Genomic DNA, 270,918 nt, shown 5'->3' on the forward strand with positions numbered 1-270,918 from the left:
TCCTAGTTTAAGAAGGAAAACTGGCTTTTCAGAGTACTTCAGAAGAGGAAATACTTTTTTTTTTTTTTTTTTTGCGGTACGCGGGCCTCTCACTGTCGTGGCCTCTCCTGTTGCGGAGCACAGGCTCCGGACACGCAGGCTCAGTGGCCATGGCTCACGGTTCTAGCCGCTCCGCGGCCTGTGGGATCTTCCCGGACTGGGGCACGAACCCGTGTCCCCTGCATCGGCAGGTGGACTCTCAACCACTGCGCCACCAGGGAAGCCCTGAGGAAATACTTTTTATTTGTAGACAGTAGATAATAATGACTCAAAGTGTGCCTTTCTTTTTTTTTTTTTTTTTTGCTCGGGAGAGTTTCCAGTCCTGGTTGAGTGTGTATGTGTTTGTGTAAAAAAAATTTTTTAGAGTTAAAAATTGCAAAAAGTAAAAATTTTCTATTTATAGTCAAAAATACTTATTCTCCAGGACTTCCCTTGTGGTCCAGTGGTTAAGACTCCATGCTTCCAATGCAGGGGGCTTGGGTTCAATCCCTGGTTGGGGAATTAAGATCCCAACATGCCATGCCGTGCAGCCAAAAAAAAACAAAGTTGCATTTAATTTTAGGGAGAAACTCTCCTGTATTAAACAACTAAAACTGATTTTGATTCCTCATCATCTTGCATAACTTGATACCTGTGTCTGCTATTCTAAGGCAGTCAGGAAAAGTGTGGTATGTGAGGATACCTCATATACTTAGGTTTGGGGTTTTTTTTTCCCCTTGCCTTAAAAAAAAATGGAAATAGGCTTGTATTTGTGAATTTGTGTATTGGAGTTGCTCATGGCAGCGTCTAAACTTTTCTGCTATTTTTCTTGAATTGATAAAAGACTGATTGATACATACCTATATTACAGGTGTCCCATTTCCTAAAAACTTTATGTCTGTGGCAAAGACCATTCTAAAGCGTCTGTTCAGGGTTTATGCCCATATTTATCACCAGCACTTTGATTCTGTGATGCAGCTGCAGGAGGAGGCCCACCTCAACACCTCCTTTAAGCACTTTATTTTCTTTGTTCAGGTAAGTTGAACCGCGTTGACTTTTGTGTCCTTTGACCTGGACATATCTGGATTGGTAGTTAATATGGAGTAATTTTAGAGTCTTATTTATAGATGTAGAGCTAAGCATGCAGGGTTCTCGTGTTTTGTTTCCTTTTATTTATTTGATGTGCATAGCAGCATAGAAACCATTACCCCCATTTTGGACCTTTTACCTCTGGAGAGACCTGCCCCAGGTCTCTGGTTAAGATATGACAAGAAGCACCAAACACTCAAGAAAGCTTGTTCGTACCCTCCTGTTCCATTGCCACTGCTGGGTAAAGGGATGCCATGGAAAAACATCTATGGTTGGGTTGTTTCATGAGATGTCTATGCCTAAAAGAGAACTTTTGGAAGAACTCACTAGCTACTATCTTGGGTTAAGTTTCCAGAAGTCCACTTCAGGCCAAATCTTACAAAGCCAGCAGCTAGAAACTTCAAAAAGAACCACCCCCTTCAGAGGTGTGGCCTATTTCCCTATGGGCCCTTAGTTGGAATTAGAACTTTTTAAAGTCAAAATAATTCACATTGTTTGAAAAAGATATCAAAGAATAGGGACTCGTTAGCCTAACTTTCGAGATATATAATTCTATATGTAAAATATAAATATGTCTCTCTAGATATTTTGGAGGGAAAGCAGGTAGTTTTATAGTAGATATTATATGTCACAATTCTATGTACCACACAAAGGAGAATGTACTGTGCTCTCTTCTTTGTTTTCCTTCTGAGATTATTGCATGGCATATATAGAGTATAGATATAGATATACGAAAGTAAAAGGTCTGCTGACCCAGAAGAGGCCACTATCAATGGTTCAGTGTATAGTTTTCACATAATTTCTGTGTAAATGCAAACATTATACGATTTTACACAGGATCATGTTAATATGTACGGTTGCTTATTTATTAAGTCCCCTGTATTTTAAAACAGGGAGTAAAAATGACCCCATTTAAAAATGTTCATAGAGATTATTTCATCATTCTTTTGGATTTCAGAAAGCTAGGATTGGGAAGCCCTTCTCAATGACATTTATAGAGTTTTAATTTTAGATCTGTTTTTAAATTTTATTTTTCTTCTTTATTTTAGGAGTTTAATCTGATTGATAGGCGTGAGTTGGCACCTCTTCAGGAATTAATTGAGAAGCTTGGATCGAAAGACAGATAAATTTTTCTTCTAGAACAGTTACCCTCTTGCTTCATCTACTGCTAGAGCTATCTTGTTGCTTTCTATTATAGACTAGTGATACAAACTTTAAGAAAACAAGATAAAAAGATACCTATTGTCTGTGTCTACTGATAAAATTGTCCCAAAGGTAGGTTGGCCTAATACCTTCAGAGTGAGAAATTCAGGACACAGCTGAATCTGAGGCACTGTGTGACCACTGCCGTTACTGCCATAGAGCCATACTTGGTTGTAGAATGTGAGGACTAACCTGTAGTTTATTAGTCTACTTACTCTTTTACTGAAGAAGATGATTGACTCTGTTTCAGGTGACAGCATGATGGATATTAAGAATTTCCAATAATTTATTAACAGGTTTCCAGAACAAATTTCCTAATAAGGCAATCACAGATCAGTTTTATTCTGCTTTTATTTTACAAATAGAAGAGGTGTTCTAAAATTTCCTTAAGATTTAGAACATTTGTGTCACTTTGGATAACCTTGTAGTTTGAAGTTTGTATGCTAGTGTTTTTACAGGTAAGATTATATATATGTATATTTTTTCAAAATCCATGATTGCAGTTTAAATCATCATATGACATGTGGTATGGGAGTAACCAAAGTTATTTCTAAAAGGACTTTATTTTTTAATCTTTTTCATCTTTATTTGGAATTTTATTCACATAAACCTGTCTAAATTTTTAGTGTGTGTGTATCGAATAATTTTTTTAAGTCATCTAAGGATCGTCTTGCAGATTTTTATTTTGAAATGCTTCATTCAGATTAGTTTTAATATGTAGGTTTTGGCTGAGAAAAGGAAAACTTCCAAAAAATTATAACAAATTTGGGTCTCAAAAACCATTATTTTCATTCATGTTTGTTTCAGAGGCCTTAAAATTTGGATAGGAGGATGGAAGAAAGTACTCAGAGTACTTGACTATTTAATTTTGAGTTTTCCCTTACAAAGAAAGTACTTTTATACGTTTTTATTGTGACTTGAGACTTAGTTACGTGTAGCGTAGAAATGCACGACCCTTACGCCAATAAGGATAAAACGTACGGAGAACCCCAATGAAACGCCTTGAGGGCGCGCGCGCGCATTTTATAACCCAGCGGAGAGTTTGCTGTGCTGCCTGTTCTTTAACGTGTGTATGTGCTGGGCGGGGGGGTAACATGTTTAAAGGGGGCAAAATGGGATACGTTAAAAAAAAAAAAAAGAAAACTTCATCTGTTAATAGTCAAAGGATGGATTGGGATTTTATTCTGTTTTGTTTCTGTATTAAAACTTGAAATTATTCTGTTTCTATTGGGATAAAAAGAATCTTCTCCTTTAGCGAAGAAAAGATCTAATTTTCCTTAGGTTTCTGAGATTTAGACTGTTGAAAATGTAATGAGGCACACATATTACTAAAGACTTGCCAGACTGGCGACACTTTAATTTCATCAGCGTTCTTCGTTTCAGAGCTACGATATTTTTTGCAAAGTACTCACCATCTTCCATCTTGATACCTTTGGGTAAGGTTAAATTTGATGGGGTTTTATTTTTATTTTTGTTATTCCACTAGAATGTAAAGAAAAGAATTGCTTAGAAACTCCATTTTTGTAATAACCCAATTTCAATAAATTCTTAAATATATGTAGAATTTTAAAGGAAACAAAACATTTTATCTGATTTAGGCTGAAACCGTACATCGTTGTTTTGGGAAATAAAACGTAGAAAAATCCCTTATGAAAAAAAAGAGAAAAGCCCTCTATGAAACATTCCATAATCCACATTTTAAGAATATCCAAAGTCGCTGTCAGGCATTCTGTATGTTTATGTTGATCATTTCCAAACAAGAAAGAAGGTTTTTACATGCCACCTAGAATGTTACTGACTCTTGACTTTGAACATTGTTGGCTTTAAGTATGCAAGGAATGAAATATTTCTCACCTAGGATTGTACTTTCATTATTTCTAATATTTCACATATCATCAAACAAAAGGGTTCTCACTTTTCTCCATTTATTTTCAGTGGTAGAAATCCTTCCTCTCTTCATGACTCAGCCCTAAAACTAACTAAAGATGGCCACAGTTAGGACAGTAGTAGAGGCAGCTTAATAATGGGACATACATTTTTAAATTTGTTGGTAATTTGGGAATTCAGGTAATTCAGAATGTCCTTTTTTTAAAAAAAAATAAAAGCATTACTAGGTTCCCAAGCTAATCTGGCTTAACCAACAATGCATCTAAACATTGGTGTCAGCATTATTTGTTTACATCCAAGGCCCGGGAGTTGAGAACAGGAGAGTTGGAGGACGGGGAGAGAATAGGGAGAGGATGACACCTTTCTGACTTGGCTGGAGGGCCAGCCTTTGATTAAAGCTGGAAGAAATCAGTCTCTCTCTGACTCCTCTCAATCTTGATTTATCTCCCCGAGTGACACTCACTCCCCTGGCTCCTCCTACTCAGAAGTCACCTCTCAGTGTCCGGTCACTGCCCTTTACACCTGACTAAAATCATGGGTTGGACAGGACTCGCTAAATTATGCAGTTAATCCTATGGTGCTTCAATTTCCAGGCCTTTAAAAAAAACTTCTGGCCTGGAAAGTTTTTTTTAAAGGCCTGGAAATTAAAGCACCGTAGGATTAACTGCATAATTTAGCAAGTACTGCCCAACCCATGATTTTAGTGCAGGTTTTTGTTTAAATAGTGCAGCTTCCTTGCACTACAGTTTCTGTATTGACAGCCAAATGTACCCTTTATTCTCCAAACTGTGAAGAAAGTGATTTTTACTGCGCTGCCAGCTAACAAAGTATTTCCTTTCATCTTAGACTTGTAGATCCCTAGCTCATGTAGCTGCTTACTTGAGAAATGCACATCTGTATTCATCATGACATTGATAACAGCAAGAGGAAGGTTTTTCTAGTAATGCAAAAGCAAGAGGAACAATTCTGGTGGTGATTTTAATCTTTCAAATATTGTTGAGGTTTCTTGATTATACTCTTGGCCTTCTCTCTCTGAGCAGTGAGGTCACATTAGAAGTGGAGAAGCTTCTAAACATAACATCATCACCTTATAAGCATAAATAAATCAGTACTGAAGAGTATGAGTCCTAGAAATTTGTTTCTAAGCAGCTCCAGTCATGGTGCTGTTCTTCCCCTTGCCTGGTTGTAGGAGGCTGTCTCTCTGTCTAGAATTCTGGCCTGAAAGTACCAGCTGGTACACCAAACTAAGCAGCTTCAACAGGGACATTATTTCCTCCTAATATCAGTTCAGTAACTGGATTTGGTTTTGTAGAATTCTGGCAAAGAGGGAAAATAAGTAGTTCCTCAGTGTTCCTTTGTTTTTGCATTAGATTTTGATATTTCAGACTGTAAGGGGCTTTGGGGGATGCTATTGATATTACCTGTGATAGCAGTAATTTTATTGAAACAACTGAATTGAAATTCACTTTGGTTTTCTCTCATTATCAGATTCTTTTCCAAACAAGTATTCTGTAAATCCAAATGGATTACCAGTGTGCTATAGATTTATTATAGAACAACATTCTATGTTTGGTCTACATTTAAAACAGTTTAAGTTAGTCTTGGTTATCATCTAAAATATTTTTAAATGTTCTTTACATGAAAATTTATTTTGTATTTTTAAACCTTTAGGGGCTTTATCTATTTTTCTAAGTCAGTTAACTGTACTTTTTAAAAAAATATTTTGTATCTACTTTTGTAACTTCATCAGAATAAAATATATTGAAAGAAAGGAAGGACTGATGAAAGTATGTCTCAACACACTTGTTTCTGTTTAAATGTGAAACTTGAGATTTTTGCAGGTTCTGTGAAAGGTTACCTTATCATTTAGTAGCGAAAATGGTTTCTTAACTCTTAGAAGAAAGGGAAGTTCCTAAATGAACTAAACATCTTGTAATAGCAGGCCCACCCCCAAGGAACAGACTGTGCCTCTGGATGCAGTGGCTAAAACCTATCCCATACAAAAAATAAGTTGTCTCCTTCTTACCATGCTAACCAAGCTCTTGACCTCTTTTGTACATTCCTGGTTGTGAGATTGAGAAAAGGGAAGAGGAAAGACTAGACTCATTAATTTTCTGACCTTGAAATTGAGTACTCGGCTTATCCATAAGACACCCCTCCCCACATCAAACAGACATTTTTCATTATAATAGGAGAAATATTAGTTATTTTTAGAGGTTCAAATTACAGATAACCTAATTTTAGGTCCATTCAGAATAGCATTGCTAGAATTGTTTCGACCTTTTTTGAGTAGAGTTAATGAAAACTTAACAATTGTGGCTAAATAATATGGGTTAACACTCATTTTGTGTAAAGGTATGGGTAAGCTAGTAATCAAAATTTGGACTTTCTTTTTTGATGGTTATATTTCAGTAAACTTAAAATCTGTTGCAAAAGTGTTAAGTTTGTGAAGGTATCTAATGACTAAGTTTGAAAGCTATTTTAAACTTTATAAATGAGTAGAAGAACTTGAATAATTGGGGGAGCCAGAGTCTGGCTTTGAAGCTGCACAGCCAGAAACAGTGTCCAGACCATGCTTTGGGCCTTCTTTAGCAAATACCCCAGTGCTGTTGAGGTAGGTTTGGACACTGTAGCCTGCATTGTTGTTGCTGGCCACTAGATGTCAGTGAGCCTTACCTCCTCCCCAAAGCTAGATGCATATGCCTTGACCAGAATAAAGGATTTTACCTAGCACCTCCTTCCTTTCGTGTCTCTTCCTAATCAGAAGCTTAAATGGGTGACTCTCATTGGCAGAGCCTAGGTCACATAGCTCTCTTCTGGCTGCAAGAGAGGCTAGGAAAAGGTTTCTGGATTTTACTTGGGGTTCAGAGTTCATAGCAAATTGTTGCACACTCCTGGATGGTCCAAAAGCTTGGACAGGCTGCTGTTCTGTGAACTTTTTGCTCCTGTTCTGTGAAAAGCTGAGGAGTTTTCACTATAATGTAAGTATCTGAGTGTACTGTTTAGCTCAGCTGACATTTTTTTGTAGCAGATTTGCTAACTGAAGGAAGTAGATGACTGATGCAGATTCTGGCCAAACTCTTTGTCTTGTGGCTGACCAGCATTTTGAATATCACTTCCTTAGAGGAACCTACCTGTTTAGGGGAGACTTTTAGCAGGTTCATCTCATTTAATCCTTACAGCAATCTGTTGAAGGGGTGACAGTTGAGAGGTATGTTAGGAATTTTTCAGTGTTTTTTAGACTATGTCACAAAAGCTCAGACTTTGAATACATAGTGAGGTGGGTCTCTTTCTCTCTGGCTTGCATTTGTAAAAGTTCTGTGTACTCAAGAGTGCTAGGAGACTCTGTAAAACAAAATGACTGCAATTAAAAAATCATCCCAATGAGGTAAAAAAAAAAAAAAGATGTATCCAAATAGATCCTACTTAAGGAATTTTCTGCAGTTAGCTCAGATACAAGTATGAAAGCTGGGAGTGATCATGGACTGATACAAGTGAAGAGGAGAGAATCTCAAGTTCAGGGCAAAAAGAGTAAATGCAGAAGGGATAGACCCATTTCTGGAGACTAAAGGCATTATGCTTCTAATCATAAAGTAACACTGGCCTTTTTTAAAAAAATAAATTTATTTATTTATTCTTGGCTGTGTTGGGTCTTCATTGCTGCATGCGGGCTTTAGTTGCGGTGAGCAGGGGCTACTCTTCGTTGCAGTGTGTGGGCTTCTAATTGCAGTGGCTTCTCTTGTGGCGGAGCATGGGCTCTAGGCTTGCGGGTTTCAGTAGTTATGGCTCATGGGCTCAGTAGTTGTGGCGCACGGGCTTAGTTGCTCCGCGGCATGTGGGATCTTCCCGTACCAGGGCTCAAACCCGTGTCCCCTGCATTGGCCACTGCACCACCAGGAAAGTCCCTCACTCTATTTTTTATGCCACCAATCCTCTTCTTTTGCATTTTTCATCCAAGTCCTAAAACTGGCCTTTGATTTGCTTCTATTATAAAAAATTATGTGAACTGTTATCTTGGAACTAATTTGGAAGCCCAAGATGGTGAGATTGTTCTGAAAATCCTTTTCTAAAAAGGTTCGGATTCATACTGTGGAGCTAGAATTGTTAAACCACTGTCAGTCAGTGCAAAGCCTTTTTGTCCCGTGCCGTGCTGGGCCTTTGACATAGGTTACTAAAGCAAGATCCTGTCATGGAGTTTATGGACCAGTGCGAAAAACAGACATATACATAAATTGATAGTTCTAAAGGGCTATTTTGTGTAGTAAAAGTTATGCAGAAGTTATGGGCCCTTAGTTTACTGCGGGGCAGTCAGAGGTGGCTCCCTGGAGAAGACAAGGCTTGGACTGACTCAAAAGATGGGTGGGGCTTCCCTGGTGGCGCAGTGGTTTAGAGTCCGCCTGCTGATGCAGGGGACACGGGTTCGTGCCCCAGTCCGGGAGGATCCCACATGCCGCGGAGCGGCTGGGCCCGTGAGCCATGGCCGCTGAGCCTGCGCATCCGGAGCCTGTGCTCCGCAACGATAGAGGCCACAACGATGAGAGGCCCGCATACCGCAAAAAATAAAATAAAATAAAATAATAGGAGTCATTCAACTAATACTAGAATGAATGAGCATACTTTTAGCTGATCACTTTAAACAGCAGCTGTAGGTCCATCTGATATCAGGTGGCCTTGGCCTGCAGTGGCTGGAAGCAAGATTTCGGTTCCCTGGGCAGAGATTGAAGTCAGGCCATGGCAGTGAGAGTGCTGAATCCTAGCCACTAGACCACCAGAGACAGTGGTCAGTGACAAGGGTCTGGCCTGTCGGTTTTTAGAAATGAATTTCCACAAGGAGATGGAAAGTAGTGAAACAAAGTGTTTATTAGGAGGAAAAAGAGTGTGTGTGAATAGACACAGGCGGACTCAGAGTCGTGCCCTCGTGGTAGTTTGGATCACTTAATATGGGGCATTTCTTTCTGGTTTCCTCTGGCCAGTCACCTAGCATTGACTGGCTCTGAGTCCGTATTTGGTTTATCTCAGGGTCCTTCCTGTGTGCGTGCATCCCTTAGCCAAGATGGCTTCTATTGAAGAGGCCTATGGGTAGGTTGACATCATCTACTATGTGTAGTCGGGAAGGTCTCCTAGACCTCGAGAATGAGAAATATGTGGTCTCTTTGTCTCTTATGTGGTCAGGGTTCAACTCCTCTCTACCCCTGCCATTACTGTTTTCTTAAAGTGTCCACTGGAGGCAAAGTCCAGCTATTTACCCTGTTCCTTTTGTTACTTCTATCTGGAAGTGTGAACAGAAGGCTGTCTGTAAATGTATCTTGTCTCACGTCCAACTGTTACCCCACAACTGGGTTTGCCTCTTGGTGGGTGTCAAGCCAAATGACACAACCAAGTCAAAGAGGAGGAGAAGGAAGGAAGGATTTATTGCAGCAAGTAATAACACTGGGGATCTTTCCCAAAGCAGTATGTCCCCAAGAGCAAAACTGGAGAAGTTTTAAGCTAAGGGTACATGCATATTCATGAAGGGACTTGAGCAGAGGAGAATTCAGTCTAGAAGTGGGGCACAGGTTGACAGTCAAAGTTTTAGTTGAAGTCACGAGGGTCAGGATAGATCAACATCATTTCTTAGCTTCCAGTTGATCTGGTGGCTGAGCCCTCAAGGCGGGTGGGGATGGTGTTTGAAGTCTGCAAAAGAACTCAAGAGTGGGTGCCAGGCTAATCTTTACCGTTGAAACAGAACTGGGAGTCTTTATAAGTGATTTATTATCTTTGCGATTGTTACTTCTCTTGCTGGGTTACAGTTGTTTGTTCCTGCATTCTTTTATTTCCTTAAGATCATTAATTACTGAGACCTATTCAAGGGCAAGCGCTGTGGCCAGGCTTAGATCACAAAATGACTTAGGCCAGAAATGGCTCATGTCAAGAAAGCCATGCCTGATTCTCTTTCTCCGGGGACCTACCCTGTCTGCTTGCACAACCCACCCAAGTGCAACACCGAACATGTTGATTGTATAAGCCAGAATGCAATACGAAAAAGAGCTGGTACATCCTTCAGTGTGTACCAGACCACCTGCTGCAAATATCCTACTGGAGAAAGGGCTTGGCTGAATTTTGGCTTTGATATCTATCTGAAGTATTCCAGCAGTGGGGCAGATTTGCTGATAATCATACTGAAACTGCAGAAATGTGTCTCGGGGCTCCAAGGAGCTCTGGTTCTTTATGGCTCAGCGCAGAAAGAATGCAGCAAGAGGCAAAGTGATAGATAAGTGATTTATTAGAATAGGATGCTTGTGAGGTTACAAGCAGCTGGCAAGAGGGTGCCGCCCTGAGAGCTTAGTGGGCTACAGTTCTGTGATCAAAGGAGAAGTGGGGAGGGGGAGAAGACCAACTTCTTCCTCATTCTTCAGTCGACGTCAAGCTTCCGTCATCAGTTCCTCCTCCATGTCAGGCGGGGGAGTTTTCTTGTCCCTACGTGGTCAAACTGGGACTGCCGTGGCACAATGGAAATGAGCAAAAAGGCAGTAACAGGGCTTCCCTGGTGGCACAGTGGTTGAGAGTCCGCCTGCCAATGCAGGGGACACGGGTTCGTGCCCCGGTCCGGGAAGATCCCACATACCAGGGAGCGGCTGGGCCCGTGAGCCATGGCCGCTGAGCCTGCGTGTCCGGAGCCTGTGCTCCTCAACGGGAGAGGCCACAACAGTGAGAGGCCTGCATACAGCAAAAAAAAAAAGAAAGAAAGAAAGGCAGTAACATATACTAAAATGTGATAAATCATCTCAGGTTTCAGTATAATGTCACCTTTTCCTTATATCACTGTTCTCAGTGCGTGCAGAGAAGTATGTCTTAGGCATCATCAACTTCCTGAACTTACTGGGTAGGATGTGGGTCTCATTACACCACTGTTTTATTGTTTTGGGGCATGTCTCATGCTTCTGTTGCATGGTTTTGTTGCTAGGCAAGCCTGCTTGGTTTTGTGATTAAGCAAACCTACTTTCTTGGGTGATCGTTAACTTACCGGGGTCTTCTATACTTTTTTCTTTACTTATGATTCCTCAGTGGGATTAACTATTTAATCACCTACTTTGTCCCTTTACTCAGTCCCTATCAATACCGGTCCCTGATGGTGTCAGTTTTCCACTGCACTGTGAAGAGTCCAAGGTCTGTGTTTCCAGCAGCATCTCTGCTGGGCCGTGTCCTGCAGGCCTTAGACTCAGACAAATCCAAAACTGAGTTAGTCGACCCCCTTCACCCCAACCCTAGCTCTCTACTCATTTTACCGTCCAAGCCAGAACCCTGCGAGTCCTCCCTGCTGCCTTCATCCCCTCATCCGCCAATCGGGTCGCTCCAGTCCATTCCCCTCTCAGGTGTCTCAGTGCACCCCTCCCACCCCTGCTGCTGCTGCTGCTGCTGCTCCTCTATTCGGGCCTCACGTCTCCCTCGGACCATTGCAGTAGCCTTGGGACTCCTGTCCTCGTCCCCAATCTCAGCCTCCTGTCCCCGCTCCTTGCAGGAGCGAGTGATCTTTCTAAAACGCGAATCTGAAAACGACTCCCCTGCTTAAAATCCTCTCCTGGTTCCCTCCTGGAGGGAGAAACCCAAGCTCCTCAGTTTAGCAGCAAGTTTTCGGGTGGGGAGTTGGAATGGAGGCGTTCCACCTAGGGCCCCAGGGTCCTTGGGACGAGGGAAAGTCCTGCAGGACCGAGCACCTAGCACCGGCTTGTAGGCAGAGGAGGAAGGACCCGCTGGGGGCGAGGCTTGGGAGGCAGGGGAGGCCGGGCCAGAGCCAGGGCAGAGGGCGGGGCCCTGGGCGTGGGCGGGGCGTGCGGGGGCGGCTCGCGGCCTCCGGACGGCAGGGGGCGGCCTAGCCCGCGGCGGCGGCGGCCCTGGTCCCAGGCTCCACGTCTTTTGGGCGACAAGGCGACCTCAGACGGCGGGCCGCGTCGGCCGGGCATGGCGGCGTGGAGCCCGGCCGCGGCAGCGCCTTTGCTCCGCGGAACCCGCCGGGTGAGCGCGGGTGGGGATCGGGCTGCTTTCCCCTGGGCGGGAGCTGCGCTGGGACCGCGGGGCCGGCCGCGGCCGCGGAACTGGTCCACAGCGGGCGGCGCGCCGGGCCCAGGGCCTGCTGTTCATTTCTCTCATTCACTCACTCGTTGGTTCGTTCATTTCGTGGGCCCGCCTCCGGGCACTGGGAGAAGTGTCAGGCCCGGCGCGTGCTGGGGGAGCTCCCGATCGGAGTGGGGGGTGAGGCCGAGGGGAAGAGATGGTCATAATACAGCGGGCACGGAAAAAGCAATGTTGATTTACTGAGCCGAAGACATGGGACTCATAGCCCGGAGTCGCGGCGTGCGTGCCGGGGACTGTTGCCTGGGTAGGGCTCCGGAAAGTCCGCCTGGCTTCTGTGACCTTGACCCTCCCCAGATCCCATACTTCCGGGGTAGGAAGCCAGCCGAGGGCACTCACCACGTGCCCTGCTGATTTTCTCTTCCCCGTTTCTGGTTCATTCTTTCCTCACTTCATCCACTTCTTTCGCTTTCCTCTCACATTCCTCCTTCTCTTGGACCTGCCTCCCCCACGCATGCAGGGCACTTCTGCTGGTGACATTCAGAGCGGACAGTCGGCTTTCCGGGGATTTTGTCAGTAGATTACTGGTTTAAAGGCCGCTGCCTGCAGATCAGCTGAGATGAGGAAAAGGCTTCTCCCAAGGAGTCAGCAGTGCTAACCACCCTCACTCCTTAGTGATTGCTGCCTCTGCGTGCCACCTGGCTACCCTCTGCCTTTGCCCCCCAGGGCAGTGTCTTCAGAGGAGGTCCCATTCCCCCCCGCCCCCCCAGTCTTGCCCAGGCCCACAGCTTAAGATTGTGTCCCTGTGTACATCGCTCAGCCAGCCTCCCTCCAGATCTTTCTCCTGCCCTGCATTTCAGTTGCCTGCTGGAATCAGGACTTCTTTGCAGGTGCCCAGCACATATGCCCTGAATCGTGTGGTTCTTCCCCTGCTCGTTCATTCATTCACTCATACATCCATAACCCAAGTCCTCCTGAGGGTCTGCCCTGGCTCAGCTCTGGAAGACAGACCCAGTCTTGGCCTCTAAGACCAGCTGGTGAAAGAGTCAGTGCACAGGGCATTTTAAAGAGGGCGCTCTGAGGTTCTATAACCCAGGCCCCTGCTCTGGGCCGTCAGAAAAGGCCTGAGGATGGGCAGGACTGAGGAGGTGAAGGGATGTTACCTTCAGCACCAGCACTTGATGAACAGCGCCCCACCCGCCTTCCTCCCCCAGTTAGGGATGCCGGGTACTACTCCCTTTGTATTGAAACCGTTATCTGGGAATCTTTCCTGACTTGCTTCAAAAGGCACTGTTACTTTGGCACCAAGAAGCCTGTCTAACAAACTCCAAAATCTTTAGCCTGACCTTGAAGGCCTGCCATGCTCTATTTTCAGTCTCCCCTTTCAGCATGTGCTCAGCCCAGCCAAGGGGCTGCCGACACGGTTTTGTGCTTTTTCTTCCGTAAGGGTTGAGACACGTTCCCATCAGAAGCACTGGGTCCTCAGGGTAGCCATTGGGGGAGGGGGCAGTGTTACTGCCAGTGGTAAATAATCTAAAAATGTTCTGACTTCAGGTCCTTTAATAGAATTCTGTTTCTTCTCCCAGTCAGAATTGCAAAGGGTAGCTGGCTTATTGAGCAGTAGGTCACAGGGTTACATCCCACTGGAGAGAATGTAGAATGTTAATCAGGCCTAAAGCGTCGGTGGCATTTGGCCCCATCAGTACATGGTCAATGGCATGCTGGCCTAAGCAGGGCACGCCTGAGCCAGGCTGCTGCCCGGCCTCTCCTGACTCTGCATCTTACTAAGGGATCCAACCTTGGCCTATTACTTAGTGCTTCAGGTGCCTCACTTATTAAACCGTCATCATGATAGTGTCTCACTATCATGAGGATAAACATCTGTTGAATTAAGTTGAGGCCCTTGTTATCTCTAGAGTCAAAGTGAGTTATTTTACAACTCCACTCCCCCCTCAAAAAAAGTTTATTCTGCATCCTGGGGAGCTTAAATGGACATCGGACGCCATGCAGTCCCCCTGACTTAGCCCGGGGCCCTGCCTTGCAGGGGAGGGCAGGGGGGGCCTGCACAGTGACTCTCCTCTGTTCTGTGGCAGCTTCGTCTTCTCCACTGCGCCCAGCGCATGTTTGCCTCGCAGACGGAGGGGGAGCTCAAAGTGACCCAGATTCTCAAAGAAAAATTTCCTCGAGCCACAGCTATCAAAGTCACTGACATTTCAGGTAAAGTTTTCTCTCATCTTTCCCACAGAGTTTGGGAAGATTTTACCCACTGGAAGGGTAGAGGGCAGGGGGCTTGGAAGGAACTCGCCATCGGTGGCTTCTCAGTACGTGTGGCTTTTGGACACAGGCCTTGGCCTCTCCCGCTGGAAGGGTGGAGGTGGGGATGCAGAAACATGGGCGGGGAACTGCGAGGACTTGTGGTTGCCAGCTTGGCGCAGCTCAGACTAGGTCTCTCTCAGTCACCCTGGGGCTCAGGTCCACAGCCTTTAATTTGACTTTGAGATGAGCCAGACTTTAATGTCCCCACACTCTTCTGACACCCTAGAATGGCAGAGCTAGAACAGACTCCAGGAAGACGAGCCCAGAGAGGTCTAAGAACCTGCCTGGCCCTTCACAGGGAATAGGCGGCGGAGCCAGAACCCATTGCAGACTGTGTCCTGAGCCCAGTGACCAGCCCCAGCCAGGCCCTGCCTTTCTCAGATGGCCGCTGGCACCTCAAAGTTCGGGCTGACTGTGAGTTAGGAGCGGGCTGGGATATCGGCTTCTGCCCACAGCAGACGGGGAAGATAAGGCCTTTATCTAGACACACATGTGGAAGAGCTGGCCAGGGGTTGCATCTCCCACACCGAGACCCAGTCTTTGTCACTCTGCTTTGCTCGAGGGCTTACTGGCTTCTCTGGGAACATAACATTTACAAGGATAGGGAGAAAGTTTAGAAAGTAGTTTTATTCTGGACACTCTAGGAAATTAACCAATCTAAAGATCTGTTGGAATGGTAGGTTGGGTGAGCCCTCTGCAGGGGTCCCAGGGCAATGCTGAGGTCTTTTTTTTTTTTTTTTTAATCTATTTATTTTATTTATTTATTTTTGGCCGCATTGGGTCTTCATTGCTGTGCGCGGGCTTTCTCTAGTTGCGGCGAGCGCAGGCTACTCATTGTTGCGGTGGGCGGGCTTCTCATTGCAGTGGCTTCTCCTGTTGCGGAGCACGGGCTCTAGGCACGTGGGCTTCAGTAGTTGTGGCTTGTGGGCTCTAGAGCGCAGGCTCAGTAGTTGTGGAGCACAGGCTTAGTTGCTCTGCGGCATGTGGGACCTTCCCGGACCAGGGCTCGAACCCGTGTCCCCTGCATTGGCAGGCGGATTCTTAACCACTGTGCCACCAGGGAAGCCCCAGTGCTGAGGGCTTGACGTCACCAGTCCTGTACCTGCCTCAGGCCCAGTTAGGGGAGAGCTGGAACTTGACCTCCAGTCTCACTCTGCCTAGCCCTGGGTAGAGTGCAGAAAGGGGATCAAGGCTATAGGAACCTTGGTTTAGCCAAAGCTTAGGCTCCTAGAACCCATGGAAAAAGCTTAACAAAGGCTATTGAGTTCTTTCTTGCTGCGTTGTGTCATGCTGGAGCAGCACGTTTTATTATCATCAGTCATCAGCACTAGCTCTCCAGCCATGTGGAGACAAAGCTCGGGCTGGGGGTGGATGGGTCCACGCAAGCTCTGCCTTGAGAGCATCCCCGGATAGCCACCCGCTCCCTGCCGCAGCCCAGGGGGAAACCCTTAATGCTGCTTGTAGAGCAGGGGTGCTGGAGAGCCCAGCTCCGTGACCAGCATGTTTTCACTGTTTATTGTCATGCTGTGTCCCTGTCTCTCACGCTTCTTGTTTCTTTTATTTTGGATAGTATTGCACATGGTTTTTGAATCAGATTTTAGTGTGTTTTTGCATTTTTAAAAATACCAATTGCTAGTCCTTTGGGAGCACTGAAATTCAGTCCCTCCCACCTTCTTCCATGGCATTTGCTGGCTTAATAAAAGGGAACAGTAGGAAAACCTACATTTCCTAGGCTTTACATGTTTTGCGCCTTATCTTTCCTACCCCAAAAGCAAAATTCTGGGCAGTGCAGGTGCCTTACAAAAGGAAGAGCATGTTTTGGATTGAGGCAGTCTGCCAGGAGGAGGCCGTGGTCAGATTGTGGGCCATGATCTTCTAACAATCTTAGCAACTTTCTGCTGAATGATAGCATTCAGACCTTCTTTGGATTGTGTGGTACTTACTTCAAGGACATAAGGAACTGTGGCTGCTGTAACTTAATAATTGAAACACTTTCAAATCACATTTATTTCAGGAGGCTGTGGGGCAATGTATGAAATTCAAATCGAATCAGAAGAATTTAAGGAGAAGAGAACTGTCCAGCAGCACCAGATGGTAAATCAGGTCAGTAGACGCTTTGCCACTGGTCTCCGCATCTGAAAGGGCATGCAAGTGGGGATGGTATTGTACCACCAGTCCTAGGAAAGACTAATGCAATACCACAATCATGTGAACAGGACTCAGGATCCGAGAAAAACATAAACGAACTATCTGGGATCGGACTGTAGGCAAATATGAATTTTATTCAAAATTGAAAACAAGCCACCCAATAGTTATTTTGCATTTCCCTGTGTAGTGCTACCGATGTTTACTATATACTGTTATTGTTGCATATTGAATAGTAAACACAGGAGTACTAAAATATATATGTTTTTGTAGATTTGGACATTTTTTTAAGCCTCTTTTAGGACTACTAAAGTAGTCCTAAACTGGGTAAATTGAAGGATGGCCTGATTGAGAATTGCTCCAGCGGCCCCAGACCCAGTGACAACAGCAGGGGTCTGGAACGTCAGATTAAACCAGACTAAGGCCCAATGTATTCATTTTCTATGCTTCTTTTACTTGGAATTTATTCCAGCCTTGACCCTTGGGCCTATGTCTATAAACTCACCCCATTCAGCCAGTGTGTTTGACATCATTCTGGAAAGTTGCACTTTGTGAACTAGCTTAACTTTTGCAAAGCACAGCTCTGGTCGTGAAAGCCGAGTCCAGCTGTTCCAGACTGCTCTTCCAGGCCTTTCCCCACCCTTCCTGGCCCAGACCCTCCCTCTGGGCCCTGCCCATCGGTCTCTCCACGCACCTGGGGACCTTTGTCCAGATGCGACCTCCTGCCTGGGCTGCGCCTCCCTCAGTCCTCTGCCAGGCTCAAGTGCTGCCTTCCCGTCTGCCCGGCAGGGAATGAATGCCCTCCACTGTCTGACTCCAGGCTTTTCTGCCTTGTGTCCTGGATACTTAGGTCCCTGCCGCCATCCCTTGGCCCTGCGAGCCCTTTGTGGTCCGGTTCCTTGTTGGATCCATCTTTGGAATCCTCGTGGAGTCCACCTTCACTTGGATGTGGGCACGTACAGCCCTAAGGCATGCTGGTCGTCTGACCGGGCAGTCTGGGGTGGAACAGCAACCGCTTCTGTCCTCCAGAAGCAGTTCTAGCCCCATGTGATCCCAGGGATTGGAGCCAAGGTAGAAGACAAGGCAGGGAAGACCCAACTGGCCCAGATCATCCCCACCTGGTAGGACTTTGGGTTTTGTTATCAAAACTACTCAGGCTGCCTAGTGCAACTGGGCTCCGGGGGGTGCTGTTAAGTACAGCACATCCCCTGGCCTGAAGCCATGGTTACAAGGATGCAGGTTCTGGAGTTGGACTGCCCACATTTCAAATCTGGGCTCTGCTACTTTCTGCTGTGTGACCTTGAGCAAGTTACTTAACCTCCCTGTGCCTCCGTTTCCTAATCTGTAACAGGGAGAGTAATAGGATTTGCCTCAAAGGGCTCTTCTGAGGACTAGTGGTAAAGTCGTGTAAAGCACTGAGAACAGCGTCTGACACATGGTAAGTCCTTCATAAATGTCAGCCGCTGTCACCATCATCATCACTGTTACCTATAAATGCTGCGAGGAACCTGCGCCAAGTTCAGGGGGCAGCAATTTCCTCCGCTTGGGAGAATGTCACCTACGTCATCTTGGGCTCAAGGTTTCCTCTGGGCCCCTACTGAGCATGTACCTTCCCTGGCCCCGGCCTAGCTGGAGAGCCTTGCTCACTTGTCGTTGCCCTGGAAGCAGACTATGCAGGCCAGGCCCAGGTCTGTTTTCTTTTTCTTTTCTTCTTTTTTTTGTAATTTTTATTTTACATGGGAGCATAGTTGATTACCAATGTTGTATTCGTTTTAGGTGTACAGCAGAGTGATTCACTTATACAACCCAGGTCTGTTTTCTTCACTGCTGTGTCCCCAACACCTAACAAAGGACCCGGTACATAAAACAGCTCAATCAGTATTTGTTGAGAGTTTATAGAGAGTAAGGAGCGCTGGCCTGGGTTTTGTTATTGATTTACAGAGAAATTAAATGTTTAATGCCTGAAAGGCTTTCCATTTCAGAGAATTCACCTCCTGGCATTGGTGTACTTTTAACCTGGAGCAGCTACTGCCTGGGTTACCACAGCACCTCTTTGCTGGGCCAAGCACTGCTTGTCGTGGGGTGGGTGACGCAGGAGGCAGTGGCAGAGGGCGTCACTGCCATATCCTTTGGGCCAGGCCCCAGCGATGGCAGGATGATGAGGATTCCTTCCCCATCCATCCTGCCCCTACCCTGGGGAGCAGCCACACAGAGGAGAGCAAGCACCATGTTCCCTTCTGTGTCGGGTGAGCCGGTCCATCCCAGCTCCGCACATTACAGTGCGACGAGAGCTTCAGATTCCTCATTGGCGAAGACCAAGTGAGGTACTGGCCGCACGTGCCCGCCTTGTGCTGGCATGGGGAAGGCGCTTGGTAAACGGCAGTTGCCCTCCCCCTTTCTCTGCCCTCCTTGCTGTCTGTTGTCCATCATCCTCCCCAAAGGGTGCCTCTGCCCGTGTTCCCCTACTCAGAACCCTGCGGTGGGCACCCTGGTTGCCCGTGGAGCCCAGTCCCTCCCTCCTCTGGGATTTCCGATCCTCTGTGTGGTCGGCCACAGTCTCCCTTCCGTGGGCCTGACTCAAAGCCAGGCTTTTCCTGGTGAATTGCAGCAGGTTCCCAGCCTTTCCTCACCTGCTCTCCTGGGCCCAGTGCCCTGTGCCTCTGTGCCTGTTGCACCTCCAGCCGTCCCTCTCCTGGGCTACCTCCTCCACAAACGGCCAGTGCGCTAGCAAATGCTTCTTCCTAACCGTACCCGCAGCAGTGCTGAGCTGGCTTGTGGTCTGACAGGTCTGTGCTGGATCCATTTCTTGTGGGCTTGAGTTACTTTCCTTACCTTTTTTATCATTTTCCCATGCCTTTTTCATTTGTGTCCCCAGCACCCAGCATAATGCCATGGGCATAGCGGGTGCTGAAAAATGTTTACCTACTCTAGATCTTATAAACTGTGGGACTTTGACCAAGTCATTTCCCCACTAGGGCCTCAGTTTCCTGACCTATTTAAAGTGACCCAAGTTATCTCTAAGGCCCTCTGTAGCTATAAGATCCTGTGACCTGTGTTGGGGGGCCCTCTGAGGGCCGCAAGAGAGTGAGGAGAAGGACCTGGAAGGGGAAGTGCACAGGGCTTAGGGATCAAAGCCTGGATGGTTTCTCTGTCCAGGGTCTTTCATGTGAAGCTGTGACTGGGCCCTCATCTAGCCACAGAGGCTTTAAGAATTGTGGCCGAGACACAGGGACAGCCTCTAGGGAACATTCCATGCCTGCAGAAAGCAGAGAGCATGTGGCTCAGGGCACTGTGTTTCCCTCTCGCAGCAGTGACATGAGGCTTTTTCCAGGGGCATTTCTGCTTATCTGCAGAGCTGAGGGGCTTATTTGTGAATATGGAGATGGTGGGGCAGCTCATTGGCTCCCAACACAACCACAACTCCTGGCATCAGGGGGGGCCAGGATGTCAGGATTCCCTGGGTTCAGGTTCTATCTCACTTGCTGTTACTCACTTGCTGACTTTGGACAAGGGATAAACTCTATTTCTTTTTTTGTCAAAGATGGAGATAAGACTAGATTATCTCTAAGGAACCTTCTGACTCAATAAATTTGACCGCATGTGTTAGTATTCTCTTTGTTGTAAGTGGCAGAGACAAAGTTAAAACGAGCATTAGCAAACAAAGGTAATTAATTGGCCCATGTAATGAAATTATCTAGATTCAGGGTCTTAAGTTCGTCTGCTTGTTCTTTCATATTCTCTTCTTCTGAGCTTCCAGTTTCTGTATGTTGGCCTCATTTTCTCCTCCTGGAGGTGGGCTTTCTCTTCTTGATAGGGAAGAGGACTCCAAGTTGCCTCCAAGTGACAACATTCCAGTATGCAGGCATAGCTCAGAGATATTGCAGGCTTGGTTCCAGACCATGACGATAAATCAAGCACATGGATTTTTTTGGTTTCCCAGTGTATATAAAAGTTATGCTTACACTATATTGTATCTACCAAGTGTGCAGTAGCATTATGTCTAAAAAAAAATAATCTACATATCTTAATTTTAAAATACTTTGCTAAAAAGTGTTAATCATCATCTGTTAATAGAGGGATGCCACAAACCTTCAGTTTGTGAAAAAACACAATATCTGCAAAATACAGTAAAGCAAAGTGCAATAAGACAAGGTATATCTGTGGTGACCAAGAGAGAAGGCTCTACACTGAAAAATCCCAGGGAAGACTCTGATTGACCCAGTTTGAGTCATGTGCCTTCCCTGGACCAGTCAGGCTGGTCCAGGGGCACATAGCTACCTCAGTACAGGTCAGCTGGTAGTCCCACCAGCAGTACACAATTAAAGTGAAAAAGGAGAAGGGAGATTGCTGGATAGACTGGAAAAAATTGTCTACCCCACTGTGATGTCTTGGGCCTAGTATAAAAGGACTTAGACTCCCGTGTCTCATTCAGGTCCTGTAGTTTGTCTCCTGGTACTGCAGGAGCTACATATCTATTTGATTGTGGTTGCCCATTTACACTTGGGCCCTGACATCATTTGTAGCCCTAAACAAATCTCATAATTTACAACTTTATTTTCTGATTTAGAGTAAAATTGGGGAATTGGTGCTGATTAGTGTGGTTTTATCTTTTTATTTAAAAAAAATTTTTTTTACATGAAGCTGTATATTTTCTTTTATTCAAGTAATTTTTTAAAATGTTGGCTGTGCTTGTGGAATCTCAGTTCCCCAACCAGGGATTGAACCCAGGCCTCCGCAGTGAAAGCGTGGAATCCTAACCACTAGACCACCAGGGAACTCCCAGTGTGGTTTTAAAGAACAGCTATTCTTTGCTCAAAATAGCAAAACACAAAAAACAGCCTGAAAGTTCTTCATTAGGGGACAGGCTAAAAAGTTAGGATACCTATAATGGAATGTATACATATGTGGAATACATATGTGGAATGGATACATATGTATACATATAATGGAATGGATACATATAATGGATGCTGTGCTGATACAAAAAAGAATGAGGGTGTGCCTTATGCCTGATATGGAAAGACCCCCAGTGTTAGAGGAAGAGAGAGTGCAGAACAGTGTGTTTGAAATACTATCATTTGTGTTTTAAAAAGGTATTGGGATGGAATATATACTAATATTAGTTTGAATATGCATTTTTAAATCCTTGCAAAGATGCACATGAAAATACCAACAGTTCTCTATTTGGTTTGGAGGTGGAAACTGGGGGACAGGTGTGGGAGGGAGACTTTACTGCATGCCTTTTATGCCTTTTGATTTTTGAGCCGGCTTCAATACTGATTCCAAAAATAAAAAGGAAACATTGCTTAAAGAAAGTGTGTGCAAAGTTTCCTACAGAGATAGAGCTATGTAAATGTAATATATGTATGTATGTATGTAATCAGTGTCAAATACAAACAAACAATGATGATGCTGTTCTGCTTCCTTAGGCACTAAAAGAAGAAATCAAAAGTATGCACGGATTGCGGATATTCACCTCTGTCCCCAAACACTGACCACGCCCTGGCTGCGTAGATGCTGCTGCTGAAACCTTGGGTGTATCCTATTGCCACCATTCCTTCCTAGGCCTATGACAAACAATTTATCTATTTTGTTCATGGACATTTCCATGTTGTAATTAGAGAAGAGTATGATATCTATTTAGATGTTAATTAAAGGCAACAGACAGCTAAAATTTTTTTCATTACAAAAATATTTATTTAATCCTGCTCTGCGCTAGGCAACATTCTTCTTCTTTTTTTAAATATTTATTTATTTATTTGTGCTGGGTCTTAGTTGCAGCTTGAGGGCTCCTTAGTTGTGGCATGCAAACTCTTAGTTGTGGTATGCATGTGGGATCTAGTTCCCCAGCCAGGGATTGAACCCGGGCCCCCCCTGCATTAGGAGCGAGGAGTCTTATCCACTGCGCCACCAGGGAAGTCCTGGCAACATTCTTAATATGGGGATAATGTAATTAATAAGAAGCAGACCAAGAGAGACTATATGAAATTTCTGAGGAGTCATGAGTAATGCTTTTAGTTCCTTTATTTGAGAAGCATGTCGTTGTGTTCAAAGTGGTCTTGTCTTTGAACAGCTCTGTCCTGGTGCTAGCGGCCAAATGGGGTGCCAGCTTCCTTGTCTTGTCAAGAAACTTTGTTTCTTCTCCTCTGTGAAACTGCTCAGGTCCCTTAATTTTACCAAAGAGAAAAGGAAAGACCCTTTGGTTTTGCTCTTCCCTTAGTTCACCACTCTGTTTCCCTTTCCCTCCAAACTTCTTACAAGAATGATCTTGGACCCTCAAGTTTCTTACTTCCTGGAGTGAACTCTGAGGAGTGTGGGCTGCCTGGATCAGGGTCTTGTTCACGTTTGAAGATCCCCCACCCTTTGCATCTTGGTGGGAGGTTGAGCCCACCTCCAGTGTCAGAAGCTAAAAAGGCTTGCTTTCCTAGCTCCTTGGCAAACAAGGCACAGGCAGATGATCTAGACTCAGCCAGATGGATCTGCCTTGAACTTTGCATTGGGAGCAAGTGACGCTGAGAAGCGGGGCAGTGGCATGTCCATTTTGGCAGCTGTGGCAGCAATGCCCAGTGTTCTGGGAGGTGTCAGTGTTACAGGCCGCTGTCTCTGGAGTCCGTGGTGGTGGTCACTGTGTCTGCAACGTGATCTGGGCTCTGGCCAGTCTTCCTCTTCCAGCCCATTTTCAGAAGCTGCTTCGTCAGTGTTCCCAGAAATTCTATGATTATCCCCATATCCTTTCACTACATTCTTTTCTGCTCACATCGGCCTGGTCAGTATCTGTTGCTTACAACCGAGAGCCCTGATGGGTTCACCCGCCCCTCGCAGTGTGGCTCGTGCCCTCGTGCTCCCGTCTCTCCACTGGACAGCTTTCTGAGAAATCACGTCCACTGCCTCTCTCAGTCCTCCACGTGACCTGTCACCGTAGCGATGGCAGGTTGACCACCACTCCTTCCTCAGACTCCTCCTTTGTGTTTCATGGAACTGACCACCAGAGAAATCACTGGTCACTCTCAGTTCTTAAGATCCCTCTTACCTCCCTAAGAAATAAAAGTATGTAGGTAAAACAACCTTGAGCCCCAGAGCTTTGGAGCAGCACAAATTTTAAATATTCTGTTCACATACGGTGCCCTCATTTTTTGGTTTAAAATTATTCTCTAACCCCACAGTGTGGGGGAGGGATTGGTGTCCTGCCAAGGCAGAACTGCCTTTTGCATGGAATAGATTCACTCAGTTGTATCAGAGTTTAAAAGACAGGCTAAAACAACTCCTCCTGAGGGCCCAGGGCACCTCCGAAAGACCCAGACACCCCACAGGACAGCTTTTAGGTGGTATAGTGAGGAAACACCTAAGTCCCAGAGGCCAGAAGCAGGCAGTGGTCCGCGAAAACAGAAAGACCCCGGAATTAGGCCCATGTTGATTACTCGTGTGGAGCCTAAGTGTCCTCTTGAGGGTGGGCTGGACGTGGGGATCTGCTTCTAAAGAACAGATTAACATGGAGGCGGCAGTGTGCAGCTTCGGAGACTATGGGCCATACAGGGCACCGTGGCTTCCTCCGTGCTCTCTTGGATCGCCTGCTCTGGGGGAAGGTAGCTGCCATGTGGTGAGGACACTCAAGCAGCCGGTGGAGAGCTCCGTGTGGTGAGGGGCCAAGGCCTCTTAGCAACAGCCAATGAAGTAGGCCTGCCGGCAGCCCATAGAGAACTGAGCCTTCTGCCGAGACAAGAGCCATTCGTCTTGGAAGTGGATCCTTCCAAGTCTGTCACAGCCAAGCCTTCAGAAAACTGTGGCCCCAGCTGACACCTTGACTGCAAACAGCTGGAACCACTCAGCTAGGCTACTTCTCATTTCCTGACCCATAGAAACTATTGAGACCATAAACGCTGAGAGATAACAAGTGAGATAATAAATGTTTGTTGTTTCCAGCCGTGGAATTCCGGGGTGAATGCTTATGCAGCAATCGATAACTGACACACTTGTGCGTTACTAGGAGGACGCTGGGGATTACACATATTGAAGGAAGGGTTGAAGAGCCAACCTGCAGAGAGGACAGGGTTACAGCTACATGTCAGGAACAGGAACCCCACCGCCACTGGGGCTCCCTGCCTCCTGTCTGCTGCTCTGCAGATCAGCTTTATCGTCTCCTACTGTAAATCAGCATCCACCACGTGCTGCCAGTACCCAACCGACGATACTGCCAGTGGCTCTTAATGTTTATATCTTAATGTGCAGATCATGAGAAAGACAGACTGTCCTTCCAACTTCCACTTCAAAGGATGCCAGGGAGGGCCTTTGATCGGCCTGTCCTGAATCAGGAGCCACCTGGAGTCCAGGAGCCACAGTACACTGCAGCCTCTCTCTGGACTCGGGTTTGGAGGGGAGGGAGGAACAACTGCCGAAAGAAGTAGGGGTTCTGTTCTCCAAAGCAGAGACTTGGGGCGAAACAACCGGAATTCTCAACTGGAGGAAAAGGTGGGTGGGAGAACAGGAAGAAAAGGCCTCAGGAGTGTGGGGACACTAGAGAAACTGGGACGCTTGCCCCTGCTTCACCACACCCCCACCGCAGAGGACGCTTCAGACCCAGTGAACTGTGTCAGTCCTACCGCTTCACATGTCTGCTCCCAAATATGGCAGGAAGAGCTATTTAAGGTACCTCCCCCCGACCCTCGCCCCCCACCCCCCGCCCCCCATCACACACACACACACACATACACACTGTTCTTACCCACAAATTAAAAGGCAAGTTGGGAGAGGAATAACAGGGTTTCTCTTTTAGTTGACTGAATAAGAAGGAATTGCTTCACGTTAGCAGCCACAGTATATACATTGCATCTGATACAGCCAACTCCTAGAGTTTAAGTGCTACTAATGGAAACTGCTGAATGAACCTGAGACGTTTTCTGAGTCAAGGGTCCTTTTGAAGACAATGTGCAGTTTTCCAGTGGAAAATCCAAAGCGTCCTGGGGTAGGTGATTGCTAACTAGGCAAGTCAACCTAAGTAAGAGACACTGCAGGGTCCCAGGCCTGTTTTGTTCCATGGGTTCCTGTGGTGGCCCTCTCACCCCTGATTAGAGCACCCAACTAGCAGTTGTGGGACAAGCTGGCCTGCAACCTGGGAGGGGATTGGGGCCACAAAGCCCCACCCAGGCAATGGCAGTGGCAGGGGATCAATAGACTCAATTTCCTTTCATGGGAATCCAAACTGGAAAGGGCAAATGACCAAAGGACAGATAATGGTTGGTGGAAAGCTCTGGGAAAACAAATCTGGTTCAAATCGGGAAATACGGAGAGAATCAGTCAAGGAGAAGCGGAAGTTGAAAAAGAACGGCCTGGGAGCTGTCATGAGGGGCGCTGGCAAGTCTCAGTTAAGAGAAAGTCACACTAGGAAATAAAGAGCGATTCTCAACCTACTGCAAGTCAGAGCTACCTCGGGTATCTTAAAAATCCCCATACCTGGTCCCTCCCAGGTCTAAGAGACCAGCTAGTGAGGGGTGCGGAGAGTGGATTCCAGAGCCCAAGTTAAAGACAGACTCCCTTAGTGGCCCAGGAGTCGGGACCCACCCCCCCCAGACCCCTCCCCTCTGGCCGCAGACGGGTGAGGCCTGCCCTGCCCACCCCCTTTCCCTCTAGGGAGCTGCTGCACAGGGGGCAGTTGGCCAGCTCACCTCCGCCCCCACCGTCTAGGGGGACCCACCCCCTAACTGCGCAGAGTAAAGCGTGACAGTGCGCGACGCCCCCCAGCCAGGTGCAGCCCCGACCTAACTGGGGCGGAGGGCACGCTGCCCTGGGCGGGATCCGCCCCGGGATCCGAGCCAAAGAGCAGGGCCTCCACCAGCCCCGACGGTCTCCGGGGAGCAGGGCCGGCCGCCCTCCCGCCCTGCGCTTCCTCGCGACGACTCAGACACGCCGGCCGGCGCGCGGCGGAGACTCGGGCTGGGGTCCGCGGCCACGGCTCCGCGCCGCCGAAGACCCAGCTCCCCCCACCCCAACCTCTGCGGGGCTCCCGGCGCCCCTCGCCCGGTCGGCGGGGACTCTGCTGCTTGCCCGCCGAGCCACGCTTTGGACGCCTTTTAATTTGCATTTGTTGGGGCGGGGTGAAGTCTGCCGTTAGGCACCTCATTTCACGGAACTGAGCTCTTAGGCTCTGGTAAAACACCCTGACACTGTGAATTTATTTATTTTTTTAATTAATTATTTATTTTCGGCTGCATTGGGTCTTCGTTGCTGCGCGCGGGCTTGGGCTTTCACTAGTTGCGGCAAGTCAGGGCTACTCTTCATTGCGCTGCGCGGGCTTCTCATTGCGGTGGCTTCTCTTGTTGCGGAGCACGGACTCTAGGCGCGCGGGCTTCAGTAGTTGTGGCTCCCGGGCTCTAGGGCGCAGGCTCAGTAGCTGTGGCGCACGGGCTCAGTAGTTGTGGCTCCCGGGCTCTCGAGCGCAGGCTCAGTAGCTGTGGCGCACGGGCTTAGTTGCTCCGCGGCATGTGGGATCTTCCCGGTCCAGGGCTCGAACCCGTGTCCCCTACATTGGCAGGCGGATTCTCAACCACTGCACGCTGTGAATTTAAAAGAACATTTATGCACTTTACTTTTTTGAGGAAAATATAATATTTATTAGAGAGGCAGATAAGAGGGTACAAGTAAAAGGTACCAGATGGTTTCATTTCTTTTAGAATAAGAATAAAAACAATCATGTTGACCTTTATTCAAACACAGTTTATTCAGAACCCAAGTGTCTATAGTAGTCTCATCCAGCAGGCAGCCTCTCCAGCAGTTATGAAAATAAAAAGGTCGTTAGGGAGCAGAATAATCAGCTAAACAAATGGATAAAAGAGTAGAAAGTTAAAACAACTGAAGTTCAGGTAATCACTTTAGGTTTTTGTTTTTTATAAGCAGTTTTTAGAACAGTTTATATTGAATATAAGTGTTTTTAGAACAGCTTTAGATTTACAGAAAAAATGAGGTAGTATGGAGAGTTCCTGTGTACCCCCGTTTCCCCTATTATTAACGGCTTACATTATTATAGCACATTTGTTAGTAAACCCCGTATTACAAATTAAAGCCCAAAGTTTAGTCAGATTTCCATCGTTTTCCATAATGTCTTACCCAGGTATCCCCTCCACAGCACCACATTACTTTTAGTACTCCCCTCTCCCTCAAGACAGTTTCTCATAATTTCCTTGTTTTTGGTGACTCTTTAAATAGCAGTATATTCTGTGTGGCGAATTATAGATGTGTTTGATTGAAAGCACTTTTAAAAACAAAAACAAAACCACAAAAGGAGTCATAATCCAGTTGGCCAATTGAAAGTTATTCTAAACATTTTGGCAAACATTAAATAATCACATGATAGACACCACACCGAAAAAGTGCCCTAGCATTATTAAAAAGAAAACAAGTGCCATGAGTTTTGGACCTCAGGAAGTAACAGCTTCACCCAAACAGGAGGAGTTTAAAGAAATGCATTGTCTGGGGTGAGGTTTGGTAGATTTATAAACAAGGTTAGGGAGGAAAGACTTCAACACACACATCATTAACCTGTAAGTGAAATTGCAGAACACGCTTCGGGGCTTAGTAGAGCATCGGTTCTTCTGTCTCCGCGCAGAAAGAATTCAGTGAGAGGCCGAATGACAGGTACGGAAAGAGTTGATTAGACTAGGACCCGTGTGAGGGGTACAAGCAGGCAGGCAAGGGAGTGCCGCGCCGAAAGCTAGGCGGGCTACATGTTTATAATCAAAGGAAAAGCGGGGAGAGAAAGAAGACCACCTTCTTCCTCATTCTTCAGTAGATGTCAAGCTTCCGTCATCAGTTCCTCCTCCATGTCAGGCGGGGGAGTTTTCTTGTCCCTACGTGGTCAAACTGGGACGGTCATGGCACGATAGAAATGGGCAAAAAGGCAATAACATATACTAAAGTATGGTAAATCATCTCAGGTTTCAGTAGAATGTCATCTTTTCCCTACATTTTTCTTCTTAATATGCTCAGAGGAGCGTGTCCTAGGAATCATTAACTTACTGACCTCACTGGGCAGGATGTGGGTCTCATTACACCACTGTTTTATTGTTTGGGGGCATGTCTCATGCTTCTGTTGCATGGTTTTGTTGCTAAGCAAGCCTGCCTTCTTCAGTGATCATTAACTTACAGGGGTCTCCCTGTAAGTTTTTTCTTTCTGCTTACAACCCCCCAGTGGGATTAACTATTTAATCACCTACTTTGTCCCTTCACTCGGTCCCTATCAAAAGTGTGTTATTATTAACCTGTAAAATAAAGGAAGAAAACTTTATAATCAGGCTGAGATTTTTCTTCTTTTATTTAACAGAGAACTGTCGGAAGAAAAGAATATCTTGGGTAGAAAAGGAAATTTCTGATGCTTTGGAAATTGTTCAATACTTTTCTAATACTTCAGGCACTGACTAAAGGAACTGCAGCTACAAAATATCTTGAACTGTTTAGTCAATGTCCCATGTCTCCATCTGTTTTTGGTGTGGAGGCTACGGCTTAAAATAATGATCATAAGTTTATGCACACAACACTTGCTCTATACAAACAAATCGAGCTATTTTCTGAATCAAATCTGCACAATCCTAAAAAAAAAAAACTTCAAAAAACAGGATTTTTTCAAGGCAGGCTTTTTAAAAGCTAATGTTGACTTGGCCTGTTCTAGGCTTTTTCTGGTAGTTAACAATTTGGAAGTGAGCTCATAATCTGACATAAGAAGATCAGATTATAATACCTTTGGTCTCCCATTCATTTGGTTAAATGCCAGAAGCAGTTAGTCTACTAGTTTAATGAGCATTACGGCTCATTAAAACAAATCTCCATAATTTAAGGGTCAGCTGATTTTCTTGATGCAATACTTGAAAAGGAGAACTGAAGGAAACAATCCCCTGAAGAGGTCTGGATCAAGATAGGTGGCTTTATCAATATCATGTCAATAAAAGCATAATAATGCAAAGAAATTTTAATTATAAAATTAAAAAAAATTTATATATGTAGCTGTAAGTTGGGCTGTCATTAAGTACAGTCCGCTATATCTCACTTTGGTAGCCAGTGTAAAATGTAAGCTGACTGCAGCTAACTTACCTTGAAACACAGGCCATCCAGAGCAACAAGTATGAGTCCCTCCTGCCATTTTCTGATCCTCTGATATGAGCTTATGAAATGAGCCCATGAAGTAGAAGCAAGAAGCTAATTTTCCTATCTAAAAGTAGGAAAGACATGAATAAATATTTTTCAAAGCCAAAAAAAAAAGGGTATGTCTCGACCTGACACCTTCCTTCCGACCCATTTATAGCTGCGTCTTTATTGAGCATAATCAAACACTGGATTTGGTGGCTGACTATGCATGTGACCAGTTTCACTATCCATCCTCCTGCTTCAGTGCCAATTTAGGAATGTAAATCCTATGTGGCCAGATTTCTTTAAAGATGGTGAGAAATATTTATTTTATTCTGGCTAAAGTTAATCACATTTTCTGAAGTGGGCCCTTACATTTACTACTTTTTTAAAATTTCAGTAACTAGAAATTTAGATCTTAAAGATGGGAATGATTTAAAAATCTACCCTTTGGAAACAATATGCTGCGCTCTTAGTCTGTGTATGACTGTAGTTATCACCACACTGCATTCAAATTATAGCCCAGCCTGGGGAAGTGTGAGCTGAACACAGCTTCTCCTGCCACCAAACCTCCAGCTGAAACAGAACCTAGGTGACTGAGAAGTGGACATGTGCTGTTTTCATGTGTGTCTGTACAGCACTAGAATATCTGATCTGCAATTGGTGGAGAGCTCAACTGGTGCCATATGTAAAAATCAACAGGTTAATTGACCAAACTTTTACAGATTTCAATTAGGTGTTTGGGATCAAATAGACAGGCTGGGATAATCATGATGAACTAGCCATGATCTTAACCACATTTAAGCATTTAGTACCAATATAAGTATTTTCTTATTTACTTCTTTACTCAAGTAGGGTGAGATTTTATTTTGTTCATGATTTCCTCTAAGTGAATAGTGGTAAACTTTAACGAACTAGCATAGTTCAATTTATTAAGTTACAAAATGTAATATTAGAATATGCTTCAATTTGTGGCAGACACTGTATATAAAGAAGAGATCAGGGCTTCCCTGGTGGCACGGTGGTTGGGAGTCCGCCTGCCGATGCGGGGGATGCGGGCTCGTGTCCCGGTCCGGGGGGGATCCTGCGTGCCGCGGAGCGGCTGGGCCCGTGGGCCATGGCCACTGAGCCTGCGAGTCCGGAGCCTGTGCTCCGCAACGGGAGAGGTCACAACAGTGAGAGGCCCGCGTACCGCAAAAAAAAAAAAAAAAAAAAAAAAGTGCAAGGGGAAGCAGCAAGTTCTGATGTAGAAGCTACAGCAAGTTATCCAGATCTAGCTAAGATAATTCATGAAGGTGGCTACACCAAACAACAGTTTTTCAATGTAAATGAAACAGTCTTATATTGGAAGAAGATGCCATTTAGGACTTCCATAGCTAGAGAGGAGAAATCAGTGCCTAGTTTCAGAGCTCTCTTGCTAGGGGCTAATGCATCTGGTGGCTTTATGGTGAAACCAATGCTCATTTACCATTCTGAAAATCCTAGTGTCCTTAAGAATTATGCTAGATCTACTCTGCCTGTGCTCTGCAAATGGAACAATAAAGCCTGGATGCCAGCACAGCTACTTACTACATGGTTTCCTGAATATTTTAGGCCCATTGTTGAAATCAACTGCTCTTAAAAATAAATATTCTTTTCAAAATATTATTATTCATTGACAACTCACGTGGTCACCCAAGAACTCTGATGGAGATATACAATGAGATTAATGCTTTTTTCATGCCTGCTAACACAACATCCATTCTGCAGTCCATGGATCAGGGGGTATTTTGACTCTCAAGTGTTAGTACTTAAGAAATACATTTTGGATTTTGTTAGGCATAGTTGATTTTAACTAAACAAGAGAAACTTGGCAATATCTATTAAAATTAAAACCCAGATAGAAAAAGAGGATTACATTTTGTAAGGCTATAGCTGCCATAGATAGTGATTCCTCTGATGGATCTGGGTGAAGTCAGCTGAAAACCCTCTGAATTGGAAAGGATTCACCATTCTAGAGGCCATTAAGAACATTCATGATTCATGGGAAGAGGTCAAAATATCAATATTAATGGGAGTTTGGAAGAAGTTGATTCCAACCCTCACAGGTGACTTTGAGGGGTTCAAGGCTTTCAGGGAGGAAACAACAGCAGATGTGGTGGAAAGAGCAAGGGAACTAGAATTAGACGTGGAGCCTGACGATGGGACTGAATTGCTGTAATGTCGTGATAAAACTTTTCACAGATAAGGAGTTGCTTCTTACTGATGAGCAAAGAAAGTGGTTTCTTGAGATGGAACCTACTCCTGGTGAAGATGCTGTAAAGATTCTTGAGATAACAGCAAAGGGTCTAGAATATTACACAGACAGTTGATTGATAAAGCAATAGCAGGTTTGAGCGAACTGACTCCAATTTTGAAAGAAGTTCTACTGTGGGTAAAATGCTATCAAACAGCATGGGATGCTACAGAGAAATTGTCCACGAAATGAAGAGTCAACTGATGTGGCACACTTCATTGTTGTCTTATTTTAAGAAATTTCCAGAGCCACCCCAACCTTCAGCAACCACCACGCTGATCAGTCAGTAGCCATCAACACATCTGGGCAAGACCCTCCACCAGCAAAAAGACTGACTTGCTGAAGGCTCAGACAATAGTTAGTATTTTTTAGCAGTAAAGTATTTTAAAAAATTAAGGTGTGGGGGCTTCCCTGGTGGCGCAGTGGTTGAGAGTCTGCCTGCCGATGCAGGGGACATGGGTTCGTACCCCGGTCCGGGAGGATCCTACATGCCGCGGAGCGGCTGGGCCCGTGAGCCGTGGCCGCTGAGCCTGCGCGTCTGGAGCCTGTGCTCCGCAACGGGAGAGGCCACAGCGGTGAGAGGCCCGCGTACCGCAGGAAAAAAAAAAAAGGTGTGGGACTTCCCTGGCTGTCCAGTGGTTAAGACTCTGCACTTCCAACGCAGGGGGCGAGGGTTCGATCCCTGGTTGGGGAACTAAGATCCCACATCCCGTGCAGTGCAGCCAAAAAAAAAAAAAAATTAAGTAATATATGTTGTTCTTTCAGATATAATGCTATTGCACACTTACTACAGTATAACGTAAACATAACTTTTATATGCACTGGGAAACCAAAGAAATTCGTGTGACTTTATTATCATATTCGCTTTATTGCAGTGGTCTGGATCCAAACATGCAATGTCTCCAAGGTATGCCTGTATACATCTTAGCACCTTTGGCATTTTTGCCCAAATAGACTTTGACAAATAAAGTAGGAATATAACCCTTTTCATCTTCATTTCTCCAAATGCAGAATCACCTTCATTTTCCTCTATAACATACAATGTTTCTGCTTCAACTGCTGAAAGAATTCCTTCATTCTGATCTTCAAATATGTAGAGAGTTTTACAAGTCCCTGTAGGGGGGGAAGATGTTCCTTTTCATCGAATTTATTATTAAAAGTCATGACCAGACCTGCACCTCACTCTTCTGACTTTGCTCCTCTGTGTAACCGGTGTCTGTATTCTTCCAGTCTTGTGCACAGTTATTTGGGACTGAGATTTTTGTGCATTACACTCTGTTGTCAGGCCTCTTCACTTGGTGCTGGGAGCCTGCCTTCAACCTCAGCTAGCCAGACTTCAAGGTTCTGGGCCTCTCGTCACAGTTTTCCTACGTATATGTATATATGTATATATGTATATGAAACTCTCTCTCTCCATATATATATATATATATATATATATATAGTTAATTTGTGACCCAAACTGGCTGGGTGTCCCATTTGAGGATTCATTAGACAGTCACTCTTCATTTTTGTTATACCATCTCTGATCCATCTCCATCTGGATTTCTTTATTTAATTCATTGACTTTCTTTATATAGCTTTTTCCTTCTTTGTTGAGATGAAAGATTGCTGAAACCCTCTGGTGTTGCCCTCCCCCCCCCCCACCATGCTTTAGGTTTTTAAAGTGAATTTGGGGTTTGAAGATCATGAACTCATTGAAGCAATGAGTTCCCTTTACTGTGTGGGAGACATTTATTTTTATGAACAGCCATAACTTTCCTTTGGATTTGCTATCAGATTTGAACTCTGTTTTGTCTACTCTGGAATTTTAAACACTCTGATCAGACACAGTACACTTCATTGGCTGAGTGTCTTCCTCAGATGTCTCCAGGAGGCTCAAACTCTGACTTGAAAGTTTCTGTTACCAACTATGACATTTATCTGATCACTGGTTCAGCTGCCTTAACTATGGTATCCACGCATCTCCCACTGATTACTATTGCCTGTTGATCAACATCTGCATGTCTTCATTGATCCTCCAATTCTCACTGTCCTTCTTCCTTCCATCTCTTGTATTTTCTGAAGGATGTTGGATATACGAGGACAGTAATATTCATGCAGGTCCTGGTCCAATTTCTTGAAGACTTGGTGAGTAATCTGCTTTGCTGTCCTCTGCTACTGGTGACACTTTTGAGTTTGTTGGTGTGCCTTTTCAACACCTACCTTTTAAACACTCATGTCAGCATGTTTTTTTTTTTTTTTCCAAAATACTGCTGTGTCCTGTCAGTGTTTTGGAATCTCACACATACCGTCGTTTACTTGATTTACGTTGCTTCCAGCAAGTGTCTATCGGTGGCTCTCTTTTGTGCATCACGAAAAGTGCGATTTCCACTCCTGCTCTGGTCTTGAACACAGCCCGCTAACTCCACGGTGACCTGTGAGGTCAAGTTCTCCAAGGTAAATTCATGGTGCCCAGCGTGAGAGCTCATTTCGCTCACAGGGTGGGAAGGAACGCTTTACATGACGGATATACTTGTATTCTTCCTCCTTCCAGTTCTTTTTAGGTTGGTGTCTCTTCAAAAGATTCCTGAGTTGCTTTGTAAAGCTGAGTTCAGTCTCTGTCGTTTCCCTGACAAATGTGATGTATTTCTCAAGAATACCAATTCCTCACTGCTTGTGTTTTCCTAAGTCGAACGGCTCCCCGAGCTCGGTGCCCCAGTCCGGGCGCAGGGGCGGTTAGAGGCTCCCCGCGGCGGGCGCGCCGCCCGCGTTCTGCTGGGTCTCTCCCATGGCCCCTCCCTCCGGGTAGATCCGCACCAAGATCGCTCCACCCACCGCCCGCCGTGGCCTCTTGTGTGCTTTAGTTTGTAAATGACCCGGATGTTCTCCCGAGTCCGGAAGCGCGCGCTCAAGCTTGGTCCGGGCGAGGGGTGCACAGGCCCGGAGGGAAAGACCGAAGGGTATGGCCGTCGCCTGTCAACGCTACCCGGGCCCTGGACCTAGCAGGATGGAGCGCTCCAGAGGGAGGTCCGACGGGTCTCTGGGATGCAGCATCCTGGGAGGAGCCCGGAGGTCCAAGAGGCCCTCTCATGTAAGAAAGGAGTTGGCCAATGGGTGGTCCCAGAGCGCCTCTGGTAACAGGGCCCCTGGAACACTATTGGGTCTTCCCGCTGGCACCTCAAGCCAGACTTATGTCTGCCTCCTCATTCCATTCTCTCTCGGCCACCCATAAACCAGACTGTAACGCCCAACCTTCTCGCCCTCTTCTGGTAGAGGTGGACCAGACACATTCAATCCCTACGGGCAAAATAAATGTTAAGCCAAAGCCAAGCATAAAATGGAATGGCATCATCTGAGAATTGACTTCAGAGATAATTAACGTCAGTAATCTGATATTTTATGGTTAAAAATTCAACTAAAAAACTTAAAATTATACACTAGGTTGTACAGACAATATCTCAGATGTGTCAGGCTTAGATCATTCCTGTGGTCCTTATGTTACACATTTGTGGAATGAAAAAAATGTTTATGTTCACGTCATGCTATTGTATCATTGTAATTAACTTTAATTCACGAAGGAGATTTTTCAGTAAAATTTTCTAGAAGGAACTTTGTTCCTAGGATTCGTAGCTTGAGTAGACATTTTAAAAACCCTTTGTTTTTTGCTAAAAAATAGTTGGCAGACTATAAGCTATCTTTTGTTTGTTTAAAATTTTAGCTTCCTCAAAAAACCAGAAAAAGAACTACAAAATTAACCAAATAAAGAACACGGAAGGAAATGATAACCATAAAAGCATAAATTAATGAGGTAGGAAACAAAAGATAGTGAAAATAATACATCAAAATGCTGGTTCTTTTGGAAAAAATTAACAAGATCAACAAACCAGTAGCTAAACTAATTGAGAAAAAAGGGAAGAAAGCACAAAAATACAAAATATAAAAGGGCATAGGGGAAATAACCATTGAAACAGAGGAAACTAAAAAAATATATGAGACTACTTTGTACAACTTTATGCAAATAAATTTCAAACTACAGATAAAATCAATAATTTCAGAGGAGAATACAGTTTCCCAAAATTGACCCTCATGGAGAGAGAAAACATTAACAGACCAATCTCCATAAAATAATAGAGAAATTTATCAAATAAATACACCATATATAGGGGAATTCTATCAAATCCTTAAACACCAGGTAAACCTAATACTACACAAATTATTCCAGGAACTAAAAGATGAAAGGAAATAGCCAAATCCTTTTGCAAAGCAAGTATATCAATTAATATAAATTAATTAATAAAATTAAACCTGTTTTAAAAATCCTAAGGGATCCACAAAGAACTATTAGAACTAGTAAATGAGTTCAGCAAGGTTGCAGGATACAGGATCAATATACAAAAATCAATTGTACTTCTATACACTGACAGTGAATAATCTGAAAATAAAATTGAACAATTCCACATACAATAGCATAAAAAGAATAAAATACTTAAGAATAAACCTCCCAAAATGAGTTTAGGATTTGTATACTGAAAACCACAAAACATTATTGAAAGAAATTGAAGAAGATCTAAACAAATGGAAAGACACCACCTGTTCATGGATTAGAATATTGTTAAGATGGCAATACTCTCCAAATTGATCTGTAGATGCAACACAATCTCTATCAGAATTCCAGCTGCCTTTTTTTGCAGAAATTGACAAGCTGATTCTAAAATTCATATGGAAATGTAAAGGGCCTAGATTAGCCAAAACAGTATTGAAAAATAAGAATGAAGTTGGAGAATTTGTACTTCCCAATTTCAAAACTTACTACAAGGCTACAGTAATCAAGACAATGAGGTACTAGTATAAGGATAGAAATAGAGATTAATGGAATAGAATTGAAAGTTCAGAAACAAACCTTTACATTTATGGTCATTTGATTTTCAACAAAGATGCCAAGACAATTCAAGGTGGAAAGAATAGTCTTTTCAACAAATATCACTGGGACAACTGGATATCCAGATGTACAATAATAAAGTTGGACCCCTTCCTCACCCTGTACAGAAAAATTAATTCAAAATCTATCATAGACCTAAGTGTAAGAGCTAAAATTATAAAAGTCTTAGAAGAAAACATGGAAGTAAATTTCTGTGACCTTAGGTTAGACAAAGCCTTCTGCTATATGACACTAAAAGCAAGTGAGAAAAGAAAAATAAATTGGAATCCATCAAAATGAAAAACTTTTGTGCTTCAAAGACACCATCAAGAAAGTGAAAATACAATTCAAAAGTGGGAAAGTGGGAAAATAATTTGTAAATAAAGGACCTGGACCTATGTCTCACACCATACACAAGAAAAATATGCAAACGATCAGAGGTCTAAATATTAAAGATGTAATCTCACAAGTAGTAGAAGAAAGCTTATATAAAGAATTCATACAACTCAGCAATAAATACAGATAACCCAATTTAAAAATAGGCAAAAGATTTGAATATCTCCAAAGAAGATATACAAATTGCCAAAAGCACATGAAAATATTCTCAACAGGATTAGCCATTAAGAAAATGAATATCAAAACTACCATGAAATTGCACTTCTCACCCACTAGCATTGCTAGAATAAAAAACATGAACAATAACAAGTTTGGAGAGAATGTGGAGACATTGGAACTCTTATACATGCTGGTGGAGCAGCTGCTTTGGAAAACTGGCTGACAGTTTCTCAAACAGTTAAACATAGAGTTACCATATGACCCAGCAGTTCCACTCCTAGGTATCTACCCAAGAGAAGTAAAAACATATGCGGACACAAAATCTTGTACACGAATGTTCATAGCTTTGTTCATAATAGCCAAAAAGTAGAAATAATACAAATGTCCATCAACTGATGAATGGGTAAACAAAATGTGGTATATTTATACAATGGAATACTATTAAGCCATGAAAAGGAATGAAGTACTAATACACGCGACAATGTGAATGAACCTTGAAATCCTTATGTCAAGTGAAAGAAGCCAGACACACATATTATATGATTCCATTTACATGAAAATTCCTGAGTAGGCAAAGTCTTAGAAAAAGAGAGTAGATAGGGTTACGGATAAGATGTGACTGCTAGTGGGTATGGAGTTTCTTTTTGAGGTGATGAAAATATTCTGGAATTATATACTGTTGATCCACACACACTTTATTAATATACTAAAAAACACTGATTTGTACACTTTAAAAGGGTGAGCCTTACTCTTTGTGAATTATATCTCAATAAAGCTGTTAACTTTTACAACCCATATAAAAGTAGAGGTAAGGGAATAAGAAAGAAATCTATAAATTGATAAGGAATTATTTCCAGTTTATGTTGTTAAGATATAAAAGTGCAATCAACTGGAAGCAACCCAAATGTCCTTGAACCAGTAGAGGGATAAACACATTTTTCTAGCCACACAACGAAATAGTACACAACAATAATAAGGAAAAGAACAATTAGTACTTTTAACAACAATTAAGAATCTCACTTTCATTATGCTAAGTGAAAGAGGCCAGATGATACAAAGGACTAAATACTGTCTGATTCCATTTCTATGATATTCTAGAAAAGGTAAAATAATAGAGAGAGGAATTAAATCTGTGTTTGCCAGAGGCTGGGAGTGGGAGAAGAAGATTGACTGCAAAGGGACAGGGAACTTACTGGGGTGCTGGACATGTTCTGTATCTTGGTTTTGGTGGTAGTTACCTAGTTTGATAGTCAGCATCAATCAAACTGTACACTTAAAAGGAGTGAATATATCATACTTCAATAAACCTTCCTTTTAAAAAAAAACCCAAAAGTTTGAAAGTATACTTCATACGCTGGCTTTTGTGTAAGTAAGGAAAATAAAAGTCTATATTGTGTCTGCTTATTTTTATAAAAGGAAAGATTGGAAAGATAAACCAGAAATTTAATGATATTGGCTTATCTAGAGGGGCTAGGTGGGAATGGAGAGAGAGGAAGAGAGAAAAGAATGAGACTTGTCTGAATACATCTTTTTCATATAGTGTTGACTTTTTAACTGTGTTAATATTTTACATATTCAAAAAATAAATCGATGAGGATGGGGAAAATACTTAACATTTAAAAATGAACCTAGCTGAAAGTCAAATTGATAACAAACTCATTTATACAGAAGAAAAAAATATGATTAGTTCAAGTAACTTTGAACACCGTCCTTTTAATTGGACATATTCTGAGAATTAAAAAAATCTACAAAGAAATCTTGACTTTTACTTGATATTTTTGTTGTTGGTAGTGGTATAAGTGTAACAACTCTGAAACTATTTTGTGCATATTGTAGGATTGAGCAAATGACTAAATACATCAATACTGTTGGGAGTGAATGTTTTCACTGTGGAAAAAGGGAGATATTGAGAGAGAGAATTAGCCCCTGACAGCTGGGAGCTGACCTGGCACTGGAGGTAGGCTGTGGTGTTTATTAAAAGTAAAAATTTCACAGAACACCAACATCAGGGAAGGCCACTCTGTGATGGTGATGGATCCAAATAAAAAGAGAACCACCTCATAATCGTGTCCAAACACAGACAAAAACTTGAACATTGTTTAAACTACAAAAATGGCCTAACTCTGTGATTGGTAGCCTTGTTCCCATGCTTCTCTCTTTCTAGAAAAGAATTAAGATACCGGCCCATAGAGTTAGGCCTGCCTCCTTACAGCCATATCCAGAGCAATGCGCACTCCCTCAAACCTTCCTCCATAATCACCCAACACAAGCCCAAATCCTGCCAAGTCCTTTCTGACACCCTCCCCCTGGGACGTCCCATGGCTCCTCAAGTTGAGCAGTTTCCCTTGTTGCAACAGGTCATAAATCTAACTTCATTTAACTGTAGGTGTGCTCCTGGTGGCCTTTGGCTGATGAAGGAAATTTACAATACAGATGTGGAACACAGAATGGAGAGGAAAAGCCCTGTGGTGTTAGAGGGGAATTAGGGTTATCTATTTGAACTCATGATTTTTTTAAAAGAATGTGTTCATGTATCTCCTAAATCTGTCAACTGAAAGGGCTGGGAAGCTATACTCCAAGTAGCACTGGACATGAATATCTCCCAGATTTTGATTTCTAAATATTTCCCATTTTAAAAGAACCAGGGCTTCTTGGAGAAATGGCTGATTCCAGGACTGGGGCAGGGAAAGTGTGAGATAAGCCTGGGATATATCGTGTGACAGGAAACAAGAAAACACTCTAATGGTGAGGACGTATCAAAGGGCACAGGCATGAGCTTGAGGGGCTGCCACGGGTTAAAGTAGAGACAACTTGTGTATCAAAAACGAATAGTTTAGGGGCTTCCCTGGTGGCGCAGTGGTTGAGAGTCTGCCTGCCGATTCAGGGGACGCGGGTTCGTGCCCCGGTCTGGGAGGATCCCACGTGCCGCGGAGCGGCTGGGCCCGTGAGCCGTGGCCGCTGAGCCTGTGCGTCCGGAGCCTGTGCTCCGCAACGGGAGAGGCCACAGCAGTGAGAGGCCCGCGTACCGCAAAAAAAAAAAAAAAAAAAGAGTAAAATTTTGACACATTCTATTCCATGGATGGATCTTGAAGACATTAATGCAAAGTGAATTAAGCCAGACGCAGAAGGACAACTATTGTATGATTCCACTTCTATGAGGTACCTAGGTAGTCAAATTCATAGAGAGAGAAAGTAAAAAGATGGTTGTCAGGGGCCGGGAGGGGAGGATGAGGAGTTATTGCTTAGTGGGCACAGAGTTTTTGTTTGGGAGGATGAAAAAGTTCTGGGGATGGATGGTGGAGACTGCACAACAATGTGAATGTAATTAATGCCACTGAACTGTACAGGTGTAAATAGTTAAAATAGTAAACTTTATTTGATGTACATTTTACAATAAAAAATAAATTGGAAAAATTGCTAAGTAAACAGAAACCAAGGGGAAAACTCATTTTAACCCAAATAATAGTAATAATTAAAAAAAAAAAGCATGCTGCTGAGTCTGCATGTCAGGGGCTGACTTGGTACTAATTTGCCTGCAGAATGTAATGTTTATTAAAGCGTAATTTTTAAATGTGCTAACCTGCAGGGAGATCAGCTCCGTGCTGTGTGACCACCTAGAGGGGTGGGATAGGGAGGGTGGGAGGGAGGGAGACACAAGAGGGAGGAGATATGGGAACATATGTATATGTATAACTGATTCACTTTGTTATAAAGCAGAAACTGACACACCATTGTAAAGCAATTATACTCCAATAAAGATGTTAAAAAAAATGAAATGTTAACATCAAAAAAAAAATTTTTTTAAGTGCTAATCTGAAGGTTCTTTATTGTTAAAACAGTAACCACAACAACTGTTAGACCCACAACGTGGGCTCCTTGGGGAGGCCATCTGCAAGCGCCCGCTGAAAGCAAAGACCCCGCCTGGGGACTCCAGGCCGCCTATGACGTGAAGTTTCTCCGCCGCGCTTCTCAGCGCTCACCCAGCAGCCAGAGGGACGCTGTCAGCACACAGACCGGATCAGGTTCCCCCGACACCGCCTCTTCTCCAGGTGCTGCTTCCCGCTTGCACCGCCCCCGCCCTCGCCCCCGGCTGGTCACCTGGGTGCCCGGAGCTTCCTCAGGCCTGGCGCTCTGTCTACACCAGACACTCCCCTCCACATCCGCAGAAACCCCTCTCTTCCCGCCCTTTAACAAAACACACGTTAATGCAATTAAAGTGTCAATTCCAGCAATAAAAGAAACGATCTATCAAGCCACGAAAGCACATGAGGAAACTCAAATGAACATTGTAAGTGAAAGAAGCCAATCTGAAAAGGCTGCACACTGGGGGATTCCAACTATATGACATTCTGGAAAAGGCGGAACTATGGAGACAGTGAAAAAAGATCAGTGTTGGCAGGGGTTGGAGGGGAGGAAGGGATGAACAAGGCGGCACACAGAGGATTTTTAAGGCAGTGAAACTATTCTGTAGGATCCTGCAATGGTGGATGCATGTCATCACACATTTGTTAAAACCCTCAGAGTGTACAATACAAAGAGTGATCCCTAATGTAATCTATAGACTTTGGTTCATAATTTTGTATCAATATTGAGTCACCTATCATAACAAATGTACAACACTAATGCAAGATGTTAGTAATAGGGGAAATTGGGGAGGATGGGGTGGGTATATGGGAACTCTCTACTTACCAATAAATTTTTCTATAAACCTAAAACTGCTCTACAAATAAAGTTTATTAATTTAAAAACAAAGCATTAGTTCACTTTTCCTTTTTTGTACCATAATATTTACCTCATTTATTGCCTTAGCAATGACATTGTTTAGAATTGCCAGTGCATAGGGATAGTAAAAAACCAGCCGGACATTTTAGTCTCCAGTGAGGTCCTCTGTTCTGAACTGCTTGGATGTCTGGGCCTGGCGGTGTGTGGCCAGCACCCAGCACAGTAGCTGCTGAGAGCGAGGCGTTCGGTGCTGGCTATGGACTGAGTGGATCTGAGACTTATGGGCTGCGGGCCTACAGCTTTTGCTCAGGGTTCCGAATGTAAACATGGCTGAAGAGTTGAAATGTGTTTGCGGAAATGATTCCTCAGCCAAAGAGGAGGAGGTTAATCTCCAGGACTTGGACTTCTTGATCAAATGAGCCACAGCCTGCAATGCCTTGGAGGTAACAATTCCACTTGACCTCATTCAGAACATTTTTCTTCCCACAGACCTTTGATTACTGATTCAGAACAATTTATTCTGTGCCCTTTATTGGGAACTCTGTATTTTCAAGAGGCATTTCATTGCTCTATTCGCATAGTCTTTTATGGCCTTGTGCATCTCCCTATGTAATCTTTTGTGTTAAATAGCTGTTTCCTGATCTAACTTAGTTATTCCGTTCTCAGCATATCAGTCGTGCTTTCAGCATCGATACTATTTAGTCTATTATCGAGGAATCTTGCTTTTGTTGAGTGGGTGACATACTCTTTTTATTTATTTATTCATTTATTTATTTATTATTGAAGTGTAGTTGATGTACAATATTATATAAGTTACAGGTTACAGCATAGTGATCCACAATTTTTAAAGGTTATACTGCATTTATAGTTATTATAAAATATTGGCTATATTCCCTGTGTTGTACAATATACACTTGTAGCTTTTTTTTTTTTTGAGAATAGATTGCAATCACTGTCTAACCTTCTGTATTTCTTGCAAAGGATTCATTGCTAGTCTCTGAATTAGTGTTTGAGGTTCTTTGTGCAGTAAAAGTTTTTCTTTGGTTTCAGAAAACTCGACTTCCTGTTTATTCATACTTCCTTGAGTAAAATCTTGTTGATCTTTTTGTTCTTATTGATAATTTATTTGGAGTAGTTTTATAGTTTATGTAAATATTTTAACGGATTTTAAAAGGCGTGAGTCCTTGGGGGTATTATTTGCACTATCATTAGCCTGAGAGCACTTTCATTTGTGAGAAGCCACCTGGCTGGGGTGGGGGCAGGCAGGAGATCATCGGACAAAGACACCGAGTGGGCTGTGAGCTGGGGCCATGTCCTGCAGGGCCCTCGGACGGAGTTAGGGTGTTGCACCTTACCCTGAGAGCTGTGCCATATGGAGAGCAGTGAGGAGTATTACAGGGAAATAGTATCATCCTCTTTGGTTTAAGGAAGATTATCTAGGTAAGGAGATCGGCTTTGGTGAGGTGAGCAGGGAGATAAAATGGGGGCTAGAATGCAGACTTTCAAATATTGATACTTTTGAAAAGCTCTAAAAAGCACAAGCCTTCCTGCAGAGCCACCTTGTCCTACGCCTCTTGTACTCATAGACCTGCAGGCTGTCAGCCATACCTTAAGCTCAGCTTGCGGGTAGATTCCTGCCAGCGAGAACAATGTGTATCCCTTGGATACATGGCTCTTAAGGTGCAGAAGAAGCAGGGGTATATTTGGATGGGGCTCAGGCTTTGGTGTCAGACACACCTGATTTGAGTCTGGATTCTGCCACTTCCTAGATGATGGTCTTGGGCAAGTCACTTAATCTTTCAGAAAGTTCTCATTTTTAGACCAAAGTATGAGATGCCTCTTCCCCGGGCCCCTGGATTTAGAAGACCCTGCTGTGGTCCTCTCCTGCCCACAGGGAATCTATGCCAATGATCAAGGCCCACATGTTAGTCTATGTGAATGGTGCCCCCCAGACTTGTGCAGTGCACATCCTGTGCAACTGCACAGTGTGGACTGCTAATAATAGTGAAAAGAGGAGGCAGGATTGAGGACACGAAGGGGGTAAAATCCAGCCTTGGCAGGTGTCAGGATGTGACCAGAAGAATGATGGGGCCATCAACAGCCAGAGGAAAATATGGCAGAGACTTGAGAGGTCAATTTTAGGTGTGTTAAGACTTTGGCCCTGCCAAACAGCCATCCAGAGCTATCCAGCAGCCCAAACTCATGAGGGTCTCAGGGCTCGACACAGCTTTGGAAATCACTGGCATCAGGGTCATGGTTGAGGCCTGGTGGCTGAGCAAGCCCTCTGAGGGAAAGCTTATAGGTCATAGTGAGGATTGAGCCTTTTCTCCTGGGGGGCATATGTGTTTAATGGACATGAGGGCACAAAGGGGCCACGAGAAGAGCGGAGGGCTTTAGGGTTCTGGGATAAAGGGACGTCACTGGCGGTACCTCCCAGGAGCAGAGGGTTTTGAGAGATCAGTGAAGACAGAATCATTGGCCTAGAAGACAGCTCTTTCTGGAGGAACAAAGACACGGTGAGTGAGTAGTGTGGATGTTGAAGCCAGGAGGTTGTCTACACCTGCAGAAATGTGGTGGTGATAGGAAGCAGGGAGAAAGGTGGTGAGCTTGAGGGCAGAGAAGGATCAGGCCGACAGTCCTGAGAGCACGGTGAGGGGAGGAGCTGCAGAAAGAGGATAGTCTCGATGAGGCATGTCAGAGGGGAAGCAAAGGGTGCAAAACAAGAGAAAATGTCCGCGGGGAGGGGCGTAGTCCCAAGGAGTAGGAGTCAATGTGTGAGAAGAAAAAAGACAAAATAGGAAAGATGTTTGAAGGGTAGGGAAGGGGTATTGGTCCTGGGTCTGGGTTTGCTGGCAGAGGAAGAGAGCAGGTATCTGCCAAGGCTTCTGCAGGTGGGAGTCAGGGTAGCATTGGAAGGATCTAGATTTTTTTTTTTTTAAGAAGATGTTGGGGGTAGGAGTTTATTAATTGATTAATTTTTGGCTGTGTTGGGTCTTCGTTTCTGTGCGAGGGCTTTCTCTAGTTGCGGCGAGCGGGGGCCACTCTTCATCGTGGTGCGCGGGCCTCTCACTATCGCGGCCTCTCTTGTTGCGGAGCACAGGCTCCAGACGCACAGGCTCAGCAGTTGTGCCTCACGGGCCTAGTTGCTCCGTGGCATGTGGGATCCTCCCAGACCAGGGCTCGAACCCGTGTCCCCTGCATCGGCAGGCAGACTCCCAACCACTGCGTCCCCAGGGAAGCCCTGGATCTAGATTTTGAGGAAGCTTTGATTATGTCTCCTATGGCGTCTTCTGCGTGTCGTCCTCTTGTGTCTTCTGTGGCGTCTTCTGCGTGTGGTCCTCTTGTGTCTTCTGTGGCGTCTTCTGCGTGTGGTCCTCTTGTGTCTTCTGTGGCGTCTTCTGCGTGTGGTCCTCTTGTGTCTTCTGTGGCGTCTTCTGTGTGTGGTCCTCTTGTGTCTTCTGTGGCGTCTTCTGTGTGGGGTCCTCTTGTGTCTTCTGAGGCGTGCTTGTGTCTCTGACGGGAACGTGCACTGTTACATGTGTTGAATGTATGTCAGCTGATCCCCCGCTCCCTAAGGGTATCAGTTCATTTCTTCTTACAGGACAAGGAGTGCCTATTATTTTCAGAATACAGTGGGAGACATAAAATGACTAACAGCTCTCCTAGGTAAAGCAGCCTACAAGAGCACCAGCAGAACTTGTGATAAGGTTATTGAACACGTTGGCATGGCTATGTAGGGTTAAACACTGTCGACAAAATTAAGATTCAACACTGGCAGGGAGGATGGGTTGAACAGCCCATTCAGGATGGTTAAGGTTCAAGTGCCGTGTGTAGAAGTGAAAACACAAGATGATGCGTAATGGCTGGAGCTCGGGAGCCTGACTTGGCAGCTGTTCACAGCAGACGTCACTCTGTGGCCCGCAACCGAGTCCCGGACTCTTTAGTGACTTAAAGCCTCTCATGTGCCCAGGGTGATAACGATAGCTTCTAGACCTGCCACATCTCAAATGCCTGGTACTCTGACTTCTCTAGTACTTCTTTTTGATCCTCATATCCATCTTACGTGGTGTTATTAGCCTGCGTTACAGACAAAGAAAAGGACACAGGGAGATGAAACAGCTCATCTCACGTCACACAACTGGGAAGTGAGGGAGCCATGTTCTTTCCACTGAGCCACACAGCCCTCAGCGTGACTCAGCTGATTAAAAAGCTAATAAACTTTGGTGTGTGTCAATAAAAATGGCGTGTCCTGATTGTGGGACTCCGTGGTGTCTGTGTGCTTGCCTTAGGACAGCCATACCCCATCTGGGACAGTGGTCATTTCTAGAGATCCCACTATAACGAAGGATGCTCTAGGTGTGAACAGGGATATGGCGGGGGGTAGTATAGGGTCACAAGAAGGTTCAGGGAATTAAGGATGCAGTCATGTGGCTCAGAGGGATTAATTTAGATGCTTCCTGGAGTACAAGGAAATTTAGTGGAAAGACGATGGAGGCAGATGTAGATTAGTTCAGTTTATAACTGCAACAAGTTGGAATCTTAGAGTTCCATAGTAACGTGTGGATGAGTAAATCCACACAATGAAATACTAGGCAACTCTTTAAAAAGATATACAGTTGACCCTTGAACAACATGGGTTTGAATTGCACAGGTTCACTTTTTAATTTTTAAAAATTTATTCTCGACTGCACTGGGTCTTCATTGCTGCACGCGGGCTTTCTCTAGTTGGGGCGAGTGGGGGCTACTACTCTTCATTGCAGTGCTCCGGCTTCTCATTTCGGTGGCTTCTCTTGTTGCAGAGCACGGGCTCTCGGCACATGGGCTTCAGTAGTTGTGGCACGTGGCCTCAGTAGTTGTGGCACCCAGGCTTAGTTGCTCTGTGGTATGCGGGATCCTCCCGGACCAGGCATTGAACGCATGTCCCCTGCATTGGCAGGTGGATTCGTAATCACTGCACCACCAGGGAAGTCCCAACGCAGATTTTTTTCAGTAGTAGATACTACAGTCCTACGGGATCCAGGTTGGTTGAGTGGGTAGACGTGGAGCCTCAGATACCAAGGAACTGCTGATACACAGGGTGGACAGGTAAATGATCTGAGGCTCTTTGTGCAGAGGGTTGGTGCGCCTAACCACCACGTTGTTCAAGGGTCAACTATAGTTCTGAATTACTGATACTTGAAGATATGTTAAGTGAAAAAAGATCACAACATGGTATTATTGTTTTAGTCCATTAAAAAATATATATATATATATACACACATAGGGTTATATTTAAATACTCAGAAAATGTTTGTGACCCATAATATGTGGTTCTCTTGTAGTGGGATGTCAAATAATTTTTTAAAACTCCTGTCCTCTAAGTTTCCTATATCTCACACGGAATTTGTATAAGGAGAGAAGAAAGTATATTTACATTACCCAGGAGGGAGTCAGTCCCTGGCGAAGCAGTAATCTCCTACCCCTCACCTCAGGGCCTGGAAATGGGGCCAACACAACAGGGGCTGGGAAAGGGGACACTAGGTCTCTGTCAACTCAAAGATGTCAAGTGGAAAGCAGGTTACCACACACAGTGTGACCCCACTTTCATAAAACACACGAACGTCTGTGAGAAGCCCTGGTAACCCTGGTTGCCCAGGCATTTCCAGAGGGCTCCTTCGCAACTGAAACAGAGAAGAAAACCCCCGAGGCTGTCATCTGGCACCCCTATTGGAGTGATGGGGTTTTCACGCAAATGTCCTCAGAGAGGAGCCTTCCTGTCTCGTGACCTAACGGGATACGGGCATCAACTGGACAGGGTGCTGGTCTTTATGGACTGCGGGGCTGGCTGTCCCTCAGAGACGCTGAATGCACTTTAGTCCGATGCTTCAAGCAGAAGGGATGGTTTCTCCTCCTCCCATTGGCCCTTCTCTCTTTTCCTTTCTTCAACTTATAGTTCCCTCTTCAGCCATCAACAGAATTGGCAATCTGAAAGAGAAGAGGGAGCCCCAGGCATGGGACCTTATGGGAAAGCTCCTCTCTCCAGAGATAGGCCCCTCCTACTGGATGTGCTGCTGAGGCCACCAGAATGGAGCAGGATGCAGCAATCCTTAGCAAACAGTACATCAGAAGTGAACAGTCTTAATGGGGGCGGGGGGTGGGAGTCTCCAACCTGAATGGAAAGAGGGGACCAAAAGATCAAAGGGGAAAAGCAAACCGAAGGAGAAACGGATGAGTGAACGGCCACGTCTACTTTCCCCCTTTATAGCAGCTTTAACAGCTGCCAGTCTTTGAACATCACTTTATGCAGGAGGTGGAAGGGGAACAGGCCATTAGTCAGGGCTTCCTTTGTGTACCTACAACCTGCAGGGGGAGGGTGGGATTACAGGGAATCTTAAATACCGCAATCTGGGCCCAATTCAAGGTGGGGTGGGGGGAAGAAGCCACACAGAATTTGAGTGCAAAAAATAAATATAAAATTTATTAAAACACCCACAATATTTTAAAGATACCAGGAGTAATACAGTTCACAAACCCAGTTGTTTGTGTAAATTATAATAAAATACAAATCAAAAAAGGATACATACTTGCAATTTCTAGGCACCCTAAATCAAATCTGCTGAAACACTGGGGGAGAAGGGAGGGCACGGAGGGTAGCTCAGGAGGCAAAACCAAGAAAGTGGGAGGAAAAATATTAACAAAAAGGTAAAAATTATACAAAATAAAATTATCGGCATAAATTTACTGTACTAAGAATATCTACAGTTTAATAATACACATCCTATTGCCTTGAGACATTGCAAAAATCTACCATTCATCCATCAACCCCAGATAAACTTCATTTCAAGTAGCCACAGTTACAAAGTCAAGACGGAATATTCAAGTATGGTTGTTAAGTTCACCTCCATTGGAAGCCAAGTAACCAAACAGGAATTCAAAGAGAGAAGAAATAAAACACACCAAAAAGCTACAGGGGTTCTAGATGAAGTCTAATGCAGTAATATGCCACAATATGACCTGTCCTTGTTTCTTGTTTTTTAAACGAGAATATGTGAAAAAGAAATTACATCGCTCCTGTTTTTCTCCTCCTTTTTCCCCTCCAAAGAAAAAAAAGTACTGGAACCAAGAAAAATTTGGAGGTTCAAATGAGCCAAATAGTATTTTTTAAATCCTCATGTGAATAACGATGAGTTATCCCTGAATGACAGGTAGTCAAAATGAGAAAAGAGAGCAAACAATACCACTACAAAAAGCATCCCTGATATCAGAATAGAAGCAAACAAGGAAGTAGGCCAATTCTCACGGATTCTTAGGCCAAAAGCAACTTTAGACTTTGCATTTCTGTGCTGCAGTCTCTGCTCAGGGAAGAAGCCTATTGCTTTGCTCTTGTCGGCAGCTCTGCAGAAGGAAGGGCTGGGAGCGCCAAGACAGGGGCCTCACACACGGAAAAACTCTTTGCACACGTGGGTGTGGGACTGTATAACCTATGCTGGGGGTATGCACCCCCACAAATGTTCCTTTTGGTCCAGGGTATGTTGAAGTTGGCCGTGTACTACAGCAGATGCAGCTGGCTGATAAAACTAGGTTTTGAGGGAGTCATTTCAAATGACAGCAACAATGACTGAGAAAGCTCGATGAGATGGGCATGGGAAATTCACATTTTATTCAAAAGCAAAAAAAGGAAACGAAATAAAGTCAACCACAGTCCTTCCTTTAGGCGTTCTGCCATTTTAACTGAAGAATGAAAACCAAAGTGACCCCAGATTCTTCAAGGTCAGGTATGTCATCAAATGGACAACCTGTATGTATCAGACCCTCAAGGAATCTCCTTTACCGAAGTTGTCATGATGTCCCGTTTTGAGGTATTTAAAAAAATTACTTTGACAGTGGATGACACAAAATGGGAGCTTCCTGTTGAGTTTTTAAAATATCAGCTTTTGTGGACCCAAGAAGGAATTTAGAATAGCACCAACTAAAAAGAGCCTCAGTGGCACAGAGTGAGCAAAGAAAGCTCCTTCCTCTAAGTTTGAACATGAGGGGCTCCCAGTGAGAAGCAGAAGCATTGCTGGGGCGAAGGCTGTGGGGAGCTAAGGAGGGAGACACCTGCCCACCACGGCCCTGGCCAGCGCTCGGTGAGGAAGGAGGCCCATCTGGCCCACCTTGGCATGCAGAGCACCGTTGGGACCCCCAGAGACGTCTACTTGGCACCCCGGGCTGCAGGAGGAAAATGTGTGTCGGCGATGAGAGTGCCTGCCACGTCAGAAGAGGCAGGAGTACCCAACGCCCCTTCCTCCAAAAAAAAAAAGAAAAGAGCCCTTCACACCTCCTTTCTTATCAGGCCTAAGAGGACAGATGTGAGACGAGAGCGCCCGCCACCTCCAAGCCAGGAAGGCCCGTCCCCCGTCGTAGAAAGGGGGCTGGCTGCCTTCGAGACTTGCCTTTCTATTTGGCCAGCAAGGGAAGAATAAAACAAAACAGAAAAACTGCTCAGAGCAGGTTCTAGCACGTAAACAGAGGTCTACGGCGACAGCACCGGGGGGGAGAAGCCAAGAGAGACTGGAGCCCACCTTGTTTTTGGTTGGTTGTGGTTTCAGAACCTTGATAGCACCTCAGCAGGACAGGATCAGGGACAGTCACATTAAAACACCATAGCACCATTTTATTTATACTATTTCAATTCATAAAAATGCTTCCTAGTCCATAAAACACATTTCAGTAACAAAAGGAAAGAGAGATTGGTTGAGGCACGTCAGGGCTATCATTTTAATTTTCCACAGCGCTGCCTTGGTGTGAGATCTGGCGGTGGTTAACTTCATGAAGCCTGGCCGGGTTCTCTCAATGGAATCAGGTTATCATCAACTTACTCACTGTCACCCGTCCTCACACACCCACTGCTGTCGGGTACAAAGCAGTTAAGATCTGCTCTTTCTTTCCTTACTTTAGCACTTTAAAAGTCCCTTGTTCTGCAAACTACTGTTTCCAAAAGAGGCTGGTGAAAGGACCAAGAGGGGTGGGTATGATCTCTTCCCATGCATACCTGTCATCTCAGCGAGACAGCAAAGCAGTACCCACGAAGCCAGTGTGGGAAGCCTAGGCCCTGCCAACAAACACACCAAACAACAACAAAAACAAGAAACCTCAAAATCCATGAAACACCTCACTCAAGATTTCTGATGGTTAGATAACGGTTTCTTAAGCTAGCACCAGTTATTTTGCGAGAACCTGCCGCAAAGCGATTTTTATTTTAAAGACCTCTTAGCACAAAACTTTGCAAGTACTTTCCTTGCAAGCACAAGGCAGGGAAAACAAAACAAAAGAAGAACCAAATGTCTGCACTGCATGTGGATGGCATCTGTGGACAGGGCACACTGGGGATGACTCTTAAGACTCCATCATTTCCGCTGCTATACTATTATTAAAACTTGATCATGCTGTTAGGTTCTTTAGTTGCAATGGCTTTATTTTTCTTCTCATGATAAAAACGTCTGTTAATCATCTTTAGGACTTAAAAAATGATAGTGCCAGTAAAAAATAAAAATTTGATTTTTCTCTTTAAGAAACCTTCAGCAGCAAGGGGGGGGATAAAGAGCTGTGCATAGTTACTTTTTAAACATACGTCTAAAGCATGCTAATTTAATGACTGAGATTTGAGGTAGGTTATACATGTAGTGTGTAAAAATCAGCATGGGCTTAAGCATGGCAACAGCACCACCTAATTTCTGAAACACCGTTCTGAAGGGCATGGGGACGTCCAATGGAGACTGCCTCTTGACTCACTTCTCAGCAGCCTATTTGCTGATCTAGAATTTATGAACCGAAGGCTGTTCGGGCTGGGGGGACAGACATCACATGCTTGGAGCTTGTATTGGTTTCTTCTTTCATCTAATGGCTTTGCTACCAAAGGGGGATGAGGGGAAGAGTCTATTTAACACACATCAAGGAGATTCATACATGCCAAGCATCAGAATCACCTGGGTTACACTCAGGACCTTCCAAACCAACAGCCAACCTGGGGCTTTCCCGGGTCATACAGACGGTCACATTCTCCAAATGTTTTGTAAAATATTGTATTTCTTGCTTAAGATAATTTAAAATGAAGTTTTCAAGGCACCCCCGCATCTACCTAAGCACGGAGTCAAATGAGACCTGCATAAAAGTACTGATGCGATAAGCAAAATAGCATTTAAAGGACCCAACTTTTCCTCAAAACTAGAAAATCAGCATGCTCATTAAAGACTCTGCTTCCTTTAGCTTGTCAAACTGAAGGTCAGAGGTTTTCCTATAAATCTGAGTTCTGAATAATTCGAAATCCTGATAAGCTCTTGGGTATTTATTTCAAAAGCAATAATATTTCATTTTTGTCCTGTAAAATAAATGCAACTTTACAGAATATGGTAAAAGTGAAGGATAGACAAAGCACGTTAAATATTCAGCTACTATTTACAATTTCTCCCACAATTACATGTTAAAACATACTTTTTTTTCAAGTTGCTGTTTAAATCTAGGCAAAAGTGCTTAAAAAAATTTTGTTTTTCACTATTTACAGTTAAAACCAGACCACATAAATGCTCAGGACATCTCACAGCGACTCTCCGCCAGTGCTTCTGGAACAGTTACAGTAAACACCCAGCGGGTCAGTTCTCAGCTCTTACACAAGGCACCTGGAAGCTCAGGAACTTGCCTTTAGCATAATCATCTGATTGTTAAATTCATTTTATGAAGACCCACATCTGAATAAAACTGCTCAATAAATATCCGATGTCTATCTCAGGGCTTGGCTGTCACTCACTGTGGGGCCACAGTCCCCTCTGGGTCCTTAGGAAGCCTCCCACTCACCACACACATCCACATGGGTAGCTGGATATAATTTCTGCTAATACCACAGGAAAAACAGACACTCCAAGAAGTCTGACTTGCTGTCAACGCATGTTGCTTCCGCCTGTCAGGCCCAACCTCTCTCAACAATGTTGAAAAAATTAAGCACCACATTCTCATTTCAAAGAACTGAAGGAATGCACCAGAATTTTAGAACGGGCATGTTCAAGTGGGTGGAGAGGGGAGGAAGGAAAGGAGAAAATGACCAAATAGAGAAATGGCACCAATTAGGGAGGAAAATCATAGCTACCTGCTGAAAATGTTTGACTCTTGCATTTTAAAATCATTAAGTGTAGGCCCACCCCCCAGGTGAGAGCATGGAGGGGGTGGGCTCAGGTATGAGGCATGCACCACTGTCCAATGTGAAATCCAGGGATAAGGAGATGCGCTACCGCTGTCATACTGCTGTGTGGAGCTCCTGCAGACGCAGCCTGCCCGAGTCAAGAAGTCCCAGCACAACACTACAGCACCACTGGCTTTTCACAGCTTGGGTTCAACTTCCCGTTTTTAAAGATACAGTAGCCCTTTTCGGTATCAGCACAGACTTTGGGGCATTTTTTTTTTTTTTTTTAAACTGCCACTAAGACAAATTCCTTCAGCCAGTTATTCGTTGGCTAGTCAGCTCGGTGGAAAAGGCTCCTGAGAACCTCTCGATTCCAGCTCCATCCCGAGGTGCTGCCGAGGGGACCACGGTATCACGTGACTTGATAGCTAAGGGACAGAGAGGATTCAGTGTGGAGACTAGCAAGCTTGAAGCTGTCTACTTCCAACCTGGTTTCTGGGAAAATCTATGCCGGCATCTCAGGTGCCTGGCCTGAGGTGCACCTGCCCCCATCCCCGACTCCAAGCCGGTGACTGGACAAGGGACCCCAGCTGTTTTTCTACAGATTCCCCCATCCTACCGGAGAGGACAGAAGCTGTCCTGAGGGCTCCCCCCCCGCCGTGAAGGGAAGGCATGTCTGTCAGGAGGGATGCAGTGGGTGGCTACAACCTGCACTTGGCTCATGAGGGGCCGATGGCTGAGAGAACCTTGTCAGCTCCCAAGAGGGCCAGGCTCACCAGGCCCAGCACGACTGGGCAGGAATGAGCGCTTCTGGCCTTTCCTGCCGATCCTTTACCATTACAATTGTCACTTTTTAAAAAATCCAATAAATACACATTTTAAATGGAATTTAAAACTACTCCTTTGTGAAAGGACACTATAAACTTTCTTTCCATTATTGTGATATACAAGGATAGAGTTTTAAAAACAAGAGAAAATAAAAGGCCCCCCCAAACAAGGGAGGAAAAAAACCAACGTGGAGATATAAATATTAAGATCACGAAAAAATCACCCGACAGCCGTAGTTTCTTCTTCAAAGTGCTGGGGAATTGGGGGGAAGGGAGGGGCGGGTCAGTTCTGAGGTTTGGACCATAAATACATATATATGCGTATCTATATATGTATATATAGATAAAAAGACTTCTGCACCCCCAACCCGCCCCCAGGTGTGAGGGCGAAAGCACCACAGAGGCAGCTCGGGCCTGGCCCGACGCTGAGGTACGCTGGCTCCCTGGCACCCTGGCACCTAGATCCAGCGGCTGTAGGGGCCCGTGACCTTCGTGTAGGCGTACGAGGACACGGTGACTGCTGAGTCCGTGGGCACGGCCAGCGCCTGCCGGGTGGGGACAAGCCCCTTCTTTTCCTTATGCTGGGGCTCGGGGACCACGGCACCCCCCCACTTGCGCTTCCTCCCATACAGTTTGGCCTCCTGCTGGCCCAGGCCCAGCCGGGCGGCCTCCTCCTGTCTCGCCCGCGCCCTCTCGGCCAGCTGCTTCATCTTGGCCTCCCAGAGGGCCAGCCCGTGATTGGGCTGGTTGAGGTTCTTGTGCTGGTAGAAGACCAGCGAAATGCGGGTGGGGTGGCAGCGGTTGGGCTTCTTGAGGGGCGTGGTGGCGTGCAGCTCCCGCCGGGCACACTCGATGAGTATGGAGCCGTGAGCGGGGGCCACGGCCACGCCGCCGATGTTCTCGTCCAGGAAGTTGTGTTCACTGTCGGACCACAGCTCCTCCTCTGCCTCCTCGGCCCCAGCAGCGCCGCCGCCCCCGCCGCCCCCCTCCTCCTTGGCCGTGCCCTTGCCGGGGGGGTCCTCCGCCGTCCCCTCCTCCAAGCTGAAGGGATCCCACAGCTTCTCCTCGGTCTTCAGGGCCCCAAACAGCTTCTCAGTGGGGCCCAGGGGCATGCCAAAGGACTGCCAGGCTTTGTCCAGCTGGCTCACCCCTGGGGTTGGAATCCTTCCCTCCTCCCCTTTCAGGGGGCTCCACAGCTTGTCTTGGATTCTGGGACCACCTTTCAGGGCAGAGTTGAAATCCCCGGCTCCTACCGCCCATGGCTTCTCAGTTAGGCTGGGCCCAGCCAAGGCCGAGGTGCCGTTCCCAAACTTGCAGTGGCTCCACGGCTTGCCCCGCAGCCGTCCTCCAGGCTGCGGGGCTGGCTGCTGTCCCTCGCCAGGGAATAACCCCCACTGATGCTGGCCATCTGGGAAGTGGGAAGGGGTCAGGCAGCCAGCCCCGAAAGAACCGAGCTTATCGGGGACGACGGCAGGGCTCTCCGCAGGAGGGAACACACCCCAGCTGCCACCCACGCTGTTAGTCCTCTTGGGGGACACGCTTGGGCCTCCTGAGTACTGTCCCCATAGGTGATTGGGTCCCCCGTTCTGAGACGCCTCGGGCAAAGGCATTTTGCCCAACTTGCCAGGCTCTCTGGGTCCAGATTCGGCGTGGACCAGCGGATCTACCGGCTCTTGCTTGATGGATCTGTTGTAGCAACTGGAGCTCTGTACAAAGGGAGAGGGGTCCCTGGACACTGGGTGGATCTGGGGGACCCTGGGAAGCAGATACTCCTTGGGGCCTGGGTAAGCAGGCTGCTGGTGGTGTGGAGCAGGGTGGTGGGTGTCTGTGGGAACAGCCTGGCCAGGCAGCTCGGCAAACTCAGCACCACCGTAGGCTGGGCTCAGGCTGTTGTGCAGAGCGTGGAGGTCTGGCTTCTTCTCAAAACTGCTGTTGCTGCCACTGTGCCCCCAGGTGCCAGGACCCAGGAACTGCGAGGGGAAGACGGGGTTAGTGGATGGAAAGCCATAGTAGCCCAGTGACGGAAGCGCGTACTTGGAGTGGAAGCCGTTGACGGAGGCCAGGCCGGGCTGTGCATAGTAGGAGTGGTAGGAGTACACGCTGTTCACGCTGTACGGGTCGGAGGGCCGGCAGCTGCCCAGCACCGAGTAGCTCTCCACCACCGCGTTGCCGCTGTACTTGAAGGAGCTGAAGTGGTTCTGGGGCTCCACCTTGAGAGAGGGCTTCAGGCTTTGCCGGGACAATCCGCCCTTCAGAGACAGGCCTGAGGAAGACAGGAGGCAAGACAGAGAAGAAGCACAGAGACGCACAGAGACGGACGCTCCCTGTTGCCAAGAGGTTTCCTCTGCTGCGCGGGCGAGACGAGCGAGGCTGGACTTGCTCCCGGTGCGGCGCAGCGCGGCCCGGCCCCTCGAAGCCCCAGAAGAGCAGCCGGCAGAGCCCAGGGCTCCGGCGTTGTCATTCTTCCCGACTCTAGCGAACTCCACCCGGCCTCACTGCAGGGCCGAGGGCCGCCCCACTCCCGAAAACCCTGCTGCAGACCACACGCCCGCCGCCTCGGTACCTTCCGCAGCGAGGAGAGCGGGTGAGCCGGGGGGACGCCCGGCTGCCCGCTGGGAGGACAGGGAGACCTCCTTCGTTCGGCTCCCGGGGGCCTCCCATCTGGCCTGGTTTCCCGGGGCTGCTGCAGCTATGGCGCTGACTGACAACATTAAGATAATCGATGGTCCAGTGGCTGAGAGACCCCAGGACTTTTCTGTACGGAATCCTACCTCAAAGCAGGTAGGGCGGCGGTAAGGGAGCCGTCCAGGGCCCCCCACCCGACAGTGCCCGCGCCACCCCCGCCGGGCACCCTGTCCCCACACACCTGGGTCGGCGGGGATGCCAGCCAGCTCCAGGGCCTCCTGCTTGATCTTCTCAGGGGTGCTCAGTTTCTCCTTCTGAACCTTCTTCTTCTCGGCTGCCGCCTTCCGGGCCTCCAGCTGCCGCTGGCGGCAGGACTTGGCGGGCTCGGGCAGGCGCCGGACCTCGCGGGGAAAGGCGGTGAGCACCTGGATGGCCCCGCTGCCCACCTTGGCGCTCTGGTTCTCCTCACTGCCGAACTCGTCCGTGCTGGCCATCTTGTACAAGGGCAGTACGTGCAGCTGCTCGTCCTCGGGGATCTTGCCCACGCAGCGATTGTCTTCCTTGGTCAGGGTGCAGACCTGCCCCAAACACAGAGACGGGGAGGGTGCCTGGGGCTGGGGTAGCCAGACGCCGAGCGGGAGGGGCTGAGCATCCCGCGCACAAGGCCGCCCCCTCCCCACACCGGCCCAGCCCCAGCTACCCGCTGTTACTTTCCGGAGCATCTAAAAAGCGCATCTGTCTTGCTTTATAGAGTAACGGTATCACCAGCGTTTAGAGTCTGCTCGCCAGTTTTCAAAGCACATCCGTTCACTTTGTCTAACAAGGCTCTGGGGCGGGGGGGGGGGGTAAGATGACCGGCTCAGGGTCACACGGCCAGAAAGGGGCCAGGTCACGACCGGGGGCTGTGCTCTGCCGTCCACTGCCGTCCACTGCCGTCACTGCCGTTACGTGTCGTCACACGGACCTCGGACCTCCCACCACGATCCTCCCTGCCTTCAACACTCAGCCGCCTTTGGCCCTTAAAGTTGAAAATTATATGTGCTGGTTGTAGAAGATTTAGGCCAACACAAAGGACATAAAAATGATCTCCATAATCCCACCAAGTAGAAATAACCCTTGTATATACTTGGTCATATACACACTCACTTTTTTTTCTTTTAGACTTTAATGTTATTAAGAACACACTCACTTTTTAATAATTAAATAGGATCATTTATATTATGCATACGGTTTTAGAATAACTTCTTTTTCTTAACACAGTATATCTTCTTACATGTTAAATATGCTTCCCCCATATGATTTAAGAGCCACACAATATTATTCCACTGTATCAATGTGTTAATTTAACTCATCCCTCATGACCATTTAAACCTGTTTCCCTATCATAAATAATACTTTTATCCTTTTCACTGAATTTTCTAAGATACTTAATTCCTTAGAATAAACGCCGTGAGGCAGAACTGCCACATATTGCCGAACTGCGCTCCAAAATGATTATCGTCAGTGTTTCACTTACACTAGCAGAGTGAGTTTCAATTTTCCTACACTTTTGCCGATACTTTTGCTATTAATTTCTTTAAAACTTTTGCCTGTTATCAGAATGTATCTCGTCGTTGGTATGTGTTTCTCTGATTACTAATAAGGTTTGATTTTTTTCTCATTTACGTTTTGCTCTTATATTGACTATATTTTATTTTCTGTATTCCTGATGTTGTGGCATTTGGGGCCTTGATCCTGGAGGGACTGTCCCTCCCCTAGGACGAGCTGATTCCTATAGATAGCAAATGATCCCCTGCCAGTGCAACTCTGATACACACACCAACCAACCCAGAGTCCCCGCCCCCAACCATCTCCTTTATAAAACTCTCACACACCAAGCAGATATTCTCTCTGCCTTAAATCACTCCAGGGCTAGGTATTGACAACTAGGGACCACCTCTATAGCCCAGAGCCTGCAGAAATTATTCAAACTATCCATCCTCAACTTATTCAGCTTACTTATCCTACCTTGCCCATTCCGTTCTACGAAATCCCCAGTAAAGCTCTGGGCTATTCTCTCCCCTCTCTGCCTCCTGACAAACCCTACTGCTGCCCAGTGAGCTGCCAAATGAGCACTCCAAGGCTGTAAGTGTCCTTATCCTGGGGCCACTGCACAAAGCTGTGCTGAGGACGTCCTCCCTGTGGTTTACAGAGGAGTACGAAAGCACTGACTGCCATCCATAGCAGACTGGTCGATAAGTGGTGGCACAGCCACACACACAGCCTTAGTACGTGCTGCCTATATCCACTGACCAGCAAGTTGTCCACCACATATTCTTGAGTTAAGAAAAGCAAGATCATGGAACAGCACATACACATAATGTGTAAAATGTATACAACTGTGCACACACACATAATGTGTAAAATGTATACAACTGTGCACACACACATACATTCAGGTGTCTGAAATGGATGGTCATCACGATGCTAACACAGGTTAGCTATGAGATTTCAGGCGTTTTTACTTTATACTTTCTCGTATTATTAAAATTATTTTTTACAACAAATAATTGTTTAATTAGAACAAAAAATATTATTCAGTTTTGGAAAACACTTATTCTTCACTGCAAACTCCGGAAGCTCTGGGACCCAAGTAGCCTCCCTGTGCTCCTGTCTCTCGGTGCCCCGTCCCCCTCCCTGCCCCTCTCCTAATCCTGGAGGGCCCCCCTTCTCTCTCTGTATTTCAGCTGGAGACCCTCACAGCACAGTGTAGACAGAAGCCCGCCCCATCTTGCTTCTCAGTCTTGGACCTGGGGAAGGAGGACAAGGTGGAGAAATGAAATCCTCGGGTTGGGCCGTTCATCCCCTTGGGGACACAAGCTACACCGACTCTGGGAGCCCCCTTTCAGGTGAATATGCCCGTGCCCTTGCCTCTTCCACAGCCCCCCTGGGAGCCCTGTCTCCTAGGACCTAGTTAAAAAGCAGAGAAGACAGCCCCATCACCCCTTCCAGGGTGCCCCCCGCCAAGCCCACACCTCCTCTCTTTTCCGTCTGCACTCACTCTTCGGGCGCCTGCACCCAGGCTCGTGGCCCTAACTATGAACTCAGTGCTCTCCAGTCTCAAATTCACTTCTCCAGACCCTCCCTCTCCCCTGCCTACTCCACATCTCCACCTGGACATCTAGCAGGCATCTCAAAAGAGAATTATTGAGTTTCACCCCAAAACTGGTCTCTCCTGATATGCTACATCTCAGTCAACACCAACACTTGCCTCGTTGCTCAAGCAACTCGCACATCCTAGGTCCACCCCATCAGCAACTACTCTCACCTACGTCTTCAAGATCAACCCACAGCCTGTCCAATTACTCCCCACACCCCACCCTCACTCCTGCCCAAGCCCTGTCACCTCTGGCCTGGACACGTGTCCCAGCCTCCTACCTGGCCTGCTTGCTCTGATTCTCCCCCACCCACCCCTACCCCAACATACTTTGTTCTCCATCTGCAGGAGCAAGAGAGTGCCTCTGACTTTATCAATGAGACCTTAGGGCCTCCCGCGCTCCCTGTGCCCTCGCCCCGGCCCCTGGCCCTCTCATCTCGCTCCTCTGAGCCTCCGCCTGCGCCACCCCTTCTGCCTGGAGCACCCCCGCCTCACGCGGTCAGCCCGTTCCTTCCGCGTCTGTGCTCAGGTGCCCCTCCTCACACAGGCCTCTCTCCGTGCCGTGTGACACGGCCCCTGCCGTCGGTTCAGCCCTTCGCCTACTTCACCTGCTGCTCACAGCCCTCCTCGCTACCGGACGTTCTATCACATTTGGGGGCAGCACCCTGTCCAGTTTATCCCCCGGCATCTAGAGCAGTACCTGAGGCACAATAAACATTCGCTCAATGAACGAATCAAAAGGCTGTTTGGACTTAAATCCTAGTGCTGAGAGAGACCTGGAGCCACACTTTAGAGAACTGGGAGACACTGGGTGCCCAAGAGGCTGCATTCTGCAGCGCCCAAGCCAGCCTCGCCCCTGCATTTCCCAGGAGCCTCGCCCCTGCATTTCCCTGTCGTCTGGCAGGGTCCCTCCCTGCCTTGAGCCCACCTATCTGCGGAGAACAGGTGTGCGCCCTCCCAGGACCGTCTCTCAGGTGGGGCTGTGACAGGCCGCAGGCTTCCTTACCACCGTGCACCCGTTGTAGAGGTTATGCTGGTCCTTGTGGGCGTGGGCACAGAAGTCCATGCAGGCCGTGACCCCGGAGAAGGGCCGTCCTTCCTTCAGCCCCAGGCGGCAGTCAATCGCTATTTCCTCGTTGGTCACCTGTGTGGATGGCCAAGGACAGCTGCTCGAGTGACCTGAGGTGAGTGGCCCTGATTCGGCATGGGGGAGGCCAGGTCTTAGAGGGAAGGAGGGAGGAAGGAGGTTAAGGACCACAGCCATCCTGTACTTGGGCTGTAGGAGGGAGGTTTTCTGGCTGAAGCCCCTCTAAGGGGTTAAGGACCACAGCCATCCTGTACGTGGGCTGTAGGAGGGACGTTTTCTGGCTGAAGCCCCTCTAAGGGGTTAAGGACCACAGCCATCCTGTACTTGGGCTGTAGGAGGGAGGTTTTCTGGCTGAAGCCCCTCTAAGGGGTTAAGGACCACAGCCATCCTGTACTTGGGCTGTAGGAGGGAGGTTTTCTGGCTGAAGCCCCTCTAAGGGGTTAAGGACCACAGCCATCCTGTACTTGGGCTGTAGGAGGGAGGTTTTCTGGCTGAAGCCCCTCTCACCTCGTCTATGGGGTGCAGAAGTGACAGGTGAGAGAAACTCAAGCCTCCCCGGTAGAAACCAGAGCAGAGGAGGGGGAGGATTATTAAGGGGAGAGAGACAAAGACCAAGGATACAGGAGAGACAGCCTGGGATGTGGTTAGCTTGGCGTAAACAAGGGGTCTTAACAAAGACCTTAACAAAGATCACTGCCCTAGCTCTGGCTGGGCTTTTCCCTTAAGGAGCCCACTCCGCCGTCCCCCCACTTCAGGGAGCCTGGGCAGAGACGTGGGTGACATGTGGGCACGGAACAGCCCAAGACCCAGTACCTGGTTCTGGTAGGCCTGGGGGGCCAGACGCTTATACAGGGGAGCAACTTCGGTGGCCAGGTCCTGGAAACTGTTCCGGAGCACTTCTTCCTGTGGACAGGAGAACAGTCACACACCTCCCGAGCAGCCCTGCCTGGCAAACTCTGCACACTGGAAACTGACCTCCATTCTAGAACCACTGCCGGGTTGCCAGTGGGAAGGTAGGGAGTAAGGTGCCATCAGGTACCTTTATGGTGTTCCCTCTGGGAGGGGTGCCAGGTCTGTTTTAATGCTGGAGACGCTGAAGCGCACCAGGGAAGACACTGCCTGAGGGTCTGGTCGCCCTGACTACTAAGCACCTGCTCTGCCAGGCTCCCGCCCCGGTGCTGCTCAGAACACCTAGAACAGGTTCCTGCTCCTGCTAAGCACTCGCTCAACACCCTAGGGCAGAGGTGCGGGGTGGCAGGCATGTACAAGCACGAGCGGCAGGCGTGGGTGCTTCTCGCAGTGGTCCAGACAGGTAAATAAAGGCAGGGAGAGGGGGGTGAGGCCCGTGCTAGAAACCCCACAGCCAGCCAGGCCCAGCGCCCATCACCAGCCAGGTCCACGGCCAGACCGCAACGTGCTGTCCTTTAGACCCGCACCATCTCGTGTGTTTAGTCACAAGCCACGTGTGGCTACTGAAATATAAATTCATTTTAATGAAAATTAAATAAAATTTTTTTTAGAATTAAAAAGTTTAATTTTTTTTAATTTAAAAATTAAAAAAAATTCAGCCCCTCCACTGCACTAGCCACATTTCAAATGTTCAGTGGCTACATGTGGCTCCCATGGCTGTGTTTTCTACAGAGAACATTTCCATCATCACAGGAAGTTCCACTGGATAGTGCTGCCCTCGGCAAAGCAGCCGTCCCCAGACTGGCAGAGAGTTTAAGGTGTCTGTAGCCTCTCTCTGGCTCTCTGAGGGTAACAAGTTGGGCTATGGGGGCTCCTAGCCAGCCTTGAGCACAGGCATGAAGAGTTTATGGAGAAGAAAGAAGAGGAGGAGGGAAGAAAGAAGGTACCAAACTCACAGGATTAGAAATGGAAGGGTGGGACCAGTGGCTCAGCTGTCTGTCCAGCAGGGCGGCCGGAGCTGCCAGCCAGACTCACTGCACCCCCTGGCTGCCTTCCAGATGCTGCCACCAGCACAGTGGGCCTGAAGCCAGCACAACACGGGGGTGAGGCTTGTGAGCTCTGGGGAAACACAGGCCAGGGTTTAAATGCTGACTTCGTCATCACTGTCACATGGCCCTGGGCAAGCCATGTGCCTCGCGTGCAAAGGGAGCAGTAACAGGGCCTAGATCCTCAGGCTGTCATGAGATTAACTGAGACAGCTGGGAGGTGCTGGGCAGAGTACCCCGCACTTAGTAAGTGCACAGGAAATGGTAGCTGACGGAACAGGGAAAGTATTTGTGAGAAATTAAAGCAATTATTTCCATTCATGGTAATTCCTAGTTCCTGGTGGCACTGGGACTCCTCCATTCATTGAAGCAACTGCATTTGCTGCTTCTGGGGGAGGCCAGGCACTGCCATAAGTAAAAGTCTAGTGTCAAATCAGACTCTTAGACTAGGTCGTGTAATAGAAAGCTGGGCTTTGAGGGGGAAAAAGGGGTTCTAAATTTGGACACGCTTCCTTTTATTTCTGAAAAGCAAAGCTTGGAAGTCTGAGCATAGAAATTTACATGTGGTATAAAAATAATGTGCCCCAGGAGAGTCCCTGTCCCCTGGAAAATGGGGAAGCCCTTCTGGTGAAAGGAGCTTGGAGAGGTTTGGAAGGTAGAGGCTGGGATCAAGGTATTGCCTGGATCCAGCACCCGGCTCACACTAGCAGAGGCAGAAGGCAGGGAGGCTGGAGGAGACGTGACAGAGAGACCACTCGGGCCTATGCCTGCTTTGCATTTGGACTCCAAGTGGAGACCCCCTCGGGATGGCCCTCACAACCAGGGCAACAGAGAAGTGGCCGAGTGGGAGGCGACCTGACCTGACGCTTCTGGTTCCCAGCCTAAGCTCGGCCTGCAGAGGAGACCCTGAGGCCCCTTGTCCTGCTGTCATGGGGTTGGGGAGGAGGCCTCAGGCCTAGTGGCCATAGCAGGTGGATGCCAGTCCAGTGCCCGAGGACCGTGCCAGGCCCCCAGCAAGGAGACACCAAGGGCCTGGACAACTGGACAAGTGCACAGAGATGTGGGCCCAGCAGCCAGGCAGGAGGAGGGACACCTCGGGACATCCAGCAGCGGCCAGAAGGTGCCACACCTCACACCCAGAAAGATGTCTTGAGAAGAATGGAGGGGAGAAACAACCCTCTACGAGGGTCAAGTTCTAGTGAGGAATCTGAACATTTACCTTCAAGAGACTTGTCTAAACTGCAAGTCTGAGGTACCCGTAATTGGTGAGTCTAATTTTTCACTCATCGTATCCCTCCACACTCCACCCCACATACCTTATTTCACTGCAAGATAAGGTCAGTTTAAAAAAAAAGAAAGGAAGTTCCATTTTCTACAGATCTGAGTCACAGTGTGCTAATCCTAAGTCCCACCGGGACTATTAAAGGCAGGAGGTGGCACAGGGTGAGTGGGAGGGTCCCATGCTCCCTGCGGGGCTGTGCTCACCTCTTTGGGGTTGTCCCCCGCGAGGCGGAACTTGCGAGGAGTCTTGCTCCGAGCATATTTGCAGCCGTTGAAGTACATGCTCCAGGAGCAACCGAAGGAGAAGGAGGCACCACAGGTATTTGGGTCTTTGCCTTGGCAAGCGCAGGTACGGCTGCAACATATATCACACGTTAGGCATACGAAGCACATTTTTAGTTCTGGAATTTTCCCCCTCCCTCGGGGGGAGGCCCTGTTGAGGCCTGGCATCCACTGGCCTCCCAGTGACGGCCATGACATCCTTCCCTGCCCCCAACTCCTTTCCCAAATCTCCACCCTTGTGGGCAGAGAATCAGCTCCGAGCAGCCTGTTTGGCTCCCACCCCTGAGCCTGAAGTCTGAGAGTCTGCTGCGGGGAGAAGCACACGGGTTGCTTGAGATGGCTGGGAAGGATCTAATCAAAAACCCAATAACGCTTACACTTTGCCTTAACTCTACCACCTTGACCAGCTCCAACACAGACCACACAAACGGGAATGTGAACCACAGAGTTTGAACATGCCTGCTTCTTGCAGGCCCAGGGGCTGACAGGCCTTTAAACAAATGAACACTGACTTTACCATTCAACACTTAATAAAATCCAGAAACAACCCAAATGCCCTCCAGCTGGGGCATGAATAAACAAATTGTGACACACCCACACAGTGGAATACTGCTCAGTGGTGAAAAGTAATGAGCTACTGATACACACACCCATAGATGAAACTCAGAAACACTGTGCTCAGGGAAAGAAGCAAGACTCAGGAGGCTACATGCTGTATGGTTCCATTCATATGACATTCTTGTAAAGGCAACCCTCCAGGGACAGGAAACAGGACTTGTGTTTGCCAGGGGTGGGGAGAAGCGCCTGGCTATAAAGGGGCACGGCGGGGTCTGGGGGGTGATGGAACTCTTCTGTATCTTGATTGTGGCAGTGGCTACATGACTGGAAACGTCTGTCAAATTCTTCAAACTGTACACCTCAAAGGATGAATTTTATTGTAAGTAAAAATATCTTGGGGCTTCCCTGGTGGCGCAGTGGTTGAGAGTCCGCCTGCCGATGCAGGGGACACGGGTTCGTGCCCCGGTCCGGGAAGATCCCACATGCCGTGGAGCAGCTAGGCCCGTGAGCCATGGCCGCTGAGCCTGCGTGTCTAGAGCCTGTGCTCCGCAACGGGAGAGGCCACAACAGTGAGAGGCCCGCGTACCGCAAAAAAAAAAAAAAAAAAAAAAAAAAATCTTAATTTAAAAAATGGGGGAGGGGACCCTATCAGGGTAGGTCTTGTGAGTACCACTGATGCCTTATATCAGCGGGGCAGTCACACTTTTCCACACTTGCTACCACTATTAGAGCCTCAGAGTCAATCTGGGGCGGAAAGCAAAGCTAAGCTAAGTCACGAGACCCTCCCCAGCCAGGGCCAGACCCCAGGCCAGATCCGTAGGTAAGCATTCTTTCCACCACAGTCCTAACTCTGCAGGACACACGGGGCCCTGACCCCACTGCCCCAGCCCTGCCCACTGGGACCGCCCACATACTCATCGTTGAGGCCACATCTCCGGCTGGTGGGGTTCCCGTACTTCCGGAGGGTATCGGTGAGCTCCTGGTACAGGGTGTCTCCGAGGCTTCGGGGGATGCCCTCCCAGGCCAGGATGAGGATGACGATCACGGCATTCTGGCAGTGGTGGCCCGCCCGGTGCCGCACCAGGCAGAGCAGCTTCTCTTCCAGCGTGTGCCTGCGGATCACCTGCAGGGAGGCGGGGCGGGGGTGCTGTGAATCACAGGAGCCGGGCACCCATGCTCCTCTGCATGGATGCCACACACCCTCACCGCTGCCCAACAGACCTGGGGGTGCAGATCTTTAGGGCAGTGTACCAGGGGCGTCACACCTTGGCGACAGCAACCACACAGGCTAAAGGACCATTATAATTAGGGAAAGGAAAACATTAAATAGCAAAATAAATAAAAAAACAATTACTGCAAAACCTGAGTCATTGGTGATGTATATAGACTTAGGGATAAGAATATCGAGTTGGCCAAAAAGATCCTTCGGGTTTTAAGTAAAAATTAAATACATTTTTTATTTTCACCAAGAACTTTACTGAACCACGTATTCACCCTTTTGTTCCACTACCTTCTGCCATTTTTCAGGCAACTTCATAATTCCATCTCGCTGAAACTTTTTCTTTTTGAGCAAAGAACTGTTCCAGGTGCCTCTTACAGTCTTCCAGGGAATTGAAATTGTTTCCATTAAGAGAATTTTGTAAAGACCTAAATAAATGGAAATCCAAAGGTGCAATGTCTGGTGAATATGGCAGATGAGTCAGAACTTCCCAGCCAAGCTGTAACAGTTTTTGCCTGGTCATCAAAGAAACATGCGGTCTTTCATTACGCTGATGGAAGATTATGCATTTTTTGTTAACTAATTCTGGACGCTTTTCATCAAGTGCTGCTTTCAGTCGGTCTAATTGGGAGCACTACTTGTTGGAATTAATCCTTTGGTTTTCTGGAAGGAGCTCATAATAGAGGACCCCCTTCCAATCCCACCACATACACAACATCACCTTCCTTGGATGAAGACCGGCCTTTGGTGTGGTTGGTGGTGGTTCATTTTGCTTGCCCCACGACCTCTTCCATTCCACATTATTGTACAGTATCCACTTTTCATCGCCGGTCACAATTTGTTTTAAAAACAGAATGTTTTCATTAAGTTTGAGTAGAGAATCGCACGTGGATACGGTCAAGAAGGTGTTTTTCACTTAACTTATGTGGGATCCAAACATCAAAGCGATGCACATAACAAAGCTGGTGCAAATGATTTTCAACGCTTGATTTGGATATTCTGAGTAAGTTGGCGATCTCCCGCGTGGTGTAATGTTGATTGTTCTCAATTAATATCTCAATTTGATTCGCTATCAACTTCAACAGGTCTACCCGACCGTGGAGCGTTGTCTATCAAGAAATCTCCTGCACGAAACTTCACAAGCCACTTTTGACACATTTGATCAGTCACACCACCTTCTCCATACACTGCACAAATCTTTTTTTGCGTTTTTACCTTTCTTGAAATAGTAAAGCATAATAGGCCAAACATGTTGCTTTTTTTCCTTCCATCTTCAATATTGAAATGTCTACACAAAAATTCACCAATTTTGATAAGTTCTTTTTCTGACATGACAGCTGTTACAACACAATCCAGTTGTTTCGAATGAAGTTAAAGACAACTAAACGCTACTAGAGCCAACTGACCGAAAAAGCCGAACGAACCTTTTGGCCAGCCCAAAACACAGATAAAATGATAAGCCAAAATATGTTCAGGGATTTTTATGTTGTCCTAAAACATCTGCAGAGAAAACGGTGCATATCTGTACGTTTTTAGTTAAAAAGCAAGGGCCTTGATGCTGGGGAAAACGGTTTTTGGTAGTTCCTCAAAAGTTTAAACAAATATAACCAGGCACAACTAAGAATACACCCAAGGGAATTGAGAGTAGGGATTTGGACAGGTACTTGTACCCCCATGGCCAGAGCAGCATTACCTAGCAATAGCCAAAAGGCGGAAACAGCCCAAATGTCCGTCAACTGACGAATGGATGAACAAAATGTGGCACATCCATTCAATGGAGTATTACTCAACCTTAAACAGGAACAAAGGTCTGACTCATGCTACAACATGAGTGAACCCTGAGAACACTATGCTAAGTGAAGCAAGCCAGACACAAAAGGACAAATACTGTATGATTCCACTTACATGAGGTGCCTGTACGTGTTAAATTCATAGAGACAGAAAGTAGAATGGTGGTTACCAGGGGCTGGGATGGCGGAGAGAGAGGGTTTGGGGAGTTCTTGTTTAATGGGTATAGAGTTTCAGTATGGGATGATGAAAAAGTTTTGGAAATAGACTGTGGTGATGGTTGCATAACAATGTGAATGTAATTGATGCCACTGAATTGTACACTTAAAAATGGTTAAAATGCCAAATTTTCTTATGTATATTTTAACACAATTTTAAAAAATTAATAATACCAAAACCCGCTGAACTATATACTTTAAATGAGTGAATTGTATGGTATGTGAATTATATCTCAATAAGGCTGTTTAAAAAAAAGAGCACGGGCCTTGGGCACCGCTCTCCTCCTCACTCATTCCCTACACACCGTCCTGGCTCACACAAAGATGTGTCAAGGCAAAGGGTCCAGGAGTGGGGGATGAGGTGGCTGAATCTCCCCCCACAATCCCAGGGAATTCTGTGACTAGGTAAGATGTGGGGACCTGTGAAGAGGGGAGACTGGGAAGGGCTCTGAGTGGCAGGAGGAGGGACAAGGACTCGAGGCGGGGCTTCTACAAAGGACTATAGCAGGGGGCCCACTTATAGACATAGCTACATGCTTCAGAAAGGGGCGTAGACAGTCGGGAGAAGGGTGAAATGGGGAGACCACTGATGTAACACAAGCAAAACAGATGAAGTCGGAACTAGAACAATGGGGAATGAAACAGGAAAAGGCATGGATTCTAGAGACCTTTAGGAGAAAGGGGACTTTGGGACCACCTGACTATAGGAGCTGAGGGACAGGGAAAAGTCTTAAATCACTTCCACGTTTTGTGGTGCAGAAAAGTGGGTGAGTGTGGGCGGTGTTTCCTGGCAGGTTAGCAGGGAGCATGCTGAGGCCAGAGGCACTCTGGAACACTGGAGTGGCTATTCTAAGCAGCCCCAAGAGAATGGGTGTGGAGGTCAGGAGATGTCTGGGCTGGAGACAGACTTGGTCAGGAGTACGTCAGTGCAGGGAGATGCTGAGAGAGGCACCGGGCAGGAAATGCCAATAAGGAAAGCAGGCGGGATGTACAGCTAAAGAGCTGCGGGGGAGCGGGGGAAGCCAGACCTCTCTGCATCGACCACTGCCTGGTGGGAACTCCAGCCGAGTATACCTACCTCTTCCAGTTTTGCAAGAAGAAAACAGAAATCCAGATTTTCACATGAAATCTCTCCTTTCAAACACAGGAACACCAAATTCAATGTGTGTGTGTGTGTGTGTGTGTGTGTGTGTGTGTGTGTGTGTGTGTGGTACGCGGGCCTCTCACTGTTGTGGCCTCTGCCACTGCGGAGCACAGGCTGTGGACGCACAGGCTCAGTGGCCATGGCTCACGGGCTCAGGCGCTCAGCGGCATGTGGGATCTTCCCGGACCGGGGCGCAAACCCATGTCCCCTGCATCGGCAGGCGGACTCTCAACCACTGCGCCACCAGGGAAGCCCCCAAATTCAATTTTTAAAATTGTAGTAAAATATACGTAACTTAAAATTTAGCATTTTAAGTGTACAGTTCAGTAGCATTAAGTATATTCAGGTTGTTGTGCAAACTATCACCAGAACTTTTTCCATCTCCAGAACTTTTTATTTTCCCAGACAGAAACTCTACACCCATTTAACACTAACTCTCCATTCTGCCCTGCCCACAGCCCATGGTAACAACCATCTGGCTTTCTGACTCTATTAACCTGACTACTCTGGGTGCCTCATAGAAGTGGAATCATACAGCATTTGTCCTTTAATAACTGGCTTTATTTCACTTGGCATAATGTCCTTAAGTTTCATCCATGACGCAGCATGTATCAGAATTTGCTTCAAAAATTTAAAGGACACCTTGTATGCTAAACAAAATATATAACTGGGCCAAGAGTTCCTGTTTTGAGCCACAGCAATAATGGTGCCCACCACCCTTACCCTTTGTGGAAACATCGATTACATCATTATTTATAAAATTGTTTTTGTGGCTTAGTAAATATACGAACGTGCCATTAATCATATCCCTGTGTGATTGGCCTACTGCAGACTGAGCCGGGCATTTCATGGCCATCTGCACACATCGTAGGTACTAGGGTTTCTGAGACACTACTGTCAACCTCCGCTCATTGCCCGGGCAGTGCACTGACTAATTACACTCATGTGCAACACACGTTCAGAGCACACAGAGACACCCGACCTGTCAAAGTTGAGATTGAGGTCACGCCCTTTGGGTTTCCCAAGTGACAAACACATAAAGGTGACTAGGCATGAGCAGACAGCCCTGTGGCACCCTCACAGGCCTTTGGGTACACTCAGAAAAGCTATAACAAAGCGGAGCTCCCTATCCACACTCTATGAAGGAACCCAGCAGGGTGAAATACACAAAGTGCAAAAGTCAAAGGCCAACGTAAGGTGTGAACAAACCAACACTCGAGCACGGCAACACAGACTGTTCACATGCCATCACAGGATTGTAAACAAACCACCTAGATTCTGGGCAGGAATTCCCTGAGCACTGAACCTAGAACAGCACCAGGCAGAAACTCAAATCTATTCCCCCATAACTCTCACCCTTGGTACTTAGTTCCAACCACTGGGGTTCCCCAGTAAGTCTACTCTACCATGTGCCTAAAGGGTCTTCGAATATCTGCCTTCTGACCTGTTACCTTTACAGGCTGGCGAAGCAGCATCTCCATGGTTCTTCTACCAAAAGCCCATTTCTCCCGTCTGCAGTGTTTGCTTCTGGCATGCCTCTGTTTATTCTGAGCCTTTGGAATGCTCCATGGGTCACTCCCTTACTCCCATGCTTGGTGACTTCCATACTTTGTACAGGCCACCTTAAAATCAGAGACTACCAGCAGGCTCTCTGGGTAGTCCCCATTGCTTTCTTAGATCATTCTCTCAACACACATTTGCTGGGCATCCATGATGCACCTCAGCTTTGTCCCCCAAGATCCTAGCTGGTTAAGTCTAGAACTTGTCAGGTACACTGCTTGTAATGAAGGTATTGGTTGGGGGTTCAGGCTGCAAACACAGACATGGACCCCAGTTGGAAAGAAAACCCAGGCTCTAGACATGGGACAGGGGAAGTGGGGAGAGCCACAGAAGGCACTGTCCACCACAGGCAGCTGGGTGTTGCCACTCCCCCGGGGCCATGGACCACTTCCTGAGCTCTTGATGCCATGCTGCCACCAAGGGTAATCTGTCCTTCTTAGCATTTGTGGGTCACTTGCTCGGGGGTGGGGGGCAGAGAAAGGGAACACCTGCCTCTTCTCTAACTTCCAAGGGGGTGGAACTCTAGATGAGCTCTACAACCAAAATACATAGGGTATTTGGTGGCTGTGTAGGCAAAAAATAAGAGAAGTCCACCACATTGTGAGAGATGGTTATAAAAGAAGGAAAAAAAAAAAACCACAACTCAGCACGGCCTTTCTCTTGCTGCTGTAACAGTTCTATGACCTACCACTCTTCTCATAAAAAAATTTTTTCCTCTCTCCTTTTATCTGCACTCATCAGATACAGAATTTCCTCACCTCTCTGTCACTGTGTATTCCCTTCTATCTGAGCTTTTCTTTCAAAGCTGGCATCCCCCACCAGACTTGGTGATACCCACAGTTATTCCAACCTTTGGACAAAGCACTTGTGCTACATGTATCCTGCTCTGGGCATCTGTCCACAGACCCTGGAGGACCAAGCCCCTCCCCCGGCCCCATCATTCTGCTCTCCTCTCACAGCCCCAGAAACTGATCTCACACTTTACCTGGGCAACTCCCTCCCCAGCTCTCAGCAGAGACATACAAGCGCTGGTCAAGAGCTAAAGCTTGACCATGGGTGTCCGGGGACTGGAAATGCATGTTCTCATCCTCAAGACCATCCACACAGCCAGGTGTTTCCTTTCTTTAAGGTGCTGTTTCTGAAGCTGAGAAGTCCCTATCTCTACCTACGCCTCAAGGATCTTCAGTTTCTTGCCCAAGACTTTGGAATTCCTCAACAACTGCCTGAATTAGCAGGAGAGAGGGACAATGCCATTTCTCTAATAGGTTCTCTTGGGGGATAACACCCACCCTGATCAGCCGCAGACATAGTCAACCTCCCACTGTAATGACCACCGTTCATAAGGGTGGGGACAACATGCTTCTACATACCTGTGAATACTCTTAAGTATTTCAGATTTTTCCAGATAATTCTTCACTACTGTCTGATAATTGCTACAAATAGATATGTGGTAGTTCAGGTTCAGACACCTTTTATTTTCGTTAAACATAAAGGTGCAAAGGCATGGGGTACAGAGCAGATAAAAACAGGCATGTGCGCAGACGGACAGAGGATGACAAAGGTCATCTTACCACCACCCCTCAAAGTGAGCCGTGTGTGTGTTCACCCAGCCTCTTTGCCTTCGCCAACAGGACTTTCCTCACCAGGAATGCTGCTACCTTCCCCTGGCCCAGCTAATATGGCCCCACGCATATCCACCTTCTCTGGGAAACCCAGCTTCTCCTGGCCCAGCTAATATGGCCCCACGCATATCCACCTTCTCTGGGAAACCCAGCTTCTCCTGGCCCAGCTAATATGGCCCCACGCATATCCACCTTCTCTGGAAAACCCAGCCTGAACACTCCTCCTGCCAGTCATGTCCCTTTTGCCCCTGAACTCTACAGCACCAAGTCTGCCTCTCAGTGTTAAAGCTCGAATATTCAAGTCTCCATGATCTTACTTCCTGTGTCTCTACATCATAAGCAGTTTGAACACAGGGATGGAGCTTTCCATTTTCCATGTATACTCTCCCTACCAAGCACTGAGCAAATGGCTACCTGATAACCTTGCTGCTGCTCTGGGCACTGGTTCCACAGTGGTTCTAAAGTGCTCTATGGATAAAGATGTGGCACATATATACAATGGAATATTACTCAGCCATAAAAAGAAATGAAATTGAGCTATTTGTAATGAGGTGGATGGACCTAGAGTCTGTCATACAGAGTGAAGTAAGTCAGAAAGAGAAAGACAGATACCGTATGCTGACACATATACATGGAATTTAAGAAAAAAAAAAAGTCATGAAGAACCTAGGGGTAAAACAGGAATAAAGACACAGACCCACTTGAGAATGGACTTGAGGATATGGGGAGGGGGAAGGGTAAGCTGGGACAAAGCGAGAGAGTGGCATGGACATATATACACTACCAAACGTAAAATAGATAGCTAGTGCGAAGCAGCCTCATAGCACAGGGGGAGATCAGCTCGGTGCTTTGTGACCACCTAGAGGGGTGGGATAGGGAGGGTGGGAGGGAGGGAGACGCAAGAGGGAAGAGATATGGGGACATACGTATATGTATAACTGATTCACTTTGTTATACAGCAGAAACTGACACACCACTGTAAAGCAATTACACTCCAATAAAGATGTAAAAAAATATAAAAATAAAAATAAAATAAAGTGCTCTATGAGGCCTGGAAGGGCAAGGTCAGAAAACTTTGGGTGAAACTGGGGTCTGAGTCATTGACGTCCCCTCTGCCAAGACACACAGGCTGCCTTATAGGAAACAGTGGCTCAGAAGTAAAACAGATGCAGTGCTGTCCCTGACCCTGAGAGGGTCAGCTCTTGTCAGAGGCTAAGTCAGAGGCTTAGTTCTTGTGGACAGGAGACAGGAACACCTGCAGCTCCAGGGCACACAAAGCGGGCAGAGGAGTCACAGGGACTGTGGTGGGGCTCAGCCTTGAGCAAGATGACGTCTCCAGCTTCCGCTTCTCCTCCCTCCCTCTGCAGCCCTGAACCACAGGGGCAGTATGAGCTGAGAGTATGACCAGAGCCGTTCCAAGGCCAGCCGTGGACCTCAGAGGCTGGCATTTAAACAGAGTGAGGACGCACACCCGAGGCGGGGGGGAGATGCCCCTAACCAGCACCACATGCTGGCTCACAGCTCCCTGGACGGCGCACGCGTCTTCCCTCCACTCCCCGGCCCAGCTTGGGCTGTGGGGCTTCGACACGTACCCACTTTGCGATGGGACAGCCACGTGAGCTCTTCCCTTCCTTGCCCGTGTAGATGACCTTCTCGATCCGGATGGCTTTCCCCTTCTCTCCGTACCTGGAGAGGGAGACAGAAGGCACCATCAGCACAGCTGAAGCCCCAAGGAGAGCACGTCTCGGTAGGAAGGCAAGCCTCGGTGTGTTTCAGCTAGGGTTTCTAGTTACTGTGGGGCAATAGAGAAGGAGGAGAAAGATTTAAATGTTTATTCCATGTGAAAGCCTCTGGGGACACAGCTCCACTTACAGACTCCCAGGGCCTCTGGTCCACCTGGCTCCGCTCTGTTCCAGGGCAGAAGGTCTCTGATTATTACCTCTGAGCACTCAAACCCAAGGCTCAACACAGGCATTTGTATCCAGCCCTGTTAGCAGAGTTAGTTATTTATAAATTCAGTAAAGTGCAATAGACAAAAGAAAACAAATGGGGAAACCCTTATTATTCTCTTTCAACAAAATCCCCAACTGACATTTGAACAGATGAGGACGGCTAGCTGAGGCGGGGGGAAGCGACCCTACCCAGTACAAACCCAGTACAAACTGGCTCTGAGATTCCCTTGGACAGTAAACACGTCTGGTTCCTGCACACACCCCTGCCCTGGCCCATAAATGTGTGCACACACTCAGGGATTCACCACATTCAGAGGTGATGAAACTGTGGCCCCCAGAGCTGAACTGACCTGCCCAAGGCCACACAGCTACCTGGGGGCAATGGCGGTTAAAGTGCAGCCTTGGAGGTCAGAGAGCTGGGGCTTGAGTGCCAGCACAGCCCTTTCTTGTTACAGGACCATGCCCAAATCACTGAACCTCTCTAAGCCTCAGTTTCCTCATCTGTAAAATGGATATAAAAATGGTTCCCGTCTCCTAGGCTTGGGAAAAGATCAAATGAGATAATCCACAGGGAGTGCATTAAAGTACTCTGAAGTTCCTGGCATGAGGGAAGAGCCCAATAAATATTAATTATTCTTAATACTGTAAACATCCATCTTGCTGAATTGTCTTATTTTTAATAGCTTTGTAGTTTCAAGTACAATATTGTATCATCTGCAAGTACTGGTTATTGGCCACCTCCTCCTTTCCACTTTCCATGCCTCTACTTCCATCTCGTGTCTGTCTGTACTCGCCAGCCCCTTCCAAAGCACTAGCAGGCATCTTTGCTTATTTCTTGACTTTACTGGAAATGTTTCTAACTACTCATCCCTGGGCATGAAGCTCGCTGACTTTGGGATAGAGATAGAGACTCCCTTACTTTGAAGGGCTCTGCTAAGGGTTTCCTGTTCTAAGGAATTTTTTTTTTTTTTTTTTTTTTGCTGCATTGGGTCTTTGTTGCTGCGCGCGGGCTTTCTCTAGTTGCGGTGAGCGGGAACTACTCTTTGTTGCGGTGCACGGGCTTCTCGTTGCGGTGGCTTCTCTTGTTGCGGAGCACGGGCTCTAGGCATGCGGGCTTCAGTAGTTGTGGCACGTGGCTCGGTAGTCGTGCACGGGCTTAGTTACTCCGCGGCATGTGGGATCTTCCCGGACCAGGGCTAGAACCCATGTCCCCTGCAATGGCAGGCGGATTCTTAACCACTGCACCACCAGGGAAGTCCTTGTCCTAAGGATTTTTAATCAAGAATCGATCAATTTTATCAAATACATTTTTAGCAACTAAGGACATGGATGATTGAATGGTTTTTCTCCTTTGGTCAATTAACAAGGTATGCTATTTTAACAGACTGTCTAAAGCAGACAATCCTTATATTTCTGTAATAAATCCAATTTGGTCATAGCATATTATTTTAATATACTATTTAATAGAGGATAATGTTATCATAGCTACTACATATTTTGTTTTACATATTCTTTATATAAATACATATATAGTTACACAGAATTCTTTATCTCATCCACTCTGCTTCTAGGAATCTCTACCTCAGACATAACTGTACAAATACACCAAGATTTAGGAACAAGATATTCATTGTTGCATCAACAAGAGAAAATTTAGAAAGAACTTCAATATCCAGTATAGGACTGGCTAAATAAAACATAATAAAATAAATGTCCATGCAATGGAAAACCACATAGTTGTCAAAAAGGATTCTACAGAATTGTATGTACTGACACGAAAGAAATTAAGTGGGGTGAGGGGTAATAGCTACAAACAGGGGGATAGCATGCTTGATCCCATTTTGTTCAAAATTTCTCTATATACATATGTGTATCTTCGTAAATGCTTAGAAAAAATAGTAACGTAAGCGTCAAACTTTAAAAAAAATTTTTCTTCTAAGAAGGATAATTATGAGAGCTTTATTCACTCTAGACTTTTTAAAAACAGCCTTTTATAGACATGTTTTATTTTTGTAATTGGAAAAGAAAACAAATATTAAAAAAAATGCTTCTGGGCTTCCCTGGTGGCACAGTGGTTGAGAGTCTGCCTGCCGATGCAGGGGACACGGGTTTGTGCCCCGGTCCAGGAGGATCCCGCATGCCGTGGAGCGGCTGGGCCCGTGAGCCATGGCTGCTGAGCCTGTGTGTCCGGAGCCTGTGCTCCGCAACGGGAGAGGCCACAACAGTGAGAGGCCTGCGTACCACAAAAAAAAAAAAAAACCCAAAAAACAAAACAAAAACAAAAAAAATGCTGATCTAAGGTTTCTCTGAGTTCAATGTTCTCTATTTCACTCAAGACCTCAGGAATGAGGTGAAAAGCTGATAACTGCCACATTAAAATTCTAAGGCTATGTTAGTCCCTTATAGAATGTGTTTGGAGACAGGACTCGGGGAGTTTATATAGCGTGGTCTGGCTCAAGAGGAAAAGACCAGATAGTGCTGCTTTTGTTTGGTTCCTGGAAAACTTTCAGCTCCACAAGCATCTATCAGGAGCGCAGAGCCTGGACACTCAGTGTGTCCTGGGGTCGCTGTGGGAAGAACAACCTGAGGTGACCATACTGTTCTCACTGGAACGGACAGGATATCGTGTTCCCCACAGGAGGGTGAGCTGAGGACACAGACTAGGCTTTCTGACCAAGAGCTTCCCCACCGTCCCATCCTTGTGAGAAATGCTTCCTGTAGTGAACTTCACATTTGAGAGCAAATAAAAGGGCCAAGCACTGTCTGATTAGTTAGAATTTTTTTTTTTTTTAACCAGAACTGTCTCTGTGTTTAAAGACAACCAATCAACTCTGGATTTAGTTCTTTTTTCTTAAATGTCTTACTTTCTGGCCTATCATTAAGAGGCGTTCATATAGGCGAACTCCTAGACCCTAAACTAAGCCTGGAAGGGTAGGCTGAAACCTTATTCTAAAGGGTAACTTGATCGTCTTAGCCAGTGATTCTCAAAGGTGGTGCTGGGACCAGCATCCCCTGGAAACTTGGGAGGAATGCAGACTCTCAGGTCCCATCCCAGACCTGCTGGGTCAGAAACCCTGGGGTGGGGCCCAGCGATCTGTGCTTTCACAAGTCCTCCAGAGACCTGAAGCATGCTCAGGCTTGATAACCGCTGATCTAAAGTTGTGATTCTTCAGGGTTACCTCTATCACACATTAATGAGACCAGTTCCCCCAAACTCAGAGGATTTGCTGGCATGGTGCTGGTGCTTTCATTCCTAGAATGAACACTTAATGAACTCCTAGGCTGCGGAGAATCCCCTTTCCAGTTCGAGGACATGTGGCCCTGTGCAGCAGGCCATTCTCAGATATGGGTTTGAACCCCTGACTCCAATCATCTATGACAACAAGGACCTGGGTACCCAGGAGGTATGGAACCCATTAACAAATCTGATACTATTTTAGGACTTGCTTTCAGCCTCCTCCTTTCACAGTCTTTCCCAGATAAACTAAAAGCACCAACATCCCCTGGATTTCAGTTTTCTTCCCTCCTTGCCTTGGCCAACTCCTGGCAGCGGAGTGGTCCTGCAGAGTAAGGGTTGGGCGGGAAGTCTAGAGAAAGAGATGGCCTGGATCATTCACAAACTAGACCCCCTTCCAGGTGATATTCAGCAATCATTCATTCCCCTCCTGTTCCAGAAGGAGCTTAAAAAGATGTCTATGTGATAAAAATAACAGGTGATGAAATCAGAGTAAAGGGGGAAACAGACAGACATGATGTTGTTATGCAAAATGCAAACGGTGGGATCTTGTGCATATTTTTAAGAGATGAGCCTAGAACATTTCATCACATGAGAAATCAAGGAAGCTAATGAAGACTCCTTAGGGTCATGTCAGAAGGACTCAGGAGTGAACCTGAATAGGCTCCCACAGGCCAAAGATGAGAAATTACGTTCCTCCTAATGAGGATACACAAATCTGGCTCTAAGCTTACTAGCAGCCAACATAAAGATGGAAACACAATCTGTTCCATGATTTACAAGGCCCTTAAGATAAAAATAAACCAGTTGCTGAGGAAAAACACAAGTATTCCTGGTCTTGAGAGGAATTCCTCCCTTGGATCAGTTTCTGAAGAATCTACACTTGGCTGTTATTTTTAAAGCAATGACAAAAAAAAAAAAAAGGACAAATCTCAACTTTATCATTATCTCTTAATCCTTGTTTCAAAACATACTCTGCTATAACTAAAAGTTATTGAGAGAGCTGTCTAGCAATCTTGCAAAATCGTTACCAAAAAACAAACACACATAAAAACTGTCCCAGATCAAACTTGTACATTTGACTCCCCTGCAGCCCTCAACCTGTAAACAATAGTGTCAAGACTCCTCACAAAAATCGCTGGCCAAAAAGAATGCTCAACATCATTAATCATTAGAGAAATACAAACCAAAACTACAATGAGGTATCACCTCACACTAGTCAGAATGGCCATCATCAAAAAATCTACAAACCATAAATGCTGGAGAGGGTGTGGAGAAAAGGGAACCCACCCTCTTGCACTGTTGGTGGGAATGTAAATTGATACAGCCACTATGGAGAACAGTATGGAGATTCCTTAAAAAACTACAAATAGAACGACCATATGAGCCAGCAATCCCACTACTGGGCATATACCCTGAGAAAACCATAATTCAAAAAGAGTCATGTACCAAAATGTCCATTGCAGCTCTATTTACAATAGCCAGGAGATGGAAGCAACCTAAGCGTCCATCCACAGATGAATGGATAAAGAAGATGTGGCACATATATACAATGGAATATTACTCAGCCATAAAAAGAAACAAAATTGAGTTATTTGTAGTGAGGTGGATGGACCTAGAGTCTGTCATACAGAGTGAAGTAAGTCAGAAAGAGAAAAACAAATACCATATGCTAACACATATATATGGAATCTAAAAAAAAAAAAAAAAAAGGTCATGAAGAACCTAGGGGCAGGATGGGAATAAAGATGCAGACCTACTAGAGAATGGACTTGAGGACACGGGGAGGGGGAAGGGTAAGCTGGGACAAAGTGAGAGAGTGGCATGGACATATATACACTACCAAATGTAAAACAGATAGCTAGTGGGAAGCAGCCGCATAGCAGAGGGAGATCAGCTCGGTGCTTTGTGACCACCTAGAGGGGTGGGATAGGGAGGGTGGGAGGGAGGGAGACGCAAGAGGAAGGAGATATGGGGACATATGTATATGTATAACTGATTCACTTTGTTATACAGCAGAAACTAACACACCACTGTAAAGCAATTATACTCCAATAAAGATGTTAAAAAAAAAAATCGCTGGCCAAAATAATGCCCACTCCAATCTCAAAGCTGTAACACATACACATGGGGCACATGCAGGCGTGCATGAATAACCCACACACTGTTTTAAATGTTTCATTCTCACCAACAATGTACTAGGGCTCCCTTTCCTCTACATCCTTGCCAACATTTGTTATTTGCAGACTTTTTGATGATTCTTATGGACTCAGAGGTGCTCTTTCAATCAGTCTTGAAGTTACAGATTGGGTCTTGGATCAAATGCTTTTCTGATGGGCTACTATGAACATAAATGTTTCCAGATGGTACACGATAATTAAGAGTGTTTACAGCAGATCACTGTGTCCCATCCATCTTACCTTTTATTCATCGGGGATATCACTACAGTTATTTAGTTCAAAATCATGTTCCCTGCTATACTAATGACAGTATTAGTTACCCTGGTCAGACAAAACCTGGTCCCCAAATTTGTAGAAATTCTAAGCTACAATTCTCAGCCCCCAGCCTTCCACACATCTGTATGTCTATATATACGTATGAGCAAACATGTTTATGTCTTACATAATTTACACCTTTACTATTAAAATACTAACGTTTGTTGTAAAAATGCAGTCAGTAAATGCAGATATGATGTAGACACCCCGTATGTAATATTTACTAGTAAGCAGTAAGTGCTTCCCAGACATCAATTCAGTTTATCCTCATAACTCTCCTCCAATGTAGGTACTTTTATTTTCTCCATTTTGCAGATAAGAAAACCGAGTCACAGAGAAGTAAAGCAACTTACCAAAGAACTCATCAGTAAGTGGAAGGGCCAGGACTGGACCTTAGTCCAGCTCCAGTGTCCATATGCTCTCAATCACCAAGCAATTTTTACCTCTCTACACACTGGAACTCACAGTATTTAATATCTACTGTGGACAAGTACATAGATTTTAAAGTTTCTATCTGTACAAAACTGCTTAAAAAAGCAAAACAGAGCTGTTCTGTAAAAGCCCTATAGTCTTGAGTTCGAATTGGAAGTGTATATAAACTCAGTGTATGTATTTAATCACTAAACAATAGCAAAAATAAAAAACCTACACATACATCTTGGCTCTTTCTACTGAAATGGCCTAGAAAAATGAGCACCCCCAGCACCCAGAGTCTGTTTTCTAAATATTTCTTCCCCCAATAAAAATACGAGAAATCAAGAACTCCTTGGATCATGTCAAAAGGACTCAGGAGACAATGTGAATAGGTGCCCACTGGCCAAAGACAAGGCATACATTTCTCCTACTGGTGGTACAAAACACCACCTAGGAAGTAGTTTTGAAAGAAAGAAACAATCTGATTCTGATCAACCCTTTAGATCTAACTGATTTACCCGACACAGGGCAGAAGAACCTGTTAAACAATACCACAGGAAAGGTAGCAGCAAACTTCAGACCATGGGAAACTCTACAGGACATACAACCATTTAACCCCATTTCTTTAATAAAAAATATTTCAAGAAAGAGTGAGATAAAAGGGGGTTATGGGGATCTGTAAAGGGCAGACCTATAGACAGAAAGAAACCCGGGGCACTGGGGGTGAAAATCCCACATTCAGCTTTTCAGTCTGTGTATCAGGGATTCCTTTCTGTAGGCTGTCTAATATAAGGCAATGAAAACGAGAGGCGCTTGAAATCCATATTCTATTAACAACTTGCTCATTTCTCCTTGGACATCTGTGCATCACTCACCGCTCCTCCATGAGTTCCCGGATGGAGGCTACCGTGGGGCCAGATCCCAGATGAGTATAATACGGACCTTCATCTTTCTCCACTATTTGTTCTGCAGAAATACAAGGTAAACATTATTTGGAGATATCAATTCATCAATATTAATTTAGGAAGGCAAATCATCAATAGGAAAATTAATGGCATAGTACAAAACAGGAAATTCAATGGCTTATAAACATGTGGAAACATGTTCACCCCCATTAGAAATCAGGAAATACAAATTAAAATCACAATGAAACACCATTACACACAGATGAAATTGGCAAAAATCTAAAAATCTGATAAAACTATGCACTATCAAGACTGAGGCTTAACCACTCTGGAATTTAGTTTATCATTATACATAATCTAGACCAGAGGTCGGCAAATCACTCCACTCCTAGGTACAGACCCAAACAAGCTGAATACAAGGACTCAACATTGCAGCATTATTACAAGAGCCAAACGGCGAAAACAACACAAGTGTCCATCAACAGATGAACAAAATGTGGTATATCCATACAGCAGAATATTATTCAACCATAAAAAGGATTTATTCTGATATGTGCTATAACATGGATGAACCTGGAAAATGTTAGGCTAAGTGAAATAAGCCAGACACAAGAGGACAAATATTGTATGATTCCACTTACAGGATATATCTAGAATAGGTAAATTCATAGAGGTAAAAATTAGATTAGAGGTTACCAACAGCTGGGAGGAGTGGGGAATGGGGACTTATTACTTAGTAGGTAGAATTTCTGTTTAGTGTTGAAACAGTTTTAGAAATAGATAGTGGTGATGGTTGCACAATATTGTGAATGTAATTAATGCCACTAAACTATACACTAAATAATGGTTAAAATGGCAAATTTTATATTAAGTATGTTTCACCACAATTAAAAAAAGAGAAAGGAATGAAGTACTGATACCTGCTACAAAGTGGGCGAACCTTCAAAGCATTACAAGAAGTGAAAAAGTCAGACACAAAATATCACGTATATTGCGTGATTCCATTCATACGAAATAATCCAGGATAGGTAAAGCCATAGAAACAGAAAGCAGAATGATGGTTGCCAGAGGCTGGGAGGAGGGAGGAATGGAGAGTTACTACTTTATGGGTACAGGATTTTATTTTAGAAGGATGAAAGCGTTTTGGAACTAGATAGAGGTGATTATTTCACAATACTGTGAATGTACTAAATGTCAGTGAATTGTACACTTTAAAATGATTAATTTGTGGGGGGGGACCTTCAAGATGGCAGAGGAGTAAGACGTGGAGATCACTTTCCTCCCGACAAAAACATCAGAAATACATCTACACGTGGAACAACCCCTACAGAACACCTACTGGACGCTGGCAGAAGACCTCAGACCCCCCAAAAGGCAAGAAACTCCCCACGTACCTGGGTAGGGCAAAAGAAAAAAAGAATAAACAGAGACAAAAGGATAGGGCCGGGACCTGCACCAGTGGGAGGGAGCCGTGAAGGAGGAAAGGTGTCCACACACTAGGAGCCCCTTCGCGGGCGGAGACTGCGGGTGGCGGAGGGGGAAGCTTCGGAGCCGCGGAGGAGACCGCAGCCACAGGGGTACGGAGGGCCAAGCAGAGAGATTCCCGCACAGAGGACCGCTGCCGACCGCCACTCACCAGCCCGAGAGGCTTGTCTCCTCACCCGCCGGGGCGGGCGGGGCTGGGAGCTGAGGCTCGGGCTTCAGTCAGGGCGCGCTGGCGGCGTGAACACAGCCTGAAGGGAGTTAGTGCGCCACGGCCGGCCGGGAGGGAGTCCGGGGAAAAGTCTGGAGCTGCCGAAGAGGCAAGAGACTTTTCCTTCCCTCTTTGTTTCCTGGTGCGTGAGGAGAGGGGATTCAGAGCGCTGCTGAAAGGAGCTCCAGAGACGGGCGCGAGGCGCGCCTGAAAGCGCGGACCCCAGAGACGGGCGTGGGACGCTGGGGCTGCTGCTGCCGCCACCAAGAAGCCCGTGTGCGAGCGCAGGTCACTCTCCACACCTCCCCTCCCGGGAGCCTGTGCAGCCCGCCACTGCCAGGGTCCCGAGATACAGGGACAGCTTCCTTGGGAGAACAGACGGTGCACCTCAGGCCGTTGCAATGTCACGCCGGTCTCTGACGCTGGAGGCTCGCCCTGCATTCCAGTTATGACTACTGTACCCCTCCCTCCCCCTGACCTGAGTGAGCAAGAGTGCGCTAATCAGCCGCTACTTTAACCCCGTCCTGTCTGGCCGGGAACAGATGCCTGAGTGTGACCTACACACAGAGGTGGGCCAAAACCAAAGCTGAACCCCAGAAGCTATGTGAACAAAGAAGAGAAAGGGAAATCTCTCCCAGCAGCCCAAGGAGCGGCGGGTTAAATCTCCACAATCAACTTGATGAACTCTGCATCTGTGGAATACCTGAACAGACAATGAATGTCCCTAAAATTGAGGCAGCGGACTTTGGGAGCAACAGTAGACTTGGGGATTGCTGTTTGCAACTGATTTGTTTCTGATTTTTATATTTATTTTAGTTTAGTTTTTAGTGCTTGTTATCATTGGTGGATTTATTAGTTTGGTTGCTCTGTTCTTTTATTTTCATTAGTTATTTTTTCGTTTTATCATTTTATTAATTTATTTTTCTTCCTTTTTTCTTCTTCCTTTTCTTCTGAGCCATGTGGCTGACAGGGTCTTGGTGCTCCAGCTGGGTGCCAGGCCTGAGCCGCCGAGGTGGGAGAGCCGAGTCTAGGACATTGGTCCACCAGAGCCCTCCCGGCCCCATGTAATATCAATTGGTGAGAGCTCTCCCAAAGATCTCCATCTCAACACTAAGACCCTGCTCCACCCAACGGCCAGCAAGCTCCAGTGCTGGGCGCCCCATACCTAACAACTAGCAAGACAGGAACACAACCCCAACCATTAGCAGAGAGGCTGCCTAAAATCATACTAACGTCACAGACACCCCAAAACGCACCACCGGACATAGCCCCACCCACCAGAACACAGGCACCAGTCCCCACTACCAGGAAGCCTACACAAACCACTGACCAAACCTCACTCACTAGGGGCAGACACCAAAAACAACGGGAACTACAAACTTTCAGCCTGCGAAGAGGAGACCCCAAACACAGTAAGTTAAAAAAAATGAGAAGACAGAGAAATATGCAGGTCAAGGAGCAAGGTAAAAACCCACCAGACCAAACAAATGAAGAGGAAATAGGCAGTCTACCTGAAAGAATTCAGAGTAATGATAGTAAAGATGATCCAAAATCTTGGAAATAGAATGGAGAAAATACAAGAAACATTTAACAAGGAGCTAGGAGAACTAAAAAGCAAACAAACAATAATGAACAACACAATAAATGAAACTTAAAATTCTCTAGAAGGAATCAATAGCAGAATAACTGAGGCAGAAAAACAGGTAAGTGACCTGGAAGATAAAATAGTGGAAATAACTACCACAGAGCAAAATAAGGAAAAAAGAATTGAGGACCGTCTCTGAGACCTCTGGGACAACATTAAATGCACCAACATTCGAATTATAGGGGTCCCAGAAGAAGAAGAGAAAAAGAAAGGGACTGAGAAAATATTTGAAGAGATTATAGTTGAAAACTTCCCTAATAGGGGAAAGGAAATAGTCAATCAAGTCCAAGAAGCACAGAGAGTCCCATACAAGATAAATCCAAGGAGAAACACGCCAAGACACATATTAATCAAAAACTAAAAACAAAGTTATTTAATTTAACAAAAATTAAATACAAAGAAAAATATTAAAACCAGCAAAAATATTAAAAGCAACAAATAACATGCAAGGGAATCCCCGTAAGGTTAACAGCTGATCTTTCAGCAGAAACTCTGCAAGCCAGAAGGGAGTGGCAGGACATATTTAAAGTGATGAAAGGGAAAAACCTACAACCAAGATTACTCTAGCCAGTAAGGATCTCATTCAGATTTGACAGAGAAAGTAAAACCCTTACAGACAAGCAAAAGTTAAGAGAATTCAGCACCACCAAACCAGCTTTCCAACAAACGCTAAAGGAACTTCTCTAGGCAGGAAACACAAGAGAAGGAAAAGACCTACAAAAACAAAACAAACCAATTAAGAAAATGGTAATAGGAACATATATATCAAGAATTACCTTAAATGTAAATGGATTAAATGCTCCAACAAAAGACACAGACTAGCTGAATGGATACAAAAACAAGACCCATATATATGCTGTCTACAAGAGACCCACTTCAGACCTAGGGACACATACAGACTGAAAGTGAGGGGATGGAAAAAGATACTCCATGCAAATGAAAACCAAAAGAAAGCTGGAGTAGCAATTCTCATATCAGACAAAATAGACTTTAAAATAAAGACTATTACAAGAGACAAAGAAGGACACTACATAATGATCAAGGGACCAATCCAAGAAGAAGATATAACAATTGTAAGTATTTATGCACCCAGCATAGGAGCACCTCAATACATAAGGCAAATGCTAACAGCCATAAAAGGGGAAATCGACAGTAACACAATAATAGTATGGGACTTTAACACCCCACTTTCACCAATGGACAGATCATCCAAAATGAAAATGAATAAGGAAACACAAGCTTTAAATGACACATTAGACGAAATGGATTTATCTGATATTTATAGGACATTCCATCCAAAAACAACAAGAATACACTTTCTTCTCAAGTGCTCATGGAACATTCTCCAGGATAGATCATATCTTGGGTCACAATCAAGCCTCAGTAAATTTAAGAAAATTGAAATTGTATCAAGTATCTTCCGACCACAACACTATGACACTAGATATCACTTACAGGAAAAAAACTGTAAAAAATAAAAACACGTGGAGGCTAAACAATACACTACTAAATAACCAAGAAATCACTGAAGAAATCAAAGAGGAAATTTAAAAATACCTAGAAAAAAATGGCAATAAAAACACGACGACTCAGAAAAACAAGTACCATATGCTAACACATATATACGGAATCTAAAAAAAAAAGGTTCTGAAGAACCCAGGGGTAGGACAGGAATAAAGATGCAGACCTACTACAGAATGGACTTGAGGACACAGGGAGGGGGAAGGGTAAGCTGGGACGAAGTGAGAGAATGGCATGGACATATATACACTACCAAATGTAAAATAGCTAGCTAGTGGGAAGCAGCCACATAGCACAGGGAGATCAGCTCAGTACTTTGTGACCACCTAGAGGGAAGGGATAGGGAGGGTGGGAGGGAGACGCAAGAGGGAGGAGATAATGGGGATATATAGCTGTATACAGCTATATATATAGCTGTATATATATACATACAGCTATATATATAGCTGATTCACTTTGTTACAGAGCAGAAACTAAAACAACATTGTAAAGCAATTATACTCCAATAAAGATGTTAAAAATAAATTTTATGCTATGTGAAGTTCACCACAATTTAAAAAAACTATTGATTCACACAACAACATGGATGATTTTTAAATGAATTTTTCTAAGTGAAAGAAATGAGACTCAAAAGACTATGTAATAGTAACTCTGGAAAATACTATATTGACTGGATAGTATAAGGCTACAAACAAAAAGAACTTTACACAAATACTGTACTACAGTGGGTAAATTTGTTTCATGTCTAGGGAGACATACAACTAAACGCGATGTGTTATCCTGCAATGGGTCCTATAACAGAAAAAGGACCTTAGTGGAAAAACTGACGAAATCCAAAGAGTCCATAGTTAATAGTATTGTGCCAACATTAATGTCTTTGTTTTAAATGCACGATAATTATGTAAGACGTTTATATTATGGGATGCTGGATAAAGGGCATACAGGGACTCTCTGTGCCACCTCTGCAACTCCTCTATAAATGTAAAATTACTTCATAGTAAAAAATAAAAAGTTAATAAAACAAACAAGCAAAAACAAGAAACTATGCAGGGGGCCCTAATTTGCTGCTCCTGTCCTAGAGGAAATCTTGGCCACATGCATCAAAAAATGTACAAGGATTTTCAGAGCAACATATTTGCAGTAGTCAAAATGGGAAACAACCCATAATCCAGCAACAGTGGAATGGACAAATAAAACACAGTAGAATCATATAATGGCATTTATCCAGCAATGAGAATTGACAAACTGCAACAACGTGGTTCAATACTACACCACCATAGTTAGTGAAAGAAGCACAGCACAGAATACAGTAGAGATTATATCTAAATAATATTCAAAACCAGGTTCGACCAAACTATACTGTTTAGAGATCCATACATAGGTGGTAAAAATATTAAATTGAAATATAAAATATAAAAAAAAGATTTTTTGCCTACAAAAAATGGCAATTTCATACAGCTCAATCTTAAAGAAATACAAGGAAATCATTGTCACAAGTCAAGAGAGTGGTCGCCTCTGGGGGACGGGAGAGGAATGCGATTGGGAAAGGTATACAGGGGACTTCTGGGGAACTGGAAAGGGCCTACTTTTTGATTTAGGTGATGGTTACACAGGTGTTCATTTTATAAATTTTCATTAAACTGTACATGAATGCTTTGTGTACTTGCCTATATACAGAGTTCACAATTTTTAAAAGGTAAAAAATTAATGTCATACCTGTTCTATGCAGAACATCATGCTCAGTTTTATGGGGAAAGCGAGAAAGGACAAAACTAACTGGGGCTTTAAAAAGTGTATGGTCTAGTTGGGTAGGTAAGACCCATATATAAGAAGACACCTTATAGCATTTCCAGTCAATGGGGAAAGATTAATTTTTCAATGCATGGTGTTGGAACAACTGAGGAAAAAATTTGCTCCACACTTAATAACTTACCCCAAAATACATTCCAAGTGGTTGAAAGATTTAAATACAAAAAATTAAACTGTACAAGTTCTAGAAGAAAAACAATGGATGAGTTTTTAAAAATAATCATAAAAGTGGGAAGGTCTTCTCTAAGTATAACATGAAATTCTGAAGCCAACACACACACACCAAAAACTCTCATAAATATACCTAAAGAAAAATTTATAGTAATAACTACCAAAAGTCAAGCCAAAAGGCAAATACTGGGGAGAAATATCTGGAACTCACACCAGACAAACACTGCTTTCTTTAACAGATCAAGAACTCCTACAGCTAAATAAGGTCAATAATACAAGAGATAAATGAAAAGAAGATAAAATTGGTTCTTTGAAAGGGAATGAAAATGGGTCAAACATATGTAAAGGTACAATAAAGTACCAGTTTTACCTTTCAGATGAGTCACTATCAAAGTCTGATAACTCCTCCTGTTGGTGAGGGTACAGGAAAACAGGCAGTATGGAAAGTAATTTAGCAATATACTAAAATTACAAATGCCCAATCTGTTTGACTCAGTAATTTCAAAGAATGTCAAATTCTTCTAAGAATTTATTTTTAGGAATTTGGATATACTTGCATATGTACAAAGTGATATTGTATATACAAGAATACTCACTGCATCTTTTTTTAAATAAATTTATTTATTTATTTTTGGCTGTGTTAGGTCTTCCTTGCTGTGCACGGGCTTTCTCTAGTTGCATCGAGCGGGGGCTACTCTTTGTTACGGTGTGCAGGCTTCTCATTGCGGTGGCTTCTCTTTGTTGCGGAGCACGGGCACTAGGCGCGCGGGCTTCAGTAGTTGTGGCACGCGGGCTCAGTAGTTGTGGCGCGTGGGCTTAGTTGCTCCTCGGCACGTGGGATCTTCCTGGACCAGGGCTCAAACCCGTGTCCCCTGCATCGGCAGGCGGATTCTTAACCACTGCGCCACCAGGGAAGTCCCTCACTGCATCATTTTTAATGGCAAAATATCAGAAACTTAAATGTCCATAATACATTATGTATTATAAATACATTATAGCACATCCATATAATGGAATACTAAGCAGCTATCAAAAGGAGTTAGGCAGCTTCAGATTTACTGACCAAAAAATAACCTCCAAGGTATTTTAAGTGGGGAAACAAGCAAATTTCAGTATAGCATGTGTAATATGCTATAGTTAGTATACACACACAATCACATATACATTAGTATATACACATACATATATGCAAGCATAAAGGTGTATATGTCATTACCCACACTAAGAATAAGGCTAAGAGTAAGACCAATGTTGTGAGAATGAGTTCAGTTGTATTCCTGGTTTAAAACAAACAAACAAAAGGTTGGCAGTGGTATGTGCAGCCCAGTAGATGCACTGATGCAAGTTGTCTATCACTTATGGTTTCTGCTCATGGAGATTCTTCATCCCCCTTGTATTACTGTCATGGTCTCCTAACTGGTCTCAGCCCTCTGAGGTCATCCTACCTAATACCACCAGTTATACTTCCAAAACAGAAATCTGATCAGACCAGTTCCCACTGATGACTCCATGCTAGACAGAAGACAGAACCCAAACTCCAGAACACAGTCCATAAGGCCCCCGAGGAGCCATCTCTGCACACTGCCCAGCCTTGCATCCTGCGACAGCTACCACAGCTCCTTTTACACAGTCATGCAATACTCCTGTGTCTTGAAACACGTTTTCTCATTGACCACAGTGCCTTCATTTCTTTCCTTCTTTGGAAAAACTCATGTCATGAGGCCTAGTTTAAATGCCACCTTTTCTGTGAAACCCTACTGGACTTCTCCTTTTCCCTGTGGACTCCCAGAGCACCTTTCATACAACAAAAATATCAGCGCATGTATCACATTTTTATTGTTACCATGTCACAGCAGAATGAACACAGATTTTACAGAGACCTGGGCAACTGTGATGAGTTATCTTCCCAGCCTCTCTAATCCTCACACCTTCTTGTGTACAATACATAAAGGGCCAAGTGCAGTATTTGGCGTATAATATGAACTCAGTATGTAGCTGCTGTCTAGGCTCTGCCAAACAAACTGTATGATTGTGACCAAGTTACACAGCCCTTATGAGCTTTAGTGCAGTGAAAGTAATGTTTCTCTATTTTAGATCTGTTGAGGATGAGATGATACGTAAGGTACCTAGCACAGTCCTCAACCTATCCATGCTTAAATGTTTTCATCCTTTTCCAAATCCTTGCTCCAAATATGCACTATTTTGAACCATAAGACAGAGAGGATTATAGAAGGATGTATGTGAAGTGGGGGAGGGAAAGAGACCAAGGTTTGGGTAGGGAGAGAGAATGTAAGAATATGGGTGTTGGAAGTAGTGGTCTGAAAGCTCTTTACAGGTGCTAGAATACTACAGCCTATATGGAAAATAGAACACAGGAATATGCCAGAACTTCTGGGCTCTTTTCTAGTTTCTACCGTCTGGAGAAAAGTCACAGGAATGGATTGACTGTAGGGTGTCACACTGGAACTAGAATCTAATGTAGTTTGGGGGGATTACCTTCTGTCCCAAATCAGAAAAACTCAAAATTTACAGTTAAAGGCAGAGAAAGGAGCTTTTCAGAAGAAAATCTGGGCAACTCTATCCTAGCAGCTAGGGGAAAAGATATGAAGCTCCAAAACCAAGCTAACCTGAAAATTGTAATAGATGGTCAAGTTCCTCTGGGAAGGCCACTAACACACAAAGGGCAGACACAGCTCCAAGTGCCGAGCAATACCAAAGTCATTCTCTCCCTTTTGCAGTTTACAAGGCATCCCAAGTAGCTGTTTAGAAGTCTTGTTTTTCTTAATTACATTCCTTTCCCTGATTATATAACACATATATATACACATATACACGCGTTTCCCTTTCCTTGATTAGATGTCTGTATGGGGGAGAAGATATTCTATGGGAAGAAACTGGACTGACAGCCTAATATGCTTAGTTATAAAGCTAGTAGACATTCCCAAATTTAATTCTCCTAATTTGTATATATATTTACATATATATGAGGATATATATCATTATATATATATATATATATCCCCTTTTTATATATATATATCTTTAGTGTGGCAATGGGCTTGTAGTTAGTTACAGTGCCAGACAGGTGACAATACTTTGCAAGGTTGGGGCAAGGTTCTATAGAATATAGTATATGCTCTGAATCAGTGACAAATATATGCTTCTGTTTTCCCAAAGTAAAATGAGGTTTATTAACATTCTTAGTGCTATTAATCAAATCCAGTAGATGAGTTTACCCTATTTATACTTATTACTGTAACATATACATGGTCTTCTGTCATTTTACATTTTCCATGTTTATGTTTCCTTGTTTTCTTTCCTATCTTTTAAAATAGATTTTGTGTTTTCTTTTACTTCCCCCTGCCCCACCAATCCATAGTATGCTTTTAGTAATGCTAATGGTACTGTGGGAAAGAAAGAAGTCAGCACCCTTATCCAATTTCTCACACCTCTTCCTTCACTTTACCTCCTGCTTTTTGTTGGTATCCTTGTGAACATATTTCACCCCCCCCATTATAAAAGAGATATTTAATATAAAACAAAGTTCTAGTATAAATACATTACCTTTTGTTTCAGAAAAATAATACATTTAGCGTTCACTGCCAGCCCCTTCACAGTACAGCTTCCCCGATCTGTTACTTATTTGATTCATCTCCACAAAATTTGAGTTCTAATATATTTAGAAATGTTTTTATGAAGACTTTACACATAAATGGCAACTTTACTGGGCACAGAATTCTTAAGCCAAACATTTAATCTCAATATCCCGAGAACTGCAATTCATACATCCAACAAAGAACTCACATTACTGATCAATAAGGAAAAGACAGAAACATAACAGAGAAATGGGCAAATGGCTTGAACTCTACAAAAGAGGACATATATTAGTCATCAGGGAAAGGTAAATTAAAGCCACAATGAGAGGTGATGATATACCTACCACAATGGCAGAAAGCCTTTTGATACCATTTGCTGGTTTAGATGTGGAGTACTGCTGGTGGGAGTTTAAACGGCTACAACCACTTTGGAAAACGGGCAGTACCTACTAAAAGCTGAACACATACAATTTCAGTCCTAGGTATACACCCAATAGAAGTATATAAGTGTGTACATACATGTACCAAGGGATGTATATAAGACTGTCTTATAGCAGCATGATTCATAATAACCCCAAATTGGAAACAATCCAAAAGACCATCGACAATCTAATGGATAAATGGTGGTATATTCGTATTATAAAATGGAATACTATATAGCAGTGAGAATGCATGAGTTACAAATATTGCTACACAACACAGATGAACCTCACAAATACAATACTAAACAGAAGAAGCCAGAATATAAAATACATACATGTGAAGTTCAAGAACAGCCAAAACTGATCAATGTGGTTAGAAAGTAGAACAGTACTTACCTTAGGACAGGAGTCAGTAGACTTTTTATGTTAAGGGCCAGACGACAAACATTTAAGGCTTTGCAGGGAATGCAGTGTCTGTGGCAACTATTCATCTTTGCTAATGTAGAGCAAAAGCAGCCATGGACAGTACATAAACAAACGAGGGTGATTGTGTTTCACTAAAACTTCATGGACGTTGAAATCTGAACATCATATAATTTTCATGAGTCATGAAATACTATTCTTCTTTTGATTTTTAAAAACAATTTAAGAACATAAAAAACTTGTTTTTAGCTCACAGATGTTAGCCAGACTTGGTCTGCAGGCCATACTTTGCTTTAGGGAGTCAGGTGTAAGTGACTGGGTGGGGGCACAGGGAGGTTTCGGATGCAATGGTAAAGTTCTGTTTCTTGATCTAGATGTGGCTACACAAGTACATGCTTTTTGTGAAACTGCACAGGCACACCTCATTTTATTGTGCTTGGCAGGTACTGTGTTTTTTACAAATTGAAGGTTTCTGACAAAGCTGCGCTAAGCAAGTCTATCAGTGCAACATTTCCAACAACATTTGCTTCCCTTTGTGTCTCTGTGTCAGGTTTTGGTAATTCTCACAATATCTCAAACTTTTTCACTATTATTATATTTGTTATGGTAATCTGCGATCTTTGATGTTACTATTGCAAAAAAGACTACAACGCACTGAAGGCTCAGATGATAGCATTTTTAGCAATAAAGTATTTAAATTAAGGTATGTGGGTTTTTTTAGATATAGTGCTATTATACCCCTAACAGACTACAGTATAGTGCAAACATAAATTTTACAAGCACTGGGAAACCAGAAATTCCATGGGACTCGCTTTAATGTGATATTCACTTTATTGCAGTGGTCTGGAACCGAACCCACAATATCCGAGGTATGCTTACAATTTACATACCTTCCTATATGTGTTTCAATTAAGAGAATGTTTTTTAAAAATTAAACATTAAAAATGTTTTTTAGGGCTTCCCTGGTGGCGCAGTGGTTGGGAGTCCGCCTGCCGATGCAGGGGATACGGGTTCGTGCCCCGGTCCGGGAAGGTCCCACATGCCGCGGAGCGGCTGGGCTCGTGAGCCATGGCAGCTGAGCCTGCGGGTCCGGAGCCTGTGCTCCGCAATGGGGGAGGCCGCGGCAGTGAGAGGCCCGCGTACCGCAAAAAAAAAAAAAAAGTTTAAAAAATTTTTTAAAAAGTTTTATTTATTTATTTAGGCTGCACCAGGTCTTAGCTGCAGCAACATGTGGGATCTTCGTTGCGGCATGCATGCGAGATCCAGCTTCCCAACCAGGGACTGAACCCGGGCCCCTGCAGTGGGAGCTCGGAGTCTTACCCACTGGACCACCAGGGAAGTCCCTAAGAGAATGTTTTTGAAAAGTATACCTTAAATGGTAAAAAAAAAAAAAAAAAAAAAAAAAAAAAAGTTTAAAAAACCAAGTATGTACGGCCAACTTAATTTTTGGTTAATTTATTTGTAGGGAATTCTTCAACCTTGGAATTCATCTTGAAGTTCATCCAGATCATTATTTGTCCATTTTTATTCATTTTCTCTCATTTAAAAAACATTTTCTATTTTATCTTTGACTCTTGCCTGTGTTCAATTTGTTTCATGATCTTTGCTGGAAACACCAGCAAATGTTCCCAACTTTCCCGACAGGATGAATCTGTGGAGGATCCTCCTGCCTCTCTTCTGTGTCCCTTGTCTCCACGCTGACTATGTTGATTTCTACTTTCTTCTTCTACTTTGGAGCGGACTTTCAAGCCGGTCTTTCTTCCTCACTGATTGGCTTTTTCTGTAACTCCGATTCTGCTTTTTGCAGCTTCTAGTACACTGTAAGTGCTTTGTGAAACGGCACACTTCCGCAGTTTAATCCATACCTCTTGTGACTTCTTTGTCACTTTAATCTAGGACCTCATCTTTCATTTCTGGTTTCACAATGAACATTTTAGTCAACTTTCTTGAAGGTATAAATTAGTTGTTCAAACTCTTCTTGTATTTCCTAATGTAAGTCTTCACTTGAATATTATATTTAATCCCTCTACTTTTCCCCACAGAAACTGAATGGGTTGCACGTTGAATTTTTTGTTTGTTTGCTTGTTAACTGGTCTTTCAATGGAGTTTATCTCCCGGCTTTCTCTTCCTTGGCACTATTGACACTTTGGACTAGATAATTCTTTATTGGGGCGGGGGTGGGGGGGGCGTCCTGTGCATTGTAGAATGTTTAACAGCATCCCTGGCCTCTGTCCACTAGATGCCAGTAGAACCACACTGGTGTGATAACCAAAAATGTCCTGAGACATTGCCAAATGTCTCCTGGGGTGAAGAGGGGTAAAACGGCACTCAGTTGAAAGCCACTGGTCTAGACTCATTTGTCCAAAAGCAGAATGCGTAGAATCTCCCTATTCTTCTGTATTTACCTGGATACTACTCAAATTCTTCCCTTAGAAATTAAGCTTCGAGAATTAGATGTTGTAGAGGTTTCAATGATTAGTTCAAAAGTTCAGCGGCCTACGAGGATCTGGGGCTGGCTGTGGACAGCTGCAGCTGGGAAATGTCATCTCTATGCCCTCTGTTTTTTGGGGCCAATGCCTCTCGATCTGTATGTATGTTTCTGTGTGGAGGCTTGGGCTGTGCTCTGTCCTGATGCTAAGATTTTGGTTTATTTCCTCATATGGGAGTGGGCTGGTCACTCTGACAAGACATCAAGTTAATATAAAGCCCCATGGTTTGCAGAATTTTTGTTGGGTGGTTCAGCAAATATTTTTCTCTACACAATGGCCTTTGTTTGGTGCTGTTGGCCCTTGGCTACAAAGTTGGCTCCTAAGATGGCTTCTCGTCTTCTCCAGCCAACCATCCTCACCCCAGACCTTAACCCCATCAGAAGTTGGAGAAGAGCAGGAAAAGGAGACTTTCCAAAGTGCATGCTTTCTAGATGGGTGGTCTCCAGCCCATCTCTCCAAGTCGGGGAGTCCTTTTGAGCCTCCACTATTGTTTTTCCTAACCCTGGGAGTTGTATATACCTCATGTCATCATTTTTTTCAATTCAAATTGATCTTTAGCTGGCAGACAGCACTTGGAATTCATACTTTAAGACTGGGGCCATTTTCAAATTTCAGTTGATGAAATTTCCTCTTACATTTTCGTTTGTCTTGGTCCCTTTCACCAGGTTTCAGAACAGGAGTGTTTTGCTATCTTACTGTTAAGTCATCATTTTTCCTTTTAGTCCCCAGTGTGCTATTTCTTCCTTTTCCACAGAGGTTAAGTGACAGGGCAAGGAAATGGCTCAACTCTTCCTAAAGTAAAATCCCTTTTATGTCCCTCTTCGAGCAGTGAGGGAAGTGACGTTTTTTTCCTAAAATACATAGTAGAAAGCTCTGGGGTAGAGCTCGGGAGAACAAGATCCAATTTTTGAGGAAATGCTGGTTATGTGGCTCTAGGTGCTTTTTCTTTTTCCCCTGTGCACTTAATTTTATACTCAAAATAGAAAAATATGATCTGTTCCACTTTTGCACTAGGCTGGTGAGAGAATGAAGTGTATCCTTTGTGCTCTATCAGCAAGAGATATTAAACACAAGAAGCTACTCATTACTACCTAGCAGAGAGAGGGGCCCTTAATTTCTAAATGAACCTTCCACCTTCTCTACCACCTCTCTACACAGAGACCAGGGCACCCACACTTTCCCAGTGGGGAAGCTCACAGCCAGGTATAGATACAGGCTGAGGCATTTCTTTTCTTTATGACATTGATAAAAAGAGACGGTTGATAACTGGTGTACAATTAATGTGTAGATGTCAAAATCACACAAAGGTTGTACTGTACCCATCTTCTTTTTCCTATATAATGCTCCAGTTTCCTGATGTAATTTTAGTGGACGTAAAGCCAAACACCTTAAGTTTATATAACTAATTCCACTTGCATGAAAGTCAATAACTGACTGCTAGAACTTTGCCTCCTGGCAATCACAAATCCACACCGTGGGCAGGTAGATGGTTGGGCCCCACCCTGGATCAGGTGTGCCAGGTGAACTTTTTTAAAACTAAAATCTCAGGTCATCTGCCTGTGAGTTCATGGGCAGCATGCTGGGTCTGCTGGTAGAAGAAAGACATTCATAACAATGGGCACACTCGGGCTTCCCCGGTGGCATAGTGGTTAAGAATCCGCCTGCCAATGCAGGGGACACAGGTTCAAGCCCTGGTCCAGGAAGATCCCACATGCCACTGAGCAACTAAGCCCGTGTGCCACAACTACTGAGCCTGTGCTCTAGAGCCCGTGAGCCACAACTACTGAGCCCGCGCACCACAACTACCGAGCCCGCACACCACATCTACTGAAGCCCGCGTGCCTAGAGCCTGTGCTCTGCAACAAGAGAAACCACCACAATGAGAAGCCTGCCCACTGCAATGAAGAGTGGCCCCCACTCGCCGCAACTAGAGAAAGCCTGCAAGCAGCAACGAAGTCCCAACGCAGCCAAAAATAAATAAATAAAATTAAAAAAAATGGGCACACTCACTGATGACAAAGATGAAAGGTAAGGAGATCATGCCCAAACCTATCTGACGTCTTTGTAGAATTTAATGTGGAGGTAGAATAAGGCTGACCAGTTGACCGAAACATATGCAGAGTACCACCAGATGATCAGCACCAGTTTAGATGCTTTAGAAACACAACACTGAGTCCCTGTTCTTAAGGAACCTGGGATTTAACTGAAAAGGCGCGTATGCACGTAATAACCAATCACGTACGGCATTGAATACTGACCCGTCTTCAGCAGTGGTGTTGTTGGCTCTCCCAAGCTCTCTCTTTGTTCTAACCTATCCTCTCCTCAGTTCCTTCCCACACCTCTCCCATACTTCCCTCATGGCCTCCTGTGTGAGATTCTCTACCCTAAAAGATAGTATCCTCCATTCTTGATCTACATAGTCAGCCTGGTGAAATGTCTATAACTGAGACTTCAACTACCATCAGTTTGCTGAAGAACCTCCGATTCACAGACCCAACGGGATGCACACCTGCTGGTCCCCCAGACGTCTCTAAGTCACATACCCAAACTTGCTTCCCTGCCAGTATTTCAACTCTTGGTGAATGGCACCACCATCCACCCAATCATCCCACCTGGAACCTCGGGAGTCATCTGTGACTGCTTCTTTTTTTTTTTTTTTTTTTTTGCTGTACGCGGGCCTCTCACTGTTGTGGCCTCTCCCGTTGCGGAGCACAGGCTCCGGACTCGCAGGCTCAGCGGCCATGGCTCACGGGCCTAGCCGCTCAGCGGTATGTGGGATCTTCCCGGACTGGGGCACGAACCCGTGTCCCCTGCATCGGCAGGCGGACTGTCAACCACTACGCCACCAGGGAGGCCCTGTGACTGCTTCTTTACTCCTACGTTCAACAGGTCACTGAACCAGTTAATTTTTTCTGTCATTCTTTCTTTTATCCACTCCTCCTCTCCTTCCTCCCACTTAATGCCATTCTTACTTCAGGCACACATACTTTCTTGCCTGTGCTTGCAAACTCTCTGCCTTTGGTATCATCCTCTCATCCCCTGAAACTCTCCAGCCACTCCCAATCTTTCATCTAACACACCAGTCATACGAGAACTACTTGTATTTCTCCATGTTTTCTCATCTACACATCTTCATGTGGTTTTTCATGTATTTTTCATCTCTATAATCTTCATGTCCCTTTGCCTAGAACACTCTACTTTCTCCCTATTAATCTATTAAACTTCTGCTTATCCTTTAAAACTCACATAAGACATCGCTTCATTCAGGAGGTTCTTTCTGATACCCTCCTACCCAGAGTCTTATTCCCCACTTTATACTGGTATACAAATACTCTATTGCCAAAAAAATATTTAAAAGACATGAAGTTCCTATTCATCTCAAACTGCATACAAAGGGGGGAAATACATTCTCATAAAAACTATAGGAAACAGACTTTACTGTAAACAGAGGTCAGTCTCTGTGTCTCCCTATTCAGAACTGTGGCTCATACTGAAGTCACCCAGTGGGTGCTACTATCAGCCACGTCTGCTGGGCAACATCCCTCCCTCACCCAAACTTTTACCATGCTTCAGGCAAAGGAGATGTTTTTCTTGTATTCACCTTTGGCTACTTCTTTAGGGCAGGATGATCAACTGGATAAAAATACAGCATTCCTATGAAAACGACCTCTAAAATCTGTCTCAGTTTCTTGCTTTTGCTGTGGTTTAATGTCTCTAGCTACCTGTGGACTGCTCCTCAGAGACATCAGGACAAGACTTGAAAGTTAACACAGACCTGTCTCCTTATCTATAAAATGATGAGCAGATGATCGCAAAGGATGCTCTTCCCACTAAAACATCATCTGGACTCTTTCCCTGTCCTAAGCTGGTTCTCCCTGTGAATGTCCCCATTTCTGAGAACAGATAAAGTACATAAAGGGCTTAGCCAACAGGCATTGCAGTTCATCATCCTGCGTCTGACAGGAGTGTTACAGGAAGGTTAAGTGGTGGTTAGGGGAATCTCCAATGTGTGCCCCTACAGATTAGGAATGCATCAATATTCTCTTCTCCCAATAAATTCAATGCACAACTTCAACTTGTGCTATGTTTTCTCAAGCCTGTACGTATCATACTACCTTTTGGAGTATAGCATTTCCTTTCATGTCTTTTAAATTTATTTCTTTGAAGCTTCAAGGCGTACCTTTAATTCTAGTATTTCAAGATTCAGAGAACAAGTAGATATGAATTCCATCCATACCTTCAGAAAACCTGTAATCTTCATACAAGTGTAAGACAATGCTCTTGGTGTTTGGCAGTTTTTGGTTACCTGGTGATGCCCACATTGGCCAAAATTGCTCATTTGCCAACAATCACCATGGAGCTTGAATATTAGGTTTCTTTTGCTATAAGACCTTTCCATGTTTTTATAAAGTTGTTTCCATACTTAAATCGCCTGTTATGAGCGCTTAATGGCATCTCCAAATTTCATTGTCGCCTCTATGGAAAATTCTTCATTATAGTGACCTACAATCTGTACCTTTCTATCTACCACTGTTGAGGGGCTGAGTTTCTGGAATATGAGATGGTTCCCAGCTAACATTAATCCCAGAGTGAACAAGCTTCTTTCCTAACCCTTGTCCTGCCTGAGCCTGAGTTCACAAAGACAAGTTCACTAAACCAGCTGATGAAAGCACCTGTCCAGACGTGGAGGCTTTCCCTAACACAACCTCAACGCCTCCAGAAACTGCTTCCAAGTGAAAGCTTTCTTCTTTGGCCCTCTTCACTCCTGATACCGCTGTTTTAGTTGGACTCATTTCTCAGCTAAACAATTTTAATCACAGTATGACATGGTGGTCCAGCTGCCTAGGTTCAAATCTCACTTCTACCATCCGCTAGCTCTATGACTTGGGTAAATCACTGAATCTAATTTTGCTTTCTTCATCATTCACATGGAACTACTGACAGTACCTGCCTCATATAGATGTTACAGAGGATTAAATGAGGTAGTGAGTACAAAGCACTTGGTACAGTGCCTGGAATAGGGCAAGTGTTTCATATTCTACTACTATTACTATTGTTGTGGTTGTTATTGTTATTCTCAACAGCTTCCTAAGTGATCTCCTGCCACAAGATTATCACTCTTCACTCTTCTGTGCTACTTCTAGGAGGAGGTACTTTCAAAAACATTTCTTGATTATAAAATACGTATTACATTAGACAAAATTCAGAAAACGTCATGAGGAAAAAGTCACCCACAGTCTGAACAGTGATACAACCACTGGTGATATATTTCCTTCTAGTCTTTTCTCTATTTTTTTTGTTTGTTTGTTTTTTGCGGTACGCGGGCCTCTCACTGCTGTGGCCTCTCCTGTTGTGGAGCACAGGCTCCGGACGCGCAGGCCCAGTGGCCATGGCTCACGGGCCCAGCCGCTCCGCGGCATGTGGGATCTTCCCGGACCGGGGCACGAACCCACGTCCCCTGCATCGGCAGGCGGACTCTCAACCACTGCGCCACCGGGGAAGCGCTCTCTATTTTTTTTAACCTACGTGAGCTGATCACTTAAATTCTCTGTGTCTGCTGTTTTCACTGCAGCGTTTTCCCATAATTTAACATTTAACAACGCAAGGTGGGTTTGCTTCCAATTCTTTGTTCAGCATTAGATAGCATACAAATACTTTACCTGTATTACATACAGATAAAATACAAATGGGAGCAACACGTGGTTGGTGGTGGTGGCTGCCCTCACCTCTTGCCCACTGCTCCTGCCAGCCACCTGCCTGCCAAGGCAACAGGTTGCCAGCATTGCCACACTGGGTTTCTCTGATGCTGACAGTCTACTGCCTGTTCTTTTGCTCACTAGCTGAGACTTGTCCCCTCTGCTAGGGGGCTCCTCTGGCCTAAGGAATGCAGGAGAACACTGAGGGTTTGGGTCCACTGTGTGCTAGTGGCCTTACCTCCTGCGAGCTTGCTCATGTCTGCTCCTACACGGTGCTCATAAATTCCTCAGTCTGGAGTGGCTACCTACTCACCTCTCCCCATCTGTGTTCATTACAGTTTTCAAAACCCAGCTCTGAATGGCTTCCTAAGTAAAGCATTACCCTCCATGATGGCAACCAAGCCTGGAATTTCAGAGCCCTCTGACCGTTCAACCACTTCCGTATGGCAGCGCAGACACCTGGCAGATACCTGCTGATTGGGCGACTGGGTATTCCATTGCTTGTGTTGTCTCTTCAAGCAAACCACAAAGACCTTCAAAGATGAACCGTTTCTCTTAATTTTTATCTTATTGGTCACTAGGACTGGGCTAGGAAAACAATAAATGACTGATGAATAAAGTAACAGCCGACACTTTTCTTCCTTCATAATACATATGTTTTTACACCTTTTTCTTGCTTTTTCGCACGTGACAGGCTTGGTAACAGCTAAGCACTCTTATAGTTCTTCCTATAAGTACAGTAACAGTCCTAAGGGCTTTATACATATTAACTAATTTAATCCTCAGATGAACCCTGGTGAAAGGGTACTATTAGCACTTTCATTTTAGGCATGAGGAAGCGATGGGATTAAAATTCAAATTAAAAAAAAAACTAGCCTGACCAAACATAATATCTATATAATTGAATTCCACAATTAAAATATTTAGTATGGATCAACTATGTCCTCAGCCCTATAAAAGAATATTTCCTACCCAGGAGGGGGAGAAAGAGCAAATGAGGCCCTAAACACAGGAAGATAGGCCAGACACATAAAAACCCAAAGAGAGAAAGTGGGGCCCCAATTCCTATGATCAGAACAAGTCTCTCCCAAATGGTGGGAAGTAAGGGGCACTCAAAGTCACGTCATTATTAAACCCGGTAATGAACAGGGTCGGCCCTCGGTGGAAACCACAATCTCAGAGCACGTCTGTGAGCCTTTGGCAGGATGCTGCACACCTACTCACCCCAGACAGAAGCACTGGGGCCAACTTCTCCTTGCTCCCCAAGTGATCCGCTGTCATTGGCCCCACTGTCTTGTACCCCAGGATTCTGGGGTAGCTGGAGTGGAGACGAGAGCCCAGCTTCTCCTTACTAACTGGGATACAACATCCCAACAAATCACACGACTGACCAGATATTAGGGTATTTAAACAAGCAGAGAAGACAGGCTTTTCATAAGACCTATCTGTGTATAAATCACAAGCATTCAACATGCTCATCATCAGCATCAACGTGTTTTTCGCCCACATCTGAAACACACACATCTTTTATGGAATGCTTGGTAAGTAGCGGAGGACCCCAGCTGAGAGTGGACCTGGAGTTTCCTGAGGCTCCCATGACCTCCCTGGAGACGGCCGACATCCCCTGGAGCAGTCCTCGGAGGCCCGGGGCTCTACTTCTGTTCCAGAAGTCAAGGCTCAGAAACAAACCCAATTCCTCAGTGCTCTTACCCACACCATGGCTTCAACCGTCACCTGAATGCTAACTACATCCAAACCCGTAACTCAGAGCCCGATCTCCAATCTCTCAGCCCCTTCAAACTCAGTCGGTCCGAACAGAACTCACCACTTCTCCACCTGCGTGCTCTCAGTGCCCCCCTCCCACCGAGGCGGAGACCGGAGCGGTCTGCATCCCCACAGCCCCCCTCCTCAGAGGCCACTCACTCTGCAGCCTCTGCCCACCTCCCCTTTCAGTACAGGCCCCTGTTATTTCTTGCCTGGCTCACAACAGTACCTTTCTTACAGGCTCCCCCGCCAACCTTTCCTCCCCACCACAAGCCGGAATAGTCTTTCAGAAGCACAAGGTGACGACTGGTTGTCACTTGCTTTAAAACCCTCAGGAGCTCACGATGTATTACCAGAGATCAAGTCAAACTCCCGACTGTGGCTCGCTGGGCCCCGCGAGATCTGGCCCCTGCCTGCCTCTCTAGCCACCTTTTGCTCAACCCCACGCAGACTCCCCCCCTTTCGCTCCCCCAGAGCAAAACCCCTCTAAGTAAGGACTACCCCGTCACAGCCACCAAGCTGTTGCCCAGGCTCTTCTCTCTTCCCAGCATGTCTTCGTTCTACCCGACAGCCCTACCGGCCTCAGCACAAGCACCACCTCCCACAGGAAGGCTTCCACGATGCCTTCACCTCAACCTGTCGACTAAGCACCTCCACTGACACACAGTACACCACACGGCATCACCATCAGCTTCCTTCAGTGTCTTCTCCACTAGCCTGGAGCTCACTTCTGTGTCCATAGGCCCCGGTGTGGCGTCCAGATAGAAGACAGTGCCTAGAAGTCCAAGCCCGCCAGGCCACATCCCCTTGCCCTTCCCTGACACCCAGGAGGACTTACCTACGCAGTCACAGGTGGGGAACTCGGCCTGGGCTCTCTTGGCAGGTGTGTCCAGCAGACTCTTGGTGGGTGTGTCCAGGTACTTAAGAGGTGACTCCAGGAAGCCACTGAGGGTGGGTATGAGTGGGTTCTCGGCCTTGGTGGGTGTGGCCTCCTGGCCTCCCTCCTCTGAATGGAAGCAGGTGGTTGAGAGCACAGTCACAGCCCCTGAAGATTCGATCTTGATTTGCTTGGGAGAGCGGGTAGCAAAAGGGCTCTCGGGGGCTGGGAGACAGGTTGGCTGGTTCTCGGGGTCCTGAATGGGCACAGACTGGGGGCCAGGAAGCCCAAAGTTATCCCCAAATTCAGCCTCAAACTGCCGGATGAGCTCTTCCAGCTTGTCATCGGCAGGGGGAAGAGGGCCAGCGGAGCCTGGCTGCAGGGCTGCCATGGGGCTGGGAGACCTCATTTCCTGAGTAGGGGCCAGCAGGCTGTCCCCGGAGGGACTAGGTGCAAATAGCGCAAGAGAAGGTTCTGGGGGCAGGGGGACAGCGGAGCCCTGTGAGGCAGGAACGGGGGCGGGTGGATGTGCCTGCAGGTCCTCAGAGGCTGGGGACCTCAGCCCTTCCAGGATGATCTGCCGCACAGGTGGGAAGAGGGGCTGTGCTTCCCGTGGCCTGGACTTCTTGATGTGCATGGACTTCCGGACACTGGGCTTGATCCCAGGGCCAGCTTTGTCTGTTCCCACGAGACCTCCAGCTGGTGCCAGGGGCTTCCTTTTCTTCTCCTTGGGTGGTCTGTCGGATGGCCGTGAGGCAGGTGAGCTGGGTGGTGCCCACCAGCCGGGAGGAGGCTCCGAGGGAGGCGGGAGGGAGGCATCGTGGGCCTGTTCCAGGAAGAGACTGCGCTTATGGTGGAGGTGCTGCTGCAGGGCCGTCTGGGCCTTCTGGTGGGAATCGGGCTCTGAGGACGGTGTGGGGGCCTCCCTTTGGAGAATGGGGGATGGGGAGGAAAAGGGTACCTCAACCTTGACCTTGGGCTTGCTGGGCAGGGCCTCGGGCCGCTTGAATACCGACTGGATGTAATCACTGGCGCTGCCCAACAGCTGCTCCAGTTCAGCCATGGGATCAGGGCTTGGGCGGGGCATGGGCCAAGAGCTCCGGGGAGTTGCTGGTGGGGTGTCCGTGCCCCAGGCTTCGGGAAACTCTGTCCTAGGAGTTGCTGCAGGGAAGGCAGGGCTATCAGGAGCAAAGGGTGGGTGCTCTTCAGGAGGGGCCACAGGCCACGAGGGAGCCCGGAGGTAGGCCTGGGGAGATCTGAAAGGGGCAGGAGGAGGGGACAAGGCCTCAGGAAGGGGGCAGGAAGCCTGGGAGGTGGCGTGAGGCGGCTGGGGGAGGGCAGAGGAGAGCTGTGTGAGCGCCTCGATGGCGATGGCGGTCTGCAGGCTGATGTTCTTCTCCTTGGCGATGCTCAGGGCGCTCTGGGACAAGGGCAGGCCCTCCGGGGGAGGGGCTATATGAGGGGCCTCGGAGCTGAGGAGTGGCCTGGTGACTGGCGCCAGAAGACCAGCCTCACCGGAAGGCAGAGCCCCTGGGAGCCTGGGCCGCTCCTCCCGTCCCTCCACGACCACAGACTTGATCTTCCCCTCCAGCCACTCGAGGTAGTCAGGGCACTCCGGGCCATCGCAGTTGCAGTTGGGTGGTTTCATGCCATGCCGGGCAAGGGCCAGGGCCGCCTGCAGCGTGTCAAGGTCTTCGCTGCCAGCAGAGCAGCTCTCGGGCCCTGACCGGGGTCCCCTGCTGTTGTTCCCAGCTTCGCGACTCATCTCACGGTTGAAGGTTTCATAGAGCCGGGTGCTGAGGGCTCCATAAGAGGACACAGCTTCGGCCACAGCCGAAAAGGCCACCAGATCGTGGGCATCTTCCAGGCGAGCAGTGTGAGCTGGTCCTGGGGTCACGTCCCAGTCGGGCTTCTGCTCTGCTCGCCAAGGACCCCCAGTGCCCAGCAAACTGGGTCCAGCAGGTTCTCTAGCACCATTGACTGGCGCCCCTGAGGCGCTTAGCTGCCGTGAGTCCCCATCGTACACTGGCCCTGAGTCCATCTGACCTGGAACAGGTCCATCAACTGGGCTGAGCTCTGAGCCTGTCTGAAGAGAGAGAAAGGAGGAGGAACAAAAGGGGAAAAGATGAGCCACAGTATTTGAAAAGCACTGGCCTGCGCCACACCACGGAGAGGCACAACTAGCCCTGCTTTCCTTGCAAACCCTCCCTGTCTCTGACAGAGCCTGAGCCTCAGCTCCTCTTCTGACACCTCATTTCTCAGCTGGCGGCTCCGCAGAAACAGAAAGCAGGTCTTTAAGAGATCCTGACGCAGAATTCTGAATGCTGCTCAGACCCTTTTTGAGCCTCACATTGATCACACCGTGAAACTCCCCTGAAACCAAGCATTTGTTGAGGACACACAAAGAGGTCTTTAACTCACAATGACCAAAGTGACACCAGAACCTTTGTTTTTTGTCAGGAGGAGGAGAAAGCTAACTAAGCATCCATGTAACAATGCACCAGAAGTGCGAAGTCCGTGTGTGAACCGGCGGGGAACGAGCAGCTCTGACTAACGAATTCAGCCTGGACAAGGAATCAGTCATGGCTGCTCAGGGGAAGGAACCCACACTTCTTTTCTCTGCCCATTACTGTCCTTGCTTAAGCTCAGGCTGGACTCAGAGAGCTGACAAGACAACATTCCCACCCCAGCCCCAGGCCTGAGGAAACGCTGATCATCCAATACAGCATGTGTTTAGCCCCACGCCGAGCCAGTCACGCCAATGACAAGTGAGGTGCTGCTTGGAAGAAGATCCAAGCTTCCCAGGAACCACCATTATTCATCTGATGTCCACCCAAAGCACACAGACGGGGGAGAGCACAAGAGGAAGTGGGCCCAGAGTCCAGTCCAGCAAGTTAAAAGGTAATACGAGGCAGACCTGAGTTTGCAAGAATTCATCCCACCGGAAAGGAAAGCTCTTCCTTACAGCAGAATGCCAATGAAAAATAGAGAAGGATACAGAAGGATTTAGAAACTCATCAGTGGATGCTATGAATAGCAGGTGAAAGCTTGATGAAGCACAGGATATATACATGGCCTCAAAACATCTCTTCAGGGCTTCCCTGGTGGCGCAGTGGTTGAGAGTCCGCCTGCCGATGCAGGGGACACGGGTTCGTGCCCCAGTCCGGAAAGATCCCACATGCCGCGGAGCAGCTGGGCCCGTGAGCCATGGCCGCTGAGCCTGCACGTCCGGAGCCTGTGCTCCGCAACGGGAAAGGCCACAGCAGTGAGAGGCCCGCGTACCGCAAAAAAACAAAACAACAAAACAAAAAAAAACTCTTCAAAACTTACTTAAATACAATAGCAACTTTATAGTGGAGAAATAAATCTGGCTGACACCACCTTTACCAAATGATCAAAGTTATCATCATCACCAATATTGGGATAAAACCAACATCATGTGTCTCTTGATATGATAACATTGAGAAGGAGGCTATAACATCACTCACACAGACGTGCAGCCAGAACATATAACCTTAAATCTAATCATAGGAAACGTCAGATAAACTGAAACTAAAGGGTATGCTAGAAAACATCTGGATTGTTCTCTCCAAAAATTTCAAAGACAAGAAAAACAAATGTCTCTCCCAGCTGACACAAGACTAAAGAGACAGCAAAATGCATGCTCATGGGTTAGATCTTGGAGTGGGGGGAAATAGCTATAAAGTACATCATTGAGACAACTGATGAAACTTGAATATGGATTTTTATAAGATCATATCATATCGATCTCTGTGTTCTGGATGTGGATGACTATACTCCGGTTATGTACAAGAATGTCCTTGTCCTTAGAACACATACACACTGAAGTATTTAAGGATAAAGGGTATCTCCAACTTAATCTCAAATGGTTCAGAAAAAAAGTATATGCATATATAAAAATATATACACATAGAGAAAATGATAAAGCAAATATGGCAAAATGTAAACAATTTGGGTATACGGGAGTCCCAGGTACTCTTCTTTAATCTTTTCTGTAAGTTTTTAAATTCTATCAAAATAAAAAGTTAAAAGAGAAATTAGGGGACTTCCCTGGTGGCGCAGTGGTTAAGGATACACCTGCCAATGCAGCAGACGTGGGTTTGATCCCTGGTCTGGAAAGATCCCACATGCCGCGGAGCAACTAAGCCCGTGCGCCACAACTACTGAGCCTGCACTCTAGAGCCCGCGAGCCACAACTACTGAAACCCGCGCGCCTAGAGCCCATGCCCCGCAACAAGAAAAGCCACCACGATGAGAAGCCCGTGCACCACAACAAAGAGTAGCCCCCCTGGCCACAACCAGAGAAAGCCCGCGTGCAGCAACAAAGACCCAATGCAGCCAAAAATAAATAAACAAAACAAATAAATTTTTTAAAAAGACCTGTAAAAAATAAATTAGTCCCTCAGGTAGAACATACAGTATGTTAAACAGATGGTTAAATGATACTAGTCCCCAGATTGTCAAACATGGCCATCATGGGCTCCAAAGCGGTGGCGGGGAGCTGGGATTTGGGACAGGCCTCTGGGAGATGAGCAGAGGCCCCAGCCTGTGGTTCCCATCTCATTCTCATCACTGACCCAATTCTGGCCACTAAGGACCCTCATGCTTTTCCAACATGCTTTTCTGAGCTTTGCACATGCAGTTCTCATCACCTGGAATGCCCTTCCCAGCCTCTGTGAGGTCTCTTTGGCTTATCCCTCAAGCATCAGCTCAATGTCACCTCCTCTCAGACCTGGTTCGCAGACTGACCGATGCTCCTTCCCCTAGGCTCCCACGGCACCTTAAACATGCCTCTGTTAGCACTTATCACCTGCCAAGCAGCTGCCTCCCCCCACCAGATGGTAGTTCCTTCAAGACAAGAGTCCAGTCGTAACGACTTCTGTGCCTCCTGCCCAGTCCACCGTCTGTCTGCCCCACAGGCCATGGAATACGCCAGCCTCTCCCTGACGCTGGTGGAAGACTACTGTCTTTCAGAACTAGAAACTAGGAACAAATACCTTTCCTCCAGGAATGTGGCTGATCACCCAGTTCTCCCTTCCTTCCTTCTTCAAAACCTAGACTAACGTGGCTGCAAAGGCTACAAAATCTGAAGTGATCAAATTTTACATGTTTACATGTTTATGTATAAAAGACAGAAGACGCATGCATAAACAAGAAGAAACACGAGAGAGTAGCATGGATTTACAAAAACAGTGTCAGGAAGACTAATGCTGCATGAGCTGAGGCTTCCCCAAATGGTCAAGACAACTAAAAGGACTTTTTTTTTTTTTTTTTTCCTGCGGTAAGCGGGCCCCTCACTGCTGTGGCCTCTCCCGTTGCGGAGCACAGGCTCCGGATGCACAGGCTCAGCGGCCATGGCTCACGGGCCCAGCTGCTCTGCGGCATGTGGGATCTTCCCGGACCGGGGCACGAACCCGTGTCCCCTGCATCGGCAGGCGGACTCTCAACCACTGCACCACCAGGGAAGCCCTAAAAGGATTTTTTAAAGTTATTTTTGGTGTGTGAATAAGAAGAACAAGGAAGGGCTACACCCGCTCTTGTGCCTGTGAATTCCCTGGGAAGGAAAATGCTCTTCAGACCAAAGAGAAAAGAAAAGGAAGAGTAGATACAGATAAGAGGAAAGTGAAACCAAGCCGGGTGGGAGACTTTAAGAAACTCTAAATTCCAGTTTTCCCAGCCAAGGGATCCCACTGACACATTCCTCACACCTGCCCGTGTTCCTGGAAGAAACTTGCCATCAGGAGAAGGTGCCAACAACAGGTGAGAAAAGAGCAAGTGTCATCCCCAACTTTCAGAACACTGGGTGAGTTCAGTCCATGTAAGAGTCCTGAGTGGGTGACTAAAGGGACCTCAAGGAGTCAGGTTCAATGAAGGCCATCAACCCATCAACACGCAACTAATCGTAGTGCTTTGTGTTGTGTGGTCACTGGACCAGCAGGTAAGGCGGTCACAAAATCAAGGGCTGCAGGTCAAATCTGCCACAAAACAAATCTGTTTCTTTTGCTTTTTATGTTTGTTTTGCCAATGCCAAAAAAAAAAATCAAATTTCACATGAAACCCAGATTTTCCTGAAGGTCCACACTCCTGCCTGGCAACTTCATCTATAACTGAGCACTGACTACCGCTCCAGCTCACCCCCAGCCACATCATTTGCACTGCCTTCTTGAAACCAAGGCCAGGAGTCAGGGATTATTTATTAATTGCCTGAATTAATTATCACTTTATTCATTTGTATTACTTGCCAAGGCCCTGTGTTTGCGAATCAGGTTGCAGACACTGAAGTTCTACAAGGCTGGCTGTGACCCCTTTGAGGGACAGCTATGGAAAATGACAGGCTGAATGGGCTGGCTCATCAATGGCTGAATGGCCATGCCACGCTCAAAGTAAGAGTGGTATGTCAACTGCGGGGCGGGGGTGGTCTGTAGTGGCCTGCCACAGGGCTCTGTCCTCGGAACTGTCCTGTTCAACATTTTTATTAATAATGATAGTGAAGGCACACTTATTAAATAGAGAGATGTTGAAAACAGGAGGGATAAAACTATGTTAAGTGATAGGACCAGGTGCCAAAAGGTCAATAGGCAGGAGAGAAAAAGATCTAACAGGGTAAAGAGGGTCCTAAGCCACATCTGTGCAAATTAAAGATGGAGGAAGCACATAACAATGGCAGCAGGTGCACATGACAATGTCTTAGAAATCAGGAGGCATAAGAGACTTACTGATGGGGGACTTCCCTGGTGGCACGGTGGTTAAGAATCCGCCTGCCAATGCAGGGGACACGGGTTCGAGCCCTGGTCTGGGGAGATCCCACATGCCGCGGAGCACCTAAGCCCGTGCGCCACAACTGCTGAGCCTGTGCTCTGGAGTCCGCGTGCCACAGCTACTGAAGCCCGCGCGCCTAGAGCCCGTGCTCCACAACGAGAAGCCACCACAATGAGAAGTTCGCGCACTGCAACAAAGAGTAGCTCCTGCTCACCACAACTAGAAAAAGTCCATGTGTAGCAACGAAGACCCAACACAGCCAGAAATTAGGGGAAAAAAACGACTTACTGATGGTATGCTCAATATGATGTGATCTGTCAGCTTCAAAAGGTCGTATTACTCAAGGTTTCTTCAAACTTTTTTTTACTACAAACCACAGTAAGAAATACATTTTACACTGTGATCCATTATATTCTTATATATGTGACAAGTTTGTAAAATAGTATTTCCCCTTACTAGATAACACAAATCCCTCCCTCCCTCTTTCTTGCAGGTTGCAACAATCTAAGTTGATTTCACAGTCTACTAACAGGTCCCAACCCATTTGCAGTTGGACGCACACAGATAGGAACTGACCGGAACAGGACCTGCAGCACAGACAGCAACAGCCCTGCTCTGCCTGGCCAGTCCCTACCTGAACGCAGGCTTCCCTCTGGCGAAAAAGGAAGCAGGATAGTTCAAAACCATAAGAGGAACGGGTCCCTTTTGGTTCTGAAGAAGACAAAACTCAAGATCTTTAAACATCTGAGGGCCTATCATTTGGGAAAAAAATTAAACTGGTTTCAAGTGGCCCCAAGAAGTAGAAGAAGAGAAGACATAGGCTCAATTTAGAAAAGTTTTAATACTGAGAGATACTAAAAAATCCACTGAAATCCTGTCCCCCTAACAAGCAGGGGGTGTTGAAAAGGAAACCGAGCAGTTATTTGACGATTACTGGCAAGGCGCAGGACAAAGCCGGTGGAGGACGGAGGCTAGTCCAGGTGCTTTTTGCAAAGTCCCAGCCAGACGTGCCCCAACCCCAAAGCCCTCCACACTTTATATCCCTTACTTCTCACTCCCCTCTGGGCTGCAGCAAGCACCGCTCTGAGGGTGCTCCTTGAAGTTTGCTCTCCAGCTGCCTCCAGCCCCTGGAACACGCTACAGGCCCACTGAGAGCAGCCTGTCTAAAACGGACCGAATTCCCCGTCCCACCTCCAACAGCTCCGTCCCTGACTCCTATTCCCACGAGTGTCCCCAACCCCGACATCCTCCACGTCCTTCCAATGTGCCCAGTCACCAGGTCCAAACAATCCTAAACGTGAGCGCCTCTCTGTTCCATCTCCTCCCTTTCCCTTCCTGCCCTCCTAATTGGGACCTCGGTGTGCGTACACACTTTTTAAGTGTCCAACTTGACAGGAGCTCCCCAGCCCCCCACAGGCTTTTCTCCACCCTACGATCTGCTGTGGATCACATCCCTCCCTCGAGACTCCCAGCGCCAACTTCACAACACTTGCTCATACGCCACCCTTGCTCAGCCTTCAGAATTTAATAAGAGTGCCATCTGCACGCACCCAGTACTTGGCAGGTGTGGCAGAGTTTACTTTCCAAAGATGGACACCACAACCCCTCCACCCACATGCACTTCTCCCATGGAGAGGTGGGGTCTACGTTCCCTCCCTTTAAATCAGGGTGAGCTTGTCACAAGGGCCAAAGTGCCATTGTCATGATTTTCAAAGCTAGATATAAAAGATAATACAGCTTCTGCCTGATTCTTGGGGACACCCACTCTTGGCGCCCAGCTACCACACTGTGAGGAAACACAGGCCATGTGGAAAGGCCACGTGAAGGTGTCCGCGGACCTTTTCAGCTGAGGTGCCAGGCAACGGTGGGCATCAACCTGCCAAACAAGTGAGTGAAGGAGCTCTGCAAGGATTCCAGCCCAGCTGTCAAGTTACCTCTAGCTTTTGAGACTTCCCAGCTGAGGCCCTACACATCAAGAAGCTGACACCAGCTACCCACACTATTTCCTTCCTGACTTCTAGGGCTAAAGGCTCAATGAATGTAATAAAATGATAGCTATTTCATGCCACTAAATTTTGTGGTGGTTTCTTACCCTACAACAGACCAGACTGTATATTTCATGAGCATCAAGAAGTTTATAAAGCAAAAGGCAAGAGACAGACCCATAAACAAACAAATGCCCTGGAGCATACTGGTGCCATGAGAGCAGTCCATCCAGGGCCTGGGGCACAGGGGCCACTTCTCTCTGGGAAGGTGGACGTGTCTGTCAAGAAAGGTTTCACCTTGAAGAGACCTTCAGGACGAGCCTTGGAAGATGGGTAGGTATTTTGGAGGAGGGGAAGGAGGAGGAATTCTAGATGGAGGGTCTCACAGAGGCAAAGGCACAGAATCATGAGAAGGCCTGGCAGGCCAGGGGAAGGCTGAGCTGCTGGGCACATCCTGAGCGTGAAGCGTGGGGAGGGCAGACGTGTGGCTCGTAGCGTGAACACACAGGAACAAATTCACGTTTCAGGAGGGGCGCTCAAATGACTTCTCAGAGCACGGACTGCAGACTTCAAGGCTGGTGGCGTGAAGACCAGTTAGGAGACTAAGGCCGCTGTCCAGACCAGTGATAATAAGGTCCTGAACTAAGGCAACAGCAGAGAGATGGGAATGAAGTGTGATTATGGAAGCAAACAATTAGATGTAGGGGGTGAGACAAGGAACAAAATCAACCCCCTCCTGATAAAGTCCTCCTGGACCAGTCCTCCTCACCACAGGTCTAAACCAGATCCTACACAGCCACCACATACAGCCACCTTCTGCTGGGGATCCTTTTCTAAGAGAGGATGACCAGTTACACTATAAAAACTCCTAAAGCACAAGGCTTCCACCACATCTTCAGAGTCTGACAGAGGGCTCAGCATGTGTTCAGAATGGTCGGCTGCTTCTTCCTCCTGGGACCGAGCTGGCACAAGCCTCTCCACCCCTGGACTGTGGGAGGCGGCCAGCTGGAGCTCCGGGCAGAGTTCGTAGTCCTCCTCCGCTAAGGCGCCTGTCACAGTGCACACATGCAGAGGTCTGCAAAGCTGCCAGTGCCATCAGCAACTGATCGTGGACGGCCTGCAGCCCCTCTGCCGCCACAGAGAGGCCCACCACAGGGGTCGGTGCTGCCCGTTCTCAGAGCCCCCTTCCAGGCACAGAACCCCGCCCTGCCCTCACTGGGACCCGCACACCCAGTCTTACCAGGTCTCTTCTCTGCTTTCACTAGGAAAGCTCCAGCCCGTCCCAGGCTTGGTGTGGACAGGCTGGGGGTATGCTCCCCTCATCAAGCGGTGGGCAGCAGGGGTTTGTCACTGGAAGACAGGCCGAGGAGATGCCCTCCTACAGCCAAGAGACCTAACCCCTCACCTACTTCAGGAGGGGTTGGCATGTATGTACAGCAGCGCCACCTGCAGAAGACTCCAGGTCTTCCTCCAGGGGCCCAGGAGCCCTTCTGGGATTCGTCCCTGTAGCCTGCTTGGTCAGGACTCCCAAGGTCCCACATCCCTCCTCCTCTATAGGCTGCTCCTTTCTATGCTCCCCACCCCCACGGCTGGTCCCTCAGATATCCAACAACAGCAACAGCCTGCCTCCCCACCCCAGGGGCTCCAGAGCCCCCTGGATGTCAGGCAAGGCTGCAGAAGTGTGGAACTCCACCTCCAAACACCTCATTTTATCCATAACACAATGAGAGGCGTGGAACTGACACCAGGTTTTCCGAGTCCTTCCTGACTCGCAGAATGCCAACACATGAAACCAGATCAGCAGTCCTCTACGAAAGGGAAATGGAAGGAAGGCGGAAGATAAAGGCCGCTCCAGTGAGAGATCAAAGTCCTCATTCACCACCCTGCGTAGGGCCTCTGGGAAAGGGGCTATTATAAGAGGCAGGGTCCCAGGGTCTGTCCTGCTGTTCAGCACTTATACACCGTGTCGGAAGAAACATGTCCAAGAAGGTGTTCCTAGCCAGGATGAGTAAGCCTGCAGGCAGGCTCCACAAAGGCCAGTGGCCAGGGGGCAGGGCCGGTCTGCGGCACATCCTCTACAGAGGAATCGCCAAGAATGAATTCTCATGGGACTCCAGGATAAGAGTGGCTGCTCCCCAGCCAGCTGGCCAGCAAACCCCAACCCCGCACTTTCCCCGCTGCCCGCACCACCACCTCAGCCCCTCTGCTACTCCAGCAGCTGTTCAACGGCTGCCTTCCAGCTCCATCCTTTTCCCCAGCCCTGGAGCTCAGCAGCCACCTCCGCATAAAACCAATTCCTTCCTTCCCTCCCCCAAATGGATGGCCCCACCCCACCCCCCAGTAGCACAGGGGTTGTACTTAGGGCATTTTCTGTCTAGAGTTGATCAATTATTCATCTCTTTAGAGAATTCTCCCCTCCTGGGATTTATTGATGATGCAAATCTATAAGTAGGGAAAGAGGCCTTTTTAGGGGAACCCTTTCAGAGGATGTACACATCTGCTTATTTTTGCAGGAGTGAATGTGAGAGAGAGTGTGTGTGTGTGTGTGTGTGTGTGTACACACGTTGGCTAACCCAGTCCCTTGTCTACACTCTCCACATCTGAGCTCCCTCTGTAGACGGCAAATCTCAGAAAGTTATACCTAACTTCTAGAGACTGTCATGTGTAGCAGTGGGTGTCCTTGTGTGGGGTGGCGGGAGGTACTGTTTCATGTGGTTACTAGGTACACACCAATAACGTATTTTAAAATCTAACTTTTTTCCTACTACAAAATGAACAGATACAGCAGATCTCTCAATGGTTGGGGTGAGGCTCAGGTAGAAGCTGAAGCAAGGCCTAATTCCCTGAGGCCATCACGTCCAGCAGAAGCACAGGACTGTGACTGTTCACGCCCCAGATCTAAGAGTAAGTAATGTGGTTTCGGGGAAGAAAGGAAAAGAAGAGAAGCGACTAGGAAAAGGCTCTGCGCAACTATGATGCAGTATTCTTATGAGCGGCCGAGTACCATGCTCATCACTGCATACTCGTTAACCTCCTCCAGTCATCATAGACTCCTAGAAGGTAGAGGCTTGCCTCCACAGATGAGGACAGAGTGTCAGATAGCAATCCAAGAGAGCAGACATTTTTGTTTGTTTGTTTGTTTGTTTTCAGTACGCGGGCCTCTCACTGTTGTGGCCTCTCCCGTTGCGGAGCACAGGCTCCGGACGCGCAGGCTCAGCGGCCATGGCTCACGGGCCCAGCCGCTCCGCGGCACGTGGGATCTTCCCGGACCGGGGCACGAACCCGTGTCCCCTGCATCGGCAGGCGGACTCCGAACCACTGCGCCACCAGGGAAGCCCCAAAAGAGCAGACATTTTTAACCGCTCTTAATCTCACTTAAGGAAATGCAAACAAAATAAATAAGACAACAGAGGAAATATTAAAATTATATGTGCCAAGCATTTTCCCTGAAGCATTCGTAGTAAAGAATTACAAATAACCTAAGTGCCCCAACAATAGGTGAATGGTTTTAAAATGTTTCTCTTCATGAAAAGAGAATGCGGAATACACATAAGTAAAAAAAATACTCAACTTCATTAGTAAACAGAAATATAAAATAAGACAGCTGTGAGAGTCCATTGTATATCCATTACAGAGAATTTAAGAGCAGGTATGTTTAGTGCAAACCTTGCCGCCACCACTTACTTACTAGCTGTGTGACCTTGAACAAGTTAATTAACCTCTCTGTTCTTCGTTTTTTAATCTGTATATCTGGGGTTAAAAGTTGACCTCTCTATGCCTCTGTTTCCTCATCTGTAAATCGAGGATTAATAATGGTACCTAGGGCTTCCTTGGTGGCGCAGTGGTTGAGACTCTGCCTGCCAATGCAGGGGACACGGGTTTGAGCCCTGGTCCAGGAAGATCCCACATGCCACGGATCAACTAAGCCCGTGTGCCACAACTACTGAGCCTGTGCTCTGGAGCCCTCAAGCCACAACTACTGAGCCCACGTGCTGTAACTACTGAAGCCCTCATGCCTACAGCCCATGCTCCACAGCGAGAGAAGCCACCACAGTGAGAAGCCCGCACGCTGCAACGAAGAGTAGACCCTGCTCACCACAACTAGAGAAAGCCCACGCACAGCATCAAAGACCCAGCACAGCCAAAAATAAATAAATAAAATAAATAAATTTATTTAAAAAAAAAATAATGGTACCTAACTTCACAGGTGGTCATGAGGCTTAAACAAATTAACATATGAAGAACACTTACAACAGTACCAGGTACAAGCACCAAGAAAGGGTATTTTAGTTTGATACCAAGTGCTAGTGGGATTTAGCAGGAACTTTTTCTTATGAACCACTGGCAGAGGGCAAAACAACCATTTTGGAAAGGTCTGTGCTGCTATCTTTTAATGGTAAACATGCACATACCCTATGATTCTAGTCCTAGAGACAGGTTGCATATGTGCATCAGGAAATGTGTACACAAATGTTCACAGCAGCATTACTCATAAAAACCAAATTGTGGAAATATTCTAAGTGCTTACCAACCACAGAATGGACAATGGAATATCATACAACAGTGCAAATGAATGAACCATAGGAACATGAATCTCAGAAACTACACTGAGTAAAAAAAAAAAAAAGCAAGCCTCAAAAGACTGTATATAGTTGACCAATTCTAAAAAGCTCAAAAAAAAAGCATATATAAAAGTATTGTGTAAGAATACAAACATATGCAATTAAACCTTTTTTAAAAAGCAAGGGAATGATAAACACAGAAGTTAAGGTAGTGGTTGCCTCTGGAGGTGCAGAAGGGGGACCGGGTTGGGGAAACACCAGGGAGTTTCACTGACGTTAGCAACATCCTAGCTGTGAATGTAGGTAGGGAGTTTACATCTGTTTATTATTATGCTTTATATTGCAGTATGTTTAACATATATGAAACACTACATCAAGTATATGTTTCAAATAATACATAAGAAAAATTATAATATATAATATTCCATCAGTAGATACATGGCTACTTAAAATGATAAAGAATAAAAACACAGGGAAATGTCTTCAATAAAAAAGAGAAACTTAAGAATGTACTTATAAATAGATGCTTTCTGAGGGTTTTTAGGACAGGGGAAGTGTTCACGCCACTTGAAGTGGAAAAAAACAGGATTTGAATTATTGCCCAATTTAAGAATCCAATTCTGTTAACAATGCATGTCTGTGCACACAAACAAAACAACAAGAGGAATTATGCAGAAATGTTAACAGTGCTCATCTCCGGGTAGCAGAGAATGGGTATATTCTCGTGTTCACAGTCTCCAGAATTTATTGTAGGTATTACATTTTTACTTAGCGGGGAAAGCTTAAGAATAGAGTACCTACAACACACCTGAAAACCCTGCACAAACTATGCGGGCCTCTGAACAAAGACCGGAGGGGAGCCTCACGGAGAGGAATCCGTGGGTGCATTTTCTTCTTGCTATTTCTGTTACACACACACACACACACACACACACACACACACACACACACACAGCGGAGCAGCCCTCTGGGAGGGAGACTGGGTCTGGCTGAGGCGGGGTGCCAAGCCTGAGATTCCCCACCCATCAGAAGTCCTCGGTAAGTCACTGTGCCCAGCACAGCCCTACCAGGCCGACCCCGGCAGGGGCGGGGTGAAGCCGAGCCCAGCCGGCTCGGCTCTCCAGACGGAAGCCCCTGCCTCAAGCAGCAGCCCAGCCCGAGGCCAGCAGGAGGAAATGGAGCTGACCACATCTGAGGCCTGGCGAGAGGAGCGGCAGCTGCCTCGGAGGCCGCCAGCGCACGAGAACCAGAGAACCAGGTCAGGATGCAGAGGCGGCCCCTCAGCCAGACAGCGAGACGGCCCGTCTTCCCTAGCACACACACACACACCACACACCCTGCACACTCCCCCCCCCCACACACAGCACCACAGCCACCGAGACCATCGCCCAAGCCACGCAGTGCGTGTCCCACAGCCAGAAAAGCCCCCACCGGTCCCCACCCAGGCCGCACAAGCCCCCGGCTCCACCCACCCAGCTGCTCGTACTCAGTTCTTACCACCCACCTCCTACCCCCAAAGTCTGAAAAGCTAAGGAAGTGAGAAACTTTGCCAACATCACAGTCCACTGACAGAGAGCCAATCCTTGACTAACAGCTCCATGCACTCTCCCTAAAGGTGCCCCAAACCCCATAAAACCTACTGGTAGTTCCGGTGTGTCAAAAGGACCAGCGCTAGAGGACAATGATGAGAGAACAGCTAACAGTTCTGGCTGCTGGGTACCATCCTCTGCCTTAAGAAAGCACTTTCATGTTTAAACAGAACCTTTTCAAGTCTTCCAACAACCCAACCCCCATTTTAGTGGAGGAGCAACTGAGGCATGGAGAGGTTAACTCACATACTCCAAAGGCTGGAAATGGGTGAGCGGCAAAGGCTAAATCTAACATGGGGCCGACAGTGGATGCCCATGGCCTCCTAGCTGCCAGGGTTCTGGTCTTTCAGAGAATGAGCTCCCGCGTTTGCAGGAGAGTCTCAGCAACTACGGACTTCAGCCTCCTGTGTGAACCCCTGCCGAGTGAGTGTGCCCCCATCCAGTCCTTTCTCAAAGACTCGAGAGGACTTACGTTGTTCTCATTCAAAGCAATGAACCTTTAAGCCAACACCCAAAAATCTGTAGGAAAAGTAACTTTTGACAGAGGAGGCTGGTGGAGGCCAGTCCTAAGACGGTCTTCACATAGTGGGCTAGGAAATGGAAAAAGGGGGAAGCTGACATTTAGGGAAGCCAGAAGGCAGGAAATTGGGGAGTTGCAAACAAGTTCTATTTATCCTAAACCCCTGGAAAAAAATCACACAATACATCTCAGTGTAAAGTCTTGTTATCTGCAGTCACTGCTGGTCTGTCAGCCCAGATAACGGAAGGATGCCAGTAACCTGGGTTCTTGTACATGTCCATCTGCGAGTCCCGTCTTCAGTGTTGGGGAAAAAGGGAAACAGGAACCCCAGCCTTTCCTCATCCATTTTCTCCTTCCTGAGGTCAGGGGTGATGAGGAAGTCGGTAGGAATCCCCCTCCCTCTCTGCGGCAGACCCCATTCGCCCACCCACCCCCACACCTCCCTCCCTAGGTTTCTGTGACGCTGCTGGATCCTGGTCCTCCTCTGTCCCCTCCACAGAGCCGCTCTCCACCCTTCCGCCCTCACCCTCTCAGCCCTTCTGGAAACCTCACCTACACCCGAGGTTCCACTGCTCAGCCTGCACCAATAACCCAAAAGCTTCCTTTCTCCTGGGCTGCTCCTCAAGCTCCTGACCTCCTCTCCAACCAGCACATGTTTCCACTCGGGTGCAACTTAAGTCCAACACACTTAAAACCTAATTCAGCACCTGTTCCCCTTTTCCAGCAACTCTTCCTCTGGACTTTCCTTTCTTAAAATTCATGTAAAGAGTCATCCTCTTGGGTATCCTGGCTCAAACCTTTGGTCACCTTTGAGGTCCTCCTCTTTGTTTCCCTATGCAAGCAGACCCTGGTCCTGTCAACTGCTCCTCTGGACAGTATTCCAGATCTGCCTTCTTTCAGTTCTCTCCTTACTTATCTCTCACAGGGACAATCAATCGTAGGAGGCTCCTTGACTGGCCAACCCACCTCTGCTTTTGCCTCAGCACACCACCCTCAGAATCATATTCAATCCATTGAGCCTTGAGTCCACATCCCCCAACTCCCAGGCCAGGGTGCCCACTAATTCACTAATTCAATCTTGTCTTTTGACATAAATGACAGAAATAAACGAGTACGTAAGCAAACATATAGACAGATAAATGTATCAAGGGCAATAAAGATCTTTGCATCTCATAGTGCTGCCCTGGGAACCTAAGTTTATAAATTTGCACTTCAAAAAATATTTTCTACACTTTAGTGAAAATTGAAAACTCAGGATGAGGGGAACAGTTTAGTAAATACATGAGTTATGATACAACTCAGTGGAATATTATACACTCATGAAACCCCAAAATTATGAACACCAAGGAAAATATTGGGTAAAGTGGGAAGTAAACACCATACTGTATGACTATGTAAAACCATGCATGCAAATGATAAAAGAGGGAAAGTAGGGTTTTTAAAGTGAAAATAGCTATAGTAGCCCCAAAGAATTATGAAATTTCACCTGCAGATGCTATCAGCACTTTTTAACAATCATACATTTCATATATGAATATATAACGTTATGCATTCATTTATTTATTCCTCCAGATATGTACTGAGCACTTACTCTCTGAGTGTCAGTTTTAGGCACTGGGGATACAGCAGTGACCGAGCAGTCCCTGCCTCATGGACAGAGTTTTTAGATGTTTGGATTTGTCTTGGGTTCCATTCAAAGGTAAGTTCCTTCAGGGCAGAACATGCACCACTATCTCTAAAATGTGTGTAGCGGTATAAATCTGTCATGTACTCTGTGACTTTGAGTATGTGATGAAAGCAATGAAAACTGATATTAACTGTAAGCTTATCTCTAAGTGAAGCTGCCCTTTGTGTAATTACTGATAGAATATCAAAGGCACACTACAACTCATTATAGAGCCAGGGAAAACCCTGGTAGATGACCCAAGAGAATACAGAAAGATCATAATAGAATGATAAGGACAGTAAAGAACAGCTGTAGAAGATACTGAGAGAGATGGAAGAAAAGAAACTTCTGTCACTGCAAAGTGAAAAAGGAAGAGGGAGGGACCTCCCTGGTGGCGCAGTGGTTAAGAATCTGCCTGCCAAGGCAGGGAACATGGGTTCCATCCCTGGTCCGGGAAGATCCCACATGCTGTGGAGCAACTAAGCCCATGCACCACAACTATTGAGCCTGTGCTCTAGAGCCCGTGAGCCACAACTACTGAGCCCACGAGCCACAACTACGGGGCCCGTGTGCCACAACTGCTGAAGGCCACATGCCTAGAGCCTGTGCTCCACAACGAGAAGCCACCACAATGAGAAGCCCGCACACCACAACGAAGAGTAGCCCCTGCTTGCCACAACTAGAGAAAGCCCGCGCACAGCAATGAAGACCCAGTGCAGCCAAAAATAAATAAATAAATTTATTTTTTTTAAACGAAGAGATAAAAACAAGAAATTCAAAACAAAACAAAACAAAACAAGAAACTCCTACTTCCCAGAGATGACCATAGTTTACATCTGGCACCTTTTTTCTCCTATGCAACGTGCACAAAATTGGGGTCACTGAGTATATTTGGGTCTTTTTAAATGACAACTTCTTCCCTACTGTATCCTAAGTATTTTCCCATAGCGTTAACTCTTCTTCCAGAATTTCATTCCTAATAATTTTACTGCTTTCCCTGGTACATATATAGCACATGTACAGCCCCTGATGTTGAATATCTAGTTCTCTCACATTTTGCTACGTTCCCATGACACATAGTGTCAGGGTAGTTTCTTTCCTCCTCCTCCCACCTCTATTTGGGCTTGTGATTCCTCTGAGGACAGGGATGGAATACTGGGCACTAAGTCAGGGCTCTGGTCTGCTAGATGGATGGATTCTAACAGCCCCAAAGGCTGTATATGTAACAACCTTGATAAGAACGGTAGGATTTCACTCACATTAGCACAAGGGTTTCATTTCGTTTGGGTGACAACTTAGAAGGTATGTCTCTAGTCTGCCCGTGGGGAGGAATATTATGCAGCCATTAGAAGGAATGAAGTACTGATACATGGTACAACATGGACGAACCCTGAAAACATTATGTTAAAGGAAAGAAGCCAGACACAAAAGGCCACATATTATATGATTCCACTTACATGAAATGTCTAGGGACTTCCCTGGTGGTCCAGTGGTTAAGAATCCGCCTTCCAATGCAGGGGACACAGGTTCAATCCCTGGTCGGGGAACTAAGATCGCACATGCCGCGGGGCAACTAAACCCGTGTGCCGCAACTACAAAGAAGCCTGCGCACCACAACTGCTGAGCCCACGTGCTCTAGAGCCTGTGCGCCACAACTAGAGAAGCCTGCGCGCCACAACTAGAGAGTAGCCCTCAACGAAGAGCCTGCACACTGCAACGAAGACCCAGAACTGCCAAAATTAAAAAAAAAAAAAAAAAACAATGTCCAAATTCGTCAAATTCATAGAGACAAAAACATTAGTGGTTGCCTAAGACTGTGGTGATTGGGGGAAACCAAAAGGGCGTGAATGCTAGTGCGTAAAGTTTCTTTTGGGGATGACAGAAATGTTCTTAAATAGGTAGTGCTGACAGTTGAACAACTCTGTGAATATATGAATATACTAAAACCACTGAATTGTACACTTTAAATGGAGAAATTGTATGTTATGTGAATTAAATCTCAATAAAACTGAAATTTAAAAAAACCTTTAGAGAAAACCTTCATTTCTATCTCTGTAAGCAGCTTTAAGACAAAAGCAGAAAATGAATACTTGCTCCAGGAGGGGAGAGCTGAGCTGGTGAGCCCACCCCCAAGGTGGAGGGAAAAGGATGGAGGAATGACAGGAATCTTGTAAAAATCTCTTCTTAGTACCTCCCTCACATGAGCGTTCATCACTCCTCTTACTTCCCCACTGGGTTACAAATGAAAGTGAAAACAAGAGGCCTTATCTCAGGGAAAATGGTGGTGGTCAAGATGGGGAGACCACCTCCCACTCCACTGCCAAGTTTTGAAGGCAAAGACCCCTTAGGACAGCAGGGTTATAACTTCTGAGAGGAACGGCAAGCAAGCTGGTGTGGCCATGAGCTCTGGGTTGAGGAAGAGATGAGCTCTGAAAATGCATAGGCCAAGGTCCCCCAAACCAAGAACCATTGACATAAAACCTGCTGAGCAGCTGAACAGAGTCAAAGATAAGTCAGACAAGAAATGTAGGATGGTTCAAAAGGTCCTTATTATTTTTAAAAAGGGCGGGGGAGAAGTTTGCAAGAGATTCAGTAAAATTATAATAAGAGAGAATATGTATTAAGCAATTAGCATGCCCTTAAAAAGCTAAGTTTTTGTTTTGTTTTGTTTTGCGGTACGCGGGCCTCTCACTGTTGTGGCCTCTCCCGTTGAGGAGCACAGGCTCCGGACCCGCAGGCTCAGCGGCCATGGCTCACGGGCCCAGCCGCTCCACGGCATGTGGGATCTTCCCGGACCGGGGCACGAACCCGTGTCCCCTGCATTGGCAGGCGGACTCCCAACCACTGCGCCGCCAGGGAAGCCCGTGAATCATGTTTTTAATACCCAGAATACAAGAGAGTGCTGCCACTGCAAGATAACTATCTGTTCCATGTCCCCCTTGTAATGCAGATGACCACTCCAGAACCTCCACAGAAGGACCTGGGGCCTGGTGACCTGCTATAGCTCTGGCCAAGCCTTGGGACATATCCAAGGCTCCCACTTTTGGCTGTCTGGCCACTAACCCCAAAATTGCCAAGGGGGTTAATCCCACACCTCCAGCGCAGGTGTCACTCCTCAGAAAGCAGCCATGCCCCACCCAAGGCGGGGAGATCCTTGCTCTTCAGCCCTTTTCACAAAAGGGAGTGGCAGTGGCAGTGGCTGGACCAGTTTTTCTGTTTGTATAAAATGAGACGCATATTTTTATTTGGCTTCAGTTATCAGAGCATTTTAGTGTGAATTATTCAGATATTTGGGGATTTTTTTCTACTTGACTCAGAGGCTGGACAAATGCTAACATATATATAACACTTTCTACTGTCCAGGTATGTTCTAAGAGCTTTACCTTTTTCATCCTCATAACCCCTTGTTTTACACAAGAGAAAACTGACGCATAGGAGGTTAAGTAACTTGTCCTCAGGTAATGCTAGCTGGACCAGTTTTAAAGTGCCTCTCTCTCACCACCTCTGGCCATGATCCCTGGCCAACACCAAACCAGCTGGGGAAGGGGTGGAGAGGGGTGCTGTGGTCTGGCATTGCAGATAGAGGGGCAAAGGGAAGTGCAGAAGGCAGTTCCCTGGAGAACTGGGCCCCGTGCCACCTCTCTGCCTGGGGAGCTGGCAAATGAGAAAGTCCTAGGAGTTAAGTGATAACCTGAGCTGGAGGGGCATGTGACCAGGAGCACTTGAGCAGAGAGACCAGATTCCTAGCCCCAGCTCTTCTAAGACTGTCTGACAGTAAGTCCTGGACAAGTCATTTTATCTATTTGGGCATCAAAGATTTCTCACTTGCTTTAAAAAAAAAAAAAGTCAGGAAAAACTGAGATTCTGCTCCAGATAAAAGGAGACTAAAAAAACCTGACCAGTGAATATGTGTGAGCTGGGGTATTTCCCCCTACAAAAGAGGTAGTGACGATTGGCAAAATTTGAATGAGGTCTGCAGATTAGTGTTATTAGTGTTCACAAGATTAAGTCTACATTGGTGTTGCACCTATGTTAATTTCCTGATTTTGATCATTGCACTTTGGTTAGTTATGTGATTTTAGAAAATCCACACTCAGGTACTTAGAAGTAAAGCGTGTCGCATTTGCTACTTACTTTCAAATCGTTCAAATAAAAATTATAGAGAAAGAGATAGAGAAGAATACGGCAAATGTAGCAAAATGTTAACATTTGGGAATCTGAGTGAAGAGAATTCTTTGTACTATTCTTGCAACTTTTCTAAAACTCTGAAACTGTGCCAAAATCGAATTTTTTTTTAAACTTATTTTTGGCTGCGTTGGGTCTTCATTGCTGAGCGCGGGCTTTCTCTAGTTGCGGTGAGAGAGGGTTACTCTTTGTCGCGGTGCGTGGGCTTCTCATTGTGGCGGCTTCTCTTGTGGAGCATGCGCTCTAGGTGCACGGGCTTCAGCAGTTGTGGCACACGGGCTCACTAGTTGTGGCTTGCGGGCTCTAGAGCACAGGCTCAGTAGTTGTGGCACACAGGCTTAGTTGCTCCGGGGCATGTGGGATCTTCCTGGACCAGGGCTCAAACCCGTGTCCCTTGCATTGGCAGGCGGATTCTTAACCACTGCGTCACCAGGGAAGCCCCAAAATATTTTTTAGAAGAGTTATGTTACTAGATGATCTCTAAGGCTCTTCCAGTTTCTGTGAAAAGGTAACATTATCTGCATCTTACAGATGAGGAAGAGGAAACAGGGTGAGCATGGCTTCTCGGCAGCAGGAGGAAGGCTCCAGAACTCAGGGTCTCTGATCAAGTCCTGCCCCGCCACCAGACCCCAAGTTCTCCCCACCGCTGAAGGACAGTGAGCCCCACACGCTACCCCAGGCACTGGATGAGAACTGCAGAGCAGAAGGCAAGTAAGGAAGAGGACACCTGGGCAGTGTCAGACTGGCTGTCGGGAGGATCGGAGAGCCTCAGGATGTGGGCTACTCCACACCCCACATGGAAAGAGCACACCCCAGAGGGCTAACCTGAAGCTTTAGCAACACACACAACACACACAAGCTCCAAGAGAACACACAGGCTCATGTGGAGCACAGAATCACAGCCTGAGCTGACAAGCAGTACAGCCCCGGGAGGGCGACCTTTGGCCCTCTCTGACCAAAAAGAACACAACATCTGGAAATCTTAAGTCTCCTAAATAACTCTAGGGTCAAGAGGAAAAAGAAAAATCAAAATCACAGTTACATTTATTTCCAATCTGTTTATGCTAGTTGTACTTGTTATGGTAAGCATGTACTTTAAACATCATTAATATATAATCTGATATGAATATAAAAATAGAGTTGTTTCTCTGGGAAAAAGGGCACAATTACAGATTTGAAGATTAATTAATACCAATAAAAACAGCAGTTATTAACAGAGAAAAATTCATGCTTCTATAATACTTTTGTTAAGTAAGAAGGAAAACAAAGGTTTCGATCCAAGAAGCTAGAAAATAAGAACTAAATAAAAGGCAGGAAAGAGAAATCAGTAAAGACAGAAACAGCTGATTAGAAAACAAAATGTAGTGGTATTTATAAATGAATCTAATAGATGGTTCACCAAAAGGCCAATAAAATAAGCAAACTTCTGTTGATCATTTTTAAAAGAAAACATAAAAATTTACATTAGAAATGTAAAAAGAATATAACCATCATCAGTGATTAAGACATGAAGTACTTTACTAAAAAGTTTGAAAACATGGATGAAAGAATGATTTTCTAGGAAAGAGGTGGGAATATTAAAAATACTAATCAGGAAACAAGTAGAAATTTGTCAGAGAGCTACCCTCGAAAAAAGGTACCAGGCCCGGTAGTTGTTTATTACATTATTTTTCTAGCTCATAAAAACTGCTGATCTTTCTTATTCTTTTTTCTTTTTTTAACATCTTTATTGGAGTATAATTGCTTTCCAATGGTGTGTTAGTTTCTGCTTTATAACAAAGTGAATCAGCTGTACATATACATATACCCCATATCTCCTCCCTCTTTGATCTTTCTTATTCTTTAATTATCCCACATCCCTGTGAGGTAAGGACTATCTATTTTATAGACAAGAACTCCGAGGGCTCAGAAGGGTCAAGGCACTGTCTCTAAATCACCCAGCCAGATGTGGCCACAGCCCGACATCTCCAGGAGAAGGCCCAGAAGGCTCAGTGTTTTAAAATGCTCCTTAAGTACCTCTGTGATCAGCCAGGTTTGGAAGCTTCTGGCCCTTACTACTTAAAGTGTGGTCCAGGGAATTCCCTGGCGGTCCAGGGGTTAGGACTCTGCGCTTGCACTGCCGAGGCCTGGGTTCAGTCCCTGGTCAGGGAACTAAGATCCTACAAGCCTCGCAGCAGGGCCAAATAAATAATTAATAAAGTGTGGTTCAATGAACATCAGCAGCAACATCACTGAGAGCCTGTTAGAAATGCAGAATCTCAGGCCCCACACCAGACCTGCTGAAGCAGAAAATGTATTGTACAGAAATTTCCAGGTGATTTGGATGAACATTAAAATGTGAGAACCACAGGTCTGGCCTATATCTGTCTGATCTTGTCCAATTCCTCTTAAAATATGCAAAAGCAGTGCCTGTTCTTTTTGGAAAAACCAAAAAAACCTGATAAACTACTAGAACTAGATTTAATCACACAAACATGTAAAAAAAAAGTTTGGCAAAGTAAAACAAAAACATTAAAAAATTAAAAGACATTTGTAATATTTGCCAAGGTACAACAAAGCATTAATACCACTAACACACATATAAAGCTCTCTTGTGAATACATAAGAAAATTTACACAAAGGAAAAACAGGCAAAGCAAAACAGAATATATTCACAAAGAAGTGCAGATCACAACTAAATATAGCAATAAAAATTTTGCAAATCAAAACATTTTACACCAATTTTTATACCAATTAAAAATAGCTTAGGGCTTCTCTGGTGGTGCAGTGTTTAAGAATCTGCCTGCCAAGGCAGGGGACCCGAGTTCGACCCGTGGTCTAGGAAGATACCACATGCCGAGGAGCAACTAAGCCCGAGCGCCACAACTACTGAGCCTGCACTCTAGAGCCCACGAGCCACAACTACTGAGCCCACATGCCACAACTACTGAAACCCAAGCACCTAGAGCCCCTGCTCCGCAACAAGAGAAGCCACCGCAATGAGAAGCCCACGCACTGCAACGAAGAGTAGCCCCCGCTCGACGCAACTAGAGAAAGCCCGTGCACAGCAACAAAGACCCAACGCAGCCAAAAATAAATCAATTTATTTTTAAAAACAGCTTATAATAAACATGCATTATTTTTATAATCGGGGGTAAAAATCAATAAAGACTTTTAAATTTTAAAAAATATGACTGTTATAAAAAGATTATAAAATTTTAAAAGCTATAAAAATATTAACAGGAGTTCTGAGTGGTAAAGTCACAGATGTTTTATTTTCTCTATTTGCATACCTGAACTTCCTGATATTTCTACAATGAACTTGCATTCTTTGTAATAAGCAACAAAAAAGTTAACTATTTCCTAGAGTTTGATCTTATCTGAAATTTAATAGCTTTTACACTTCGTCTCTCTTGGTTTTTCACAAGTGTTTGCATAATGCCTTTCCACAAGCCATCAGAGCACTTAAAGGCATGTCTTTTCTGTCCTCACCAAGCACTGGCAGCCCCAAATAAGCAGAGCCCCTTTTACATTCCTCCACAGACTGGCAGGTTTTCAAACTCCTGTGGACAGAGGAATCACCTGTAGGAAGCTGGCCGCAGATGCAGATTCCCAGGTCCCACCCCCAGATAGCAACCCTGTGTGTCTATGGAGGGGATTCAGACACAGTGGTCCTCAAACTACCCTTTGAGAATCCCCCTCCAATAACCCTATGGGAGTGAGGCTGAGTGCAGAAAAGCAGGAAGTCCCAGCTAGTTCAGAAACTGGGTGAACTGAGGGTCTTACTGGTTGGCAGGGAACATCTCTTTCCACCCACCATGTGCACACGCAGGCTCCACCTGTCAGGGGTCAGTGCCTCTGCTCGTGGAAGAGGGCGACAAGCAGGTATGGGTTGGGGCTAGGAAAAGGCTTTCTCCAACAGGTGAGCCAAAGCCCTGAGCAGCCCCACGTTGCAGTGTAACTGCCAGAATGCACTCTGCTCTGGGAGAAGCGCTTGGACCAACTCCATGGGTTCACGGAGGCCCATCTGTCAAGAGTTTCTGCTCAGCACCCTGAGAAGGCAGCTCCTCCGGAGCTGGCAGAGATGCAGCTGGGGCTGCCACAAGGAGCTGGAGGACTCGTCATGGCCCCAGCAGGGCCCATGGCCACCTCCTCCACCCCAGCTGGGCACTGGAATAAGGAGTAAGACTCAGAGGGGGCGGCGGCCCAGAGCAGTGCCCCCGCCTCCTCCTTGGCCTCATGGGTGTGCCCTGGGTTCCACCGTTTCCAGGGGTTTAAATGAACTAGCAGAAGAGCCAGAGAAAGAATTTCTCTCTCTCCTCTGCCGCCCTGAGCATTGAAGGAGAGAGCGAGCACAGACCACAGGCTAAATGGGAACCATTCACTGCTGCAGTCAAATGCAAGGCGGTGACACACTGAACCAGATGCACAAGGGTACAGAGTGGCTGGGAAGTGGCTCACAGCCCACCTGTAATCGCTATTTCTTTTACATGCACGAGCCGAGGTGATTCCCTCCCCCACACCTTTTTTTTTTTTTTTTTTTTTTGCTGGCTGCTTGGAGTTTCTTTTCTACCTGGTGCAAGGCACAGGTTAGAGGGTGGTGCCGGGAAGGCTCTCATGTGGCTTGGCCTCACCTTCTTTTTACACAGGCCAAGAGGCAGAAATCCCAACCTCTGCTTAACGGCAGCGGGGATTCTCGTGTCTCCAGGTCTGTAGACCCCATGCCCCAGGGATGAGGGGTCCCTCATTCATGGGTCCTGGTGGGTCCAGCCTTCCTAGGCAGCAGCAATCAGGGACCTGTGGCTATGGTAAGACCGGCAGGGCAGCGATGCAGAGTGGCTTGCACTGGACAGCTCCACCAAGAAACTATGCCTTCCGTTCCCCAAGTACAAGTGAAAACTTAAAATGAAAACACAATGAGAAGGATTAGCACATTGATAGGAATAAACTTCACCTAGAAATCCTGGGGGTGGGGGGGGTGAGGTCATAGACTCTGGAGGAGAACAGTAGAGAGAAGACACTACATTTGAGAAAGGAGACCAGCCACACAGACGCGGAGCCAAGTTCACCAGTGGTCTTACAAGCTCTGCTTCCAGCCTTGATGAATCCTCATCCCCCAAAGAGCAGTTGCAGATACGTTTGTTTTATGCTGTCTTCAGGTGTCTGGAAACCACGAGGGCAGCTCTCCCTACTACTTAGTGCTAATGAGGGTTAATGACCAGTGGGCGTCAGCCCCCGGGTAGTTATGAGGTATGGGTTCAGAGGGCTACTCCCTGGTATCAGCCTGTGGGAAAATGGCCCAGGACCTTCTTTTCACTGTGGGGACAGGGCAGGTGCCCCATCTCTGTTACCCGCCTCACAGCTCCCAGGCTTGGCTGCCAGGGCTGCTTTAGATTCTGCTCCTCACGTTGGCCTAGGCTGTCACACTTTGAGGAGGTGAAGCTCATTGTCTCTGTCATCAATTTGATTCCACAGCATTTATTAAAAGGATTTACTGCATGCCAGGCTTTGTGCCAGGTACTGGGGGACGAAATTGAGCAAGATGAGCACCTCACCACGAGGAATTCATACCAGGCACTGAAGTATCACTGCATTGGTACAGACAGTGCATTCGGGGAGTGAGGGAACAAGGGGCTGCTCGGCCATCCCAGAGGAGGCGACAAAAACCAGAGCATTTCTAATACACCTGCAATAGCTGGCTAGAAAGTATACAAGCAAAGACAACAACAGAATCTACAGTATCCAAGGAATAAGCTTAGTGAGAAATGTATAAGACCATATGAAGGAAACTTTGAAAAACTGTGATGCACAAAAAGACTAGAATAAACAGATACACTTCCTATTCCCTGGAGAGGAAGACTCCTTACAAAGCCGTCCATTCTCCCCCAAGTAATCCATAAACTCCATGTGATCCCAACTGAAACATCCCAACATTTTTCACAGAACTTCACAAATTGTTTGTAAGCCTATTTGGAAAAGGAAATTATTTGGCAAAAGAAAAGCCAAAGAAATGTTGTGGAAAAAAATGAGTTTGTTTTTGTTTAAACCGAATTGTTACATAAAAATTGCAGTAATTAAAACAATGAAATACGGACACAGAATCAGACAAATAATTCAATGGAACTGAAGAGAGGCCATAAACATTTGCTCATGAATATATGGGTATTTATAAAATAAATAAATAAGGTAGAATTATAAACCATTTGGGAAACTATAAATATTTAATAAACAGACTGGAGATAACAGTCTTTCTATTTGAAAAATCAATCCTTATCTTATACCATATACAAAAATAAATCTCAGCTTAAAGAGATCTAAATATGTAAAATAAGACTATACTATAAAGTAAAAACTTGGGACTTCCCTGGTGGTGCAGTGGTTAAGAATCCACCTGCCAATGCAGGGACATGGGTTCGATCCCTGGTCCAGGAAGATCCCACATGCCGTGGAAGAACTAAGCCTGTGCACCACAACTACTGAGTCTGCGCTCTAGAGCCCGTGCGCCACAACTACTGAGCCCACGCACCACAACGACTTAAGCCCGCGTGCCCAGAGCCCGTGCTCCACAGCAAGAGAAGCCACCGCAATGAGAAGCCCGCACACCGCAACAAAGAGTAGCCCCCGCTGGCCGCAACTAGAGAAAGCCCACGGACAGCAATGAGGACCCACCGCGGACAAAAATTAATTAATTAATTAATTAACTTAAAAAACAAAGAGTTGCATGGTTCTCTTCTAGAAAAAAGTAAAAACTTGGATGCCAAAATACTGATGAATTCCAATTGTACAAAAATCAAATTCCATTTGACAGACACAGTGAAAGACAAATGAGAAGCCAAATTTTTTTTCAAAATATAATAGAGGTTAATGCTGATAATATATTAAGAACTTTAATGGATCAATAAAAAGACAATCTAATTTAAAGTAGGTAATGGATATAACAGGTAATACACAGAATAAGTGCAAAATGGTTAACATTTAAAACACTCTCAGGAATTCCCTGGCGGTCCAGTGGTTAAGACTCGGCACTTTCACTGTGGTGGCCTGGGTTCAATCCCTGGTCAGGGAAGTAAGATCCCGCAAGCCGCATAGTGCAGCCAAAATAAATAAATACATAAAACATTCTCAAGTTCACTAATTAAATAAACTAATATGATATATCTTTTTTCACCTACCAAATTGGCAAAAATTAAAAACTGGTAATTCCTCGTTCAGTGTTAGTAGGAGAGCAAATTTGATAGATATTATCAAATTACATTTTGGAGGGTAATTTGGTGGTGTCAATTAAAACTCCATTCATATGATTTTGTCCTATACAAACACCTGAACAAATAACCCCCAAATATATGTACAAATATGTAAACTACTACATCATTTATAATCGCAAGAAATTGTAACTATAAGTGTCCATCAATAGGAAACAATTAATTACAATTAACCCATAAAATGAAAGACTCCACAGCCATTTAGAAGGCTAAGATAAGTGTACCAACACTGAAAGACAGCCTCAACATATTATGAGCAAATAAAAGATTGCCCGATATGTATAACTGATTCACTTTGCTGTACAGCAGAAACTAACATTTTAAATCAACTATCCTCCAATAAAAATTTTAAAAACAAATAAAATATACTGTATTTAAAAAAAAAAAAAAAGATTACCCCCAAAAAGGTATGGTACGGACACATTACTGCAGGAAAGGCATTACGTTCATGTGCTCATTTTGGGGTCATGTACTCATTTTGGATTGTTAATAGAGATTATACTGGGATGGAGGAGATGCAGGGATTTTCAGTTTTCAGTTTACACACTTTGATATTATTTTATTTCTTTAAATGGGCTTGTACTACTTTTAGTTAAAGTCCAAAAATTTCTTTTCCATTTTGGAGAAAAAAAGAAAAAGAAAGAATAATAATAATTTTGTCATCGGTCTCTAGGTTGAACTCGAAGTTCATCCCTTCTCTGTCCCCTGCCCATACCCTCCCCCTGGCCTTTAGTGTCCTCTAGGGAGTCAAGATAAAGGGTGAGAAACTCTACCCACCAAGGTGCTGCACTGTCTCCCCTTAGTGTGACCCCTGGGCCAAGTCCTTCTCTGCTGGCTTGAACAAGTTCAGGCTGGCTACAGAGGCCTCCCCCCACCACACCAGGCCCTGCTGCACCCAGAGAGGGGAGACTCTGTCTTCCTAATTGGAACCACTGTTGCCAGCACCCCGAGTTCTAGGAGGGAACACAGAAATGGATTTTCAGCGGAGCACAGGAGGAGAGAGATGCCCACCCTGTTTCTCCTAGCACTATGGATCCCTCACTTGTCTTCTACTGTCCTCTCCATCTTAGGACATTATTCACAGCCTCAAGGACACCAACTGGGCCACAGCTTCTAGAGGTGCATAAAAGAACAGGGAGCAAGACTTGAACCTGCAGCCTAGGCCAGCTCAGCTAGGCCACGAGCTCTAGGTCAAACGTTTCTTTCTCTCTATCCTTAGCTTCTAGCTTCATTTTCTCTCGTGCTAATGTGTGAGGCTTTTCTAAATACTATTAAAACTTCAATTTGGGCTTAGGATATGCTCTGGTCCTAGCAATTCAAATCGATTTTGCTTATTAGGTTTTAAAAAAAGGTTTTCCACAGGTCCCGTCTACTAAGCTGGTAAGCTATTACTAGGTCCCTTCCTAGGGGTTTGGAGACAAAGCCCCCAAAAGTAAGCAGGCACTGCATTGTCTGGCCTTGGCATTTTTCCACATACAGGGATTCTCTACTAGGCCTGTGTTAGGAGGAAGGGAGTCAGGCTACATCAGGACGTGGTATTTTCAGGTTGGATAAGTCATCGGCATCTCCCCAAGAACTCCAACAGACATAAAATATCAAAACCTGGAGAAGGAGGCCACAGTATAACTTAGAGAAAAAGTCATATTTTTAAATGTGTTTGTGATCAAAGAAGAAAAAAGCAGACAAAGATAGAAAAAATAGAGTGTCCTAAGGATCCAACTGAGAATCTAGAAAAAGCACATACCGGGGACTCCCCTGGTGGCACAGTGGATAAGACTCTGTGCTCCCAATGCAGGGGGCCCGGGTTTGATCCCTTGTCAGGGAACTAGATACCACATGCATGCTGCAACTAAGAGATCGCATGCCACAACTAAGGAGCCCAAATGCCGCAACTAAGGAGCTGGCGAGCTGCAACTAAGACCCGGTGCAACCAAATAAATAAATAAATAAATAAATAAATAAATATTTTAAAGAAAGAAAAAGAAAAAGTACATACCAAATAAACCTAAGAAAAAGACAATTAACAAAGACTAAAGCAGAAATTAATGCTTTAGAAAACAGAAAGCACAACTGACAAATCTGCTTTTATATCACATAAAACTGGCAAAGCTAAGGAAGGAAAAGAGACAAAATTAATATACATTAGAAATTAAGAAAGTGAAAAAGTCACAGATACTGAGGAAATTGAAAACCAATAACCATATATGCATTATGCTATCAATAATAAATCTGAAAACAGAGCTCATGGAAAAGGCAAAGTAAATGTTTTGTACCAACAGCCACAGGGGGAAAAACATCTGAAAGCTGCAAAGACCCATCTATCAAAAAAGGTACCAGGCTCAGAAAGTTTCATCAGCAGATTTTTTTCCCCAAATCCTTAAGGAATAAAATGACTATTTAAACTGTTCCAGAGCATAAAGAAAGAATAAAAGTTTCACAATGCATTATATGGAGTTACCATTACTCTAATACCAACATCTGACAATAAAAACACAAAATGAAAATTATAGATCAACCTCACTCACAAATATAGATGCTGAACTCCCACATTAATAAATCAAATCAAAACAGCATGTTTAAAAAAATTCCCCATTACCCACCATGGTACATTCAAGGAACTCAAAGATAGTTCAGTATTAAGAATCGTATTAACACAGTTCACCTTATCAGTAGGTGAAGGAGAAATATCTTTTATCTTCAAACCCTGTTAAGAAGACATCCCTGGCCTCGATTCCAGCTCCACCCCCTTATGAAACATGGGCCCTTGGTCATACTACTGTCCTGAATCCCAGTTTTCTTATCTGAAAGGTGGGGCTACCACCATCTGACTTGGAGCTGTCATGAGAACTACGAGAGAGAGAACTATGAAAACTTTGCCCCATGAGACACACACATGGTAAGTGCTCAACAGATAGCGCTGCAGTAAGTTATTATGTAGGGAAAAGTGGGCTATAATGCAGCATGACTCCATTTTTATAAAGAACACGGGACAGCATCCAGTGTGCACAGAACCGAGTGCAGAGGGATATTCCAGTTAAAAATGGTTAAACCGGTTGTGAGTTGTGGACCAATTTCTTCCCTTCTATTTATTTCTATTTTCTAATTTTTCCAAGGAACAGTATCTGTATAATCAAAAAAGAGATTAAAAAGCCAAAAAATGTTACAGACTTCTGGATTTAGCCAAGATTGAGGACTGGCAGGCCTAAAGGCCAAGGTGGAAAAGGAAGCAAAGGGCGTACAGAACGGAGGGCGGCACCGGGGAGGGGCCTGCAGGACTCCTCTGCCTCGCGCTCTCACCTCGAAATCCACTCCGTGTCAGGAACACCCACACGGGCATGTAAAGGTGCTCCTGAGAGAGGCCCAGCTGAAGCCCTCCAGGCCCAAAGCAAGCAAACACTGCTATACTAAGCAAAGCTTCACCTACTTTGCCCAAATGCCTCAGAAATTCTGAACAAGGGCACGGGGTGAGGGTACTCATTTCTGGATCCAGGTGCTGGTGACACAGGTGTAGTTGCTTTGTGAAAACTCACCAAGCTGTACACGGTATGTGCTTTTATTGTGGGTGTGCTATCCTTCAATAAAAGTTTTTTAAAATTAAAAGCTGAGAGGGGAACACTGAGTTTCCATCATCAGCTACAGAATTTCCCTCTTAAATTCTGGTTTTAATATGAACTTATGGATCAGTTTCATGGAACAGAACATTCAATCCAGTGTTCTGCCTGACGTGTCTCGTCGTCTTAATAAATACAGCATCTGGAAAGATCTTCACTATAATTATCAATAGATGAGAAAAAAAATTCCAGGACAAGCCAGGGATATAGGAGACACGGGGAAAGCCAAAATGAATGAGAGCAGTGGCTCTCCACCCTGAGTGCACATTTAAATCACCTGCGGAGCTTTGAAAAATGCTGGGGCCTGGGCTCCACCCCAGACCAATTACATCAGATTCTCTGGGTCTGAGGCCTAGACATTGATATTTTCTTTTTCAAAAGCTCCACAGACGATTCTAATACGCACTGAACTAGTTGAACCAGAGGGCCCGGCCGCTGGAAGCTCTGGAGGCAAGCTGAAGCGTGGCCCCCGCGCGTCCTGGTGGAGGCTGTGGAGGAGAGCAGGCATTTAGGGCTGAAGTGCGCTGCCACCCGCCCGGGTCTTCCTCCACACGCCGCTTCCCCAGACCTCAGCAGAGACCCAGTGAGGAGCAATGCCCCCCACATGGAGGAGGCAGCCTCTGGAAAGTAAGGGGGAGGGGCTTCCCGGGGCTTGGACACCGAACCCTGGGCTCTGGCTCCCAGCGGGGTGTTCAGACTGCTCCAGATCACTTGTCAATACAGCCCCAAGGCATATACCACTCCAACCACACAACCCCAGAACTAAGCCCTAACTACTACCCAGGGTCCAAATGACACCACTGGGAACCCACAGCTGGAAAACAGGAACCGAGGAGAAGTAACAGTGGAAAAAAGGGCAGAGGTCAGTGTATATAGCTCAGTCATCAGGTAGGACCTGGCTCAGGGACACGCGGTAGGGGCAGTGAAAAGGGGACGCCACGCAACCCACCTGCTGAGAGGTTCCAACACTCACCTCTGGGGCTCCCACACCCAGTCATCCTGCATCCATTCTACCTAGTTATGTGACAGGAACCCACAGGTGTGACCCCAACAGATGGCTATCTCGGCCTGGCAGCCCTGCAGCATTTTTACAAGCTCCTAGATAACTCTGACCCATGCCCTGCAAAGCAGTGCGCTTGGAGGCCCTCTCTCTGCTCAGTCTACTTAGGGCTGAGCTCAAAGCACGAGGGGTGAGAATGGGGACGGGCTGAGGCCGTGAAGAGCATGTTAGGATGGAGAGCACAGGTGGAGAAGAGAAAGGAATCTGCAGTGCCAGGAAAAAGAGGGTAGGCATCTCTTGAGCACAGCCTCCAGCACTCCACTGAAAACCCATTTCTGTATTCCCCTACCAGAGTTCTGGTGCAGGGCAACAACGATCCCAACTGGGAAGGCACGGTCTCCTGGCTCTGGGTCCAGCAGAGCCTGGTACCGTCAGGCAGCACCCTCTTCACCCAGCCTGAACCTGTTCAAGACACCAAATGGAGAAAGCTCAGAAGTCAAGGTACCCTGCCCAAGGCAATGGAGCTTTAGTGTCTGGCAGGGCCCAAGTTCACTCTGGCAACTACAGGGGCCTGGCCTCAGCCTTAACTGTTCTCTTCCTCTAAGTCATGCAGCGCGCGCGCGCGCACACACACACACACACACACACACACAGTCCTGCCCCACGGGTTCTGACGATCCACCATGAGAACCTGAGACTTGCGGATATAAACGGGCAGACAGGAGGCATCCTGATCTACAGAGGCTGAGATGCAAGTGAAATCTTTGGGGTATTCCAAGAGGATTCGGGGGCAGCAAGATCTCTACTCTTCAACGTGGCGGCTCGGTCCCCAAGACTGAGACTATGGAAGACGGGGGTCAAAGCAGAGACCTTCTGCTCCTCCAGAAGCAAAGTTCTAAAGTAATGCTGTTCAGGGAACGGCCCATGAACTGTTTATCACCAGTTCACCACAATATAAACACAGGAACCAAGAATAAGCCTTCAGAAACCAGCACTGCAAATTGAACCTGCTGCTCCGTCCAAGTGTACATTCGCTGGACCACCTCGTCCGATGGCTAACAGATTGGTCTAGATGGTGCTGAACTCCTGAGGGGAGCCACACATGGCTAGAGCTGCCAACTCGTTGTACAAAGTAGGACCTGTTTTGGTCTGCAATATTTTGGGAATTGGGAAAAAGGTCCTTCCCCCCTTTTAGTTTGAGAAAAACTAACCGTGGAGGCAACCGCTTCATTTTACAGAGGAGACTAAAGTCCAGGGACTGCCGCATGGCTAATGAACGAACCCACGAGTAGGAGAGTTGGGATCAGACAGGAAGAGAAACTGGACAACTGCACTTCTCATCCTCCTCTTCCCAGCCAGTGGCCTCGTGGGCGCTCCTAAAGCAGTAAGGGCTCCAGGACCCACACACTTCAAATGAGTAGAAGACAATTTCAGGTTCAAGGTAAACTGCCCAGGCACAGTATTTTCTTCCAGCCTTTCCTGAATCTCAAACCCAACACATCTAAAGCCAACACCTTCGTTTCAAAATTAAGCTATCAGGACTTCCCTGGTGGCGCAGTGGTTAAGAATCCGCCTGCCAATGCAGGGAACACGGGTTCGATCCCTGGTCCTGGAGGATCCCACATGCCGCAGAGCAACTAAACCCGTGCGCCACAACTACCGAGCCTGCGCTCTGGAGCCCATGAGCCACTACTACTGAAGCCCACCCGCCTAGAGCCTGCGCTCTGCAACAAAGAGAAGCCCCCGCAATGAGAAGCCCGCGCACCGCAACGAAGAGTGGCCCCCGCTCGCCTCAACTAGAGGAAGCCCGCGTGCAGCAATGAAGACCCAATGCAGCCAAAAAAATAAAAATAAATTTAAAAAATAAAAAACAAACAGGGGCTTCCCCGGTGGCACAGTGGTTGAGAGTCCGCCTGCCGATGCAGGGGACGCAGGTTCGTGTCCCGGTCCGGGAAGATCCCACATGCCGCGGAGCCCGTGAGCCATGGCCGCTGAGCCTGCGCGTCCGGAGCCTGTGCTCCGCAACGGGAGAGGCCATAACAGTGAGAGGCCCGCGTACCGCAAAAAAAGAAAAAAAAAATTAAGCTATCGTCTCCGCTGGTCCATTTCTGACCCCACTACCCTAATCTGTAATCGCCAGATCCTGGAAACACTAACTTATTGAATACACGGTTGGCATGTTGATCTTCCTTCAAAGTCCTTTAAGGTCCACTAAGTCAATGATGAAAGCAGATGTAAAGAGCAGGGCTGGCCGGGGGTGAGAGGCTTGGTCTGCCACGTGCTAGTTCACAACCCCAACACAAAGATCAGAAGCATTTACTGTACTTAAAAACAACGACAACAACAGTTGCCAGTGATGGCTTTCGCACCCAGTGTTACAGTTTTAGGCAATTTGGTCAACGTCTCTTACTTCTAGTGATATTGTGAATATCAAATCATAATGATTTCTCTTATTTTTCAGGACCTAGTACTATACCTGGAACATGGTAAACACTCAGTAAATGCAGAAAGACAAAGGGAGGAAGAAAGGGAGATAAAGTGAATGGGAATAGGATCACAGTTCTGGATAGCATGATAATCTGTGGATTTTAATTGTCTCAGCCACCCCATCTCTATTTGCCCAGCGGCTTCCTAAACTAATCCATAAGGAAGCTGTCTCCTCCTCAGAAGCTCCAGACAGGCTGGTAACAAGGGGGAGTCCTCAGCTGACTGCCAGATGCCAGAGTAGGAGGGAAAACGAGGCCAAAAGCCCAGGAGGTCAGGGTGGGAAAGACAAGATACCCAAAAGCTGAGCCTCACCAAGGCCTCCCTATACTCCCTGCCCCCACCCCAGCCAGCCAAACTATGTGCTACAGCCTCGGGGGCATGGGAGGGGACTTGGCAAGACCACAATGATGGTTGCTAGCAGAAATGTCCATCTACAGCTGGAGGGAGCCCAGCACCTAGGTCCCTCCTCAGCCAGCCCAGCAAGGGGGCTAAGGAGCCATCACAGTGACCCCTGCAGGTAGCTCCGGGGCCTGCACCGTGGTGGGCAGGAAGGCTGTCCCTTGGGCTCACTCACCTATCTGTACTACAAAGTCTTCCCGTTGTCCCACAACAGTAAAAAACGGCTGGGGTCACCAAGGAGGTGGAGCTGAGCTCTGGGACTCTAACTCTACCGCTTACTGTGCATGGTGAAGCCCTCTCTTTCCATTCTCAAACTCAACTCCGAAGTCCTCTTGGTTGGTTCCTTTCCTACCGGCGTTTGATATGCTCACCTGCTTCCATATCTCCCCAAGTTCACTACTGCTTGTAAACGTACCTCAGAGAGAAAAGACTTCCCGCTGGGCCCACACAGAGGGCTGGAGAGTGGGAAGAGCAGGCGAGAAAGAACTCGTAGGAGCGACCCACGGTGTGCGGAACGTCGAGGAGCACAGATCCGTGACAAAAGGCGCAGGGGTCCACAGGAGAGACAGAAGGCAGAGGTCCTGGGCCCAGTTCCCAAATCGCTTCCACACATCCTCGGCCAGCGGATGGTTCCCATGGGGCAGAGCACGGCAGCAGTGTGGGAGCCCGAGAGCGGGGCAGCCTGGTGCTCCCGGCACTGGGCACTCACCCCTGTCCAGGCTGCGAAGAGGGAGTCAGTGGCAACGGCGTACGCTATGGCGTGTTCCTGGGGGTATCGTGGGTCGACACGTAACACACTAGACAGTAAACGACCACGCGCGTTCATCAAGCTCAACGCTATGCCTGTGCTAGGCACGACGCACACCCGACATCATGAATATTCTTGAAACCCTGGCAGGACGCAGCACACAGTAGATGCGCACGTTGCCACTGGTTGCTGGATAACCTTCACCCAGCGGCCTTACCCATCCTGTGACCCTGTGCCCATCCTGTAGGAACACAGACTGGGAGACCCCTTTGTCCTGTGTCCCAGAGTCTTTGCCTGATCTGAATGAGCTCACACGCCACACACATCTTCCTACACCACCACCTCCTGACGGAAGAGGGTCTAGCAAAACTGCTCCACCAGGGTATGTGGGACACCACACTCAACTGGCCGCCTAAGAAAACTATCTGGGGGGATGGTGGCACCAGGGACAGGGGCTCAGATCCAAGTGCCTGCTGGCAGTGGCAAGCCGGACCGAGAGGAAGCGAGGCTTTTCCAACAGACAACTTAACAGTGACAACGAGCACAAACACCTCAGAGCTTTAAAAACGCCGCCAGGGACTTCCCTGGTGGTCCAGCGGTCAACAATCCACCTTCCAATGCAGGGGACGCAGGAACTGTGATCCCACATGCTGCAGGGCAACTAAGCCCGCGCTCTAGGGCCCGTGAGCTCTAGGGCCTGCATGTCACAACTAGAGAGCCCGCGCACGGCAACGAAAGATCCCACACGCCACAACGAAGATCCCGCGTGCCGCAACTAAGACCTGACGCAGCCAAAATAAATACATTTTTTAAAAATAAATAAATAAATAATTTAAAAAAGCTGCCAGCTCAGGCCCCACTCTGAGAAGGGGGAAGGAGGAAGATATGTGTGAAGGGTGTCCTCTGTTTTTCCAGGCAGCCCTGCTCCGTGCCCACAACACTGAGGGTGGTGGTGGTGTTAAGCTGGGAGCTTCCAGCAGGACGGCAGGGACAGCGGAACGCAGGCAGGGAGGAATGGAGAACACACGTGGAAAGACCTGAGGAGAAGCCACCGTTAGGCAGGAGGGGGTGCTTTCCGGAGCAAACAAACCTGCCAGCAGTGCTTCCTCCCAGCAAAGAGAGAAGCTCTGGCTGACAGACACAGACACAGGCCAAAGACACAGGGGGAGGGACGGAGCTGCCGCTTCCCTGAGCCTACCCGTCCTCGTCCCCTCGTCCTGCTTTCCCCAGGGTGGGGGGCAGAACAGGTGTACTCCATGATCTCCGTGTCCACAGCCCTCAACAGCACACAAGTGATTACAGCAGTGGGCCGCCAGAGGCGGAAGTGGAGGTGACACCTGGGGGTTTCACCGGAGACGGCGTGTGGAGTGAGCTCACAGCTCTCTCCTTCCCACGCACAGCATCGCCAGGATCAACCCCCTCTACTTGCCTCAGGGGCCTACCGCGGACTTGTCCCAGGTGGTCACCCACCACTAGCATCCTCAGCACGGCTTGCCCAGCTCCCCAGGGGAGCCACTGCCACCTGGCTCTTGTCCTTCTCCCAGAAGCAAAATTCTTGCCCTCCCCCAAGTACTTCCTTGCTGTAAGTTCCTTTGGGAGGAAGCCAGGGAACCACCCCAGCTCCTGATGCACCCCGCAGCCTCCCCCAGTAGCCCCCATCCCCTCTGGGAAAGCAGAGCCCCTCCCTGACAGCGTCCCCACCCAGGCAGTGAGGGTGGCACTTCCAGCGCCTCCAGGGAGCTTCCCGCAGTTTTTCCAGGAAGCTAGAGGAGGACTTCCAGGGAGAAAGATCTCAGAGCATCTGGGGACATGAGCAGCTCACCCACCTGCTACCCAAGCAACCAGATTCCCCAGCTCCTCACAGGCTCCAGGGGCTGACGGAGAAGACGACCTGAGGCAAGGGCAGGAATGGGCTCCCTCCTCCGAGAAGTCTCATGCAGTCCTGCCCCGCCTACCTGTCCCTACACTCCTTCCCCAGCCTCTCTTCTCTTGACGTTGAGAGGCAGCCACACTGAGCTGCCTCTTGCTCTGTTTTCTCCACCCGGGGCCAGCAGAGGATACTGCTGAGTAATCCCAAACTCACGGCGGATCCCCAGCCCTGAAAACAGGGCAAAGCCCAAGGAAACCTACTGATCCTGGTCCCTGCCAACCAGGGAGGAACATCTGTGTTTCCTCGTAATGGCTTATATTCCACAGACTCTGCCCTGCCCCAAATACCCCAGCCCTGGCCCTGAGACAACCACACGGAGAAGCTCAGTGCCCCCTTCTCCACTTCCCACGCACCTGGTGACATTCCCTTCCAGCCCCCCAGACACCAAGCTGCACAGAGTAACAGCAGCGGACCGCCTGCAGGATTCCCAGTCATGATGTTGCATCAGCCCCCACCCTACCCAAAATATCCTCACCCCCACCACCTCCTCTCCTCCAGCCATCTCCATGGTGATATAGCAGCATGACTAATGACACCCTATCAGCTTCAGACTCAGGAGCACAATTCCCCCTCCCCCTCAACCTCTCCCCCCCCACCCCCCGCCCGGGATTTCTGCAGGTTGGATGCAAACCAACAGTGGCAGGGACATTCTCGAGAGATTTCCAGAGGCAAGGGTGGGAGTGGGTTGCATGTCTTAAAAAAAAAAAAAAAAAAAAAAAACCAGTTCAACAAACCCAATCCCAACTGCACCCAAACCATCCAGCTGAGAAAGCAAAAAGAATCCAAACAAAACCCACACAGGCCTGAGAATTCATTGGCCGCCCACACCCCCGCCGCCCCTCCCCCTCAGCTGCTGCTACACACACAGTGGGAGATTAAGGGATCACCAGAGGAGACCCTTTATTTGTATCCAATCCCATCAAACACTTCACCTCTACCACACACACACACACACACACACACACACACACACACACACACACACACACACACACGGTACCTTGACAGCAGCCCCTTGCCCCCACGGCCCGGCTCCTTCACCAGCCTTTATTTCCACCTGCAAAAGAAGCCGGAGAGACTGATGAGCCAGGCTGACACCAGGAAAGCGGCAAAGTCCTTCCGCTGCACCCCCAGCACCGCTGCAGGGAAAGGGGGAGACGGGGAGGCAGGGGGCCTCGGAGAGAAAGGACAGCAGGGACCATCTTCCTGCCTCCAGCTGCCACCCAGACGCGCGGTGGAAGGGCTCATTCGCCTTCCAGAGTGTTTTTGTTTTCATTTCTCCTTTTTCCACCCTCCCAAGATCCAGGAGGGCTCTGCCCCTCCTCCTGCGTCCGGTCTAGCCTCGTCCCTCCCCGCCCTGCCCGCTCTACCTCGGCCGGCCTCCTCTGGTGCATCGGCCGGCGGGCCTCCCATTATCCCCGCCGGAGCGCACGGAGGGAGGCACTGCAGAGGCGGCGGCGGCCAGCTGCCGGCTTGGCTCCCCTCCCCGCCGCCGGCGAGGCTGGTGTGGAGGGGGCGGCGCGCTCGCCAGCCAATCCCCGCCGCCGGCCGAGCGGGGGCAGGGCCGCCGGGGGTTGGACCTGCCCAGCCGGGAGGCGGGGGCACAGCCAAGGGTGCCGGAGCCTAGCTGGCTGTGGCCCAGGCCCGCCGCCGCTCCCCGACAGGCTGGGGATCCCGGGACACCCTCAACAACTCCCGAGTCGGGGACCAGAAGGTAATACCTAAGGCATCCTCTGCAACTCCAGGGTCAAAGACAGACTGCGTCGGGGTCGAGCAGATGCTGGCAGGCTTCCCCCTCAGGCCACTCTCTAGCCCTAGGACACCAGCAAACTGCCTCATCCTAGCAGCAGCTAGGACAGTGCTAGGCGCTATAAAAGCAATAGCCCCTGCAATCTTAGAAGACAAAAATAAAGCCGTGGCAGTATGAACCATTACCCCATTTTGCAGATGAGGAAACAAGGCAAGACAAGGGAAGTAACTTACCCAAGGTGACACAGCTAGAAAACAGCAGCACGGGGACTCCAAGGCAGGTCTATCCGGCTCTACAGACCAGACTCCCAACCATCACGCAGTCCTGCTCCTCCCTGCCTCCAGCAGGTTTCCTCTTGAAGCCAACACTGCCTGTGGCTCAAAGCCTCACCGAGTCAGACTCGCCCTCCCTTGCACACGAACGCCAACACCTCACCTAGGATCACTCATCCCTAGTGTCTGAACATAGGCCACCCCCTCCAGACAGCCTCACCACCACCCCCACCCTCAGCGTTTCCTCCTCTTTTAGAAAGGCCACAGGAGGTGGCGCCTCCAGACTTCAGGGCTTCCCATCCCCTGGAAAGGCTGAGGAGGGGAGGCAGCCCAGACTCTGAACCTTTGAAGGCTGCAACACCCAGGAGACTGAAGGAGAAAGAACAGAACGGGGAGAGGAAAGCCCTGCAGTTCCTAGGCAACCCAGGAGACATCCTGCTTCACCCCATCCCCTCCCCGTAGCTGAACACCCCAGAGCTTCTGTCTTCCAGGAGGGGGACCCTTATATGGTCTCTGGTACTCATGTATCTGGTTCAGTTCCTGGCTCCACTATCTAGCTGCAGGACCTTGGTGGTGGTACCTTACCTCCCTTAGCCTACTTTGCAGTTCTATTTTACAGAAGCAGCTACCTCAGACAAAGGTGTGAGGATTCTGTGAAAAAATGCAACACGGTGCCTGCCACACTGCGGGTGCTGCTAGCTACCACTCAGTTTCTGAGGGAGCTCACTGTGTGCTACTTCTCAACTCACAGATGTGACCTGCAGGACTAGTTAGGATGTGGGAGAGCTCATTTCAGTGACGTGCTCTGCGACCAACTCCACCACACCTGCCCAACGACCGCCCCCTCCCGGAAGCTCCAAGGGGGTACTCAGAATGGGACGAGCTGCCTCGTGAGAAACAGCAAAGCTGGGCTCTGGTGAGGAGACTCCCGAAGGCACCAGGACCCACACCTGCCTCACCTCTGGGGGGCAAAGAGCAGCCCTACTGGGCTCCTCCCTAGGGCAGGGAGAAAGGCAGGCGACAAGGCAGGGCAAGGAGCATTGTCCTGAGCCACGGGCTTCTGCACCCCTTGGCTCTTACCTTGGCCAGGCCAAGTGAAGTCCCTCCTTTATCCTAGTCCCCAAAACCCCTGCCCCACCCTCCCTCATACAGTCTGCTGCTGGATAAGAGCAACTAACAGTGCTTGGATAGTAACAATCAACACTGCTGCTGCTGTGGCTGCCACCGTTTATCAAGCCCCTGCTAGGTACCAGGCCCTGTGCCAACCATGCTGTGGGAGCATCTCATTTGACTTAGTCCACACGCAACCTTATGGGAAAATGGGCTTAGAGATGTTACGTTACTTGCCCATCAACACACAGCTGGTGAGTGGTGAGCTAGAATTCCAGCCCAGGTGTTTCTCATTCCCGTTCTTTAAGCCCTCTCTCCCAGCCAACCTCAGGGAAACTTAAAGACGGATAGGGTCTCTTGAACCAGACCACTTCCCTTTACGCTACGGGTCTGAGAACAGTAATATTTTCATGCCTCAGAGACTTGGCGATGCTGCTCCTTGCCTAGGTTCCCTTCCCTCTCCCCCACCTGGCAAGCTAATATGGTACACGGCTTAATCCAAATGTCACCTGCCACTGCTGCCTTCCCAGCTCATCTAGAGCTCAGGAGCTTCACCCACTCCTCCTGGGGCCTCTTCTAGAGCCGTCACTACCAAGTGCGGTTATTTATTTACACGGCCGTCTTCCCCACGTGGGCAGGGGCCCCGTCTTCCCCACTCACTAGGCTCTGCACAGAGCTGGAATGTGCTGAGCTGAGTTTCTACACAAGGAGGGTGGAGAGGCAGGGGGCTGGGCACTGAGATGTAGAGGACACTCTCCTGGTCGGCCTGTTCTCTGAGGTCCCCAGGGATCAGAGGGATACTTGCTCTCCTGGGAGGACACGACCTGCCATCCGCACTACAGCCGAGGCCGAGCCTTGTTCAGCCAGCACACGTCTTCCTCACAAGGCTGCAAGAGCCACCCTGACTCTGCTTGAACCACAGGTCCCGGCTCACCCCCCGCAGCCTGCAGACACCCTAGCAGAGCCCGTGGTCCCCAAGGCAGGGCACCTGCAACCATCTCTATCCCACCCTGGCCTCCTGCCCTTTTCTGAAGCACCTGGAATGCTACAGCTCCAAGGAGACACAGAGGCACATGCCGGGGCCACTCTGCCTCCAGCGGGGACATTCTCCACACCTCACGCCTGACCCCTCCCCTATCTGCTCCTCTTTCTACACTTGGGGCTTCACAGTGACCAACCCAGAGGTGCCTGGGACCCCTCTGCATAGGAGCTGGAGGTCCCTCCCCACCTTCCATCATGACCCCTAGACCCCACTGCACTCCCAGCAGGAGGAATGGGGCCACGGCCCTCCACACTAGGGAGAGGTGAATGGATTAACTCACTCTCAGAACCCACAAAATACCCCAACACAGAGAACCTCAGAAACACAGTTACCGGGCTTCCCTGGTGGCGCAGTGGTTGGGAGTCCGCCTGCCGATGCAGGGGATGCGGGTTCGTGCCCCAGTCCGGGAGGATCCCACATGCCGCGGAGCGGCTGGGCCCGTGAGCCATGGCCGCTGAGCCTACGCGTCTGGAGCCTGTGCTCCGCAGCGGGAGAGGCCACGGCAGTGAGAGGCCCGCGTACCGCAAAAAAAAAAGAAAAGAAACACAGTTACCTACAGGCCAGAACCCACACAGGTATATAAAGACTAGGAAATGGGGATGCATCCAGAGATAGATTCGGGGGGCTTTATAGGAGGATCAACCAAGCAGCAACCCCATGCCAGGCCCCATAATTGGACCATGATGTATTGTATCTTACTTAACCCTCAAAACAAACCAATGAGACAGGAATTACTGATGCCCATTCTACAGATGGAAAAATTGGGAGACTGAGCAGGGCTCTCGCCTCCCCCCCCACTCGTAGCAATACAGCTGGTGCTGCTCTGTGTAGCTCTATGATTTTCTTATCGACCTACCTCTTCTAGAGTTGGCAGGGGGTAGACGACAACTTCTCCTCTCTTGCCATGGCTGTGTCCTAAAGGAGGTCACTCCCCACAGGGCTTGACTCCAAAGCTCAGTTCAAGCCCCACTTCCTCCAGGAAGCCTTCTCAGGTTACCCTAGACCTCTGCCAGCTGATGGCACTTCCAATGTTTCTCATTTGACACTTGGTACTGCTACCCGCCTCTCTGTGTGTCCTGCCTCTCCGACCAGAATGGCTAGAATCGTGCCTCTTCAAAGCCCCGGGGGTTTTTTTGTTTTGTTTTGTTTGCCCAGCATTCCATACACTGAAGGCACTTGGAATCGACTGTGGGGGAAATCTGTGACCTGCCCTTCCCTCTCCATCACACAAAGGATCTGCCAAAGAAACCCAACATCCCCTCCACCTTCAGAGCCTATGTTTGAAGTCACCGGTGTCCACACATCAATTTCCACCCAAGTAATTGCAGCCCATCACACACACATCATCCCCTATATTTCAAACTCTTTGCAGTTGTCATGGGAACTGCCTTTGCCTTCATTCACAGATCAGGCCTCACAATTAGCTTTGGCAGCGGAAGTCTGTATCGACACGGCAACCTCGGGGAGGAGAAAGACAAGGAGGTGAAAGAAGAGCAGCAAAGGAAGAAAAGGTCCTCCTCCTCCTCCTCCTCCTCCCCCCTCCCCCTCCTCCTCCTCAGAGATGCAACAGAGCCAGACTGAACTCAGGCACCTAGGGATGTCAGAGGGAAAACGGAGCCGGCCAGCAACTCCACCTGCTTACTTCCACACCAACCAACAGAACGCACCCGGACCCCCCCCCCACAGGCTGACAAGCAGCAGCGGTGGCTCTGCCCACAGCCCACAAGCCATCCTAAATGCTTGTAAGAAGGTCTTAGATTCCATGAACCTCATCACGGTCTCCCCACCCCAAATTCAATAGCCTTGGACCACCAAGTGTTCCAGGATCCAAGCAAATAACACAGAACCTTCATTGAGAAGGGGAGACAGGAATACTGAGTGGTTTAGAAGCCTGGGGGCAGCCCCAGGGGAAGACTTCCAAGAATAATTAACACAAAGCATCTTACCTTCCACCTTGAGGATCCATGAACACCCTCAGCTGGTGCCCTGTGGTCTGTCTGCGTCCTTCCACACCACTGCCACCAGCCGTGAGCACTCGAGTAGCATCTCTGCACAGCTCAGTTTCAGGGGAGATGCCTCCCTCCTCCTAGAAGCACCCCCCATCCTTCACGTATCACTACGCTGAAACTCTCAGAACAGGTCCCCTCCCTTCCACGATGGTCCCTCTTCACCTAACAGTGACTAAGGCTGGCCTCTGCCCTCAAGGCGTCCCTCCCTTGTAGCCCTACCAGACTGTAACAGTTTGTTGCCATGCGTGCCTCCCTCCCCAGCCCGTGAGCTCATTAAGGACAGAGCAAATGCTGCCCCCCCTTTACCAACGGCTCAGGCTCAGCGCAGCGCCCCGCACACAGCCAGTCCCAGGCGAGATGTGCTGAAGGAGGCTGGGAAGGCAACTTGCAGGTTTACCAGTCAAAGCAGATGACGTCCTGTCTCTGGAAACTGAAGCAACGCCAGAGAGAGAAGCTGCCCTCCCCCGGCACGGGGGACACTGGAGGTCCCAGGGCCGAGGAGGCATTCCAGGAAGGTGCCTCTCCTCCGTACCCTCCTAGCACCAGCTCTTCTCCTCTCACTGGCTCCCAACGCCCCCACCCCATCCTGCAGCATCAACCATCCAGTCAGGACCCAGGCTCGTGGTGAGAGGATGCCATTCCCTCTCTCTTCTAGGGCTCCAGGATCATTCCCAGCATCAACCAGGGAACTGGGGTACCCAGAGCTTACTCTTAAAGGGCAGAGAAATCAATAAAAAGACAGAACAAAATGAGACCAGAGAAAGCCACCCAGTGTCCTTCCCACAAGCAAGGCTCAGAAGGGAACAGACTCTATGGTCCGGTACCTTGCTACTTGTTTTTGACCCAGCATCTCCACACCCCTTCCTGAGGCTTCCTCTGGCAGTAATTAAATGGGGTGGGGGACTGTGGGGCACAGGCATTCCGGCAAATGCTCCCAAATGACTCTACCTAATGCAGCTCCCTTTCCATTTGCAGCATCTAGAATGGCTGCTCTACTAGCAGTGGGAGGTGCAGCATTCTGTCCACAAACTCCCTGGCTGGGTGTGGGGAGACAGGGCACAAGGGAGTTAGAACATGTACAGGTCACAGCCAGCAGTGCAGGAACAGAGCTTGTGCGACCTGAAGCAAGCGAGCAACCCCCTGTGGTCACCGGAAGGCTGGCCAGTTACCCCACACTGGGCGACGGCTTTTTTTTTTCCCTCCCTCAGTGACTAATAAAAACTTAGGTTATCAGATTTCTTAAGCAAAGGACAGGAGACAAGACCACAGAGGGGTGTGTCCACTCCAGGTGTGCCAGCAGCCTGGGCCCTGCACAGACACACTCAGGCAGAGGCCCAAAGCAACCCTAAAGGACTCTCCCAGCCAAAGTGCAGCAGGGCTCAAGGTAGATAAAGGGGTCGTATTCCTTTCCAACACCTTCTCTCTTCCTGAGCATCCTGCCCTCAATCCACAAGGGAACTATAAAGTGATGGGAAAGGGAGGGGGAATTAGTGACAACTCCTGAGACCCCTGATGTGGTCTTTCAACTCACCCTGTCACCACACTGCCTTCTCCAGGATGAGAGGCCCAAGGCAGAGAGGCGACTGCTGACATGGGATGGGGCATGTGCCCGAGTAAGAACCCTCAGGCAAGGATCACCAGGGCTGCTGGGCACCAGTGAGGGTGGGAGAAGCCACTTTCCCCCAGGCAGCTTCAGAGCGTGCCTTCAGATGGGGAGCCACACCGCATTCCTATTGTTTTTCCCCACAGCAGATAATTAAAACATGGCCCATGCCTTCAAGGGAAGCAATAAATAAAGAGAGCATGCTCAGTAAAAAAAGAAAGAAAGAAAGAAAGAAAAAGACGACGCGATAAGCTTTGCCCTGGGTTAGAACCCAGGATAGCACTGCCCCTTCCATACCCCTCACCACTGACCTTGCGGGGGGAACAGGAATCCTAACCCAAAGAATCCTTCCAGGAATAACCAACTGGGACAGCTATTTCCCCAACCCAGAAACAGTCTTCAGTGAGGGTTCAGAGACCACGCAGGGAAATTCCATGTCCAGTAGAACTACTATCGATAAAAGATCTAACACACAAGCCACTTGAAAAGCAGCTAGTGTGCCTGAGTTTCTGAATTTAATTTTAATTAATTTTAATTTTTGTAGCCACACATGGCTAATGGCTATCATACTGGACAGCTCAGATAGAGCATGCTTCTTAAATTTGGGAGGTCATGAATACTCTTGAGAATTTGCTGAAAACCACAGCCCCTCTCCCCTGAGAAAATATACCCCTGCACATTCACACACCTGGCTGAAATTTTCAGAGAGTTTACAGACCATATTCCAACCCAGGTCTGAGATCAGGTCTAGAAATTGACCAAAAACGTTACGGCCTAAGAGCGATGTTTCTTCTGCCATGTAGTTGTCTAAGGAATATGTTATACTTTACACAGTTTGAGCAAGAGACCACCACGTGTGGAAGACCCCACCTGACAGAGGACGTCCTTGTAACATCCCAGCCAGAACATCCAGCCTCTACTCAGACCCATGCAGGCACAGGGCTGGCTCTTCAGTCTTGGAACAGCTATAAACGTTAGAAAATTCTTTTTTCAAACATGGATTCAGGGAGATCAGCTCAGTGCTTCCTGACGACCTAGAGGGGTGGGATAGGGAGGGTGGAAGGGAGATGCAAGAGGGAGGGGATATGGGGATATATGTATACATATAGCTGATTCACTTTGTTATACAGCAGAAACTAACATTGTAAAGCAATTATACTCCAATAAAGGTGTTAAACAAACAAACAGACAAACATGGATTCAGTCTACCTGCTAACTTCTAGCCTCTAATAAAAGTTCCACACATTCCCCTACACGAAGGAACTGACTCCCTCTTCCACACAGGCCTCGTCTTAGCCTGCGTTCCTCTACTCATTTCCAAGCTGAACAACTCATCTTTTTCAGTTGTCCTGCATGTGACTACTCTGACAGAGCTCCTAGAGACAGGCTGTCAACACACCTTTTAGAGTGTTTCAGCTATTCCTACCTGCTATTTCTTTCTTTGTTTAAAAACAAGTGCAGAATTTTGGATTTACCCTGATTAAATTCCACTGAGTTTGGCTGAGGCCCATTGCTCCAGACTGCCCCCAATCTTCTTACCCCCTTGTTCTATCATTCAACTTAAATGTCTGCATCACCACTACTACCGCCGCCACGACCCACCTACCCACTGATCACACCTGCTCCTACCTACATCTTATGAAGAGAGGGCACACATCCCTTGATCTCCTAAGCCTCCAGACCCTTCCATGAGATCCCGGGGTCTATGGGTGGCTCCTCCTGTTCACAACGACCACCAGCTACTACTCTCTCGTGGGGCTCCCATGTCCCAAGTCAGACTGCTGAGCAGCAAATATCTTCTGAGAACCCTTTCCCAACTGTTCTCAGAACACACACACAAGTTCTTAAAGGGCTTATTTTATTGATAACTCACTAGACTAGAAAGAAATGGACTCCAGAAAAACAAGAATAAACATGAAGTAAATCTCAAGATGTTCTTGCCTCCCTGGCGTACAGGTAAATGGGTTGGATCACCCTCCTTACCCTTGCTGGAAGCTGGAGTTCTTTTTTCTTTTTAAGTGTAATATATCAAATTATTATTCCCATTACGTCTTTTTTTTAAAGATTTTTTTGATATGGGCCATTTTTAAAGTCTTTATTGAATTTGTTACAATATTGCTTCTGTTTTATGTTTTGAGTCTTTGGTCACGAGGCATGTGGGATCTTAGCTCCCCGACCAGGGATCGAACCCGCACCCCCTGCACTGGAAGGCGAAGTCTTAAGCACTGGACCGCCAGGAAAGTCCCTGCAACTGGAGCTCTTCACCTCTGTTCATCAAGACTCACTTCTGTTCCCTTCTCCATGCCCCATCCCCTTCTCCACTCACAGAAGTGCCACAGCCCGGCTCCGCAAACTCTCATGGACATACAAATCACCTGGGAATGCGGTTAAAGTGCAGATTCTCATTCAGTAATCCTGATGTAAGGCCTGAGATTCTGCATTTCTAACAACCTCCCAGGTGATGCCGATGCTGCTGGTCCACTGATTAGCAAGGTGGAAGTATGGCTGTAAACCATTCAGGTGCCCTAAGACTCAGCTGAGCCGTTTGCAGTAAAGAGTCCAGGTGGGTGCCCATCATTCAGCTCTCACCTGTGTCAGAGGAGGTCCACTTTAACTACACATTAGATACACCGGGGGAGCCCCAGCCCAGTAGAGATCCACCCAAGACCCATCAAACTAGAATCCCTGGGGGTGGGATCCAGGTGATCCCAACATGGAATCCCTGATCCACACTGGTTGATAAAAAGTTTGAACAAGGCAGTTATGCCTGTGCCCTCTTCAGGAGGACTTTAAATTAAAACTGGTCCTCTGGTCTGTCCACGAAGCTGGCAGGAAATACCATCATTTATCTGCAGAAATCCAGGCCCATTGGTTTGACTGAGTTTCTTTGTAAAGAACCACAGGGACCCTCAAAGCTCACCACTGTCTTTCTAAATCTCACGAACCACCTTTTAAAAAATCTGCTCTAGAACTGTCAAAAACTGACACTGGTTTACATTTTCCAAAATCTCTTTGAAAAATGGAACTTTCTGCCTGTCTCTGGTCTTTGGGCCCTCTTCCAATCATCAGAATTCCATAACGATATCGTTCCATGAGTATATCTGAAGGTGTGCAGTAGGGAGTGAATAACTCAGACTCAGGTAGGGTAGCTGGCTCCCTTTCCTATCCACACGTGCTGTGGTCTCTCCCCAGTTTATACTCCCTGACATGACAGGGACCTAGTGGCTTCTCTCTCTCTGTCACTAGTTCTGCTCCAAAGTTGTAAGACTGTCTCTTCCTTCTATGTTCTTGCTGGGAATATATAAAAGACTTTTATTGTCTTGAGCATTTTCCACCCCCTCGGCACACTCTGGCCACTGGACTCTCTTATGTTCCTCTTAAAGCGTCAGACTACACTTGAACCGCACCCCTTTCCATGTAAAAGGCATGGGCTTTTACTATCTGCACTCATAGACAGCAGCCCAAGCAGCCACAGAGATGGTTCAGATCTTCCCCAGTCCCACCACCTTCCTCCTTAGGGCACCATTTAGGACTGTTAAGTCAGCATTTCCTTTTTCAAAAGCAATCTTACCCCTCCAGCTAACTTCCCTTTCAGAGTCTGTAGCCATGGGGTTAAACCTGTTTACAACTGAAAACAATTTTCTAAAGTCTGTGGTAAACACCCCTCCTCGCCCAGGCTTCTCACTGCATTCACAAATGCTGAGATGGGGTCCCGTTCTCTAAAGAGTCTCATCACTTCTACTTTACCGGTCAATTCTTCCTTTGCTGGTGGGAACGGGTGCCAGCCTGACAGTACCCCGCCTCAGAGCCTCCATCTCAGGAAGACAGAGCTACCAGCAGGTGAGGCAAGAAGTGGTCAGGTTCTGATTTTGAGAGATCCCCAATTCCAAGGTATCCTGTCTCAAAACGGGCACAGAGCTTTGTTTCAGCCACTAAATCCAACTGGCTGAGGGCTAGACACACCATATATATTTCTATTTCTCTTCATTTCTCACAGGCAACATTCTCGGTCATGCTTCCAGCCTTATGTATACATACTTCTAGGGAAGTTTTTCTCACTAAGGGGTTTTCTCCTACCCCGTTTATCAGACGTATACGTCCCTCACCATGAGCAACTTTTCAGTCAGGCCCTGGGCCCCAGCGGCTCCTTGCTCCCGGGTGTCCAGCCTCCTCCCCCAGCAAAGAGGCCGGCAAATGTCTCCCTCCCTTTGCCTGGCCCCACAGTTCTATGAGCAAGCAGGGATGTCTTGAAACAAACATTTAACAAACAATTAAAGCTCAGAGACTAAAAAACACAATTTTTATGCATAAAGATTAATTCTTTTCCAGATGTTCTAGGAATGTGTTGTCACCGTGCGCTGATTACCTACCACGTGCTAGACATTCTGCATATTTTATCTCAATTAATCCTCACAAAGAAGGGTTAACCCATCTGACATACGAAAAAAACCAATGCTCAAGAGAGTCAGCGGCACAGCCCTTACTTCGGGTTCTGTATCTTCACACTCACCAAATCCTGCTTTTCTAATCAGCCGTATTCGTTGTGCTACAAGCCACCACTCGGGTAAAAGGAATGTGGAAGTCAAACAGCCTCCGACATCAGCCTAGGATCTAAATCCTCCCTGGAACTAGGAAGGAAGACCTCAGTTACAGGAATGAACCCCTTTAGGTGTGTTACCTCTCTTTAGGGCCTAGAGGAGTAAGTAGTCTCCTACCTCTGCGGTAGACAGGACCAGCCCTGGGAGCTGTCTCTAGTACTAAAATGCTGAACTTTTCTGAGTAGATGGGCTCTGCAGCACCACCGACCCGCACTGGGTAAAAAAGTGAGGACCAGGGAAGGAAGACAAGAGAGTCAAGATAATGTTCCCCCTCTTACAGGGTGACACAAAGCAGCTGTCAGCAGATAGCTCAGAGGAAGCCCCAAAGGAAGCTGGAGGAGGTAGAGACAGGATGGAAGTAAAGAAAGGTGCCCAGAAGAGGAGACGCTGAGAAGCACGGCTGCAAAGAGAGGGTCTGATTCCCAGGAGGCTCCTGGGATGCTGTGTCTTGTCCCACCTGAAGAGCAGGGGCCAAGTTCTAAAGTTCTATGGGTCTCACAGATGTAGAGAACAAACGTATGGACACATAGACACCAAGGAGGGAAAGTGGCTGCTGGGGCGGGGGTGGGGGTGGGGGGGAGGATGAATTGGGAGATTGGGATTGACATGTATACACTAACATGTATAAAATGGATAACTAATAAGAACCAGCTGTATAAAAAAATAAATAAAATTCAAAAATTAAAAAAAGTAAAAAAATAAACAGCAGGTACAGCTTGAAAAAAAATAAAGTTCTACGGGTCTCCTGCTTTCCTGACCTCCCAAATCCTGGGACAGGTCCCCTCTGCTACATGGCTGCTCGGACCTAGTGAAGGTCTCAGCAGTCCCCTTGGGGCTGTAAACGCTGGGCTGGTTCCCTGGTCTCCCTCACTCAGGCACAGCCTCTTGGGCCTGTCAACTCTGCCAGAGATATATTCGTCAAATGCAGTGTAGCCTGGACAGTGGTTCCGACACCTTCAGCCTTCAAGGACCAATTTTTAAAAATTGTGGAGACAGACACTAGTTACCATTTTGTATTTTGCCAAGTAAAGACTTTAAAAAAAATAGATCTAATTTTTATCAACACCTCCATTTCATTAAAAAAGAAGCACACTTTTAAACATCCAGAAGTAGAATGTACCCATCCTTAAAACAAAGTACTGCTCTTCAAGTCAAAGAAAGGTAACTTTAAGACAAAGCTCACGCCATTGTCCCCTTTCCATTGTTTCTCCAGAAACTGGGAGAACTCTGTCATGGGACAGCACAGGTGCACAGATCAGCACGTGCACCCTCTGTCCAGGGGGGATCACAGGACACCAGCCACATTTTCCTGACCCTGGGGGCCTAGAGGGGCAGCCAGCCATGGCAAGGTCCACAGGGATGCAGACATCTCTCTGCGGGGTTGTCTCTAAGCCTCAGCCAAGCCAGATCCCCGGTCTCTTAACCACGACCACCGGAAGCCCAGGCCAGCAGCTTACACACAAGGATGACAGGCCCCTGGCTTCACTCCCAGCCCCTTTCACTCAGGTATGCCTCATTGTTGCCGAAAGAAGAGCTTAAACACAGTTCATGAGAGCCACGCGTTCCGGCCCAGAAAGCTCAGCCCCCTTCGTCCCCCAGGGTTTGAGAGGAATGGAGGGAGAGAAAGGTGGAAGAGAAGGAGGTAAACCCTACCGGGAAGCAAGCAAAGGAATCAAGCTTTACAAGGGAGACGAGACAGGTCGTACTTATACCAAAACACGGGATCTCATGCCCAGGAGTGAAGCCCACCCCTGATCCCACCCCTCTTTCAGAAATGACTCACAGAGCACTGGGCCAGCAGGATGCCAACTCCCCCAAACACCAGCAACATAAAGGAGCTGGACACAGTCTCCCAGGCTGGGGTGGGGAGCTGCAGATGTGATCCAGATGTCTGCTTTAACCTGAGACCGGGGAAATACAGCATCCGTCCGCCGTCCCTGGACCGTGATATGCAGCTTCCACAGGGAGTGGGCAAGACAAGGTGAGACGGGGCAGAAACACCCCAGCGACCCCCACTTTCCTGACCGAAACACTTGGCTCTTTCTTCCCAGCCGCGGGACCACAGCCCCACCAAGCTGGCGGCGCAGCTCTGAACTCAGCAGTCAGGGAAATCCCGAGTGCAAGCCGCCAGCCCGTGGAAGCCACAGGTACCCCGGCTCTCAGAAGTACAGCGGTTCCCAGCCCAGCTAGAGAGGGCTTCAAAGGCCATCAAGCACAACCCCTGCCTCTCCCCAGGCAGAAGACAGACCCCGAGAGGGGACCTGAGTGGTCCGAGCCCTCGGACACACCAGGGGCAGAGCGGGCGAGTCCCGCAGACGGTGCAGGCCTCCGTCTCTGTCCAGCGCCAGTTCCGCTGCCTGGAGCGACCTCGGCCGCTGTGCTGCTCCTCCCAGAGCTGCTCAGCGTCACCCGTCCCTACCTCTGCCAACGCTCCGCCGTTACAGCTGCCACCAACCTCATGCTGGCAGCCCACCACCAGAACTGAAAGGAAAGGTGGCCAGGGCAGGGTCCCTGCCTCTCCACCTCCTCCTCTGCTGTCCTCCCAGCTCCGTCCCTCTCTCTGCCTCCCGACTCCTAATTAAGGAAGTACTCCTTCCTGGGGTTGACGGTGTCTCAAAACCACATCATTCATTCATTCAATTAGTATCTGAGTGCTTACTACACGCCAAGGAACTGAGCCAGGCCCTGAGAACACAGAGATAAATGGTCCTTGACCTCAAGAAGTACTGCCTAGTAGGGGAACCCAAATCACGGGCGTCTCATTAAATTCCCAAACACTTTCAGGTATCATCCCCAAAATGACGGTACCCAAAAAGATTTAGGGACAGAAACACCCCACTCCATCAGGGCAGCATAAAAAACACCCTGTCGCTCCAAATTTTTACTTCCAAACCCATCAGCCTCCAACCCTTACCTGACACCATCGCTCCCCACATCACCCAAGCATTGGTGTGACCTTGAAGCACATCTGCGGCTTCAAGCAGGACGAGAAACTTCTAGAGATAAAGCTGGATATCACTGTCCTGCATCAAATGCAAACATCAGAGACGAGACCGCTAACTCAGAGCCCTCTACGGCCCGGTTCCTCTCCTATCAGTTGTCGGCCCGGCAAAGGAGCCTAAAACAGCTTCCAAAGACAGCAACACTCCTATTTATGGACCCACTCAAAGTTGGACCAGGAGAATCAAAACGGGAGAATGGGCTTAACTGGCTTCAGCAAGACCCCTGTGAACACAGCACCCTCAAGGAAAGGACGGAGCAGCCACGCGAGGTCCAGCTTACCTCCTTGAGAAGCCCCACTTTTTTCTTCAGCACCTCACACTTGCGCAGTTTGCAGATCTGATGCGTGCGGCGGTTGGTACAGCTGGTGCAAGCCCCGCAGTTTTCTAGCCGCCGGCAGGGCTCGCAAGTACCACACCGTTTCCGTTTCTTCCGCCCATCTCCACCCCCTCGGAGTTGGGGTTCACTCCCAGCCATTGGGAGCCCAGGCCCCTGGAAGCCCCCTACCATCACCTGGCCCTGAGGGAAGTCATAAAGGCCTGGCAGGTCTGGCTGGACTGCCAGGGGCACCTGAAACTGACTCATGACGCTGCCAGAGGTGGGGGCATAGGTGCTGGAACAGAGCCACAGTCCAGCTTCCTGCCTCCAGAGGCCACCAGCAGGTCCTCCTCTCCTAAAGCAGTCAAACTCTACAGGGTGAAGGCAAGTAGCTCCAGGCTCCGGGATGGGCGCCTCTTCGCAACCCCTCTTCACCTCCTCTGCAGCAGTCTGATAGGACTCAGCTGGGGGCCACTCTCCCACCTGCTGGGGCCCGGGATCTGGGGGAGGACACCAGCGGCAGTCCCCAGAGAAGGGATCATCTTGGATGGGTGGGTTCTTCACCCTCACCCACTCTGGACCCAGGCATGAGGTGTGCCAGTAGGTGTGTGACGGGGGCAGGGCAGGGTGAGGAGTTTCTCCTCCGTTATTTCTTCTCCCGGGTCAGGATGATGGAGAAGGCAGCGCTGCCTGAAAAAGAGACAGAAAGGGGAAGCGCATCACTCGGGGCTCGGGGACAACTTTCACATGTTACCTCTTCCTGCTTCTGGGAAAAGGGAAGATGGGGGAAGAGAATGGGCTTGATCTCATGAAGTTCCACCCAGAACCTCTGGCAGGGCACACTAGCACCCGCTCCCTGAGGGAGGAGGCCTAGGGCCTGACGGGGTGGTAAGGAAACCTGGACGGCGAATTTAACGGGGTGGGCAAGGTGAGATTTCTTAGAAAGTTGTCCTTCGCCCCACCCCCATGGGCTTGGGAGAGTTTTGCCAAAATTCCCACACACCCCTAACTGGAGGTCGCTAGGCCCTCCCCAAGGGAGCACAGCTTTCAAAATAAAGTTTGCAGAGAGCTTCACTCGGCGGGGCTGCCCGGGCGCCCCCTGCACGGAAGCGGCCTGGAGAGGGGCGCGCCCGGGGTAGCCCGCGCCGGCCGCCCAGCCGCGCTCCCCGCCCGACGGCCGGACCCGTGAGGGCGGCCCGCTCCGACAAGGGGGCGCTAGGAGGGGGGCGCGCTCCGGCTCAGGCCCGGCGCGCGCGCGCAGCCTCTCGGGCTCCTTTGTTCTGGGGCCTCGGCCGCTCGGCTCCGGCGGCTCCGCAGCCCCCGCCCCGCCCCGCCGCCCCCGCCCGGCTCCGCTACACTGTGATCCGCAGCACCCCCGCCTCGTCTCCCGCAACAAAGTAGCGGCCCCCCGGCCGGCCCCCGGGCCGTCCCCTCCCCCGCGGGCCGGGCCCCCCCCACGCCTCCCCTCCCCCACCCCGGAGCCGGAAAGGCACCGACTGCACCGACCTGCCCGCCGCCTCCGGGGCGGAGCGCACAAAGGGGCAAAGTTTCCCGGCCCGCGCCGCCGCCACCACCGTCGCGGCCGCCGCCGCCGCCTGGGGCGCCCGCCTCCTGGAGCGCCTGGCCCGGCCGAGATCGGCGCACGGAGCCCCCCGCCCGGGCCGAGGAGGGGACGGCGCAGGAGGAAGGAAGAGGCAGCGGCGGCCGCGGCGGCAGCAGCAGCAGCAATGAAGGCGTCCGCGGGACTCCCCGCCCCCCGCGCGCCGCGGCACGTGCTCGCCCGGGGACTCCCCCGCCCGGGAGGGCGCGCACGTGCGGCCCCGCCGAGCCCCGCCGAGCCCCGCCGGCCCCGCCGCCGCCTTCTCCGCCGGGCTCGGGGCTACGCGAGGGGGGAGTTCCGCGGAGGGGGAGGGGACGGCGCGGGCCGTCCTCGAGCGGGTGGGGGCAGGGCCCGGCCCGGACGCCGCGCCTTTGCACCTGCAGTACTTCCCCTCCCCAGCGGTCGGTCCTCCCGGGACCCGGCCGCCCTCCTCCGGTTGGCCGCCACCGCCCTCCGGCGCTTCTGCAGCCCGGGCGGGCGCGGCGGGCGGCGCGGGGTGGGGCACGCGGACCTCCCAGTCTAGGCCCTCGGCGGAGCTGGCCTCGGTGTCCCCACTTCCTGCCACTCCCTGCGGGCCGAGCGGCCTGGGACGGCCCCGGCGCCCCCGGGAGTCCTGAGCTCCGGGCCCGACTGACCCCCCTCTCCTGGCAGCCGCTCGCTCGCTCATTCCGAGGCAGGACAATGGGGTACATCGCGCGTTTGCGTACCGAGTCAGCCTGGCCGGCTAGGAGGGGATACCCGCGAGCAGAGGCCGCGGGCCAGCCGGGAGGCACCCTCGCGGGGGTGACGGCCGAGCGCCCTACCCAGGCGGACCCCGGGCCCCTACCATCGCGAACCTCCCCCGCGCCGCTCTCGGCTCTTTCGCTTCGAAAACAAAGACTAATCCGATACCCCCGCCCTGCCTCCCAGAGGAGGGGAAACGGGCGCGTCGCGGAGGGTCACCGAGGAGGACAGCGTTCAGGAGGGGCTCGGACAGCCGCCGAGGGGGCCGTGGCGCGACCGAGCCCTGTAACCCAGTGCAGACACTTTGAAAAGTCACCCCGGGCTATTTTCCAGCCAAGGGGCAAGGCGTAAGAATATTTCCCAGTTGCCAAACTGCCGGTTCTCTCTGCTGCTTTTTTTCCCCTCACCTGTTGTTCAGGCCAAGTTGAAATTCCAGGTTAGATTAATTCAGCTCCACCCATCGGGCCTGACTGCCAGGCTGGTCCCCGAAGCTTCCTTCCACCTACCTGGGTTGCTGGGGAGAAGGGTGGGTCTCTAACACACACACACACACACACAAACACGGGCAAGTCCTGGCAGAAACAACCACGGGCGGACTGGCCTGACCAGTTTGGGCGGTGTTCAAGGAACCAGGTATCTGGCAGGCGTCGCCACCGGGATGAAGCTAACAACTCAGCCAAAACTGGAAAAAGAGCATTCGGCCGGTTATTTAAAAGAAGAAGAAGAAAAAGTAATTGAGGGCCTCCCTGGTGGCGCAGTGGTTGAGAGTCCGCCTGCCGATGCAGGGGATACGGGTTCGTGCCCCGGTCCGGGAGGATCCCATATGCCGCGGAGCGGCTGGGCCCGTGAGCCATGGCCGCTGAGCCTGCGCGTCCGGAGCCTGTGCTCCGCAACGGGAGAGGCCACAACAGTGAGAGGCCCGTATACCGCAAAAGAGAAAAAAAAAAAAAAAAAAAAAAAAAAAAAAAAAAAAAAGTAATTGATCTCAAGTAGCGCTGTCCAGAAAGCCCTAGGCGGTAGGAGAAGCCCGGGTTCCGTCTGGAACTTCCCTCCCCACAGGCCTGATTTTGACAGCCTGCTCCAGTGGCCAGGTTGTCAGCTGTGGGAGGGCGGTGAACATGGCTGCAATACCTACTTCCTACTCTGGCCTTTGAGAGTAGGAAAGAATTTCTGTTCAGGGAAGTAAGACTAGAACCGAGAAGAGATACCAAATAGAGCGCAGTTTTCAGTCGAACATGAGAACAGTTTGTGGACTTTGTTTTTTATGTAATGAATGTTTAACCTTTTAAGTATTTTATTTTTAGTAAAAATTATGTATATTAAAGAAAACAAAGGCAATAGAAAATTAGAAGACAAAAATAACCCCAATACAACATTTAACCTTTAGCTATATTTCCTTCTAGCCTTTTCTATTGTAGATTATTTCCTTTTTTAAAATAATAACATGGCTGTACTCACACTGGTTATGCAGCTTGCTGTCCACTTTTTACTTAACATTATATTGTAAGTATTTCCCTATTTGATAGACAATCTCCAGATAGTGTGACAAGGAAGAGGGTGGCTTAGGAGTCAGGGAACTGTGGGTTCCAGGCCTGGCTCTGCCACTTGGTAGCAGAGTGACCTTGGACAAGGTACTCATCATCTCGGAAGGAATCCAAGTAAAGTCCTTAACATAGTGCTTAATAAGTAACAATTATTGTTTAATCCACATAAAAACCCTTTGAGATACATACTATCTTTAAACCCACTTTACAGATAAGGAAGTAGATTAAGTAATTTGCCCAAGGTCACTCAGCTAGTGAACTGTAGACTCAGAATATGAGCACGGCATCTTTCCTCCTGTTTTCTATCTTGGTGAATGGCACCAGCAATTTACTGTGCCAGTTTACTCTTCACCAGCTATCTATGAAAGGGTCATTTCACAAAATCCTCTGGCTTAGGTAACAAGATGCATGCTGGTGCCATTCACCAATACAGAGTACAGGAGGAAAGATGCCTGGGGACATCTGCGTGGAACTGAGTGTGGAGCTGAGGAGGTGAGGCTTGGGCTGTGGGCCCCATCAGGGAGCAGCTCGTGAGGCCTCAGGTGTGGAGGACCTCACTAGGAGCGGACGTGGAGAGTGAGAAGAAAAGGAAGCCAGGCCAGAGTCCTGGCCAACACCAGCTCATGAGGGACGGCAGCTGACAAGGGGCCAGCAAAGGAGACAGAAGGAGCTGCCAGAGAGGTCGGAGGGAAAAGCAGCCCCAGGCCCGAGATGTGCTGTCCGTCTCCCTCCAGAGCCTTGTATCTCAGCAGTCTTGTCACTCGTTCCTTCTGCCCAAGGAAACCCCTTCCCAGTTCCTCCTTCCACCGCCAAATTCCCGTTCATCCCGCAAGGCTTGGCATAAATGCCAGTTCTTCATGAAACCTCTTCCAGCTCTTCAGACAGATTCCAGAGTCCCACACACTCTCCCTCCCCAGAAGCTTGACGCTGCCGCCCTAGGAAAATCTTATCAGTACCGTAATCATTTGCACATTTCCCTCCCAGTTACTATGAGCGCTTGGAAGGCCGGGACCCTGTCTTTTCACCTTTCTAACTCTAAAGCTAAGCACCCGATCAATATGTGATCAATGCAGAAACGAGGTCAGTAGAGCCTGATAAATGAAATATCCCAGTAACACCAAGCGCCCACAGGCTTCCAAGGTTTATTCCTGCTTGCTTTCCTACCTGCCCGAACCCTTCAGGGGCCCTCAAAATAAACTCCAAACTCCTCAGGCCCTGCCTTCCTAGGTCTGCAGCCTCCTGTGCTGCCGGGTTATTCCTACTGGACCAGCGCTCAGGGCAGGAGAACAGCTGGGACCGGCGTGGAGGTGGCGAGCGAGCCTCTCTATCTGAAAGCAGCCGGAAACCAGAGGCTGCTTAGTGAGTGGTTCACTAAGTGTGGTGGTCCCAGGTCCGCAGCGTCACCAACACCTGGGAACTTGTTAGAAATGCAAGCTCTCGGGCCCCACCCTAAACCTACTCAAGCAGAAACTCTGGGGGTGGGGCCCAGCGTTCTGTTTTAGCAAGCCCTTCAGGCGTTGCACCCTCAAGTTTGAGAAGCCGGCGAGAAGCAAGTTCAGCACCTAGGCGCCGGCCAAGATCACGCCGGAGGCGCTTAGAGAAGGCGGACCCAGGGAGGCTCCTTTTATAAATCGGCTTGGCGGGCCCCACCCCCAGCGGCCGAGGGCAGAGCCTTCTAGTCAATTGCTCCGGTGAGGTTAGGACCCGGCTGCGCTGCTGCCCCGAGGACTAGAAAGGGAAATCCCGTCTCGAGAAGGAAGAGCCCGAGGGACTGCAGGCGCTACAGAGTTGGCAGGGGGCGTTTCGCTGGATGGGGACGGAGGTGGGGCTGGGGAATAAGCAGGGCTTCCACTGATGAACTGAAGTTCATTCCGCACTGGGCAAAGGGCACAAGAAGTGTAACTGGATGTGCGCGCGTGTGGTTCTTCAGGAAGCCACTGCGTGGAGCCGCCACTGCCGGGTGTTTGCCCAACCTGCAAATGACTGAACGTGACTGACCTCCTCTGAGGCCCTTGGCACCACTCCTTCCCGTTAGCTAATAAGCAACTTGTCCTATTTGAAGAATGAGCTTTGTGTTACGGGACCTTTTGCAGAAATGTAAATATACTCCAATGTCCACACCTGAGCTTCGTTTTCAAGACTGGAGGCATTGGGAAGCTCATTTGATTTTTGTTGTGTTCTTCTTAGGTCACGTGTTGGTTAAAAATATTATCACCTTACATTTGCATAGAGCTTTCCCTCTGCAAAGCACTGCCACACCCTGTCCACTTCTGTCTGCAGAGTGGCTTGTACACCAAATGTGCAAATGTTACTTTCCTTTTCTTTCTATGACATAGTTATTATTGTTATTATAACCGTTTTACAGATAAGGGAACTGGGACTCAGAGGGGTAATTTTTCCAAGGTCATTCACTACTAAGTGTCAGAATCAGGCCTGCAATCCAGGACCTCTGAAATTAGCCTACCAGTTCCAGGGCTGTTCTGGGGGAAGAAATGGTCATTTTGCTCTTGGTGAAAGGGAGATTCGTTAGCGCATTGCTTTTGGACATGCCCTGGTTAGTGCGACACGTGTAGGGTATCTAGATTATGCTTTTGGATAACTCAGCAAATGCTTTCATGTTTTATCGCTATTTCTGTGACTTCATTTTGAATTTAGGTTCAATCAAATAGGTACATAACTTACAAGGAGCATGCAAGTGTCCCCTTCATAATGGGAAAGAGATTAAATAACCTGGAAATCTTCCAACCTAAGGGGGCCGGACAGGAGGATGGGAACTTTGATTGACTCGGAGACTCAAGATGCTGAATACCCAACAGGAATAAAGGCCTTGGTGCCCCCAAACCTTGATTTGACTGGGTGTATCAGTCAGGATCAGTTAAGTTGTGCTAGAGTAAGAAGCAATCCCCAGGTCTCAGTGGTTTGACAAAACTTTACTTCTCCATCATGAAATATGTCTACTGGGGACCAACAGGAGCTCTGTTTTCCATAGCCACTTAGGGACTCAGGCTGCTGCAACTAGACATGTTGCCTCCTCAACCCTGAAGGCAGGAAATGAGGGTGGGGCCAATAGAGCACTAACTCTTAAAAACATTTACCTGGAAGTAACACACATCACTTTTGTTCTGACTTCATTGGCCAAAGCAAGTCATAAGGGAGCAGGGGAATGCCATAGGTGCAATGCTCCCATGTGCCTGGAAGGAGAAGCAAAAATATTTGGTTAACAGCACTAATAATTAATACACAGGGAATAGTAAGTGTGCATATGTGTGAGGTGGATGTGTGTGTGTGTGTGTATTTGAGGCATGTGTTAATGCAATCAGTTCTGCCCATTTCAAGAGCATTTCTCCCTCCTGGGGACATATATTTGAGATTTCCACTCTAATGGGTGTCATTCCTCCCACTATGCATGTTCAGAGATTTAGATTAGTAGAAAGAAACCTGAGCTGAGGGAAGCATGGTGGGAGAGGAGAGTGACAGTGGAGCAAACTCAGTAGAAAGTAATGTGCAAATAAAAAAAGAATCCAGAAAAGGAAGGGACTCAGCGTATATGTCACCAGGGGCCTGCCTAGTACAGAAACTACTGGAAGAGCACAGCTGTGGCAGAAGCATTTCCTGCCTTCTTGCCATTCACTCCCACTCATCCTTCCTGGCTAAACTCAGGTGGCACTCTGGGAAGCCTTTGATGATCTCTCGAGACTGGGCCCGCCAATCATATCATAAGAATGAGTCACTACACAGTGGATGGGGACCATATCTTGTCCAGTGCCAGCTTCAGTCTGGGGTCTTGGAACAGAGGCAGAGAAACCAGTTGGAAGGCTGTTGCAGGAACCCAGGTGACAAAAAAATGATGGCCTCCATTAGGGCAGTGGTGGTGGGGATAAAGAGAAGTATGTATTGGAGAGATTTAGGGAATCAAATAACAGGAAGGGGCTGATTGGATGAGGGGTGGGGAGGAGATTTCTGGAAGAGCAGCAGGGTGGATGGTAGCCCCAAGGGGCCTAGAGGAGGAGCAGTTTGCTAAATGAGGTCAGCAAGGACATGTTCCAGTTGAGGCTCCTGTGGGACCGGCCCACAGAGAGACCCAGGAAGCAGCGCATAGAAGGGCCTGGGGTTCAGGAGGGGAAAGTGGCTGCACTCAGACCCTAGATCTACCTCTCGGTTAAACTTCAACATCAAATCCTCAAACGAGGTCATCATTTGTAAAAGGAACTTTAAAAAAAAAAGTGGGGAGTTAGGGGGAGGAAGCCACAGAAAATACGTGAAGATAAAAATTGTGAAATTCCTGAACTACAAATCCTGAGAATCCACTTAGAGGAGTGCAAAGGCTTCATGGAAAGAGCTGAGCCTCCCTAAAAGATCGGTTCAACTTCAACCAGTTTGTCTCAATAACTTATTTCCGTATGTGGTTTCCATCCCATCTCCTGCTGAGCAGGGGCCTACTTGTCCCCCCTGAGACCTGAACTTGGTATCAACCCCTTTCATCCTTGAGGGTCCCCTTCCCCATATCCTTTTATGGGTGAGGGTCAAGTCCCATTTGCAGGAACAGTGCAGGGCAGGGGGACAAATCTTCAGAAGCCCTACCAGAGACCCCTTTCTTCCCACTCAGCCACTGTGATACATAGGTGCCCTGAAGATTGAGAAGCTCTGCTTTAGAAGTCTGCAGGGGCTAGGGATAAGAAGGCTAGAGATGAAAAGGACACAGGTGTCCCCCATGGACCTGGGAGAGAGGTTCTTGGAAGTACCTGCACTGATGGATCCAGTCATTCAAGGTCACTCTAGCCTCGTTCCTGGGGAGGTATTCTGTGTTCCCAACATTGTACTATTTATCTGCTAAACCAGAGAGGGGATTATCAGCTTATGTCTCAGTCTACTCGCCAATCTCTAGGATGGTCCTAATGGTGGCATGACTAGGCCATCACCCACATCCACCTAATATTCAGCCATCTCAAACCACAGTAAAACTTGAATTTGAACATCGAGCCCTCGGGAAACAATCTAATTATTTATAGTGAATCAAAAGCCTGTAAGATAGAAAATGGGTGTTCAGGCAGATAGAGGCCACAGTGAACAAAAAGACTGGCTATTCAAACAGGGATATAGGGATTTCCCCGGTGGCACAGTGGTTAAGAATCTGCCTGCCAATGCAGGGGACACGGGTTCGAGCCCTGGTCCAGGAAGATCCCACATGCCGCGGAGCAACTAATCCTGTGTGCCACAACTACTGAGCCTGCACTCTAGGGCCTGTGAGCCACAGCTACTGAAGCCCGTGCTCCTAGAGCCCATGCTCTGCAACAAGAGAAGCCACTGCAATGAGAAGCCCACGCACCACAACGAAGAGTAGCCCCCGCTCGCCGCAGCTAGAGAAAGCCCGCGCACAGCAACGAAGACCCAATGCAGCCAAAAATAAATAAATAAATTTATAAAAAAACAAAACAAAACAAAAAACAGGGATGTGCGTGGGCTAAGGGCACCTGAGTGAAGCAGTGGTGAGCACTCAGCAGGGCCTGCCCAGGTCCACAGGCCCAAGAGGAGCCTCACAGCTGCTGGAAAAAGAAGGAAGAAGAACAATGAAGTACAGGAAGTCTGGAAGCACCCCCCTCACACACCGAGAGACCTGGAGAAGAGCTCAGGTTTGCAAGCACATGCTGATCTCTGTAGGAAAGTCAGTGAGTAGGGTTTTTTGAAAATATCTCTGGGGCCTCTTGGCTGCGGGAGCCTTCTTTGGAGGCAGGCAGGTAAATGCCTTCATGTGGTATGCTAGAGGTGCCAGGTCTACCTACTGTTGTCTATGGGCACTCCTGGGACGTGGGCTCCAACATCAACACTGAAAGAAAACCTCAGGATTAAGGTTGCCAGATTTAGCAAATAAAAATACAGAGCGTCCAGTTAAATTCAAAAGTCAGAGAAACAACAAATAATTTTTTAGTGTCCATATGTCCCATATATTACATGCCAGAGCAACCCTACTCAGGATTAGAGTCTGTACCCAAGGCATGGGACCAGGGCGGTGGGTGGAGGGGGTGCGGGGGTTGACCTGAGAGGAAGTTTCTACCTGAGGCCCAGTAGTACCATCCTAAGACCCACCCTGGTTTTTACAGGCTCCGGACGCGCAGGCTCAGCAGCCATGGCTCACGGGCCCAGCCGCTCCGCGGCATGTGGGATCTTCCCGGACCGGGGCACGAACCCGTGTCCCCTGCATCGGCAGGCGGACTCTCAACCACTGCGCCACCAGGGAAGCCCAGACCCACCCTGTTTTTGAATACAGAGTGGAAATGGGCTTTTGTTAGTTTGAGGGTGGGCAGTCTTTTGTGAGAGACTATGTCATCTAGTTTGCTTTTTAAACGTTTTTCCCTACAAAGGTGGGGACTACCAACATGTTTTTTTATATGTATCGGGTGGGGTAGTTCAAGGAATGTATACAATAAAAGTATCGTAGTTTTGATAATTCCAAGTCTGGTTCCTATAGGAGATGGACTGTTTCTTAGTTCAGACCATTAAAATCCTGCTCAACCAGAAAATTTTTTCTCACTTAAGCAGGCATTTATTCATTGAGACCTGTAGAAGAAAAATGGTAACTATTTACCTAATCAAGCAATCAAAAAGTATTTCTAAGCATAAAATCACTACATCCTTCTGCATGTCAACAACCCAAATTAAATTATAAATTCAGGGAAAATATTTGCAAAACAAATGAAAAGGAAAAGTGTTATGTAGTTGATATGTAAGAAAAAATCACCCACAAGGGGACAAAAAGGCAAAGAATGTGAACACTCACAAAGAAGAAATACAAATGACCAAAACAGATATAAAAAGTCCAACCTCATTCATAATCATAGCTGATAGATCACAAAATGAAAATACAGTTGCCTCTTGAAGAATACAGGTCCACTGAACCTGGATTGTTTTCAATAGTAAACACTACAGTATTACACCACCTGCAGTTGGTCGAATCTGAGGATGCCGAACGAGGGATACAGAGGGCTGACTACATTATCCTGGGAGTTTGGACTTCCCAGAGTGTCAGTGCCCTAACCCCCGTGTTGTTCAAAGATCAACTGTACTCAGTGTTGCAAATACTGTTAACGGTTTTCTTTGCCAAGATATGCCACTGATGCGACCATAAACTCACATACCCTCTTGGCAAGCAATTTCACATGCTTGTCAATACCTTCAAAGTGTTTATACCCTCTCAATAATCTCACTTCTAGGAAAGCGGTGCACAAAAATCAAGGTACAAGGGTCTTCGTGGAAGGCTTATGTATAACAGCAAAATTAGAAACAACCTAAATGTCCAACATTAAAGAATGATTAATTCATAAGATGTAAGCACAGCAGAACATGATGCAGCCATTCTAATAATTTCATTAATTTAAAAATTAAACAAACACAAGTTAATTATAGAAAAATGAGTATACAAATGAGCAAAAAGAAAAATCTGAAAAGAATCTGCAGTCCAGTGTTAATCACTAGTAATGTTGTGGACCAAACCTTTAAAAATCTTTTATGTCTTAATATTAAAATAGTGCTTTTGAAAAATATTTGGTAATATTGGAAAATATTTACCATATGAAGACAAAAGAAAATAATCAGTATATATTGTATTATCAAGAATTTGTAAGTCAATATGCACAAAGATTGGAAGGGAATACACACAAATATTAGTAACGGGTCTCTGGATGATTTTTGTTCTTTATACCTTTCTTCTAAAATTTCTACAATAAATGGATATAATTCCTATAATTGAGAAATAGAAAATTATTATTGAAAACGCAAGTGGAACATTTATGCCTTAAAGCAGGTTCTCGAGAGAGCAGGAAGCAAGTAATAATGATTAACAGAATGTTTTGACTTTGCACACTGGAGCCACCCTAGAGAACTTAAAGAAGCCATTGCCTGGGCCCCACCCTCGGAGATTCGTGCTGAACAGGGGCCAGGGCGTTATGCCCTTGGCAATATCTAGTCACTCTTGGGTGGGGGTATAATGTGCAGCTAGGCTGGGATGTGTTTGTACGAGCCATCACAAGTTTCCCCAGGAGTCTAGGCCACTGTGGTCTGGCAGAGGAGGAACTGCAGGACCTGATTTCAAGCCCCAAGTGGCCTCTCTAGCTGTGTGCTTTAGGTGAGTCATTTAACTGCACCTTAGTCTATCTGCAAAATGGGAATATGTAATGCAAGATTTGGGGTGTGGCTTCAAGGAGAGGATGAATGAGAAAGTGCTGTGTGAAATAGAAAGCATATAGAATGTGCTGTTTTTGAGAACCTGGAAACTTAGATGATAACAACTGTCTTTGATCAATGAAATATCCTTGGCAACTTGGGAACCCATGCAAATAAACAGGTTTGTTTCTAAGCTGTGTCAGTCTTGTAGTTTGATTTGATTCGGAGATCCTGTAGGCAGGTGCTGTCCAATGTGGATGCCTGGGGCAGTCCTAGCCTGAGGGCTCATGGGCAGTGGACAGCAGCCAATAGATCTGAGTTGGTTCAGACCACTAGGTCATCTTGCTTTGAAAGGTGTCTGGCCTCTGGAAGCCAAAACTCTGTTCTCATGAAAATGTGCCTTTGCATGCTACACAAACACCCCAGAATGTCTACTTTTTCTTTTTTTTTTAAATGAAAACAACAACAACAAAATATTTATTTATTTATTTGGCTGCGCTGGGTCTTAGTTGTGGCACGTAGGATCTAGTTCCCTGACCAGGGATCAAACCCAGGCCCCCTGCATTGCGAGTGTGGAGTCTTAACCACTGGACCACCAGGGAAGTCCCCAGAGTGTCTACTTCTAAATAAATGTTCTTATCTAAATCATCTCCTTGGGAGATTATGTGGTCATTGCTTAAAATGTCTTAGAAATTCCTCTTTTGAGATTGCCTTTGTCTAAGCTACATTATTTTCTGAGTATTTTCAATCAGTGAATTCATTCTCCATCCTTTGAAGAGACGCTTAATTTTAGAAAGCAGCCAGAAATATCTTTCAGAACCAAACCTGACAAGTTAGATGGTATTCAAGCCTAGGTTAGATGTTTTATTTTTTAAGCGAAGAGGTCCCTTGTAAGGTACACATGTGTGTCTGTCTTGCTACCCAGTGTATTCCCAGCAACCTGTACAGCACCTGGGGCTTTGAGTGGTGAACAGAACCTGGCTCTCTACTGGGACCCAGAAACTGGCTCAAAAGGTAAGTCTGGAAAAGTTTTTGAACAAAGCAGCCTGTTTGGGAGTAATAATTTCTAGCTTGTATGTTGACCAGAAATCTGTCTCTTTCTTTTGATAAGTATGCTGTGGGTACACCTTGTGCATTTGACTACGGAGAAAATGATGCAGATCCTTCCTCTTATTGGGGCTAATACTGGATTTAGTCTCCTAAGACAACACTAATCAGCAACACTGGACAAATCCAGGCATTTCTGGAATTATTTTTCATGCCAACCCAATCCACAAAACATGCAAACATGGTATTGTCAACAAGGACAATACCCAAAATATAATTCACTTTTTCACACAAGAATTTCAAGACACTGACATTAATCCAAGTTAGACTTGCAAATGAGCCAAGGTCCACAGCTCCAGGCGCTAATGAATTTGAGGAGTACACAGTTAAGCAGCTCCTAGCCAGGACTCAGAGCATCTGCCTGCGAGTCAGAGCTCCTGGGTTGATTCTGCTCAGCTGTTAACTAGCTGTGTGTCTGGGGCGCCGGGGCCCGGGGCGGGGGTCGGATTTCACACCTCTCCCCTTGTTCTGTATCCATACAGTGATCTCACGCTCTTAAAGCCACCGGTCCTAAGAACAATGAAGGCGGACCGGAAGCACGGAGAGCAGGTTGCTAACAGCAGGCACCCCGCTGGCGGCCGTGGCGGGAAAGCAAGGTGCTGCTGCAGGAGCGGAGCCTCGGGGGGCGGCAGGAGCCAGTCTCAGCTGAGACGAGATCCCTGCACTGAAGGAAAAAGAAAGCCAAAGACAGAGCTCAACTGCTCCTGGCAATGGAACCGTTTCCAAGAAGGGAACACAGAGGTCATCTGAGGTCAAGTTCAGGGCACGCAGCCAGCAGCCAGGCGGGAAGGAAGTTGCAGCGAATGCCCGCCTGCTCTCCCAGCCCTTCGCCTTCTGAGCACAAGTCCCGCGCCAGCCCCTTTGCCAGGGTGCCCCGGGGACTTCAGAGGCTCCTTCCAGACCCCGGCCTTCTGGCTCTGGCCTCGCGGACGCACCCCGCGTGGAGGCGCCGCGGAGAAGCAGGTAGAGTCAGCGAGTCGTTGGGAGCGCTGGGTCGGCGCCGGCCCGGCGTGTCTCGGCCGCCCCGAGCGCTCTACGGAGAACCTTCGAGGCTTCTTCGTCCACTGCCGCCCTCCTCCAGCCTCACGGCCTCCCCGGCCTCGGGCACACAGGACTCTTGCTTAGCTCCCTGCCTTTGCTCTTGGCGTTTACCCCAAAGCTCTGGAAATCCTGCTCTCATTTAATGCCCAGCTCGAATGCCGTGTGACCCATGAAGCTCCCGTAGGGGGAAGTAGCACCTGTTGCCATGTGTCCTGCGTCACACTTAGGGTCACGTTGTCTCCCTCCATTTGGGACCACGTTGTATCCATCCGTGACCATCGCATCATGTCTCTCCCTTCCTTGGCCCGTGCTGCCCGCCTGCCTGCAGGTCCTTGCCTTCTGCCGCCACCACACCCCTCACGTCGTCCTCCAAGGCTCAGCTCAGAGACAGACTGTGAAGGACTTTCCCACTGTCACCACCGCTCCACCCTCACGGACATGCTGGCTCCATTTTTTGATCGGCTACTTCTGTGCCCAGAAGTTTATCTCCAGTATTTCTTATCCTTGGAACACCCTTGCAAAGTAGGTGCAGAGGTTATTTCACTTTCAGAGGTAAGAATAGAAGCTCAGAGAGGTTAAGGGTGCCCGAGTTGCTCTGCTGGCTAGTGTGGCGCAGCCAGGATTGGAACCTAGGCTTGTCTGACACCAAACCCAAGCCTTCCATCCATTCCATGTGACTTCTACATTCATAGGGCAAATATCTTGAACATAAGACTGTAAGGATCTTGAAGATTATCTTTGTTTTCAATGCAAGAAACCTAAGGTATCAAGACTTGCCCAAGGTGACACAGTTTCTGCCTACATGCTTTTCTCATTCCTCATCTGTCAACTTCAGGTGGTCCCTAGTACCAGGTAACATTCCCTGGGGTCCCCATTTGCAAGCCATCTGACACAACTGCCCTGCAGCAGGGCCCCAAATTGGGCAAGAGAGAATGTTGCAACACCCTCAGAGCCACAGCTGTACATATTGAAACAATCCCCACAGACAGTCACTTAGAGTTTCTTTCTTGTGTAAAAGGAGTCTGAGGAGGGCAATCCACAGCTGCTGCTGCTGCAGTTTTACCAAGTCAAGCCCCGGGGCTGCTGCTTTCTTCTGCAATTCCCTCCTCAAGGGGCACTCATGGTCCCCAGTGGCTCCAGGATCACCTGGGGCAGGGGCGCTGCCAGCAGAATCCAAGGGCTCACTGCCCATCTTCTATTTCTGCCATTTACTCTACGGATCACACAATCACATAATCTAGTCCAGAGGTGGATAAGCTGCTCAGAGCCTAGCTGGGAGCTGGCCTGGGACTTGGCAAGCATGTAGCATGTCGCTGTGAGCATAAGGGGTGAGGGCGTAGGGGACATGTCATTGCTTAGTCCAAGGGGCCCTTATTTATATTTATTTATTCATTCATTCATTCATTCATTCATTTATTTTTGCTGTGTTGGGTCTTCGTTTCTGTGCGAGGGCTTTCTCCAGTTGCAGCGAGCGGGGGCCACTCTTCATCGCGGTGCGCGGGCCTCTCACTATCGTGGCCTCTCTTGTTGCGGAGCACAGGCTCCAGATGCGCAGGCTCAGTAGTTGTGGCACATGCGCTGAGTTGCTCCACAGCATGTTGGATCTTCCCAGACCAGGGCACGAACCCGTGTCCCCTGCATCGGCAGGCAGATTCTCAACCACTGCGCCACCAGGGAAGCCCCAAGGGGCCCTTCTTAAGCTCAGCCTACTTCTTTCTATTTGTTTAATATTTATCGAGCTCCTCACTCGTATGTGCCAGACACTAGAGAGACAAAGAGGAATAAGACTCACTCTGAGTCTAATAAAGAGACGAAGAAACAGATGCTTTTAATGCTACGTGGCAAGTGCCACAATAAGATATATGCCAAAGGCACGCAACAGGAACACAGTGACGGGCACCTGACCCAGCTGGGGCGGGAGGGCGAGGCAGTCAGCAAAGGCTTCTTGAAGAGGGTGCTTGCTGATGAAGCAGATATGAGACATATTTGGAGGGCTGTTACTAGCCTCAGATGATTGCCTGGATATTGGGGATGAGTGAGAGGAGGAGTCAGACGCTCCCGGTGGCTGCAGGAATGATAGGAGAACACTGCACGCTGGATCTTCTCACAGATGCCCTGTGCTTTCTTGCCTCAGATCAGGTGGTCGCTTCCCCAGTGTTGCCTTTCCCATCGCTGCTCGCAAAGATGTGAATTTGGGCCCTTCTCACTTTCAGGGTTTTAACCCAGGTACTCTCAGGAGGTGAAGTCCCCCTGACCCTGACCTAGTGAATCAAATACAGGAGCACGGTCTGCACCATGCAACCTCCAGGCCAGACCCAGCTGGAGTTTCCCAAGTGTCACCTGAGCCCGATGGTCCCTAGTGGAAACTTTGGCTCTAGAAAATCCATCTGTAGTGAACATCTCCCACTGTGTGAAGGACCACTGTGTTGGAGGTAGAGCCCACCTCCCACAGTGAAGATGAACTCAGATACTGTTTTTCCCAGACTCCCTTGCAGCTACTTGGCATGTCAAGGGCACGTGGCCTAGATTCTAGGAGTCAGCTATCCCTACCAGAATCAGGTCCCTGAGAACTTTCTGTGACAGCCACAGTTGCAGGGGGGGTCACGTTCTCACCACAACTGTGGTGGACCCTCTGGGGCCTTGCAGATGACGGGCCCTGGGGCTTCATCAGGTTCATAGGAACTTGCTTCTCATTGCAGTTTCGGGCCATGGTGGAGTCTTTGGTTGTCATCAGTCCAGCAGGGGGTGAGGCTAGGGTAAATGTGGGGACCAGGAGAGCACTGCTTGGTTCAGAGGACAGCGAGTTCAGAGGACCGTTGAGCTGGAACAGAGGGTTCTTTCACAGGGTCAGGGGAAGGTGAGGCTGGAGGACCCCAAAAGCCCAGTTAAGGAACCTAGTCATCATCTTGCAAGAGGCATTGACATTTTAAAAAATTATTTGGGAATAATTTTGGATTTACAGAAAAGTTTCAAAAATGGCACGGAGAGTTTCCATATATCCCTCACCCAGTTTTCCCTAGTGCTAACATCTTACATTATATGGTACATTTGTTAAAACTAAGAAGCTGACACTGGTACATTACTGTTACCCAAACTCCAGACTTGATTTGGATTTCACTAGTTTTTCCACTAATATCTTTTTTCTATTCCAGGATCCAATCCAGGATACCACTCTGCACGTAGACAGCAACCTTTTTAAAGGAGAATATTAACATTATTAAAGGTGTTTTAGGAGACCCACCTGATACCAATGGACAGGTTGGTCCAGGAAGTGGGATAGGAAGGCACTTGTAAAGGCAATCCAGAACCTTCGAACTTCCAAATACACCCCACTGCCCAGCATCTGAAGAGGCTCACCACCTTGAAGATGCAGGGCCTGCTCAGGGCCCCAGGGGGCCAAAGGTATATTTAGGATACACCTGGGAGCCAAAAAAGAAAAAAGAAAAACTCCTTCCTCGGGAATTCTCTGGGGGTCCAGTGGTTAGGACTCTGCGCTTTCACTGCCAAGGGCCCAGTTTCAATCCCTGGTTGGGGAACTAAGATCCTGCAAGCTGCGTGGTGTGGCAAAAAAAAAAAAAAAAAAAAAAAAAAAAGATACACCTGGGAGCCTCCACCCAGCAGTGCTGGTAAGCTAGGAGGTCTTCCTACCCAGGCAACAAGAGCAGGCTGGTAAAGCCAGACAGGCAGCCAAAGAAATACATGCTTGCCCTGCTTGCCCTCTTTTCTGAAAGTCTAGACTTGTCTCCCTTACAAGCCAGTTGTTTTTTTTTTTTTTTTTTGCGGTACGCGGGCCTCTCACTGTTGTGGCCTCTCCTGTTGCGGGGCACAGGCTCCGAACACACAGGCTCAGCGGCCATGGCTCACAGGCCCAGCTGCTCCACGGCATGTGGGATCTTCCCGGACCGGGGCATGAACCCGCGTCCCCTGCATCGGCAGGCGGACTCCCAAGCACTGCGCCACCAGGGAAGCCCCCTTACAAGTCAGTTTGATGTGGAAAGAGAACAGGCTCTACAGGGGGTCAGCATGGACCAGGGTTTAAGTCTGGCTCCATCACTTACTGAGAGACCATGTGTGAGTTACTCAACTTCTCTGAGCTGCAGTTTCCTCACTGATAAAAACTGGAATATTAAACTTCCTTCATAAGATTATTGAGAGGATTGATTAACATCTACACAGTGTTCGGGAGGGGCTGGCACACAGTAGGCATTCAATAATTGGCTCCCTTTGACAACACGAGGGTGGGGTCTGGACCTATAATTTTCTTGTATATCCTCAAAGTGCTTAACATTTGGAAAGTAATTCATACATTGATGATTGTGATATGGAGCTCACACACCCAGTGACCTCAGAAAGGGCGGATCATGACTCCAGTTACAACATTCATTTATTTAGCAAGTCTCTGTTAGTCACTCACTAAATATCAATAAATAGATACATGTCAGGCACTGTGCTAAGTGACTAAGATGGTCTGTGTTGAGAATGGCAAAGCCCAGGAGGGAGAGGTGCCTCCAGACAACTTTATTCAGGTCTGATACGTAGTTTGACATAGTTTAATAGGCAGAGGGTCCCAGGCACAAAGCCTGGATACTTGTGTGAGGAGCGAGGGACGAGAGGAGGAGCACGCTCAGGACTGGCAGAATAAGTGGGTCTTCCAGTTAAAGAAGAGTGGGGAGAAGGCGAGAGGGAGGGAGAGAAAAGCGATGCGTTAGGCGAGAAACACAGGTTGTATTCTGGAACCTAGGTTAGTCTTGTGGGTTTATGGAATGAGTGGTGGGAGGTGAAGTTACAAAAACATGGCAGCTGGGATACTTCCACACGGGAAGGGCTGGGGGGCAGCTATCTGGCGGCAGGGGTGGGGCCTGAGACCCGACCTGAAGCCGGTCTTCTGCATAGCAACCACAGGTTTTTAATTCATGGTTTAGTTGAGGTATCTCAGGAAAGAGACGATTAGTGGTGGTAGTGATGGGCGGGCTTTGGCCGGGGCTTGGCCGGTGAGTGGGCGTTCCAGCCACTCCAGGCTCTGGCCACCCACACCGAGAAGGGAGCCCTGTGAGCGCCATGACACAGCAGGTAGAGTGAATGAATGCTGGCGAGTCCACTACACCTGCAACTAGAGAAACACAGTGAGGCGCAGAGAAGATTTGAGAGACTTCAGAGGTGAAGAGGTTGACGTTGGTGAAAAGGGAGGGGACGGTGAGAGCTGGAGGGCAAAGAGGACCCCGAAGCTTCTAGTGAGTCAACTGGGTAAATGGAGAAGCAGGAGAAACAGAGTTTGCTGGCTGAGGTGGGGGTGGGGTTGAGAACTCTGTCTTGTACACACTGAGCATAAGGGGTGTCCAGGTAATGACATCCAGAGGTCAATATAGCTGTAGCTTTAAAAGTCATCTTCCTGTCTGTGATTTGCTTCAAAATCATCTGAGAATGGTGGGTAGGCTATAGATGAAACAGAACTGGCTATGAGTAGATAACTGAAGTGGGTGAAGAAGTAAAAATTAGCTCATGCTCAGGGGAAGAAAAAGCTGCCCTGCCATTCATCAGGCTGGGAGGACAAAGGTAAGGCTAGCTACAAAGTTACTATGAAACAATATTCCTCCCAAGGGCACACTGTGGCTAAAGTATCATAACCACCCCCTTTTTGTGTGACTACTGCTTTCCAACTCACTGGGAAACCTTGTTCTCTAAAATGATAGACCGTCAGAAACTTTGCTGTTTGAAATTTTATCAGTAAAAATGAATCACCCTTCTGTTGCCAGGAGGATCTAAGTCACTTTGGCACAGGGAAGCAGTCTTTTTTTTTTTTTCTTTCTTTTTTGGCCTTACCACATGGATGCGGGATTTTAGTTCCCCAACCAGGAATTGTACCCATGCCCCCATCAGTGAAAGCACGGAGTCCTAACCACTGGACTGCCAGGGAATTCCCAGGGAAGCAGTCTTGATTTGCAACCCAGGTTCAGAGCTTCAGATAAGGGTCTTCTGAGCACAACATTCCATGTTTATCTTAACTTTGCACTTTCTAAGGAAATGAACCTTTCCTTAGTGCAGTTCAGACCAGATGTTGACTCCTGCTTAGCACTGAGCCTATCAAAACATTGCTTCATTTAAATTTTACCAAAATTCTATCCTTACCCTAAGTCCTAGAACTCTCTCTTTGCCTGTTTGGTGAGACATGCATAGTTTCTCTGGTATGTGGTCTCCTTCATTTCAATGAGTTAGTTAATCTGATTTCTGTCAAAATACAGGTCTGTTCCCAGTGATCTTAGGCTGATTGATTATGACATGAGCAGTAGGCATATGGGAGTTCTCTGTACTCTTCTCTCTGCTACTGCAAATGATCCACATTTTCCATAACATCTCCAAGTTTTTAAAAAGTCCTCACCCCATATTAATAGTGCACACCTTGACAGTGTTTGAGATTTGTGCAAGGCAGAATGATTGCCCCACGCCAGAAAAAGTCCACATCCTAATCCCTGGCACCTGTGAATGTTACTTTACTGGCAAAAGGGACTTTGCAGACGTAGTTAAGGCTAAAGACCTTGAAATGGGAGAGTATTCTGGATTCTCCAGATGAGCCCAATGTAATCAAGTGGAACCTTAAAAGCAAAGAAACTTTCCTGGCTGTGGTCAGAGAGAAATGTGATGATGAAAGAGTCAGAGATGCAACATTGAAGAGGAAGGGACCACAAGCCAAGGAATGTGGGTGGCATCTAGAAGACAAAAAAGGTAAGGGAACAAATTCTCCTCTAGAACCTCCAGAAAGGAACACAGCCATGTTGATAATTTGATTTTAACCCAATGAGACCCATGGTAGAGTTCTGACCTACAAAACTGTGAGATAATAAGTCTGTACTGCTTTAAATCACCTTTATGGTGATTTGATATGGCAACAATAGAAAACAAATACAAGACCACAAACAAGAGGAGTGGGTAAATACAGAAGTGAGCCAAGGGTGCCTGGGGCAACACCAACACCTCAGAGGAGAGGAATCAAAGGTGAGTCAGCCAAGGAGACAGAAAGGGAGACACCAAGTAGTGGAAAAGCCAGAAGAGACCAACAAAGGAAAGAGTTCCAAGAAGGAGAAAGTAGGGACTTCCCTGGTGGTCCAGTGGCTAAGACTCCACGCTCCCAACGCGGGGGGCCAGGTTCAGTCCCTGGTCTGGGAACTAGATCTCACATGCTGCAACTAAGAGTTTGCATTCCGCAACTAAAGATCCCGCATGCCACAACGAAGATCCCGTGTGCCGCAACTAACGCCTGGCACAGCTAAATAAATAAATACTAAAAAAAAAAAAAAAGGAGAAAGTGGTCCAGAGATTTAAACTGCCTACTCTTTAAAGTGAGGGCTGAAGGTTAGTCTTTCAATTTTAAAATACATGTTATTTTCTTGCCTCATTTTCCCAGTGATTCTCGCATTTGTATATAAAACAGCCTCTTTCACCTGAAACTTCACCTTCTCCCTTCATGTTAAAAGCCTGAGAGTTTAAGAACTTTCACAACCTCAGTCCACGTTATAAACCCATTAAGGTAATTATTCTGGTTCTAGAACAGCAGGTTTTACCACATCATAAGCAGGAAAGAAATGTAGCTGTTTTAATGTGTTAATCCCAGTTATTTGACTCTGGGGGACCGTCTAATCCAAGAGTGAGAACAGCCCACCCAGACCGGCCTGCCAGTGCTGACCTAATCTCCATACTTAAACACTTCACCCGGACCTACCCCCACCCCCATCCTTAGAGTCCGAAACTACTTCTCAATAAATATGTACTCTCTCTTGCCAGACCAGCTCAGCTACCAATTTGGAAAATGGCAAGTTATTTCACCCAGGTGAGGCTGTTGATGGCTTTGACTATCTCAGAGAACATGTACATTCTAAAGGCAATGTTTACAAACGGGAAGAAACGCTGAATTTGTAGATTTTCAGACTTTAGAAGACTGAGTGAAGAGTGTGGAGAGGAGGATATTCTTAAACGATAAGCTCATTAACCTCAGCAAGCTTTGACAGTCTGGGCCTAATGCCTCATTCTCACATGAAGGCCTTGGCTCACAACATTTTTCTCTGCCTAAATACCCAACTCATTCTTCAGAATTCAGAATAGATGTCGCTTTTGTAGGGGGACTATCCCAGATTATGTTGGCTCCTCCTGTTATAGGACCCCACGGTACACCTGTACATCTTTTGAAACAGTCACTACACCTGCAATACTTGTTCAGTGTCTATCACCCTCTCCATCAGATGACAAGTTCTGTGAGGTGAGGACAAGGTTTGTGTTCTGTTGTGTTCACTGTTATCTCCTTGGTCCCTAGCATATGGCAGAGAGTCAAATATTTGTTGATGACTAAATAAATGAATGAAGGGTGGGGGCCTAGTGCTGTTACTCTGGGTTTACAGGTGATTTCTACATTAGTGGCTCCTGGAAACTTAAATGGGAATGAAACATTCAGGCCCCTCAAAGCTAAAGGAACCAAACCATTGAGTTTCCAAAACACACCTAATACCCCGTGTTCATCGCTGGTCTTGTCCAAAGCCTGAAGCAGCAAATAAACACAAGAACAAGTGGGACAGATTTTCAACATGGTGCCAAGACAATTCAATGGGAGAAAAGATTCATCTTTTCTACAAATGGTGTTGGAATAACTGGATATACACATGCAAAAGAATGACGCTGACTCCCTTCCTTACACTCTACACAAAAATTAACTCAAGATGGATCACAGACCTAATGTAAGAGCTAAAACTATACAACTCTTAGAAGAAAACATAGGAGATGTTTGTGTCCCTGGGTTATTCAAAACTTTCTTAGACATGGTGCCAAAATAAGTGACAAGAATAAATTTGACTTTATCAAGATAAAAAAACTTTTGTGCTTCAAAGGACATCATCAAAATGAAAATACAGGCTTCCCTGGTGGCACAGTGGTTGAGAGTCCGCCTGCTGATGTAGGGGACACGGGTTCGTGCCCCAGTCTGGGAAGATCCCACATGCCGCGGAGCGGCTGGGCCCGTGAGCCACGGCTGCTGAGCCTGCGCGTCCGGAGCCTGTGCTCCGCAACGGGAGAGGCCACAACAGTGGGAGGCCCGCGTACCGCAAAAAAAAAAAAAAAAAAAAAAAAAGCCAAATAACAGAATTGAAAAAATAGACAAAGGATTTGAATAGACATTTTTTTTCCAAAGAAGATATACAAATGATCAATAAGCACATGAAAAGTTTTGCTTAACATCATTAGCCATTAAGGGAATGTAAATCAAAGCCACAGTGAGATACGACTTCACTCCTATTAGGATGGTTATAATCAAAATGATAGATGGCAAGGCTGTGGAGGAAGTGGACACGCATACATTGCTGGAGGGAATGTAACATGGGATTCTGGAAGTTTAGCAGTTCCTCAAACAGTTAAACGTGGAGTTATCATTTGACCCAAAAATTCTGTTCCTCGGTATATACCCAAGAGCAATGAAAACATACGTCCACACAAAAACCTGTATATGAATTTTCATAGCAGTGTTAATTCTTAATAGTCAAAAAATGGAATCCACATGTGCATCAATGGATGAATAGATAAACAAAATGTGGTATATTCACAAAATGAAATATTTAGTCATACAAAGGAATGAAGTACTGATACGTGTTACAACTTGGATGAAGCTTGAAAACCTTAAAATGAAAGAAGCCAGTCACAAGAGGCCACATATTATGTGGTTCCATTTATATGAAATGTCCAGAATAGGCCAATCAGTAGAGATAGAAAGTAGACTGGTGATTGCCCAGGGTGGGGCGCATGTGGGTGGGGATCGTGGGGGAGTGACAGCGGCTGGTGTGGCATTTTTTCTGAGGGTGATGAAAACATTCTAGAATTCATTGTGGTGATGGTTGCACGACCCTATGATTATACTAAAAACTACTGAATTGTACACTTTAAATGGGTGAATTGTATGGTATGTGAATTACATCTCAGTAAAGCTGTTAAAATTGTTTTAAGCAGGATAGGGGCTCCCCTGGTGGCGCAGTGGTTAAGAATCCGCCTGCCAATGCAGGGGACATGGGTTCGAGCCCTGGTCCGGGAAGATCCCACATGCTGCGGAGCAACTAAGCCCGTGCGCCACAACTACTGAGTCCACGTGCCACAACTACTGAAGCCCATGCACCTACAGTCTGTGCTCCGCAACAAGAGAAGCCACCACAATGAGAAGTCCGCACACCACAACAAAGAGTAGCCCCCGCGCACAGCAATGAGGACCCAAGGCAGCCAAAAATCAATTAAAAAAAAATTTTTTTTTAAGTAGGATAAAGAAATGCCGTGCTATTTCAAAACATCCCACATTTGTTAGAAACCAATCTCACACTCGTTTTCCCAAGCATCAAGGGAAACACAGGTTTGTCTCCTGGGACACTCTGGGTCCCAGGCTCATTCATTTTCCTGTGGGCCTGTGCAACTGTCAAGGGCTCAGTGCAGGAATTCCGATGCCGGTGAATCGTGGACCTGCAGTCTTCTTTCAATGAAGCACTTCCATTCTATAGAGCCATGTATTTTTCTCTCTTAACAATAAACTGTCCTTGAAGCTTGAAGTGCAGCACAAAAAATTATTTTCTTTCTTTCCAGCATAGACAGATTCACTCCATTAAGGTCACCTGAAACTCACTGGGTCAGGTGTTTGGGGCAGGCCAGAGCGCCAGGATGACCGAACCCTAAATATCAGATGCGGAACTTTTAGGCTCATGATTTGCTCTCTCCCTCCTTCCCTCCCTTTCTTTCGTCCAGGTTCTCCAGCTCTAAGACGAAGGTCTAAATCCCACCCCATCCCCCAAACCAAGAGTGCTGGCTGGGAAGAGACAGCGGAGCTTCCTGGAGTTCGGGCTCTGTTTCCTGGCTCTGGGGACTCACACGTGAGCAACCACCCACTCCTGAGTCACTGTACTTCCCTGCTTCATGCCTAAGGCAGAGCTTGGTTAGGGGTCCTAGAAGCAGTTCCCGCCCTGGCATGTCAGAAGGAGCCAGTGAACACACAGGGAAGTCTGGCTGGTGAAGCATTCAAGAAGAAGAAAAGCAAAGACTTTTCTCACGTGAAAATGGCCAGTCTAGAGGGGAGCTCAGAGCAGGCACCCGTAGATACACGCTGAAAGAAATGAACAATTGGATAGCAAAATCCACAAAAATGTAGACTTTATTTAAGAAGTCCTTGAGATATAAAAGAAGACAAAGGCAGGGTCCAAGGATAACAGAAACCTAACCCCTGCGTGTCACAGCACTCTAGGTGTAAAAGGAGATGGGAGTGGGGATGGGAAGGTGGGTGACTTGGTATTCTTCTGGCTTCAAAAAGTCAGAGAGCCCAGATCACAGCTAGAACATCCTGGTACTGGTTACAGATTCTTTACAAAGGTGTTTACCTGTGGGAAAGGGAACAGCCAGAAGTTAATTTCACATTTTCAGGAGACGACACAATAGTCCATCCATAATGCATATGTAGCCAAGCCCATGAGTTTTTGTGAGGAAGGGAAAATAGGTATGGAAAGGAAATGTGACCTGCCCAGGGTCCTCCAGTATCAAGTGGCAGAGCTGGAGAGAATCCAGAAGTCTCCTTTCCCTAGTTCTAGAACACCTTAGAGGAGGGAGTCAGCTGGAAAGCACACGTTACAAGTCAGGTATTTAAGTTACTGGCCCCAAATATTAGAGAATAGGGATTACATCAGTAACTTCTACAAGGCCCCAAAGGCTTTGGAGTGTGAAATGCAATTTGAGGCACAATGCACGGGGCCCGTACTGAAGTCTGAAGCAATAAAAGTGCAAACAAGGAAAACTACTAGAAAGCAGGAGTTAAGGTCTTCCCCACCCTCTTCATGAGCGCTTCTTGTCTGGTTACTTCTTCAGAAAAATCGTCATTGACATCCAACACCAGCACTGGAATGTCCAGCAGGGCCTCAGAGTGGAGCCTGTAAGAAGCATGAACATTTAGGGAACAGAAGAAAGATGGCAGGTTTCACACACTCACCAGCCTTAATTCAGAACAGATCTAAGGCCACATACCTTCTTAAGGAAATTTCATGTAAACAGTAGCTTAAAAAAAGGATTCAATAAAGCTGGCTGGGAAGATGAGGCTGAAATTCCTCTTTAGTCTTGAGACTGACACTGAAGGTCAGGGCCTCGAACATTTTAAATGGACACCACACCAAGCCTGATGGGAGGAAAGGCTGAAACTAGGAATGTCAACTTAGTACACTGACAATTTCTCTAAACTTTTTCAGCCCTTTACCCTGAGCCAACTATGTCATCATCATCAATCACCATGGTCAGTCAGGGGATGTCAAAAAACAAAAAAGCTGGAGAAATAGAATCTAATAACAAGTTTCTTGGAATATATAGATTATATCCAATGTTAAATTTCTGATTTGGATAATGCTTGACAATTCCAACCGCTTTCAGAACATTCTGAACCTGCTTAGGGGCTGCATGTTGAACTTCCTGTATTTTAATGACCGGCTGCAGGAAGGCAGGCCTCTGTCCACTGCTGCAGTCTTTTCCACTTACGGGGTTGTTCTGCGGACAAGCCAGGCTTCGTGCTGAGCGTGAAGCTGCTCAAGATACGCCAACTCAATTCCTTTCTCCTCTTCCCTGGCCCTCAGGCATAGTCTCTTCAAACAAACCTGGAAGACAATCCCCAGGATCTGCTGAGCTCTTTGGTTATTTCGGCTGTTACAAAAGCTGGGGTGCTCTCAGACCCACTTGCCATGTCTATCCTGGGTACTAGCACGACGACTTTGCTTCTGCTGCCTTGTTTTCTTATTCAATCACAGGTTAATAACAAACATCACCTACCCTGGGAACCTGGAATTAACCTCTTTTCCTCCTCCCGGCCACATCCAGGAAGTCCCCGAGTTCTCTTCAATCTCTCTTCAGCGGGCTCTCACCTCGCCTCTCTCCCCTCTGCCCTGGGCAGGCCCTCAGCCTCTCTCACCTGGACTACGAGCACGCGCCTTCTGGCTCCCTGCCTCCCGGAAGCGGTGAAGCATGTGGAAGGAGCACAGGCCCTAGAGTCTGAAAGTCCAGGGTTAGATTCCCGTCTTCAGCGGGCAGTAGCGGGGCCCGCTGGGTGGGCTTCCACCTCCTCCCCCTTCATCAGTCCCAGGGTCGCTGTGAGGATTTACAGGGGGAGCCCGTCAAGGTCCCGGCACATGCTGTCCCTCCTCCCAGCTTTCCTGCTCAGCCCGCCCTTCCAGAGTATTCCAATATACAGCTGTCCCTCAGTAACTGTGGTGAGCGGGGGTTGGTTCCAGGACCCCCTGAGGATACAAATATCCAAGGCTGCTCAAGTCCCTTATGTGTGTGAAATGGCAGCGGGCTCCCCGCATCAGCGGGGTCTGTGTCTGCACATATGGAGGGTGACTGTAACGGTATTCCTCTCCTTGCTTAAAATCCCTCACAGGGTCCTTATCGCCTTCAGCCCGGATCCAAGGAAGTATGAGTAACATCATATTTACCAAAGGGTAAGTAATGTGAAACATCTCTTTCATATCATGTCACTCACTCACTCCGGGGTACAATGCAAATTCTGCACAGGTCAAAGGTAAGGAAGTAAAAAGAGTGAGGCTGAGACCAACTCTCCATCCTCCACTCCTTCCAGAGCGTGCACAGTTTCACGCTGATCAGAAAGTTTGAAGCACAGTGGCTCAGGGAATGTCAGCTTCTCCTCTACTGGTCATACAAGGCCATTCCCGGAGTCTGGCCACCCCTCCTAACTCTCCACTTTCACCTTCCTTAGCTCCTTCCTCCCCTGGACCCACGGCTTTAGCCAGACTTGACCTCCTGCCCGCGGTATATAGATCAAGCTCTTTCACGTCTCAGAACTTTTGCTCTGCATGTTTGCTTTGCCTGAATTGCCTGCCCTCCTCTCTCTGCCTGGCAAATGCTTTATTATTCAATGTCACCTGTCCTGGGAAGCACAAGTACATTAACTCACTGATTTAGGACTTCTCTCTTTCAAACATTTAAACTTTATTGCCAAATGTAAACTTGATCCCCAAACGTAGGGTACAATATCCCTAAAGATGCACAGTCTTTGCTGTTTCCCTCTTGTCCCATCTTTCCTCTAAGGAAAGAAAATCATAAAAACACATTTCATTTATGATCTTATGTCCAACTTTTCAAACTGATTAACACAGATCTAACATGTTAATACTTTTAGCACTTATCCCTTTTCATCTCTTTCCCCTGAATTAAGAACTGCTCTAAACTTAGATGAAGTCCTTGTCCTAGGGATTCTATAATCTAGTTAGATAACAAGTAAAACGACATACGCAAAATAGCAAATCAAGTGCTGAACTGGGAGGTTTGGATCTTAAGTGCGGCGGTCGGATAAGGGAGGCAGCATTTGGGATCAGGCGGTCAGAGGCGCTTCCCGGAAGAGGCAGGGCTCTGCCGTTACCTCTGGTACCAGCTTACTCAGCACCACTCTGCGAGCCAGGCGCTACGCTAGGCCCTGGACACACACAGACCCCCGGTGGTATTTCAGCTGTATCAGGTGACTGAGGGAGGTCTGCACAGGGTGCTCTAAGGGCACAGTGACTGCGGGAGACCCAGGAGGCAGGCCAGAGTCCGTCTGGTTCAGGGCTGAGCGCAGGGCCTGGTAGAGCAGGTGGTCGATAAATATTTGCTGCACATGCTCACGGAACGTTTCCATCTCTGACCTAGTCTGTCTGTAGCGACCTTTCGCTCCTACCTGACTCTTTTCCATTCCTGCTTTCCTTCACTCTGGACCTCCTCTTCCTCCTCTGGTCATCCTGCCCCTACTGGCATCCTCATCCTCATCGCTGACCGCTTCCAGACGTCTCCCCGTGTTCCCCTGCCTGCCCATCACACAGCTTTACACCACCGACTTCCTGCTACCCAGTTCTCCGCCCCACTGAGGACAGATGTTAGTGACTTGTTGTATACTTTCAGAAAGGTTCACGCATCTCACATTCTTAACCCCACCTTTAAAAAAAACCCCATACATGTAAAAGGTCTCCTACGATGCACTTAGTTCTTATTTTTCTTTACTTAACGTCTTGAAGATTGTTACATGTCAGTATAGTACTTTCTAGCTCTTTTTCATGACTTCAGAATTTATCAGTGCATGGATGGCGCATAATCTATTTCACCGGTCCCTACTGATGACTACTGGGCTGTTTACAATAACTTGCTATTGTAAACAATGTTGCCTTGCACATGCACCATTTTGCCTATGTGGGAGCATATTTACGGAGTAAATTCCAAAGAGCATGATTAATAGGTCAAAAGCATGTGCACTGGTAGTATACGCTGCCAAACTGCCTCCTTAGAGGCTGACCAATTCACATTCCTGCCAGCAAGGTAGCTGCAGGATTTCTAAATATAGCAAAGCTACCTAATTTTCCTGAGAGAAAAATATTATCAGAATCAATGAAAATGCGTATTTTTTAGAATGTGGCTTTATGGTTTCAATTATACACAGGGCAGAGCAATTCTTTTTATAAAAGCTATAATTATTCATTCATTGCTGGCAGGCAAACATTGATGCTAAAGTCTCTCCTGCTAAACTGGGCTAACATTTCCCTTTGCACTGTTAATTTGCTTAATAGAGCAAACTTTTCTTCCCTCCAGAAGCCTAGGTAAACTTCTATTTTGAGCATTTGGCATAATTGTTGCTTTACTGATATGGTTACAACAAGTTCTTAAAAAAAAAAAAAACCAGTGCAGATAGTGCTTTAGTCTGGTCCCTCTGTACCTCAGTCCTCGTGGGGAGGACACACTGAACGTGAACAGGAAAGACAGTGCAGCTGGACATGGCAGCTGCCGCTCCACTCCCCTGCCCGCCGCATCCCCACCCCCGGAAGAGCTGCTGTCCGGACTGCTTGAAGCCAGAGACAGCAACTGGACACTGCCTGCTAGTGCGTCTGGCCACTGTGCTTCTCAAGCCCAGCATCCAGATGCCACTTGTTCCCAGGCCTTTGCAGCACGCTGTGTCCAGGCTGCAAACACGGCCTGGCTCTTGGAGGCACACTGGCCAGCTGCACTCTTTCTTCCTGATTCCATGGGGCACTGAGGCCCAGCCACTTCTCTTCTGATTTTTTACTGTTGGCCCGCTTGCTTTTTACAATTTAGGGGAGAGTAGGTGGGAAAGAGCAAAAGGCCCCACTTGAGCCCATCCCTCGAGCGCTGAGCGTAGCACCTGCCAGGGGATTGAACACTTGCACAGCTTTCTACACAGAGATGTTTTCACTTCTGTTCTGCTCTCTCTTAGGTGTAGTTCCCTTTGGGTCTCACAGAAGAGGTCAGTGGTGACTTCAGGGGAAGGATATCGACGTTCCTGGTTCCTGGCTCTAATGCCATCAAAACAGCACCCAAATCCCCATTCAATATCAAAATGAATCAGCTATTTTTTTCTACCATCAAGTTGCAGTAATCCTTCAACCCTTATTGTACCCCAGCTGAAATACCTCAGTTCGTCTCTCCAAAAAGATGTATCAGCCACACCATAAAAATAACAGTCACCACCACCACTGTCATCATCACTGTCTCTTCTCACAAAGTCATTCCAAGTACACAAAGAAGTGAGGAAGACGTTCTTCCTTTCCTTGCTGGGTCCCAGTGTCCCAGCAGGTTAGGTTAGGTTAGGTTAGGTTAGGTTAGGTTAGGTTAAGAACCAGGAAAAGGCTAGGTCAGTACTTACAATTCTTCTCTTAATGCTTAGCCCCTCAACCTACTTCTGCTTTCAACTATTCATCCCATGAACTCCTACTGGAAACCTGTCACCTCTTCAAAATCCAACCACAGTCTTCACTCAGTTCAGGTCCACAAGGCTCTGACTCATCCACGAGCCCTCCTGGGGGCCGGCAGTTTCCTCTCATCCTGAACCCCACACTCAGCTACTTCAAACCATCCTTCTGGCAGGGGCCTCCTTCTCCCCTAATCTGACACCAATCCCCGCCCCTACAGTACAGTCACCCTCATAATTGGCCTCCTCTATTCCTGCTCCCAGGCAATGAAGACTACTGTGCAGGAAGTCATAAATAAGCAAGGCAGCTACTTTCAGCTTCATTATTTTCACAGAAGGCTCTCAGCCCTCTGGCTTCACTGCATCTCTAGCTGAGTTTCACTTTAAACCTGAGACCCTATTTACTTCCGTGGAATCTCTTTATTTCCTCCTATGATCTAGCTTCTGCCTCACAATCTTCAGAAGCTCCTGACACAAAGAGCCCTGATACCTGGTCCCTGTCACACCCAAGGCATTCAAACTGGTCAGGCCCTTCCATCCGGTCCTCTCGTCTCTGGCTCCTGTGAGCCTGTGCAACTGGGGCTCTCCCACCCATTTTCTGATCAGTCAATCTGCTCTCAGCCTTCCCCCTTCCACAAGACTCAGTCCTGTCTCTAGAAGCACGGCCTCTAGCCTGAAGGGAGCTTTCCCTACTAAGATAATGTGGTATATCTGGCATTTGACTGTATATCAGATATTTGTCTAAAAAGGTGAGAACAACACATCCCTCAAAAAATACCCCCTGCCTTGACCCCCACTCCAGAAGAGCCCTTAGAGATCACTAGTCTGAGACACTGGATTTGACAGACAAGGACCCCTCTGGGGAAAGGTTTCCAGGGCCTGAGCACGGTCACTGCCTGTTGGCAGAGCCAAGGACCACTGCTGTCTCCAGAGACTCCAGTGCTCCTGCCATAACATCACCCTACTGTGTGCTGGGCTGGCTCCACGGTCCAAGTCAGAGGGTCATGGGATGCAACTTCCACAGTCCATCTTGCCTTACCAGTGGCACCCTTAAGGTTCAAAAGGAGACTATAAATTAGGATGGTATCAGGATGAGGTGAGGAAACCCTTTTCCTCCGCCTGACGTGCTATTCAGGAAACCATCAAGACCATCACAGACTCTGATGACCCAGTTAGAGGGAAGGAAAAGCTAAGGCAACTGGCTACAGGTTAGCTGATCAGAGGGTCGAACCTGCAGACCCTGGTGATAAACATAAAGCCCAATTTTCTCTATGTGGTTGCTACATCAAGAAGGACACTTTCTACGCACAGTCATTGGCCTTAGCCCTCTATTTCAGAAAGCCTGTGGGTGCTCACGCTAGGATGGGAGGGTACGCATCCATTGCTCTCCGTGCTCCAGGTAATACCCACAATCGACTTTCTCCAACTGGAAAATCAGGGGCTCAGAGAACATCACCTCTTAAGTTTCATATGGCCCTAAAGTCCAAGGCTTTAAATTCGGTGTTACCTGGGGAGCAGCCTGGAGGTAGATGAAGCCATGTAATCTGAGCCGGCTGGCAAACTCCTGCAGGAGAAAATAATGCCAGTCCTGATAGATATGCCATTCGATGTCACTGAGGGAACCATTTTCAAAAAGAGTCTTTGCAAAGATATACCTGATTGGAAATGTAAGTAGGATGGGGAGAGGGGAGGAGAATGGGAAATGGAATGAAAGGCCGAAGAGAGAGAGAAGCAAAAAAAAACATCAATAACCAACTTGTTCCGTGTCTGTCCAAACCACTTAACCTTTCTAGCACCTCATCAATCTTTTTTTTTCTTTTTTTCGGTACACGGGCCTCTCACTATTGTGGCCTCTCCTGTTGCGGAGCACAGGCTCCGGACGCGCAGGCTCAGCGGCCATGGCTCGCGGGCCCAGCCGCTCTGCGGCATGTGGGATCTTCCCGGACCGGGGCACGAACCCGTGTCCCCTGCATCGGCAGGCGGACTCTCAACCACTGCTCCACCAGGGAAGCCCTCTTTTTCTTTTCTAACTGAAGTATAGTTAACACTTAACCTTTCTGGTCCCTCACCCATCTTTAAGAAATCTGAATTCTTCACCTATGTCTCTCCCTCCTTGCTCAACACTAAGATGAGAAGAGAATTTAGACTTTAGAGGCCAAAATCACAGCTCTCTGGATGGATTAATCCACTGGAAGAAAAGGGACACTGAAAGAGAATATCATTGGTTGCTAACAATTTTCCCTGCTGGAAACCAGTCAAAACATAGAGCAAACGGTGCATGTCAACTCAAACTTGCATGTCAACTCAAACTTTTAAGATTTCCTTATTATTACTGCAAGTAAACCCCCAAACAAAAAGCCAATCTAGTATAAAGCACCCACCACTTTTAATTTAAGGACTCAAGGCTTCTGAGTCTCCAGGCTACTGAGCCATCCTTTTGTCTACCTGAGCAGTAGAGCAGGAACTGTATTTAAGTGGTGTCACCTATGGAGCAGTAAATGCACTTCCTACTAACTGCAGTATTACCAAGAAAGCAGACCCTCCTCCAAAGCAAGCACATAGAAGCTCTTGCTTCCGCTGCTTCTAAGCTTCTAATCCAGATACAAGAAAGCTAAGCCTAAAAATCAAACTAGTTTTGCCCCTTGCTTACTTCCATAACTAAAGGAGCATCTGGTGGATAGGAAATACGAGTTAACTAGAAACCATCATGTCAGGAGGGTCAGTTCTTCTTTCAAACCTCAGGCATCTTGATACAAAACACAATTTACATCCTGAACAATGAACTCCAGTTTCTAAGGCAACGCTCAGCCACTGGCTACTTCTGGGAAAATGAAATTCAGAATCCTTATCTATGAATGGCTCAGGGAAGTATACACCGCAAGGCTGCGAGTGTTGCAATAAGAGAATGGCTTGCAGAGTCACACTCCTGAGTCCGGCCTGGCTTCAAAATTCACTAGCTGTGTCACCAGGGGCAAGACATCAAACTCTCAGCCTGCTTCTTCCTCTGTACAAAGATAACAGTTGAGGACTTCCCTGGTGGCACAGTGGTTAAGAATCCGCCTGCCAAGGCGAGGGGCATGGGTTCGAGCCCTGGTCAGGGAAGATCCCACATGCCACGGAGCAACTAAGCCCGTGTGCCAAACTACTGAGCCTGTGCTCTAGAGCCCACGAGTCACAACTACTGAGCCCACGTGCCACAACTACTGAAGCCCACGCGCCTAGAGCCTGTGCTCCGCAACAAGAGAAGCCGCCACAATGAGAAGCCTGCACACTGCAATGAAGAGTAGCCCCTGCTTGCTGCAGCTAGTGAAAGCCCGCACGCAGCAATGAAGATCCATCGCAGCCAAAAATAAATAAATAAAATAAAAATAAATAAATTAAAAAAAAAAGATAACAGTTGAACCTAACTCACAGAGTTGTGAGGACTGTACAGTGAGGACTGTAGGCACACTCACAAGGTGCTTACAAGAGTGACTGGCACACAGTACTCAAGACACCTTAGCTGTCACTGTAACTACTTCATCGTTAGGCTACGAAGGCACTGATTTGGGAGCTCCAGAAGTCAACTCTTCCAGTCTGGAATGGCTTAGCTACAGCCTAGCTGAAGGCAACAAAGAAAAGAGGCGAATTTCTAATTCAGTATCTGAAAAATGTTTTCAGCTTCTTCACGGGTAACATGGAAATTAAGATCTTATAAAGAGAAAGTAAATATCTGTTAGTAAGTCCTATAAAAGGGCCCTCGCCTTTTCTGAAGATGAGCACTTCTTTATTTCTCCAGAGCTGGTGGTGAAGGGGCAAGAGGGCATAGAAGGCCGTGGTGCTGCCTGCTGAGGGGAGGGAACCCTGCAGCCCGGATGCAGGGGCTGCAGGGAAGAACCAGTGTAAGGACCTAGGCGTAACGGTCCCTGCTCTAAAACCACATGCTATTATTTTCTTTCAACTCAAACAGAAAAGATTTAGATGTCTCCCTCCCTGTCATCCAGTCTCCCAAACAAGCCATATTCCTGCTTTGGAACACATATAACACACGTGAGCACACGTGCAGTCTCAAAGTTCCCTGTTAGACTAAGGTCACCGTGAAGGCAGGGACTGGGTCTGCTCTGCTGACTGTTGCTGTCCAGTGCCTAAACACAGGCGGCATTCAACAAATCTGTGCTGAGCAAATGAATAGATGGATAAATGTTTAAAGGAGTGGAAGTCCCAAGATCTTGTACCTTCTAAACAAAGTATTTCTATTTCTAAGGGGTCTCTCACATGTCTATCTCATTAAAGGGCTGGAAATCAAAAGACTGGTGGTAGGGACTTCCCCGGTTGTCCAGTGGTTAAGACTTGGGGCTTCCACTGCAGGGGACACGGGTTCGATCCCTGGTCAGGGAAGATCCCACATGCTGCACAGTGAGGCCAAAAAAAAAAAAAAAAAAGATGGTGAATATGTTTCCAAGCAGGTAGTAATATGTAATTCATCTTCCTAATTCAAGAGGCATGGCTTGGGAGAGGGGAAAGGAAAATAGGTAGTAGTATATCCAACAGTTGAAAAAGCACTAAAATCTATAGCCCAACCATTTATAATTCACATATTTCCCTTTTATAAAGAGTAGGCTCTCTCTTGGGGTCCACAGAGAAGGAATGCCTAGTCTATAGGGTTTGTTTTACATATCTTGAATGATTTTTAAGTAATGTCTAAAAAAAAAGTCACAGTACATTTACAAATGTATCCTTATTTTTTCCCTCCAGGAGGCTTTATGGGAACACTAAGAAGCACAGCTAGTTTTTCTAATTTGGAATTAAATGAGTAACCAATCTAGTGTTTTCAGAAGTGAATGGACAATAAAAAGGCACCATTTTCCATTCTGATAACTCAGGGGGCTTAAGATAGACCATCAGGCTTTAAGCCACCATTTCACACTGACAGAGGTCGTCACTCATCACCTTCAGATAAAAAACCCTCAGTGATGTCCAGATTAAGGCACCCTCACTTCATCTTCAAACGGATTATACACAAGTCACAGACTGGTTTTGTGGCAGAACCAGGAATTCCAGAGCGTAGATGGACTAGCGCCTCTAGAAAAGATGGGCTGAATTCCCAAGCTATCTGCTAGCTTTCATTAAAAGTGACTCCCCGTCTCACTCCCTCAGGTGGTCAGGATGATGCTCTTCGTCTGACCTGTAAGAGACTGGATGTCCCTTACAGACTCTGGCCAACAATAAGCCCTGCCACACAACAAAGGGTCAAAAAAGGTTAAAACCAAGACAGAAGCCAATTTTACAAATCTGCTATTTCTACTCAGAAATCCTTTCTTGAAGAATTTTAAAAAAGGGATAAATTTCTTTCTCCTGTCATTTTAGGAATACATTTTAATTCCGACTGCTTTTTTCTTCCAGGTGATAACCAACCACTAATTCATTTGGTTTGCTAGAACATATGCTGCTACTTAAGTGTCTATTCTGTGCCTTTTAGCATGTAATGGTTATACTAGGTAGCTACCCGCCTGCTTCTATGCTAGAAAAGAATAAGGAAACATAATCAGTGCCAATGTGAGAAATTAAATGCATTCAGATTATGAAAAACACAGTCTCCTTTCTTGACATATATGGTAACTGTGAAATTATAAGTCTGAACAAATCTGTAGAGTGTTGTCTTTAAAAAGACACTTTTTTCAAGTATAATTTTCAATGACAAGAGCAGTGCAGAGTCTGAGCAAGAGGAGAAAACATGCAGCGCTAAGCACAGAGCCTGTGACGGGCGGAGGGCTCAGGATCTTACCTGTCGCTGTATACAGACCTCTCAAAGATCTGTACTGCCTTCTTGGCCTCTAAGAGTTTCTCAGGGAAGGGCTCCAACTGTGCTTTCAGGCGGCTCATAAAAGAAAATGTCTGGAATGTGTAGCACCATCGTGCTGGCTCCTGGTACATCATATCCAGCAAGTTTCCGAGACTGGGGGCAGTGCCGGCCTAGAGGTAAATGATGGAAGAGGAGAACTTCCTAGAAGGCATGTTTACTTCACGGTGTTTACCACCCGCTACCCACCCGCCCACAAGGGTAACAATCAATGAGAGACGCAATCACAGAAGTTTCCTTCCACTAAACAGATATCATCACATCCCTCAGCTTAGTCAAAGCTACATAATCAAGGAAGAGATTTTCCTACCTTACGAGACAAGAGTCTGACCGAGGGAGATGACATGCCACCTTCAGCCTACCAAGGGACAGCAGAGGAAGAACCACCCATAGAATCAGCACATTCGCTGACTGATGGGTTTGTGGAACGTGTTGGAGGAGGGCTTAACAATCAACAACCATCTGAAACGCTACCTGGAATCAGACATTTCCACTGCAACACTATGTTGCTTCTCTTCTGAGCTTCCAATTTGTGGCTATTTCTTTCTAAAACTTCAACCCAGACAGGAAAGTAACTGATTATTTGAAAATCCAACCAACCAAACCGAGTTCTCTCTCTCTTAGAGCAAGGCTACAGTTGGTTAAACAAACAAATGAACAAACAAAAACAAACAAATCCCTCCTCCTCGATTCTAGACACTTTATGAAAGGCATGTGAAGACCCACTTACTCAGCATGTGCAGGTGGGAACGTGTCTAAGACACTCAGGAACCCTGGATTCTTTCCTGGGCTCTGCCACTGACTCAACGCAAAAGTGAGTTTTGCGAAAAGCACTCTGATCTGCGTTCATTCAGTCACCATGAACTGAAGGCCTGTGTGGATAAGATGCTACGTGAGCTAGGTGCTCTAAGGGGTACAGAAAACAAAACTAAGATTTATCTCAATGTTCACTGCGCTATGTTATCTCATTTAATCTTCAAAACAGCATCATGACTGTTATGCCCATTTTCTTGAGGAGAACATCCACTCAGAAAGGTTAAGGAACTTACTTGTCCAAAGTTTCATGGTAAGTGTTGAATGGGGACTCAAACCTGGCTTCCTCTAACTTCTTCATTCTACTACTTCTCCATATAAAGGCGAGCAAGACATGGTTCCCAAACTCAAGTAGCTCATAATGCATACGGGAAGGGGGTGACAAAGATATGGAGAGCTAGACTATAAAGCAGAACATACAACAAAGGGGTGATCATGGTATGGTGGAGGGAATCTGAGAAAGCTTCTGGGAAAAAGTGGAATTAGGCTGGGAAGTAAATGATACATGGAATCTCCACAGATGCAAATAGGGATTAAGAAGAAAGTATTTCAGGTAGAGAGAAAAATACACGGGGTGGGGGGAAAGGTTAGACAACCACAAGTGGTCCAGTTTGGCTGAATATCACCCCTGGATTCCAAAGAGGGGTCCTGTGCTTTGGAAGGCTTCAGCAGAGCATGTGTGCAGAGCAGAGTGGATCACAGAACAACCTCCCTGCCTTCAATCCTGCAGCCCACAAACACACTCCAGCCTCCCAAATGGCCCCTGGCTGAGAGCTGGAGGTTGAGGCAGGAGGACAAATGTGGATCTACTCGAGTCTCTGGTGGTGTCACCAGAGACTGGAGGGAGCCCATGGTTACAGCGTAGCTCTGGGACTGCAGGGAAGCCTGCTGAGTGCAGTAGGGCACTGCGATTGCAGATGTACTAGGTTGACTGGGAGGCGGGGGGATTCTACCGGCAGGCTTTGGGTTACCAAAGGGAGCCTGTTCCAGAATAAAAAACTGTACAGAGGCCTACCCAATTTCTAAAGAACCTATCTCAGCTACAGAACGTATGCAAATATCCCTTCAAACATATAAACGATAGAGGGACAATCATTGCATATAAAAATATCCAGCAATTCAAAGGGAGTGGACCCATCCGTGTGTTCAGGACAAGTAACCTCTCAGGAGACAGCTATTGCCACAAACAGGAGAAAACAAAAAAATCTCAATGGGACTCGAGACTGCCACATTGATAAGAAGAGGCTATCATAAAAGAGGAACAACTGACTTCCCTGGCAGTCCACTGGTTAAGACTCTGCACTGCCACTGCAGGGGGCATGGGTTTGATCCCTGGTCGGGGAACTAAGAGCCCACATGCAGCGTGGCGTGGCCAGAAAACAAACAAACAAAACGGAGCAATATGAAAAGAACATTCTTAGAGGAGAAAAACGCAATTGCCAAAACAAAACTCCCAATGAAGATAGTAACCAGCAGACTGTAAACTGCAGTAAACCTAATTAGTGAATATCATACAGAATATCAACTCAAGAAATTTCCCCTAAACTAAGAGAAGAAAAGCAGAAAATTATGAAAGAAATAAAAAGAAATACAGTTTAGGAGATCCAATATACATTGTTATATAGTGGTAGGGTATTTTTTTGTTTTTTCTTTCTTTTCTCTGAAAAGATACATCAAGATGCAATGTCACTTGTGTCCTGACAGCAGTGAATACAAATTTGTATCAAACAACTTTTCAAACAAAGGCTAAAATGATGTGCAACTTCACAGTACCCATATCTCAGACAAAGCTACCTAACAAAAGCAAACGGTTTTCCTTCTCATGAGATAAAAGTCCAATACAGAATGGTGAAATGCCACCCCCAATAAAAAAAGAGATCAGCAGAGGAAGACCACTACTCATAAGGTCTCCTTCTCATCAAATTTCACCATCACTGAGAATCACTGTCTAATAGAAACATGACATATCTCTAGGTATTTTAGAACAGAAAGGAAGTTTAAAACCATGCTACAACTAGCAGTTATAGTCAGGGGGAACTGATCAGATGAAAAAGAAGCCAAAATCAAAGAAAAAATTGAAGAAAATCTCTGAAGATGTGAGACTTTCCACCAGAGAAATTCACTAAGTACCAGAAAGGATTTAATACAGATTTACATATACAGCTTTCACACACACACACACCCAGACCTAACCTAGCAAGATGTCAACAATTCATGAAAGCAAAACAAAACAAAAACTTAAGGAGGGGAGAAAACATTAATTACTTATTAAAAAAAAAAGATCAGAACCATATAACACTTCCCTACAACAGAACTAAAGACATGTTAAGACAAGCAATCACTCAGAAATTATACTAACCACGTTCTGAAAAAAAAAATCCTCTAAAATATATTTCAACCAATTGAAAAATGAATCAAAATAAAGAATTAAGAAATGGGAAGAAGTAATAAGAAGACAGTGGTCAGTGAATGACCAGTAGAACAGTTAACTATAAAGTAATTATTATGAATGTGGTGAAGAAGTTTACTGCCAATTTCTATAGTTAAAAGAGAAATTTCAGGGAATTTCCTGGTGGTCCAGTGGTTAGGACTTGGTACTTTCACTGCTGGGATCCAGGTTCAATCCCTGGTCGGGAAGCTAAGATCCCACAAGCCTTGTGGTGTGGCCAGGAAAAAAAAAAAAAAGAGAGAGAGAGAAATTTCACTACATAAAAACATTCTGGATCTGTAAAACTAAAGACTTCTATACATGGGGGATGGAGTCTGGAGAAGAAAGTAATAAAAAAAAGTAGTAAAATTTATTTTTTTCTTTCATAGAGACCCCATTAACATTGATAAATAGGTTTAAACATTTATATATACTTATTTTATTGAAGTATAGTTGCTTTACAATATTATATTAGTTTCAGGTGTACAGCATAGTGATTCTGTATTTTTGCAATTTATACTCCATTATAGTTTATTACAAGATAATGGCTATAATTCTCTGTGCTGGACAGTATACCCTTGTTGCCTCATCTATTTTATACATGGTAGTTTTTACCTGTTAATCCTACATCCCTAATTTGTTCCTCCTCCTTCCCTCTCTCCTTTGGTAACGACAAGTTTGCCTTCTATATCTGTGGGTTTTAAACATGTATATTTTTAATTTAAATGTTTCCACTAGTAGAGTAAAAATACTAAAATTTCCATATGAATGAAGGGGAGAAAAATGAAAGAAATATTCAAATACAGCAAAAAGGAAAAAAAGGAGATGAAAGCACGAAGTAAGGAATAAATTAAACATAATCATGATAAAAGAGAAAAATTCCCAGGAAAGGCAAACCCTCAGATTGGGTAAAAGCTAAAAATCCCGTTCATAAGTGAAACGCCTAAAACAAGATGACATACATTAGCTGAAAGTAGAGCGGCAGCAAAATCCGCCAGGTAGATGCAAATAGAACGACTGTAGATGTGGCAAAGCTGTATTAAGGAAAAAAAAGCACTGGGACTTCCCTGGTGGTCCAGTGGTTAAGACTCCACGTTCCCAATGCAGGGGGCCCGGGTTCGGTCCCTGGTCATGGAACTAGATCCCGCATGCCACCAATAAGAGCCCGCATGCCAAATAAATTAATTTAATTAAAATTTTAAAAAAGCATTAAATGCTCCAAGACTAGTAAAGCAATAAAGACTCCACAAAAAAGTCATGAACCTTTTTACATGGACTAATAAAGCACTGAAATACAAAAATAGAAAGTCAATTAAAAATACAAGGAGAAATAGACAAAACACAATAAAAGCACAAAACTTTAGTACACTTCTCTCAGAATTTAATAAAAAACAGTAGACTCTCAAAATAAGAACTTGGAGGATAAGACTCTTAATCATTATTTTTTTTCACATATCTGAAACTGGGATACATCTTATAATGCTTACTAAACGTAACAGGCATTTTAATTATTCCTTAGAAGTGTCACTAAATTGATAATGTCTTAGAATCAATGACATCTTGGAATTTATAAAATATGTCACATCAAACTACATATACCTTACAGATAATACATATTCTTCTTAAAAGTCCATGGCACACTTATCGAAATTGATCATACATAGTCAATGAAGAAAATCTCAGTAAGTCTCCTCAGTGAGAAACTGTATAAGCCACATTGATCATAACAAAATAAACTTAGAATTAACAAAATAATAAACATACAAAATCTACTCAGAATATGTAAAACACTAAAAAGAAATCTTAGGCAAAAAATAACTGAAAACTACAATTACAAACTCTTTAGAAATTTCAGTTAAATTCTCATATGTCAAACTCTAGAAGACAGGGCCAAAGCTTATCCCATGAAAAAAATTTCCTGCTGCAAATGCTTTTATTATTAAGGCAGAAAAAAGGGGAAAATACACAAATTAATCATTCACACTAAGGAGCTTTAAAAATGCAAAGAAATTCTGAGAAATAAATAAATTTAAAAGCAAAAATTAATGAATTAGAATACAAGCCCCAATAGAATTAAAAATTAAAATCCATTAATTGGGTCTTTTAAAAAAGGACAAATAAATAGACAATCATCTATCAAACCTATTCCTCCCAAAATATTCACACAGATAAGCAACATCAGACAAAAGATACAAAAACTCTTGATACAGAAGAATTTAAAGTATAAAAGAATACATGTACTAATTTTACATTATTAAATTTGAAAATCTCAATAAAAGGGCGATTTTCTAGAAAACAAAATTATCAAAACTGATTAAAAACCCTGAATAATAACTGAGGAAGAAACAGTTGTCTAATAACTATCCCCCCCAAACAGCACTGAATCCATGTAATTTTAAAACTGATTTCCGTCACACCTTGAAGGAATAGATAATTTCTATGCTAAAAATGATACAAAGCTTCCAATTCATTTTCATAAACCTGATGGTAAAACCTGTCAAAAACTATACACATAAATATAATACCAATTAAATTTATGCATACAAAATTCCAAACATATTAGCAAATTAATGCAACAGTGCACCATGACCAAAAGGGTTTATTCTGGGAATGTGAGGATGACATCATTATCCAATCTATGACTAAAACTAAGAGATTAAAAAGGAAGAAAGAAAGAAAGAAAAATCCCACGGTTATCTCACTAGATGCTAAAAAAGGCTTTTGATGAAAACTCAACATATGTTACTGATAAAAACAGTTAATATCCTAGTAATAGAAGTACCTCCTCCACATGGTCTATTGAAATGAATGACAAGCACAGAACTTAACAATGATACATCAGAGGTACTTTCACTAAACACAGAAAATATAAAAGTGACTACCATCACTGCTATTATTCAATATTGTTCTGGAACTTCTATCCAACAAAAGAAAACAGAAATGAGGTTTGGATATTGGAAAACTCTTACAAATGATTAGTATTTAGAGAAAACTATTATCTTCTAAAACCTCAAGCAAATAAAGCAAAAAAAAATTAATGTGAGAATTAAGTCACACAAGACATACAACAATCAACTGCTTTTCTTTCAATCAGCAATAACCACTTTGAAACAGATGATGGAAAAACAGAATCCAGTCACAATAACAACAAAATATATAACCACTCAGGAATAAACCAAACAAGACTATTACTGGGAATTCAGATAACAACTTGGGGAAAATAAGACTCCTGCAACTTTTAAAGCGACACAAAGAATAAAATCTTAAAAGCAAGAGAAAGAAGCACAAGTGCCTGTTTTTATAATCTTGGGCTGTCAGAGGTCTTTTAAAACTTTCCCATCAAAGGCAGAACCTATGAAGACAACGCTAGACTTGACCACGTACAAACTTAAAAGTATTATATTGCAAAATACAGCATACAGAAAAGGAAAGCAAACATGACAAACTGGGGAGAGTATCGACAGTATATGACAGAGTTAAGATTTTTTTTAACATCTTTATTGGAGGGTAATTGCTTTACAAGGGTGTGTTAGTTTCTGCTGTATAACAAAGTTATACACATATACATATGTCCCCATATCTCTTCCCTCTTGCGTCTCCCTCCCACCCTCCCTATCCCACCCCTCTAGGTGGTAACAAAGCACAGAGCTGATCTCCCTGTGCTATGCGGCTGCTTCCTCCTAACTATCTATTTTACGTTTGGTAGTGTATATATGTCCATGCCACTCGCTCACTTTGTCACAGCTTACCCTTCCCCCTCCCCGTATCCTCAAGTCCATTCTCTAGTAGGGCTGCGTCTTTATTCCCGTCTTGCTCCTAGGTTCTTCATGACCTTTTTTTTTTTTTTATAGATTCCATATATATGTTAGCATACGGTATTTGTTTTTCTCTTTCTCACTTACTTCACTCTGTATGACAGACTCTAGGTCCATCCACCTCACTACAAATAACTCAATTTCATTTCTTTTTATGGCTAGATAAAAACTGTATATGTATATATGTGCCAAATCTTCTTTATCCATTCATCTGTGGATGGACACTTAGGTTGCTTCCCTGTCCTGGCTATTGTAAATAGAGCTGCAATGAACATTGTGGTACATGACTCTTTTTGAATTATGGTTTTCTCAGGGTATATGCCCAGTAGTGGGATTGCTGGGTCATATGGTAGTTCTGTTTGTAGTTTTTTAAGGAACCTCCAGCCTGTTCTCCATAGTGGCTGTATCAATTTACATTACCACCAACAGTACAAGAGGGTTCCCTTTTCTCAACACCCTCTCCAGCATTTACTGTTTGTAGATTTTTTGATGATGCCCATTCTGACCGGTGTGAGATGATATCTCATTGTAGTTCTGATTTGCATTCCTCTAATGATTAATGATGTTGAGCGTTCTTTCATGTGTTTGTTAGCAATCTGTATATCTTCTTCGGACAAATGTCTATTTAGGTCTTCTGCCCATTTTTGGATTGGGTTGTTTGTTTTTTTGATATTGAGTTGCACGAGCTGCTTGTAAATTTTGGAGATTAATCCTTTGTCAGTTGCTTCATTTGCAAATATTTTCTCCCATTCTGAGGGTTGTCTTTTGGTCTTGTTTATGGTTTCCTTTGCTGTGCAAAAGCTTTTAAATTTCATTAGGTCCCATTTGTTTATTTTTGTTTTTATTTCCATTTCTCTAGGAGGTGGGTCAAAAGGATCTTGCTGTGATTTATGTCATAATGTTCTGCCTACGTTTTCCTCTAAGAGTTTGATAGTGTCTGGCCTTACATTTAGGTCATTAATCCATTTTGAGCTTATTTTTGTGTGTGGTATTAGGGAGTGTTCTACTTTCATTCTTTTACATGGAGCTGTCCAGTTTTCCCAGCACCACTTATTGAAGAGGCTGTCTCTTCTCCATTGTATATTCTTGCCTCCTTTATCAAAGATAAGGTGACCATATGTGTGTGGGTTTATCTCTGGGTTTTCTATCCTGTTCCATTGATCTATATTTGTTTTTGTGCCAGTACCATACTGTCTTGATTACTGTAGCTTTGTAGTATAGTCTGAAGTCAGGGAGCCTGATTCCTCCAGCTCCGTTTTTCTTTCTCAAGATTGCTTTGGCTATTCGGGGTCTTTTGTATTTCCATACAAATTGTGAAATTTTTTGTTCTAGTTCTGTGAAAAATGCCAGTGGTAGTTTGATAGGGATTGCATTGAATCTGTAGATTGCTTTGGGTAGTAGAGTTATTTTCACAATGTTGATTCTTCCAATCCAAGAACATGGTATATCTCTCCATCTATTTGTATCATCTTTGATATCTTTCATCAGTGTCTTATAATTTTCTGCATACAGGTCTTTGTCTGCTTAGGTAGGTTTATTCCTAGATATTTTATTCTTTTTGTTGCAATGGTAAATGGGAGTGTTTTCTTAATTTCACTTTCAGATTTTTTCATCATTGGTGTGTAGGAATGCAAGAGATTTCTGTGCATTAATTTTGTATCCTGCTACTTTACCAAATTCATTGATTAGCTCTAGTAGTTTTCTGGTAGCACCTTTAGGATTCTCTATGTATAGTATCATGTCTCCTGCAAACAATGACAGCTTTACTTCTTCTTTTCCGATTTGGATTCCTTTTATTTCTTTTTCTTCCCTGATTGCTGTGGCTAAAACTTCCAAAAGTATGTTGAATAAGAGTGGTGAGAGTGGGCAACCTTGTCTTGTTCCTGATCTTAGTGGAAATGGTTTCAGTTTTGCACCATTGAGGACGATGTTGGCTGTGGGTTTGTCATATATGGCTTTTATTATTATCTTGAACTAAGTTCCCTCTATGCCTACTTTCTGCAGGGTTTTTATCATAAATGAGTGTTGAATTTTGTCGAAAGTTTTCTCTGCATCTATTGAGATGATCATATGGGTTTTCTCCTTCAATTTGTTAATATGGTGTATCACATTGATTGATTTGCATATATTGAAGAATCCTTGCATTCCTGGAATAAACCCCACTTGATCATGGTGTATGATCTTCTTAATGTGCTGTTGGATTCTGTTTGCTAGTATTTTGTTGAGGATTTTTGCATCTATGTTCATCAGTGATATTGGCCTGTAGTTTTCTTTCTTTGTGACATCTTTGTCTGGTTTTGCTATCAGGGTGATGGTGGCCTTGTAGAATGAGTTTGGGAGTGTTCCTCCCTCTGCTATATTTTGGAAGAGTTTGAGAAGGATAGGTGTTAGCTCTTCTCTAAATGTTTGATAGAATTCGCCTGTGAAGCCATCTGGTTCTGGGTTTTTGTTTGTTGGAAGATTTTTAATCAGTTTCAATTTCAGTGCTTGTGATTGGTCTGTTCATATTTTCTATTTCTTCCTGGTTCAGTCTCGGCAGGTTGTGCATTTCTAAGAATTTGTCCATTTCTACCAGGTTGTCCATTTTATTGGCATAGAGTTGCTTGTAGTAATCTCTCATGATCCTTTGTATTTCTACAGTGTCACTTGTTACTTCTCCTTTTTCATTTCTAATTCTATTGATTTGAGTCTTCTCCCTTTTTTTCTTGATGAGTCTGGCTAATGGTTTATCAATTTTGTTTATCTTCTCCAAGAACCAGCTTTTAGTTTTATTGATCTTTGCTATCATTTCCTTCATTTCTTTTTCATTTATTTCTGATCTGATTTTTATGATTTCTTTCCTTCTGCTAACTTTGGGATGTTTTTGTTCTTCTTTCTCTAATTGCTTTAGGTGAAAGGTTAGGTTGTTTATTCGAGATGTTTCCTGTTTCTTAAGGTGGGATTGTATTGCTATAAACTTCCCTCTTAGAACTGCTTTTGTTGCATCCCATAGGTTTTGGGTCGTCGTGTTTTCGCTGTCATCTGTTTCTACGTATTTTTTAATTTCCTCTTTGATTTCTTCAGTGATCTCTTGGTTATTAAGTAGTGTATTGTTTAGCCTCCATGTGTTTGTATTTTTTATAGATTTTTTTCTGTAATTGATGTCTAAGATATTCAACATACGAGTTCTTATGAAGCCATTACAAAAACCTGAAGATCTCAATATAGAGAAAAAAAAAAGCAAGCGGTTTGAATAGGCAATTCACTGAAGAATACTAATAAATGGCCAATAAACATTAAAAAGTTCAATTCACTGGTAATCAAAGAAATGTAAAAAAAATAACACACCATTTTCTCACCTCTCAAATCAGAAAGGATGAAAAAAAAATAACACCCAGTGTTGCTGAAAATATGAGAAAAATAGTACAACTTTTCTGAAGGAAAATTTTATAAAATATAACAAAAGCCTCAACGAAACATGTTGTTTTTGGACATCAAAATTCCAGTTCTAGATTACCCTCAAAATTAGCTATTAAAAAGAAAAAAGATATAGCTACAAAAATATTCATCATTGTGACATTGCTTATAATAGGGAGAAATTAGAAAACTAAGTATTCAAAATAAAAGACTGAACAACTAAACGACAGTACACCATATTATGCAGTATACAGCAACCATTAAAATGACATTACCTTGTAAATGTAAAAGGAAGAAGACCTTGGATATCAAGTGACATGCAAGAGACAATCACAGTTATTGTTTGAAAAGAGGTAATGTATATATGTTCTATACATTTATATAAGTATATATAAATATATACATTTTCTCCTTTGTAGATAGAAATCTAAAAGGACAAAAATGTTAACTGTTTTACCACTGGATAATGGGATTATGGGAGTATTAGTTACCTAAGTTTTGACAAAATTTAGTGGTTTAAACAAAAAACATTCATTAAACCCATTTCTGTTGGAAAGGAATTTGGGACACAGCTTAGCTGGGTGGTTCTGCCTCAAGGATTTCCATGAGATTTCAGTCACGACATTGGCTGAGGCTACAGTCATCTGATGACCTGACTGGAGACTGAAGGATCCGCTTCCAAGACTCACTCACAAGGCTGCTGGCAGGAGGACTCAGTTCCTTGCTGCGTGGGTCTCTTCACAGACAGGTATGCTGCATTATATGGCAGCTGGCAACATCAGAGCCAAATGATCAAGAGAGAACAAGATGGAAGATACAATGTCTTTTATGACCTACCATAAAAAGCCACACACTGTTAAACCTGCTACACTGTATTCATTAGAAGCAAGTCACTAAGTCCAGGTCACACTCAAGGGGAGAATTAAGGTCCACTTCTTGAAGGAAAGAGTGTCAAACCATTTGAGGATATATTTTTAAATCCCCAAAACAGGGGACCTGTGGCATACTCAGAAAAAGATAATTTATTTTTCTAAATGGAAAAGTTAATTTCACAAATACACACACGCATGCACACATATACATGTACACATATGGCGACAGTTTAAAAAACAAATATCCTCAATAAGTATATTATTTGTCTGCCAAAAAAGGTAACACAATCCTAAGTTGGAATAACACATAAATGGCACCCCGAACAAGTTCTATGATATTCTATACCATTTAGGCTACATCCAGAATGTCCTGTTCAGCTCTGAGTACCACTCTTACTAAAATCTAGGTGGAAAACTAACAAACTGGAGCACATCTCCTAGACAAAGTTACTTCAGCATGAGAAATAGTCCGGAGGAAAAGGGTATTTGGTTTCAAAGAGAGAAGACTGGAGGGGGAGAAAAAGCAGGCAAATCATTGCCTTAGAAATGTACGAAGGGTTGCCATGTGGAAAAGTTAAAAGACTTAACAGGCAGAATCTGAACCAATGAGTCAGAGTCACAGGTATGCGAAGTGGCTCATACCAGAACTTTCTAACAATAGGTTGTAAAAACAAGAAGGATGCGCTCAGTGAACGTTCCCAGGACTGCCGGAGTCTGTGGAGACTGAGGCGTGGTGCTGCTACTCCCTCAGCTGCCTCTAGGGTTCACGTCCAGGTTGGTTCTTCCCTACTCACACTGATGCGGCTGGTGGTTTGGTGCTCTCCCAAAGCAACTACCTGACACTAGGGCTTAAGCCACGAGGCATACATGGAATGTACAGTGCTTGGGATAGCACTGTACATAGTATGCACTTTATATAAACGTTAGCTATTCTTTCTGCATTGACTCAAAATGTGACAAGATGCTCTCTTAGGTCCCTTTCAATTTCTAAGACTTCATCAATAAGTTAAAATCATTATAATTAACTACTAATCCTTAGGGTCAGTTTCAGTAATACCCTTAAAGGTAGGAATGACAAAATTAATCTTCAAAGCCAGGATGGCTGGACATGCTTTGGGAAACCACAAAGAACAGAGACAGTCACTTATATAGACATGTAAAAAACACGAAAATCAAAACTAAACATATTCAAACAAGTCATATCCTCTCTGGTGTACATGGTCTGCTTTAGGCAATGAAGGTGCTAATATTTTAAAAAGGAGATTCAAACTGGACTACTTCACCTACTCAGAGCAAACTAGATTATTACAATTAGTTTATTCACCTATGCCTGACAACTACCCATCACAACTGAAAACTTACGTTTTGGGTGCCAGCAGCCTGGACATTCTGCCATGTTGCTACAGGTTCTGTAGCTACGTGCCACTCTGGGTAAGTTTTCGTGAGTAACTTCACAAAGGTGGATTTTCCCACAGCTGCAATGCAAACAGCATGTATTGGGATGCATCTCAAATCAGGGTTGCAGGAGAAGGCTGCTACTAAACTCTGCCACAAATGCCCAACTCAAGGGAACAAGTACCAGTTTTTCCAATTTCAGAACTCAGCAGCCACATCACTGTCAGACTAACCAGTCACCATAATGAATGCAGGCAACAGGGAGGAAAAATACCCTTAAGATTTGATTTGTAATTTTCATGTCCCACCTCTCAGAGGAAAAGAGTATTTAATAACAGTTAAAAATGGAATAGACTCTCAAAAGTAGATGAAATCAGCTACACGTGTTGTAAAGCTTGAATGGCACAGTCCTATTTACTCGGTGACAGTATAAAAATTACAAGTTTTTCAAGGTAGAAAATGAAGACAATGACCCCCATTCATTCAACAAATCTAACCAATATTCAGGGAGCGCTATTATGTGCTCAGACTGTCCGGCACTGGAGGTACAATGGTAAACAAAACACAGGATGGATTTTGCCCTCACAGAGCTTGTATGAGAGACAGATACCAAATAAACACACGAGTAACTAATAACAAATTGTATTAAGTGCTAGGAAAGAAAAATGCAGGATGGCTCTAATGTAGCTCAGGAGATCAAGGAAGGTTCCTCTGAAACATGTTACCTGGGGTGAGACCTGAAAGACGAGGACTGGTCAGGCCAAGAGTGGGGGAGAGGTTGGGAAAAGAGAAAAACGGCGCACAGGAAGACAGAAGAGGCATGTGTGGCCTTGAACTGACAGTGTGGTCCAACGAGGGAGAAGAATGGCTCGAAATGAGTGCGGAGAGGCTGGGAGGCAGGCCGGGGCCAGGTCACGTGGGGCCCTGCACCACGGTAAAAAGTTTGAAGGCTATGCTAAGGGCAAGGGGATATCAGTGATGATGGGTCTTAAGCAGGGAAATGACCATGTCATTGTTAAAAGACCACTCCACCTGCTGTTGCACCGATGCAGAATCAGGCAGACCCGTTAGAAGATAATAGTAGCTTCAACCAAGGAGAGCGCAGAAGAGGTGGAGAGTAGTGATTGCCTTGAGAAATATTTTGGAGATGAAATTAACCTAGTACCACAACAGTCAAGTGCTCTTCTCCCATTTACACCAACATCTAGCCCATAGCTTCCTGAATGCCAGACTCACTAAGAGCCCTCCAGACATTTCCACTTGGGTATCCTACAAACCACTCCAAGTCAATATACTCCGTAAATGAACTCATCATCTTCCCCACCAAACTGAGCTTTCTCCCGTACCCCAACCTCAGGGTAAGACCGCACGATCCACTCAGTCAGGACTTCTTCCTTCTCTGCCACACCTCCAGGGGCCACCAACTGCTTCTGAACCTGCCTTCTAAAATGTCCACACCTGTCCTTTTCTCTCTGTTCCCACCTCCTGCTCAAGACCAGGCTTTCATTTCTTGCCTCTCCAACTCTGGCCTGGCCCTCTTCAATCCAGCATTCATACTGCAGCCACACTGAACACAAAGTAACACTGCTTAAAATCCTCTGGCTGCTCCCGATTGCCTTCACAACAAAATTCAAACCCTTTAGCATGGCCTACAAAACACATCAAAATCTGGCCCCTGCACAGACCTCCCTGCCTCACTTCCCTTCAGGCATCCTGAGCTCCCACTGGACCAAACTCTTCGCAACTCTAATCATGCCATGCTGTCTGCTGCAAATGTGACTTTGCATATGCTTTCTCCTCTCCTGGCCAACTCCTGCTCAATCTTCAGATTCTGCTCAGATACACCTCCTGTGTGAAGGCTTTCAGGACCCTGATGCCTCTAAGTTGGATTAGCTCCTTTGTGCTTGGCCTGGCAATCTGGGTAAGACTCCATCACTGCCATCGTAATTCTGTTTCTCTAGGTAGAAGATGGGGTTCCTTCAGGGCAGGAACCAAAGCCCAGACTAATGACCTAGCTGAATGAATAAAACATGTAATACATTATTAATTCCAGTTCCCTACGAAACCCACATTTGTTAAAAATCAAAACATGAACCATAACAATGTGCTTGGAGCTCAATCTCCCCTATGAGAGGTGATCTTTCTCAAGTGAGTTCTACCCTTAGGAGGAACCCAAATGGAAGGAAGAGAAGGAAGGGGGAGGCACCCTTCCAGGCACTTCTATCAGCCACTCGTGGTTACTGATCAGGAGCAAAGAGACATCTCAGCAGAAGAGCCCACACACCCGACATCCGACATTCATTACACACCACTCCAACCCCTCTCTGAACACACAGGGTAAAGAACAAACACATAAATCCGTACACCTTGTACAGCCACACTCATCTCTCAGTCCCACCTCCACCCGACTCCTGTGTGCCTCTGCACGTGTGCTCAGCCTCTGCTCTCCCACACTTCAGTGAACAAATGCCTTCCCCTGCTCTGCTCAGCCTGTGTCTAAATCCCTTCCCCCACTAAGCATAAGGCCCACCTCTTCCGCAAAGTTCAGGACATTTCCAGCTCACACCAAATTCCTACCATATTGGGCAGCTGAATCAAACACGCAATATTTATTAACTGCCTCTGATACATTTAGCATTTAATTGTTTTGATTGTTTCATGAGCCTCAATTTTGGTTTCCTAACAGGATCTGAATCTCTGAGGTTGGATCCCAGGAATCCACATTTTTAAAGCATGCCCCAAGTGATCGTGATGCAGACTTATACTGGAGATTCCTATCTAGAACAATCTGATCACAATCAACAAAGCTGGTTTTTTAAAAATATGGGTTCCAAAACCACATCCCAGACTACTAAATAAAACACTCTGGGCTTGTCATGGAGTGCCCAACAGAGTTGCAGGAATTACAAACTGGTTGAATTTGTTTATTATCAGATACCTACCTGTCCTGAATAGTCCCTACTTTCAAATATTTGGCACAGATAGTCAATATTTAGATTGCAGGTTGGTGATTAAGCCTAAAACATGGTCTCTGGCTATGGGCTGAAAAATTATTTTAATTAATATGAGAAGATGAAGGTAACTGATTTGTTAGATGGGTGGGGTTGAATGGTAGAATTACTTAAATTTTTTAAAAGTTAAAAACAACTACCCAAGGAACGACTGCAGATGGAAAGGAAGGGCCCTGAGGGTTAGGGCGCGCCAACTTCACCCTGAGATCAGACACTGTTAGTTCACCCAAGGGCACTCAGTACTCTGAGAAACCGACTTATGCCATTTAAACACACAAAACCCGGAATGCCAGTAAATGAGATGTAATGGGAAATATACAGTTCCAATTACTGGAACAGTCACACCAGGGCAACATCCCCACCTTACACACCATTCCCCATTCCAAAGCTTTTGGAAATCCAGTTTAGCAATGAGAAGCCAGAGTTTCAGCAAAGAATGACAGTAAATGGTGGTGGAAGGTCCTAGGAGCTTTGCCATCCATGATGCTGTAGGGCTTGGAGAGCCTGGGTAATTTTCCATAGGGCGGCATTTCTTAAAATTGCATTTCAAGGGAACTCAGCTGTGCCAGGCACCACCCACAGATATGGAATAATTATTTTAAAAAATAATTCAAAATTATTTATTTATATTAAAACTAGACATAACTTTTTTAAAGCTATGATACCTGACTGTAATAGTTTTTTCCTTCCTTTTAAGAAGTTTTGTAAAACAGAAATATAGATCAATCGAACAGGATAGAAAGCCCAAAGATAAACCCACACACATATGGTCACCTTATCTTTGACAAAGGAGGCAAGAATATACAGTGGAGACAAGACAGCCTCTTCAATAAGTGGTGCTGGGAAAACTGGACAGCTACATGTAAAAGAATGAAATTAGAACACTCCCTAACACCATACACAAAAATAACCTCAAAATGGATTAAAGATCTAAATGTAAGGCCCGACACTATCAAACTCTTAGCGGAGAGCATAGCCAGAACACTCTATGACATAAATCACAGCAAGATCCTTTTTGACCCACCTCCTAGAGAAATGGAAGTAAAAACAAAAATAAACAAATGGGACCTAATGAAACTTAAAAGCTTTTGCACAGCAAAGGAAACCATGAACAAGACCAAAAGACAACCCTCAGAATGGGAGAAAATATTTGTAAATGAAACAACTGACAAAGGATTAATCTCCAAAATTTATAAGCAGCTCATGCAGCTCAATAACAAAAAAACAAACAACCCAATCCAAAAATGGGCAGAAGACCTAAATAGACATTTCTCCAAAGAAGATATACAGATTGCCAACAAACACATGAAAGAATGCTCAACATCATTAATCATTACAGAAAGGCAAATCAAAATTACAATGAGATATCATCTCACACCGGTCAGAATGGCCATCATCAAAAAATCTAGAAACAATAAATACTGGAGAGGGTGTGTGTGGAGAAAAGGGAACACTCATGCACTGCTGGTGGGAAAGTATATTGATACAGCCACTATGGAGAACAGTATGGAGGTTCCTTAAAAAACTACAAATAGAACTACCATACGACCCAGCAATCCCACTACTGGGCATATACCCTGAGAAAACCATAATTCAAAAAGAGACGTGTACCACAATGTTCATTGCAGCTCTATTTACAATAGCCAGGAGATGGAAGCAACCTAAGTGTCCATCCACAGATGAATCGATAAAGAAGATGTGGCACATATATACGATGGAATATTACTCAGCCATAAAAAGAAACGAAATTGAGTTATTTGTAGTGAGGTGGATGGACCTCGAGTCTGTCATACAGAGTGAAGTAAGTCAGATAGAGAAAAACAAATACCGTATGCTAACACATATATATGGAATCTAAGAAAAGAAAAAAAAAGGTCATGAAGAACCTAGGGGTAAGACAGGAATAAAGACACAGACCTACTAGAGAATGGACTTGAGGATATGGAGAGGGGGAAGGGTAAGCTGTGACAAAGTGAGAGAGTGGCATGGACATATATACACTACCAAATGGAAAATAGATAGTTAGGAGGAAGCAGCCGCATAGCACAGGGAGATCAGCTCGGTGCTTTGTGACCACCTAGAGGGGTGGGATAGGGAGGGTGAGAGGGAGATGCAAGAGGGAGGGGATATGGGAACATATGTATATGCATAACTGATTCACTTTGTTATAAAGCAGAAACTAACACACCATTGTAAAGCAATTATACTCCAATAAAGATGTTAAAATAAATAAATAAATAAATAATAAAAATATATATATATAAAAAAAGAAGTTATGTATTTTTTTTAAGACAAATGTTTTAAAGTATTCCCAGGGGTCGCATAAGAATGGCGTTCTCTGCTTTTCCACTGCTACACTGGCCTCCTCCTAGTGAGCAGAACATCTGTATGCACCAAAGTCTCTCTTCTTCAGGCAACGCTGGGCCAAATGACAAATGCCTCCCTCTGGTCTCTATGCTGAGCACTAGCCTCTTTTGATATCATTACCTCAGACTTATCACAATTAAGTTAGATCCCGGCTTAACTGTTCTCTTTCAATATACTTTTTAATATCATGAAATTTGGGAGGTATCAGATGTCATAAGCAGCATTAAATCTTGCTTTAGGGCCTTGGCTATCACTGTACTTTATTATGCGTGCCATGACTTGAGAAAGGGTGGGAGGTACTTTGTTAGAGTACATTATATCAACATGTTGATTTTTATTAGCACAAGGATCATCATTCCACAGGCTGGACCAAAGAGTTCTGCTGTTAACATTCATCTCTTCCTAAATAATAGTTCTTTTCTCCCACAAATTTTTCTATAAACTACAATGCCTGTTATAGCTACATCATACTAAAACCTAGTAGTAAGATAATAGTATCTGATGTAACACTCAAAATGATGTATTATTTTAAATTTAATATAGTTGTAGTTCATGGCAACCTCTTTAAATATACCATCATCTTCAGGCATTTTCTTCGGAACAAGATGTAAAACCCTGTACCAAAAAGCAAACAAAAGCAGTAAATATAAAGCTGCCTATCTTTAAACAAAAAAATTCTTCCAAAGAAAATTTAAAGCCTTTATTTCAGGAACCACATGTGATGCTGCATTCATTCATCCAACCAACAGATGTTTACAGAGTAGCCACTAATGGTGGGTACTATAACAAAAATGATGAAGTGAGCTGAGATGCTGCCCTCAAGGAACTTATATCGAGGCTAAGCACCCAGGATCAAATAGGCTCTGAGCCTAAAAGCATTCTGGGGAAAAAAAATCACTCAGCTGACTTAAAAGAAACTTGATAAATTTCAGCCCTGATTACCTTTATCTTCTTTTCATGAGAAAAAAAAAATTTGTTGTTTAAAAAAAAAGTTCCTCACAGCTTCCAGAGTGCAACTCAAACTTCTGTGTTTAGCACGAGACCCTTGCTGATCTGGAATGCCCTCACCACCTCTGCCCACCAGTTGATTCATCCTTTCACTGTCGCCTTCTCAGTGAGGTCTCCTTGAACTCCCTCCAGCTCCACTTTATCCTTGGGCAGAGTTAATTACTGCCTGCTCTGGTCTACAGAGGCATCACACTGTAATTATTTGTTGACTCACCACTCTCTCCAGCTAGACTGGGAGCTCACTTTCTGAAGACAGGGACTAACTTTATTTCCTTCGCATCCTGAGTCTCTGGCCAGGTGCTAAGAATGGAGATGGATGGATGGAATGAGGTGAATCACAGAAACAGAGAATCCAACTTATTCCAAACATTGTATATTGGATACAGTGTTTGGATTAAATAGGTCTTTTTTCCCCTAGAATTCTTGCCCAAATGTTTATACTTAATGAAAGTAAAAGATGACATTAGTGATGTTAAATCACTAATTTTGAATGCTGGAGGATATGTTATTTAGGGAAGCTCTCCACTGCTTTACATACAAGTCTCTAGATGGCAAAAGTGAGGTTTCTTCCCTGCTGGGTCTTTGAAAATCAAAATGAAACAAACAGAAACAAAATAAAACAAAGTGAGACTAGTCTGAGTTGACTCACTGACTGTATTTCCTGCGGCGATCCTTTCTTCAATTTAGGTTTGTAATCATAAAATAACTGGCTTTGGAAGGCGATAATACACTTTAGTGATGAACAAACTTAATAGATAGGCTAGGTATTTTATTTTTTAGACTTTAAGGGATTCTAGGTTCCAAGCTTTTGACTCTTAATCACACATGGCATATGGCTCATAACACAGGCTAGATGCCCTTACTTGCTACTTCACTGATCCATTTTCCTTACATGCTGCTAGCTGCACCCACAGGATCAGATTAAGATTTAGAGCAGCAGGACTACAAGAAAAGCATATCTAACTCTATGATAAACATATCTAACTTCAGCTGGGACAGGGGTTCACCTTCCCCTGTTCAGGTTTCCTGAATGGACACCCTCATCTGGGGGGATGCCACCTGTGGTTAGAGAGCAAGATAACTATTTGATCTGATGGTAAGAGCAGTTTACCGTATTTCCTCTGTGGACACCAAGGAGTAACTTCCACATGGATATCACGGCGCAGGATTCAAGCATCTGGTAAACACTGAATGAGTACGACGGGCCAGGTGTGGGTTAGGTGCTGGTGACACAAAGATGAACAGGACACTACGTGGCTAACCCAGGGAAGGTACTGAAGGTGCGGACAATCCCAACAGAACTCAAGTGCGTGCAGCAGTTGAGGGTACAAAACGTTCTGTGAGCACACCGAGGAGGAGGTGCCCCGTTCTGTCTGGGGAGAGTCATCACAGTGTGTGGGGTGATGGAGAATAACAGGAGACAAAAGTAGAAAGAGCCAGATTAAGGTCCCCCAGTCCACTTCTCATTAGTCACACTTTCTTTAGGCAACTGCGTTCACTTCCAAGGCTTCAACAACTACCCCCCCAAGTCAACAACTTCCATAGCTGAGATCTCAGCTCCAATCTGTCTCTTCACCGCAGGCGCTCACCCTAATCTACCTCAGAGCATCTATCTCTGTTTGTCTCAGAGGCACCTCCTCCAAGCATCACGCTTACCTCCCCAGACTTCCTCTGCCTTTATTCCGATCCTCAGGTTTCAGAGTCACTGTCCAAATTGAACCTCCTTATCCCTCACCCCCAAGGGGCCACCAAGTCCCGTCAATCCCACTTCCAAGCTCTTTCTCAAACCACCACGTCTTCTCTGTTCCGCCATCCTCTCCGTTCAGGCCTACACCTTCCCCCCCTCCACCGACTACAACAGCCACAAAACCTAGTCTGTCTACTCCAAACTCTGTTCCTATTCATACATTCAACAAATTGGATGCAAGGTACGATGGGTACTACAGCAAACGAGACATACAAAGTGCCTGCTTTATGAAGCTTTCTTTTTATTTATTTGTTCTAGCCAATTCCCTTTTAAAAATTAATCTGGCCGTGGCACATACTGGCTTTAAGTCTTCAGTATCCTCCCACAGCCTACATGAGAAACTCCTAGCTGTTCGACATCTGGCGTATCCTACCCTTCCAAACTCTTGTTCTGCTCTCCTCTCACAGGCCCTTTAAACTCCAGGCACAAGCCTGATATGAAAAGTGCATGTTTCTTCAGGCTCTGCGTTGGCAAGTGTTCCTTCCTGTGCCTGGAACACTCCTTCCTCTGGGGTAGGAATTCCTACCCCAGAGATTCTGAGTTTCCACGTCCAAACATAGCACTCATCACACAGCACAGAAATTATGTTTAGAAGTCTGCTCCTCCCACTTAGCTGTGAGTTCCTTAAAGGACTGCATGAGAAAGCAAGAAGGATGCACAGCAATCTGGAAAGGTGAAGAAGCAAAGGTTGGGAAAATCGGGAGAGGCAGCTCACACCTCACCTGATGGTTTGTCCAAACCAATTACTTTGTGAAACACTCTGTACCTCTCTGGGCTCCGAGGACAGAGCTTCCTTTAGGGGCGTGTTTCCCAAAGTACGGGACAGAACATCTTTAAATAACACCACGAGGCAGGCAGCCCTTCTCGTTCCTTTCAATGTTTCTGATCTGGCTGGAGAAAAACACACAGCTGTGGTGACTGGTCTCACTTTAAATTCAACACCACTCAGTCCAAATGGGTCCTTAACGCTGCCCAGCAATTCTCTATTTCTTCTGCTCACTCACCAGACTATTTCATGCCTTTCCTCTCTCTTCACACTCACTCATAGCTGATCTTTCTTCTTATTTCACTGAGAAAATGGACAAAACCAGAACACCTTCCTCAAGTTCCTGCCACGCCTGCTCGAGTCAGTAATCATTTATGTTGCCGTTCTCCCCATTATTTGGGATCAACTGTGCTCCAGGTAAAGCCAACCTCTCTCCACTTGGGCAAGAGATTCCATTCCTTCTTGCTTACTAAAATCACTCTGGCAAGTCTATCCTCTCTCCTGTTTCACCAATCTTTTCCCTCTCTACCAGCTTATAAATATCATCTAATTCCTCTAACAAAAAGAAAAAAAAACCGAAAAAAAACAACCCTTTCAACCCTCTTCCCATTTCAGCTACCATTCCACGTCTCCCCTTTCTAGGAGAACTTGCAAATAGTTGTCTTAACCCACTGTCTCCAATGCCTCACCTCCCATTCTCCTGGAACTTATGCAATCAGACGTTCACCCCTCCCACTCCTATAGATTGCTCAAGTTCACCAAAGAGCTCGATTACTTAAACAGCATTATACAGTCGATCATTCCTTCCCCGAACACCTTCGCTTGGTTTCCAGCATATCATTCTTTTGGCTTTCCTCCTATTTCAGTGGTCACTCCTTCTCAGTCTCTTTTGCTGGTTCCTTCCTGTCGCCTCAATCTCTCTAACATTTGCGTGCCCCGGACGTGGTCCTTTTCATCAACACACATACGCTCCTGGCTTTAAATACCATCTACATGTGTAACTCCAGTCCAGGGAGACTCTCAACTCTGGACTCACATATCCAACTGACTATTCAACAACCCTACTTACATATCTAGGAAGCATATAAAAACCTAACATGCCGAAAACCCAAAACTTGACCCTCCGCCCCCAGGCTGTTCTTCCCACACTTCTCCATCTAAGAAAACTGGAACTCTGTCTTTCAAGTTGCTCAGGCCAAAATGATTAGAGTCATCACTGACCCCTCTTTATCTTATACTCCACATCCTCCTGTTACCAAATCCAGTGTACCCTACCTTAAATGAAAGTAGAACCTAATCACTCCTCACCACCTCCACTGTTACCATCCTGGTCCAACACACCATAACTCATCATTGCAACAACTTCCTGACCCCTTCTATTTTCAACATTATCAGCCAGAGTGATCTTTGTATAATCTAAGTCATGTCATGTCACTTGACTGCTCAAACCTTCCAACAGTTTCCCATCTCAATCAGAGTAAAAATCCATAATGGACTATAGTCTATACAATCCAGCCACCCCTTACCAACTGACCTCATCTCCCCCCACCTTCCCCCTTGCGCACTCCACTCCAGCCACAACGGCTTTCCGCCTGTTCCCTGAACACACCTCCCACCTCAGGGCCTTTGCACTTGGTCTTCCCTCTGCCTGGAAGATTCTTCTCCCCGTTATCCACATGGCTCACTCCTTCCCTTTCTTCAGGTTTTTGCTCAAACGTCACTTTCTCAGTGAGGCCTGTCGTGATCATTCAATTTAAAATGGCAACTTCCCTCAACCCCTCATCCCTGAATTTTCTCCATCACATTCATTATTATCGAACATACTGTTTACTTTGCTTGCTTTATATTGTTTATAGTCTGTCTCTCTCTACTAGGGCTCCCTGAGAGCAGAGACTTTTATTTGCTCTGTTCACTGCTGTATTCTCAGTGCCAGGAACAGTGCTAGAATATGGAAGTGGCTCAAAGGGCTGTATGTTTAATTTGTAAACTGAGAGATTCTCAGTTTGCTGCTAGAATGTCTTCAATACTTAACACTTGCTAATCCCTTTTTAGGGCTCAGCACTTTAGCAGGTAAAAGCCTCAAGTAAGAATTTAGTAACATTAGAAACATTTAGTAACACTGAAATGTTTTGCTTTCATTTTATTTTAAAATTATTTTTATTTAAGGTACTGGACTTCTATTCTCCCTTATAACAGTTATTTTTAATTTAACACACGTTTTTAAGTTTAAAAAGTGAGCTGCTTCTAAGAAAAATGCTAAGAAGTTATAGTGGGAACTGCAAAGAGACATGGCAAAAATAGTGAAAGTGGTATTTGAATGACTGGAGTTTAGGAACTCTCTTAGGGTAGGGTTGCCAGATAAAATAAGGACACCCACTTAGATGTGAATTTTAGATTTTTTTTTTTTTAGTGTATGTTCCAAATATTGCATAGGACACACACTAAAATATTATTCGTTATCGGAAATGCTATTTTAAATGGTCATCCTCTTTTTCTCCCCTAAATCTGGCAACCTTACCTTAGGAGAACTAAGAAATTGCACCCTGCTCCTGGTCGCATCCATTTTTCTCTACCAAAACAAGCTAGCTCTTGTCTTATCTACGGACTGCGTGGCTTTTATGCCTCAATAAACCTGTCCCTGTGGGAGAGTACTGAGGCCTGACGTCTGAAAAATCCAACTGGCAAAGGCCCACTGCGCACCTTGAGGGGGGAAAGGTTTGGCAGCTTAGAACAAGCAGTCCGGCCGCATCTGCTCGAGAGGGAGGGGGTTCCAGGCCCCCTTTCCCAACCTCTCAGGCACCCGCTCTGCGGAGGCCGAGGCTTGGCAGCTACTTTCCGGCCCTTACCAATGTTGCCTTCGATGGAGAGCCTTCTGGGCCCGCGCCCCGCGTGTAGACCCCTGGAGGGCGGCACACCCTCGAGTGGGCGCTCAGCCATGGACTTGGAGGATGCTCGCAGCAGCCTTAGATATTGCCGGCCGGCGATCATCCCACCCATGATTCACGCAGCGATCACTTCCGCCGAGAGCACTTCCTCCCACGGTGTTCAAGCGCTCCGGCGCGCCGCTGACGTCAGGCGAGAGTGGGTGGGTTGAGTTGGCTTGAGGGGAGGAGCCAAAGGGACCACTCTGTTCTCGCGATGTTTGTAATAAAGTGTTGCAAAAAGGAAGAGTCCTAATGTGGGGAACGGGAGAGTTTAATGGCAATTGGAGTTGGTACCGCGCGGTTCGCCCCTCCGTTTCTGCCCACTGGACAAACAACGTTTAAAACGACACATAAGTCAAGAATTCCATCACCTTTGCATTTCTGTATCGCTTTAGAATAAATTTCATAACTAAAGACAAATAAAAATAATTGTAACTTTAAACGAGCTTTTTTTCCCCAAGTGTTTGTTGTCTGGCTTTTATCCTAACATGGGAAAAAATTGGACAGTTTTAAGTAGGAAAATGATGCAATCTGATGATTTACACAAATTAACTTTTTCCCATTCCCTGTAACTTGCACCACAATGCTGGCACCTTACTGAATAAATTAACAAATTAGTTTGTCAATTACACCCCACCTCTTATTTTGCCTCTTGAATAAAGTTCACTCAATCTATTTGCATCATAGCCAAAAATTCCATGAGAATAAAGAGGGTGGCGGCTTAGGGACTATGTGTGGAACTCGTTTAAACCAGATAGATTGGGTTCTGTGGGGGTGAACCATGGCGGGGTGAGGAGGGAGGCGGGGTGGCTGGTGGGGATTCAGAATAGGGTTTGTAAGAGCTTGAGAAGAGCAAGGGTAGAGAGAGATTTGCTGGTGTATAGAACTGGAGTCTAGCTGTTGGTGGAGAATTGTGTTCTGCAGAGAGACAGGGACAATTCTGAGCTGCTGCCAGACTGGCTTTTTCCTGCCACACTCCATGGTCATAATGACTTCAGAACTAAGGATTTATGAAATATTGTCAGAGGGTGCGTCCACCTTCCCCGCTTGACTTCCACAAGAGTCAGACCAGGAGTTAACAGGCAATCTGGCATTCGGGCGGCGCTCTTAGACACGGGAGTTTTCAGGAAACCAATCTGATTGCCAGAAGGTTTGGAGAGGGGCTGGTGGCTGGGACTGTTGTAGGAACAAATGGGGCACAAGAGGGTGGTCATGTCCCAGGTCTCGGGTGAGTCCCTGGGACAGGCTGCCAAGTGAGGGTCCTTGACTTCTCGCTGGAAAGAATTCAAGAGCGAGATATAATAAAGTGAAAGGTTTATTTAGGGAGATACCCACTCCGTAGAGCGGGGGCCATCTCAGAAGGCAAGAGCACCAGAGGTGCGGGGGTGGTTAGTTTTTAAGGGCTGGGTAACTTCATAGGCTAACAAGTGAGAGGAATATTCTAACATCTTGAGAAGGGGTGGGGATTTCCAGGAATTGGGGCACCACCCACTTTTGGGCCTTTTTTGGTTGGCCTTGGAACTGTCATGGCACCTGCGGGTGTCATTTAGCATGCTAATGTATTACAGTGAGTGTGTAATGGGTCTCTAGGTCTACTGGAAGTCGACTCTTCTGCCATCTTGGGCCTCGTAGGGTCTAATCGGCTTTTGTGGTATCCCGTTCTTCTTAATGGCTGTGCCATTCTTTTAATGACTGTGCCCTGCCGCCTTCCTTCCTGTCTCAGGGTAACTGTTTGCAGAGCAGGCACAGGACCTTTTTCCTATATTGTTGTTTATATGGGATGGCTGAAGTGACATTTGTTTATCACATTAAGCACAATCTATTAAAACACAGATTGCAGATTTATTTAGGATAAGCTGGGTGGAACGCTAAAGGATACTGGAGCAGCTAAAGTCTGTCCCACCCCCCACTCCCTCCCCCGCAGCCACCTCTCTGTAGAAATACTACTTACATTTCTCTATCTATGTAAACTCTGACTTGGGAAAATATTCATCCAAAAAAGTTTGAGAGGCCGTCTGCACCCTTATGGTTTCCCTTGCCTTCATTGCCCTCAGGGTCACTGTGAAGGGTAAATATGGAAGTTGTTGGCAGGTTTAGGTGCAGACAGGCAACTAATCTGTTCCTAAAAGTTAGAGCACCTAAAAGTCATTTAAAAAAATTTTACAGTGAAGTACAATAGATAGTGAAGGAAAGAGCGTGTATTCTAAGTGTACAGCTTAGTGCAATTTTCACAAGCTGAGCACACTCTATTACCCAGGTTCAGATCAAGAAACAGATTACCAGCATCCCCAGAATCCATTTCCCCTACCAGTTACTACCCCCAAAGGTAACCAATAACCTGACTTCTAACAGCAGACATTAGTTTTGCCTGTTCTTTACATAACTGAAATCATGTAGTAAGTACTTCTTTCATTCAACATAATATCTGTGAGATTTATATATGTTATATATGTAGTTGTAGTTCATTTGTTCTCACTGCTGTATGGTATTCCACTATGTTGTTATACCACAATGTGTTTTATCCATTCTACTCTTTTTTTTTTTCAATTAATTAATTTATTTGGCTGCGCTGGGTCTTAGTTGCGGCATGCGGGATCTTCGTCGTGATTTGCGGGATCTTCTAGTTGCAGCATGTGCGATATAGTTCCCTGACCAGGGATCGAACCCGGGCCCCCTGCATTGGGAGCATGAAGTCTTAACCACTGGACCATGAGGGAAGTCCCCTTATCCATTCTACTCTTGATGGACATTTGAGAGTTTCTAGATTAAAGCTATTATAGATACCATTGCTATGAATACTCTTTCTTCTTTTATATAAATTTATTTATTTATTTATTTGGTTGGTTGGTTTTGGCTGTGTTGGGTCTTTGTTTTTGTGTGCAGGCTTTCTCTATTTGTGGCAAGTGGGGGCTACTCTTTGTTGCGGTGTGCAGGCTTCTCATTGTGGTGGCTTCTCTTTGTTGTGGAGCACGGGCTCCAGGTGCGTGGGCTTCAGTAGTTGTGGCACGTGGGCTCAGTAGTTGCGGCTCGCTGGCTCTAGAGCGCAGGCTCAGTAGTTGTGGTGCACAGGCTTAATTGCTCTGTGGCATGTGGGATCTTCCCGGACCAAGACTCAAACCCGTGTCCCCTGCATTGGCAGGCGGATTCTTAACCACTGTGCCACCAGGGAAGAAGTCCCGCTATGAATATTCTTGAATACATCTTTGGTAAAGTTAAGTACACATTTCTCTTGGGCATAAGCCTACAAGTGGAACTGATGTATGCTGGGCTTCAGTAGATATTCCCAAAGAGTGTGCAGTTGCACAGTGTTTGTACCAGTAGACAGCGCCACCAACAGTGAGTGAGTGCGCTGGTTGTTCCACATTCTTGCCAACAACTGGTATTGTCAGCCTTCTTCATTTTATTCATTCTGCTGTATAATGGTGTCTTGCAGTTTTAATCTGCATTTTCCTGATGATTAATGAAATGGAACATTTTCTCGTATGTTTATTAACCATTTCAGTAACCTCTCTTGTGAAGGACCTGTTCAAGTCCTGTACCCAGTTTTCTGTTGGCTATCTGTCTTTTACTTACTGTTATTGCTCTTTGTATATTCTGGATATGAGTCCTTTGTGAATATTTTCTCTCACTCTGTTCCTTGCTTCTAAAAGCTTTTACATTTGGGGGATGTATAGTGTTTAGTGTAAAGTAAGAAACTAAAATGTCTTTTGCCTGTTAGTTATCCCACTATTATTGATGATCCTTCTACTCCTCTGTATTTCTTTATGCTTGTTTTATTATGTTTACCATGCATAAAAGTTCAATATCTTTCTTGATCTTAATTCCAAATTTCCAGGAGAGAGACTCTGATGGGCCCAGCTGTGGCCAAAAGGTAAGCTTTCAAGGAACAAATGTGAGTGTTGGAGCCGCGCCCCAACGTGCACGAGGAAGGAGGGCGATTAAAGGAATTGTGCGGAGCAAAAAGGGAGAAAAACTGGTGGTGGTCAGTGCTTCCTGGAAAGCGGCGATATGTTGGTGAGCAGAATTACGTCCCACTTGCCTGGAGGAATAAGGTCACTCCCTGCTGCTGCGGGATTGTCAGGCATCCGCTGGAGTTTATGAGTAAGAGTCGGTGTTGCCCCACGGGACTCCAGTCCTTCAGCAGCCATTCCTTCATCCAATATTTGCTGAGCATCTGCTATGTACTAGACACTCTGCTTAGTCCTTAGAGAGCACTCTGAAGTGCTGCTGACAAGTACACTGATCCGTGTGACCAAAACGCTCTGCAACCATTAAAAATGGGGAGATAAACATACACAGATGTGACCCTGACTTGCTTCTGCAGCTTGGTGTCTGGTCAGTTATATTCTCATCTACATCAAAGATATTCTAACGTACTGGATTGTGCTAACTCAGTTTGGTTAAGCTGGGAAGTACGCTTCCAGAATCTCCTTCCTGACAGGGCTCTGAGTTCGAGTTGGTCAAAAGAGGACCTGGTGGAGATTTGGAAAGTAGAGTGGGAGCCTCAGCTGCTCTGAGGAGATCTCTGTTGTCAGACACTGTGACAGACAGATATGCCCACAGATAGATCCCAGCTACTTCTCAAGGCCTAGTGACTCCTCTCTGATCCTCCCACAGTTCCCTTCAGACCTTCACTTCCCCAGCTTGTCCCACTTTTGGGCAGTCTCGTTCCTGAAATAACCCCCTTATCCCCATAATGTGCATGGTGGCTCTGCTCACCTGAATGAACTCTGACTGATAGACCTAATCATAAAAGGAGGCATATAGGGAGTGGTTAAGAGTGTGGATTCAGACAGCTAGAGGTGAGGATTAAGAAAGATAATCCACGTGCAGCATTTAACACACCTGCCACACCGTTACCAACCAATAGGTATTACGTAATAAGTAAGGTAATACTAGCATTACTCAGTGCCTGGGATGTTATTTCTATTTAGTTGACTTCCTATTGAATTTACACTCTCCTCAAGCCACTGTAACCGATCCATGCTCTCCTGTCTACTAGCATAGAACTTGCCTTCCCCTGCAGAATTCTAGGACAGCACTTACTGAAGTGGGGTAAGATCAGGTGGGGTAGGGAGGGTCATCCTCCCCTTCTCGCCCCACATGGAGACTCTGCCGTGCCCCCCCACAGCAGGCAGGGTCAGCTCTCCACACTGCCCTGGCGGCATCTCTGTGCCTGGGCATCCTATCGCCTCTTCCCTGTGCTTTCTCTCCCAATAGCCTGTGACTGTGGCTCTTCTTTACAGGGCTGCCCTCAGCCTACTGGAACCCTTTTCCTGCACAGGAGGAAAGCCTGGGACTTTCTGTCCCCCAGGAAGCACCTTCACTTATCACTGATATGTGACCATGAAAGCCTGGCTCATTGCCTGCAGTAAGGTTTATACTCCAGGGCTCTCAGGGGACCAGGCAGAAGCCACCCTTTTCTGTCCTGCCTCTCCCACTCTACCCACTGATTTCTACCGAGAGCACTTCCCTAATAAATCTCTTGCATGTGAGTCCTCATTTCAGGGTCTGCTTCTGGGAAACCTGTCCCAAGACATAAATCCTCTAGGGGTTTTTGAAAGTATGCTTCTTGGGGCTTCCCTGGTGGCTCAATGGTTAAGAATCCGCCTGCCAATTCAGGGGACACAGGTTCGAGCCCTGGTCCAGGAAGATCCCACATGCCGTGGAGCAACTAAGCCCGTTCAACGCAACTACTGAGTGCGCTCTAGAGTCCATGAACCACAACTACTGAACCTGCGAGCCACAACTACTGAAGCCTGCGCACCTAGAGCCTGTGCTCCTCAGCAAAAGAAGCCACCACGACGAGAAGCCCGCGCACTGGAATGAAGAGTAGCTCCCGCTCGCCGCAGCTAGAGAAAGCCTGCGCGCAGCAATGAAGACCCAACGCACCCAAAAATAAATAAATAAAATAAATACATTTATTTAAAAAAAAAGAAAAGAAAATATGCTTCTCTACTGCACCCCCAGTGGGCAAGTGCAGGGATGGTGGAGGAAGAATGTCTGACATTGAGGTCCATGTGCTTCCACTGGGCTCCACTGTCTCCAAATGGGTGTGTCTGGGAAGAGCAGGTAGGCTCTGTTCAGGAGCATCAAGGATGGGACCTGGCCAGGTGGCAGGATCAAAGCGCACACCAGGCAGGAGTAGGGACTTAGTTCTGCCAATAACTAGCTGGGCAATCTAGTTAACTAGCAAACTAGCTACAAAATGAGAATGACACTAGTACCTGCCTCATAGGGCTGTGGTGAAGGATTAAATGAGAAAATCCATGGAAGTTCTTAACCTAGTGCCTGGCATATTATAAGCATTCAATCAATGTTAGCTGTTATTATTATCCCGTATTTTCTCATAGTGTTTTGTGAGGGCTTCTATTTCACCTCAAATCGTTGTCTTATATGTATGTGTCTGTCTCCCCCTTTATGCAGTGTGAGCTTGATGGGCAGGAATCATCTTTGTGGGGTACATAAATCCCATTTGGCCTCATCCAGTAATTGTAGATGCCAAAAATTCAGTAAATACTTGTGAAATTAAACAGACTTGACCAAGGGCAGGGAGTGGGTAGCAAGTAATGAGAGAGAGACAGAGACAGAGAGAAAAGGAGAAGAGGGAGGGGGAACAGGAGTGCAGGAAGAGAAAATATTCTTCTTGGGATGCTGCTCCTTTTTTGATTAGTTTTTGGGACAAAATACAACTTAGTCCTCAATGACAAAGGACCTCATAGAGATCTTAAGCCCACTACGACCATCCTTCACCTAAGTTTAAATAGCATTGCGTTTGAACCACTCACATGTTACAGCCTATAAGCCCTGCGTTTCCCTTTCTGTTCACAGTCTCTAGTGTATCACCCTTGAGTACAAGGACTTACATCTCTGAAAACCCTTGTTTCTTAAGCCTCCTCCCTCCAAGAGTCATCTAGTCCTCATTCTTACTAATGTTCAAGATAAAGGAAATAAGGTGGTATAGCAGAAGAAGCACTAGGTTTTAGCGTCTAGGTTTTTACACTTGGATTTTAACCCTGGCTCTCTGTGATCTTCAGCAAGGTGTTAACTTCTATGAGCCTCAATTTCCTCATCTGTAATAATAGAACCTACCTCTCAGGGTCATTGTGTGGACGAGAAATAGGTGTGAAAAGCCTTTAGCATTGTGTGTGAGAGTCAGCCCAGGAAAATAAAGAGCCCCACACAGAGAAGTAAGGCTTGCAGGTTTTAATGTTTCATGATTGTTAACAGAGCAGTCTCAAGGAGACCCCCAGAGAATCTGTTCTGATTTTAGAAGCACTTCCTGTGGACGATGGAGGGCCCAGCCTCATCATACTCTGGCTTGCTGATCCACATCTGCTGGAAGGTGGAGAGAGAGGCCAGGATGGAGCCTCCGATCCAGACTGAGTACTTCCGCTCTGGGGGAGCAATAATCTGCAAAGAGCAAATGTGGTGAATCATGATCAGTCGCCAGGGAATAGGGAAGGTGGTCCAGGAATCATCTCACCACACTGCCAGACTGCCCTGGAAAAGAACAGCCTCTGTGGTCAGAAAGGAACAGGAGAAACCTTGTGGTAGATTAGACTATTGCTCAGATTGTCACTCTCCCTCCCACCCCACCCCCTGCCTCTCCATGAGAAGAGTTCAGTGTTCCACCCTGTGACTTTGGGCTAGGCCCTGTATTTGCTTCGGCCAATGGGATGTCAGCAGACTTGACACGGGGCTAGAAATGTGTTTCAGGCATGCAGGTGGGCACACTCTCTTGGGTCTCTGCCATCTTCATGAGAAGAATTTCCCTTGAAGAGCTACTGGACCTTTAGCCTGGGCCCCACAGTGAGAGATGTGCCCCTGACCTGAGTTGGCTGGGCCTGCAGAGCTGTCTAGCCAAGCTTGACCTAGATCAGCTGACTCCCAGCTGACCTGAAGATGCCTGAGCAATAAATGCTTATTATTACGTGCCCTGAAATTTCATAGTTGCTGTTACCCAGCAGTAGCTAACCAATACAAACATCTGTAAGGGGAGTGCTGTTCTGTTCCTGCCTAGAGTTTGGATGCATGAGCAGCTTGGGCTGGGATTCCTCCATTCCTGAGTCTAAGCCAGTCTACTCAATAGTCTCTTGTATCTGAGAAGTTCTCAAATTCATACATACCACTGGGATTCCTGAGCTTGGCCTTTAGAAATTGGTTGTCATGTCAGACAACTTTGAACTCCACCTAAAAGTATATCTAAAAGGACCATGACTCTTCAACTAAGTCCTGTCTCTGAAGGGACTAAGAATTCAGTGCTAGAACAAACCAGACATGAAATAGATTTTTTTGTCTCCTAAGAATCTCCCTACATATTTCCTAAATTGCAGAGATCATGGAATAGCTAAATAAGTAGGGTCTTTAGAAGTTATCTTATTCAGGCAGACAAAAGTCACCCCGTTGCCCCTTTGACAGATACCTCAGCGACTGGCACAGCCGCTAAGAAGGTAACAGATTTTACTGCTGGGCAGTTCTAGTTGTGAGAAAACTCTGGGTTGTCTTGGGCTGGAGGCCCTAAATCTCAGCCCCATTCCCACCATACTCCATATCCTTCCACACTTCCATATCCTGGGGTTTGCCTCACCTCCCCCAGTCCAATGTGGCTGGGGTGTGTGTACCCGCACACATCCCCGGGCACCTTTGCTTACTCACTCTCGTTCCCCTGCCTGCAGTGTGCTTTCCCCCCCTCTGGTCTTATTTAAGCTGTTCTTCCATTGACCATGTCTACTAATCAGATCTTAAACTCCTGGAAGGCCGGCAATGTTATTAAACTCAGGGCAGTGGCTCGTAAGTTGGAATATGCATCAAATCGTTGGTGTCCATTTATAAGTGTAAGTGATGGGGACACCCCAGACCTGATGAACCGGAATCAGGTGTGGTATCCTGACACGTGGTCCTAGTAAAAAGCCGCTGCCCCAGGCCTGGCACATTGCCCCCCATGTGGCAGACCTCAGTAAGCGTGGCTGCTCCAATTGGCTCTGGGTGAGAAGAGCCCGCTGCTCACCTGTTTTCTGGTGGCCTGTTCTGCTTCCCTGTGCCAAGCACCATCTGCTAGGCAGGGGGAAAGCCTTTGTGAAGAAGGTTCTTAGAATACTGACATAGAGAACACACTTCCTCAGATCAGGGCTACTCCCCAGAGACCAACTTAATTGTGAGACTTTGTAACTTTCAACCTATTTGTTATTTCTATTTCACTCCTAACTCTTTCTAATCCTGCTAGTAGCAAAGTTCCTAGAAGCCTTAAAAGTGTCTGTCTGATTGCTTGGAGACCAGAGGCGGGGGAGAAGTGGTAAGACAGGTGGGCTCCCGTTCTGATGAGGCCTATGCGGTGAGAAGCATTGTGTGGGAGGGCTGTGACCAAGATGGGACACAGCACATCAGAGGCTGTCCAGGAATCAAGGAATGTTCCTGTGAGTTTGAACCAGCAGCCTGTCCTATAGCCAACATTCTCTCTTTGGAACTTTCACCCTCCTCTGGGGTGACACCCAAGTCCTTTTTAAAGGTTAAAGGTTAAAGATGGCGTGGGGTTGCCTCCTTCTTTTCTTTCCCTCTTTCCCTCCTCATTTCCTCCTCAACCCCCTCAACTTCTCTCCATTCCAAATTCTTTCACCTCCTTCCCATATGGGGTCCATGACATTGTGTTTGAGAGCCCAGGCTAAATGTGTCTCCCGCTTATGAGTGCCCAAAGAGCATAATCCCCCAAGAGGAAATCTGTCTCGGGCCAGAATGATGGAGCACCCAGGAGGCCACCAAGCTGTAAGCCTGGCAGCCTGACTCGGAGCATCTCCCAGGTACACAGGTCTTTGTACAAAGAACAGGATGGAGGGAGCCGGGGCAGGACCCACCTTGATCTTCATGGTGCTGGGGGCCAGGGCTGTGATCTCCTTCTGCATTCTGTCGGCAATGCCGGGGTACATGGTTGTACCCCCAGAGAGGACATTGTTGGCGTATAAATCCTTGCGGATGTCAATGTCACACTTCATGATGGAATTGTAGGTTGTTTCATGAATTCCAGCTGACTCCATGCCTAGCAGAGATCACAGTAGCTCATCAGCATCCACTGTGCCACACCTACAGCTCCTCAGGTGACCCTTCTGTTGGTGCAGCTACCCTGGTTTGCCTCAGTCACCTCCCTAATGGATTATAAGATCAGACTCTCTAACTGGTCATTGCCCTGCCTTGAGGTTCCCCCAGTTCTGACTGATCTTTCACACTGTTCCCTGATGAATATTTCTAAAGGAATACTTTCATTGTATCACTTTTTCACAGCTTTATTGAGATATAATTCATGTACCATAATATTCACCCCTTTAAAGTGTATAGTTCACTAGTTTTTAGTGTATTCACAGAGTTGTGCAACCATCACCACAGTCTAATTTTAGAACATGTTTAATACCCCACAAATAAACTCCATGCCCATTAGCAGACACTCTCCATTTTCCCCTGCACTCTTTCCCCAGCCTTAGGCAACCACTAATCTATTTTCTATCTCTATAGATTTGTCTGTTCTGGACATCTCATATAAATGGAACCATACAATATTTGTTCTTTTGTGTCTGTCTCCTTTCATGTAGCATCATGTTTGCAAGGTTCAGCCATGTTATAGTCTGTTATAGCCAAATAATATTCCATTGTATGGATATACCCATCATATCATCTTTGCCTATTGGTTGACATCTAGCTACCTCAGTCTGGCACCAAGATCTTCCGCAGTAAAAGGCCCTGCCTGCCATACCAGCTCACGCCCACTTACCTGGGGTCCCCCATCTCCAGTCTTTTTTCCATGTGATATAATTCTACACTGTAGATAGAGGAATCTTCCTAAAGTGAAATACTGACTTTGCTACTCTGCCGTCTAAAAACTTCCAGGGGCTCTACATTGCTGATATGATTAACCCCCAGGCTCTGTGTGTGGTCCAGGGGCTCTCTCGTTTCCTCTGTGTGCAAACACACACACACACACACACACACACACACACACACACACACCTCACCCATCATGTCCCAAGTAGAATATGACTTGTCGTTCCTCCGCACTTTGCACATACCTTTCCATTTGCCTTGCATGCCATTCCCTACTCTGCACTCCTTCCATTCCCAGACACCATAAAATGATACTCATTCTTCAAGGTTCTATTCAAATATTCACCTTCTCTGAGAAGCCTTCCCTGATTTCTTAGGCCTATAGCACTTTGTCCAGTTTGCTATTTACCACTACACTATATGTCAACATTTGCTTACAGGCCTTTCTCTTATACACTTCTCAGGAAAGTAGTTATCTTTGTATTAAATATTATCTTATTTAATCCTTGTGGCAATCGTATCTAGTAAGTACTATCATAATTTCCACTTTATAGATAAGAAAACTGAGGTTTGAAGAAGGTAACATGTCCAAGGTACAGCACTCGAAGGAGCAGAATCAGGATTTAAAACCAGGTCTGACCCCCAAACCCACCCTGTTTACTGCTATAGGTTTCAGACCCCATGATTTTTTTTTTTTTTTTTTTTTGCGGTATGTGGGCCTCTCACTGTTGTGGCCTCTCCCATTGCGGAGCACAGGCTCCGGACGTGCAGGCTCAGCGGCCATGGCTCATGGGCCCAGCCGCTCCGCGGTATGTGGGATCCTCCCGGACCGGGGCACGAACCCGTGTCCCCTGCATCGGCAGGCGGACTCTCAACCACTGTGCCACCAGGGAAGCCCTCAGACCCCATGATTTAAACGTTGAGGGATCCAAGAAATATTTCATGTTTTAATCTCATTCTTAGTTTCATGTTTATATTCCCATCCCACTTTTCCTTTATTCTGATTTCCTTACCCTTATATTTAAAATTAGATTTTTATCTAGTTGTATTGTTTATGTATTTTTGGTCCTTCCTGGAAAACTATAGGCTCAGTATCAACAATAAACAGTGTGCGTGACTCCTGGTGTTTCTCTTTCCACCCCTGCCCTCCTGATTGGCCAGGACTACAGGCCGAGCCTCACCAATGAAGGAGGGCTGGAAGAGGGTCTCGGGGCAGCGGAAGCGCTCATTGCCGATGGTGATGACCTGCCCATCTGGCAGCTCGTAGCTCTTCTCCAGGGAGGAAGAGGAGGCTGCCGTGGCCATCTCATTCTCAAAGTCCAGGGCCACATAGCACAGCTTCTCCTTGATGTCTCGCACGATTTCCCGCTCGGCTAGAAAGAGTAGAAATGACAGAGGGTCGATACTCAGCTCTGTTAGTCTGGTCGTCCCCTCTTGCTCTCCATGGAAACTTCCTTCTTCCTTCTCTTTCGGGTTCATCTCAAGATGAATGTTAATGTTTTCATTCCTCTTTCTAAAGTGAAAGTTCAAAATCTCGATTCCCAAGCAAAACTTTGCATGTGCTTTTCATCTTGCTCCCATCACTCAGCCCTGACAAAGCTGCAGGCCTTCCTGAGGGCCTTTCAGGACACATTTCCCATCCAGATGGAGGCTTATATGCTGGGGTTGAACAGAATCTAGGAAGGCTCCTACCTAAAACCTCTTCCTGCCCAGGGGCCCACTCCCCCTTAGAAATTCAGACCTTACTTATTCCGTTTGTCCTCAGACAAACCATAAACCCCCTAGGTAATGAAATGTGCCACCAGATTCTTACCACCATTCTGCCGAATAAAAACTAGCTCTGATCCTGGTGTGCACAGGGACAGGGGTAGCAGGTCCCTGGGGAGGGAAGGAGTGCTGTGAACGCACACTGAACAGAGGGCAAAGCCAAGCGCTCCTCAGGATGAGTAGGTCTAAGCCTTGTCTCCCTCCCCAAGGTGTCGTGGTTGGGAACATTCCTCCTTAAATAAGGCTGCCCTGACTATCTGGTCTGATCTAGGGGCCCAGCCCCAGCCTAGGGCCTCCCCGTTTACCCTAAAAGAGTTTGAGGATACAAGGCCACTGACTTCTCATTAGTCATGAGAATTTCTGGTCCTAGATCAGATTTGGTTCTGAGCTCAAGTCAAGTCCAGAAAGAGGCTGGGTACCTGTGGTCACAAAGGAATAGCCCCTCTCTGTGAGGATCTTCATGAGGTAGTCTGTGAGGTCGCGGCCAGCCAGATCAAGGCGCATGATGGCATGGGGCAGTGCGTAGCCCTCGTAGATTGGGACGTTGTGGGTGACACCGTCCCCTGAATCCAGGACAATGCCTAAGGACAGAGAGGATAAGACCTATGAAAACCTTTAATATTTTCTTTCATCTGTCTCTTTCTGGGACCTGTTACCAAAAGATCTTCAACTACCATATTTTTCTTTAGCAGCTAGAAAATTCACCCATGGTGAGAATTATCAATCATATTTTTTGTGTACATCAATTTTTGTGTATGTTGGTTTGTTTTCCCAAATGAGACTCCAGGCATCTGGAAGGCAAGTGAAATGTCTCCTCTTCTTATATTCCTTGAAACACTTCCACAAAAATGCACACGTCAATTGGCATCTAGGCTGCACGTTCTTTAGTGAGACTGGATAATGTGCATATCCTTCAGGCATCAAACTAACACATATGTAGTGTGAAAAGGACTATAAAAACCAGCTTGAAAAAAAATAACATTCTCTACTGATGAAACTTTTAATAAACCATGAAAGCGAATAAGTTTTCTCAATGTGTTAAGAAATCTCTCCTGATCCAACAGTCACATAATTGATGGGGAAACACTAGAGTATTGTTACTGTATTATTATTATTTAATATTGTTCTGGATGCTCTAGCCAATACAGTATGACAGAAAAGACAAATAAGAGGTACTATCATCAAAAGGGAACAGAATCATCATTATTTGCAGATAACGTGGTTGTATACTTCGAAGACCTAAGAGAACCAGCTGAGAAATGATTAGAGTTAATCAGATGATTCAGTAAGAGCCAGATCCAAAATAAATATCCAGGGAGCAGCCGCTTACTCTTCTACAGTATGCTGGTCACAGCATATTTTATAATAAAAAATAAACATTGCAGACAACCTAAAGGTCCTGCAATAGAGGAATGGTAAAATCAATCAATCAATCATGGAGCCATCACACAGTGACTACCATGGGGCCACTGAACATGACGTTCACAGCATAAAACCAAGCGCAAAGCACAGGATACTCAACTGCATTTACCTATATTTCCCCATCACCGTCCTTATCACCTGCAGTGAAATTATCCTTTACTTTCATCTCTCCTCCACTAGGCTGTTAGCTCCATAATGGCTGGTCCGTCTAGTTTGACAGTGTGTGCCCATGGCCTGCAGTGTTTGGCACATGGTAGGGAGTAGTGGAAAATATTGGAATGAATGGATAAATGGACAAATCAATGAATGCGTGAATGAATGTTTGAAAGATGTTCATGCAAGCTGTCAAGCCCCTATTAAAAATCACTTTATTTTGAAGTTCTCTCTGTTTCCCTGAGCTCCTTTCTATACCAAGGCCACATCATACTTACACATCCAACATCATAGGTTCTGCCATTGCTGCTTCGTGAGCAGAAACATTCTAGCATTGTTGGAAAGGGTGTACAAGCTCCCAGACTAACCACTGTGAGGGAAATGGCCCTTGCAGGTTGTACTGGTCATGGTTTGTTCGTGTACATTCTTTCCAGCTATACTGGGTGGACTCACATCTGCATTTTACATGGGCTTCCCTTCTGTTATCCCTAACCAAGGTTTTCCTTGGACTATGACTGTCCCACTGATTCTTCTGAACAGGAATCTCTGCAGGAGCCCAGCTTTCCCTTCCTCCCTCCCAAGTCAGAAAGGGAACGGATTACAGGGCTACTCACCTGTCGTGCGGCCAGAAGCATAGAGGGAGAGCACAGCTTGAATGGCTACGTACATGGCAGGGACATTGAACGTTTCAAACATGATCTGAAAGAACAATGCAGAATAGAAGACTATCTGGCAGAAATCACAGCACCCCTTGGTCCACAGAATGGTTTGTAATTTTATTAAGGGCAGGAACTGTACTTATCTACCACACTCCCACCTCCCATGGGTTCTGGCATGGACTACAAACACAGCAATTCTCAAAAGTATCTGTTGCATCGATGCATGGATGGGAGAAAGAATCTGGCCAAGCACCCATGTTGCGTTCTTGTGCCAGTGCTCAAGTCTTCCTGGCCTCTTACCTGCGTCATCTTCTCCCTGTTGGCCTTGGGATTTAGGGGGGCCTCCGTGAGCAGGGTGGGGTGCTCCTCAGGTGCTACCCGCAGCTCATTGTAGAAGGAGTGGTGCCAGATCTGGTTGGGACAAAAGTCAGATGAGTCCAGCAGACGCCCAGTGGGCTGGAGACTTCCTATGGACATGCCCCTGCTGGGGGAGGATGGCACAATGTTCTCAGAATGGACTGGATCTGGAGAGGAGGCCTGTCAGCCATGGGAACTTCTGATTGCTCTTTAGAGGTTATATTCCTTCTCAACAAGGCCCCAGACAGGACTCAGACCTGGGGCCAATATACTTTGTGTGTTGACTATTTCTGTCTGACCTTGACTCCTATTTACACCTCTCCCTGGTCTCCCATGCTTTGTGCCCTGAGGGACAAGACCCTCTGCAGCTCTCTGGCTTCTGGCTGTGCTTGGCTGATAGAAGATACCAGCAAGAGGTTGGAGAGGGGGCGTGGGGAGGAGGGCAGGGTGATTTCCCGGCAGCACTGTGGGCTCCCTGAGCACAGCTCCTGTGGCGCAGCCCCTCCTCAGGCTCCAGATCTCACTGAGCTCTAGTCACGCTGCCCTTGCCTTTCAGCCTTCCAGCTGGAAGAGCTTCCCTCTGTTGCTGGTACTTGAGTGCCTCTGCATCCCTTTCTGGTTCCCTAACCCTGCTCACACCTCTGTAAGTAGTCCTTCCTTAGATTAATTTCAGAACCCCAGCTGAGTGTATACTGTCTCCCGCCGAAGCCTGACAGATATGCATTAACTGTCACTGTCTATGATTGACCAGGCTGTTCTTTAAAGCAGGGTTTCTCAGCCTCAGCGCTTTGACATTGTAAGTTCAGTAATTCTTCATCGTGGAGGGCTGAAGTGCATTACGGGATGTTTAGCAGCATCTCCGTGTTCCACCCACTAGATGCCAGCAGCACTTCTCCAGCTGTGAGGGGCAAAAATGTCTCTAGACATTGCCACATGCCCCTGGGAGACAAAATCGCCCTGGTTGAGAATCACTGCTTTAGAGGAAGTTACTTCTTCCCGCTGTGTACTGTTCCCTCTTTAGTGATCCAGGACAACAAACAGGAGCCTTTATTTCAGAGGAATTTGGCAAAGAGTGGCAGGGACACGGGGCTTTGATTTCTTCCGAGGTGAGGCACAGGGTCCTCTGATCCCATTGTACCCCTGTATTTAGGGACCCCTGGCTTTGTGCTAGGATGGTGCTAAATGCGATCTTAGCTTCAAAGTCTGGAGGGGAGAAAGACAGTCAAAAAGACAAAATACAAGACACGTCCATATTTTAATGAAGGAAGAGGCAGGAGAAGTTCGTTTTCCGGGAGATTTGAGTAGGCCCTGAAGGCAAAGGAAGGTCTCCAGAGACTGAGGAGGGCATCTTAGCAGAGCAAATGGCACAAGCAGAGGCCCTGGGCTGTGGAGGTGTCACAGGAGGCGTGAAGGAGATGGCAATTAGGCTTAACAATATGATGTCAGTATTTCCTCAAATGTGGGCCCCCGCATGCTTTGGGATAATTGTTATAGGTGCAGGTTCCTAGGCTGCATCTCAGGCCCACACATCAGAATCTTTGGGTGGGAAGGGAAAGCTGGGAAGAAGTGAGAGAGTGGCATGGACATATATACACTACCAAACGTAAAATAGATAGCTAGTGGGAAGCAACCACATAGCACAGGGAGATCAGCTCGATGCTTTGTGACAACCTAGAGGGGTGGGATAGGGAGGGTGGGAGGGAGACTCGAAAGGGAGGGGATATGGGGCTATATGTATACTTATAGCTGCTTCAGTTTGGTGTACGGCAGAAACTAACACACCATTGTAAAGCAATTATACTCCAATAAAGATGTTAAAAAAAAAAAGAATCTTTGGGTGTTGGGCCCAAGCACCTGCACTCCATCTTACTTCATTTTCGGAAGCTTTTATAAAGTATTTTAAAAGTTAAAGATGTTGACAATCTTTAAATTAGGAAAATATTTTTAAGAGGAATAAAAATTTCTCATATTTCCATTACTTGATAATAAATAGTTAACACTTTGGCTTTTTTCTTCTCCCTAATCTTTCATCTTTATGTATTTTAAAATTTATTACTACTACCTTTTATTTACTTCATATGCTTTCATTTATTTATTATTTACTACTCTTACACTTCTATGTTCAATTTTGTTTCCTGTCACTTTTCAGTTAATATAACATAAATAATTTTCTTTTCCATAGTAAACATTTATTTTTAATAAATTGAACTAAATTTTTATTATTATTATTATTTTTATTAGTCTCTGCTTTACAACAAAGTAAATCAGTCATACATAATTTTTTTTAATGTTTACACAACATTTCTTCATGTACCATCATCATCATATATTTAATCACATTACTATTCATGGTATCTTTGATTTTTGTTTATAAATAATCTTGTGAAAACTATCTTTGCACATATTACATTTTCTTTTTTCTATTCAGGATGTTTTCCAAAGAAAAAATTCTAAGAATGGAATTACTGAACTAAAGAGCATGGCAATTGGAAAACTTTTTGGTTTCTCTCACCCGCAAAGAAGCTAATTTTGTCTTTACTTCAGAATAGAAATTGCCTGTTTCACCCTTACGTGCATTCAGTGTTCTCACTCTTAATATGAAATAATTTGATAGATAGAGTTAATACGTAGTTGTTTTACTTTGAATGTTTAAATAAGTTTTTAAATAATTTTTCAGATACGTTTAAACTTCTTCAGATTTTCAACTTTTGATAATTTCTATTTGGCCAATTATCTGGTCATGTCCCTTGATTATTTGTCTGGTGGAGACTTTGTGTTTTTAATTATCAGTTTACATTAGTTGTTTATATTAATCCTCTTTTGCACTTGTGAATTTTTTTTGCAATTTGTTGTTTGCCTTTTAAATTTGGTTTTGCTTTTCACATATTAGAAGTTATGATTTTTAAGAAGTCACATTTGTCATTCTTTTTCTCTGACTTCTTTCACCAGAAATTTGATAAATACTCACACTTACTGTATTGTATTTTTTATCATTTGAATTTTTATATTTAACTTTCATATTCAATTGATATGTGTTTGATGAAATTGTATGAAGTAATGGCCATAAACAGATTCCCTATGCCCCAAATAATGAATCGGTTGTCACAGAATAATTCATTGAATTATTGAATCCTTCTCTACCCTCTGGTCTTGGAAGTTTCATTTACCATGTATTTCTTTTTTACCTCTGTATTGGCACCAAATTGTTTTAATTTTTATAACTTTATATTATATTTTACTATTTGGATATAGCAAGTCTCCTCTCATAGTTTTTCTTATTCATTTTATTCTCATAAATTTTGTCTTATTTATTTTTCCACACTTTATGATTATCTTGCATAATTAAAACTCATGATATTTTTAGTCAAACTCATAGAAGCAGAGAGTAAAATGGTAGCTACTAGGAGCTGGCGGAAGGGAAAAGAGAGGCTATCTTAGTCAAGGCATACGAAGTGCCAGTTATGCAGGGTGAGTAAATTCTGGAGATCTAACATAATATATTAGCATGGTGACTAAAGATAACAATGCTGTCCTGTATACTTGAAATTTGCTAAGAGGGTAAATCCTAAGTGTTCTCGCTGCAAAGGAAACTATGTGAGGTAGTAGATATGTTAATTAGCTTGAATATGGTGACTATTACATAATGTATACACATATCAAATCATCAAGTTGTATACCTTAAATATATACAATTTTTAAAATTGTGAGATTTTTGTTAGAATGGCAATGAGCCTATAAATCAATCTGAGAAGATTTGATGGCTTTACCCTATTCAGTTTTTCTTTTAAGGCACATAATATATTTTAGGGGTTTCTTTAAAGAGTTCATATTACTACGGTGAATAAAATATTTTGCCTATTATGTTTTCAAATTAGATGTCATTAGAAATATAATAATATGTGCCACGTATTGAGCGTTAAGTATGTTCCATGCCTTGGGATTATACTAAATATTTGCCTAGTTCAACCTCGAAAGCAACCTAATGAAGAAAGTATTTTTATTTCCACAAATAAAGAAGCTGAGGCTTAGAGGGAGGGATTTATTCCTAGATCTCCCTGCCACTGACTCCAGTGTCTGTGCTCTTAACCATCCCACAGAGTGAAGTAAGAGCTATTGTATTTTTATCTATTTATGCCACATTCAGAGTGACTGAATCTAGGGTTTAGAGAAATTGAATCTAGGGTTTAGAGAAAAGTATATGTGTACTACAGATTTCAAATCAGCTTTCTTTATTCCCAGGTGCAGTCTGCTCAATAAGCTCTCTATTACATTTCAGAAGACAGTCATTGCAGAAATAAGAATTCTCAGACAACTGTCAGTGGAATTTATCAAAAGAATATTCGAAATATTGTACAGCAACTATACTTCAATTAAAAAAAAGAATATTAGAAAGGCTCTATTAGCATCTTGCACGTGATTTTGTGGAACACAAGCTACCATTTAAAAATTACCCCCTGGGCTTCCCTGGTGGCGCAGTGGTTGAGAGTCCGCCTGCCGATGCAGGGGACACAGGTTCGTGCCCTGGTCCGGGAGGATCCCTCATCCCACGGAGCGGCTTGGCCCGTGAGCCACGGCCGCTGAGCCTGCGCGTCCGGAGCCTGTGCTCCGCAACGGGAGAGGCCACAACAGTGAGAGGCCCGCGTACCGCAAAAAAAAAAAAAAAAAAAAAAATTACCCCCCACGTCTTCTTTTTTTAAAATATTTTATTTTCATTTATCATTTACAGGTGGTTTGTTCTTGATATTAATATTTCCTAGGTATCTAGTGAGAGTTTGATCTTTTTTGTGGGAGGGGCCACGTGGCATGCGGGATCTTATTTCCCAGACCAGGGCTCGAACTCCCGCCCCCTGCAGCGGAAGCGTGGAGTCCTACCGCTGGGCTGCCAGGGAAGGCGCCCCCTCAACATCTTCTGACATGAAAAAAGCTTCTAGAAACCGGTAGAGATTCCTATTTAAAATTTTCACTAGAGAAGCATCATACTAATGTAGCATCAATGCACCTGTCTGAGGTCATAACAGGGAAAATAAAGGGGAGAAACTACTTGTCTTTCTGGAAGCAGCAGAGCATTTTAAAGAAGGATAAGCACTGCGCTGGAGTGAAAGCTGGAAAGGATAAAGCTGGGACTTAGGCAGGACCAGGTCCTCAAATGCTAGACAGGGAGCTAGGAACCTACTCTTGGTTAGTGAAGAGTCTGAGGAGATGAGTGACATGAGCCGGTCTGTTTTTAGAAAGACAAGCTATGCAGAAGTGCAGAGAATGAATTAGGTTGAGTGAGGCAGGAGACAAAGAAATCAGTCAGGAAGCCATTGGAATCGTCTAGTGAGAGATGTTGGCAGCTGAGGCTGGGGAATGCCCGGGGGATGGACAGGAAGGAAAGAAGATGTGAGGAACATTGCAGAGGGAGAGTCGGCAGGGCAGAGGTGGGTCTTGATGATGTCAAATGAGCACACTGAAGGGGGGTCCACCAGTACCTTCTCCATGTCATCCCAGTTGGTGATGATGCCGTGTTCAATGGGGTATTTGAGAGTTAGGATCCCTCGCTTGCTCTGAGCCTCATCCCCGACGTAGCTGTCTTTCTGGCCCATTCCCACCATTACACCCTGCAATGCAAAAGAGAAGGAAGGAGAACGGAATTGGCCGAGAGCTCCACTTGGAGGGATTCAGGTACTGGAGGGTCCCTGCAGGAGGTTAAAGGTAGGGAACATGTCTTTCTTCCCCTGGACACCGGACTGCAGGAGACAGGGAGAGGCAGGTACCAATGAATGTGGAGATGGTAGGAGGGAAGGCGGAGGATTTCTTGTGCGCTTGTCTCTCTTCTCTGTCCTAAAACAATGTCATTTTCTGGGAGAACAGGGCCCATCCACACACATCTTCCTCTTACCTTACCTTACTCAGCACACACGCACACACGCACACATGCGTGCAGCTCAGCATAGACTCCACAGTGCAGGGCATCCTCCTACTAACTCAAAGCCTTGGGTCCAGGTGAACACATACCTGGTGGCGAGGGCGACCCACAATGGAAGGAAAGACAGCCCGGGGGGCGTCATCTCCTGCAAAGCCAGCCTTGCACAGGCCAGAGCCATTGTCACACACGAGCGCAGTGGTCTCCTCTTCACACATGGTGAGTGTGGCCGCGTGCACCAGGGGCTAGAGCACCTAGGGACCTGGGGAGAAGAGAGGTAACTGGCCACTGGTCAAAGTCATGTCGGAGACCGGCTTCTTGGCTGTCTTGCGGCCTGACCCCATCGGCAACCAGGACCTAGTTGCAGGAGGGACAGGTGTGGACCTGGCCCCTTACTCTCTGGCATTGGGGCTTCTTCCCTCTACCCTACTGTTTTGGGCTGAATTGTTTACTCCCCAGTTTCTATGTTGAAGTCCTAACCCTAGTACCTCAGAGTGTGACAGTATTTGGGGATAAGGTCTTTAAAGGGGTAATTAAAGTAAAATGAGGTCATTAATCCAACATGACTGGTGTCAAATATGCCTAATTCAATAGAACAGGTATCTTTATAAGAGGAAATTGGAACACAGACACACACAGAGGGAAGATCATGTGAAGACACAGCAAGAAGACAATCATCTACAAGCCAAGTTGAGAGGCCTCAGGAGAAACCAGCCCTGCTGATACCTTGACTTCAGACTTCTAACCTCCAGAACTGTGAAAAAAATAATTTCCCTCGTTTAAGCCAGTCTGTGGTACTTTATTATGGCAGCCCTAGCAAACAAATCCACCTGCCTCTCAAAGACCTAAAATGACTACAAAGCATTAATCCAATGGAAAGAATCTCTAAAGCTTTGAAGTTTAGAAAAGGAATTGAAAAAATTTGCAGTAAACATAAGTAAGGGTTATTATTTGCTATATAAAAGAACTCGTACAAATCAATAAGAAAGAAGTAAATAGCCCAAAAGAAAAAAATAAAAAGACTGTGAATAGATAACTGACAGAAAACGAAATGCAAATACCCAACAATTACATGAAAAGATGTTCCGCCTCACTAGCTATCAGGAAATGCAAATGAAATAAGGCCATTTTCACCCATCGTATTGTTAAGATTCAAAGTTTTATTATAGGTGTTGGCAAAGTTGTGGGAACACTGGCACTCTTTAATCAGAGAAACACACCAACACACAATCTGGTACTACCCAAAAGTCCCTTGTGGGACACTGTACTGAGGTTAAGAGAAGGGCCAGGCAGATCGACATGGACTAAGGTGGATAGATTTCTAAACCATTCTGCTGAGTGAACAAAGCAAGTTGCAGAATAGAATGTCCAGCATAAAACCATTTATGAGTTCTTTTTAGAGCACAAAACAATATTGTGCATTTTCCATAATTTTCTTTTTGTGTGGATGTGAACACATAGAAAAAGTTCTGGAAAAAAAAAATCTAAGACTGATCACAGTGGTTACCTGGAATTGGGAAGGTGACTGAGAGGAGAAGTGCCGCAATGTTTTAATTGTTAACAAGGAGACTGTATCCATGTATAGTTTATAATTAAAATCAATCATACACATGATTAAGGAAAAAAAGGTGCAGGTAAAAATGTATAATCCTAAGGGTAGGAGCCCCCTGAGGAGGACAGGGCAGCCTGAGAGGAGAGAGGAAAGTGAGAGGATTCGTGATGGGACTCACTGTCCCTGTTGCTTCAGATGGAGAAAAACAGAGAAGTCCTTCCTCCAATGCTGATATCTGAATTGGGACGACTGCAAAGTGACGAGGGAATGAATTTTTCTAACGTCTGTTGCGGGTTTTCTTTCTTTGGGTGAGAGGCAGTATGAAAAGACCACACCCGACAAATTCTTGGCACTTGGTGAAGAAAGAGAAGCAATGGCAGCTCAGGAGATGGTGTGCGGATTGCCTTCCAGCCTGAGAAGCCCCCCAGGGGGGCAGAGTGGAAGTGGGGAGGGTTCCAGCTCAGGGGGAGGTGGGAGTCCAGAGAAGAGAGGCACGAGGCATGGAGAGAGAAGGTGGCTGCAGAGGACAGCCCACCAAGCTTCATTCGGAATGAGCGGCAGGAGGGGAGAAGAGAGCTGCCCTAGACACCTGGGACGCTGGTCCTCCAGCTCCCTTACGTGGAAGGAGGACAGCAGAGACCATGACCAAAGCAAAGAGGAGACAGTCACAGGCCTGCGAACGGGAGGTCAGAAAGGCTACCTAGAGACTGAGCAGAAGCGTATTCACACAGTTTGCAGGCTAAAAGGAAGCCCTTGCCTGTTATGTACAAAGCAGGGTGCGCACTAGGGGAGAGGCCCACTGTGACTTCTTGAATCCAGCTCTGCTTGTCCTTGCTGACCCTCATGATCACCCATGGTCACAGTGATCAAGTCCCAGTTCTCGCACTTGGCCTACAAGGCCCAACAGGCTCTGGCCCCTGCCTGTGTCTCCAGGCTCATTTCCCCCCTGGGCCCCCTTGGCCTTCTCACTCTGGATATGTGGAGTTCCTTTCCATTCTCCGAACGTGTTATCTTGTCTCCCTCTGGCCCTTTAGACACAGGGTCTGGAACACCCTTCCCCCGACCTATTTGCTACTGACTCCCATCACCCATCAGGCCTCTGCATCAACACTGCATTTTCAGTCTCTCTGGCCCACCGGTCTCAGTTAGTGGTCCTTCTTTGCCCCACAGCACCTTGAACTTGTCCCAGCAATGATCAACTCTGCACATCTGGGCTCATCTGTAGCTCTGTAAAGGCAGGAGCTGGGCCTGTCCTGTTCTCCAGAGATTCTTCAGGAAGCTTAGCATAATGTCTGTCACAGGGTGGGCTCTTAAACCTTTTTTTATCCAGATGAATGAGTGAATGAATCAATGGACATCAAGGAGAAGGATATTCAGAATAACAAAGGTAGAACAAACACTGGTGAGAGGACACTGGTCTGAGATGAGGTGGAGATTGAAGGAAAGTACCTAGTTGTTCAAAACAATGTTGTCTCTGGTCTGAACAGTTTCTGGATTGCAGGGAAGATCCCTAACCTTCTGCCATGTTAGACCAATGGAGAAATGGAGAGATGTCAGGAGATGGAGATGGCAGATGTTGTTCCAATATTCAAAAAGGGAAAGAAGGCAGATATATAAACCTCAGATAATCTTGATATGCAAATTAGGCAGGTTTCCAGAAGGTGTTATTAAAGAAAGCACTATTAAGGAAGCAGTGGGCTTCCCTGGTGGCACAGTGGTTAAGAATCTGCCTGCCCAGAAATAGAGACACACATGTAGAGAGCAAACATGTGGACACCAAGGGGGGAAAGTGGCGGGGGGTGGTGGTGGTGGTGTGATGAATTGGGCAATTGGGATTGACGTGTATACACTGATGGGTATAAAATTGATGACTAATAAGAACCTGCTGTATAAAAAAATAAATAAAATAAAATTCAAAAAAAAGTAAGCTTCTTCCAAGCAATTCAGAGGGAAATAGAATATAAAATTTTAGAATTTTAAAACATTTTTCCCCCTTCTGTTGTTTTCAGAGGCTTTGGGGGTCGCGGGGGGAGGTGGTGGTAGTGGGATATTGGAGTTAGAATAGGCATAACATAAAAACAGTGAATTTTACTAAGGAAAATGAATCCCAGGAATTCTGTTCAAATAGGATAGACTCTTTTGTTGTGCTAGAGGTGTCCTGTGTTGAAGATAGTAGGCTATATGGGAGTATTTGTCTAGAAAAGAAAAAAAATTTATTAATTGGTATTTTATTGATGACAATAAAGTTGGAATATGATAATTAAAAAAAAAAAAGAAGAAGAATTCGCCTGCCAATGCAGGGGAACAGTTTCAATCCCTGGTCCGGGAAGATGCCACATGCCGCGGAGCAACTAAGCCCGTGCACCACAACTAGTGAGCCTGCGCTCTAGAGCCTGCGAGCCACAACTACTGAGCCCACTCGTCACAACTACTGAAGCCCGTGCGACTAGAGCCCATGCTCCGCAATAAGAGAAGCCATCACAATGAGAAGCCCACGCACACCGCAACGATGATCCAATACAGCCAAAACTAAATGAAATAAAAATAAATAAATTAAAAAAAAAAGAAGCAGTGATTTCTTGTAATTGATTAGGGTTTACCAAGAACAAATGTTGGCAGACTGACAGCCTCCCTTTTTCCACAGGACCCCCTGGCTGGAAATGCAGGAGAAGGCGGGAGACATTGAGCTTAACTTGATCTTGGCATCTGACAAATTCTCCTGTGATATCTCTATTGATAAAGCCATGTGGGCTGAACAATAAACCAGTTAGGCATATTTACAGCTGCCTGAGTAATTGTCACTGAAAGGTGTTAATTGATAGGTCACTGTCAACCTGGAGGCAATGATATGCCTCAGAGCTCCACTCTTGATCCTTTCTCATGTGACATGTTTATAAATGAGTTGGATGAAAATATAGAGTACATGCTGATCAAATGTCCAGATAAAACACACGTGTTGGCTGGAAGAATCGAAATCCAAAAGATCTCAAAAAGCAGAGAAAATGAACTGAATCCACTAAGATTAAATTTAATAGGATAAATATGAGGTTGCGGATGTGAGTCTAAATAACCAAACTGTGAAAGCTCTTGTTCAGCCTCTGTGAGCAGGGCCTGGGGTCTTGTTGACAGTCTGCAGTGTGCTGGAGCCATGATAAAAGCTAACCCCACCTTCGGCCAGAGGGCTGTGTCCGGTTCTTAGGGCCACCCTTGCCAGCAGAGCTGTGGGAAGGTGGGCCCCCGTTCACGGCTGACATGGCAAATTGTACTACTTTTCTAAAGGGGAATTCAAAAATACTTATCAAAAGCCTTAAAAGTGTACATATCTTTTAACTCCACAAAGACACTTCTAGGAATTTATCCTTGGGAAACACTCATGGGTGAGTGCAAAGATTTGGCCAACTTTAGTGCGAAAAAATGTGATTGAATAATAAATAAAATGGTTTCTAAACTAGGTTCCAGAAACCTCCCTACAACAGAGAGAGCAGAATATTTAATGTCCTGGAAAAAGTGCAAGCTGCTTTGTTAGGTGAAATACATGTTCTGTGGTTCCATTTTTGGCAAAAATGTATTTTTAATTTTTAAAAATTGGGAGCCTTTCACATACATTATCTATTTAATCCTCACAAAAGCCCTGAGGGAAGATATTTTTAGTTCCATTTTACAGATAAGGAAACCAAGTCTCAGAGAAGTGAAAGGACTTAGCTCTCGGGCTCCTCACTGGGAGAGGCAGGGCTGGCCTCAGCCCAGGACAGGCTCCGAAGCCTGGGCTTGCACCTTCCCCACCACCTCAGTGAAACCCTCACGACTTCTCCATGTTTGGTGTTTTTGCTTCTGACTCTCTAGCACTGTTGGCAGCAAAAGCCCTAAAACAAAAGGGCCTGTGTTCTTTTCTCTCTCTGAGCTTCTGAGCCTCTGAGCCCCTCCTATGCCATGCCTAGGTCTAGATTTATGTTGACAGCCCCTGCATCGCTGTTTAGCACATAGTAGGTGCTCAGTACATGTTGGATGGCAATCCCACCACCACCTGCCTGGCCTCCCCTGACAATCTGCTCTGCCCGGTCCCTGCAAGCTGAGCTCGAGTCCCCACAGGCCAGTCTCAGGGCTGCTCGGTCATGTGGGCCTGATTTAGAACCACACAGGGATAGTCTTCTTCACAAGCTGGTCACAAAGAGTTGTGTTTCCTTGTTCTAGCAGGTGCTCCACCTTGAGGAGAAAACAACCTCGGAAGCTAGAAGGTGGCCAAGAGGCAAAGCTGCACCTCTGTGATTGCCTCCCTCTGGGGTCCCCTCTCTCTTGTGACTTATAGTTCAAGGCTGTCTGGCTTTTCAGTGAACCCTTTTGTCTCCCCTTGAAGTTCCCCACCCATAGTAAGAGAGAACGTTGGACTTTGTTTCCCAGCAGCTGAGACATCTGGCCTGGAGTGGAGCTTGGCGTGGCCCGTGCTGTGCTGCCCGGGGAGAAGGCTTGGACCCTGGAGCCAGGCGCTCCTGGAATGTCTCTGCCAGGGGAAATTCTAAACTTCACTCAGCCACTTGCTGGGAATTTGTGGCTAGACTTGAGCGTGTCAACTGAACCAGAGCCAACGTCACTGTGGTTTCCTGGGTCACAACCACTTTGCAGTCGCAGGAAGCCGAGTGCAATGCTCTGGCTGTTTCAGCACGTACTACATCTGGGCTTCATTGAGGATTTCACAGAGTTAGAAACACAGCTCCCCACTCCTCTCCGAAAAGTGGCCAAAATCCAAAGACGTAATGAGCACAAAGAATTTGCTCACCCACGCATCCCCCTGGCCACCCCCAAGCAGACATGAGGACAAGATGAGAGCCCCCTACCCTCGCTCTGAAGGAGAGGGTTTGGCTTCAGAGTTCTCTCCTGCACTTCCGTCTTCACTCTCCTCCCTCTGGGCACCCCTTCCCATGGCCAAGGCCCACGGCTCCCTCTTTGGCCTCCAGTTTCCTCAACTGTAAAATGGAAATGGTGACATCTATCTGCCACGATAATGGATCAAGTGAAATAATGGAAATGAAGTGCTTTATAAATTGGAAATCCATTTAAATCAGGGTCAGCAAACCAATGCCTGTTTTTGTGAGGTCCGCGAACTAAGAATGGTTTTGACATTTTTTAATGGTTGCAAAAAAGCCAAAGAATAAGATTCTATGACCCAAGAAAATGATATGAAAATCAAATAATAAATAAAGTTCTATTGGAATGCAGCCACACCCATTCACTACATACTGTCCATGGCTGCTCCGTGACAATGGCAGAGTTGAGTAGCTGTGACAGAGACCTTTAGACTCACAAAGTCTAAAATATTTACTATCTTGCCCTCTACAGAAAACATTTGCCAGCCCCTTTTGTAAAGGGCCGCAAAAATAATAATTCTTATGATCTTTCTTACTCTCCTCCATTAGAGCTTGCTCCCCGGATGAAGCCTGCCATACTGGAAGGAGATGAATTGGTCTCCTTCACCAATCAATGATTATTGAAGGGAAGGTTGAATTTATGCCAGTTCCCAAAGACGTTTTCATTTTAGGGGAAAGTTTGAGTCCTAAAAGGAGGGCCTCTCAGATAGTGAGATTTCAAATACTAGTTGGGGAAACATCTTGGAGTGAGGGCTTCAAATGACAAGTAAGCAGCTGCCTATTATAATCTGCAAACACATATATCCATACAGTGACTTCACAAGAAACACTCCTATGGTGGAAAATTCTAGCAGCACCTCTTATTAACTTCGGGGTATCTCGACTTGGTTAATATACACGAATTAAATTAAAAATGGCTTCTGACTAGCAATATTTCTGATCCTCAGGAATCTGCCATTTGGACCTGCTCTTCTGGCTTTTACCTCGGCCACTCACTCTCTCCCCCTGCTCAGCTCTAGTCCCAACCCCTCTCCTGAGCTCCAGAGCCCATGGGGCACCTACGCCCCATGCCCTGGCACCTCAGCTCCACCTCTGAGACTGCTGTCCTCATCACCGTCCTTTGACTGGAATGGCCCCTCAGAGATTTGCACCACCCACCCAGGATGGAACCCAAGCCCAACACCCTGACTGCTTCCTCCTCCCTCCCAACCAGTCCCCAGGCCCTCTTATTTCTGCCTCCATGCAGCTCCAGCCACCAACTTGGGACCACTGCGCACTGTTGTAGCACTCTTGCCCTGTTCAGCCCACTCCCCTCACAGCCGCCCCAGCAGTCCCTTCAGAGGGCAGACCTCTTGCTATCATCCTTCTGTGGTGCCCCATTGCCCAATCCCTAGTAATCTGGCCCTGCCTGCCCCTCTGACCTTAGCTTTCCCTGCTTCCTGCCTTGAAATCTATATTCAGTGGAGTTGAGCCCCTTAAACAGTCCCAAAGACCATGCTCCCTCTGTCCTGGGACTACCCCTACTTCAGGACCCAGCTCAGGTACCCCTTCCTCCAGGAAGCCTTCCCTGATAACTTCTGGGCTGGGTGAGGGGCTCCTCCTGTGCTTTACCCCTTTCATATATTTATCTTCTCCATGGTTCTCATCTCTCTCTCCCAGTGATTGCAGAAGCCCCTATACTGTCCCTAAGGAGCAGAGACAGTGCCTGGTACATAACAAGTGCTCAATAAATGTTGTCAGAATGAACCAAGGGAAGGAAGAAAGAAATCTAGCTTCAAGGTCATGATGTCATTCTGCCCATCTTGGTTTCCCAGGCATAACATGTAGAGTTTCTCTAGTGCCCAGGAACCTCTGTCTTGCTGCAGCCCCAGGGCTGACCTCGAGGTCGAAACCCATCCAGAGAGTAAAAGCAAGTACTAGAGCCTCCCTATGCAAAGTGTGGCCCCAGACCAGCGCCTCAGCGTCACCTGGAAGTTGATTAGGCGTGGACATTATCAGGCCCCACCCCCGTCTACTGAGTCACAATCTGGGGTGGGGGAGTGACAAAGCAAGCTGTGTTTTAACAAGTTGTCCAGGTGATTTTTAAAGTTTGAGCACTCAGGGCCAGGCCCTGACAGTGTTGACCTGAGCACTTTATTCATATATTATCTCATTTAATCCTCACAACAGCACTGCCAGATAGGTATTATTACCATTACTCCCATTTTACAGGTGAGGAAACTGAGGTCACTTAGTAACTTTGGTAGCCGGGGAGTCTGCCTCCAAGGCCTGCAATCACTACCCCAGCCAGCCTCAGCTGTAAAGAGATGTTAGCAGACTCTGTTCGCAAAAGCGGACACAGCCCCTTGGTCTATTTTCCTCTGAATTATTTATGCTCTTGTGTCTGTGTGTGTGTCGTTGCGGGCAGATGATGGCATTGGTGGGTGGTTTCACAGCCAGGTGGGGGTCTTTTGTACAAGTTGCTTAACTTCTCTAAGGTCGCAGTGTCCTCATCAGAGAACGAATTAGATGGTTCCACTTCCTTCCAGCCCTAAAACCTCATGATGCCCCAGGACACTTACTCCACTCCACTCCACTTTTTGCATCCTCCAATGACCCTGGAGCCTTCAAGGGTGAGAAAACTCTTAGCCAAGGATGAATCAGAGAGACCCGCGGGGGTCTGAAGAAAATACTCACCCATCCCCAGCAGACACAGACACAGGGGCCATCATTGGTCTGGATTTAAATGCCCCGAGAAGAAGTCATTTCTCTGAAAAGCATCTGTTCCCCTAAAACAGCCTCCCAGACATTCTGAGCCACAACAAAGCACACCTCATGGGTGTAGATCTACGCTGGCTCTGATGAGCAGTGAGACTAGAGACCGCAGGTGACACATCCCACCCACCACCCAGTTAGGAGGGCAGGGAATCCCGTTCCCCGCTGTTCCTGCCCCAGGATGCCCCATGGCCAGAAATACCTTTTCCTGGCAGGCAGCAGTGTGCTTGTAGGCACAGTTGCACACCGAGGGTCTTGACGTGTGACCTGGGCCAGCGTCACAGAAGCCAGGCCAATCTGGAGGCGCCTGCTGCACCCAGGGGTCCGGCAGCCCCAGAAAGACAGAGACGGCAGAAGCTGTATAGTACTCACCGAGTGTATGAGAGGTCCTTCTCCCAGTGACTGAGGGCTGGTGTGTCTTTGGCATAAATACCAGAGCAATATAAAACCCCAGAGGCGGATCTTCTTTAAGCAGAGTCCCTAAAAAGGCCAGCTGACGGTGTGTTAGCAGTATTACCATATAAGGTGGTTTTTTCAATAAATCGGCCTTGGGGGGGTGCGGGAAGGGGGTTGGGTAGAGTGAATTATCATTTGAAAAATGTATGCGAAGGACGCGACAGGCAGCAGCCTCGGTGCTGGCAGATTTGTTCCTTTTATGCTGCACTCGCATAAACAAAACTCACACCAGGCCTTATAAGCTGCCCAGACTGAGGCCAGATGGAGCTCTGCTACTGGAGAGAGAACCATACCAAGAATGGCAGTGGGCCTCCTCCCTCCACACCTCCCTACTCAGGCCCTGAGGCCCGCCACCCCTGGGCAGTGTCCCCAAAATGGATACAAGTGTGCCTGGTCTGGCGCAAGCCCAGGACAGCTAAAAGCCAAAGGGAAAAGCCATCCATACCTGGGAAAGCAATTCTGTGTGCCCTCCTCACCTGCTGCCCCCCCCGCCACCCCGCCACAAGCTCCTAACCCCTGGGCTGAGTCACCTGGGGACCCAGGATGGCAGAAACCTCCTCTGGAACCTCACTGTCTCCCTCCTTTCTCCTTTCCTTCCTGGATTCCCTCTGCCAGTCCCTGAACATTGGGAATACAGCCCAAGGTAGCTGCTTCAGTGTGGAGGCACAGCTAATAAGACTTGTAAGCCTGTAGGCTTGTCCACAGTCCTGAGGTTCCTGCTGTTCTTCTCATACCCTCTTCCTGAGTAGCTGCTTCATTTCCCAAGCTAGCCGCTGCCAGCTCTATGGCAATTACTCTCACCCCCACATTCCCACAGTCCCAATGCCTCATGCCTGATCCAGGCTAAAATTACGGATTGCCTGTTGGACATCCCCACCCAGATGACCCTCCAGAACAGAATCCTCGTCCCCTACCCTTGATGCTGCCGTGCCTCCTGGGTTCCCGGCTTCAGAGTCCTTCCCTCAGTCCTTCAAGCTAGAAACCTGAGTCGTCCAGACCCCTCGCTCTCCCTCATGCCCGCACCCACCTGGACACCTTTCTGGAGCCCCTCCCCTCAGAAAGGCTCTGCATCCTCCCTGCTGGCCCTGCTCTGCTTCCGGCTCTGGTCCTGTCCAGCACAGCTTCCTGACTGGTCTTCCTGACTCCATCCCATCTTCAAACCCAGCAGTTCCCAAAGTATGGTCCCTAAGCCAACTGGAAGGCAGCGACTGCATGATCTGGAATGGGTTAGAAATGCAGATCCTCAGGTTTCACCCAGATGGATTGAATCAGAAACCCTGGGAGTAGGACTCAGCCATTTGTGTTTTACAAACCTCTCCCCTCCCACCCAGGTGTCCAGGATACCTACCCTTCACCAGAAGAATCGTGCATTGAATACCTGCTTACGCTGCCCTGGACCCCCAGATGACTCAGCCCAGGGGTTAGGAGCTTGTGTGAGGGGAAACAGGTGAGGAGGGCACATGGGATTGCTTTCCCAGGTATGGATGGCATTTCCCTTTGGCTTTTAGCTGTCCTGGGCTTGCACCAGACCAGGCTCAATTGCACCCACTTTGGAGACACTGCATGGAGTTCTCAGTGGGCTTGGGTGTCGTGACGCAGTGGCTCGGTGTAGGTCTGTCTTGCCCATTAACTAAGGACTGAGGCAGGCAAAGGTATGGGTAAGGAGCGGCCACTGCTTAGAGAACCCAGAGGAAGGAAGCAGGGAAGGCTCTGCATGGAGGCTTGTGATTGCTCCTGCAGAGAAGGGACGCTGTAGCCACCATGAGGTGTACTTACTCATCTTTTGACCATTGGCCTCAATGCTTAGCACCAAGTCTAAGTTCCAGGCCCCCTGGGAAGCTTCCCTGAGTCTTTCTGGTCCCTGAAAAAGCCCTCGCTGTGGATGGTGGGGGGCGTGCAGGGCAGCCAATGAGGTGGGCAACGTCCAGCAGGGACACAGTGCTTTCAGTCCTGACTGGGCACGGCAGCTAAGAGCCAGCGCCCAGGTCCTGTGCTACCCGCTAGTCTCCCTCCTTGGGAGACTCCATTCTCTTCTAATCATTCTGCGCTGTGGCCAGGGTGAATGTTCACACCTTGGTTGGCACAGTCAGCTTATAAACAATAAAGAGCCTATAATCAAAGGGAACTGGTTGTGGTTCAGGGTCCAAACAATCCAGAGATCACAGAGGAAGGCCATCTGAATAAACTGAAGCCCTTAGGAAATGCTTAGGGAGGTGGAGTCTGCCTTGACTTTGATAGAGAGAAAGAGGTGGAGGAGGCCGGAGGCTAAACCAGGTGCCAGAGGTACTCAGTTTTTTATAGTATGAGGAATCCCACCCTTAAACAGTTATTTCTTTGTTTTTTTTCCTGGTTTCAAAAATAATGCAAAAAAATGCAAAGAATACAAAATTGTGTATCGTTTCCAACAATTTCACACAGACCCGAGCCAGAGGTGGCTCAGATGTGCTTTCAGTATGATGTGTATTCTTTCAGATTTTTCCCAGATTTTTTGAAGTAATTTTTATATTATTTTATAAAAACAGGATTATGTTATAACATATGTTTTTACAACTGTTCTGAAACTTCCCACGTTCTCTTAATAATACTCTTGGATGGCTGTCCAAATCAGTTCATATAATTTTTTAAACCCTAACATAGTTTTCCATAGTAGGGATATACCATAAAACTTTTAACCAATATTCTATCGATGGGCTCTTGAGTCATTTCCAATTTTTCACTTATGCAAACATTATATATTGTGCCTTTCTGTGTGTGTGTGAGTATATCTACATGGTAACTTTCCTAAAGTGGAATTGTCTGATCAAGCACGAACATTTGAAATATTGATGGAAATGGCCAAACTGTCCTCCAAAAAGGTTGTACACTCTTGCCCATAGTGTATGAGAACACTTCCTTCTTCACACTCTTTCAGACCCTGAGTGTCAATGGTTTTTTTTGGTCCATAACATTTGTTTATTACCTTTGGAAACATGCTAATTTTCATGTGACTCACCACATAAGAATTGGTTTAGTTTTTTCCTCCCGATTATAAAAGAAATGCATTCAATGTTTTTTTTTTTTTTTTTAAAGGAAAATGTGGAAACAGGTGTTTGCATCTTAAGATGTTTGTTTCGGTGGACAGTTGGTCAACTGAGCATCTTTGCTTCTCTGGATCTCTTTGTGCCCCAAAGAACCATGTGGCAATTAGCCATCTTTTAAACATTTCCGAATCCAAAAGGAGAAACTTAGCATCTTCTTGTTTTAAAATTAAAAATGTAAATTATTTGGTAACTCATGAGAATGAACGTTTGGCATTTATTAAACTTTTTGGGGTGGGGTCCTTCGCTGAGAATGGCTGGCTCATGTCTTTATCTATTTTTCTATTGGATGGTTTGCCTTTATCTTCTTGAGTTTTAAGAGTTCTTGGTATATTTCATTAGTGATACCATTAACCTTTTGTTTATCACAAGGGTTGCAATTATTTTCCCTCCAGTTTAACATTTATCTGCCTTTTGGTTTTGTCTGGCAGCATTTGCCTTATTGGAGTTCAATCAAATGTTTTCCCTTTTTGGTGTCTGTGTTTCATAACATCCCTAGTTCTTTAATTTTCTATTTTATTTTTAATTGTGGTAAAAAACACATAACATAAAATTTACCATCTTAACAATTTTAAGTGTTCATTTCAGTATTAATAAGTATATTCACTTTTTTGTGCAAACAATCTTCACAATGATTTCATCTTGCAAAACTGAAACTCTGTACCCATTAAACTACAACTCCGTATTCCTCTTTACAGCCACCATTGTGCTTTCTGTCTGGATGTGACAATCCTGGGTACCTCATATAAGTGGAATCATACAGTGTATGTCTTTTTGTGACTGACTTATTTCACTTAGCATAACGTCCTCAAGGTTCATCCATGGTGTAGCATGTGTCAGAATGTCCTTTCTTTTAAGGCTGAGGAATATTCCATTGTATGTATGTACCACATTTTTTTTTACATCTTTATTGGAGTATAATTGCTTTACAAGGGTGTGTTAGTTTCTGCTTTATAACAAAGTGAATCAGTTATACATATAAATATGTTCCCATATCTCTTCCCTCTTGCGTCTCTCTCCCTGTGCTATGCGGCTGCTTCCCACTAGCTATCTATTTCACGTTTGGTAGTGTATATATGTCCATGCCACTCTCTCACTTTGTCGCAGCTTACCCTTCCCCCTCCCCATATTCTCAAGTCCATTCTCTAGTAGGTCTGTGTCTTTATTCCTGTCTTACCCCTAGGTTCTTCATGCATTATTTTTTCTTAGATTCCAAATATATTTGTTTTTCTCTTTCTGACTTACTTCACTCTGTATGACAGACTCTAGGTCCATCCACCTCACTACAAATAACTCAATTTCGTTTCTTTTCATGGCTGAGTAATATTCCATTGTATATATGTGCCACATCTTCTTTATCCATTCATCTGTTAATGGACACTTAGCTTGTTTCCATCTCCGGGCTGTTATAAATAGAGCTGCAAAGAACATTGTGGTACATGACTCTTTTTGAATTATGGTTTTCTCAGGGTATATGCCCAGTAGTGGGATTGCTCGGTCATATGGTAGTTCTATTTGTAGTTTGTTAAGGAACCTCCATACTGTTCTCCATAGTGGCTGTACCAATTCACATTCCCACCAGCAGTGCAGGAGTGTTCCCGTTTCTCCACACCCTCTCCAGCATTTATTGTTTCTAGATTGTATGTACCACATTTTGTTTATCTAGTCACCCTTTGAAAGACAGTTGGGTTTTTCCCACTTCTTGGCTACTGTCAATAATGCTGCCATAAACATGCGTGTCCAAACACCTCTTCAAGACCCTGCTTTCAATTCTTTCGGGTATATACTCAGAAGTGAAATTGTTAGAACACATGTTAATTCTGTTTTTAACTTTTTCAGGAACTGCCACACTGTTTTCCACAGCGGCTGCACCATTTTATATTCCCACCAACTGCTCACAAGTGTTCCAATTTCTCCACTTCCTTCACCAACACCTTTTGATAGTGGCCGTCCTAATGGATGTGAAGTGGCATATCATTGTGTGTGTGTTTTTTAAACTAAACAGACTTTATCTTTTATTTATTTATTTTTTTGCGGTACGCGGGCCTCTCACTGTCGTGGCCTCTCCCGTTGCGGAGCACAGGCTCCGGATGCGCAGGCCCAGTGGCCATGGTTCACGGGCCCAGACACTCCGCGGCATATGGGATCCTCCCGGACTGGGGCACGAACCTGTGTCCCCTGTATCGGCAGGTGGACTCTCAACCACTGCGTCACCAGGGAAGCCCCCAGACTTTATTTTTTAGAGTAGTTTAGGTTTACAGAAAAATTGAGCAGAATGTACAGAGAGTTCCGTATATCCCCTACAACTACTCATGCATAGCCTTCCCCGCTAGCACACTCCCAACTAGAGTGGCACATGTGTTAAAACTGATGAACCTATTGATACAATGACATATCATTAACCCCCGAAGTCCATAGTTTACATTAGAGTTCACTTTTGGTGTTGTATGTTCTCTAAGTTTAGACAAATATATAATGGCGTGTATCCATCATTATAGTATCATACAGGACAGAATCACTGTCCTAAAAATCCTCTGTGCTCCACTTATTCATCCCTCCCCACCCTCCAACCCCTGGCAATCACTGATCTTTTTATTGCCCCCATAGTTTTGCCTTTTCCAGAATGTCATATAGTTTACATTGTGTAGTATGTAACCTTTTAAGACTGGCTCCTTTCACTTAGTCACATGCATATAAGGTTCCTTCACGTCTTTTTATGGTTTCATAGCTGATTTCTTCTTTTTAAAAATTAATTAATTAATTAATTTTTGGCTGCATTTGGTCTTCTTTGCTGCACACGGGCTTTTCTCTAGTTGCGTCGAGCGGGGTCTACTCTTTGCTGCAGTGTGCAGGCTTCTCACTGCGGTGGCTTCTCTTGTTGTGAAGCACAGGCTCTAGGCACGCGGGCTTCAGCAGTTGTGGCCCATAGGCTCAGTAGTTGTGGTTCGCAGGCTCTAGAGTGCAGGCTTAGTAGTTGTGGCACACAGGCTTAGGTGCTCCACGGCATGTGGGATCTTCCCGGGCCAGGGATCAAACCCGTGTCCCCTGCACTGGCAGGCGGATTCTTAACCACTGTGCCACCAGGGAAGCCCCTGCTTTCTTTTTAGTAGTGAATAATATTCCTTTGTCTGGATGTACCACAGTTTATCCACTCACCTACTGAAGGACATCTTGATGCTTCCAAGTTTTGTTAATTATGAATAAAGCTACTCTAAACATCCTCGAGCAGGTTTTTGTGTGGACATAACATTGTCAACTCATTTGAGTAGATCCCAGGAGTGTGATTCCTGGATCACATGGTGAGAATATGTTTAGTTTCGTAAGAAACTTCAAACTGCCTTCCAAAGTGGCTGTACCATTTTGCATTCTCACCAGCAATGAATGAGAGTTCCTATTGCTCCGCATCATTGTGGTTTCAATTTACATTTGAGCACTTATTTCTAATGTCAAAAAATTTCTCCCATTTCACAGTTGTTGATGTTTCAATTTCTCTGAGGGAAGGAAACAGCAAATCTCATTTATCCAGACACTCTTTAAAATAAAATTTTGTCATTTTATGTTTTGTCAAAATAGAAATTCATTGATGTCTTCTGATTTAAAAGGAGTTCAAAACATTTCAAGAAAAAAAGAAAACATATGAAATGGAAGATAAAAATCCCCACCGTCCAGACAACCATTATGAACAGATATTTTTCAATACAAATACACATTTATAGTACTGTACACACTGCTTTATATGCTACATAATTTATTTCACTTTTTATTATCTTTCATTTGCCACTAGAATATCAGCTCTAGAAAGGCAACAATTTCTTTTCTTTTTTGCTCATTGTTGTATCCCCCATGACTACAGGAGGGCCTGACACATGTGGGCCCTCAAGAAACATCCGTTAAATGAAGAAATAAATAAATCCCACTTTTAATCACTTAACAAAATGTCTTGGAATTTCTTTTTTTCTGTGTCCATAAACATAGATTTTCATCATTATCTATTTTATTGGCTGCATGTATTTCAATGTATTTATCAAACATTTATCAATGTATTTATCAAATCAGTCCTTTACTGATTGACTGTAATAAGTAGTTTCCACTTTGTCACTATTGTAAACAATACTGTGATGAATATGCTTTTACTTATGTGTGTGTACCTATGGGATTATCTCCTTAGATCATTCCAAAAGGAGAAATTTCTTGGTTAAGTAGAATACACATTAAAAAAAAATATATATATATATATATTTATTTGGTTGCACCAGGTCTTAGTTTCAGCATGCAGGCTCTTTTAGTTGTGGCATGCGGGATTTAGTTCCCTGACCAGGGACTGAACCCGGACCCCCTGCATTGGGAGTGGAGTCTTAACCACTGGACCACCAGGGAAGTCCCTAGAATACACATTTTAATTAGAAATAATTTTGCTGGCCATTTCGTGGACGACGGGTGTGGGAGAGCAGCTGTGGGTTCCAGGCGCGAGGGGACCGGGAAGACCCAGCCGAGGGTGTGTGGATTTGAGCCTACGCGTTTCTAACTCGAGATCTCGAAATGCATCGTGATTCCTGTCCATTGGACTGTAAAGTTTATGTAGGTAATCTTGGAAACAATGGTAACAAGACTGAATTGGAACGAGCTTTTGGCTATTATGGACCACTCCGAAGTGTGTGGGTTGCTAGAAACCCTCCCGGCTTCGCTTTTGTTGAATTTGAAGATCCTCGAGATGCAGCCGATGCTGTCCGAGAGCTAGATGGGAGAACACTGTGTGGCTGCCGAGTAAGAGTGGAACTGTCAAATGGTGAAAAGAGAAGTCGAAATCGTGTCCCACCTCCTTCTTGGGGTCGTCGCCCTCGAGATGATTATCGGAGGAGGAGTCCTCCACCTCGCCGCAGATCTCCAAGACGGAGAAGCTTCTCCCGCAGCCGGAGCAGGTCCCTTTCTAGAGATAGGAGAAGAGAGAGATCACTGTCCCGGGAGAGAAATCACAAGCCGTCCCGATCTTTCTCTAGGTCTCGTAGCCGATCTAGGTCAAATGAAAGGAAATAGAAGACCAGTTTGCAAGAGGAGTGGTGTACAGGAAATAACTTCATTTGACAGGAGTATGTACAGAAAATTCAAGTTTTGTTTGAGACTTCATAAGCTTGGTGCATTTTTAAAATGTTTTAGCTGTTCACATTTGTTTGTCTCTTGGAACAGTGACACATAAAGGTGTAATTCTCTATGGTTTGAAATGGATCATATGAGGCATGTAATATCAAGAATTGTTACTTTACAATGTTCCCTTAAGCAAAATTGAATTTGCTTTGAATTTTTAGTCTTGCATAGACTGATAATAAACCTCTAACTCCTGCCCAGCTAAAGTGTGATGTTTAATATTACGGAAACAAAACTGGCAAAAATTGAAAAGACTCTGTAGCTGGGATATGGTATGCAGCTGTAGTTAAGTGGTCTTTAAAAGCTGCTGTGAACACAAGCCAGCAGGTAAAAATTAAAGCTGCACCCGTAAACTAGATTAAAAGTTTAAGAATTCCACTAGTATTCACACCAGACAAGAGGTTGTCCAGTGGGTTTAGAATCTAAGAAGTTTCAAGAAAGTTAGTTTATCTTCTGTGATTGCTGTATATGGATACATAGCTCTTTGTAATATTATTTGGAAATTTGAGACTATTCAAGATACCCATGTCCTGCCAGTTTAAGGGTACATTGTAGAGCTGAACTTTGAGTTACTGTGCAAGATTTTTTTTCATGCTGTCATTTGTAATATGTTTTGTGAGAATCCTTGGGATTAAAGTTTTGGTTACAAAAAAAAAAAAAAAAAAGAAATAATTTTGCTAAGCCAGACCTCCAGAAAGTCATTGCAACTTATTCTCCCAAAGGTATGAGAGTGCTCATTTTCCTGGAACCTAACTAGAGAGCATCAAACCTTTTTATTTTTTTTTAAATGCTTTACCCAGTTTAAATTATGTCAGAGATAGCTTCATCTTCTGCTTGTTTACAACTAAGAACTTCAATGAGCCAAAGTACCAAGGGGAGCCAAACTGCTTTACTCCTATTCTTAGAGCATACTCTTTACTGCAATTATTATCCAATGTATTTCTTTTAATTAATTAATTAATTAATTAATTAATTAATTTTTGGCTGTGTTGGGTTTTCGTCACTGAGCGCGGGCTCTCTCTAGTTGTGGCGATTGGGGGCTACTCTTTCTTGTGGTGCGCAGGTTTCTCATTGCGGTGGCTTCTTTTGTTGCAGAGCACGGGCTCTAGGCGTGCAGGCTTCAGTAGTTGTAGCACATGGGCTCAGTAGTTGTGGCACATAGGCTTAGTAGTTGTGGCTCGTGGGCTCTAGAGGGCAGGCTGAGTAGCTGTGGCACACGGGCTTAGTTGCTCCATGGCATGTGGGATCATCCCGGACCAGGGCTTGAACCCGTGTCCCCTGCAGGTGGAATCTTAACCACCGCACCACCAGGGAAGTCCAGCCAATGTACTCCTTTAAGCTTAATTTAAAAAAAACCCTATTTTTACTTTTGTTTTTACATATAAACATTCATTTTTAAATACTGAGTCTCAAATCCAAGCATTTTTGAGCACCCTAATTACATACTCCTACTATATCTAGTCCACATCCTGGAAGTATTATTTTCTGTTAATTATTCACTTTGTACAGTTAGAAAGAGGAAGGACAAGAAAAGAGATGGTCTAGAGAGGCCAGTCCATCCAGTTGTTATTTTCCCTGGTCTTTAAATTTATAGTAAAGGCTCAGAGAAGTCCTAGAGTACAGTAAACACTAAGAATTTCCCAACTGATTTGCCCATAGAACATTTTGCAGAATAGAGTTCTACAGATGATCCGCTTGAAAACACAATTAGTTGTAGAGTCCTGGTCTGGGTTTGAATTACAGCTCTGCCCCCTACTATTAACTTTAGGCAAGTTAACATCTCTAAGCTTTAATTTTCTCATCCATAAATAATATTTCTTCATATGACTATTGGGAGGAATAAATGAAATCATGTGTGTAAAGCTTCTGGCATGTACTAAGTGTTCTGTAGCAAGTAAGTGGAAGCTGCACTCTTACCATATCAGGGCTCTCACCTAATCAGGTCATTTTATCAGGCTCTACCATTGATTTCATCAAGAACTATGTCCTACACCCTGAGAAAACCATAATTCAAAACGAGTCATGTACCACAATGTTCATTGCAGCTCTATTTACAATAGCCAGGACATGGGAGCAACCTAAGCGTCCATCGACAGATGAATAGATAAAGAAGATGTGACACATATATACAATGGAATGTTACTCAGCCACAAAAAGAAACGAAATTGAGTTATTTGCAGTGAGGTGGATGGACCTAGAGTCTGTCATACAGAGCGAAGTAAGTCAGAAAGAGAAAAACAAATACCGTATGCTAACACATATATATGGAATCTAAAGTAAATAAATAAATAAAAAGGTTCTGAAGAACCTAGAGGCAGGACAGGAATAAAGACGCAGACGTAGAGAATGGACTTGAGGACACGGGGAGGGGGAAGGGTAAGCTGGGACGAAGTGAGAGAGTGGCATGGACATATCTACACTACCAAAAGTAAAATAGATAGCTAGTGGGAAGCAGCCGTATAGCACAGGGAGATCAGCTCGGTGCTTTGTGACCACCTAGAGGGGTGGGATAGGGAGGGTGCGAGGGAGATGTAAGAGGGAGGGGATATGGGGATATATGTATATGTATAGCTGATTCACTTTGTTATGAAGCAGAAACTAACACACCATTGTAAAGCAATTATACTCCAATAAGTATGTTAAAAAAAAAGAAAACTATGTCCCACTCACTGTCTAGATCACCTAGGTTAGATTTGGATTATTCCTAAAACTGATACCATACATTTCTTGGTTTGTATCATTTCTGTAGATGGCTGATCTAATTAATGTTATGATTCTTAACTGCACTTTGGGAGTTAGCTTGCAGTTATCCTCTTGTGACTATCAATACCTTCCATACCTTTCATTAAACTGAGGGACAAATTATACTAATGCCCTCACATTTTGTTTCACCATTTTATTTTAATCATTAGTTTCTAGAATTAGTATTAAGGCCTCTTTGGGGACCAGAATTTAGTTTGCCACTTCTTATACTTGATATCTTTCCCCTCACTTTCAATCTATGTGTGTCCTTTGCCCTAAAGTGGGTTTCTTGTAGGCAGCATACTGTAGGCTCTTGTTTTTTAATCCAATCTGCCACTCTGTGTCTTTTGATTGGACTTTTTAGTCCATTGACATTTAAGGTAATTATTGATAGATATGTATTTATTGTCATTTTAAACCTTGTTTTCCCGTTGATTTTTTATTTCTTCTTTGTTCCTTTCGTTATCTTTTTGTTTTTCCTTTTGGTTTGGTTTGATTTGGTTTTGGTTTGATGATTTTCTTTTGTATTATGCTTGTGTTCTCTTCTTTTTGGTTTTTGTGAATCTATTGTGTTTTTGATTTGTGGTTACCCTGTTTTTCAAGTATGTTAACCCACTACTATATCTACTTGCTTTAGACTGATAGTCATATAGGATCAAACACATTCTAAAAAAAAAAATCAGGGCTTCCCTGGTGGCGCAGTAGTTGAGAGTCCGCCTGCCGATGCAGGGGACACAGGTTCGTGCCCCAGTCTGGGAAGATCCCACATGCCGTGGAGTGGCTGGGCCCGTGAGCCATGGCCACTGAGCCTGTGTGTCCAGAGCCTGTGCTCTGCAATGGGAGAGGCCAGAACAGTGAGAGGCCTGCGTACAGCAAAAAAAAAAAATAAAAAATCAAAAATCATCTACATTTTCTTACTCTCATCCCTTACATTTTATGATTTTGATGTCCTCTTTTACATTTTCATGTTTATCCTTTTCCTATTCATTTTGGTTATCACTTTCACAAAAATTTATTTTATTTTATTTTTTAAATCTGTATACTGGCTTGTTTAAGTGATTTACTTTCCAATTGTGATTTTCTCTAACCTATAGATTCTTGCTTCTTTTCTATTTTTTTAATAGATCTTTATTGGAGCATAATTGCTTCATGATACTGTGTTAGTTTCTGTTGCACAACAAAGCAAATCAGCCATATGCATACACATGTCCCCATATCCCCTCCCTCTTGAGCCTCCCTCCCACCCTCCCTATCCCACCCCTCTAGAAGACTTTTCATTATTTCTTTTATGATAGTTTTAATATTGCTGTATTCTTTTAGTTTTTGCTTGTCTTAGAATTTCTTTATCTCTCCTTCTATTCTAAATGATAATCTTGCTGGGTAGAGTATCCTAGGTTGTAGATTTTTCCCTTTCAGGACTTTGAATATATCTTGCCACTCCCTTCTGGTCTGCCACATTTCTGTAGAGAAATCAGCTGATAGCCTTATGGGGGTTCCCCTGTAATTAACTCTTTGTTTTTCTCTTGCAGCCTTTAGAATCCTCTCTTTAACTTTGACCATTTTAATTATAATATATCTTGGTGTAGGTCTGTTTAGGTTCATCTTGTTTGGGACCCTCTGTGCTTCCTGTACCTGAATATCTGTTTCCTTCTTTAGGTTTGGGAAGTTTTCAGCCATAATTTCTTCAAATACAGTTTTGATCCCTTTCCTCTTTGTTCTCCTTTTGGGATCCCTATTATGCATAGATTGTCACACTTTATATTTTCCCATAGGTCTCTTAGACTGGTTTCATTTTTTTCTTTTGTCTTTGTTTGTGTTCTGATTGGTTGATTTCCATAATTCTATCTTCCAGATCACTTATTCATTCTTCTGCATTATTCAATCTGCTATTTATTGCCTTTAGCTCAGGTTTTGTCTTGGCAAATGAGTTTTCTACTTTTTTGGCTCCTCTTTACAGTTTCTAGTTCCTTTTTTTTACAGCAATCTGCATGTCTGTCAATAGCTTTTCTTAATTCCTTCAGTATTTTTATTATCTCCTTTTTGAACTCATGTCTATTAGACTGAAGAGGTCTGTTTCATTGTTTATTCTTTCAGGGGATTTCTCTCGATTTTTAAATTGGGAGTGGTTCCTCTGCTTCCTCATTTTGCTTATATTTCTCTTATTCTATGAGTTTAGGAGAAACAATTATCTCCCGTGGTCTTGGAGGGCTATTTTTATGTGGGAGCATCCCTGTGTAGCCTGCGTGGGTTTAATATTCTTGGTGAGAGGGCTGTTTTTAGTATGGATGGCTGCTGCCTCTTTCTTCAGTGTGGAGCATCAAACCTTTTAACCTTCACAATCTAATAGGTGAAAAATAGTGCTGTACTGGTTTTAAATTTGCATTTATTTGGTTATTAGTGAGTTATACATAGTTTCTTGTTTATTGTCAATTTGAATTTCTTCTTTTGTAAATTGCCTATTGGAGTTTTTTTTGCATTTTTATTAGCGTGCCTAATCGTTTCTTATTGATTTATAATAATTCTTTATATACTTAAGATATTAATTAACGTTTTGTATGCCGTGAATGTTGCAAATAGTTATTCCTAGTTTGTCATTTCTTTTTTTTTTTTTTTTTGCTGTACGCGGGCCTCTCACTGCTGTGGCCTCTCCCGTTGCGGAGCACAGGCTCCGGACACACAGGCTCCGCGGCCATGGCTCGCGGGCCAAGCCGCTGCGCGGCATGTGGGATCTTCCGGGATAGGGACACGAACCCGTGTCCCCTGCATCGGCAGGCGGACTCTCAACCACTGCGCCACCAGGGAAGCCCCTGTCATTTCTTTTAAAATTATTTTCATGGTATCTTTTTAAAAAAGGAAGTTTTACTTAAAGTTTTTTTAAATTGAAGGATAACATACATTTAGAAAAGTACACAAATTTTAAGTGCTCAATGAGTCTCTATACCTGTATAATCATTACCCACATCAGGTTTACATGTAACCTCTCCCAGCTGATAATCCTCCCAAGGTAAACACTACTCTGATAAAGCTTTAACTTTTGATGTAATAATATCTGTTTATCCTTCATGGTATGTATCTTGGGGCCATATTTTTAAAAAATTCCTTTACTCATAATTATATAAATATTCACCTACATTTTATTCTGGCACTTTCATTATTATATTGAAATCTTTATTTAATCCAGCTGAAATCTAGTCTAATGTAAACAAGAGATAGGGATCAAACTCCCCTGTCTTCTCTCTTCCTTCAAGGCTATTACCAGCATTATTTGTTAAATAGGCAAAATCATTTATAAACTAGTCAACACCATCTCCATGATTTAAACTATTCTCTCTTTCTATATTCTACTGTCTTCCTTTATTTGCCCATTTCTGCACCAGTATCTCAGCATTTTAAATATAGCTCTAGGTTTTAATATCTGCTGAAGTAAATATTGCACTGGTATTCTCTTTCAAATATTTCTCTGTTATTATTGCTCATTTATTCTCCAGAAAAACTTTTAAATCATTTTGTGAAATTCTCTCACCATATCCCCTGAAAGAGTTGAGATCCTAATTGGTTATATTGAATTTACATATTAATTAATTAATTAATTAACATATTTATGTATTTTTGGCTGCACAGCATGTGGGATCTTAATTCCTGGACAAGGGACTGGATTGAACCCACGCCCCCTGCTGTGGAAGCGTGCAGCCTGAAGCCCTAACCAGTGGACTGCCAGGGAATTCCCTACATATTAATTTAGAAAACATCTATACCTTTATATAATTGTATGTCTTTCCATTTATTCAAAACTTTTTAATGTCCCTTAATAACATCTCAAGGTTTTCCTCATATAGACCTTGCACAGTTCTGTTTTTCAAACTAGGTTTTTATGTTTTTTGATGCTACTATATTAACATTTTTGTTGTATTTTCTATCTGATTACTGACATATAGGAAACATGCATTTTATTATAGACATCTATAATATATTATTATACACACATATCTAGTCATCTTGCTAAACTATCTCATTAGTTTGATGGGTTTTCTTTTGAGTAGATAACATATCATCTGAAAATCATATTTATTTAAACCCATATTTCTACATTTTATTTAGTTTCTTATTTTTATTACACTATTTAGTACTTTCAGAACAATGGTTAATGTTTTGCTCTTACAACTGGCATCCTTGTCTTTGATGAGAATGCCTCTAGTTCAGTGTTCTTAACCATTCCTACAACCCTCACAAGCTCTAATTCATTAAATATGAGGTGGCACCCAGGCAACTGTGTTCTGTTAATTACACAGATAATACTGAAGCATGTTCCCAATATGTCATTGAGGATCATGGTCTAGCATTTCCCCATTAAATATAATTCAATATAATATGCATTATTTTACATATTATGGAAGTATTGTTCCAGCAAACGTTTATTAAGAGTTATTAATTGGGAGTTGGATTTAGTAAAATGTCTTCTCAGCATCTCAATGATCCTCCCTCTAGGATAAAATCTGAAAACACCTGTTTGAAGGCACCAGCAAACTACCAAAGTAGGACATAAGAGGCCAGGTTTCTGGAGAGAGAAAACTCATTCTGGTGAACTTGATATTCTATGCCATTTTCCTCTTGAGACATCTTTCAGTGTTTAAGCAGCATAGGGCAGAGACCAAGAAGTTGAGCAAGAAGCAGTAACTGAGAGAATGGGAAGCTTATCAGTACTTTTGGCAGACTTATGAGGTTAGGGAGAAAAACACTGGAGTTCAGAGCCCACTGTGGAGGAGGGGCACTGTCAAACACTCCAGGCTTTCCTCTGGGACCTGTGATGGTTAACTTTATGTATTAACTAGGCTAGGCCACAGTACCCAGATAATTGGTCAAATATTAATTGAGGTATTTCCGTGCAGGTATTTTTTAGATGAGATTAACATTTAAATCAGTAGACTTTGGGTAATGCAGATTATCCTCCACAGTGTGGGTGGGTCTCATCCAATCAGTAGATGACCTTAATAGAAGAAGACTGATCTTCCTGGAAGAAGAAATTCTGTCAGCGGACCACCTTTGGACTCAAAATGCAATTCTTCCCTGGATCTGCAGCCTGCTGGCTGTATGCGCTCTCTCTCTCTCTCTCTTTGGTTCTATTTCTTTGGACAACCCTAACTAATACCGTCCCATAAAAAACTATGCTCTAGAGAATAAGGGCAAGCCAGAAATAGACCAGGCCTTACAAAGACTGAACCCAGTTTAAAATAAGTTCAGTTCCAGATTGGAATAAGGTGATTTCTAACTACCTGTGAAAGTTTAGAGTAAATTCTCTCTAGAGGAAGATAATACTATTAAGAACCTGTACAGATATTTGTCCACAGTATCTGGCATCCAATTGAAAAATTATCAGGAATACCAGGAAGTAGGACTGAAACAGAAAAAGCAAACAATAGAAACAGATCACAGATGATCTATATTTTAGAAAAATACAAAAAAGAGAAATTTGGAATATGGTGAAAACGTTTAACATGTGTAATTGCAGTCCTAGAAGGAGAAGAAAGAATGAGACAAAAAGAATATTTGAAAAATAATGGACAAGAAATTTCCAACAACACAGGTGAAATACATTAAGCTACAGATTCAAGAAGTACTGTGATCCCAAGTAGGATAAATACAAAGAAAATCATTCCTAGACACATCATAGTGGAACCATGGTATGCAGGGTGGGGGAGGGGGCAGGGTGTGGAATATTAAGATAAAGAGAACAATTTAAAAGCAATTGGGTGGGGACTTCCCTGGTGGCGCAGTGGTTAAGAATCCGCCTGCCAATGCAGGGGACACAGGTTTGAGCCCTGGCTAGGGAAGATCCCACATGCCGGGGAGCAACTAAGCCTGGGAGCCACAGCTACTGAAGCCCGGGTGCCTACAGTCCTAGCTCCGCAACGAGAAGCCACTGCACTGAGAAGGCTGCGCACTGCAATGAAGAGCAGCCCCCCTTTGCTGCCACCAGAGAAAGCCCACATGCAGCAACAAAGACCCAACGCAGCCAAAAAGAAATAAATAAAATGAAGATAAAAAATTTTGACTGCATATTTGATGATATTAAATCAACAATAATCAACACAGCTTATAAGAGATACGCCTTAAATGCAAGGATTCAGTAAAACTGAAAGCAGCACTAATCAAAAGAAAGTTGTACTAACATCAAAGGTTTTAAGGCAAGGAAGAGTCCTAAAGATAAAGAAATGTTTTATAATAAAAAAGAGTCAGTCCACCAGAGGATATAGCAATTCCACATTTATATGCACCTAACACACACACAGACACACAGAGCAAGGGCAAAAACTGACCAAACAAAAAAGAGAAAGACACAAATTTTCAATCACGTTGATAGATTTTTAACACTGAGAAAATTCTCAGTAACTGATAGGACAAGGAGGCAAAACAATCAGGAAGGATTTAGAGGATCTGAACAACAGGATTAACTCTTATCTGTGTACAGAATGTTGAGTGAACATTTTTGTTTCCCTGAATCGTCGTTATGGCCCCAACTGCAAACAACAAGCTATAGGAGATGGCCAAAAAACAGAGCCTAATGCCTCCCCCAAGGCTTACTGAGAGGCAGCTCAACCCCCTACTTTCTGGGAGCAGCGTCCCTGCCCCCCACTCGGAGTCCCCAGACACCTATGTGAGAAAGCTAGAGGGAGGAGACTGAGCCTTCCCAGTTGGAGCCCTCGGCCTTGGAAGGAGAGAAGTGTTATGGTGCGAGGGAATTTCCTCTTTTCTCTGTGGGGAGGGGAGGGGAGGGCTGCTAATAAGTAACCCCTGCCGAGTGAGTGGGGATTCCAAGAGGACCTTTGTAAGATCCAGGTGCAGTAGTTCTCATTCTCCTTTTGGGTGTCTGCCAGTGCAGCGGCTGTATTGATCTGCCCTGAGCCCACCTGGAGGGGTTTGGAGGAAGGCAGTGAGACAGGGCAGACAGTGGGGAAGTCTGTGGAGCAGACTGGACACCCGCCATTTGGGATGTCCTCACAGGTCCAATGGGCACAGGGAAGGCGGTTGGGCTTCAGCCTTCTCGCCAATATCTAAGCCAAGAGCAAGTCTGTGGGTGCACCCCTGGAGGGTGTATCCCTAGAGTGGGGCTAAGGGAGGGTTAAAGCGTTTGAACTAGGCCAGATTTCCCATATCAAGGAAGTGTGCAGTTTAGGTGGGGGGCACTGTTTGCACAGAATATACCAAAAACCCCACGTGTGATCGCTATGAGATAGCCAGCACTTGGACAGTCAGTGCTAAATGGATAAGTGACAGCCAAAGGAAGAACTCTGAAACCCATCAGCCAGCTGAGTGAAAAGACACAGGCCCTTTTCCTGCCTGCCCTCAGGGATGACCCCAGCTCTGGAGGAGGTAGGAATGGACATCACAGCCCTTTCCACTTTCTAGGAGTCCTGAGCCTTGGGCTGACCTGGAAGGTGTCCCAGGATCCCCGTCCCTTCCCTTACTTATTATCAGGCAGTTCCCTCCCCCATTCCTGCCTGTATCCTTCCTGGCAAGCCTTTGTGATGTGGTGCCCCAGGTGGCTATTTTCAGCCTGGGAGACAGGAGAAGCTAGAGGGGAGGGATGGGGGAAGGGGGACTGGAGGGCTTTAAATGTAGGGTTGGGAGCCTCCCTGGTGGATGGTTCTTTTTTTTTTTTTTAAAATACATTTATTTATATTTTTATGTATTATTTTTGGCTGTGTTGGGTCTTCGTTGCTGTGCGCAGGCTTTCTCTAGTTGAGATGAGCAGGGGCTACTCTTCTTCGTTGCGGTGTGCGGGCTTCTCATTGCGGTGGCTTCTCTTGTTGCAGAGCTCGGGCTCTAGGCGTGCAGGCTCTAGTAGTTGTGGTGCACAGGCTTAGTTGCTCCGCGGTTATGTGGGATCTTCCCGGACCAGGGCTCGAACCCATGTCCCCTGCATCGGCAGGCAGATTCTTAACCACTGTGCCACCAGGGAAGCCCTGCTGGGTGGTTATCTAAAAGTAAAGCTTCATCTGACACTTCAGGCCTGCCCACACAGAAGGGTGGCTTTTAAATGAAAGACACGCCCCCTCTCCCTTCATTTCGTGATTAAGGGCTCTGGTTTCCCGGGGAAAGGCCTCAGCGTGTAGGGACTCAGCTGAGCCTGGGCTGTTAGGATCCTCTGTCCATCTCTCTAGAAAGGCAAGGATGTTCCTCTGAAAGACAAGAGCCCGCAAAGCGTGACTTGGAGCAAACTACTGGCCTTGGGCCTTATTATTATTATTATTACTGTTATTGATAGCTGCTACTTATTGAGTTGGGTCTATGTGCTACAAACTGTATGCATTCCCTTATCTAAACGTGGTATTTTCCACATTTTAGAGAGTTGAGGACTTTGAAGCTGGGGAGGGTAAGGCACTTATTGAAGTGACATAGTCAGCAAGTGAGGGAGCCAGGAATCCACCCCAGGTCAGTTTAGCTTTGGAGCCGGCTCTTAACTGCAGCGTCATGTCCTCCCCTAGTGCTGAGGGAAAAGACATATTTGCCATTTGGAATTAGCTGAGAACTGGTAGTGTTCTGAAACTGAGGATCTCCCATAACAACGTAATGCAAATAATTTAGAATCAGCCTTAATTTTCAAAATGTTCTTGGGTAGCCAAAATAACCTTTAACAAGTCAAATGAAAAAGTTGTGAAAAAACAAAATAGTAAGAGACCACTCAGGACTTCACAAAAGTTAAGGTTTAGGATACAGTTTTTCACTGTCTTAAGAATATTTTACTTTGAAGGGGAGGAGAGAAATAGGTGAGGGAAAGTAGAGGTACAAACTTTCAGTTACAAAATAAATGAGTCAAGGTATGAAATGTACAATGTGGGAAATATAGTCAATAATTATTTAATATCTTTGTATGGTACCAGATGACAACTAGACTTATCATGGTGATCACTTTGAAATGTATAGAAATATCGAATCACTATGTTGTACACCAGGAACTAACACAGTGTTGTAGGTCGCTTATGCTTCAAAAGTAAACGAATGAACAAACTCATAGAAAAAGAGATTAGATTTGAGGTTACCAGAGGGTGGGGAGGGGGGGAATGGAATGAAAGCGATCAGAAGGTACACACTTCCAGTTATAAGATAAATAAGTACTGCAGAAGTAATGTACAACATACTAAAGATAATTAACACTGTTCTATGTTATAAATGAAAGCTGGTAAGAGTAACAACTCTCCAAAGTAACTCCTAAGAATTCTCATGACAAGGAAAAGAATTTTTCTCTATTTCTTCAGTCTAACACTCTCCCAAGTGAGTTATTTCATCTGCCTATATGAGATGACGGATGTTCACTAAACCTACTGTGGTCATCTTTTCACATACATAAGTCAAATCATTATGTTATACACCTTAAACTTATATTGTGCCATATGTCAATTATATCTCAATTAAATGAAAACATATATTTTACTTCAATAATATCTTGTGATGAGAATGGAATCTGGCAACAAGGGAAGACTCCAGAAGGGTTTTTCGAGTGGTGACCCTGGAAAGCGAGTTCGTGTGGGACGAAACGCTGAATAACATCTAGGAAGTTCATGGGCCAGGATGGGGGGAATTTCCTGAGGGCTGATCCAGGCTGAGTTGTGACACCAGTACTTTTCCACTCATTAAAAAACAAAACAAAACAAAACAAAAACTGATAGTATCTTTGGATGAGCCCCCTGCTATAAAAAAAAGAAACGGAGATACCCTTTTTTATTCTGATGATATGGCTTTATATTTTTTGGGAAAGGAATGGTCTGTATACAC

The 270,918-nt window shown here is 45.9% G+C and overlaps 6 protein-coding genes across 20 annotated transcripts in view; 3 read left to right on the plus strand and 3 right to left on the minus strand.

Annotated features, from left to right (window-relative positions):
* Positions 1–5,968, plus strand: part of MOB1A (MOB kinase activator 1A) — a 19,556-nt gene extending 13,588 nt beyond the window's left edge. Inside the window, exons 5-6 of the mRNA XM_081253475.1 lie at positions 890–1,053; positions 2,157–5,968. Of these exons, the coding sequence (XP_081109601.1) occupies positions 890–1,053; positions 2,157–2,234 (242 nt within the window). The 3' untranslated portion in view covers positions 2,235–5,968. The remainder of the gene's footprint in view (positions 1–889; positions 1,054–2,156) is intronic.
* A 6,066-nt stretch (positions 5,969–12,034) lies between these two features.
* On the plus strand, positions 12,035–42,181 carry BOLA3 (bolA family member 3). 6 transcript variants are annotated; one of them, XR_014017397.1, is made up of 6 exons: positions 12,035–12,189; positions 14,340–14,463; positions 16,577–16,665; positions 34,157–34,219; positions 34,411–35,162; positions 41,384–42,181. XR_014017397.1 is itself a non-coding variant. In XM_081253476.1 (6 exons), exons 1-5 carry the CDS (start codon positions 12,136–12,138, stop codon positions 34,492–34,494), a joined length of 414 nt encoding a protein of 137 aa, XP_081109602.1. In that variant the 5' UTR covers positions 12,035–12,135; the 3' UTR covers positions 34,495–34,528; positions 41,384–42,181. The 6 variants fall into 6 exon arrangements, 4 of the variants coding, with proteins under 4 accessions (XP_081109602.1, XP_081109604.1, XP_081109605.1 ...); XM_081253476.1 differs by having other exon boundaries at positions 34,411–34,528; XR_014017398.1 differs by lacking the exons at positions 34,157–34,219; positions 34,411–35,162; positions 41,384–42,181 and adding exons at positions 17,558–17,828; positions 22,137–22,215.
* Positions 42,182–48,736: 6,555 nt separating this feature from the next.
* TET3 (tet methylcytosine dioxygenase 3) lies at positions 48,737–159,994 on the minus strand. Of its 6 annotated transcripts, XM_081254659.1 has the most exons (12): positions 159,721–159,994; positions 158,179–158,904; positions 143,513–143,569; positions 103,771–105,895; positions 81,674–81,764; positions 74,295–74,388; positions 66,066–66,274; positions 64,516–64,666; positions 61,889–61,978; positions 60,995–61,132; positions 57,094–57,430; positions 48,737–56,490 (listed from the first exon to the last, which is right to left on the minus strand). In XM_081254659.1, exons 2-12 carry the CDS (start codon positions 158,479–158,481, stop codon positions 54,686–54,688), a joined length of 5,400 nt encoding a protein of 1,799 aa, XP_081110785.1. In that variant the 5' UTR covers positions 158,482–158,904; positions 159,721–159,994; the 3' UTR covers positions 48,737–54,685. The 6 variants fall into 6 exon arrangements, with proteins under 6 accessions (XP_081110785.1, XP_081110786.1, XP_081110787.1 ...); XM_081254660.1 differs by lacking the exon at positions 143,513–143,569; XM_081254661.1 differs by lacking the exons at positions 158,179–158,904; positions 159,721–159,994 and adding an exon at positions 143,883–143,971.
* A 23,532-nt stretch (positions 159,995–183,526) lies between these two features.
* On the minus strand, positions 183,527–219,592 carry DGUOK (deoxyguanosine kinase). 3 transcript variants are annotated; one of them, XM_081254141.1, is made up of 7 exons: positions 219,413–219,592; positions 207,635–207,747; positions 194,874–195,061; positions 190,617–190,764; positions 184,906–185,021; positions 184,211–184,310; positions 183,527–183,767 (listed from the first exon to the last, which is right to left on the minus strand). In XM_081254141.1, exons 1-7 carry the CDS (start codon positions 219,561–219,563, stop codon positions 183,741–183,743), a joined length of 843 nt encoding a protein of 280 aa, XP_081110267.1. In that variant the 5' UTR covers positions 219,564–219,592; the 3' UTR covers positions 183,527–183,740. The 3 variants fall into 3 exon arrangements, with proteins under 3 accessions (XP_081110267.1, XP_081110268.1, XP_081110266.1); XM_081254142.1 differs by lacking the exon at positions 207,635–207,747; XM_081254140.1 differs by lacking the exon at positions 183,527–183,767 and having other exon boundaries at positions 183,828–184,310.
* A 7,089-nt stretch (positions 219,593–226,681) lies between these two features.
* ACTG2 (actin gamma 2, smooth muscle) lies at positions 226,682–250,207 on the minus strand. Of its 3 annotated transcripts, XM_081254861.1 has the most exons (10): positions 250,103–250,188; positions 246,947–247,075; positions 240,655–240,824; positions 240,129–240,257; positions 234,601–234,711; positions 234,256–234,340; positions 232,486–232,647; positions 231,481–231,672; positions 229,342–229,523; positions 226,682–226,903 (listed from the first exon to the last, which is right to left on the minus strand). In XM_081254861.1, exons 3-10 carry the CDS (start codon positions 240,778–240,780, stop codon positions 226,760–226,762), a joined length of 1,131 nt encoding a protein of 376 aa, XP_081110987.1. In that variant the 5' UTR covers positions 240,781–240,824; positions 246,947–247,075; positions 250,103–250,188; the 3' UTR covers positions 226,682–226,759. The 3 variants fall into 3 exon arrangements, with proteins under 3 accessions (XP_081110987.1, XP_081110986.1, XP_081110988.1); XM_081254860.1 differs by lacking the exon at positions 246,947–247,075 and having other exon boundaries at positions 250,103–250,207; XM_081254862.1 differs by lacking the exons at positions 246,947–247,075; positions 250,103–250,188 and adding an exon at positions 249,933–249,997.
* A 7,487-nt stretch (positions 250,208–257,694) lies between these two features.
* On the plus strand, positions 257,695–258,611 carry LOC308627861 (serine/arginine-rich splicing factor 3-like). Its single transcript, XM_081254312.1, has one exon. The coding sequence runs from the start codon at positions 257,803–257,805 to the stop codon at positions 258,295–258,297; it is 495 nt and encodes a 164-aa protein (XP_081110438.1). The 5' UTR covers positions 257,695–257,802; the 3' UTR covers positions 258,298–258,611.
* The last annotated feature ends 12,307 nt before the right edge of the window (positions 258,612–270,918 follow it).

Source organism: Mesoplodon bidens (assembly GCF_964165515.1).
Source record: "Mesoplodon bidens genome assembly, chromosome: 14".
In the NCBI taxonomy this organism is placed as follows: Eukaryota; Metazoa; Chordata; class Mammalia; order Artiodactyla; family Ziphiidae; genus Mesoplodon; species Mesoplodon bidens.

Bases quoted from the DNA above. Each gene is read 5' to 3' on its own strand.
- TET3 (XM_081254659.1), bottom strand. From the start codon at position 158,481: ATGAGTCAGTTTCAGGTGCCCCTGGCAGTCCAGCCAGACCTGCCAGGC. The intron at 61,133-61,888 runs GTACTGGGTCTT...CCATCCACACAG, and splicing joins CCCAGGCCTACCAGAACCAG to GTGACCAACGAGGAAATAGC. The intron at 57,431-60,994 runs GTAAGGAAGCCT...TGTTTGGGGCAG, and splicing joins TCTACAACGGGTGCACGGTG to GTCTGCACCCTGACCAAGGA.
- ACTG2 (XM_081254860.1), bottom strand. From the start codon at position 240,780: ATGTGTGAAGAGGAGACCACTGCGCTCGTGTGTGACAATGGCTCTGGC. The intron at 240,258-240,654 runs GTATGTGTTCAC...TTTGCATTGCAG, and splicing joins TGGGTCGCCCTCGCCACCAG to GGTGTAATGGTGGGAATGGG. The intron at 231,673-232,485 runs GTACCCAGCCTC...TACTCTTTCTAG, and splicing joins CTATTCCTTTGTGACCACAG to CCGAGCGGGAAATCGTGCGA.
- BOLA3 (XM_081253476.1), top strand. From the start codon at position 12,136: ATGGCGGCGTGGAGCCCGGCCGCGGCAGCGCCTTTGCTCCGCGGAACC. The intron at 16,666-34,156 runs GTCAGTAGACGC...TATTTTCTGAAG, and splicing joins AGCACCAGATGGTAAATCAG to GATGTTGGATATACGAGGAC. The intron at 34,220-34,410 runs GTGAGTAATCTG...CGTTGCTTCCAG, and splicing joins TCCAATTTCTTGAAGACTTG to CAAGTGTCTATCGGTGGCTC.
- DGUOK (XM_081254140.1), bottom strand. From the start codon at position 219,563: ATGGGTGGGATGATCGCCGGCCGGCAATATCTAAGGCTGCTGCGAGCA. The intron at 190,765-194,873 runs GTAAGATCCTGA...ATTTCCAATCAG, and splicing joins AGGTCTGTATACAGCGACAG to GTATATCTTTGCAAAGACTC. The intron at 185,022-190,616 runs GTAACACCGAAT...ATTGTCTTCCAG, and splicing joins ACCTCCAGGCTGCTCCCCAG to GTTTGTTTGAAGAGACTATG.
- LOC308627861 (XM_081254312.1), top strand. From the start codon at position 257,803: ATGCATCGTGATTCCTGTCCATTGGACTGTAAAGTTTATGTAGGTAAT.